Source organism: Hyperolius riggenbachi, chromosome 3 (genome assembly GCF_040937935.1).
Source record: "Hyperolius riggenbachi isolate aHypRig1 chromosome 3, aHypRig1.pri, whole genome shotgun sequence".
NCBI classification, from domain to species: Eukaryota; Metazoa; Chordata; class Amphibia; order Anura; family Hyperoliidae; genus Hyperolius; species Hyperolius riggenbachi.
The window spans coordinates 121,103,465-121,354,422 of NC_090648.1; the positions used below are offsets into that span (position 1 = coordinate 121,103,465).

At 45.6% G+C, this 250,958-nt stretch overlaps 2 protein-coding genes and 18 non-coding genes across 23 annotated transcripts; 1 reads left to right on the forward strand and 19 right to left on the reverse strand.

Annotated features, from left to right (window-relative positions):
- Positions 1-1,796: 1,796 nt before the first annotated feature.
- KANSL3 (KAT8 regulatory NSL complex subunit 3) lies at positions 1,797-90,726 on the reverse strand. Of its 4 annotated transcripts, none has more exons than XM_068274851.1 (23): positions 90,639-90,726; positions 80,713-80,975; positions 77,630-77,800; positions 74,872-74,962; positions 71,551-71,736; positions 70,326-70,457; positions 70,109-70,225; positions 65,559-65,660; positions 64,640-64,711; positions 61,720-61,794; positions 61,465-61,622; positions 59,379-59,442; positions 48,446-48,646; positions 46,643-46,781; positions 40,988-41,065; positions 35,155-35,325; positions 32,007-32,088; positions 16,374-16,522; positions 14,387-14,508; positions 11,319-11,538; positions 11,126-11,241; positions 8,479-8,626; positions 1,797-3,327 (listed from the first exon to the last, which is right to left on the reverse strand). In XM_068274851.1, exons 2-23 carry the CDS (start codon positions 80,925-80,927, stop codon positions 2,855-2,857), a joined length of 3,282 nt encoding a protein of 1,093 aa, XP_068130952.1. In that variant the 5' UTR covers positions 80,928-80,975; positions 90,639-90,726; the 3' UTR covers positions 1,797-2,854. The 4 variants fall into 4 exon arrangements, with proteins under 4 accessions (XP_068130952.1, XP_068130955.1, XP_068130953.1 ...); XM_068274854.1 differs by lacking the exon at positions 90,639-90,726 and adding an exon at positions 82,012-82,266; XM_068274852.1 differs by lacking the exon at positions 90,639-90,726 and adding an exon at positions 82,008-82,266.
- Positions 90,727-90,749: 23 nt separating this feature from the next.
- Positions 90,750-168,941, forward strand: LOC137562978 (lathosterol oxidase-like). The gene is made up of 5 exons (XM_068274856.1): positions 90,750-90,920; positions 128,504-128,721; positions 144,959-145,091; positions 161,103-161,203; positions 168,373-168,941. The coding sequence occupies exons 2-5, from the start codon at positions 128,512-128,514 to the stop codon at positions 168,793-168,795; spliced, it is 867 nt and encodes a 288-aa protein (XP_068130957.1). The 5' UTR covers positions 90,750-90,920; positions 128,504-128,511; the 3' UTR covers positions 168,796-168,941.
- A 52,173-nt stretch (positions 168,942-221,114) lies between these two features.
- On the reverse strand, positions 221,115-221,187 carry TRNAR-CCU (transfer RNA arginine (anticodon CCU)). The gene has a single exon. It is a non-coding gene; the product is annotated as a tRNA-Arg (tRNA).
- A 327-nt stretch (positions 221,188-221,514) lies between these two features.
- On the reverse strand, positions 221,515-221,607 carry TRNAI-UAU (transfer RNA isoleucine (anticodon UAU)). The gene is given in 2 exon segments: positions 221,515-221,550; positions 221,570-221,607. It is a non-coding gene; the product is annotated as a tRNA-Ile (tRNA).
- Positions 221,608-222,829: 1,222 nt separating this feature from the next.
- On the reverse strand, positions 222,830-222,902 carry TRNAR-CCU (transfer RNA arginine (anticodon CCU)). The gene has a single exon. It is a non-coding gene; the product is annotated as a tRNA-Arg (tRNA).
- A 327-nt stretch (positions 222,903-223,229) lies between these two features.
- Positions 223,230-223,322, reverse strand: TRNAI-UAU (transfer RNA isoleucine (anticodon UAU)). The gene is given in 2 exon segments: positions 223,230-223,265; positions 223,285-223,322. It is a non-coding gene; the product is annotated as a tRNA-Ile (tRNA).
- A 1,222-nt stretch (positions 223,323-224,544) lies between these two features.
- On the reverse strand, positions 224,545-224,617 carry TRNAR-CCU (transfer RNA arginine (anticodon CCU)). Its single transcript has one exon. It is a non-coding gene; the product is annotated as a tRNA-Arg (tRNA).
- Positions 224,618-224,944: 327 nt separating this feature from the next.
- TRNAI-UAU (transfer RNA isoleucine (anticodon UAU)) lies at positions 224,945-225,037 on the reverse strand. The gene is given in 2 exon segments: positions 224,945-224,980; positions 225,000-225,037. It is a non-coding gene; the product is annotated as a tRNA-Ile (tRNA).
- Positions 225,038-232,677: 7,640 nt separating this feature from the next.
- On the reverse strand, positions 232,678-232,750 carry TRNAR-CCU (transfer RNA arginine (anticodon CCU)). Its single transcript has one exon. It is a non-coding gene; the product is annotated as a tRNA-Arg (tRNA).
- Positions 232,751-233,077: 327 nt separating this feature from the next.
- On the reverse strand, positions 233,078-233,170 carry TRNAI-UAU (transfer RNA isoleucine (anticodon UAU)). The gene is given in 2 exon segments: positions 233,078-233,113; positions 233,133-233,170. It is a non-coding gene; the product is annotated as a tRNA-Ile (tRNA).
- Positions 233,171-234,392: 1,222 nt separating this feature from the next.
- TRNAR-CCU (transfer RNA arginine (anticodon CCU)) lies at positions 234,393-234,465 on the reverse strand. The gene has a single exon. It is a non-coding gene; the product is annotated as a tRNA-Arg (tRNA).
- A 327-nt stretch (positions 234,466-234,792) lies between these two features.
- On the reverse strand, positions 234,793-234,885 carry TRNAI-UAU (transfer RNA isoleucine (anticodon UAU)). The gene is given in 2 exon segments: positions 234,793-234,828; positions 234,848-234,885. It is a non-coding gene; the product is annotated as a tRNA-Ile (tRNA).
- A 1,222-nt stretch (positions 234,886-236,107) lies between these two features.
- On the reverse strand, positions 236,108-236,180 carry TRNAR-CCU (transfer RNA arginine (anticodon CCU)). The gene has a single exon. It is a non-coding gene; the product is annotated as a tRNA-Arg (tRNA).
- A 327-nt stretch (positions 236,181-236,507) lies between these two features.
- TRNAI-UAU (transfer RNA isoleucine (anticodon UAU)) lies at positions 236,508-236,600 on the reverse strand. The gene is given in 2 exon segments: positions 236,508-236,543; positions 236,563-236,600. It is a non-coding gene; the product is annotated as a tRNA-Ile (tRNA).
- A 6,812-nt stretch (positions 236,601-243,412) lies between these two features.
- Positions 243,413-243,485, reverse strand: TRNAR-CCU (transfer RNA arginine (anticodon CCU)). Its single transcript has one exon. It is a non-coding gene; the product is annotated as a tRNA-Arg (tRNA).
- Positions 243,486-243,812: 327 nt separating this feature from the next.
- On the reverse strand, positions 243,813-243,905 carry TRNAI-UAU (transfer RNA isoleucine (anticodon UAU)). The gene is given in 2 exon segments: positions 243,813-243,848; positions 243,868-243,905. It is a non-coding gene; the product is annotated as a tRNA-Ile (tRNA).
- A 1,222-nt stretch (positions 243,906-245,127) lies between these two features.
- Positions 245,128-245,200, reverse strand: TRNAR-CCU (transfer RNA arginine (anticodon CCU)). The gene has a single exon. It is a non-coding gene; the product is annotated as a tRNA-Arg (tRNA).
- Positions 245,201-245,527: 327 nt separating this feature from the next.
- TRNAI-UAU (transfer RNA isoleucine (anticodon UAU)) lies at positions 245,528-245,620 on the reverse strand. Its single transcript is given in 2 exon segments — positions 245,528-245,563; positions 245,583-245,620. It is a non-coding gene; the product is annotated as a tRNA-Ile (tRNA).
- A 1,222-nt stretch (positions 245,621-246,842) lies between these two features.
- On the reverse strand, positions 246,843-246,915 carry TRNAR-CCU (transfer RNA arginine (anticodon CCU)). Its single transcript has one exon. It is a non-coding gene; the product is annotated as a tRNA-Arg (tRNA).
- Positions 246,916-247,242: 327 nt separating this feature from the next.
- TRNAI-UAU (transfer RNA isoleucine (anticodon UAU)) lies at positions 247,243-247,335 on the reverse strand. The gene is given in 2 exon segments: positions 247,243-247,278; positions 247,298-247,335. It is a non-coding gene; the product is annotated as a tRNA-Ile (tRNA).
- Positions 247,336-250,958: the final 3,623 nt, after the last annotated feature.

Genomic DNA, 250,958 nt, shown 5'->3' on the forward strand with positions numbered 1-250,958 from the left:
TGCCCCCTTATTAATGGCTGCAATGGCTCAGTAACCCACTTTGTGGTTAATATATAATTATATATATTTTCTTTTTTTGTTACATGTACTCTATAATTATGTACGCTTACAAATATTGCTTAAGGCATTTAATTAACTATAAATATTTAATCAGGATTGTTTACATATGTTTTATAATGGGTTAAGCCTCAAAATTTAGTATAATAAATTGACTCAAATTCAAGTACCCCCTCCCCCCCAAGTACCTCCTTGGGGTACGCATACTAAGGGTTGAGAACCTAGGCTACAGAGGGATCATGCGCTGGAAATGTAGGTGGATCCGGGAATCAGCTGGACCATCCAGAGGCTTCCACTGCTGAGGTAGGAAATTTAGAGTGTGCCTTTAAAGAGACACTGAAGCGAAAAAAAAAAAATATGATATTATGATTTGTATGTGTAGTACAGCTAAGAAATAAAACATTAAGATCAGATACATCAGTCTAATTGTTTCCAGTACAGGAAGAGTTAAGAAACTCCATTTCTTATCTCTATGCAAAAAAGTCATTAAGCTCTACGACTTTCAAAGTCGTGGAGAGGGCTGTTTTCTGACTTTTATTATCTCAACTAATAGTGAACTATTTACTTTTTCTCTTCCAGAGGAGAGGTCATTAGTTCACAGACTGCTCTGAAAGAATCATTTTGAATGCCGAATGTTGTGTAATCTGCACATATTAGAGAACGATGCAATGTTAGAAAAAACACTACCGTATATACTCGGATACAAGTCGACCTCGTGTATAAGTCGACCCCAATATTTGACCCTCTTAAGCTGGAATTATTTAATTACTCAAGTACAAGTCTATCTAGCAAAGTTAATGGCTGCACAGTAGACTTGAAGCCTTGCACAGGACATAAAGAAAACCTAGAGAAATGCACCCTGTATGTATTAAGAGTTTAGCCTGCCTAATCCCCCCTCATCTGTGTCTAATCACAAGCTGTAATTTGATCTCTCCCGTGTCACCTGACAAGGCAGATAAGCTCATTTGAAAGCACAGGATGTTAACAATATGCCTGCTTCCATGAAAACAGGAAGTAGACACACTACAGCTGATACAAATTCTCCAATACATCTGCACACAAAAGCCGTTTTTCTTTTAAAGGTTATTATGCTATTGCATATCTTTTAGAGCAGAGAGAAAATCTGAGATCAGGTCCACTTTAAACAATAGACCCTTCCCAGAGCCCCAGCAGCCAGCGTCTCTCTATCCCTCCCTTCAGTGCTAAATCACCTGCAACACACTGAAAATCCCCCCTCCCTCCCAGCACAACTCTGTAATGTTATGCGCTGGGAAGGCTGCCTCTTTCTGTCCCCTTCCCCGCAATGTGCTTCCATCCTCTTTCTCCCCTCTCTGTGAGATGTGATGCACAGTGATCACTGCAGCAGAAGTGACACAGTTCCCATTGCCAGCATACGTTCATGCTGTAACTTTCCCACCTTCCCTTATTCCCCCGCATCTCCGTGCAAATGTGGGCTGCCTCTCTCTCCCCCTCTGTGTAATTAATGTTAGGTGGCCTCGCAGCTGAAGCCGACACTTAAGTTTTATTGCCAGCACGGAATCCTCCCTTCATGCCGCTCTCTGTCCATTAGTACAGCTCCAGTTCCCGATGTCATGTGACTTCATTTGTCATGTGACATCGAGAGTCGCGCTGTACTATTGGACAGAGAGCGGCATGAAGGGAGGATTCCGTGCTGGCAATAAAACTTAAGTGTCGGCTTCAGCTGCGAGGGCACCTAACATTAATTACACAGAGGGGGAGAGAGAGGCAGCCCACATTTGCACGGAGATGCGAGGAAGAAGGGAAGGTGGGAAAGTTACAGCATGATGGCTACATCAGAGGGGGAGAGAGAGAGAGCGATGCCCTCCCCCCACCCTGCTATAAGTGGGACATTTAGGACTGACTCGAGTATAAGGCGACCCCCCCACTTTTATACTTTGAGTCAGTCCTAAATTTCTCGACTTATAGCCGAGTATATACGGTATATCTCTAAAAATAAAAATATGAAAATATTTTCTTTGCTGCTAATCTTCTAGTACTTATTAATAGTACACAACCAATTCATTGTATCATAATTTTTTTTTGCTTCAGTGTCTCTTTAAAGGCAGTATGGCAGCCTCCATATACTTCTCACTTTAGGTTCCCTTTAAGGCAGTGTCAGTTTTACATATCGTTAACTCTTGATTCAATAGAGGCTGCATAAAGTACTATCGCATTGCCCCAGGACGTACACAAGCATGCACAGCCTAATGGTGGACACAGACTACTAAAAAACTAACAGATGCTCTCAGTCTTCCTCGATGTAGAACAAAAGGAAACAGTAGCTGTGCCTACACTCACAATTCTTAACACTGGCCGAAGACTCAAGTCTAACAGCTTCCTATGGACAAGCTACATCACTGAGTCAAGAAGCAACATGAGTCACTCTGCCGCAATGTCACTGGTTGCTAGGAAACTGATGTTTCATCTTCAAACAAAATGGATGCTTCCATTATCCGTAGGTGTCAAGAAATCCTTAGTTGCTAATAGAAAATGCTAAATGATTTTGGTTTTGCTAGACACGTGGAATTAATGTACCTTGTTTATAAATAAGCTTAGTCTCTCCTTAGATTTTTTTCCCCCCATCACTTAAAAAGTAATAAGGAAAGAGTCTAACTCAATGTTTTCTTTGTAACAGACAAATGTCCCCACCGCTGCAAGACAGATTTTTCTCTTGGTGTCTGCCCGGCTGGGTTTAGCCATGCTGAGTTGGGAAATGTATAGGACAGCGATTAGTTATTCTCTTCTAAAACAAAGAATCTTGCATGTAACAGCAGAGTCATTGTGGTTTTTGATTGGTGGATGTCCCGGGGTTATGTAGCATATTACTAGCGCCAGACAGTGCTATCAGTGCAGGCTGTAGAAGGTGCCTGTTTATCAGAGACTCACGGCTGTGAATTATGGTGCTTCCCTCATCAACAACAGAAGGTACTCTGCCCAGACTCTCCATAGAACCTATCAAGTGATTTCCTGGTGTCTTCTCAATAGAGTCCGCCTTTGCAAGGATAACAGTCTTTGGAGAAGCTTGCAGAACTGGGCCAATCTTGGACAGCACTACAGTACAGGCAGTGTTAGGAGTGTTGCCTAGAGAAGGTGTTGTGAAAGTCATTGCTCCAGGGGCCACTGCAGATGAACTTTGTAAGGTCATTGGCTTCAATGGTAGAGATGCTAAGTCGCTGCCAACAGATTTGGTAAGTGCAGAAAGCTTGGCATCTGACATGACATACAGAGTCTTGGGTGGACTGGTAGTCACTGTGAATAAAAAGGAGAAAAAGAAAAGCAATTCAGATTTTGACAAGACTGGACTTTTTATTCTAGCTAAGATCTTTAAAGTGGGATTGTCTCCATAAAAATCAAAATTTCAACAGCAACTGGTCTGAGTGTATTAAGTGATAAATATGCTCATCCTGCATTCAAAACTCCTTTCTGCTGTTAGGGCTTGTTCACACTACAAGAGCTTTTCAAGTGCTAGTGATTTTGAAAAGCTCTTGCTAATGCAATGCCATGTGGGTTTTTACAAAATCACATCGCTCCAGTGTGAACACTCACATAGGATACCATTAGCAAGAGCTTTTAAATCACAACGCGCTTAGAAAAGCTCTTGTAGTGTGAACAAGCCCTTATGGTTTGGAGTTATCACATACCTTAGGAGCACTGGGCCCTTTAATTACCATCAGCAACAGTTGCATGCTGGGGGGGGGGGGGGGGGGGGGGAGGGTCTTTTTATCTATAATATATTCCTCCTCTTCCCTTTATTTCCCCCTCCTAACGACGTAAGACAGTGGACTTCATAGTATAGACCTCAGTGGGAGTGTCTGAAGACTCTGGGAGGAGGGCGGGTAACGAATACACAATTAGCAAGAGGTGACAAAAAAGAGTGAGGGAGGAAATGATGTCAGAATTAGCTTCATTCAAAGGTAACCGAGATGGAAACTGTCTAGAATAGGATCCTCTGCTTTTCCTTTATAAAATTCACAGGAATCCTAGCGTGGACAGTGCAATCCATCTGTTAAATAAGTAGAACTAGTATTTATCTACTTGTATATGTGTTTTTTATTTCTATGGTTAGCATGGGTGTCCCCTGTTCTTTAAAGAACAAAAAATGAAATAAAAATCTAATCCTGTAGAAGAGTTACAGGTGAGGTACACAAGACATGTAGCAGAGACTTCAAGCAATTACAAGTATTTCTCTAGTTATGGTTCTGCTAGTGTTTTTCAATGCAACGGTTAATAACTGTTGTAACCTGTAGCTGCAGAATTTCAGGAACCTACTACGAAATGATGCAGACTTAACAGTAGAAATGTGCATAAAAAAAAAAAAAAGTCTTAGCTTAGGTTAAGTTTAACCCATTGAAAAAACAGCATTACAAATAAAACTTCAAAAATGTTACTTTTGTATTTTTTTTTAATTTGAGTAAAAAATCCTATCGTATTTTATTCAATACAAGTCGATCGGGAGTGGTGGATTTTTCTAATCAGCTTTTATAAAAATTGAATGGTGTGAGGTAGATTGTCAATTTCTTAATATACACAACCAAGCAATTTTCTCAGAGCTATCGATAATTGTCAATATTTTTTTTTTATAATTGGGGAAAAATTGAACACACGTGTGTGGTACATTGGTCAGAATTTTTAAATGTTACAATCAATAAGAAAAAATGATTAACTGATTGTAATCCCTGAATTGAAAAGAAATTTAAAAAAATTGTATGGTAAGTGGCCACCTTAAAGGATACCCGAGGTGACATGTGACATGATGAGATAGACATGGGTATGTATAGTGCCAAGCACACACATAACTATGCTGTGTTCCTTTTTTTCTTTCTCTGCCTGAAAGAGTTAAATATCAGGTATGTAAATGGCTGACTCAGTCCTGACTCAGACAGGAAGTGAGTACAGTGTGACCCTCACTGATGAAGAAATTCTAACTATAAAACACTTTCCTTAGAAGAAAATGGCTTCTGAGCGCAGGAAAGATATAAAAGGGGTCAATAGTTCCAAGATTTTAGCTCTGGCATACTTCAATGAATGTGTCACTGTGCAAAAACAGTGAAACAGTTAAAACTTAAAAAGTGGAATTAAACATAAAATAAAACTGTGGAATATCTTAAAAAGTCATTTTTAGGAGAGGGGAGATAGATACAATAATTTTTTTCATTAGTTTATTTTTTCCTTGGGTGTCCTTTAAGGCTCATATGAGACCAAGTTAAGACAACTGGGGAGCGGGAGCAAAGAGAGCTGATGAGGCTTAACAGAATAACAAAAATAACAGACAAAATTTAGCTCCAGCGCTTTTATCAGATTTAAGATGTGTATGGATGTTTGTCTACACTTTTGCTCTAGGGTGTATCTCCACTTTCATTAAATGTTGCTTGATCCAAAACACAGCAGTGCTATGCAAGCCACAGTGTATTTTAAAGAGTACCTGTGCAGTGAACACAGATACAGCTTTCCAGCCTCCCTTTCCTGCACTGCCTTGAGTATTCTACTGTAGAGCAGTCGGCTGGCTTCTCTGGGAGAAAGGACTGGATCACCTGTCATTCATTCATTCACAGGTGGCCGTCACTGAAAGCATCTTAAGAAGCAGCTATCTTCTGCTTCTTATTAGAGCTATGGCTGGCCTGCCCACATGCGTATGTGGAAGGTCTGAGGAGCACCACACTGAGAAAGCGAACACTAGGGAGAGAGTGTCCGCTAGTACAGCCCTGTTTGGAGGAGACCCTAGTTGATGGCGTGGAGGAGCTTTGAGACTGCTCCATATAGGACAGAACTGCAGACTAACCACGCTTCTGAAGTACAAGAGGTGTTAGGACTAGCGAGTGATACACCACTGCACACTGCAACGGGAAGTTACTCATGCCGGGCACTGGGACGTAACTTTCCAGGCTGCACATATTGCGCCATTAACTATCTATTGAAATGATTCATTCTCCAGTAAGTACTTTTTCTATATCTAGAAACCCAGGGCAGATCTAGATTACAGAGGAAAACCATTCCTACTTATTACTTCCTCCTACAATGTCACTACAACAGCTAGTTTTACTGCAGTATTTGTACTTAGCTGGTAAGAAACCAGAATAAGATCTGCTAAACTATATGCAATGTATACAGCTAGCCTTGTGAGAACTGTTGTGAGAAGTTTCAGCCTAGAATGTAATGTATGGTAATTTTATTTATCTCCCAAACAACCACATGATCAATCAGATTGGGTAATGTTTTTCACATTCCTTCTGCGATTTTTTGTATGCAGCTGGATTTTCAAATGCACCTGCCATGCAGGAAAAAGGAGAAGGCGGTACAATTTAAAAACGAGCAGTAAAATGCAAACAGTAACAATGTGCATTTCCCGATTGTGGCTATTGCCTTCAATAGGCAGCGCAGCCATACGCAGTTTGCTGTCCGTGGCAAAACAGAAAGTGTGATCCCTGCCTTAGGGCTGGTTCAGACGGACGTTTGGAGGCGTTGCGTTTGCTGGCGTCGCGTTCAGCAGCGTTTGTGTGCGTTTGGATGCGGTCGCGTTTTTTCTTCCCCTAGAGGGACATTAGCCGTCGCGGTTAACCTCCCCTGGAAGCTACATGTAGCTTCCAGGGGCTCCTTGAACGCCAGGGAAAATCGGGACCCAAACGCCGCGTTTGTGTAAAAGCGCTTGAAAGCTTGGTACAAACGCTCCCATTCACTTGAATGGGAGCGTTTAACACCAAGCCCTGAACGCTGGCTGTAAACGCTCTGCAAGCGTCCGTCTGAACCAGCCCTTAGTCTGATCCGATTGCTTTATTCCCCCCTTTCTTTGGTGGGCCAGAACACTAATTTCCAGTCGATCGCAACAATCAGACGGTTGCTCATTCAGGAAATGGGATCATTAATGGGCACCTCGACCGTCTATGTGTCACCACACCCGACTGGAACTTCCTGCATTACACCTGCCAGACTTTTGGACTGCATCAATGGAGAGAAGGTGAAGCTGTTTTTAGTAACATTAGCGTACACTTCTAGAGAAAGGTTCCCTCATGAAAGTGGAGTTACACTGTTGTGGAATGCTTAGCAATCACTTGGTAAGGTGTGCTGATAATTCAGGGGGTCACAAATTTACATCGCAGAACACTTGCCCTGTAACAGAGGAACTTTAAACTTGTCACAACACTAACAGAGTAGGGAAACCAAGAGCCAAATATAGTGTAGTACGTACTGGTAGTTGAAATAAAGTATGATAGAGTAATAAGCTATACTCACAAAGCAGGGTTACCTCCAAGGCAACCACTGTATATGCAAGTGGGGAGATTAGACCTGACCCCACTCAGGAATAAGAAGTCACTCTCTGTAGATGAGGAAAAAAGGGGGGTAACACCCCTCCTCCAGGGGTGGACTTGATATATAGTGTAGTATGGATACAGAGGTGCCAAAAGGATAAAATAATCTACAAAGTTTAAAACATGAGGAGGCAGCGGTGGACTTATCTCCTCCAAGCAGACACAAAAATTGCCAATGTGTTTGTCAAATACAACAAGTTTATTTACATACTCCGGGGGACAATGCAATGCGTTTCGCAGGTTCGATTCCGCTTCATCAGGCAATAACAATGGAGCAGCAATAGCATATGTGGTCAGTAGACGAGCCAGGCACCTCCGCGTTGCATTGTCCCCTGGAGTATGTAAATAAACTTGTTGTATTTGACAAACACATTGGCAATTTTTGTGTCTGCTTGGAGGAGGTAAGTCCACCGCTGCCTCCTCATGTTTTAAACTTTTTAGATGCTTTTATCCTTTTGGTGCCTCTGTATCCATACTACGCTACATTAGGTCACAACACTGTTCCTGAAGAAGAAGGAAACCTGACTGTGCAACTAATGGCAACCAAATAATGGATTTATTACACCTATTCTGAAATGTATTACACAATACCTTTACATCATTTTTTTACACATTTTCTAAGCCTGATTTCATCCATGATGACATCACCTCTGGCAAATTAAATAATCAACCTGAATGTCCAGTTAACTGAAATGAGTCAGGAAGAAACATTTTAACCCTTTCCGATCCTGTGTCAGATTAGATCCGACATTGACAATTTCTAGTTCAGCACCAATGTCAGGCATAGTCTGACACAAAAAAACATGTCTGCCACTAGGGGTGCCATAGCCGGATGTAGTCTGGCATGTCATTAGGCTATTTGGGGCGGTGCTATAGCCCGAGAGCTGGTGTGGGCCCCACCCCCAACCCCTCGCCCCCATGGCGATGATGGGTGATAGCAAAAATGGATTGAAAAGGGTTAACATGTAAAAGATCTCCAATGGTCGGCTGCTGAGAAGCATGTGGCTGGTAGATCAGGCCTAGTATATAACCAGGAGCCTCACCTCATTCATGCCTCAGTCATTATTAATAGCAGGTGTAAAACCAGGCTTCTCACCTGCTGGAGGGGTCACAGCGCGCACTATGGATAAGGACTTTTCCCCCGGAGTCCTGTCGCTGGCTGCTGCTACCTTGCACTGATCAGCCATAGTAGGGGGGAGGAGTTTACTAGCAGAGACCATGGTGGAGGAGGAGGAGTCTGATGCCTGAAGATCACAGCAGAGACAGACACAGGGTCAGAGAGCAGTTCATGCACAGTACACGTCTTCCCAGTGATCTACATATGTACAGACATGTACAGCAGAACAGCTTTTTCCCCCACGTTCATTAGAAGTGCCCCACAGGCCACAAACTCATTCCGGTACAATACTTTTCATGAACAAAAACGAGCAAGACATTCGAATAAAACACTTCAGCCTTTCCTATCCTAAAAATCCCAACTGTTGCAGTAGATAGAAAATGAAATCAGATAAAAGCAAACATAACATCTGATTAACTAGAAGGATCATAATGTAAAAGTGACCTAAGGCGTTAGCAATCCATGGCTCCAGCCACAGTTTATTTTTCTAGCCCCCACAAAAATGCGACTCCCAGACAGCCTCTGCACTGGCTAGATAGCTGAGCAGCGAGTCTGTACAGTGGTCATTCTTAAAGTGAACCTGTAAGTGAACCCCCCCTCCCCACCACCACCACCAAAAAAATAAAATAAAAACCCCAAAAGATACTAAAGTAGTAGGAAGCCTCTGGATGATCCAATCTTCATATGTACTCCTTGCCGCTTGCACTGCTGGCCAGGATCCTCTTCTTCTTTTCAGTCACACTCCCAACCGTGTGCAAGTGCAGCAACACTGTGCAGGCGCCAAAGGAAAAAGTCTCGCCTGCACAGTGCATCCGCACTATATGGACAGGAACTTGCCACGAGAACATTTGTCGACAAGCTCCTGTTGTATATCTTCAGAGGCTCCCAGAGCTGGATCGAAAGGGGTTGAGGAGGATGTGGGAAACATCTCGACTCTCCAGAGACTTTACACTACTGAGACAAGGTGCATGGCCCTCATATGCTTGGCAACAATGATTTGTCACCAATATTCCGGGGGACCGTGCTCAGCGAGGGGGGACATTACAGCACTGAGGGAAGCCTCAATAGGAGCCTGAGGCTTCCCTCTGTTTAGTTAAATATCTCATTTTGTACCAGAGCAAATTAATATGTCAGCTTCGATATCCCTCTCACTTTAGGTTCCCTTTAAATGCTCCCAGGTTGTTATAGTGCCCCTTGAAATATATATAGTTTGCCTCAGCTTGGACTTAAAGGGACCCTAAGCAGATCTTTAAAATGAAAGCCTGCACTTACCTGGGGCTTCCTCCGGGTAAGTGCAGGGAGCATTTAAAGGTAGCCTGAAGTGAGAGGGATATCGAGGCTGGCTCAGAGTCCCTTTAAATACTATTCTACATTTCCCCTCTTACAGTCCATTGCAAATCAAAGAAGTTAATGTGAGCATCCTCCTTAGGCAAAATCCTCTGATGGATAACATAACACCTATATATATTTACCTATACTCTGGGAGATGCAGTTGAAACCTTACACATTTCTGGGGTAAAACTATAACAGCAGCTCTCTTTAAATAATAAGGAATTACTAGTTGTTTCCTGTTTATCACTACAATTACAATTAAGGAGGCTTGGCAGTCTCTACAGTAGGAAGGTAACTACAAATTCCCCCCAACCTCCCCTTGTGGTGACCCCCTATAGACTGGGGCATATAACAAGCGTGACAACCATGGTTCCCTCTGCCCAACACCTGCTGTGGAGGGAGGCCCTGTATTGTACATAAGATGAGAAGTTAGGCCCCCCTGCGGCTGAAATAAGCATTTTTTTAATTTACAGAAATAAACCTACAAGTTAGTGGTGGAAGTACAGAGAAAAAAAAAAGAAAAAAAGCTGCAGATCCTTCACATACCTCATCTAATCATTGGGCGGCCCGTTGCTTGCATAGTTAGCGACGGGATACCGGTCAGCGCATTTACTTGTGGAGAAGGTCAATTTTAACTGCTGGTTTTCTAAAGAACTCATCTCTCTGTATGGATGAAGTAGGAGCGATGGTTTGTTCCCATCTCCCTCATCACCATTGTGCTGCTGCCAAATTGTCTAATTTTCAACGCTGCTCTAGCAGCAAAGCGTCACGGGCCCCCGCCCCTTCAGCAGGCTCCTCTGTGGACACCTCTGTGTGTCGGTTCATCACTCAGGAGTACAGTGGACACACAAAGGTGTTCACAGAAGAAGCTGCTTGAGTACCGGGATCCTGAGATGCTATGCTGCTAGAGCAGCGTTGCTGGCTAGAAAGTTCAGCAGCAGGGCAAGAGAGATGAGGGAGATTGGAACATACCACCAATTGTACCTCATCCATATAGGGAGGAGAATTCTTCAGAAACTCAGCAGTTTTAATTGACCTCCCACAGAAGTAAATGCGCTGATCGGCATCCCGTCGCTAACTACACAAGCAACAGGATGCCCAATGATTAGGTGAGGTATGTGAAGGATCTACATATTTTTCCTTATTTCTTTACTTTCATCGCTAACTTGTGCTGGAAGTATAGCCCTATAGTGCTCCTTTAAGGTTTAGTTACATGCATTAATATATTCTTACTTTAGAACATGTGGCACATGTCGCCAACAAGCAATTATCAGATATTTAGAAAGCAATGTACCTGCTGGGAGGCATCATCTTGTTTAGCATGTGCTCCCATAGTGGCCTGGCTTAGAGTGGTGACCCGACTGGGCTGACCCCGCAGAGTCACCGTGATGGTAGTAGGTGCTTTCATACCTGCATGAGAGAAATGACAAGTTACAAATGTTACACAGAGTGGCGGGGACATAAGCCACTGTCGGTGACACACGTACCTGCAGTAGTGCTCGTTAACTGTGCAAGACCGGGGATACTGGCCAGTTTTGCCAGACCGCCATTTGTCAGTAGCTGGTGAATTGCAGTTGGTTTTCCGCCAGCTGTGGCCACAAGAGAGGAAGAAGCAGTCACCACAGGGATGGTGCGCAAGATTGTTCCAGTTCCCGTTGTCATCGTGCCCAAGCTCTGGAGCGGGGCAGAGGCCTTAACTGCCAGTGCCTGGAAAAAGGAAATAAACTGCTGTTATGACTTCCTTTTTTTTTCTGTACACTAATTCTACTACTAACTTATCTGCAGAAATTTCCCAGAATGACATGTAATATAACTCTGGGCATTCAGCTAAGTCTCCAGTTACGTCTCGAGCCAGAAAAAACGTTTTTGTTTTTTGTTTTTTTTAAGAGCATGATTCAGTAAACTAATCTCAGCCAGATTCTGAATGCAAAGTGCTCCAATCACCCATTCAGTGAATACCATTATTTCAACAGACTGGATTATTTAACACAATAAGAGGAGGGACCCTAACCAGTGTGAGAGCACAGTCATTTCTAAGCATCAGAACAATGAGGCTGAAACTTTCACAGACTGCAGTAATAAAGGGCACACATTTACAGGGTACCGTGTTTTTCGGAATATAAGAAAAAACAAAAAAGGGGTAGAAAAAGTCCCTGCGTCTTATACTCCAAAGACAGGGAGTTCCCGACTTACGAACACCCGCCGATATGTCGGGGACCCCCTGCCTTGTCCCCCCGTGTGGTCCTGCAGGCTCCCGCATGTCTTGCTCAGGGGGAGCCCCACCAGCCCAGTGTGGTCCTCCAGTCCCCCTGTGTGTGTCCCTCCTGCTCCCCATGCAGTTCTCCTGCCCCCGTGTCCTCTTGTGTTTGTCCCTTTGTCCCCCCCAGCCCCTTATGCATTCCTCCTGCCCCCTGCATGTCTCCGTTCCCCCTGTGTAGGAGTAATTAGCTGCAGACATCTCCTCTTCCGCACGGCTTCCTCTAGTGAAGGCTTCGGTTGATCGCATCATCATCAGAAGCCTTTACCAGAGGAAGCCGCGCGGAAGAGGAGATGTCTGCAGATCGCCGCTGGAATAGCTGGGAAGGAGAGCTGCTCTGCCACTAATTATTCTTACACAAGGGGAACGGAGACATGCAGGGGGCAGGAGGAATGCATAAGGGGCTGGGGGGGACAAAGGGACAAACATAAGAGGACACGGGGGCAGGAGAACTGCATGGGGAGCAGGAGGGGACACACACAGGGGGACTGGAGGACCACACGGGGCTGGTGGAGACAGGGACACACAGAGGAGGACAGGAGGTGACAAAGGGGGCAGGAGGACCACACAGGGGGGCAGGAGCAAACACAGGAATACACACAGGAGGCTGGAGGGGACACATAAAAAGACAGGAGGGGACACGGGGCAGCACAGGGGAGCAGGAGTGGACACATGGTGGACAGAAAAGGACAACATAGACTCCTGGAACATGGAAACACCAGGTTTAGTGTGTGTATAAATATTTTTTTTCCCTCCTGGTTTTTGGCCTCTAAACCTAGGTTCGTCTTATATTCCGAAATAAACGGTATGGTGAAAATGATGCTCTTACACCCCTGTTATCATCCACAAAAGAGTGCTTAGGGCTATTTCACAGCACGGATGATTCCACCGCGTTTGCCGATCACCGGCATTCGACAAATTGCTAGTGCAGTGGCTCCCTACGGGAGCATTCACACTGCATACAAGTGCTTTGGGAGCAACTGAAAAACAATTTTCGATGTGAAACAGACGTTCAAAATCCCATTATCTGTCTACTGTCTACTTATCCGTCTACTTCATTGGCATATCTGTCTTTCCAAGGGATATTCCGGTTCCCAGTTGGGATGATCTAACCGTCACCTATTTCCCTCTACACAGGCTGATTTGAAACGGAATTTCCTTCAACACAAACATGCTTTTAACTTTTATTTTAAGCACTATAGCTAGTGCTAAAATACTGCATCCCCGCGGCAAAACGAGAGGTTTATACCCCCCAAACCCCCTGGGCTACATGCGGGGAGTGCTTCCTGAGTGAGGCAGCGCTTAGGGCTGTAGCTCTGCCTCTCGTCGCCCCTCTCAATCTTCCTTCACTGAGTGGGGCAAGGGAGAGGCGGAGATCTGTGGTGGACTGACGCGAATGGAGGCAGAGCTGCAGCTCAAAGCTCTGCCTCCCTGGGCAGCAAAATCCACGACCAAGAAAGTTTTGGATTTTGCCCTGTGATTTGAGGGTATAAACCCCTCGTTCGGCCGCGGGGATGCGGCGGTTTAGCACTGGCTATAGTGCTTTGCATAAATAAAAGTATGGATTTTGACTCGCTTCAGAGTCTCTTTAACAAGGCTGTAAAGCAAACCCTCAATCTTGTGTTTAGTATAACTTTCTCTTAACAAAAAGTGAGAGGGATATGGAAGCTGACATTTGTATTTCAATTTAAACCATACCAGCTGCCTGGCTGTCCTGCTGATCATTCCAGTACCAGTACAGTCTGAATCAAGACACAGAAGATTTATTTATATCATGCTTTTATCCTTGGGGACTCAAAGCGCCAGAGCTGCATTCAGTAGGCATCATCTGATCTACGTGCTTGTTCAGGGTCGGTGGCTAACTGGAGGCAGAGGATCAGCAGGACAGCCAGGCAATATGTATTGTTTAAAAGGAAATAAAAGGGAGCTTGAAGTGAGAGGCATATAAAAGGTGAAAATGGCTGGTGTACCTACGATCTGTGCTCTTTGGCTACTATTCAATCGGCTACACACATAGAATAACACTTCCACTGTGTTTGTCTAGAGAGAGTGTACAAAGAATAACCATTGTTTGGTGCCTGGATGTGGGCAGGGTTTGCCTGGACTGGGTAACCTTCATAACGGGGTTTGCTGAACGTCACGTATCTCTTACACACACAGCCTGGAAGGGAAACTGGTGATGTTGGAGGAATCTAATAATTGAGTTGGCGAGTTAGTGTCTAGTGTGCTTTGTTACTGTCAGACAAACTTGCAGTGAGCCAGGGTCTTTTTTAGTGACTTTGCCATTAATCTCAGTACCTGGGCGGGGACTCCAGTGCTGGCAGTGGTGTTGGGAAGATTACTGGCTTTCCCTCCGATATCCTGTAGACTGAAACTTAACCCTTGAAGAAGGCTGCTGGCTGAAGCTCCAGAGTTTGCGCCTGCAATGAAGAGAACACATAAAAGAGAAAGTAAATATGGTGGAGCGCAAAGGTATTGGGAAAACATATAGGAAGCAGAAGATCATGTCACCAGAAAGGGATCGGGACTTGATCTCTTGCGGGACAGTCTAATAACATGACCAACCTCAGAATTTAACTCAAAATCTTTGGAGAAGGAGCCTTCTGTCATGCTGCCCCTACTCTTTGGAATGCCTTGCCACACCCAATCAAAACAGCTCCAGACCTGGAGGCATTTAAATCTAAACTGAAACATCACCTGTTTAGTCTGGAGCTTATAGTATGTGCACATAACTTTTTCCCCTATAATACATCACACGCAGCAACTATGTATTGATCTGAGACGGTATGTATAGTCCTATGGGAGAAAAGCGCTTTACAAATGTTTTGTTGTTTACATTGTTAACCTTAGATATTTACTGTTTTTACAGAACTTAAGTTGGCAGTCTATGGCTTATTACAGTGCTTTTAGCTGCGCTTTTGCTGGCGATTTCAAAAGCGCTAGACTAATTAAAGTAAATGGAGCGGAGCCCACAGAGCGATTTGCCACAATCCTGCGTGATTATCAGAGTGATTAAAAGGACAACTATAGTGAGAATATGGAGGCTGTCATATTTATTTCCTTTGAAACAATACCAGTTGCCTGGCAGCCATGCTGATCTATTTGGCTGCAGTAGTGTCTGAATCACACCAGAAACAAGCATGCAGCTAATCTTGTCAGATCTGACAATAATGTCAGAAAAACCTGATCTGCTGCATGCTTGTTCAGGGTCTGTGGCCAAAAGCATTAGAGGCAGAGGATCAGCAGGGCTGCCAGGCAACTGGTATTGCTTACAAGGAATTTAATATGGCAGCCTCTATATCCCTCTCGCTTCAGTTGTCATTTAAATTGGAAAAATTAAATATATGCATATAAAATGTACTGTATATTAATACCAGAGTAAAAATGCACTATAAATTACTTTTTTCCTATGTTGCTGTCACTTACAGTAGGCAGTAAAAAAAAACTGATTGATCTGACAGATTTTAGACTAGTCCATCTCCTCATAGGGGATTCTCAGTTTTACAGGTGCCAATTAATGGTATTATTTTTCCTTCAGGTTCGATCTTTCAATGCGATTTGAACAATCAAATCTAATTGGAAGGCAATCATCTATTGTTCCCATTAGAATGTTTTACATTCCGGTTCAATTATAAAGTCCAACTTTTGGATCAATATTTTATCTATTTCCAATTGACCAAAGAATCGTTTCACATCGATTTTCACTACACACTGCACAGTTTTCTATACAATTCGATCATACGAATTGCATCGAAAGATCAAATCTGAAGAAAAAATTGTACCGTTAAAGGGCATCTTACCTTTAATCTGTTCAAACGAACTCCCTGAAAAAGGTCCTACACAAAGATGTCGGCCAGTTTCCCTATTCGTTAGCACATTATTTTGGCAGTTGTACTGAGAAACTGCAGTTCAGTAAGTGCTTTTGTAAATAAAGAAATACCTGAGAATCCCCAATAGGAGATGGACTAGTCCAAAACCTGTCAGATTTTCACTACCTACTTCGAGTGACAGCAACTTAGGAAAAAATAAATTTATAGTGCATTTTACTATGGGAGAAACCTACATTTTATATGTATTTTAAATTGTACATGACAGTTGTCCTGTAAGAGTGTTACTGACAATCTGGTGGAAGGGGAGAAAGGCACAGGATCAGGAAAAACGTTCCCTGGACAGGGGCTTTAAAAAGTTTTTTAAGAGATATTAATAACACTAAAAAAAGTTCAGTTTGTAATACGCAGTGCTTGGAGCACCTGTGACATTCTGTAACTGGCTGAACTGGTATTACCTGCCAGTGTGGCATTCTGCTGGTTCTGCACAACAGGGGCAATGCTGGACACCAGCCGGCTCTGGATGGAGTGGAAGGCACTAGGGGTGCTCGGATTGGGGATCAGGGCTGAAGCAGTTACACTGGATGTAGAGTTTTCAGAGGCCAGCCTGTGGACACAAATGGAACATTCTAGGAAACGGAAAGTCACAAGATCGCAACAGGATTGAACTGATATTTAACACCGCCAAAGAAAGGAAAACGAAACAAAATATTTGCACATCGCAGAGGTGAATCATTCCAAGATTTTCCCTTTAAACCATATCATGTTCTGTAAATAACTGACAAGTCTGAACAAGTTAACGTGAGATGGGAACTTTACGAAAGTGACAAAAATGATATATGGTGCTATTAGTTGTTAGCAAAATGCCAGTCAGGTGACTGCTGCTGCTTTAAAGGACACTTGAAGTCAGGGCCGGATTTGTACTTTCCAGTGCCCTAGGCCTGCTGTCATTTACCGCCCCCCACCAAAAAACCTTCTGTCCAACACTCTGACTAGCGATCATTGAATGGGCTCATTTCAGTTGTGCTGCCTCCCATTCAGCCAAGAATCAGAGGATGCTCTGTCCGCTCAATAATTCCTGCAATTTGCGCTCCTGCCCGAATGTGCACAGCAGCCAATAGTGTTCTGGGCATGCATACTTGAGAAATGACGCTGATGTATGTACAGTGGAGGAAATAATTATTTGACCCCTCACTGATTTTGTAAGGTTGTCCAATGACAAAGAAATGAAAAGTCTCAGAACAGTATCATTTCAATGGTAGGTTTATTTTAACAGTGGCAGATAGCACATCAAAAGGAAAATCGAAAAAATAACCTTAAATAAAAGATAGCAACTGATTTGCATTTCATTGAGTGAAATAAGTTTTTGAACCCTCTAACAATAAAAGACTTAAAGTGACTCTGTAACAAAAATTACAACGTTTTTTCTACCACCCTACGGGCCCGTTCACACTGCACGCGTTTCCATATGCGTTTTGGAAACGCGTGCGGGGGGGCCGACACGCAGGACATCAGACATTGCATAGAGTGCAATGTCTGATGTTCACACAGCATGCGTTCCGGACCTGTGCGGTCCGGGAACGCATGCTGCACGCAGATTTTATAAAAACGCGCGGCTGTCCCATTCACTTTTCAGTGATGGGATCAGCCAAGCAACGCATACGAACGCGGATGGCGTGCGTTCGTACGCGTTGCGGTCCGCATGCGTTGCGGTCCGCACTTTGTAGTCTGAACGGGCCCTACAAGTTCCTAAACCTATTCTAATCTGTTCTGGCTCACTGCAGCACTTTGTACTATCACGGTCTCTGTAATAAATCAATGTATCTTTCCCCTGTCAGACTTGTCGGCCTGTGTCTGGAAGGCTGCCAACTCTTCCGTGCTGGTCTGTTCCTCTATGCACACTCCAGTGTGTGTTTTATTTACATAAGCCAGCAGCTTCTCTATCTTATCAGTGATAGAAGAGAGCTGGATAAAAATCCTCCTCTGTTAGGCTGTGAAAGTAGCTGGCTGACACATACTGAGGAATTACAAACACAGGCACAGGCAGAGCTGTCTGCAGGAAGCCTGTAATGTTCAGTGCATGAGAGAAGAAGGGGACAGAAGGTAAACACACAAATGATCTTTTGAGATTCAAAAGGAAAGCTGTATACAGCCTGCTTGTGTATGGATGTATTTTCTATGTGTGGACATATTGTACATCAATCTACTTCCTGTTTTGGTGGCTATTTTGTTTGTTTATAAACAAACTTTTTAAAACTGTTTTTGACTACTTTTAATGCGGCGGGGAGCGGCGAAATTGTGACAGAGGAGATGTCCCCTAACACACTGGTATGTTTACTTTTGTGCGATTTTAACAATACAGATTCTCTTTAATACTTAGTGGAAAAACCCTTGTTTGCAAGCACAGAGGTCAAACGTTTCTTGTAATTGATGACCAAGTTTGCACACATTTTAGGAGGAATGTTGGTCCACTCCTCTTTGCAGATCATCTCTAAATCCCTAAGGTTTCGAGGCTGTCTCTGTGCAACTCTGAGCTTGAGCTCCCTCCATAGGTTTTCTATTGGATTAAGGTCCGGAGACTGACTAGGCCACTCCATGACCTTAATGTGCTTCTTCTTCAGCCACTCCTTTGTTGCCTTTGCTGTATGTTTTGGGTCATTGTCGTGCTGGAACACCCATCCACGACCCATTTTCAATTTCCTGGCAGAGGGAAGGAAGTTGTCGTTCAGGATTTCACGATACATGGCTCCGTCCATTTTCCCGTTAATGCGATTAAGTTGTCCTGTGCCCTTAGCAGAAAAACAACCCCAAAGCAAAATGTTTCCACCCCCATGCTTGATGGTGGGGACGGTGTTTTGGGGGTCATAGGCAGCATTTTTCTTCCTCCAAACACAGCGAGTTGAGTTAATGCCAAAGAGCTCTATTTTGGTCTCATCAGACCACAGCACCTTCTCCCAGTCACTCACAGAATCATTCAGGTGTTCATTGGCAAACTTCAGACGGGCCTGCACATGTGCCTTCTTGAGCAGGGGGACCTGCAGGATTTTAATCCATTGCGGTGTAATGTGTTTCCAATGGTTTTCTTGGTGACTGTGGCCCCTGCTAATTTGAGGTCATTCACTAACTCCTCCCGTGTAGTTCTAGAATGCTTTTTCACCTTTCTCAGAACCATTGACACCCCACGAGGTGAGATCTTGCGTGGAGTCCCAGAGCGAGGTCGATTGATGGTCATTTTGTGCTCCTTCCATTTTCGAACAATCGCACCAACAGTTGTCACCTTCTCTCCCAGCTTCTTGCTAATGGTTTTGTAGCCCATTCCAGCCTTGTGCAGGTCTACAATTTTGTCTCTGACATCCTTGGACAGCTCTTTGGTCTTTCCCATGTTGGAGAGTTTGGAGTCTGCTTGATTGATTGATTCTGTGGACAGATGTCTTTTATACAGGTGACTAGTTAATGCTGGGAATACACGGTTCGTTTTTGCCTTCGTTTAAACCTTCGTTTCGATTGTGCCTTTTGTCCTTTTCGATCCCGAAATAATCAGTCATACGGTTAATATCATCACCCACAGTTTCGTTTTTTTTTTCCGATTCTGATGGTTTCGTTTTTCCAATGATCGAAGGCTGCAAAGAAACGAAACGAAAATCCCTTTTTACAGGGACGGACTAGCATAAACGAATATATAATCGATCTGAACAGCCATCAAGCCTACCAATGGCTCGATTAGATGGATAAAGAGAGATAATATCAAACATGTTCGATCACTAGTCGTTCGTTTTTGGGGTCTATTAATCGAAACTATAATGAGATTATGACTATTTTCACATACGTTTTCAACACTCGATTCGTTTACCGAACGAATCGAAGGTTTAAACGAAGGCAAAAACGAACCGTGTATTCCCAGCATTAGACAGGTGTCCTTAATGAGGGTGACTAATTGAGTAGAAGTGTCTAACCACTCTGAGGGAGCCAGAACTCTTAATGGTTGGTAGGGGTTCAAAAACTTATTTCACTCAATGAAATGCAAATCAGTTGCTATCTTTTATTTAAGGTTATTTTTTCGATTTTCCTTTTGATGTGCTATCTGCCACTGTTAAAATAAACCTACCATTGAAATGATACTGTTCTGAGACTTTTCATTTCTTTGTCATTGGACAAACTTACAAAATCAGTGAGGGGTCAAATAATTATTTCCTCCACTGTACTTGTCAAGAATGCATAACACTAAACGTGCGCAAGTCGCAAGTGGCCAAGGCATGCGCTGCTTCTTTGTCCTCTGTGCGACTGGCTGCAGTCGGAGCCACAAACAGGTGGCAGGGCAGTGCAATGGTGAGAAGCCCATCCAAAACAGAGAACAGGTATGTAGCAAACATCCTCTCAATACCCACTTTGGATGTTTGGTTGTAATTAGCGCGGACCTGAACTCAGAACTTCCTTTCTGCTTCAAAAGAAACACAACAACATAATAACCTTTAAAAAAAACAAAACATTTCTTTGTTACAGCTGATACAAATCCTGCAACAAATCGGCAGTGTCTACTACCTGCTTTCATGGAAGCAGACATATTGTTAACATCCAGTGCTTTCAAATGAGCTTAGATGTTGTGGCAGTCAGGGGACACAGTGTAGAGATCAAATTACAACTTGTGATTAGACACAGATGAGGGGGAATTACACAGAATCTCTAAAAACATACAAGGTGGATTTTTCTATGTTTTCCTTCTGTCCTCTGCAAGAGTTCAGCTCCACTTTAAAGCATCTGAATGACTTATTTATATGTGCTGAAAAATCTATGCATCTCTTTTGAATGTTGAAAGTACATGGTGGTGTGCTCTAACATATTGGCAGTATACATGAACAAAGTCTGTAGAAGGCTTATACGCAGAAAGATTACTTTTTTTCTTTTAAGCCAATAAATGGTATCATCCTGATTCAAAACTCTCTGCTTTCACTGATGGCTAAGATGGTACAATGCTCTACTGCCACAGGAAAGTAGAAGGATGCCAAACCATACACACTAGCATAGAGGTAGTAACAGCTCAGGTGACAGTGACAGTTTAGCAATGAAAGGAAAGCAAACAGCATTTTTATTCCTGCAGTTCTCATAGATGGTAGGAACTGAATGACAGAAAATGAGTCAGGAAAGAGTTAACCGAGACCACTGCTGGCTAGGAAGGAAAAAAAACCCTAAAGCCATAAATTTAGGTAGACTAGAGATAAGAAAGTATAATTTACAGCTGCTGGGATCAGTGTCACAGCTGTAAAGGAGAAAGCGAAGAAACTAGCAGAGCTCACTGATGTCTGTGAATGCCTGCATTAAAACTCAGTGGAACTTAGTTCTATCTGCTTTGTAATGTAAATCCCTGGTATTTCTCACATCAACTTGTATGTCCATGATACAGAGGAATGGATCATCAGGTGAGGTGACAGCAGATGCTGATTGTCATAACACACCAGGAATTGTGAGAGAGACACTTGCTGGAATTGGGGAACTCTGGAATTCAGCTATTAGTGCAGAGCAGGGCGCAGGCTGGCTGCTCTGCGGGACAAGAAGAGGTGATTAACTTTGACATATGACCTCTTCTCTCTCCAAGTCATGCCGCCCTTCTTATCTTATCTGATTTTATCGCCCTAGGCCATGGCCTTTGTGGCCTTCCCAGAAATCCGGCCCTGCTTGAAGTGAGAGGGATATGGAGGCTGACATTTATTTCCTTTTAAACAATACCAGTTGCCCGGCAGTCTTGCTGATTTCTTGGGCTGCAACTTCAGGCAGGTGAAACGATTACTAAGGCTTCGTTCACATTGCATGCGTTGCCATCCGTGTTTCGGCAACGCCTGCGGGAGGCAGACACGCACAAACATCAGCAGTGCATATACTGCACTGTCTGATGTTCACATTACATGCGTTGCAGACCAGTGCGGTTTACGAACGCATGCTGCACGCATTTTTTTTTTTGCAAACGAGCGGCTGGCCCATTCACTACAAGTGAATGGGATCAGCCACACAACGCATACAGTATTTTCCAGATGAAGCAGGCACACCATCCACCATCAGATTTCCGGGGTGCTTAGTGACGTGGTATAGGCAGTACCACACATCGAATCAATCCACAAGTCTCACCAGCACACCACAAGTTAAAGCGCACCTTTTATTGTGCCAGTTTCCACAATATTCCAACAATTGTTTCGGGGGCCACGCAGTGTTAATTTGCTACAGAATGAAAAGTAAAGATTTCTAGTAATGTTGCATTACAAAACAGCATGTGTAGCACTGATATAAATCATTTCAATATAGCATTAGTTTAATCACTTCACAACTGAGGGGTTTTACCCCTGAAACACCAGTGCGATTTTTACCTTTCAGCGCTCCGTTCATTCGTTTATTTCTGTAATATGATTGGTTATTGGGGACTGGGGTCCCCATAACCAATCATTGGACTGCAGAGCCGGGGATGTGTGTGCGCGCGTGCGGGTCACGCGCGACCGCGCGCTGCACGTTTGTTTATTTTTCATTGTTATGAATGAAGACTGCTTCTGTTTGAAGCAGTCTTCATTCTATTCGCAATTGGCGAGTCTAATTGGATTTAGGAATGCTTGTTCCTAACGTCCAATTAGTCACCTGCTGTGCGGGCTTGCTGGAGTGTGCGTGCGAGTTCCCCGCCCACTCCCAGCCAGTAAACAAACAAGTGCGCCTTTCTGCGTCCCTGGGGGTGAAGCGGTGCGCAGAGGGACGGAGAAATTTAGCACTGGGGGGGGGGGGGGGTAAAGTGTATTACAATGTACCTGCATTGATATGAGACATTATGAGATAAACATGGGTACGTATACTACCAATCCTGTTTTGAGCATGTGCTCACTTTCTAGTTCTATTCAATGTGCGAGTTATTTAACCAGTGCTTTATTTATGCAAATATAGCAGCATTTTTTCCCCTAAACCGTAAACAGGAGCCAAGCCCCTCTATCTTGCAGAATTAAAGAGGACCTGAGCTCTTGCACAGGAGAGGAGAACAGAGAAATCCACCCTGGGTGTGTTTACATAGAACAGCCTGATTAATTCTCCCTTCTCAGCAAGTAATGAGCTAGTGTAATTTGAGCTCCCAGCTGTCTGCCGAGTTGAGAACTAATACATAAACACCTGTGCTCCCAGCAAACCAGTAAGTAACTACAATGCAGCATCTCTGAAGGAGTTCTATAAGCTGTAACAAGGAAATGTTTTTTTCTGTTAAGGTTATTATGCTGTCCACATCGCATTCCATAAGCTTATTTGCGGACGATGTCATCCTTTCGTTAGCAGACCCCCTTAATTCTCTGGATCAAACTATCAAAATACTAGAAGAGTTCTCAGCAGTTTCGTTATACAAACTAAATTATACCAAATTTAACCTTATGGGCATTAACATACCTCCCTCTATGAAGGAGAAAATCGTCTGCAAACACCCTTTCCCTTGGGCTTCAAATTCTCTACAATTTTTAGGAATCCAGCTCCCAGCTAAAACCTCTCAATTATTCCAACTCAACTATATTCCCCTCTTAAACAAAATGAGGAATGACTGCAACTCCTTTTCCAAATTTAAACTGTCCCGGTCAGGCAGGATAGCGGTTTTGAAAATGTTTCTACTCCCACAAATTTTATACGTATTCCGCACCATCCATATTCCCCTAAAGACGTCCTTCTTTAATGATACCAATAAAATCATTAACCAATATATTTGGCAAGGCAAGAAACCCAGAATATCCTACAATATAATGACTCGCCCGAAAAACAGGGGCAGCATGGGCCTTCCATGCCTAAAATCATATTATTTTGCTGCAAACATTAAACCAATAAAATATTGGTGGTCCCTACCGACAGACAAAATTTGGGCCCACCTAGAAAGTAAACTATTAGGGCCCACCCGAGGGACTTTCTCTTGGCAATAGCCTTAGGTTACAAACCCAAAATACTCCCTAGCCCAAATATTTTAGCTACAGTTAAGGCTTGGGAAAACTATATTAAACATCCACCCAACATTACCCCAATTTCCTATGTTAAAATTCCACTAACTACTCTTACAATATTAAGTCCTAACTTAGAGCTCACACCATGGGCAGAATGCGGAATTAAATATATATTAATGACATTTTTAGAAACAAAAAGTTCCTCTCCTTTGCTAACCTGCGAGCCAAATTCAACATACCCGATAACCAACTATTCTCATACTATAGAGTTGTACACACCATGAAAGAATCAATCTCCAAATTCCCTTCCCTACCAGACTCCTTACTGACCTACCTCAACTGTAAATTACCTATCAAAGGAGCGATCTCCTTGTGGTATAACTTACTCCTTCCCGACCATCAGAAAACTCTGTCCAAATATATTAAAACCTGGTCGGCAGACCTAGGAATAGCTCTTGATGCTCAACAAATTCTACAAGGAACTCGTGTCCTTCTCAAACTATCACGTTCAAATTGCCACTGGGAACTACACCAAAAGATACTATCCAAGTGGTACCTCAACCCTAGAAGCCTTGCTTCCTTCTCATCATCCAGTTCACAGACTTGCTGGAAATGTAACCAATCCATAGGCACTCTACTCCATATGCTCTGGGATGCCCTGTTGTAGCGAGTCTATGGTCTAAAGTCCAGAACTTTTTACAAAGAATTTCTCATACCTTTACTCTTACCCCCGACCTTGCTTCACTCCTTTATGGCATTAACCACTTGCCGACCGCGCACTCATAACGTACGTCGGCAAAGTACCGGCTGCAGGCTAATTAATCAGGAAACAGCCGATCTCTGTCAATTCACGGCGGGGGGCTCCGTGAATAGCCTGCGGGCCGCCGATCGCGGCTCGCAGGCTAAATGTAAACACAAGGGGAAATAATCTGCTTTGTTTACATTTGTACAAAGCTGCTAACAGTAGTAGCGTTGTACCAGATCAGCGATCCCCGGTCAATCAGCGGCCGGGGATCGCTGTCACATGACAGGCAGGAGCCTGTTAGAGGCTGCACAGGACAGATCCGTTCCTGTGCAGCCTCCGATCTCCGGGGAAGGGAGGGAGGAGAGGGAGAGGGGGGAATCCTGTGGTGGAGCGGCCTTTGAGGTGCCCCCCCCCCACACGCAGGCAGGAGCGATCAGACCCCCCCAGCACATCATCCCCCTAGTGGGGAAAAAAGGGTGGCGATCTGGTCGCTCTGCCTGGTGTTTGATCTGTGCTGGGGGCTGTAGAGTCCACCCAGCACAGATCAGCAAAATCTGAGGGGGGGGGGGGGGGGTAAAGGGTGGGACATCAAGTGGTTAATATTCAACCGCACCTACGCCCTGTAACCTGCCATATCTTAACCATTTCTGAGCATCACGTCCGGGCGGCTGCTCTGCTGCGGGCGCGCCCCCGTGCTGTCCCCCGGTAGCCCTGGGATCAGTGAACAGTAACATGGTTCCTGATAACCGATCTGTGTCCCCGGCAGAAAAAACGAAGAGCTCTTACAAAAAGAAAAACCTCAAGGTGGCCATCTTGTGGCCAAATAGTAAAACTACATCTACATATTTTTTACATGACAATTTACACATATAATAACATTACAAATTAACTGTTTATTTCCCACGCCAAAATATTACCCAAATAAAAATTTTATTGGAAAAAAAAAATTACAATAAAAAAAAAAAAGAGACAAATAGTTACCTAAGGGTCTGAACTTTTTAAATATGCATTTGAAGGGGGTATACTATGAACATTTTTTAAATTATAAGCTTGTAAATAGTGATGGACGCAAAACAGAAAAACATGCACCTTTATTTCCAAATAAAATATTGGTGCCATACATTGTGATAGGGACAAAAGTTAAATGGTTTCATAACCGAGACAAACGGGCAAATAAAATACATAGGTTTTAAATTATGGTAGCGTGGATTATTTCAAAGCTATAATGGACAAAAACTGAGAAATAATGCATTTTTTTCCATTTTTTCTTATTAATCGTGTTAAAAGGCATTTATAAAAAAAATAATTCTTATCAAAATGTACCACCCAAAGAAAGCCTAATTAGTGGCAGAAAAAACAAGATATAGATCAATAAATTGTGTTAAGTAGTGATAAAGTTATTAGCGAATGAATGGGAGGTGAAAATTTCTCTGATGCATAAGGTGAAAAATCCCTGCGGGCTGAAATGGTTAATGTCCGCCCTACAACTTATTACGTACAACTGGAAGTCCTCGAAAGAGCTCCCTTTTACTCAAGCTCTATCCAACACCAAATCTAATCTCACACTTGAATATAATATCAGGAGCAGGTCAATGGATAAATATGATCATTTTGCCATACCGCATATCTTGGATGAAGCAATAGTAAACACTATTGAAGACCTCCCATGACATCATATCATTATAGCATATAGAAAATACTAGCAATTGCTAACCACTTATAACTACGCCTCTATCCCATGTTAGAACATACCCTCCAACATCTCCTGGGACCAAGTTAAGATATGTTATAGATTGTTAAACCTAGTTCAGAGCTCATTGTTTTAATCTCTTTTCGTTTTTCTGTTTCCTTTTCTTTTTGTTAAGGGCGCTGCGGAGTAGCATTTTAATCATTTCAATAAAATGACCGAATGAATTCCAAGCTAGCTTCCCAAGCCTGATGGGGCATGTAAATTGGGAAAACTGCTATCAACTCTCTATCCAAAGTTCTGGGTCAGGTTTTCATTTACTTGTTGATAACTAAAATACTGCTACCAAGGTGACTCTTGGTCATACGTTCCTACAGCCGTATATAAATCTCCCATATTCTTTTCCCTGTTTTATGCATCATCGAATGTTCAGCGGCTTTATGTCAATTTGTACGATATAAAAATTCAATAAAAATGTATTGAAAAAATAAGTTATTATGTTGTTGCTTCTCTTTTAGAGCAGAGAGGAAGTTCTGAGTTGTAACACTGTTGGTTACCAGAAAGTGCTAATATGTAAAATAATTCATTATTTCAGTGCAGCAGACGTAGTTGAGGTGGGGGAGAAGCGTGTGGCAGATCTGCTGTACCAGTTGATTTCTGTTTTTAGGGGTGAGAGGGTTGGCTGCTACTTGGGAGATGTTTTCATTCAGATCACTGTGGTGATCTTCAATAAACTTAAAGTTTTATAGGTGAATTGAGCACTGATGTAATTGTGTGCATTTTTTCAGACATTTGAGAAATCTGTAGCTTCCATAATTGCACTTATGGTTTCACAAATAGTATAGGGGTAGTGCCACCTTGGTATATTTTTGATGTATAAGGTAATTATTTCACCCTGGGTTAGGAGCTGAATGGACTATTTTATAGCATATTTTTATGGTTGCTCCAATACCCTTTCACCAGACCCTGAACAAGCATGCAGATCAGATGTTTCTGACTGAAGTCTGACTAGATTAGCTGCATGCTTGTTTCACGTGTGAGCTTCAGACACTGCTGCAGCCAAAGAGATCAGCAGGATAGCCAGGCAACTGATATTGTTTAAAAAGAAATACATATGGCAGCCTCCACTTCAGGAGTACTTTAATGGTACAAGGTAGCCACCAAAGTAAAAGATTCATATCAGATAGCTATTGACATTTTACTGGATGTATTGAAGTTTGCATCGTGTATTCTGCCTTTAGTTTCATTGGTTCCTCAGTGGGGCAGAGAATCTGAACTGTGCTGTTTTGACTGAGGTGTGTAATTCTGCCTGAAACTTGTGCATTATAATCAACAATGTACTCCCTACTGTAAAAAAATCAAAGGCTTTTCAAGTCCTTGGATTTTGTCCTTGGGCATTATCAAAGGCATGTAACTCCTCTATGCGGTTTTCCAGCATCAGGAACATTAATCTTATTTATTCTCATTTCTCTGAATATGCATGTCACACATCAGCTTCTCGTCGTAGTAACGAGATAAGGACATATTTCTCAGATGATTATACACGCTACACATTTATCAGCTATCTTGTTATGTCCTGGTGAACATAAACAGTTCTTCATCCATATTATATTACACTTCCTTTCACAATATAGGGCTAACCACCAGGACAAAACAGTTTGAAATCAACAATGATTTCAGCACACTATATTAAAAATATGGTCCGCATTCCAATGTGATGACCTGGATTAAAAACTTTTTTGTTAAAGGGAATCTAAATTGAGAGGGATATGGATGTTTCCTTTTAAACAATACCAGTTGCCTGGCAGCCCTGATGATCTCTTTGCCTGCAGTAGTGGCTGAATCACACACCTGAAACAAGCATGCAGCTAATCCAGTCTGACTTCAGTCAGAGCACCTGATCTGCATACTTGTTCAGGGGCTGTGGCTGAAAGTATTAGAGGCAGAGGATCAGCAGGAGAGTCCGGCAACTGGTATTTTTAAAAGAAATAATCCATATCCTTCTCGGTTTAGGTTCCCTTTAACAGAAAGGAGTCTGATCCAGTGGTAATGACAACCACCATTAAAAAAAAAAAAAGGAAAAAAAAAGCGATTCTCTAATTTCCAAACATTTAATGTGTAGATTTGGTTTCTGTGGTTTGAGAAGATATTCGGTTTGCTGATGTGAAGCCTATCTATTACTTTGGCAGCCTGAGAAGACCTTGAAGAGCACACTTTACTGGAAATGTCCCGCTTAACCACAAGAGAAATATGAGGGTGGCTGTTGTGTCTTAAAAGGAACTGTAGTGAGAATAACGTAACAAATAAAAGAGCTTATGTTTTTGTAATATTCATTTATGATTCAGTCAGTGTCTGCACATTGTAAAATCTTTTCTCTCTGATTTACATTCTGACATTTATCACAAGCGAACATCTTCAGGGCTCATTTCCACTATAGCGAATTCGCATGCGTTTTTCGCATGAAAATTCGCATAGCAATACAAGTGAATGGGACTGTTTCCACTTGTCAGGATTCCTTTGCGTTTTTCTGTGCAGAAAAAATTCGCATGGCAGAGCCATCAGAATTCGCATACCGCTATGCGAATCGCATACAATGTATTTAATAGGAAATTCGCATGAGGTTTGGGCATGCGAATTTTCATGCGAATTCGCATAGAAACAATGGAAAAGCACACCAGCACTGCCATGGTTAAATTCGCATACATCGTCATCCATGCGAATTCGCATGAAAATTCGTATAGACCCGCATGCGAAATTCGCATCCGCATGCGACATTTTACCGCGGCGATTCGCACCGCACAAGTGGAAATGCAGCCTTAGTGCTCCCAAGTGATCTCCACGGAATGTCTGTTTACTGAGAGTTCTGAAGCCAGTGAAAATAATGCCTGGTCTCCCAGCTGGGTCCCAGGTTCAAATCCCAGCCCAGGCACTATCTGCGCGGTGTGTGTGTGTGGTGTGGTGTGGTGTGGTGTGGTGTGTGTGTGTGTGTGTGTGTGTGTGTGTGTGTGTGTGTGTGTGTGGTGTGTGTGTGTGGTGTGTGTGCGCATTTCCTCTGGGCACTCTGGTTGCCTCCCACATCCCCAAAACCGTGCCTAGAAAGTGTACTGGTTCAGGGCAGATAGTGTACTGGTTAAGGGCACCGCCTTTGACATGGGACCAGGGTTTGAATCCTGGCTAGGGTCAGCACCTATTCAATAAGGAGTTCAAGGCAAGACTCCCTAAAGTTAGGTACATACAATACAATTTTCTGGCAGATTTACCTGCCAGATCGATTTTTTTCAACATGTCCAATTTGAATTTCAATCGATTTTCCGATCGATTTCCATTCACTCCTATTGAAATTGATCGGAAAATTGATTGAAATTCAGATCGGACTTGTTAGAAAAAAATCGATCTAGGTAAATCTGCCAGAAAATTGTATTGAGTGCACCTAGCATAACACTGCAGGGTGGCCACTTGAGCATGTCCTTATGCTCTTGAGCGCTTTGAGTCTGACAGGAGAAAAGCGCTGTACAAATGTTTGCATTATTATTATAAGTTAATTGGCTTCCCCCTAAAATTGACTCTAGACTATGATGGACATAATAAAATGAAGCCAGCGCTCACCAACATGGGCTGCATCTGAATGACTTCTCACCTCATGGGCTCCACTTACATAGCTCAAAAACACACTCAGCAATCAAACAGATGCAAGACACATACATAACTAAATACTTACCATGCAAAACCGGAAGGCACAATGGGAGCTGCTAGCCTGGTAGTAACAAATTTATGGAAATAAATATAGGTAAAAAGCTGCGCATCCCTGACCCAGCACTACAATTGATCGTTGTGGCGTACACCGCCCCTCCTGGACTGAAAATGTACGCCCCGCATCCAAACAATGCAATACTGGTTTATGGAGAAAGTTTAGCTTCCATCATAGTTGCACGCCCCGCATCCAAACAATGCAATACTGGTTTATGGAGAAAGTTTAGCTTCCATCATAGTTGCACGCCCCGCATCCAAACAATGCAATACTGGTTTATGGAGAAAGTTTAGCTTCCATCATAGTTGCATAACTATGATGGAAGCTAAACTTTCTCCATAAACCAGTATTACATTGTTTGGATGCGGGGCGTACATTTCAGTCCAGGAGGGGCGGTGTACGCCACAGCGATTAACCATTCAATTGTAGTGCTGGGTCAGGGATGCACAGCTTTTTACCTATACTTATGATGGACATAAGACTACGGTAGGGACTAGATTGTGAGCCCCTCTGAGGGACAGTTAAGTGCAAGTGCCAAGACTATGTACTATGTACAGTGCTGCAGAAGATGCTGGCGCTATAGTAATACTAAATAATAAAAGAATACATAAGTATAGGAAGTGTTTCTGATGTTGAAACCAGGACAATTATTGTATAAGTGAGCATCCTAAATAATGTCACTACAGTGCCTCTTTAACCACCCTGGCGTTCTGATTAAATCGCCAGGGTGGCTGCGGGAGGGTTTTTTTTAAATAAAAAAAAAACTATTTCATGCAGCCAACTGAAAGTTGGCTGCATGAAAGCCCACTAGAGGGCGCTCCGGAGGCGATCTTCCGATCGCCTCCGGCGCCCAGAATAAACAAGGAAGGCCGCAATGAGCGGCCTTCCTTGTTTTGCTTATATCGTCGCCATAGCGACGAGCGGAGTGACGTCATCGACGTCAGCCGACGTCCTGACGTCAGCCGCCTCCGATCCAGCCCTTAGCGCTGGCCGGAAATTTTTGTTCCGGCTACGCTGGGCTCAGGCGGCTGGGGGGACCCTCTTTCGCCGCTGCTCGCGGCGGATCGCCGCAGAGCGGCGGCGATCAGGCAGCACACGCGGCTGGCAAAGTGCCGGCTGCGTGTGCTGCTTTTTATTTGATGAAAATCGGCCCAGCAGGGCCTGAGCGGCGACCTCCGGCGGTGTTGGACGAGCTGAGCTCGTCCAGACCGCTCAGGTGGTTAAAATGCTCTTTTTTTGGCAGTAATACTGGTCATCTAGCTATAATGTTTGCCTGAAAATCTTACTTGAAGCAAGTATAGGATGCAGGTGTGCTCATAATCCTTTTGCACTGGTTATTGGCATGCTTGGTCCAGGTGAGACTCCAGGCCTGATTTACTAGTGCCATGGAATAGGGCCAGTGATCTGCCAAGTGGCTAGTGATGCTGCTTTTTAAACATGGATTTTGTCAAGGAAATGGTCTCTGAAACATCCCTGCTTTGTACTGGAGGGAGACTCCATAGTCTCACTTATTAATCTTTGATCACTAGATAGGATTCCACCAATTATTACAATAGGTTGGGGGTGGTCCCGGTGTCATCTTGCTATTGGCTGAGGCTCTATGTAACTGTAACATGTCATTTCACACAGCATGCACCGGAAAGATTTACAAACTAGTATGGTTTCAAAGGACCCCATTCACTAGTTTATAGGAGAGAAAAATAAGCCTTATAGAATGACGGATGGAGGATTCACAATAACCACTCATACAGTGCAGAACAAACCAACATTCTCTTCCTCTTATCTAAACTTATATAATAATATAACAGGCATACATTGATTAATTAGTGCTTGGTAGATATGTATAGTTCACAGGAGGAGCAGCTTCTCTAGTGTCTCGCCTGCTACAGAAGGAAATATAATACAAATGTAGTCCTGTAAGGGGAAATATGAGGAAAACTAAACAACAAAAGTCGGATTGCAAAATAGTGAACATACTTGGGTGTAGTAAGCAGACTTGCGATCTCCTTTGTGCCCACTGCAGATTGGCCAATAACTGTGGAGGGTGAAGACTTTGAGACTGTATAAAGACAGAAAAAAATACCATTATTTCAGTGCAAAACTCCACACAACAAACACTTATCCTTTTTAAGCAAATATGTCATGTACCAGAAAAAAAAACAAATTGTTGTTGCCTGATTGGATTGGCGTTCGATCCCTCAGACTACAGTTTAACCTCCCTGGCGTTCTATTAAGATCGCCAGGGGGCAGCGCAGCGCTATTTTTTTAAATATATTTTTTTTCAATCATGTAGCTAGCCTAGCGCTAGCTACATGATGCCCCCCTCCCTTCCGCATCCCTCCCACCCCTCCGATCGCCACCAGCGCTGTTAGCCATAAGGAAATCCCGTTCTGAACGGGATTTCCTTTAGGGCTTCCCCGTCGCCATGGCGACAATCGTGATGACGTTATCGACGTCGTGACGTCATCCAGGGTCCCGATCCACCCCTCAGCGCTGCCTGGCACTGATTGGCCAGGCTGCGCAGGGGTCTCGGGAGGGGGGGGGGGGGGGGGTTCCTTACGCGGCGGGTAGAGGCGCATCGGCGGCGGCGATCGTCTACAACACGCAGCAAGCAAAGTGCTTGCTGCGTGTTTTAAAAAAAAAAAAATATGAAAATCGGCCCAGCGGGGCCTGAGCGGCGCCCTCCGGCGGTAATGGACGTAATCACTCTTCCATACTGCTAAGGAGGTTAAGGGTTGAGCCCTGAACAGACAGCTCGCCCTGGGTACCTGGAGTCGGAGTTGGAGATTTGATAAACTGAGGAGTCGGAGTTGGATGATTTTTATACCAAATCCACAGCCCTGGTAAGTATAAAGGTGCATACACACATCAGACTATAGTCTTTGGAAAATGAAAGATCACAGACCAATCTTACCACCCTTCATGTAGTATGAGAGCCATACTCTACACAGTCTTTTCTATGGAGCTGAACTCCACATCAGAAAAAAATCTTTGCAAGATGCTGCACACACAGATGCTGTACAGACACAAAAGATCAGTATCTGCAAAAGATCTATTCCTGCCAAAAATCCATTCCTGCAAATTGCAATGATAGTCTATGAGATCTGCAGATCATCATACACACATGATTTAACTGACATTCATCTGCAGATCAGATCCACCAGGATGGATTTTCAGATCTGCAGAGGACTGCTTGATCTGCAGATGAATGTCAGTTAAATCATGTGTGTATGATGATCTGCAGATCTCATAGACTTTCATTGCAATTTGCAGGAATAGATTTTTGGCAGGAACAGATCTTTTGCAGATACTGATCTTTTGTGTCTGTACAGCATCTGTGTGTGCAGCATCTTGCAAAGATTTGTTTCTGATGTGGAGTTCAGCTCCATAGAAAAGACTGTGTAGAGTATGGCTCTCATACTACATGAAGGGTGGTAAGATTGGTCTGTGATCTTTCATTTTCCAAAGACTATAGTCTGATGTGTGTATGCACCTTTAGACTAAGGAGTTGGAGTCAGAGTCATTTTGGGTTCCTGGTGTCGGAGTTGTAGGTTTCATAAACTGAGGAGTCGGATGATTTTTGTACCGACTCCACAGCCCTGGTTCTAAGGAGACATGGGGCTCTATTCACAAAGCATTACCACATTCGGTAATGCTGAAAACAGCTGATATACCGATCAACTTCCCTAATAACAATTCACTCAACCTGTTACCGCACAGAAAATTACTATCACCGACTAGTGAGATAAATTGCAGACTTGTGTGGTAATCGCCTCAAGAAATGAAAACAGTTTCCAATTCACAAAGATTTCCGCATTTAGTTTACTGGGCAAAAGTGTTCAGTATTTTTCTCCAGCTCATAGCAGCCAATAACTCACTCTCTCAATGATGTCTCTGTGCGGTACCTTGACAGACAGCCCTTTGGGAGAGCCAGGCAGCCAATAGGGAGAGCCACACAGCCCTGCTTGTCAGCTGATTTGAAGCGAAGGAGTATGGGGCGGGATTTTCACTGTATCAGAGCAGAGGAAGGTGACTATTTTGCATCCCTTTAGATGTGAAAGTCTTTACTATGGCATACAGAAGAGCTCCCCCTGGTGGCTGTAGCAAATCTAAAGGGATGACTGGGATGCACAGGACAAAAAACCTCCCAGTGATACATGCAACTGCCTGCCTGCCCACTGACCTGCTACATGGCTGGTAAGTGACACTTACCAAGCAGCGGATTAAGGAATTGAGGCATGTTTGTTTGGTAAATTACCGAACTTTTGCCTCATGCGCAAAATATTTAGTGAATTTGGAAAAAAAAAAAGTGTAAAACACCGAATGAGGTATTTTACCGAACAAATAGATTTGATCAAACTGCCCATTGTGAATAGAGCCCATGGTCATTTATAGGTCCAGCATTGCAGATCTTTACAAAACAAAACATCAGCAGTACGCCGCAGACCCTCCCCCTCCCTCTGATGATCTATTCGAGAAAAGGTAAAGATTAATCATGAAAAAGGGGGTATCAGCTACAGATTAAGATGAAGTTCAATCCTTGCCTACAGTTACTCTTTAAAATGTTGTCTTTCTTTTTATTGTTCTAGATCTGCAACACTTGCTTGTATGTATTTTTAGTTCTGTTTTTGTCATGTATTAAAGGTGAGGTTCAGGGGTTACCAAGATCTGGCGGGCTAAACCCCTCTGGGGAACCCCAGCGTTAAGCAATGAGTAAGACTGAAAGTGGTGAAACAGTCTTCTGCTTCTCTGAAGTAATTATCTAGGAAGGTCTGCGTTTCCTGCTATTCATCATACTCATAGGCCAGATTCCTTCATTAAACATAACTTGGCTATAGGTCAGCAAGCTCAGTAATTCATTTACCAGGTTGCGATGATTACAATGAAGCGTGTTCGGAAATGAAGCAATGTGAGTGTAGAAAAGATTATGCTGAGGATGAAAGTGAAATGACGGGCTGCTGGGACGATGCCCATATTCTATTAGTGTCAGGAAAAGCAGTTCAGTTGCTAAGATAAGAAGCCCCATTTCCTGTACCTCTCATTAGGAAGCAGGTGTCTGAGGCAACATACAGCAGAAGTAAAAATCCTGTTTGCAGCAGACAATACATTAATGATAGTCACAGACCTTCCTGAGAGCCAGAAGAGCCTCCTCCTGCACCGTCACCATGGGAGACAATGGTCACTTTGATTTTGGCCTGCTTGGATTTTATTCCAGAGCTGTTTCCAGGGCTGGGAGGCCTCTTCAGCGGCCGTCTGCCTTCCTCTTTGTCCTCCGATGATTCTGAAGCTACAGGGACTGGACAAACAGAAACACAATCTGTTTAATGGGGTCTGTGATGCCAAGCAACACAAACGACAATTGTCTAACATTTATTACCCTTTCTAAAGTGTATATAGCGATTTATGGGCAGATCGACCAAGAGCCAGACCACTCTCTAATTGAATCTCATCAGAGAGAGAGCTGTTGGCTGCCCATACACCGCAGAACGATTCCCAATAAATTTCAGCATGAAATCTCTCGGGAATCGGCATCGTGACACCGAATCCACCGCTGTCCCCCAAATGTTAATGCGTCGGCCCAGGGTCCCAGCCGGTGCAGAGGGCAACCTCGAGGTCGTCCTCTACTGCGCAGTAGATCTGCACCTGCACAGTACAGTCCGGACAACGTGGACTTGATTGACAGCGGCTCTCGCGCAGGCGCAGTACAGGTCGGTCTGGCGAGACACCATGCAAGGACCCCAGTGGCTGAGAGCGGAGCTGCAGCGTGGGACATGTCAGCTGCAAGGGGCCGGAGGAAGCCCCCGGTAAGTAGGTAAGGGGTAGGTTAATTAGCTTGATGACTCCTTTAAGACAATAAAGGAGTATATACTAAAAAGGAGTACATACTGTTAAAATAAGTTAAAAGAGAACCCGAGGTGGGTTTTAAGAATCCTTTTCGCACATAGAGGCTTACTCTGTATATAATCACCAGCCACTGTTATTATACTGTGCCCCCCAGGCCCCCCCTACGCTCTGCTGTCTCCCCCCCCCCCCCCAAAGAAATCGATGTGCTAGCGTCACGCAGCGTGTCGCTAGCAGGCTATTTACATGCAGAATGTCACTCTCCGCTGCTCCCCCTCATCCTCTATATCACCGCTCCCTGCCTGTGTCCCTTCCCTCCCCTCCTCTGTAAGCTGATTGGAGGGAAGGGACGCAGGCGGGGAACGGCGATATAGAGGAGGCGGGGGAGCAGCGGAGAGTGACATTCTGCATGTAAACAGCCTGCTAGCGACACGCTGCATGTCGCTAGCATGGCGGTTTCTTTTGGGGCGAAAAGCAGAGCGCGAGGGGGTGGCCTAGGGGGGCACAGTATAGTAACAGAGGCTGATGATTATATGCAGAACCAGCCTTTGTGTGCTAATAGGATTCTTAAACCTCACCTTGGGTTCTCTTTAAAGAGAATCTCAAGTGAAAATACTTATGGGATAATGAATTGTATGTGCGGTACAGCTAAAGGTGGCCACACACCATACAATATTTTAAATATCTGTTCAGTTCAAGAATAGCAATCAATTTTTGACTGATTGTAACATTTAAAAAATATGACCAATGTACCACACACGTATGTTAAATTTTTCCCCAATCTTGATAAAAATGATTGGAAACTGAGAAAATTGCTAGGGTGTGTATATTTATAAACTGACAATCAGGGTGTGTATATTAATAAATTGACAATCTAACACACACCATACAATCTTTAGGACAATTGAAGAAAAATTTCCAGCATTCCAGATCGATAAAGATAGAAAAAAAAATGGGAAATCTGATAAGATTTTTCAGCCGCATGAAAAAAAGCTTTCGATTTTTTGGGGAGATCCGATCTTATTTATTGAATTGCTGTAAAAATCAGATCATTTTAATGTATTGTGTGTGGCCACCTTTAGAGATAGAACATTAGTAGCACAGATACAAGTCTCATATTGTTTCCAGTACAGGAAGAGTTAGGAAACCTCAGTTGCTATCTATGCAAAAGAGCTTCTCTGAGCTCTCTGACTAATTTAGTCAGAGAGCAACGCTATTTTCTGAAGCTCAAGCTGTCTCTCACTGTTACTTGTTTATTTAACCACTTAACGACCGCCTAACGCCGATAGGCGGCGGCAGGTCGTAAGTAGTTTTACATGGAAACTTTCCATGTCAGTTCACGGAGGGTTTCTCCGTGAACAGCCTGCAAGCCTCCGATCGCGGCTCGCGGGGAAGAAATCCTGTGTTTACATCATACGGCGCTGCTGCGCAGCAGCGCCATAAAGGAGATCGGCGATCCCCGGCCTCTGATTGGCCGGGGAACACCAGCATCTGATAGGCTGAAGCCTATCAGAGGCGGTGCAGGACGGATCGCCATCCTGTGCCACCCAGAGAGAGAAGGGGAGAGAGGGAAAGAGAGGGAGGCTGGGAATTACTGCGAAGGGGGTCTTTGAGGAGCCCCTCGCTAAACACATACAGCCGGCGTCTATCAGACCCCCCAGCAGGACATCCCCCTAGTGGGGAAAAAAAAGGGGGGGGGGGTGGGGGGGAGTCTGATTGCCCTGCGTGCCTGCTGATCTGTGCTGTGGGCTGGAGAGCCCACGCAGCACAGATTTCTGAAAACAAGCCCAGTCCTTAAGTGTTTTTTTCTGCCAGGAAATTCAAAGGGTCATTAGCTCTGCTTTTTCATCATTTAAAATACAGAGTGTAATTTGTAAACTGCAAACATTAGAGAATGATGCAATGTTATAGAAAAACAGCTACCGGTATATAACTGAAAATAAAAATATGAGACTCTTTTGCTACCAATGTTCTATTAACCTCTTGAGGACCACAGGCTTACACCTCCCCAGTGACAAGGCCATTTTTTCAATTTAGGCCACTGCAGCTTTAAAGAGGAACTCCTGTGAAAATAATGTAATAAAAAAGGTGCATCATTTTTACAATAATTATGTATAAATGAATTAGTCAGGGTTTGCCCATTGTAAAATCTTTTCAATCCCTGATTTATATTCTGACATATATCACATGATGACATTTTTACTGCTGGCAAGTGATGTAGTTGCTGCCTGCTGTTTTGGCAGTTGGAAACAGCTGTAAACAGCTATTTCCCACAATGCAACAGGGTTCACAGACAGGAAACTGCCAAGAGTACATACTCAGAATTTCTTGGGAGGGGTTTCACCACAATATCAGCCATACAGCGCCCCTTGATGGTCTGTTTGTGAAAAGGAATAGATTTCTCATGTAAAAGGGGGTATCAGCTACTGATTTGGATAAAGTTCAGTTCTTGGTCGCAGTGTCTCTTTAAGGCCTCGCTGCAGGGTCATACAACTCAGCACACAAGTGACCCCCCTTTTCTGCCCACCAACAGAGCTTTTTGTTGCTGGGCTGTGATTGCTCCCAGGATGTTTGTTTATTTTTTTTAAAATATTCTTTTCATTTTTAAAGAGAACCCGAGGTGGGTTTGAAGAATATTATCTGCATACAGAGGCTGGATCTGCCTATACAGCCCAGCCTCTGTTCCTATCCCAAACCCCCCTAAGGTCCCCCTGCACTCTGCAATCCCTCCATAAATCACAGCCACGCTGCTGACAAACAGCTTGTCAGAGCTGGTTGTGTTTATCTCTATAGTGTCAGTCTGCTGCTCTCCCCGCCTCCTGCAGAACTCCAGTCCCCGCCTGCATCCCTTCCCTCCCTGCTGATTGGAGGGAAGGGATGGGGGCAGGGACCGGAGCTATGCAGGAGGCGGGGGAGCAGCTGAGACTGACACTACAGATGTAAACACAGCCTCACAGCACGGCTGTGATTTATGAGGGATTGCAGAGTGCAGGGGGACCTTAGTGGGGTTTGGGATAGCAACAGAGGCTGGACTGTATAGGCAGATCCAGCCTCTGTATGCAGATAACATTCTTTAAACACACCTCGGTTTCTCTTTAAATACAATTTGACATGTTTTTCTTTTTATTACACTCCCTCCCCCGCCAGCCAATCACAGCAATCAGCCTCAGCCTCACAGCATCAGCCTATGACAGCCGTGTCACCATGTCCGATTTCCGATCAATTTTCCAAGGAAGTGAACGGAAAATTGATCGGAACTCAGATCGGACATGTTGGAAATCATCAATCTGGCAGTAAATCTGCCAGAAAATCGAATCAAGTGTACCAGGCATAATATATGAAATAGGAAAACCCTTTGCAAGTGTTTTGGATTCATTAGCTGATTAGAGTCTGACACTGAGTCTAGAATATTGAAAAATTTTCACACTATTCTAATGGTCTGAGATTTTGAGGTTTTCATAAGCTGTAAGCCATAATCATCAAAATAATAACAAATAAAGGCTTGAAATATCTCTCTTTGCATGTAATGATAGATTAGTTTTACCTTTTAAAGGGGTTCTTGTAGGGGGGGAGGGGGGGGGGGGGCTGAGGATAAAGACCGCCACTTACCTGGGGATTCTATCAGCCCCCTGTAGCAGTAAAGTCCCACGCCGTCCTCCTCCGATCTGCCGTTCCCCGCCGCTGGCACCGGGCAATTATTCGGCTGACAAGACGAATAATGAACGATGCCGCTCGTGTTATTGGAAGCTTACTGCGCAGATGCAGTACAAAGTTTCCGATGACGCGGGCAGGAGCGAGGAGGCGTGCGGTCATGGCCGCGCAGCCGCAGTTGGACGGCATGCCACGTTAGACCGGGCCCGACGGCGGAGAACGGCGGATCGGAGCAGGACGGCGCGGGACTTTACTGCTACAGGGGGCTGATAGAAGCCCCAGGTAAGTGGCGGTTTTTATCCTCAGCACTCGCTCACAGAACTCTTTTAAGTAGAATTACTGAAATAAATGGATACAGTATTCTAATGTTTTGAGTTTTACCCGTAACTAACAAATATTCGCTATTGTGGTGAAACACAGAGCAAAATATGTATGAATGATAAAGTTCAACCTGGGGGAAAAAAACCTAATCTTAAAGGGACATACATTACATAAAACCCACCTACATAAGTACACAGTTGAACATTAATCATGTAGATATGTTAATAAGATATCTTTCACGTACTCAACAACAAAGGATTACAACAATCCAATATCTTTAGTGCCTGCCCTGAGCACACTGCTGCATTGCTGATTGGATTTCAGCAACACCTCTCATTGTGTGAAATGCAGGGATATCAGACCGGGCATAGACAGCACCGTCTGATGGGCACACTTGTACGCTGTGCAGCACTTGCTTCTGAAAACACACTGCCGCATGCATTTTGAGCAAAACCTGGAGCTGTCACGGTCAGCATAACTGAATGGAGCAGCGCTGGAAGTGAGTGCAATAAACGTGGTATGAACTTGTATGTGATGGATGTGGAGGCTGCCACATTTATTTATTTTTTTTAAACAATGCAAATTGCCTGGCTGTCCTGCAGATCCTATGCCTCTAATACATTTAAGGTGCCCATACATCATTCGACATGGCGGCCAATTGACCATCCGATTTACTAATAATAATCGAATCAGGTGAAAATTGGTGCTGCCAAGAGCATGCCAGGACGACGATGCAACCAGTTTCGCCCTGAAATTGGTCACATGTATCTATCGGACTTGCTGGAAAAATCTCGGGCCAACATGCTCAACTGAGTGTGCGCTGGTAACAGCGTGCGATATCGCGATGAACGCAACGGTGTCCCTGGAGCTGTCCCCTAGTGCAGTGATGGCTAACCTTGGCACTCCAGCTGTGACAAAACTACAAATCCCATCATGCCTCTGCCTCCCCGAGTTATGCTGTCAGAGTATTGCAATGCCTCATGGGACTTGTAGTTCCACCACAGCTGGAGTGCCAAGGATAGCCATCACTGCCCTAGTGTTTTATGCCCTCCCAAGTCAGGCCCCATGTGACTACCAACATTTAGCACGTGGGCCCCACCCCCATTACATTGTGTGCAAGTTGGGTTCCCGTTAAGAACACTCACCAAATAAACAAGATTGGGAACCTGTCGGGAGAGACTTCCTCACCAGCATGTTCTGCTTTAGGAAAGCTGCAAACTGGGCTGCAATACAAAAACACACACACAAAAAAAAAAAACACATGAAGGGGAGAGAAAAGTCAATAACACGTAACCAACTTCCACCGTCATCTTAAACGGATCATTTTAACAAGTTAAAGAGTCTGCCAACCACAGTGGAAAAAGCATGGATTTCCTATAGGAAGTGTCAAGAGCATCCGCCCAGCAGAGATAATTACAAGTGTGTTCGTAATCCAGGGACATACTGCATCAATAAACACGCAGCAAGCTATTTCTGCTGTGCTGATATACAAACAGAAGTAACGTTACAAGCAATGCTGCGGGGCCCAACAATAAAGCAGCAGAGAATCAACACAAAGGCTTATTTTACACCGCAAATCGCAAGTTCTGATTTTAACTGGATGCTAGCAACAAAAGAAGAAAAACGTGTAAAAAAAAACGCAGCATGCTGAGCTGTTTTTTTTTTAAATCAGAATTGCTTGTAGTGTAAAAGAGGCCTGAAGAGTCTTATAAGCTGCTCACTAGAAAAAAGTACCATTATTTCTTTAAAATAAAAACACATTTCAGACTGCTTGATTTATAAAAGTAGCAATCAACTGAAAAGATCACAAATTTTATATGACCTTCCATTTCAGCAATCTGCAATCACCCTTATTTATCAAGTGATGATCAGCAGGATTAATACTTGTCTTCTTTGCAGCTCAGCACTGCAAAGCTACAGCTGGAGACAGGACAAACATTACAAGGGGAAACCAGTAATCATTCTTAAAGAGAACTCGAGGTAGGTTTGTCAAATCATATTAGGGCACAGACGCATGTTCTGTATACAATGACCTGCCTCTGTGTCCTTCCATTGTGCCCACAACGCCCCCCCCCCCCCCCCGCTCTGCTGTCCCCCATAAGAAAAGCGCCAGGCTAGTGACACGCAAATTGTTGCTAGCCTGCTATTTCCTTCAGCCTGTCACTCACCACCGCTCCCCCGCTTCTTGTATAGCACGGCTCCCTGCCTGTGTCCCTTCCCTCACCACCACGTAAGCTTCCTTCTGAAGGCACAATGGAAGGACACAGAGGCTGGTCATTGTATACAGAACATGCGTCTGTGTCTTAATATGATTTGACAAACCCACCTCGGGTTCTCTTTTAGGGACCATTCACACTGGGGCGTTTTTGACATTTTTTTAAGCACTGGTGATTTTCAAAATCGCCCTGAAAGCGTTTGTGCAATGATTCTCTATGAGAAATTTCACATCTGAGCGGTTCGTTTCCGATTCACTCAGAAAAGCGGTGCATGGGCCATTTTTTAGGCGATTCCGCCTCAATGGAAGTATAAGAAAAGGTAAAAGGCTCACAAAATCGATTTGTGCAGCGATTGCATGAGCATTTTTAAGAATTAAATACATTGTATTTATTCTTTTCCAGATCAAAGAAATCACTAACGTCAGGAAGTGAAAAAATGCAATTTCTCTGCAAAAGTGCTTGACAAAAACGCACAGAAATCTGATAAAAAACAGCCAACGCGATCGGAGCACAATGCGAACGAGGCCTAAAGGGAACCTAAAGTGAGAGGGATATGGAGGCTGCAATATTTATTTCCTTTTAGCCAATACCAGTTGCCTGGCTGTCCTGCTGGTCCTCTGCCTCTAATACTTTTAGCCATAGACCCCTGAATAAGTATGCTGGTCAGATGTCTCTGACTGAAGTCTGACTAAATTAGCCGCATGCCTGTTTCAGACACTATTGCAGCCAAAGAGATCAGCAGATCTGCCAGGCCACTGGTATTGCTTAAGTGAATTTGAACTCTTGCACAGGACAGAAGGAAAACGGAGAGAAATACAACCTGTGGGTATTTAGAGTTTAGCCTGTCTAATTCCCCCTCATTTGTGTGGAATCACAAGATGTAATCTGATCTCTCCCATGTGTCACATGGCTGCCTATGGCAGATAAGCCCATTTGAAAGCACTGAAGAGGGGCGTAACTAGAAATCACTAGGCCCCCTGCGAAACTTTTGATGCCCCCCCCCCCCTCTGCACAGGTAAACTGAGAAACAATGTTCTTCAATTGGCTAGAGCACACTTGAATGTGTTTTTCCCATGCAGATAAAAACTGACAGCAGTGAAGCACTGCATGCATTTTCTCTATCAGTTACATTAGCTTCTGTGATAAAATGTGCATGTTTTCACACATACAGACACATGTGGTGTGCAGACACTACTCACTCTGTCCATCTCTGATGGAGCAGAACTTGCGCTGCAGCCTTCTCCAGCATCACTACAGTACAGAGCACTTGGTAAGGGGATGGAGAGGCTGAGGGCTGGGCGCTGTACACAAGAGCCTGCTGCACACTGAATAGGGACGGTCTACAATTCTTTGTCTGCAAAACTTTGTATGATTCCTTATCAATGGCTGAGCAGATGCAGTCATTAGAACAATTGTGGAAAGAGCAGAAAGTTTTTTCTCTCCCTGCCCTTAGTTGTCAGTCTCACAGGAGAGAAAAGAGACTTCTCCCCCATGGGGCCTTCTGCGGCTTCTGGGCCTCCCTGTAGATGCATCCCTTGCAGGGTCTATTGTTATGCCCCTGGCACTTGATGTTAACAATATGTCTGCTTCCATGAATCAGGAAGTAGAAACAGTGCAGATTTATTTTCAGATTTGTATAAGCTGTAACAAAGAAAGAGCAGAGAGTAATTCTGAGTTTCAGGTCTGCTTTTAAAGGAAATAAATATGGATGCCTCCCTTTAAGGTGGCCATACACAATTTTTTTAATTTAATTTTGGTTAGAAATATCCTATCAATTGTTCCTCCTTGATCGCATAAATCTAAAAATGGGTTGAGTTACCACACGGGAATGATCAGGTTTTCCGACGTTCTGGAAAAAAAAAAAGATAAACTAATCACCAAAGATTGGATTTGGATACAGTGGTTTGCAAAAGTATTTGGCCCCCTTGACGGTTTCCACATTTTGTCATATTACTGTCACAAACATGAATCAATGTTATTGGAATTCCATGCGATAGACCAATGCAAAGTGGTGTACACGTTAGAAGTGGAATGAAAATCATACAAAATCAAACATTTTTTACAAATAAATAACTACAAAGTGGGGTGTGTGTAATTATTCAGCCCCCTTTGGTCTGAGTGCAGTCAGTTGCCCATAGACATTGCGTGATGAGTGCTAATGACTAAATAGAGTGCACCTGTGTATAATCTAATGTCATTACAAATACAGCTGCTCTGTGACGGCCACAGAGGTTGTCTAAGAGAATATTGGGAGCAACAACACCATGAAGTCCAAAGAGCACACAAGACAGGTCTGGGATAAAGTTATTGAGAAATTTAAAGCAGGCTTAGGCTACAAAACGATTTCCAAAGCCTTGAGCATCCCACAGAGCACTGTTCAAGCGATCATTCAGAAATGGAAGGAGTATGGCACAACTGTAAACCTACCAAGGCAAGGCCGTCCACCTAAACTCACAGGCCGAACAAGGAGAGCACTGATCAGAAATGCAGTCAAGAGGCCCATGGTGACTCTGGACGAGCTGCAGAGATCTACAGCTCAGGTGGGAGACTCTGTCCATAGGACAACTATTAGTCGTGCACTGCACAAAGTAGGCCTTTATGAAAGAGTGGCAAGAAGAAAGCCATTGTTAACAGAAAAGCATAAGAAGTCCCGTTTGCAGTTTGCCACAAGCCATGTGGGGGACACAGCAAACATGTGGAAGAAGGTGCTCTGGTCAGATGAGACCAAAATTGAACTTTTTGGCCAAAATGCAAAACGCTATGTGTGGCGGAAAACTAACACTGCACATCACTTTAAACACACCATCCCCACTGTCAAATATGGTGGTGACAGCATCATGCTCTGGGGGTGCTTCTCTTCAGCAGGGACAGGGAAGCTGGTTAGAGTTGATTAGAAGATGTATGGAGCCAAATACAGGGCAATCTTGGAAGAAAACCTCTTGGAGTCTGCAAAAGACTTGAGACTGGGGCGGAGGTTCACCTTCCAGCAGGACAACGGCCCTAAACATAAAGCCAGAGCAACAATGGAATGGTTTAAAACAAAACATATCCATGTTTTAGAATGGCCCAGTCAAAGTCCAGATCTAAATCCAATCGAGAATCTGTGGCAAGATCTGAAAACTGCTGTTCACAAACGCTGTCCATCTAATCTGACTGAGCTGGAGCTGTTTTGCAAAGAAGAATGGGCAAGGATTTCAGTCTCTAGATGTGCAAAGCTGGTAGAGACGTACTCTAAAAGACTGGCAGCTGTAATTGCAGCAAAAGGTGGTTCTACAAAGTATTGACTCAGGAGGCTGAATAATTACGCACACCCCATTTTGCAGTTATTTTTTTTTTTTTTTAAATGTTTGGAATCATGTATGATTTTCGTTCCACTTCTCATGTGTACACCACTTTGTATTGGTCTATTAAGTGGAATTCCAATAAAATTGATTCATATTTGTGGCAGTAATATGACAAAATGTTGAAAACTTCAAGGGGGCTGAATACTTTTGCAAGCCACTGTATGTGCTCTGCATATGGGAGAGTAGAGAACCTGGCACTTTTCATTTTTAGATCATCATTTCATTTTATTCATACTTTTCCTGGGGCTTACAGAGCCATTTTTTCCACAAATATACATTTAATTGTTTGGACCCTCCAAATTACATGATCTCTCTTTTTCTTTTGACTAATTGATTTTTCACTATGTTTTTTTTTTTTTAATCTACAAATAAAGTTACATTTATTTTAATAATTGTATTCAACTCATAAAAACAAACAACACAGAGTGGGTGCTCTGAGTAATTCAGATATGATGCCACATACATAATAAATAGGATAATCCCAGTAATGCATCTGAGCTACAGCCCGATTTCCTTGTGAATGGATACTCATAACACTAGTCAAGTCTTTGTAAAATACAATGTTACCGAAAATACATAGCAGTGCTGAAAAATGCAAAGATAAATGTATACCTTTGAAGGCCAATCCAATTCCCTTTTCCTTAAGTATTCTTTCACAGGTGATATTTTTCACATCTTCTCAATAAAATGATTTTTAAAATACTCCCCCCCCCTCCCCCGAATACTTACCTCGGGAGGGGGAAGCCTCTGGAAAAATATCTCCTAGGACAGTGATCTGCAAACTTGGCTCTCCAGCTGCTAAGGAAATACAAGTCCCACAATGCATTTGCCTTTATGAATCCTGACTGTCAGACTCCCACAATGCATTGTGGGACTTGTAATTTCCAAACAGTTGGAGAGCCAAGTTTGCAGATCACAGTCCTAGAAGAAAACTTAGGGGGAAAAAAAGGAATTGGATTGAGCCCTTAGGGCCTGTCTCCCCAACATGCGGTGCGATACGGCTACATAGTCGCATCGCACCGCGGCCGAACTGTAACCTATGTCCGGTAATGGAACAGTTTCCATTGCGTGCTGGTTATGCAGAGCGATCCGAGAATCTGCAGCATGCCGCAGATTGTCGCACAGCCACATCCACGCCATTTCCTCCAGTCACTTCTGCATCGGGAGATGCGGAAGTGACGCGACTGCAAGCGGAAGTGATGTGGAAAAGGACCCCAAGTGTATTCTCAAAGTTTGTTACCTTGGGCCTTGGGATTCACAGTGCCTCCTGGTCTTTGGATTTGAGTCTTCAGTGGAATAGTGGTTTGCCCAGCTTTATGAGGTGTGGAGATTGTGGTTAGCTTAGTCTTGGGGCTGGAGGCTGGACTGCTAGACATATCCTTCAATGAAAATGAAGACTAGTGTTATCCAGTGACAATACGTGCAGGTTAAAGACAATGCGTTCAGTGAAGGCCTCAACAGAGGATAATAAATCATTGTGAACTCGCATACAGCATTGGGGTCAAGTGTGATGGCACTTTGACAATGGAGATCTCCAAGCTGGAAGCAGAAATGTTAATTTTACTTCATTATATCTGCTGTTCCTGAACCTCTATAAATCTTAATTCTGGCCACAACAATTTTGCTGTACATAAATCTTGCCTGCTACATCATTCTTCTAACGTTAACCTCCTGGGGACCGTCGAGCGTAAATCCCACGCTGCACTGTGGCTGCCTAAATCTGATGTATGAGGTAATGCTGCTGGATGAGGTAAGCCCACTGAGCCGTGCTGCCGCTATGTTACATTATTCAGGGGAAGGTGACATCACAGCAGTTCGTATCAGAAGTCGTTCATAAGTCGGGGACAGCCTCGACTCGGCATATATGTAAGGACTTTTTCCTCCCCATTTTGGGGGAATAAAAGTGTATATTATACATATTATAAAAATATGGTATTTCTTTCTCAGGTTTCCTGACTCAAATCATTAAAAGTTCTGCCCAAAAACATGGTTCCTTACTTGGTGCATGAGACGCATTTGAGGCAATGTGATCCCTTAGGAAGCTGGTGGGTTGTGTCACAATAACCATACAAACATGCCTAATTTATTCATATACTAGTAGACCTAAGCCCGTTTCAAAACTGGCTCTAGGTCTGTGTTGAAACCCCGCCTCCCTCTCCTCCTCCCCCGTGACCGCCGCACAGTCACCGCGCATGCGCCCGCCCCTTCTGGCCCCCTCCTCCCTCAGCTCTTTTCAGTCTCTACGTCCCTCCCTGCACCTCTCTCTCTCTCTCTCTCTCTCGCTCTCTGATGCAGAGACAAAGGGGTTTTATTATAGAGGATAATTTCAGATACATAAATTAAAGTAATTTCCACACAATGACAATTAAGTGCTTGAATCTACATTGCATCAGCATGCCCACAGCCAAAGATCCTTTGCTAGAACAGAGCCTTTCCAGCAGCCTTGGCTCTACAGTGACTATGGACTAGTCAACAGACAGCGAGTTGGCTGCAGGCCCACACAGGCCTACCATCTGCAGACTGAAATATGGCAGCTTGGATCAAACCACTTTTGTCAACTAGATCGTGCAGGCCCTTTGGATACTCTCACCTTACAGCTGCACCATACTTGGTACGGCTCTCGATGCATGTTAACTTCAAGTGCTGTACAGAGCATGAAGCAGTACAGCAGACGGCTGTATGGGGAAGGCCCTGGCCCACTTACAATGCCTGTGTTTAGGTTTAGGGAGGCCAAATGGCTTTCACAGATACCTGCACCAAAGCAAAGCCCCTCTTTTTCATCCCCACGCTCCACTATACCCCCATGAAAATGACCACAACCCAGAGACAATATCTAGACAGCTTTAACTGTATACGTTCTGTGTAAACGTTCTGTGTTTGTTTGATATATGAAAGCCAACTGTAAATAAACTGTAAAAACTAAATAAAAAGTCGTAACTCACAATGTAAACAGGCATATCAGGTTGTAAAAAGGGCTACAGGATGATTCAGAGTGAAGCCATTTCTAAAAGTGACACTTGGAAAAAATAAGCTTTATGCTCACCTCAGAGCCAGAGGGGGAGGCAGGGAAGCGAGCCGCAGGTGAAGCTGGTCTACTGCTTCGCTCTGGCAAGTCCAAAGACAGATCTCTCCTCAGGAAGTCTCTGGACTTCTTCTTCTTCTCAGCATCGAGGTCACGTGGATCAGAACCAGAATGACCTTCAGATCTAGTCAGCACTGCAGCAAGGAACTCGGCAATCTCATCCTACAGAAGAGAATAGTTACCATATTATTTACTGATATACTGTATTTGCAGTTTTACTAACTTTAACTATTTGACATTCCTGGACGTGAAACTCACGTCCAGGAAGCCATGTGCGCTTCTGCGCGTTCCCGCGGCCGATCGCGCGCGTTCACGCGCGCTCCCGGCCCGCGGTTTGTTAGCCAGCGAATCAGTGAATCGGGCAGCGGTGCCCGATCACTGATTCCTCTCCCCTGCAGAAAAAGCGACAGCTTCTCTCAGAAGCCTAGCTTTTTCTGCTTCCTATTTCCCCTACGTCGCTCTAAGCGTACGTGTTACGCTTAGAGTGACGTCACTGTAAACAAACTCATGGCTGCCATCTTGTGGCCAGAAAGTAAACTACAGCTAAATGTTAAATAAAAATAAAAATACACATATTTACTAAAAAAAATACAATTTAAATCCCACCCTCCCAAAAATACCCACATAAAATGTTTAATTGAAAAAAAACAAAAAAACATTACAATTAAAAAAAAAAAAGACAAATATTTACCTAAGGGTCTAAACTTTTTAAATATCTATGTAAAGATGAAATATTTCAATTTTTTTTTTTATTATAAGCTTGCAAATAGTGATGAATGCAAAACGGAAAAAATGCACTGTTATTTCCAAATAAAATATTGTCGCCATACATTATGATAGGGACATAATTTAAACGGTGTAATAACCGGGACAAATGGGCATATACAATACGTGAGTTTTAAATATGGAGGCATGTTTTATTTTAAAACTATAATTGCCGAAAAGTGAGAAATAATGATTTTTTGCCGTTTTTTTCTTATTCTTCCTTTTAAAATGCATTTACAGTAAAGTGGCTCTTAGTAAAATGTACCCCCCAAAGAAAGCCTAATTGGTGGCGGAAAAAACAAGATATAGATCAGTTCATTGTGATAAGTAGTAATAAAGTTATAGGCTAATGAATGGGAGGTGAACATTGCTCAGATGCATAAAGTGAAAAACGACTGAATGCGAACTGGTTAAACCAAGATCAGCAATATCAGCCTTTCTTAAAGCAAATCTGTAGCGACTGTAAAATAAATAAATAAATAAAATCAGATACTTACCTATGGAGAGGGAAGCCTGAATATTATAGAGCATTCTCAGTCCTCTCTTGGTGTCCTTGTTCCAGTGCCCAGTCCCGTTCAAAATTGCTGCCTTTGGGGGCCCTTGGGCGGCTCTGTTCTGTGCATGTGCGAGTGTGCACGTGCGTATTGGTTAAGGGTGTTGCCTTTGATTTAGGGATTGAGCGCCTTTGACCAGAGTTCAAATCCTGGCATAAGCCAGTATGTAAAACAGTAAGAAATCTTTGGGCAAGGCTCCCCAATGATCCTAGTCATCTGTGGAGTGTGCCCTAGTGGCTGCAGCTCTAAAGCGCTTTGAGTCTGCCAGGAGAAAAGTGCAATATAAATCAGTGCTGGGCCGAAATTACGCATTAGCGTAATTACGCATCGTAATTCACTACAAATGCACCGTAAGCGTTACGTGTAAGGCTACGGTATTACGCGTAATTAATTACGCATAGACCGTTGGGTTACGTTTTACGCGTAACAAATTACGCGTAAGACAGTAAACTCCCATTGCAATTACACAGTCTGCCGTAATCGCGTAATATTACGCTCCCGTATAATATAAAAAAGCCGCCGACTTTAAGGGTTAATAGCAAAGCCCCCTTAAGTGCTAAGAGCCTCAAATTTGGAGAATATATTAAGGAGATCAGAAGGAATAAGAGGAAAATTTTTTTTTTCAAAAAGACCTTATAGTTTTTGAGAAAATCGATGTTAAAGTTTCAAAGGAAAAATATATACATTTAAAAACCCGCCGACTTTAACGGTTAATAGCAAAGCCTGCTTAAAATTTAGGAACACCAAATTCACAGGGTATATTAAGGGGATCAGTGGGAATAAGAGGAAAAATTTTTTTTTCAAAAAGACCTTATAGTTTTTGAGAAAATCGATTTTTAAGTTTCAAGGGCGAAAATGTCTTTTAAATGCGGAAAATGTCAGTTTTTTTTGCACAGGTAACAATAGTGTTTTATTTTCATAGATTCCCCCAAGTGGGAAGAGTTTTACTTACTTCGTTCTGAGTGTGGGAAATATAAAAAAAAAACGACGTGGGGTCCCCCCTCCCAGACCTCTTTAACCCCTTGTCCCCCATGCAGACTGGGATAGCCAGAATGCGGAGCACCGGCCGCGTGGGGCTCCGCACCCTGACTATACCAGCCCGCATGGTCCATGGATTGGGGGGTCTCGGAAGGGGAGGGGCAGCCAAGCTTTCCCCTCCCCCTCCGAGCCCTTGTCCAATCCAAGGACAAGGGGCTCTTCTCCACCTCCGATGGGCGGTGGAGGTGGAGGCCGCGATTTCCTGGGGAGGGGTTCATGGTGGCATCTGGGAGTCCCCTTTAAAAAGGGGTCCCCCAGATGCCCACCCCCCTCCCAGGAGAAATGAGTATAGAGGTACTTGTAGTACCCCTTACCCATTTCCTTTAAGAGTTAAAAGTAAATAAACACACAAACACATAGAAAAAGTATTTTAATTGAACAAAAAACATAACCACGAAAAAAGTCCTTTAATATTCTTAATTAACCATTAATACTTACCTGTCCCTTTAAAAGCCAGTTCCCACGCAATATCCTCGGAAATATACTAATCAGTTACAATGTAACAAAGTTATTACAATGTAACAACTTTGTTACATTGTAACTACGCCGCACCCGACGTCACTCACCGCCGCCGCCGCCACCGCGTCTGCGCTGCACGGACCGACAGAGCTCTGAGCTATAGCTCAGAGCTCTCTAAGCATCTTTGTATTTGGGCTCCAAGGAGCCCCATTGGTCCTTAGCAGACCAATGGGGTTCCTTCTGATTTGAAGGAACCCCATTGGTCTGCTAAGGACCAATGGGGCTCCTTGGAGCCCAAATACAAAGATGCTTTCGAGAGCTCTGAGCTAATATAGCTCAGAGCTCTGTCGGGTGAAGGGACGCTAAGTCCCCGCCGGCTCCGCTGCCCTCCCCGCCTCTCCCACATGTCACCTATATACATGCTGGCACCCATGGGTGCCAGCATGTATATGAGTGACAGGTGTGGGCGGAGTGGACGGCGGGAGCCGGCGGGGACTAGCGTGTATGCGGCGGCCGGCGGGTGAGCGGCGAGTGACGTCGGGTGCGGTGGTGTTACAAAGTAACAAAGTTGTTACATTGTAATAACTTTGTTACATTGTAACTGATTAGTATATTTCCGAGGATATTGCGTGGGAACTGACTTTTAAAGGGACAGGTAAGTATTAATGGTTAATTAAGAATATTAAAGGACTTTTTTCGTGGTTATGTTTTTTGTTCAATTAAAATACTTTTTCTATGTGTTTGTGTGTTTATTTACTTTTAACTCTTAAAGGAAATGGGTAAGGGGTACTACAAGTACCTCTATACTCATTTCTCCTGGGAGGGGGGTGGGCATCTGGGGGACCCCTTTTTAAAGGGGACTCCCAGATGCCACCATGAACCCCTCCCCAGGAAATCGCGGCCTCCACCTCCACTGCCCATCGGAAGTGGAGAAGAGCCCCTTGTCCTTGGATTGGACAAGGGCTCGGAGGGGGAGGGGAAAGCTTGGCTGCCCCTCCCCTTCCGAGACCCCCCAATCCATGGACCATGCGGGCTGGTATAGTCAGGGTGCGGAGCCCCACGCGGCCGGTGCTCCGCATTCTGGCTATCCCAGTCTGCATGGGGGACAAGGGGTTAAAGAGGTCTGGGAGGGGGGACCCCACGTCGTTTTTTTTTTTATATTTCCCACACTCAGAACGAAGTAAGTAAAACTCTTCCCACTTGGGGGAATCTATGAAAATAAAACACTATTGTTACCTGTGCAAAAAAAACTGACATTTTCCGCATTTAAAAGACATTTTCGCCCTTGAAACTTAAAAATCGATTTTCTCAAAAACTATAAGGTCTTTTTGAAAAAAATTTTTTTCCTCTTATTCCCACTGATCCCCTTAATATACCCTGTGAATTTGGTGTTCCTAAATTTTAAGCAGGCTTTGCTATTAACCGTTAAAGTCGGCGGGTTTTTAAATGTATATATTTTTCCTTTGAAACTTTAACATCGATTTTCTCAAAAACTATAAGGTCTTTTTGCAAAAAAATTTTTTCCTCTTATTCCTTCTGATCTCCTTAATATATTCTCCAAATTTGAGGCTCTTAGCACTTAAGGGGGCTTTGCTATTAACCCTTAAAGTCGGCGGCTACGTAACATTGATCCATGCGTCAACTTTTCCGCTTGGCCGCATGACCTTACGCATTAATTGCTAGTAGGATTTTACGCGTAAACCTATAACGTAATAACCCGAATTACGGTATACTTACGCGTAATTGCGTAAGTGCTATGCGTAATTATAGACATGTACCGAAAGTGACTGTCTATGCCGTAAGCGTAATTTCGTAATGCGTAATAGCGTAAAATTACGCGTAATGATCCGTAAGCGTAGCTTTCTCCATTACGACCAGCACTGATATAAATGTTATGTGTCATGTCTTCACAGGATCCCCGAGGGTGTTTTCGACCAGTTGGTCGAACAACTACATTGGGGATGACAACGCTGGAACTTGGGACACAGAGAGGACCGAGAAGACGCTACAGAATCCAGAGTCTTCCCTATCCATAGGTGAGCATCTGTCCTTCATTTGTGCTTCAGTATCACTGTAACCTTTCTCCTAGAAGGCATGCACCAAATGATTTCTGGACTATCAAGAGAACCCTGCATAAAAATCATATTTACAATTCCCAGAGCTATTACTTCAGTTGTAGGCGACCCTGGAGCAATGGAGACTACAAGGAAGAGAACATAGGACACCAAAAACTGTAAAAAAAAATGGGTGTGGCCAAATTTCAACATGATGGACCTGATTAGCAACAGAATGGCATGGTTCAAACAAATCCAAATTTGCCTCTGAATTGTGTTATTTCAAAATCTCAATTGTTGGACATCTAATATGTTTCAATGGCATTTTTTTTTGTGTGCGCATTTCTAGACGATTAGCATTTTTTCTGCATATTAAATTCGGACAGCAGGTCTGCTTTTTTTTTTACCCATGAGAAGTGTGATTCCGTTTTATGCTGGGAATACACGGTTCGTTTCTGCCATGCGTTTCTGCTCTCGATAGTTTTTGCCGCTCAATTTCAGCTCTCGATTGTTATCTTCCGCTCGTTTTTCTTATCTTTTTCCATTCACTTCTATCAGAAAACGAGCGGCCAAAGAATCGAAAGCGAGATCGGACATGTCGGAAATTATCTATCGAACCATCTTATCAGCTTAAAAACGAACCGTGTATTCCCAGCATTAAAAGCAAGTACCGTATATACTCGCATATAAGCCGACCCGCATATAAGCCGACCCCCCAACTTTTCCCTGAAAAAACAGGGAAAAATGATTGACCCCCATATAAGCCGGGGGTAGGAAATGCTGGATTGGTGCAGCCCCCCAGTGTGTCCCAGTATAGCTAGTATAGTGCCCAGTATAGGTAGGTAGTGTCCAGTATAGCTAGTAAAGTGCCCAGTATTGCCAGTATAGTGCCCAGTATAGCCAGTATAGCGCCCAGTATGGGTAGGTAGTGCCTCAGTTTAGCTAGTATAGTGCCCAGTTTAGCTAGTATAGTGCCCCAGTATGGCTAGTAAAGTGCCCAGTTTAGTTAGTATAGTGCCAAGTTTAGCCAGTATAGTGCCCAGTTTAGCTAGTATAGTGCCCAGTTTAGCCAGTATAGTGCCCAGTTTAGCTAGTATAGTGCCCAGTTTAGCTAGTATAGTGCCCAGTTTAGCTAGTAAAGTGCCCAGTTTAGCCAGTATAGTGCCCAGTTTAGCTAGTAAAGTGCCCAGTTTAGCCAGTATAGTGCCCGGTTTAGCTAGTATAGTGCCCAGTTTAGCCAGTATAGTGCCCAGTTTAGCCAGTATAGTGCCCAGTTTAGCCAGTATAGTGCCCAGTTTAGCTAGTATAGTGCCCAGTTTAGCTAGTATAGTGCCCAGTTTAGCCAGTATAGTGCCCAGTTTAGTGCCCAGCATAGGTAGGTAGTGCTCCGCCCCCCCTCCCCCCGCTGCTGCTATTACCTGTTTAGGAAGCGGCCGCTTCCTAATCCGCGTTCCTCTTCTTAAGTGTCTTCTCAGAGTATCACAGCAGCGCGCCCGGCGCTGCTGCTGTGACGATGTAGAGTGCAGGAAAGAGCGCGGCTCCCTATAGCGGAGATCTGTATCGCCGTTGCCAAGGGAACCGCTCTTTCCTGCCCCCTGCATCGTCACAGCAGCAGCGCCGGGCGCGCTGCTGTGATACTCTGAGAAGACACTTAAGAAGAGGAACGCGGATTAGGAAGCGGCCGCTGCCTAAACAGGTATTAGCAGCGGCGGCCGGGGGGGAGCGGGGAGGGGGGAGCGGGGCGCGGACCACCCACCCACCCACCCACCACTAGACCACCAGGGAAGACTCGCATACAAGCCGACCCCCCAACTTTTGACCCCCATTTTGGGGGTCAAAAATTCGGCTTGTATGCGAGTATATACGGTAAATGGAAACAAAGAAAGAAAAAAGTACCTATCACATTTTGCACGAAGAATGACATGCCATTTTGAAGCTAAACACATTTGCATGTAAATTAACACACACACACACATATATATAAATTTGCAAACAATCGCAAACAAACATTAAAGTGTACCTGAGATCTCGTGATAAAAAGCTTTTATACTCACCCAGGGCTTCCTCCAGCTCCATCAGCATAAATGTGCCCAGGAGGATGGCGAGGGACGCATCCATGCTCATGGGGCTGGAGGAAGCCCCTGGTGAGTATAGCTTTTTATCGCGAGATCTCAGGTTTCCTTTAAGCATAAGCCACCTTCTTTGTGAATTTATATATTATGTTATAAAGCCAAATAATATTCAGCCATGCAGTCATTGAAAAATGGCTATAGAAATATTTCTGGATATTAAAGCCTTGACTCAGAATTACATTTCATTGACCATCCCTACACCTGACCACTGCGATAAAAAAAAAAAAAAAAAAAATTATATATATATATATATATATAATCAGTTAAAAAAAACAAAAAACAAACCTCAAAAAGCCACTTCACTAATAATGGGAGGTGGGACACCTGCTTAACCTCCTTGCCGGTTATTCCAAGCTCAGCTCGGGGTAACCTGCGCAGGAGGATTTCTCAGGCCCCGCTGTGCCGATTTGCATAATTTTTTTTTTCCTACACGCAGCTAGCACTTTGCTAGCTGCGTGTAGTACGCGATCGCCGCCGCTCGCCGCTACCCGCGGCGCCGAGCCGCCGCCCCCCCGCCGCAGACCCCTGCGCAGCCTGGCCAATCAGTGCCAGGCAGCGCTGAGGGGCGGATCGGGATTCCCTGTGACGTCCCGACGTCCATGACGTCGGTGACGTCATCCCGCCCCGTCGCCATGGCGACTGGGGAAGCCCTGCAGGAAATCCCGTTCTCAACGGGATTTCCTGCATACTCGGGTGGGGGGATGCCGCCGCTCAGCGGCTATCATGTAGCGAGCCCTGGGCTCGTTACATGATTTAAAGAAAAAAAAAAAAATTAAAAAAAAGTGCGGCGCTGCCTCCTTGCCGGATTTTTTAGACCGGCAAGGAGGTTAATGAACACTTATGCTGGGAATACACCATACAATTTTCTGTTATGCTGGGCATCGGTTGGCTCATCACCGCTCGCCCGCGTGTGTGTGCAGATCGATTCCCGCTAGTCCCCACGGGCACTTCCTTATCAGCGCTTCGTTTTTGCCCATTGTCCGCCCGCGGGAATCGAGCCGGGAATCGATCCACGCGGCTCGATTGATAAGAAAAAAACGTACCGTCTATGCCCAGCATCAGATTTACCTGCCAGATAGATAAAGTCCAACATGTTGGAAATGTATCTATCTTACCATCTATCTGCCGAGCAATTAGGCATTGTTCTACTCAGCAGGAGATAACCAGAAGACAATGCACCAGAGATAATGACCAGTCTCTACAGAAAATAATCTAAAGGGGCCCGTACACCTAACGATTTTCCCGCCGATATACGGCCGATTCGATCACATTGATCGAATCGGCTGTGAAATCGCTGCGCACACCGCTGACAGAACGATCGATTTCCGTTCGAAATCAATCGTTCCCGTCGATCCGTCCGTGCGGAAGATTTTTCTCGAACGATAGCGGCGTTCGAATGCACGACGACCGACGCAATACAGCGGGTATACATTACCTGTTCCGGCCGGCGCGAGTCCCCTGGTTCTTTCTGCGCTGGGTTCCGGACCGGCTGCAGCTACACAGAACTTCCTGTCCCGGCAGGAAGTTTAAACAGTAGAGCGCCCTCTACTGTTTAAACTTCCCCTGGAAAGGAAGTTCAGTAGCTGCAGGAACGGTCTGGAGCCCGGAGCGGAGAAGACAGCGGGGACCAGGGGACTCGCGCCGGCCGGAACAGGTAATGTATGCAGGGGGGGGGGGGGGGAAGGTGTGTGTGGGCGGCAGCTCCACAGATTGTGATCAGTTTCAGGCTGAAATCAATTCACAATCTGTTTGCAGTAAAGGTGGCCATACGATCCCTCTCTGATCAAATTCGATCAGAGAGGGATCTATCTGTTGGTCGAATCTGATGGCAAATCGACCAGTGTATGGCCACCTTAATTACAGTAAATCTAACAGAAAATTGTATGGTGTATTCCTAGCATTACTCTGGACAAGGGCTTTGAGGACTTGATCCTTTGGGGTCAGCCTTTTCATTCCTATTTTTCAAATGTGTCATCACCATTGAAAGCGTGACATGTTTTTACACAGCAGTACAGAGCATAAAGTCATCAGATTTCAAGTTTTCACTGGCAGTAATTATGTTTATACTGGACAGAATACAAGTGTAATAGATTGTCTCTCAAACAGGAAGATTCTACTTCCTCCAAAGAGAGCTTCTGTACCTCCAAAAAAATAGTACAACAGCCACTGATCATAATCGCTGAAGACAAAGGTCAGGTTTCACATTGTTCTGAAGGGGATTTTCAAGATAAACAAGACTGGAACTGCTTCCAAGGTAACAGAAAACATAGTTTAGTGAGTTTTTTTCCCTATCAAATCCTTTATTTTGTCTTGCAAGGATCAGTGATATTTACCTGCAGTGGAAGTGATTGCTATCATCTTGTAACAGTAACACTTTCATTATTATTACTTATATACTACCATTAAAGTGAACCTGAACTCAGAACTTCCTCTCTGCTATAAAAGATAAGCAACAATATATTAAACTTTAAAGAAAAACATTTTGTTACAGCTAAAACAAATCCTGCAATACATTTGCAGTGTGTCCACTTCCTGCTTTGAAGGAAGCAGACGTCAACATCCTGTGTGTACCAATTACCTGCTTTGTTGTGACAATTATAATTAGTCACAGATAAGGAGACATGAGACAGGCTAAACTCTCTAAATAATTAAAATGTGCATTTCTCTATTTTTTCCTTCTGTCCTGTGCAAGAAGTCCACTTCAACGCCTGTAATGCGATATTGAGTGCAGGCACACATCTTTATAATGGTACAGGCTGACAAATACAGGAAAACACAAAGTACAATGTCCTATAGCTGGCCACTGCAGGTTTATGAGGTACTGAAGAAGTACTCCACTGAACACCATATAATGTTGAGTAAGACAAGAGGATGCCATTGGGTTCCCACTGTTGAAATCTCAATGTTCTGCTCTACAGCAGCTGCTTAGTGATCAATTACAGTAACATGTTTTGTGGCTTGGCTTCCAACTGAATCTTATAGACCAGGGGTGAGCAAACTTTTTTCATTGTGGGACGCATTTCTCTAGCATGCCCACATTGCTCTCCTCTCCTCTCTCTCTGCAGAGTTGTGAGCAGTGCCTAATGATAGGTTTAACTAGCCCAATCTGGCCCCTCTATTCAATCACACTTTCTTATGAAAGACTGAGGCTAGGTTCAGTGGTAATGCACATTAATGCTGCATTACCATCGCATAAAGTAGGTACAGTAAAGCATACAGGCAATGAAAAGTATGCTTTTCTGAACCCGGTAACGTGTGCGTTTAGAGGTAATGCACTGCAGCAGTGCGTTACCATAACGCTAAATGTTACAATGCAACACTAACATGGCACTGTGAATGTTCCATAGGATTAGCATTGCAGCGTGGTGAGCTGCGTTATAAGACTTTATAACGCAGCTCTGCAACGTCCCACTGTGATTGTAGCAGATTGACTAACTGGACCTATGAGATTGGTAGATGTAATTCCAGCACTCTACTCTACAGGCTTTGTGCTGCTTTGCCAAGTGGTTCTAGTTCACCATGAGCTGTCTAAGTATTCCTTAGTACTCATCCAAGCCCTATCCCATAGAACCATATCAATCCCTGCCATGTACTTATGAGGACCAAAAAGTCAGGCTGTTTGCATGTTGGCTCTACAACATTTATTAGCTATAGGCCTAGTATACACCAGCGGTTCTAGATGTGCAGCCTTGCTTCCTGGGAAATAAAGAGAGGATTTGCATATTCAGTGGTGATACGTTGTGGGATACCTCAGTTGCTCACTTAAAACTAAAATATCACAAACACCTTCTGTTTTAAAAAAGGCAAAATTAAATTAAGTTCATCTCGCAAACGATAGAAAGACAATACAATAATCAGACTAGAGCATATATAGCATCCATGGTCGTATTACCTGGATACATCTGTCCACCATACTCTGAGTCAGACTCTCTGTTTTCTTCTTCATTTTGCTTATCCTGAAGGCAGATAATAACATAAGTAAGAGTGACATCTACTGGCAAAACATGAGGTTTTTTTTGTTTTGTTTTACATTAACAGAAAACTAACATTTTCCATGGAAATTAGTAAAAGTAGCCCTTGTTCAATATTGTAATTATACAGCAATCTGAGATGAAAGCAGAGATCCATTGTTTACAAACAAATAATAATAAACAAAGATCAGTGTATTTTAACAGGAACAGTATTTTGTGTGGTTTCCAGTTCTACTCACCCCTACAAGGTTTAAAGTTTATAAAAATGTGGCAGTACCTTATTTTCGTCTTGTAACAAAGAGGTCACAAGACACATTAGTGTGTTTATTAGTATGGAAGCTGGATTCTATGTGGTGCAGTGTCACAGCCCCTGCTGGGAGGGTGCATGACCCATGTTATCAATCATCTTCCCTCTTGCTCTTGTTTATGGATGGGGGTGAGGCCCAAACTATCACTTGCCCTCCTCTCCTGCAATACTACTTGTGAGGAGGTGTGACCATGGTGTATGTGCATTGTGCGCATGGATACATTACGTTAGCTCCCTTGTGCGATTGGTATGATGCGCTATCTGTCCCAGGAGAGGACATCAGGATGTGTGCTCCTAATCCCTTGATGGGTTTTATGCAATGAATGTTTGCATGTCGGCACTATGCATGTTACAGGGCCAGAGTTAGGACACCTATGTTTACCTGGGTACTTCTGCGCAGTGTAGGTGACTAAGCAAGAGAATGCATTCTTCTGTGAACTAAGGACCAGATTTATCAAGAGTGTCTGAGACAAAACGCTGGTAGGTTTGTAGAACTCCGTGCAGAACTGTCTCAGGCACCTTAAGAAGCCACTAGATGGTGCTGTTTCCTTCCTAAACGGTTCTAAGTGAGAAGGACAAACAAGCACAACAGTGTATGACTTGTTTGTTTATCCATCTGGGACACAAGCAGCCCAGGCTGTAATTAATCTCCTAAACTTTCATTCTCAAATAATCCCAATGTCTGCTCTGTCTTTTACACACATTTTTAACATGCTCTAACCAGTCAATTCTTCACACTCGTCCGCAATTCCCCTCCTTCTCTTAAACAATGGATACATTACGTTAGCTCCCTTGTGCGATTGGTAAGATGCACTATCTGTCCCAGGAGAGGACGTCAGGATGTGTGCTCCTAATCCCTTGATAGGTTTGATGCAATAAATGTTTGCATGTCTGCACTATGCATGTTACAGGGCCAGAGTTAGGACACCTACGTTTACCTGGGTACTTCTGCAAAGTGTACGTGACTAAGCAAAAGAATGCATTCTTCTGTGAACTAAGACTCCGGCTTTTAACTTAGCTGTAGGGATAACAGTTGTGCCTGGATGAGTGAATCTGTGAATGCATTTGTTTGAACATTTGCATGTGAGTGTGCAAAGGGTTACTGATTTTTGCATGGTGTAACTTAGCCTCCTTTTCTGTAAGGTGATGAACGTGGAGTGACCCACTGAAAGTGTGTGCACTGAACAGCCAGACAGCTTGAGAACATGTGCTAAGAAGGACCACAGAACGTCAGCTATACGTTGTTAGAGGAAAAATGTAGTCCTGGCAAATTTTAAAATATTCCATATGTATCTGTACCTTGTAAAATCGCACCATTAATCAACAACTGGGTCCAGACAAAGTGGTATGCTATGTGCAATAGCTGAGGAAGCGAGTCTCCGCAAAGTGGCTGCTTACCACTATGTATGTACCCAGTTGTGCATTAAAGGTGCGATTCTGCCTCTCCTTCAGGAGGTCACCGATCCGATCGGGCTCAGCCTGCCTGAGCAGGTCCGTGCTACTTTGCATGCGCGATTTTATGGGCATTCCAGTGCTGGAGCAGGCCAGTGTAGGACAAGGTAAGCCGTTTTCAGGATCAAGAGGCTTCCACCTCCCGAGGTGAGTACCCCATAAGGGAACTTTTCTTCCCCAACTTTAAATTTCAAAAAGCTGCATAGTATGCGTGCATGATGGTTAGCAAGGACTATTTCTGCTCTTACCGAAGACTATCATCAGCACCTCCAACAATAACGAGACTATTATCAGCTCTCAGCTTCTCCCGAAAATCCTCCATTGCCTCTGGGTGACACTGAAGGCTATTCTGACCTATCACAAAAAGGACTGGGGTCTTCATGTCCAGAAGAGGGTCATCAACATCCTGAAATAGCATAACATGAAGCTTGAACACTAATTCCAGCTGTTATTTGCCGTAATGTTGCATGAATGCCTACAGGTTTTTATCTCTGGATACTCACCCCTCTGGGCCCATCTATTGTCAGCAGAGGGAAGCCCAGACACACCACAGCTGTCACATACTCCATCAGGGACACCTGTGTACACAAGACATTTAAGCTTAAAGCAAACCTGAACTACAAAACAAAAAAAATGCATACACTACTGATAAAAGGAGACCCTGTGAGGCTCCCGAAACAATTGTCGGTTTCTATGTGGATTACTGCACAATAAAAGTGTGCTGCATTTAAAATATCTGCAGTGCTAACAAACGTTGTTCATCTACATATTTGCAGAGTGACATTGTCTTGGTCACGTCGTCAAGCACCCAGATCCTAGCGACAGCGTGCCTGCTCCATCTCTGCATGTTGCAACTTCAAAGACCAGGACCCCATATTGGGGGCAGCTCGCAAGATCGGCAATTCACACTTCGAGAACATGAGACTGATGCTGTGCCCGGATTATACTGCTAAGTCCCAATGCCTTAGGAGATCTTTTACGCAAGTAAAAGCAAAGCTCTGTAAAAGAAAGAATGATGCAGTACTTTTTCAGCTTTTTCCAATGAGGTTGAGGATCTAAGATGGAGAAACAGTCCACTTCTTCGACAAATGGGAGGAAACCATGTCCTTGTTTGAATCACTTCCAGCGGTCTGAGAAAGTTCTAACTTACAAGTTCAGCCTGGCTGTGTAATTCTAAATGAAAGAATCGCACACCTGTACTGAAGTGGTTGCTGGTGCAGGATCCCAATGGCAACAATATCAGGAAAATCAAACAAGGGGTCCACACACAGGCTTGATTCAGGAACGATGCAAAACTTTTATTGTTCCCACATACACACACACGTTATGACATCTGACTGTCACAGCCGCCGAATGTTAAGGGCCACTGGGGTCCCCTTTGTCAAGGCATAGGCAGACTAACTATAGACTTAGCCATAGACCCTGAACAAGCGTATGTAGATCAGGCAACAGGTATTGTTTAAAGAGAACCTAAGGTGGGGATCTTAGAACGAAATCTATACACAGAGGCTGGGTCTGGCTATAGTGCCCAGCCTCTGTTCTGTTGCTATTTGAATCCCCCCCTAAGTCCCCCCTGCGCTCCGCTCTAGCCCATAAATCACAGCCGCGCTGTCAGGCTGTGTTTACCTAGCTAATGTCACTTACGCCGCTCCCCCCGCCCCCTGCAGAGCGCCGGTCCCCGCCCGCGTCCCCGCCCACGTCCCTTCCCTCCAATCAGCGGAGAGGGAAGGGACGGGGCGGAGACCGGCGCTCTGCAGGAGGCGGGGGAGCGGTGTGAGTGACACTAGGGAGGTAAACACAGCCTGCTGCAACACGCTGCGTGTCGACAGCGCGGCTGTAATTTATGGGGAAGAGCAGAGCGCAGGGGGGACTTAGTGGGGATTCAAATAGAAACAGGCTGACCCGGCCTCTGTGTATAGATTTCATTCTAAGATCCCCACCTCGGGTTCTCTATAAAAGAAAACAAATATGGCAGCCTCCATATTACTCTCACCTCGGGTTCACTTTTAAACTGGGCGTTTCCTCTGGCTACTCGTAGGGCTCGTTCTCCTGTGGGCAATTAGCGGGCGATGCCCACTAATCGGCAAAAGACCAGCGAGCGCTAGCGCAATACAAACAAATTGCAGTGATCTCACCGGATTGCCGGTGATTCGCGGCAAAACGCGGTGCATGCAGCATTTTCCTGCGATTCTAGAGCGATCGCAATACAATGCTCAAATAGCGCTAATCGAGATCGCTCAGAAATCCCGAGTGTGTGCAGTGATTTTACCACGTTAATCACGGTAAAATCACCCGCACAAAATACTAGCGTTTTGCGACTACAAGTGAGAACGGGCCCTAAGTTATACTGCCAAAATTGACCAAAAGTGTTGTTTTTCTTGTTTGGGCGGAAAGCTCACTGTTCTGCTGCTAGACATTGTTTTACAATAGGAATCTCGGTTAACGTAGAAATGAACTCCCGAAGGAGACAAAGCCAACAGCCTGGAGCAACAGATACCTGTAACAATGGCCAAAGATGTGCTAAATATCGCTATTAACCTCCTTAGCGGTAATCCCCAGTCAGGCTCGGGACGAAAATCCGCCGCTCAGAGCAGTAATCCTGTGCCTGAGAGTTATAAGCAGGAGCTGCTGCAGATCTCTCTGTGGTAATTTTTTTCTTGTTAAGGTAGCTTGTGAACAAAATTGCATGGCTTTTAGACCCTAAATCTGGACATAACGCCAGGGAGGTTAAGGGTTGTGGACCGCAGGCACATACAAACTGTGCGAATCTGCCTAGTTATGGTTGCTTGTTAAGGGGCTGCACCTTTGCTATGTTGAGTACAGTTATAAATGTTGTTTAAGCATGTGTAAGGGACAAGATTGCTATGATGCGAGTGGTGCTGTTGCTGTGGGTTCCCTAGGGTGGTGGCCATGGCGGGGAAAAGGCTGTGCTGGCATTTTACATGGATGCATCCTGTCCCCAGGGGCAGCCGGCCATGCCCGTATATGGATGGGGGTCCTGCTGTAACACCAGGGGCTCGATTCACAAAGCGGTGCAAAGTGTTTGCACGCCAGTGAAAAGCCCCTTATCACGCCTAAACTCACTTTAGGCATGATAAGAAGCAACTCGCGCGAAGTTACCGCGCGCGCAGCACCCGACGCTTCGCGCGAAGCTCCCATTAAGCCCTATGGGACTTTGCGCGTGCGTACGCGCGGTAACTTCGCGCGAAGAGCAGGAAAAAGCGGTGATAACTCAGTGGTGAAAAGGTTATCACGCCTAAAGTCTTTTAGGCGTGATAACTGGGTTATCACCGCTTTGTGAATCGAGGCCCTGGTGTGGTGGTACACCTTCACTCATACTGTTTTTGACTATCACAATTGCCTCCACGGGTACATTTATGATCTGCAAGCATTCATAAAACTACAGAAGTAGTAGAAACTCACATGACAGGCAACTAAGGCTCCGGTATTCCATCCCAGCAGAATGACAGGTTTGTTAGGAAAATGATTGTGAATCTGAAAGCAGATAATACAGTATTAATTACCACAGGGCCAGCTATTACGGCTACATTGACTCCCTATCCAATTAACTTTTCTCCTGAGTTTCCATGGGAGACAATTTCACAACTTACTAGTGGTTAGATAGTGTAATGGTTAAGGGGTCTGCCTCTGACACAAGAGAACAGGGTTCAAATATTTGCTCTTCCAGAACCTATTCAGTGAGGAGATCTTGGCCAAAACTCTCTAACACTGCTAATGCCTATAGAGCCCGTCCTAGTTGCTGCAGCTCTGGCACTTTGAGTCCACCAGGTGAAAAGCGTGGTATAAATGTTCTGTATCTTGTCTTGATCAATAAAAGATCTAGAGCCTCCAGCAAACAAGGAAATGCTCAAATTAAGTGTACTTTTTAGTAAGTCAGGTACTGAAAATGTTATTTTTTAGACTATATGGGGGCTTATCTCTGGCTAAACTTAGGGATTCTGACTAAACAGCAACAATTATGCTGGGTACACACGATGCGTTTTTTTACAGTCGATTTTCGATTCGTTTTTCTGCTTGATTTCCTGCTAGATTCTCTTATCTTTTATCAATTTTCATTCACTTCTATGAGAAAGCGAGCGGTAAAACGATCGAAAGTAATATCGGACATGACGGAAATGATCTATCGAATGCAAAAACGTATCGTGTGTACCTAGCATTATCTTTGAAACACAACTCCACAAAGGTGTACATTTACACCAGCTCCTACTAATTTTAACACAAAAGCAGAGATTAGTGGAGACTGTAGAATGCATTTATAACAAGAGACATACAAGATCTGAGATAAGGCTGGACTTATCATTTTTGTAAAACTTGTACATACCTCAGCGACTTTGCTGCGCAATCCACCAATCATGTTTTCCAGGCACTGTAAGGAAGTGACTCCACTTCCGTTGTTCCCCAGCTGAGAGCCAACAGGAATGACCTTAAATGTTACAGAAAAAAAAACATTTTTTTTTTTGCAAACTACTCGGGAAAACACATCTAACTGTTCTATTTTTTTAATGTGTGTAAGAGGAACCACGAATAGATGTACCAAAATGTTATTCACAGAACTAAACAAAACTATGGTATTCCTCGTACCGGTAAATACAGAAAACAAAGTATCCATAGCCAGCAGCTACACATGTTACATTTCAAACGGCTGCACACTGCTTTACTAGGAAAAATATGACTAATCTATTTAAAACAAACCTGAAGAGGCATTAAAAAAATATTTACATAAAAAGAGGTAGGGCTCTAGATCCCATAGAGCCTTCCCGGTCCTCTCTCTGTGTCCTCATTCCCCAGCTGTCTCCATTCAAAATTAGCAACTTCAGGACTCCTCAAGCCTCTGAAGCATCCGTACTGCGCATGCACGAGCCAGGAAACACCTGTGTGCAGTACAGATCTGCTCTTTGGTACTCTGGGACACGAGTGCTTTCTAATTCAAAGCCTCCATGACGATTCCTGAAGAGGTATTAGACCTGCAGGTTGAATAACTTCAATGGTGGGACAGTGGTGAACAAAGGGCACGGAGAGAGGACTGGGAAAGCTCCATTTTTAAAGGTAGCTTCAGGTTCACTTTGATTGCATACCTCATGTTGAGAACCCTATTACCTAGGTTCTCAACACGAGATATGCATACCCCAGGGAGTACTGGAACTTGTCAGGGCCGGTGCTTGCATAGAGGCAAAGGGGGCAATTGCCCCAGAGCCTGTAGAGGACCTCAAGGTGTCTCCCCACCAACTTAACTGTGCTGCCCTGCCACATCTTCGGCAGAGTAGCATTTCCCCTGTCCTTGCGAGCGTGGGTGACACGGGAGCATGCCTGCTGGGACAGGGACAATAAGTCATTGCAGGGCCCTGAGGACCACAGTTAAGTTGGGGGTGAGTGAGGAGGGGGTCACAGCCAGCTCAGTTGCCCTGTTGGGAAATATGGCTGCAACAAAGGGGCCCTAATGCTGCTTTATGGTTGGGGAAGGGGGGGGGTATCTGTTAGGGGGTCCCCTGGGTTCATTTTGCCCAGGGGCCCCATTGGTATTACAACCGACCCTGGAACTTGTTACACCCAATCCATTACAGTAAGTTCTGAGACCAACAAATTCTAAGTCATACACCAAAACTCTTCATTAAAGTGAACCTCCAGACTAAAAATCTACTCAGCAGCACTGAAAAGGCTTGGTGTTTCTTTAACAGTTTCACAGCATCAGAACTTTGTTTCTCTTATACAAGCCTCATTTTTAGCTGCACAGAAGAAAACTGCCCGGACAGTTTTCCCCTTATGCTGTGCAAAGCATGATGGGATTTCTGATATTGTTGTTCTGGTTCTGCTGTTTTGGTGCAATTTTTTTTTTACATTTTGAATTTGACATTTGAAGCCTAGTGTGTGCAGCTGGGAGGGGTTATCAGGACACAGGACAGTTGGAACTGTCTCATGCTCCCGGTTACCTCCTTTCAACCAAAAAGATGGCTGCCCCCATGACAAAGATGGCAGCCCCCATGAATCACAAACATTTGCCTGTTTTTTTAAAACAGGGTGGGTAAAAGATTATATTACCTATCTATTCTAATTAACATAACTAATGTAACTTAATAACAGTATGTTTGTTTAGGCTGAAGTTCCCCTTTAAGTAGATTTGGTTAATAAAAAGCAGGTTTAAAAGCAGTCTTACATATGAGATACACTTAAACATCAACTCTTCAATGGGAACCCCAAATGTGGTCATCCATTAGAATGGTGTAATGAAGTTCAGAAACACCACCCTATCCCCACCATATTTGAAGTCTTGGTACACACTAGATCACTTTTTCCAAACCAGTCTTCACGACCAACTAACAGTGCCTGTTTTGCAGGTAACCTCACATACTGTATGCACAGAGGGTCTCAGCTATGTGGATTGACTGTGTGGATGAGGACAGGTTTCAAAACCGCTGCACTAGAAAGTTAATCCTCACACAATACAATCATTTGGATCCATGTCAGCCGATTATCTAGCATGCATGCATCTGCACGAGGAATGAGTGGCACTCTTCTCTTGTGTTTGCTGCACTACATCTCACTCATTGTCCCTCCTCTCTCTCCTTAAGGGCCCTTTTCCACTAGCGGCGTTTGCGATGCTGAATCGCAAAATCACAAACCACTAGTGATTTTTTAAATCGCTACGGTTTGCTAAATAACATAGGAATCGCGGTAGGTTATTTCCACTACCGCGATTCGTTTTTGGCTCAAACGCGATCGCACAGCGGAGCGATATTTGCCGCGATTTTGCTATGCACACTACAGCATAGCAAAATCGTGAACGCAATCGCCCATTTTGTGATTCAGCAATCGCTAGCATTCAGCGTGAACGCTAGCGATTGCTAATGGAAAAGGGCCCTTAGGGCAAAAGCACAGCTCAGCTGTAGTCTGTGTCTGTACAGTGTTTGTTCCAAAAAACTGTCAGCCTAATGATGGATGAATGTGGTAGTAACAGGCTGAGCCCCTTGCGGAGCTGTAGCAGCAGAGCACAGAATGTCCCAGCAGCAAATATTTTTCACTCTTCCCCCCTCCTCCCTTCTATATTCACACATAAAGAGTGGATCCCCATGTAAACCTTATTACCTGGTACACTGCCAGGCCCGCTCATCTCCTCTTCACTCATGCCAGTAAGTGATCACCAACATCCCTCCATAGGCTCCCAATTAGGCATGATCAATGAGATGCAAACGGTTCCGAAATTATGCAAATTTTATGCAAATGTATGTAGTTTGAAAATGGCCCAATCAATTTAAATCCAGGTTTATATTGATTGGTCCATTTTCCAGCTGCATACATGTGCATAAACTTGGAACAATTTGCATATCTGTGATCATCCCTACTCCCAATGCCATTCGGAGGGAGATTTTGGCACACTAGTTACACAGAAGGTGGTGATGGTGGTGGGGGGGAGGAGCAAAGGATACCGGCCAAACTGATTATTACCAAGAACACAGAAAGATTCTGGCCGCATTGATTATCAAGGGGGGAGCTGCACTTGTGGACTACATAGGGTTACTAGCCGTATTTGGGGACCAGGGGGGGGGGGGTTTAATGGGTGTATTGCTTTATGCAGTGCAGCCAGTAACCCTCCTGGTCCCCGACTTGAGTATTTAAAATACATTCCAATTTACAAGGGTCAAATATCAGGGTTGACTTATAAAAGAGGTCAAATTATATTACATTTTATTTTGTGACCACTCAGCAGATCCAAACATTAAGGCCTGTTTACGCTTCACACGAATTTCAAACATTAAAGAGAATCTGTATTAACAATAACAAACAATAACAATAACATTTCTATAGCGCTTTTCTCCCATAGGACTCAAAGCGCTTAGGCTCTCTCAGATTCAGTAATTAGTAGGATGAAGTATTCACACAACAAAAGTTATATTTCTGCAAATGCCAAACTGAACAGGTGGGTTTTCAGTCTGGATTTAAACACGTCCAGGGATGGGGCTGTCCTGATCTGTTGAGGTAAGGAGTTCCAAAACGTAGGGGCAGCATGACAGAAGGCTCTGGGACCAAAAGTTTCCAAGTGGACTCTGGGTATGACTAGATTATTAGAACTTGTGGATCTGAGAATGCGGGGATTGCTACGCAGCTGTAACATATCTTTCATGTATCCAGGGCCTAAAATCGCACAAAAGTAAACATACCAGTGCGTTAGGGGACATCTCCTATTACCCTCTGTCACAATTTCGCCGCTCCCCGCCGCATTAAAAGTGGTTAAAAACAGTTTTAAAAAGTTTGTTTATAAACAAACAAAATGGCCACCAAAACAGGAAGTAGGTTGATGTACAGTATGTCCACACATAGAAAATACATCCATACACAAGCAGGCTGTATACAGCCTTCCTTTTGAATCTCAAGAGATCATTTGTGTGTTTCTTTCCCCCTGCATCTCTTATGAACTGAAGTTTCAGGCTGCTCTTTTCTTCCTGCAAACAGCTTTACCCTTGTCTGTAATTCCTCACTATGTGAAAGCCCAGCCAGCTCAGAGGACGATTTATTCAGCTTGTAAAAGATAAGAGAGAAGAGAGAAGCTGCTCTAATCTAAATAACACACAGGCAGTGTGCATAGAGGGGCCTGGAAGGGGTAGTTCATAGCAGAACCACAACACTGAAGAACTTGGCAGCCTTCCAGACACAGGCTGACAAGTCTGACAAGAGAGAGATGAGTTGATTTATTATAGAGACTGTGATAGTACAAAGTGCTGCAGTAAGCCAGAACACATTAGAATAGCTTTTGGAACTTGTAGGATGATAAAAAACAGGATGCAATTTTTGTTACGGAGTCTCTTTAACGCATGCGAAATTTGCATCAGGTGCAACAACCCACTGAATAGAATTAGTAGAAGCAATCCATGAACTAACCTTGGCTAAACATGACAGCTGGGACTGCCAGAACCGATGTCGTCTTGAAGTGGGGAATATAGAATTGGTTGGTCCAGAAGGAGCGATGAGAATAAGAGGAGAACCTGGTAGTTTGCTCTGGGGAAAAAAATGGCAAAAAAGTTAAATGGGAAACAAGTCCAGAATGATGTGTAAATGGCCTCCTATCTGAATTTACTTATTTTATTATTTTACTTACAGGCTTGTTATGAGACAAAACCCCGACTGCTGGATCCCAGGGTCTCTTGAGCAGCAGAGATAATGCTTCTGCACTGGCTCCTGCTGCTCGCACAGTGCTGGCCAGGAGCATGCGATCAATAAGAGCCGGAATCTGCAAAGGGGAAAACACTTTACAGTTATACGCAACTCAACTAACCAGGAGTCTACACCAACCAGCAAAAATTGCCATCTGTGATGAAGGCCAACTTATTAGGCTATTTGTGGGCTGCATTGAGGTTCTTGGTGTGAGTATGTTAAGCCAAATAGCTTTTATGCTGCATTCATTCATGAATATATAGACTGTTTTTATTGTCAGGTTTGTATTAATTTTATATGCATAGATTGTTGCTATTAGGTGTGAATATGTATATACATATCCAATTTTTATCTATACCATTTATCTATACCAAAGCTAGGTACACACAATGAGATTTTTGGTCAGATCGACGGATTGATCTCATAGGAAGTTACATCATGTGTAGATGTCCAAATTGCTCTTAATCGATAATGCGATCAATTCCCCATTTTTGCTACCCAAAATCAATTGCATTATCGATCAGACCGATCGGAAATTATCGGAACGGTCCGTCAATCGGAGGAAAAATTGCATCACGTCTACTGAGCTTTAAGCCCCATCTACCAGATACGATTCTTTGTGCGATTCGATTAGGATTCTATTTAAGATCCGATTAAATCCGACAGGTCAGATCAGGATTTGATTCAATTCGATTTGCCATTGTTTTGCAATGGCAAATCGAATTGAATCGAATCCCGATCGGACATGTCGGATTTAATTGGATCGTAAATAGAATCATAATCGAATCGCACAAAGAATCTATCGTGTAGATTGGGCTTAAGGACTTACAGCAAGTTTAATCACCACTGACCAAGCCACAGATGCCAGACAACCCCTTCACAAACATTAAATAATCACCTGAAACAAATGTTTGTTGAAAAGACAATTATGTGTGTGTAGCCTCATTCTGATGACAGCATAGCATGCCAAAAACAGATTAGCCGGAAGGAAAGAATAGAACCTGGGTGTGATAAAGCCAATAGTTCCTATCACACATCTAAATTTAAACACACAGTATTGGTGTATTCACTGGCGTTCCACCCAACTTTTTGGCTTGTTTGCAGATGCATATCAGTAAATCACATACGCACAATTTATACAGGCCTTTCAATGTTAAAATAATAGTTACCTTTCCTTTCAGCGTCTGCAAGGCATCCAGATATGCAGCAAGCAATGACAAGCTGAGTGATTCTACAAGAGTACTGTGTAGCCACTGCACTAGCTTGGTTTCCCAGCCTACTGAGGCTAGCGCCTGGCGAACTCTGCGGGCACATTTATCCACGGCTATTCTTCTCAGCACTGGCTCATTGGCTGCCTGCAAGGATTCAAAAGAAAATGGCACTTTCTTATGGATCATGATATCTGATGCTTTTGTACAATTCAGTACTACCATATACATACAGTAAAAACTAGGTATACACGCTACATGGCACTCGCCTGAGGCGGCTGTTAAATGGAATCTGAAGTGAAAATAAACTTATGATATAAATGATTTGTATGTGTAGTACAGCTAAGAAACAAAACATTAGCAGCAGAGATTTGAGTATAATATTGTTTACAGTACAGGAAGAGTTAAGAAACTCCAGTTATCTATGCAAAAGAGCTACACTGATCTCTCCAACTTTCAAAGTCACAGAGAGCTCTGTCTTCTGAAGTTTATTATCTGTCACTGTATTTTTTTTTTCTGCAGAGTACAGTTCAAAAGTTCATTAGCCTGCTCTGTGAAATCATTTAGAATGCTGAGTGTAGAGTGTAAACTGCAAACATTAGAGAAAGATGCAATGTTATAAAAAAAACAAACAAACCTATATAACTGAGAATGAAAATATGAGCCTATTTTCTTTGCTACTAATGTTCTATTAATTATCCGCACTATATATACAATGCATTATATCATCATCATTTTATTTTATTTTTTTGCTTCAGTGTCACTTTAAAGCAAACCTGTGAGGTTTGCAATGCGCAAATTTAGATACTTTGGAGGGGGAAGCATCTGGGTTGTACTAGAGGTTCCCCCAGTTCTCCTCCGTCAGGCTGCTCCAGATCTGAGACCCCCGAAGCACAGTGCACGGACCTGCTAAGGCTTCAATGGAAAAAGTCAAGCCCGACGGGGTCCATGCTACTGTGCAGCCGGCTAGCGCATGCACAGTAACACGGACTCGATCAGGCTTGGCTTTTCCGCCAAAGCCTAAGCGGGTCCTTGCTACTGTGCATGAGCGAGCCGTCGACAAGCCCTCATCGATTGTATTCATGCAGAGAAAGTGCTAGAATGGTCTGGTAAGTGCCAAGAATAGGGCACTTTTTTCCCTACAGGTTTTCTAAAGGGGATTGTAACATCCAAGAAAAAAAAAAAAAAGATTGCTTAATAAATAGTTAGTGCCCTCAATATATGTGCAAACACCTTTTTTTCCCCCTCTAAAATAGATCCCCATGTGTCCCCTATTTTTTTAACTGCTCTGTGTTCTTTTGTTGAACTGTGCAGTGCGAACAGGATTGAGAAGTTTTTTTTAGCTACAGTTCCAAGCAGGTCTCAAAATGCAAATAAAAGAAACTTCCAATTTCAGATAAGATAAAGACACTATGACCAGAAGGTAATTGAATTTCCCCCCTCCCCTTAAAGAGTTTACACAGTGATGTAAGCCTGTAAAGGTGATGTTTTCTGTGGGAGGGACAGTAATCTGCAAATTAACACAGAGCTGGGTTTAAGAGAAAAACAAAACAAAATAAACGAAGAAAAGAGCATAAGTGATGTCACTTTTGGATCACAGTGAAACAGTAAAGATAGGGACAAGCAGAAATATTATTTTCTTTTTTCATATCACATTTCTCTTAAATCTGACAGAGAACACCAAAAACAACAGGATAGGTAAGCTAAATAAATAATTTCCTATTGGTTGATTTATTTAAAAAAAATTTCAGTTAATATAGAGTTTCATCTTACTTTAAAGGGAACCTTAACTGAGAGGGATATGGAGGTTTCCTTTTAAAAAATACCAGTTGCCTGGCAGTCCTGCTGATCTCTTTGGCTGCAGTAGTGACTGAATCACACACCTGAAACAAGCATGCAGCTAATGCAGTCTGACTTCAGTCAGAGCACCTGATCTGCATGCTTGTTGAGCAGGGGCACCGCCAGCATACAAGCAAGCCAAGCCCTCGCTTGGGGCCTCACACTGCTGCTGGCGGCGAGGGGCGTGCGGGCACCAGGCGGAGCGGGCGGGGAGAGAGAATTTCCTACTTATCTTCCTCGATCCTGCCAGCTTCTGTCTACTTCCTGTCCCGGCGTCTGTCGCTATGGTAACAGCACCCCCTGTGATGACGTAACCGCATGTCATCACAGGGGAAGCTCTTACCGATGCGACGCGCGCCGGGAGAGGCTGAAGATAGAAGCTGTGTGCCGGATCCAGGCAGGTAAGTGGAAACTTAACTCTGCCCGCTCCCCCCCCCCCCCCCGCCGCTTTGCACATACTGGGGGCATATTCCTATCTAACCTATACAACGGACATATACCTATCTAAGCTATACTGGGGGCATATACCTATCTAAGCTATACTGGAGGCATATACCTATCTAACCTATACTGGGGGCATATACCTATCTAACCTAAACTGGGGGCATATTCCTATCTAATCTATACTGGGGGACATATACCTATCTAACCTATACTGGGGGACATATACCTATCTAACCTATACTGGGGGACATATACCTATCTAACCTATACTGGGGGACATATACCTATCTAACCTATACTGGGGGACATATACCTATCTAACCTATACTGGGGGAATATACCTATGTAACCTATACTGGGGGCATATACCTATCTAACCTATATGGGGACACCTACCTATCTAAACTATACTGGGGGCAACTATATGGGCTACCTAAACTGGGGGCATTTTTCACAGCAGTGCGCTGCAAGCGCCGCTTTGTTTTGAGGTGGGGCTATCCATTTTTCCATCTTTCGTGGATGGGGGCCTCAAGTTATGGACTGCTTGGGGCCACCAAAACCTTAGCTGCACCCTTGTTGTTGAGGGGTTGTGGCTAAAAGTATTAGAGACACAGGATCAGCAGGAGAGTCAGGTAACTGGTATTATTTTAAAAGGAAAAATCCATATCCTTCTCAGTTTAGGTTCCCTTTAAGAACAGTCTCCGCCAAGAATCTAGTATGTAGACAAGAGTTTCCACAAGATAACCTAGAGCTCTGGCAGGCTGGATCTTTCGTGACCTAGATGCTCTGCCGACACCCAAGCCCATTATGCTCCACATCTCATCTCAAGTCCCAGCAACAGACATGTCCCTTCCCTTCAGGCTAGCAATGTGTCTGTACAACACTCGGACCTGAAATGTCAACCCAAGGGATCAAGGCCCAATCCCTGAGTGCGACAGTAATAGTGAGTGTGTGTGAGGCTTCAAAACAGGCAGAACAGATAACACCACATATACTTACGCCATCATTTGCTAGTCGAGCAAGCCGGTCAGCCTGCAGCGCTTTCAGAATTTTATTAAAAAGCTTATTCTGTAAGGTACTCCAGCCAGTCCTATTAGGAAGTGACAAGATATTGAAAATTAAAAAGTATTTTAAACCATGAGAAATAATGTATTTTTTTCTATTTGTTTCCTATATTTCCTATCAAAATACTCTAATAATTCTACTATGACAATGCTAAAATTTGTTCGGGGGGGGGGGGGGGGGGGGGGGGGGGGGGCAACCCTGCTGATCTATTTGGCTGTAGTGTCTGTAACAGGCATGCCGCTAATCTGTCAGATCTGGAAATATTGACAGAAACTCCTGATCTGCTGCATGCTTGTTCAGAGTCTATGGCTAAAAAAAGGCAGAGGATCAGCAGGACAGCCAGGCAACTGGTATTGCATAAAAGGAAATAAATATGGCAGCCTCTATATAACTCTCAACTCGGGATCACTTTGGAATATGGAGGCTGCCATATTTATTTTCTTTTAAACAATTCCAGTTGCCTGGCAGCCGTGATGATCTATTTGGCTGCAGTAGTGTCTGAATCACACCAGAAACAAACATGCAGCTAATCTTGTCAGATCTGACAATAATGTCGGAAACACCTGATCTGCTGCATGGTTGTTCAGGGTATATGGCTAAAAGTGTTAAAGGCAGAGGATCAGCAGGACAGCCAGGCAACTGGTATTGTTGTAAACAACCTCCATATATCATTCACTATAGTTGTCCTTTAAGATAAGTGGTTTAGTACTTATCTATCTCTAAAAGCAAGCCACTCAGCATATGCCTAAAAAAGACACCTGAAGTGAGAGGGATATGAGAGGGATATTTATTTTTAAACAATACCAAATTTCCTTTAAACAATACCAGTTGCTTGGCAGCCCTGCTGGTCTATTTGGCTTCAGTAGTGTCGGTCACCTGAAACAAGCATGCAGCTAATCCAGTGGGACTTCAGTCAGAGCACCTGATCTGCATGCTTGTTCAAGGGCTACGACTAAAAGTGCGTACACACGTCAGATAAAAGTCTTTGGAAAATGAAAGATCACAGACCAATTTTACCCCCTTTCATGTAGTATGAGAGCCATACTCTACACAGTCTATTCTATGGAGCTGCACTCCCCATCAGAAAAAAATATTTGCAAGATGCTGCACACACAGATGCTGTACACATGCAACAGATCAGTGTCTGCAAAAGATCAGTTCCTGCAAAAGATCCATTCCTGCAAAATGTATTCATTGTCTATGAGATCTGCAGATCCTCATACACACCTTGTTTAACGAACAATTATCTGTAGATCAGATCCACCAGGTTGGATCTTCAGATCGGCAGATAATTGTCTGATCTGCAGATGAATGTCCATTAAACAAGGTGTGTATGAGGATCTGCAGATGTCATAGACTATGAAGGCATTTTGCAGGAACGGATCTTTTGCAGGGATTGATCTTTTGCAGATACTGATCTGTTGCATGTGTACAGCATCTGTGTGTGCAGCATCTTCATCTTGCAAAGATTTTTTTCTGATGTGGAGTGCAGCTCCATAGAATAGACTGTGTAGAGTATGGCTCTCATACTACATGAAAGGGGGTAAAATTGGTCTGTGATCTTTCATTTTCCAAAGACTTTTATCTGACGTGTGTACGCACCTTAAAAGTATAGGAGGCAGACGATCAGCAGGACAGCCAGGCAATTAGCATAATTTAAAAGGAAATAAATATGTCAGCCTTCATATCCCTCTAACCAAACAGCTTCATCTGGGACTTTAGCTCACGGTGAAGGTAGTCAGGCAAAAAACATTTGCAAGATATTAGCCTCAATTCACTAAGATCATGCTGGAGATAATAAGGCAAGAGAAAACTTACCTCGGCACAGTTATCAGATCAGACAGAGAGTTATCTTATCTCTTCAGTCCTTAAATTACCTCCTCTGTAGTTAATTTACCTCCTCTGTAGTTAGTTTCACACGCAGTTAATAAACAGCCTGTCTTTAACTTTAGAATTCTGGAGTTATTTTAAAGAGAACCCGAGGTGGCCTTGTATTACGTAAGTGGGGCACAGAGGCTGGTTGGGCACACTAACACCAGCCTCTGTTGCCCCATCGTGTGTGTCAAAGACCCCCCTGCTCGCCGCTAAACTCCCCGCAGTGCTGGCGACACGCAGCGCGTCGCCAGCACAATGTTTACTCTAGCGCTGTCTGTCAGCGCCGCTCCCACGCCTCCTCCGCATCGCCGCTACCCGCCCTCGTCCCTTCCCTCCAATCAGCGGGAGGGAAGGGACGAGGGCGGGTAGCGGCGATGCGGAGGAGGCGGCGGAGCGGCGCTGACAGACAGCGCTAGAGTAAACATTGTGCTGGCGACACGCTGCGTGTCGCCAGCTCTGCGGGGGTATAGCGGCGAGCAGGGGGGTCTTTGACACACACGATGGGGCAACAGAGGCTGGTGTTAGTGTGCCCAACCAGCCTCTGTGCCCCACTTACGTAATACAAGGCCACCTCGGGTTCTCTTTAAGGATTGAAGAGTTAACTTAAAGACAAAAGAGTTAACTGTAGGTTTGCCAGAGGTAAAATGTTTCCTGAATACGACATGCCTCATCACCATGATGATCACTCTAGAAACGTTATTAAAGACAGGAGATAAGCTTAGTGAATTGAGGCCATAGTTGGATAATACGACATCTTACACTTGGACCATAATGAGAAAGGTATATTTGAATAGGGGTAAAACAAAAAAAGTCTGACCTATTAAGGTGATCTTCCCAATCATCAGGTGGCAGAGGAGCCTCAGCGTCTGTTCGCACAAAGATCACGTGACGTTCGCACTCGTTCATCACTGTTCGCGCCTTCTGATTATCGTACAATGGCATGGAAACTGGGGTCACTGTCTCAACATCAATTGGAACATCTGCTTCACTGCAAGAGACAGAAGTAGTATGACTGTACCGCACCAACACATTCTGCAACTGTGGTCATAAGCGATATTCTGTAACATTTCCCAGTCCGTGGTGGATCAATCACAGTCAAGTAATGTCAGACAGGAGACAACAGTAGCCAAATGAAGGAGAGGCAGCAATCAAATAGCTATAAAGGTAAACATCAGCATGCTAGGAACTTCACCCACACACAAACACACACCAGCATGCTAGGAACTTAAAATCTGTACAATAAAGCTGTAAGAGCGGTAACAACTCGCTGCTTTGGGGACCTAGCCCTTGCTCACACTGCACAGCCATACCAATATTGTTCTGAGGTTTAAAGAGGAACTCCAGTGAAAATAATGTAATAAAAAAGTGCTTCATTTTTACAATAATTATGTATAAATTATTTAGTCAGTGTTTGCCCATTGTAAAATCTTTTAAATCCCTGATTTACATTCTGACATTTATTATATGGTGACATTTTTACTGTTGGCAGGTGATTTAGCGGCTTCATGCTTTTTTGGCAGTTGGAAACAGCTGTAAACAGCTATTTCCCACAATGCAACAAGGTTCACAGACAGGAAACTGCCAGGAGTACCACGGTCCTCAGAGGTTCTTGTGGTAGGGGTTTCACCACAATATCAGTCATACAACACCCCCTGATGGTCTGTTTGTGAAAAGGAATAGATTTCTCATGTAAAAGGGGGTATCAGCTACTGATTGGCATATAGTTCAATTCTTGGTTGGAGTTTCTCTTTAAAGGGAACCTGTACTGAGTAAAATTATTTAAATTAAACACATGAGGTAACTTCAAATGAACATTACATAATTACCCTGCCATCAGTTCCTCTCAGAAGCTCAACATTTTCTTCTCACAATGATCCCTTCCAGTTCTGACAACATTTTGTCAGAACAGAAATATATCAGTTGCTGTCAGTTATATATCAGTTGCTGTCAGTTACAGCTAAGAGGAAAACTGATGTGTCCATGTTTCCCTATGGCTCAAGTAGGCGATGTTACAGTTTACTGTGTGCTGACCAGAAAGCTGTTATGTTGTAATGGCCATTTTCAAAATGAATGGCGGAGAATTCCATTGATCACAGTGGACAAACAGGACGCAGGAGAGGAGAAAGAGATTGATGAGTAGACTACACGGGAGTTAAGTATGACTTGTGTATGTTTATTTTGACTTTTAATTTTCAGTTCAGGTTTTCTTTAAGCAAGAGCAAGGTGCTTGAAACAGTGGGCTGTTACTGCTCTAACAGCTTTATTGTACTGATTTTAACCGATGGATTGAAGTGTAATGCTGGGTACACACGATGAGATTTCCCGTTCGATTTGCGGATCAATTCGATTAAATCAAACATGTTCGATTGGATTTTGATCGTTTTTTCCGTCGATTTTGCATACCTATCATGAAAAAAAAACGATCGAAATCCAATCGAACATGTTTGATTTAATCGAATCGATCCGCAAATCGAACGGGAAATCTCATCGTGTGTACCCAGCATAAGGGCCCTTTCACATGGGCAGTTGAACCGTGTGCTCAGCGAGCAGTTGCCAGACAGCAGTGAGGAGTTACCAGTCAGCAGCAAGAACTTTAGAGCGTTTGAGAGGCTGTTCACTGCCTGTCAACGGCTTGTGTGAAAGGGCCCTAAATGGGACATGGTTACTTACCTGCGGCTTTTTCCAGTAGTTATAGCCTTACAAGTTCCTTGGTTTCCTCCTGGTCTGATCTGCTGCACCCCTCCGAAAGCTTGCTGATTGGACCAGCAGCAGGATACTGCGCATGCGCTGCCCAGCACCTCCTCGGTCGCGTTCTGCGCATAACACCCCCAGAGGGCATGTGTAGTAGCCCACAACGGGTGATCTTACGCGGGACATGGGCATAAACCAGGAGGAAATCAAGGAACGTGTAAGAAGCCTCAGGTAAGTAAAATACCCGTTACCCTTCCCTTACGGGACCTGTAAGGCTATGGGGGGGGTAAGTAAAGAGGACTTATTGCCCCCCGCATCTTAGGTTTCCGTTAGATAGAAGAGCTTAGTTACTTTAAAGAAGTGCTTGAAGTTCGTCAGAGTTTGACAGAAGACAACACAGAATAGTAACATAAACGAAGGATAACATCATAAAATAGGAAGCACTGGAGGATCAATGACAACAGACCTGAATGGAAAGGGAGAATGGGAAAGCATTGATGGTGTAGTTAGGTGGCATAAGACAGGAATATGTCTGTGTTGCAGGACTCAAGTTTAAATAGTGGGATAAGACAGTCCATACCAAAAGTCAATTCGTATGAAAAAAAAAATGTCTGACACTAGATGCCACTAGGGAGATGGGAATCAGCTGGATGTGTGATTTGAAAATGTGTGCACTGCAGGAACACAGTGGATCAACCAACATGGAAAGAAGCAGATAGAGGCACTACACACCTTCCAATAAAAGCACCTTCAATCTTCAGCTTGGTGCAAAATGGCATAGAAGCGGGGATGAATAAGCCTGACAGCCGTTTTGCGGTGACCCGCTTCCTCAGAGGCCAAACATACACACATACACTGGTGTACGTTTGGCCTCTGAGAAAGCGGGTTGCTGCAAAACGTTTGCTATGCCACATTGTCTGCACCCAGCTAATTAAAAGTGCTTTTATCGGAAGGTGTTCTCAGTCTGCTTCTTTCTGTGTTGATCGATCCACACCAAACGTCAGGGATGGCAGAGCAAGATGTGACACACAGCACCAAGGATCAGACCTAGTGATCTGGCACAGATGTGAACACAGTGGTGTGTTAAGTGGAAGCAGAGCTAGATACAGACAACAGGAGCACTTTAACCAATAAACATTGTAATGCAGAATCATTCACAAATATAAAGTTTGAAAAAAAAAATTATATACTGTATATATAAAAACTTACACCACACTTTCTTGCTGCCTGCGAGGAGTGATGAACAGGGTGCGGGTGGGCTGTGCATTGCTGGCGTCAGGGTGGGCGCTCCACGGCTTGGCATAGCTATGATCCAGAAATACCAAATCCAACTCTCGCTCGTGCACAGACAGCTGGAAAAGGAGGGATGTGCCCATTCTGCGTGCTGAAGACTGCAGATCTCGCTCGCTTATCCTGTGTGACATCTTGGTCACACCTTGGACCGGGGGCACTACAGCCACACCATACAATTCCTGCGGGAAAACATAACATACAACATTCGTTACATAACAATATTAATTACAATTGCTTCATACTACTGTGATTCAGGTGGCGATGTGAACTATGCCATGGCTGATTAAAAAGTGTCAATAGCATAAAATAGCTAACTGGCAGGAACATCACTGGATCTTATACTGTGTGTTATTTATGAGTCAGTGAATTTCAGCTTCACCACATACTGAGAACATGAGTGTGTGTGGCACCTGTCAGGGAGCTGCTCATTCTGTCAGTCTCCTCACAAAGGATTTTGTTTGTATTTTAGTGTTAGGCATTGGAACGGAGGAAGGTAACCTCCCCCCAGCCTCTGCCTTCCATAACCTTTCCCCCTGGCCTCTGCCTCACACAAACATATCCCAAGTAGTGGTGCCCCACTAACAGAAAATGACCCAAATTATGTATGTAATATTAAGCAGCTTGAAATGGACCAAATTCAAATGTTTCACGTTACATAAATCTGCATAGTCCTGCCCCAACTCAGAAATTATTTGCATATCATTGACATAGGGATGGCCAATGAGATACAAATGATTTAAATCTAATGTATATTTTATGTTGTGGTATTTGATTGGTCTATTCTAAATCTGCAGAAATTTGTACCAAATCAGAGTTATTTGGGCACTAGTCTATTTTAGGGGACCCAGCAGGAGTGGGTACACGGTTTTTTCATAGCAGTGCACTGGGAAGATTTCAGTTATGTATCCAAATAGAAGTTGAAAACCCAGCACCAGTTGCTTAGACCGGCAGGTCGGGAACCTTGGGTGCAGCACCAATGTGCCGCCGGCTGAAGTAAATCAATGTGCATAGAAGAAATCAAATTTCCGGGCACCAATGGTTTGCAGTCACCCTTTATTCAGTTCCCGACACCTTTCCAAACGTAAATCAATCTTAGGCCTTACAGCCGTTTCGCAGGATGACCCGCTTCTTCAGAGGCAAGATAATTACAAATTTGTGGCAAATAACAAACATTATATATACACATACAGATAGCGTAAATCAGGTCTTACCCACCGCTTCCAGGTCCTCCCACTGCCGAGCGCGCGTCCCCTGTGAGGCGCCGCCCCGAGCCGGGCCGTCCGTTTGCGAGGGAGAGACACGCCCCCTTACCTGGGAGCGTGTATCGGGATTTCCCCGTACGTCACTTGACAGCCGTCATGTGACCCCACAGACTTACGTCACTTCCCTCTTCAACTGATAGGCTACCGGTATACGTGGGAGGTTTGGAACGCAGTAGCGTAGCCTGGCAACCAGGCACGCTAGTAAGACCTAGAACAAGAAAAGATACACAATTAAAAACAATTAAAAACACTGAAGCTAGCAACCTAAAAGAAGACAGTTGACTATGGAATATTATAACACTTATATAATAATCACTGGATCCTAACATAGCTTAAAGAAATCTTTACCGTGCACAGAGATACAAGAGGTAGCTGATACTTGGAGCTAATTACTTATCCACATGATCTGCCAGGATTAAAGGGCCAGGGTGTGGATAAATAATTGTGGTAACAGAGGGGGGCTCAACATTACAAATATTGGCCCCCAGGTTATTACATTCCAATACCCGAAGACATATACCCCTGTGTGAATATCTCTCACCCTATCGTATTATCTCTAAAAAAAATTTGAAGGATCGGGTTAGTTAATGTTTATCTAAGAAACACCACAACTCATTCCTTTCATTTAAACCCATCCTACCGCAGGCTTCTGTAAGAGAAATCAAACGAGCTTCTTCCCTGCGTAAGGATTGATCTCTACAGCCACCCCTATGTGGGGGGGAAACCACTCTTAACCCACAAAATCTCAAACAATCTGCATTTCCTGCATGACATTCTCTAATATGGGCAATTAATCTGCCTGCCCCCTTACCCGTTTCAATAGATTTGTAATGCTCTTGAAACCGTGTTTTTATGGGGCGGGTGGTCTTGCCGATGTAGAACCTCATACATGGGCAAAACACCACATATACAGCAAATTCAGTACCGCAATGTATGCAGTCCTTAATCTGAACTGTAAGGCCCCCCAACTGAATACTCTTACATGGCCAAAACTGATGACAATGACAGCAGTTATGACAACGAAAATTCCCCTTGGGTTTTGCCCTGGTGAGCCAATCAGGTTCTTTTTGGCCCCTGAATTCACTCCTAACCAGGCAATCTCCAATCGTGGGAGCGCGGCGAAAAGTCACTAAAGGTCTCTCGGTGAGGCGATTTTCCCACTCACGACGGCTACGCAGTTCCGCCCAGTTATGGGAGATAGCACTACAGATCCTTTTGGCCATGGGTGAAAAATCAAAAATCAGGGGGACATTTTTCTTTTCCTGGCTGAGATTGTTACCAATGTCTTTTTTCTTTTTCTTACTCCTTCTCAAGACATCCTCTCTCCTATGGCCATCTGCCTTGTTAAAGGCTTTTACCAAAAGGGAGAGAGGATAGCCCCGGGCCAAAAACCTATATCCCAGCTCCCTACTCTGAAGGACAAAGTCCTCCTGTTTGCTGTTGTTTCTTTTTAAGCGAAGAAACTGGCTATACGGGATGCCATCCACCACGTGGCGGGGGTGATAGCTGTTGTAAGCTAGGATGGAATTAGTAGATGTGGCCTTTCTGAAACCCCTGGATAAGAGACGCCCCTCATCCACAAAGATGACCAGATCCAAAAATTCCAACCTCACTCCCCCCCATACGCCAGTAAATCGCATGTTCAAGCTGTTAACACACAGCCAATCAACAAAAGCATGGAACAGGGATTCACTCCCATTCCAAATCAGGAGCACATCGTCCATGTAACGATGCCAGGATATAATCGCATCGCGATAAGGGTTATCTCGGCTATAGACAAATTGGTCCTCCCAATATGCTAAAAACAAATTTGCAAATGTTGGTGCTACCGAGGTTCCCATAGCAACGCCCGAGGCCTGTCTATACCACCTGTCGTTAAAAAGAAAAGCGTTATGAGTAAGAACATATGATAGACATTCACCGATATACTCCACCCAATCAAGGTCCTTCCCCTTGTTGATCAGAAGGGATTTTACCACCTCCACCCCCAACCTTTGGGGGATACGTGTGTATAGGCTTTCGACATCGATTGACACTAATCTATAGTGATCTTTCCAATCAATAGTTGGTAAAAGCCTTAGTACCGCCAATGTGTCTGCCAGATAAGATGGAACTCCCTCTACATAGGGTCTTAACAGAAAATCAAGATATCTAGACAACGGTTCAGTGATCGACCCTCTGGCAGACACAATTGGACGGCCCGGAGGCTGTTCTAAATTTTTATGGACCTTGGGTAAGAAGTACCACACCGGTTTACTTGGGAACTCCGAAAACAAACCTTCTCCCAATTTTTTGGTCAGCCAGCCCCTTTCCACCCCCTGTCTAAGTAGGGTTCTTAAGATATTCTTATAGTGATAGGTGGGGTCCCCCCTCAACTTTTCATAGAAACCTTCAGGGCCTTCCAATTGTCTAATGCCTTCCTTCAAGTAGTATTCTCTAGACATTAGAACCAGATTACCCCCTTTATCAGCCTTTTTAACTATAATCTGGGGGTTCTCACTTAACCATTTGAGTGCATTCGTTTCCTGTCGAGTCAAATTGGCCACACTCTTTGGGTATAACAGGGCTTTAAGTTCCTCCCTTGTCTTCATATCAAATGCTTCGAGATCAGATCCCGGGGTTACAGGGAAATCTCTAGTGGACTTGCATGGTATAAAGGGAGGTCCACGGTCCTCCAGGAGTTCACATTCCTGGTCCTCACCGTGGCTCTCCTTCCACAGATCAGATAAATCCCGTAGTGCTTGTAAATCCGTAGAGGAAGGGGTAAAACCCAATCCTCCAACCTGGTTGGGTGTAGATTGTCCATCATCAGACATTCGGCTCTGGAAGGCGGATATGTTTAACCGTCTCACTGCTTTATACCAGTCCACCTCAAATCTGAACCTATCAAATTCACAATTAATAGAAAATCCCAGGCCCTTCTTCAAAAGTGTGTCACAACCCTCTGGCAACTGGATACCTGATATATTGATGATCTGAAGATCATCTGCGAGTGCTCCTACTTCTTCCTCCAGTACCTCCGGCCAGAGGTTTGTTGATGCCATCTCACTTTCTTCGATGGGGGTCTGTCTGGGCTTCCTCCAGCCCCTCCTGGTCCTTCTCCCAAAGGGGCTCCGGCACATGGTTGAGGAGTTGCGGGCTTGGGTCTGTTAGGAGTAATTGCCCTATCCGGGCTCGATTCCGTTCCGGAGTCAGTTGTCCAATAGCCAGATCGCTTTCTCCTTTTTTGGTGACTCCTACCTCCTACAGGGGTCCTTTTTGTCGGTTGACCTCCGGTTTGGCCCCACTCAAAAATGTGGCCCGTTCGAAAGTCCTCCTGATCTCTCCTGAACTTCCTTAGCTTCCTCTCTTTAATGTTGTCCTGGAGTGGACCCAGTCGAGAATCGACTTTGTTTACAATCTCTGTGTATTGGGTATTCGTGGTCAATAAGGTGAGTTCTTGTTTACACCCTGTTAACTCCTCTGATATCTTATTGTATTCTTTTTCACTACGGTTAAGAACAATCTTTTGTAACTTCAGTGCATTATCCAACTGTTGATTCTTCCAAATTTCCATAAATTCAACATCATCCTGGTATTCAATAGCTTCGCTATATTTCCGAAAGCCTCTTGCTGCTATTTGTTTGTCATCATATTTCTTGAGGGTAGCTACTGTCCAAAACAGTTGCAGCTCCCTCTCAGAAAGTTTTGTCAGCCTTTGTTCCACAACTTTGACCGCTAGGGCTTTGCTGGATGCTGAGCCCTTAGCTGTGTCCGTGAGGAAGGTCTGCCAGTCACTCCGTCCAGCTTGCACTGCAGTGGCTACAGTGGCCGTCCCAATCGCAGGCGTACCTTGTATAACTTCCCCGCTGGTGCCTGGACTGGACATCTGTGCTCAGGTTGAAAGCAGTATTCAGTTGTGTATCCAAATAGAAGTTGAAAACCCAGCACCAGTTGCTTAGACCGGCAGGTCGGGAACCTTGGGTGCAGCACCAATGTGCCGCCGGCTGAAGTAAATCAATGTGCATAGAAGAAATCAAATTTCCGGGCACCAATGGTTTGCAGTCACCCTTTATTCAGTTCCCGACACCTTTCCAAACGTAAATCAATCTTAGGCCTTACAGCCGTTTCGCAGGATGACCCGCTTCTTCAGAGGCAAGATAATTACAAATTTGTGGCAAATAACAAACATTATATATACACATACAGATAGCGTAAATCAGGTCTTACCCACCGCTTCCAGGTCCTCCCACTGCCGAGCGCGCGTCCCCTGTGAGGCGCCGCCCCGAGCCGGGCCGTCCGTTTGCGAGGGAGAGACACGCCCCCTTACCTGGGAGCGTGTATCGGGATTTCCCCGTACGTCACTTGACAGCCGTCATGTGACCCCACAGACTTACGTCACTTCCCTCTTCAACTGATAGGCTACCGGTATACGTGGGAGGTTTGGAACGCAGTAGCGTAGCCTGGCAACCAGGCACGCTAGTAAGACCTAGAACAAGAAAAGATACACAATTAAAAACAATTAAAAACACTGAAGCTAGCAACCTAAAAGAAGACAGTTGACTATGGAAGAGATCAATCCTTACGCAGGGAAGAAGCTCGTTTGATTTCTCTTACAGAAGCCTGCGGTAGGATGGGTTTAAATGAAAGGAATGAGTTGTGGTGTTTCTTAGATAAACATTAACTAACCCGATCCTTCAAATTTTTTTTAGAGATAATACGATAGGGTGAGAGATATTCACACAGGGGTATATGTCTTCGGGTATTGGAATGTAATAACCTGGGGGCCAATATTTGTAATGTTGAGCCCCCCTCTGTTACCACAATTATTTATCCACACCCTGGCCCTTTAATCCTGGCAGATCATGTGGATAAGTAATTAGCTCCAAGTATCAGCTACCTCTTGTATCTCTGTGCACGGTAAAGATTTCTTTAAGCTATGTTAGGATCCAGTGATTATTATATAAGTGTTATAATATTCCATAGTCAACTGTCTTCTTTTAGGTTGCTAGCTTCAGTGTTTTTAATTGTTTTTAATTGTGTATCTTTTCTTGTTCTAGGTCTTACTAGCGTGCCTGGTTGCCAGGCTACGCTACTGCGTTCCAAACCTCCCACGTATACCGGTAGCCTATCAGTTGAAGAGGGAAGTGACGTAAGTCTGTGGGGTCACATGACGGCTGTCAAGTGACGTACGGGGAAATCCCGATACACGCTCCCAGGTAAGGGGGCGTGTCTCTCCCTCGCAAACGGACGGCCCGGCTCGGGGCGGCGCCTCACAGGGGACGCGCGCTCGGCAGTGGGAGGACCTGGAAGCGGTGGGTAAGACCTGATTTACGCTATCTGTATGTGTATATATAATGTTTGTTATTTGCCACAAATTTGTAATTATCTTGCCTCTGAAGAAGCGGGTCATCCTGCGAAACGGCTGTAAGGCCTAAGATTGATTTACGTTTGGAAAGGTGTCGGGAACTGAATAAAGGGTGACTGCAAACCATTGGTGCCCGGAAATTTGATTTCTTCTATGCACGAAGATTTCAGTTAAAACGTGTTAAAGGGGCACTATGGCGAAAAGATTGTAAATTGTAAAATTGAAAATATGTGCAAACATATATAAATAAGAAGTACGTTTTTTTTCCAGAGTAAAATGAGCCATAAATTACTTTTCTCCAGGGCCGGATTTACCATAAGGCACTGTAGGCACGTGCCTACAGGCGCCTGATGATGGAAGAGCGGCTCACTCCCCTCTCCAAGCGCCTTCTCACCTATGCAGCGTACTGAGCAGAGTGTAAATGAGAGGTTACTCAAGCGGTTCTTGGCCTTCCATTGATGAGAGCTCCCATCAGTCGGGAAACTTAATACTGAGGGTACATCTGACTACCTAATACTAAGGGATGCCTGTATCTACCTATGACAGGCAAGGGAAGTAAGGGAGAAGTGACAGCTGGGCCAGCCAGCACACTTGCGGTGCACTTCGGCGGGGGTTTTTAGGTTCATGGAGGGCGAAACCTACGGTGCGAGAAGATCTGTGCCTATAGGCTCCTGTGAGGTAAATCCGGGTCTGCTTTTCTCCGATGTTGTTGTCACTTAGGCTACTTACACACCAAGACGTTGCGTTAGGTGCTACGTTAAGGTCGCATAACGTGCACCTAACGCAACGCATAATGGGCTAGCAGCTGGACATCCGATCGAGTTCTTCATGCGTCCTGTGATGCCGTGATGCGTACTCTTGGACGCATGCGGCATCACGTGGTCCCGCTGGCCAATCGCCGCACAGAGCGGTGCTCCAGGAAGTAAACACTGCACGTCACACCGTGCAGTGAATATTAATTAGCCATGTGCCTGGGTGCGGAGGAGGAGGGGAGACCTCCTCCTCCAATATCACTGAGCATGTGCAAATAGTCTAACGCGGCTTAGCCGCGTAGAACGCACAGCATGCAGCACTTTGTTTTTAGCTGCTGCGTTACAATGTAACGCAATGTGGGCACTGTGAACAGCCCATTGATCTTTCATTGCTGTGCGGTGGGCTGCGTTACAGACTGCACTAACGAGCACCTGTAACGTCTCACTGTGAAAGCAGCCTTTCAGTAGGTAGTAGAAATCTGACAGAAGTGAAAGGTTTTGGACTAGCCCATGTCTTCATAGGGGATTCTCAGGGATTTATTTATTTTCAAATACACTTAGTGAATGGCAGTTGCTCTGTCCAACTGCCAAAAAACTGTGTAGCGAGCAGGAAAGCCGGTCAGCATCATTGTTTAAACCCTTTTAAGGGAATATCTTTATAAAGAATAAAAGCCTTGCTGAGAATGAAGAGGTGGACTAGTCCAAAACCTGTCCCTTATGTCAGATTTCTACTACCTGCTGTAAGTGACAGCAACATAGTTGAAAAGTAATTTCTGGCTCGTTTACTCTGGAAAAAACATACTTCTTATTTGTATATGTTTGCACATTTTATAACTTTTACAATTTTTCGCCATAGTGCCCCTTTAAGTGTGAACTGTGCCATAGGAAAACATGGGCATTACTTTGCAAATCAGTTTTCTTTCTGTTATAACTTATAATAAATTATACTTATAATAAATTATAACTGAGAGCAACTGATTAAAGAGAGTCTGAAGCGAGAATAAATCTCACTTCAGACCTCAAAGATAGCAGGGGCATGTGTGCCCCTGCTAAACCACCGCTATCCCGCGGCTTAACGGGGGTCCCTTCACCCCCAAATCCCCTCCGTAAAGCGGGGGAGCGCTTCCGCATTGGGGCAGGGCTAACCGCCTCAGCCCTGCCCCACGCCCCTCTCAGTCTTCCTTCAGAGAGAGGGGCGGGGGAGAGGCGGCGATGCGTGTCTGATAGACGCGACTGGAAGCAGGGCTGCAGCCGTTAGGAAGATTTACGACCAAGACTACGACCAAGTCTTGCGGGGGTGGGTTTGGGGGTGAAGGGACCCCTGTTTAGCGGCGGTTTAGCAGGGGCACACATGCCCCCTGCTAAGTATGAGCTCTGAAGCGAGATTTATTCTCGCTTCAGAGTCTCTTTAAGTGTAGAAGGGCCCTAAGGCCCGGTTTACACTGAGGGTACGTTTCCACTTGTGCGTTGAGTTTTTGGCTCGAAAATAGCGTCAACAAATCCGCATGCGTTTCCATACAGATTTTCACGCGGAATCACTCGTGGTTTGCGCTATGCGATTTTAACCATGTCAATGCCTATAAGCATTGACATGGGTTTTTATGCGACAATGCACGCGAAAACGCATGGAAAACCGCAAGACAAAATCGCTTTTGGTTTTCCTATTAAATTACATTACAGGCGATTCGTGTACGGCATGCGAATTCTGACGGCTCTGCCGTGCAGATTTTTCTGCACAGCAAACCACACAGAATTCCTGTGGAAACAGGCCCATCCACTTGTAATGGTTATGCGAATTTGCATGCGGACAACGCATGCAAATTCGCATTAGTGGAAACGTACCCTTAATCAGTTGCTCTCAGTTATAACTGAAAGGACAACTGATTTTCAAAATAATGCCCATGTTTTCCTATGGAACAGTTCACATTTAACGCATTTTAACTGATATCTTTTTCACAATGCACTGCTATAGAGAATAAGAAAAATGCGTACCAACTGATTAAATGTAATCGGGGCCTAAGGCAGGGGTCACACTTGTCTTTCAGTTTACTGGAAAGTGAAGAAAACTGAAAGACAAGTGCAACCCCTGCCTAAAAGGACCCTAGAACAAGATAATACAGTAAGATGTTATACTCTTCACCTGCAAGTGGTATCAAAGCTGTGGCTGATCAGTGTGTACCAGAAATGAGATGTTCCTCTAATTTTGGGCAAAATAAATAGTGGGAAATGCCAACAATGTAAACACAAGCCAGGCAAATGAAATGTTTCACTCTTTCAACACCTGGAGATCCAGGCACCTTGTCAGCTAAGAGATCACACAGTATGGACTGAAGCCACACACCGCTCATCTACGTACACACCACAGATACATGATGCACAGTGCAATAGTGCCTATACGTATAATAGATACGTAAGGCTGAGGTCACAGGCGGTGTACGCACGAGCGGGGTAACCGATAGCACATTAAGCACAAATACTCACCCGGAAGCGAACAAAGGGAACGGATTGAGGCCCCCAAAACGCAGCTCTCTCCAGGCCCTCGCGATGGTGGAGCCTGGTGACGTCACGTACCCACGTGACCTCCGAGCACGTGACCACGTTACAGTCGCGATGACAAGGAAGAGACGCCTTGGCTTCTGGCCAGTGAAGATCCTGCGCGACAGGCAGTGTCAGGCAGGCACCTGATCTGGGGATCACCGCTAGAACGAAGTGCTGCTCCAGCGGGAGGAGTGCGGTGGAGGCCGGGTTGAGACTCCGGGATCGGTAAGATACTTAACCCGCTATCTGTTGCCGAACTCTGCAAAGGGGTGTGTGAGGACCACTAGCCCATGAGGGAATGCTATAGAAAGGGGTGTGTGAGGACCACTTGTCATGTCTAAGTAATATACTTTGTCAAGGGACCCTACCCGGACTATTTAGGCAGAGAAATTAGATAAAAGTATATGTCAAAGTATCATACTGATAAATTTTGTACTACCAGGTAGGATTAATTGACAATTGGTATGCAAGTGTCAAAGTATCATACTATCAAAATTAGAACTACCTGGTAGGAATAATTGACTATTGATATGTAACCATCAAAGTATCATAATGTCAAAATTAGAACTACTTGGTAGGAATAATTGACACTTGATAAGTAGATGTCAAAGTATCATACTATCAAAATTTGAACAACCTGGTAGGATTAATTGACACTTGCTGCACAGTGCTGCAGCTGGTTGGTTGGTTAGTTGGTTGGTTGGTTGGTTGGTTGGTCGGTTGGTTGGTTGGTCGGTCCACCTGGAACGGTAAAGGATGGAAAAAAGAGAGAAGAAGAAAAAAAAAAAAACAAGCAGGAAAGCAATAACTTCATTAACATCAACTTTTATAAACTTTATTGAACATTTTTAACCTAAACATTTACATTGGGAACCAAACATTATCTTTTTTGCTTACCTGTTTTTTTTTTTGTTTTTTTTTCTTACCTTCCTGAGGACAAACCTCTCCTACTCCATGGGACAATGTGCAAAGTGCAGATCGCGCAGAGATGTGGCGAAGTACATTATGCACTTTGTCCCAAGTGAAAGGAGAGGTTTCTGGCAGCACTGTGTATTAGGGTCTCTGGAAACCTGATGTCTGGGTTCACACTGCATATTCGTGTATTCGGTGAGTCGCGCGCATCGCCCAAAACAGACCTTAAAGAGAACCCGAGGTGGGTTTGAAGAATATTATCTGCATACAGAGGATGGATCTGCCTATACAGCCCAGCCTCTGTTGCTATCCCAAACCCCCCTAAGGTCCCCCTGCACTCTGCAATCCCTCATAAATCACAGCCACGCTGCTGACAAACAGCTTGTCAGAGCTGGCTGTGTTTATCTTTATAGTGTCAGTCTGCTGCTCTCCCCGCCTCCTGCAGAACTCCAGTCCCCGCCTGCATCCCTTCCCTCCCTGCTGATTGGAGGGAAGGGACGGGGGCAGGGACCAGGGCTATGCAGGAGGCGGAGGAGCAGCTGAGACTGACACTACAGATGTAAACACAGCCTCACAGCACGGCTGTGATTTATGAGGGGTTGTAGAGTGCAGGGGGACCTTAGTGGGGTTTGTGATAGCAACAGAGGCTGGGCTGTATAGGCAGATCCAGCCTCTGTATGCAGATAACATTCTTTAAACACACCTCGGGTTCTCTTTAAGGGAATACCGCAAGAGTAGCATTCGACTTAGTAATCGCATTCGGCCTAGTAATTAACTGCGTCACCGTACACTAATATGACTTCCGGGCCGACCCAAATTGCAGCAGAAGCCACGCAGTAACGTAACCATGCACTAGCGTTAAGTCATGCACTTCCGGCGTAGGTGGGGACCGCAAAGTGTGACTTTCGTTCAGGGCTGTGGAGTTGGAGTTGGGGAAATTTTGGGCACCCGGAGTCGGAGTCGTTGATTTCATAGACTGAGGAGTCGGAGTCGGATGATTTTTTTACAAAATGCACAACCCTGTTAAGTATTAGACTGAGGAGTCGGAGTCGTGGCCATTTTGGGTACCCAGAGTTGGAGTCATTGTTTCATAAACCGAGGAGTTGGAAGATTTTTGTACCGACTCCACAGCCCTGCTTTCGCCAGGCAATTTTCCCTAACGCATCGCACCGGTGTGAAATAGCACAGAGACCCTTGTGTGCCTACTGCTATGTCTGGAGTTCCCTACTCTCTAAAAGTGTATCTGCTCATGATATCTCTGGAAACCCTCCCCTAGGCATAGGCCAGGCTGGCCAGGACAGGTGGGACAGTAAACAGTGGTGTCACGCCTTATTCCAGCCCTGCTGCAGACACGACAACGTTTTGTTCGGATGCGTTGATTTGGGGCACTCGGAATGGGAAAGGCGTAGTACCTTTCATGTAACCGGCTAACTGCATTTTGGGGTTGTTACACGGCACCTCCTGGATACAGGAGTTCCGCAACGATCTCTTCTTGGAATTTAAGGAAAGATCCAGTTCTCCCAGCCTTACTGTAGAGAACAAAGCTGTTGTAAATGGCCAATTGAATTAGATAAAGACACTTTTTTTATACCAGCGTCTGTTTTTCCGGGAAACTAAATAGGGCCCTAACATCTGGTCATTAAAGTCCACCCCTTCCATGCTAGCATTATAGTCGTGGACGGTGAGGGGTTTTTCAATGACCTCAGTTGCCCATTGAATTTGCACTGTCGTGTCTGTGTGATTGGTGGACAGAAGGTAAACGTCCCTCTTGTCCTTCCATTTCACCTTGAGCAGGTCGTCGGTACACAAGGCAGCCCCCCCCCTCCCCGTGCAAGCCGGGTACTAACGAGAAGTTGGGGGAAGCCCCGGCAACTAGGCCGTGCGGTGCCACAGCAGCAGATTCCTTCTATCTTTAAATGCTGATAGAGGGCCACACTTGTGTAAAAGTTGTCCACATAAAGATGGTACCCCTTCTGGAACAAAGGTGACATCAAGTCCCACACAATCTTGCCACTGCTCCCCAGGTAGTCAGGGCATCCGACCGGCTCCAATTTTGAGTCTTTTCCCTCATAGACCCTAAAACGAGATGCATAGCCTGTAGCCCTTTCACAGAGCTTTATACAGTTTCACCCCATACCGGATGCGCTTGCTTGGGATGTACTGTTTGATGCCAAGGCGCCCGGTAAAATGTACGAGGGACTTGTCTACGCAGATGTTCGGTTCAGGGGTATAAGCATCTGCAAATTTTAAGGACAGGTGGTCTATGAGGGGCCGAATTTTGTTGAGCTGGTCATAAGCAGGGTGGTCACATTCATGACAGGTTGTGTTGTCATTAAAGTGCAGGAAGTGCAGGATCATCTTAAATTGTGTCCTGGACATGACCGCAGAGAACATGGGCATGTGATATATTGGGTGTGTAGACTAATAAGACCGCAATACATTCATTTTGACTAGACCCACGTTAAGGAGAAGGCCCCAAAAAGTTTTAAGTTCGGAAACTTGGAGTGGTTTCCACCGGAAAGGCTGGGCATAGTAGCTATCCGGTTTGTTGGTGATGTATTGTGTGGCATAACGGTTGATCTCAGCCACAATTAAGTTGTAGAGATCCTCGGTGAAGAACAGATGAGAAAAGTCTAGGGCCGATCCTAGATTATCTGTCTCCACCTGGACTGCAGACTGAGCGGTGAAAGGGGGCAGTATGGGCCCGTTTTCTTGGTGGCTGCGACTCGGGTCTTAATGCACATGCCACCGAACCAGTTTCAACTTCTATTCTGGTGCGCACCACTTCACCAGGGTCTACGGAAGTACTGGTGCTAGGTCCAGGAGATGCTGCGCTGCTGGTGTATGCCTCACCATGAATCCTCAGACCAGCGCTAGCACCACTCTGCTGCCCTTGAGGCAGATCCTGCGCCACCTGCGGTCCAGTGACATGGGGTGTGGTACACCTGGCTCTAGCCGGGACCTCAACCTCGTCATCCGTCAACGAGCCACTGCTGTCTACAGGTTCGAACTCTGACCCAGAAGATTCGTCGAATGAGTCGTCCCAATCATCCTCATCCAACTGAGCCATGTACCTGTACACCTCATCGAAATACCTCTTTCTTGCCATGGTGGACTGCTAAGTTTAGGGGGTATTCCTCTGAGACTACCCAGGAAAAAGCACCTACCTAGCAAAAGGGAGTACTTGCGGAGAAGAAAGCTGTGGTCACTGAGTTTTGATTAAAAAAAACCCAAAAAACTGATCTTTACAGTTCCACAGCTATTGTACAGTGTTTTTTGCAGTGATCAGAAAAAAAATTCTGTCACTGCGGTGGGGAGGGCTGAACGCAAGTGCAGGCGAACAATCAGGCCTGATCGGGCAAACACTGTGTTTTTAGTGGATCCTAGTGACCCTAATTTAGATCTGACTGCGATCAGTAATGATCACTTACAGATACTATATAGTACCAATGCTGATTAGCGACAGTGATGACGCTAATCAGCGACTAATTAGTGACTGTGGTGCGGTGGGCTGAGCGCTAACTGACACTAACACAGGGGCCTAGCTAACTGGCCTAACTGTTAACACTAGTGATACTAAAAAAGTGACAGTTTTCACTAACCACTGTGTTTAGATCACTAGGATAGTGACCGGGTGGGGGGGGGGGGGGGGGGGTGATCAGGGGCAATCAGATAGCAATGGGGGCAATCAGAAACAATCACAGACAATCAAAGCCAATCAGAGGGCAATCAAGGCAATTACAACACAATTAGAGCCAATAAGAGTGATTAGAGGCAATCAGATGGCAATTGAGACAATCGGAGCCAATCCAATCACAATCAAGCTTTACAGACAGGAGATTAGAGGTACACAAAGGGAGGGGGTGATCTAAGGGCAGGGGGAGTGATCAGAGGGGGATCTAAGGGCGGGGGTGATCAGGACCCCGGAGTGACAGGTGGTGAAGGGGGGATTGATAGGTGATCAGTAGGTAATTACAGGGGAAAATATATGCAAGCAGGCGGGGGATTGGGTGCCCGCAAGGGTGGCAGGTGGTGACAGGGGGTGATTGATGGGTGACCAGTGGGTGTTTAGAGGGGAGAACAGATATAAACAATGCACTTGGGAGGTGATCAGGGGGGTGTCTGAGGGTGGTTAGGGTCTGATCTGATGGGTGGCAGTGACAGGTGGTGACAAGGGGTGATTGATGGGTGATTCACAGGTAATCAGTGGGTGATTACAGGAGAGAATAGATGTATACAGTACATGGGGGGGGGATATGAGGGTGTGGGGGGTGATCAGGAGCCCCCAGGGGGCAGTTTAGGACCTGATCTAAAAGATAGCGTTGACAGATAGTAACAGGGAGTGATTGATGGGTGATTAGGGGATTACTGTGACCCCCAGGGGAGGAGGCAGCCTGTATAATACACTTTGTTTACCTAACAACAAAGTGTATTATACACTTACTATTGGGTAATTTGAAAAGTTACAACCCGCCGGCGCTGCTAATTGGCCGGCGGGTTGACGTCGTGGTTGGGCGGAGCCTAATGCCGGCGAATGCGCGCGCATCTATGCGCGTGATCCCCAGCTAATCAGTCCCCCAGGTGCCGCCGCCGCCGATCGGCTTTACGCGGTCCTGGGGGAGCCACTTTACTGCTGCCCATAGGTAGTGGGCGGTCGGCAAGTGGTTAAAATAACTCCTGAATTCTAAAGTTAAAGACAGGCTGTTAATTAACTGCGTGTGAAAAAAACTACAGAGGTAACTTAACTACCTAAACACCGCATCACGCCAATGGGCGTGACCGCAGCGGCAGTCCCAGGACTGCCTAATGCCAATTGGCGCCAGGTCCTGGAGCTGGCTTGTGCAGGAAATCGCGCGCACATCTCTGCTTGGTAGGTGGAGCTGAACTCCGCCTTCATTCTCCCAGCGGCAATCCGCGTCTAATTAGCATGTACAGTACTGCGATCTACAGCAGCGCTGTACTGGGGACAGACGTGTGACACGGGTGTCCCCCTGGGACACAGAAGAGCAATCTGCTCTCATAGGCTGAAGCCTATGACAGCCGATTGCTGTGATTGGCTGGCTGTATTTATATTTTGCAGTTTGCACATTATCAAGAGATCCAAAAGCCGGAAGGATTACATTGGTTGTCCCATAAAGAAGTTAATATCCCAAGTGAAGGTGTAGTACCATTACCGTGCAGCGGGGGGCAGTTGGTGAGTCTTTTCCCTCATAGCCGCTTATATACATAAGAAAGCATGATAGCGAAGTTTAGTGAGTATGATGCGTGGTTCTGTAGGCATGGATGCCAGAGCTACGCATACAAACGTCGCTATGGAGATGGGGGCGTGATCATTACACGCTCACTCGATGATGACGTCGGAAGTCATGTGACTGGTTAGTCACATGACTGCAGATACATGCTAACACCGCGGTGAGACGGACGGAAGGAGAGGCGGCTGGGGGCGGAGACCACGCGGCTGCTCCTTGCGGCATGGTGATTGGGTAAGGAAGCCTAATATACAGATGTATGTTTAATTAATGAAGAATTTCCCAGGCATTTTTATATGCGGAAGGGGGGAGGTCTATTAGATAGAAAGGCTTGAGTGACAGCGCTGTGGGAGGTACTAAATTAGCATGTTAGGTGTTGCAGTTCTCCATCAGGTCCGTGGGACACCTTTGGAAATCCTGATTGGCTGAAGGATCTTTGAATTGATTGGTGTTTTAAAGGTGGTTGGAGTATATGAGGAATGATTTTAGATGTCAGTAGATGTGATGCTGAACGGCTTGAGAAAGGTCGCATAGACCGAAACAGCAGGGCTGTTGCTGTTACAGATTGCTCATCATGCTGCTTTAAAGTGAACCTTAAGCCAGAAAAAAAAAAGTTTTACTCACCTGGGGCTTCTACCAGCCCCCTTCAGCAGTCCTGTGCCCTCGCAGTCACTCACTAATCTTCTGGTCCCCCACTGCCAGCTAGTTTCGTTTTTGCCGACAGGCCCGTCAGGACTGGCCACGCGTAGCTTTTTCCGCATTCCCGACTGTAATTAGCGCTATTGCGGGCCGCAACGCATACAAAAATACGCATTGTCGCATATCAATGCGTGAATAATGCGGCAACGCGTATTTTTGTACGCGTTGCGGTCCGCAATAGCGCTAATTACAGTCGGGAATGCGGAAAAGCTACGCGTGGCCAGTCCTGACGGGCCTGTCGGCAAAAACGAAACTAGCTGGCAGCGGGGCACCAGAAGATTAGTGAGTGGCTGCGAGGGCACAGGACTGCTGAAGGGGGCTGGTAGAAGCCCCAGGTGAGTAAAACTCAATTTTTTTTTCTGGCTTAAGTGTCTCTTTAAATAAAGAGCTTTAATACATTTGATGGTGCCGACTCCACTGTGGACTAGGATTCAGGTCAGGACTTTGACTAGGCCAATCCAAAGTCGTCTTTTTGTTTTTCTTCGGCCATTCAGAGGTGGATTTGCTGGTGTGTTTTTGGTAATTGTCCTGCTGCAGCACCCAAGATCGCTTCGGCTTGAGTTGACGAACAGATGGCCGGACATTCTCCTTCAGGATCTTTTGGTAGACAGTAGAATTCATGGTTCCATCTATCACAGCAAGCCTTCCAGGTCCTGAAGCAGCAAAACAACCCCAGACCATCACACTACTACCACCATATTTTACTGTTGGTATGATGTTCCAGTGCTGAAATGCTGTGTTACTTCTACGCCAGATGTAACGGGACACGCACCTTCCAAAAAGTTCAACTTTTGTTTCGTCAGTCCACAAGGTATTTTCCCAAAAGTCTTGGCAATCATTGAGATGTTTTTTAGCAAAATTAAGACGAGCCTTAATGTTGTTTTTGCTTAATTGATTGAAACAGGTGTGGCAGTAATGAGGCCTGGGGGTGACTACAGAAATTGAACTCAGGTGTGATAAACCACAGTTAAGTTATTTTTTAATAAGGGGGGGCAATCACTTTTTCACACAGGGCCATGTAGATTTGGAGTTTTTTTTTTCTCACTAAATAATAAAAACCATCATTTAAAACTGCATTTTGTGTTCAGTTATGTTATCTTTGACTAATAGTTAACATTTTTTGATGAGCAGAAACATTTAAAGGAGAACTGTAGTGAGAGGTATATGGAGGCTGCAATGTGTATTTCCTTTTAAGCAATACCAGTTGCTTGGCTAACCTGCGGATCCTCTGCCTCTAATACTTTTAGCCATAGACCCTGAACAAGCATGCAGCAGATCAGGTGTTTCTGGCATTTTTGTCAGATCTGACAAGATTAGCTGCATGCTTGTTTCTGGTGTGATTCACACTTCTGCGAGCAAATAGCTCAGCAGCATAGCCAGGCAACTGGTATTGCTTAAAAGTAAATCAATATGGCAGCCTCTAACTACAGTTGTCCTTTAAGTGTGACAAACATGCAAAAGAATAAGAAATCAGGAAGGGGGCAAATAGTTTTTCATATCACTGTGTGTGTGTGTATGTATGTATGTATGTATGTATGTATGTATGTATGTATGTATGTATGTACGTACGTAGGTACGTACACACGTGTGTGTGTGTGTGTGTGTGTGTGTGTGTGTGTGTGTGTGTGTGTGTGTGTGTGTGTGTGTGTGTGTGTGTGTGTGTGTGTGTGTGTGTGTGTGTGTGTGTGTGTGAATGTATGTACGTACGTACGTATACACACGCACGTATGTACGTATATACACATGCATGCACGCACGCACGCACACACACTTTCAAGGCTAGGATAAGCAGCCGACTAGATTCAGGGTCTGGGGGTGATCTGGCAGCTGGCTGAAGCCTCTAGCGGGATCACCACGTTGTTGTTCAGCGTCCTCGGGCATCACGCAGCTTCTCTGCCGATGGCGTGCAGTGTAGGAAGGACTGACAAGATGAATCTCAATGCAATTTGCCCTTAATCTTTCTGCGCATGAGCAGAAAGGCTATGCGTGTGCACAGCAGAGGAGGAATGATACCTCGATGGGAATACTGCCTCGACGCTACACCGGGACAAGGCTTCCCAGCACCAGAGGCAGAGATTACACACACACACACGCACGCACGCACTGCTGACTGTACTGAAAGCACATTACATCTAGTCACATAGGCAGCTATATGCGTGTAATTCCCTCTCTGCCTCTACAAAGAGAATATAAGATGGCCCCATACCTGGAAAAGCTGCAAAACTCTCAAGAGAGGAAAATCCTGAGGGTCTACAGATTGAGTGCTCACAACCTCGAAATAGAGTCTGGGAGACACAGACAGACGTACAAACCCAGGGAGGAGAGACTATGCCAACACTGTGAGCAGAAGACCCTTGAGGATGAAAGCCACTTCCTGCTGCACTGCCCCAAATATACTGCAACCAGGGACACTTACATTAAGAAATTGTTGGAACTATTCCCAGACTTTCTCACACTAGAAGATGAGAGAAAAACATATATCCTACTAGGAGAAGAGGAATCCACAGTGACAATCGCTGCACACTATGTCACAGCATGCCACAGACTGAGAGGAGCATAACGGAACTGTAAACCTAAAAAAATGTCCACAGACTGCTTAGCCATTGTCCCCCTACCCCACCCCCTCCCATGTCCCCTATTTCCCCTTGCTTTAGCAATACCTGTAATGAATCTTGGTCATGTCAATAAAGCTGTCTTTGATTTGACTTGATTTGATTTGAAAGCCCCCTTCCCCCCACCATACCTGCTTCTTCCCCAGGCCTCAGCATGATAACAGCTGGGTGGTCTGGCTGTTCCAGTCATCAATGAGGGACCAGTGGTCACTGCTGCCCGAATGCTAGCAGGGGGTCCCTGTCCCTCCCCACAGAGTCCAGCTACATCATAGACTCTCAGGAGTACAAGTAAGTTTTGTCCACAGAGACAGACAACTCTGCAGGAAGCCGACACCAGTTCCGTTCCAGCAGAAGTCGGCTTCCTGCTGTTGCTTAGCAACACAATGCACACAGCCGTGCCTGTCATCTCTTTGATGACAGGGGGGCTGTTATAGTTCAGGGCAGATCGGAGTGCTCCATGCCAGATAGGAGCGGAGGAGGATGCCAGGAGGCTCGGGGAGATTCATTTAGTGGGGGAGATTATAGAGCAGTAAGGGAGAGGGCAAAGGAATGGGGTGGGTGGGGAGAGTGCAGAGGAATGCGCCCTCTAGGGGAGGCGCTCAGAGGCTGCAGCCTGTCCTGCCTCGGCCCGGCCCTGTGTGTGTGAGGACCACTAGCCTACCAGGGAAAGCTGTAGGACGAGGAGAGGAGGACCATTTAGTGTCATTGAAGGTGTGCCAAGGGGGCAGATAGACCACTGCTACTCAAATATTAGAGCACTGTCATGCATCTTGGTAAGTCCAGTGTGCACTAGTCTCCCTCCTCCCCCACCCACCTATAAAAATACAATAGGCTGCCACTTACATCAGCTAGGCCAATCTTGGTCTCAGTGGCCATCAGCTATTGATGTCTATTTCAGAACCCTCTCCATTTGTAGGTACTCCTTTACTAGTGAAAAAACTAGGTATGAACGGCACTGTAACCATGAAGGAGACTAGGCCAATGCTAAGGCTATACCTATATTTTAAGGAGCCAGAGTACTAACGCCATCATCCCATAGAACAGTGTTGTTTAACTGCAAGGACATGCAGAGCCAAATATGTTGAAGAGGTGGCTACAATAAATTGATTGTCCACCCAATTAGCCATACGAGTATCGGTGTGCACTCCAGACACAGACCGGTGGGTACTGAAACTACATACATGCAGGAAAACAAATATACATACACTCTTAGCAAATTCTATTGTTCTCAGACTTAATGGAATTGGGCGGCCGGATGATCAATTGGAGCATGGCTGCAAACTTTAACCGGTTCTAGCGCTGAAACGGCGAGGGAGATGGAGGGGGGGGGGGGGGGGTGAGTCTGTAGCCTCTAGAGGTATTTCAAAACAAACAGGTTTGCTTTAAATATAGTTATAGCCCCAGCATTGGCCTTGTCTCCTCCCATTTGAGGATGGACTGGATACCTCGAGTCACATTCCATTCAAACCTTGATGCCACCAATCTCTAGTTTCTCATTAGTAGCTCTGAATGAACAGGGTGTGGAGTTGGACACCAATAGCCAACGGCTCTCCTAAGACTACAGTTGGTCTACCTGATTATTTTAGTGGTGGTATGGTAACCTATAGTACACTGATGGTACAGGAGGTGGTCCCTGAATACCAGTGTATGCTGGACATGCCAAGATACATAAATATGGAGTTACAATGCAGGAATAGAACTTCCTGCCTCCTCAAGAACATCTCTGTTGATGCGGAATATACATGGGTAACAGCTGTAAAGTAGGAGAAAGCTATTATTAAGGACCAGTAGGTCCGAAACATGTCAGTTACCTTGCTGTGTGGATTTTAACCTGATTGAATAAAGTTGGACTACCTTTTGCTACGGATATTGTTCAGAATTTTTATTCATTTGCTGCAGGAGAAAGCTGTTCTGCTCTGTAACTGCACTGCTGTTCTACAATAAATGGCCACGTTTAGGTCCCGTTTACACTTGATCACTTGCTCTCATAACTGAAAGAATAACTGATTTTCAAAGCAATGCCCATGTTTTCTTATGGCACCTTTCACACTTAACGCGTTTTAACTGAAATTTTTTTCTCAATGCACTGCTATGGAGAAGAAAAACGCATACTAACTGATTACGTGTAAACGGGGCCTAAGGTTACCTAAACCTAGCCCTGGCATCGCTGCCAAGGATCAGGGGATCCCTGATGGCCATCCTTCTGTCACTGCAGGAAACCTCTCAGTGAAGGGAGGATTCCTCCAGTTAGCGGTGGAAGTGTGACGAGGGAAAACACTTCGTCGACTGGGCCTCAGTTAACAAAGGATATTGCTGTTGGATAATCAGAGGTAACTATTTCTAGTTAATTTAAAATAATAAAGTCCTTTTTTTTTTCTCTCTGTGTGGTGTAATTTTGTTTTGTATATTTTTCTTAACCTGTGTGTAGCCATGGGCAAAGTATGGCCCACGGGACTGTTGGCTAATTACATTCTAATTATCCCCTGGCTGGTTCCCTAAATATAGTGCCGGAGAGCCAGCTGGAGGGAGCTGTGGCATGTGTTCCTGGAGGCCAGTGGCAGAGCGGTGGATGTTCTTAGCAGCCAATGGCAGTCTCAGTGGCAGCAGTGGGGACTGGTTGCCGGGGGGAGATTCTTTAATCAAGATTTAAAAGAGAAAAAGGGAATAAAAGAAGAAAGCTATTGAGCAGAAGAATACAGTAGTCCCCCCCTCCCCAATAAAGTTTGTTCTCTTCTTAACACTAAATTAGTATAAGGTCCAGAGTGACACTCTATACCTATTTACTTAGGGGCTCCATCTTACTAACCATACCAGCCTACATACTACATGGTATGGGGTGGAGGGGGCTCTGTAAGAGCGGGGCAACAAAGCCACCCCCCTGTGCGCTCATCTTATGGATGAGGCGCTGTTCCCCACCTCTGGTGCCCAGGAGGAAGAGAGGGAATAGGTCCTGCGGTTTTCTGTTGTAAACTGGGAGCCACCTTTAATAATGGAACCCTCAGATATCCGGCCCCTTTAAAGTAAATCGGTATAGAAGGTCTCTTTTGACCCTGTGCCTATTTAATGTTGAGACTAGAACAGTAAACTAAATTGGAGAGAAAAATGATCCTGTATTTTTCTTCTTTCTTCTTTTCTTTCTTCTGCTTTAAATATTGATTGAAGAATCTCTTCCGTGACCCGAGCTCACCAGACATACGCCGCTGCATGTCAAGTTATCCTGACACTGTTGCTTGTTGTATCTAACAAATGAAAAACAGTGGACTGCAGGTCTTTGAGAATAGCTGTCGCCTACAACCTTCTGGTTAGTGACAATATCTGGTCCCAGAAACCTGGTATTTTGGGACACTCCCAGAAAAGGTGACCAGAGAGCCTTGCATACTACATCTTCTTCAGTAATGACTATCTAGATGAGGGAAAATCTGGGCCAGCCTGACTGGTGTTCTTAACCATTGTGAAACCAATTTAATATAATTCTCTAGCTCTGTTGGATAGTTAAATATATTAATTGTTGAATCTTTCCCTTTTGATGGTCATCTAATCACGTCCTAAAGTCCTTCACCCATGCATGAATAAAATAGTGGGACCCATCTAAGGAGTAATCTAAAGCCTCCACTACCCGGTACAATTTTCCGTCAGGTCGGATCTATTAGACCAGGCATGGGCAAACTCGGCCCTCCAGCTGTTACGTAACTACAAGTCCTACAACGCATTTGCCTTTATGAGTCATGACTGGCTGTCAGACTCCTGCAATGCATTGTGGGATTTGTAGTTCCTTAACAGCTGGAGGGCCAAGTTTGCCCATGCCTGTATTAGACGGATCTATTAGATCATTTCCAACCAGTCCAATCGGATTGCGTTCGATTTTGCAATAGATTTTGGGTACTTATCAAAGCAAAATCTATCACAAAATTGATCTGAAACAATTTGGACATCTATACACAATGCAATTTCTTATTAGATCTATCTGATACGTCTATCTGATGGAAAATTGTATAGTGTAGATGAGGCTTAAGGATCATCTGGTAGAATCTAAATATTTGATGTGCAGGTGGGGTATTTCAGTGTTCTCCCCAGGGTCTTTAAGCCGGGTGCTTTACCTGGCTAATTTTGGTGAGCACCCAGCTGTCATCGGCTTTCTTCCTCATCCTCCTCGTGCTGTAAGAATAGCTGCACAGGCCCTGCAATCCCCTGTCATGCCCCATCCAGCTAATGTTTTAATCCTCCCGGCTGGAAATACCTTCTGGGGAGAACACTGTATCTGATACAAATATCTGCTCAAATTCAGATCGATTCAGATATCACTTGATGTCTATGAAGGTTTAAAAAAAATCTGCAAGTGTAACGATTGGTGCCAGCTAACAGATTTTCTGATTATTGGTGATCTGCAGTATCACCAATAATACAGATGCTATACCTGATTATGTGGTGAGCTGCAGAATCACCAATAATGCTAGTATAGCCAGATACAAGACTACCAATGTGAGATAGTGTTTGGTGTAACAGTAATTAGGATGAGCGGGTTCACCCCAGGAGCAGGTGACCCAGACAGTACTGCAGCCGGTGCTCACTATTGGGCAGGTGAGTCAGACCGTGCAGCAGCCGAGAGTGTTGGAAGCACAAACGCAAGTAGAAGATAATACAACCAGAGCTGAACAACTGATCACCTGATGAGCAGGTGATTCAGGTAGTACTCCAGCCTAGTAGTGTTTGGTGCACAGCACAAGGAGTAGTAATACAATTAGTACTGCACTAATGATCCCCTGTGGAACAGGTGATATGAACTGTATTGCAGCCTAGGCGTAGTTGATACAGAAGGTACTGCAGCCTAAGTGTAGGCAATACAGACAGTACTGCAGCCTAGGAGTAGATGAGACAGTACTGCAGCCTAGGAGTTGGTAATACAGACGGTACTGTAGTCTAGGTGTGGATGATACAGACAGTACTGCAGCCTAGAAGTAGATGATACAGACAGTACTGCAGCCTAGGACAGTAATTTCCCTCACCAGTGGCTAGGCCCACTGGTGCGGGTAGCGAGGTCAGACAGGCAGAGTAGGCAACGAGCGGACAGGTACAGTACAGAAACGGAAGACTGATTCAGAGTCAATAACAAGCAGGGTCGGCAACGTGAATCAGATGGCTGAGGTACAGAATCGACAAACAGGAGGATAGTCAGAGTAAGCAGAAGTCATAACAAATAAACAATGCAATTAGTACTTTAAGCTATCAACAGAATCCCTGGCTCCGGCCGGATTTAGCACACTTTGGGATCTGACTAGGGTCTGAGCGCTAACACGATAGCATTTGCAACAGCAGACGAGGAGCTACTGACAGGCCTGTCCTATATATACCCAACCATGCTCCACAGCGCCGCCCCAGTCAATCCGGACGCTAGCTGGAATCAGCTGACCGCGCGTCAGCTGACTCCCCTCCTAGATGCATAAAGGTCCTGTCGCTCGGCTTGCGCGCGCAGCCCTTAACCTGTGAGCAATAGAAGGACCAGGCAAAGTCTCAGCATGTAACCGCGCGGCAGAGGCCGCTGGCTGATACGCGGAGATAGCCGCCATGCTGCTTGTTTCTGCGGGGGTATCTCCGCTATCTATTACAGCAAGTTGCGTATATCGCCAAGGTAAGTGAACAGTTCTACCCAAATTATAATGGCATTTTATTGACAAGGTTTGATTATATCCTCTAGGATACAAATCAGGAGATAAAATTAATTGCAGGTGGGCTACTGGGTCTAGGTAGTGTTTGTAGAAGACCTAATAGCTAAATAGCACCTGCTAAATTTCTCCCTGGCAGTATTTGTTCTAGGACTATCCAACATTTTTTTCCTCATTAAATGACCAATCTACTCAGCTGTAGCCTAATGGTAAGTTTTAAGATCTGGTAGCGATAATCTTCCTTTTTCTCTAGGTTTAATTGCTTGCTAGAATAATCTGGGAATTTTTATTTTTTGCCAACAAACCTTATACAGTAATATATCATTGTAGTTAACTCTGATATAGTAAACCTCTGCCAATAGTAAACTCAGTCCTCAAGGCCCAACCATGAGCCTGTACGAAAATACAATGTATGACAAATATTGATATAGTGAACTACTTGACCAGGTCCCTTGGTGTTTACTATAAAGGGATCCTACAGGCAAGTGGTTGGGACCTGAGTACTGAGTTTACTATTGCTAAATGTTTACTATAATGAGATGCTGCTGTAAACATTGGTAAACACTTAAAAAATGGTTTGAAAGGTTAATTGGGAGCAGTGCTGTAAAAAACACTATGTAGAACATTGATCTTTAAGCTGGCAATCTTACCAAACCAGTATACTTCAAGTTTAACCCATTGGGCAAGATCAAATTTTATCTCCTCTATTAGTGGTTTAAAATTGTATATATCTGGTGCATTTCAGGGTAGCATTACCGCCAGATATTTTATGACTGTAGTCTTACATATAAATAGAAAATGTTGTTGCAGCATCATAAAGGTTCCACGGTCTGATGTCACATTCCTAACTTCAGACACTGAAGAGTTGTGCTTGAACACATGTCCTATATTTCTCAAATTCTTTAAATAGGTTAGGGATTGAAATAACCGGTGTCAGGAACCGGCCCTGCTGCAAGCCTGCAGATACGGTTCCCGACTGTGGGTTTGACCAGATCGAGAGGGGAGCAGCCTTATTCAAGCTACAACAACGCTGTCGCCCCTCAAAGCACTTCTCACTGCCACCACTAGCTACTGCTAGACACTTCCACGATCCCCACTCTGCTGGCAAGTGATGGGCACGCAGTCCGCGTTTTTGTATTCGGGTCAGCTTTGCGCTTTAGGCTGAATACGGGAACGCCACGCACACACACTCACAGCACAATTGTACAGTAGCAAGACACAATCGGGCACTGAAATTTGTAACGCAAGTTACACTGCAGTCTCTTTTCTAGGCTGTGAGCGTTTGCTTAGTAGAGCAGAAGTCAAACTCATTAAATAAGAATTTAATATTCCAGAAAAAAAGTGGAACAATGCAGAAAATATATACACAAGATTTACAAAAAACAAAGTAAAAATTACAAAATAAAAGTTACGAAGATACACAAGAAAATTTGCTTAACCTTCTGCCGCCCGCGTCACGCCAGTAGGCGTGGCCGCGGCGGCAGCCCCAGGTCCGCCTAACGCCAATTGGCGTAAAGTCCTGGGGCTCTGTGTAGCATGAGATCGCGCGCATGGTGCGCGCGCATCTCATGCTTGGAGGGCGGAGCTCCGCCCCGCCTTCGGTCTCCGAGCGGCTATTGCCGCTCGGGAGACTGTTAGCCGGCGATTACGCCGTCTATTTACTTGGTGCTGCGATGAGCAGCAGCGCTGCACTGGGGACAAGAGAGTGATCGGCTCTCATAGGCAGAAGCCTATGACAGCCGATCGCCATAATTGGCCGGCTGTGGGGAGGGAGGGTGGGAGGGAGGGAATAAATTTAAAGAAACAGGAGGTTTTAGAAAAAAAAAAAAACAATAATATTTATTTAAAAAAATAAACATGGGGGGAGCGATCAGACCCCACCAACAGAGAGCTCTGTTGGTGGGGAGAAAAGGGGGGGGGGGATCACTTGTGTGCTGAGTTGTGCGGCCCTGCAGCTTGGCCTTAAAGCTGCAGTGGCCAATTTAGCTAAAAATGGCCTGGTCACTAGGGGGGTTTAGCCCTGCAGTCCTCAAGTGGTTAAAAATAAAACGGGAATAAACAGAAATTAAACTTTAACCAGTGCATATGTCCAACCGTGGAGGGACACGAATTTTCTGATTTGCTCAGGATCATCTCTAGCTATGCGCTACCCTCAGGAGAAGATGATTTTCAGGCATCTGGCCCTGCCTTTTATGCTGGAAGGTATGCCTTGAGGCTGCAATTTCGTTGGGAAAGGGAGGAACTAGTTTTAATTAACTTTACAGACATTTCCCATCTCCCCGATAGCTCTAATTTCCACCGGTAAAAATATATTTACACACATCAAAAGACTTTTTTTGAGTAAGGCTTCCAACTTCTTCAACATTCCAGCCAGCTGTCATATGTAAACTTCAAACATTCCTGTGTTAGCTCTCAACTGTCCAGACTCATTTAATCTGGATTGTATTTTGGCTTGTTTACATATACACAAAGTTCAAAGCAATGCAAGACCCAGGACAGAATAGAGGGTCGTTACCTAATTACCTTTATCCAGAGGAACTGAATGCAAATGTAGTGTCATTGACATACAGACAATCACATTCACAGTTCCTGCTCTATTGTTCACAAGAGTTCACCTTCATATGCAAATATACTATTCTGGCCTACAGGAGATCCAATCAGCAGTGTCCAACTTCCAGAGGAACTGAATACAGAAGCACAAAGTAGCAACTTCCTTCAGCCCTACACATATGACACAAAATGAAAAATATGGCTTCCACGAGATGCAATATGGCTGCTATGTTCTGCATATTACTGTACATATCATCATCACCACAATGTATCATCACAACCGGTTCTGAAATGAAAAAGAGAGTGCCATTAACTCAAGCAGAGAATTTATGAGTTGTGAAAATGACAGGACTCTTATGTTGGGATTTTGTCTAATCCTGCACAAAAGCGATTTGAGAGTGAGTATAAAAATTACTGGGGATGGTGGGCATCTCTGTCTGGAATCATTGGACCGGGAGAAGGTGTCTGACAGATTCCCTTAGCTCTAGACTGGGCAGATGGAGATGAGCACAATGCTAGGATCCAGTTTAGCATACCAGGTCCCAAACCCACACAGTGTCGGGGCTTATTCACACTGGGGCGTTGGAAGGCAGTTTCCAGCACTTTGCTGATCACCACTAATCAGGAAAGTGTTGTGTACAATGTATTCCTATGGGAAATACTCATGTATTCCTATGAGTTAAAGTTCCCTTTAACTAGAGACGTTTCCATTTGCAGAACATGGAAACGTCTCTAGTTAAAGGGAACTTGGCACTATTTTTTCCACTGGAATGTCTCCTGGTTTGTAATACAATAATACAATACAATAACATTTCTATAGTGCTTTTCTCCAATTGGACTCAAAGCGCTTAGGCTCTCTCAGATTCAGTAATTGGTAGTACCGGTAGGATGAAGTGTTCACACAACAAAAGTTTTATATTTCTGCAAATGCCAAACTGAACAGGTGGGTTTTAAGTTTAGATTTAAACACCTCTAGAGATGGAGCTGTCCTGATCTGTTGAGGTAAGGAGTTCCAAAACGTAGGGGCAGCATGACAGAAGGCTCTGGGACCAACAGTTTCCAAGTGGACTCTGGGTATGATTAGATTATTAGAACCTGTGGATCTGAGAATGCGGGGATTGCTACGCAGCTGCAACATTTCTTTCATGTATCCAGGGCCCAGATTATTCAGTGATTTAAATGTCAGTAGGCCGATCTTGAATAGAACTCTCCATTCTATAGGTAGCCAGTGAAGGGAGTGCAGGGCTGGTAGTATGTGGCAGTGACGGGGTTGGTTGGTTAGCAGTCTGGCAGCAGTGTTCTGTATCAGCTGTAGGCGGTACAAGTCCTTTTTTGGAAGGCCAGTGTAGAGAGCATTGCAGTAGTCCAGTCGGGATGTGATGAAGGCATGGACTAAAGTTGGCAGATCTTCTGGGGGGATGAGGTGTTTGATTTTTGCGATGTTCTTAAGGTGAAAATAGGATGATTTCACCACAGCAGAGATGTGAGTTCTGAAGTTTAAATCCCCATCAATTAGAACTCCCAGGCTACGCACATGATTAGAGCTGCGTAGATCCGTGCCTCCTATTCTCAGTGGTGAAGATTGCAAGTTAATTTGTTTTGTTGTCATGCGTTGCCCTCCGATCAGAAGGACTTCAGTTTTGTCTGCATTTAGTTTCAGCCAGTTGTCATTCATCCATTGCTGTAGTTCACGTAAGCAGGCGTTTATAGTTGGAGTTGGGTCTGTCACACCAGGCTTGAAGGTAATATATAGTTGGGTGTTGTCCGCATAGCAGTGGTATGTCAGGCCATGTTTCTGGATTAGTTTTCCAAGCGGTAACATGTAAATCGTGAAGAGCAGGGGAGAGAGGATTGAGCCCTGGGGCACCCCATATTTAAGTGGTATAGGGGTGGACAGGAAGGGCCCCATAGACACTTTTTGGGTTCTGCCACTCAAGAAGGATTTGAGCCACTGAAGAACTATGCCATCAATGCCGCAGTATTCCTGTAGCCTGTTTATCGATAAAGATGTCATGGTCAACTGTATCAAAGGCTGCAGAAAGGTCTAGCAGAATGAGGATGGAACACTCTCCTCTGTCTCTTGCCATGAGCAGGTGGTTGCATATTTGGAGGAGGGCAGTTTCAGTGCTGTGGTGTTTCCTGAAGCCAGACTGGAATGGGTCATAGCTGTTGTTTTGTAGGATTTTGCATTCTAGCTGGAGATATACAGCTTTTTCTATTATCTTACCCAGAAAGGGAAGGTTAGAGACAGGTCTGTAGCTGGTCATTGCATCAGGGTCCAGGGACGGTTTTTTGAGGAGAGGCCTGATGATTGCTTCCTTCAGTAAAGCAGGAAATATCCCTGATTGTAAGCAGTGATGCTCAGCAGAGCTCGAATATTCGAGTAGCTCGAATATTCAAGCTCTTTTTCAGCTATTCGAGCTCGGTATTTGAGCTCCGAATAGCTGCAGCTATTCGAATGGGCTATTCGAGTAAACGCGAATAGCCCATGAGCTATTCGAGCAAACGGCGCTATTCGAGCTCGAATACCGAGCTCGAATAGCGTCATAGCCCAGATTGATGTCCTTAGAGCCAATCAGAGGGCTCCCAGGCCCTCTGATGGGAGCCAATCACAGAGGGGGACCCTGGCCAGCCCCTACCCTATAAATAGCGGCCGCCATGTTCCGTTTCTCCGTCCTTGCCTGAGACTTGCATAGAGAGAGAGTTGCTCCTTTGTGCTTTGGCTTAGCAAGAGCTCTATTGTGGTCATTTACCTAGCGTTTTTGCTCACATACACCTCCTATACACACCTATATTGTTGTTAGTTAGATAGACATTGTATTTTAGTTAGTAGCTTTTGTGTTACATAGAGACAGGCCAGCTGCTGCTGCAGGCTTACAGCTTTAGGCCTCAGGGCCTGCCTGTGTGGGCAGCTGTCCTCTGTTAGTTTATTTCTCATTAGTATTAGACAGTATTAGATAGTATTAGACAGTATTTCTGCTGTCCTTTACTACTTAGTGATTGTATTTTGTATTGTAGTTATATACTGTAACTGTACTAGGACACTCACTGACTGTCACTGTTCATAGGCTAGCTCCTGCGTGTGCTTGCACTCACTGTCTGTGTACACACACTCTATTTCCTTCTGAATAGTTATATACTGTAACTGTACTAGGACACTCACTGTCACTGTTCATAGGCTACTAGCTCCTGCGTGTGTGTGTGCACTCACTGTCTGTGTACTGTACACACACTCTATTTCCTTCTGAATAGTTATATACTGTAACTGTACTAGGACACTCACTGACTGTCACTGTTCATAGGCTAGCTCCTGCGTGTGCTTGCACTCACTGTCTGTGTACACACACTCTATTTCCTTCTGAATAGTTATATACTGTAACTGTACTAGGACACTCACTGACTGTCACTGTTCATAGGCTACTAGCTCCTGCGTGTGCGTGCACTCACTCACTGTCTGTGTACTGTACACACACTCTATTTCCTTCTGAATAGTTATATACTGTAACTGTACTAGGACACTCACTGACTGTCACTGTTCATAGGCTACTAGCTCCTGCGTGTGCGTGCACTCACTGTCTGTAGTGTACACACACTCTATTTCCTTGTGATTACTACTGATTATTGTAACTTCTAGTTGTACTTCCTGACTGTTACTACTTACTGTACTAGGGACACTCACTCACTTTTTGTTCATAGGCCAGCTCCTGCGCGTGTTTGCGCGTGCGTGCACTCACTGTCTGTAGTGTACACACACTCTATTTCCTTGTGATTACTACTGATTATTGTAACTGCTAGTTGTACTTCCTGACTGTTACTACTTACTTACTGTACTAGGGAGTCGGGACACTCACTCAGTCACCTCACCCACCAACCCACTCCATTAAAGTACCCCACTTTTCACCCGCCCTTTTCAAAAACTTTTGTGTTTACGCCCAAAACATCGAAGATGTCTGGAAGTGGCAGCCAGCGCGGTTTGGGCAAGGGGAAGGGCAGTAAGGGAATCAGGAGGAGAGGGAGCAGCATTGTGGCAAGCCGCGGGCTCGGCCCCGCCACCATGCACAGTTCCGCAGCAGCGTCAGTGGCTAACATTCCTCCCATAGCCACTGGCCGTGGACGCCTTGGGCGCCGCCCAGCAGGAGCATCTGCAACTCACGCTGCAGAGACGCAGCAGCAGCGTGTAGCACCTGCTCCGATTTTCCTCCAGCCGGGTCGGAAACGTCCCATTGAGGAAAAGGATGCAGACACTGTGGTGCAACTGATGACGGAGGATGAGCAGCCCGCCATCAGCTCTGCATCCGAGGCCTCCACCCTCACCACCACCACCACCACCCCTGTTCGCAGCAGCCGCCCAGCAGGTCCTGGGGAGGAGGCCAGTTCACCGTCAGTCGCCGGCCTGTCACTCAGCACTCTTTTGACCCCAGGCATGATGCGTCAATTGTCTGCTGTTGTTGGCGATTTGGAGGAGGAGATGCTGATGGGCACTTTGGGGGATGAGGGATTGGACAGCAAGACTGTGACGACAGTCAAGCAGCCCATCCATGCATCAGGAGAGGAGTTTGGGGGGTCATCATCCCAGCAGGACATGTTTCAGGATGGGGAGGCTGATGATGACACGGTGACAGACAGAGACTGGGTGCCACCACCTCCAGGGGATGTCGTCCTCAGCAGCTCTGAGGAGGAGGATGCGCTTGTGGGCCTTGCAAGGAGGCGCATCATTGCAAGCATTGGCAGCAGTAGGCAGGTCCCACAGCCTGCTGGTGTCTCAGGCTCAGCAGCAGCAGCATCTGACAGTACCACCACCAGCCGCACCCAAGCCCCCCCCCCCCAACCACCACAGGGAGACAGGCAGCAGCGGTTCCATGCCGTAGGGGGTCGTTTTTGTCACCAATCTGGCGTTTTTTCACCATGCCCACAGTGTACAGCAAGTACGCCACTTGCAACCACTGTCAGCGGAAGTTGAGCAGAGGTGCAGACCCCTTAAAGTTCAGCACTAGCTCGCTCATCAACCACCTTGCTGCGAAACATTTCCACCAGCATGAGGAGTTCCAGAGGCTGAAGGCATCTGGTGCTGGCAGTGGCACCACACCCATCACTGCACAGCCTTCAGCAGCAGCAGCAACAGCAGCCACCCGCCCTCCTGCTCCTCCAGCAGCACCAGCAGGAGTGCGGAAACGCACTGCTCCTCCCCCCTCTGCAACTCCTGCCGCCGACACTGAGGCCTGTTCTGGCAGCCAGTCCTCAGTGGCCTCCTCTGCTGTGTCTGCTGATTCCCGTGCCAGCAAAAGGCCACGCCAGAGCCTTTTGAGCGAGTCCTTCCAGGGGGTGGTTAGGGCTCTGCCTCCCAGCAGCCGTCGCGTGCGGCAGCTGAACGGCTTGCTGGCACGGGCCATGTGCTCCCAACTCCTGCCGTACACGCTTGTGCAGGAGGGGAGCGACATGCGTGCGCTGCTTGCTTGCGCAGCCCCAGACTGGCAGCTCCCCAGCAGACACTTCTTCGCCCGCAAGGCCATTCCTGCACTGCACCGCTTTGTGATGGCCAATGTGGAGCGAGGGCTGGAGCACGCGGTTGGTGAAAGGGTCCACGTCACCATGGACTCCTGGAGCAGCCGCTTTGGGACAGGCCGCTACCTGTCTTTCACTGTCCACTGGGTCAGCTTGGTGGAAGGGGGTGAGGATGGGAGAGCAGCAGTGGGCACAGCAGCAGCAACACAGTGGGTGGTGCCCCCCCGCAGGGTCAGGGGAACTGCAGCAGGTTCCTCCGATCCTCTGCCATCCTCCGGCACACCTGGCCAAACCCCCCGCCTCAGCAGCAACATGAAGGCCCGCCACTGCCAAGCGCTGCTGCACTTGGTCAGCCTTGGGAAGACCAAGCTGACGGCAACCCATGTGTTGGCCAAACTCCAGGAGCAGAAGAGGATTTGGCTGACCCCCAGAGGCCTCAGAGTCGGAGAGGTGGTGGCCGACAATGGGGCCAATCTGGTTGCCGCAATAGACAGGGTAAACCTGACCCACATCCCCTGTCTTGCCCACGTGCTGAACCTGGTGGTGCAAAAGTTCTTGCGCACCTACCAGGGGATGGGCGAACTGCTGGAAACGGCAAGGAACGTTGTGCGTCACTTCCGGCGCTCGGCTGCAGCCTGTGCGAGCCTGGAAGACGTGCAAAAGGAGCTGGAGCTGCCACGCCATCGGCTGATCCTTGACGTTCCGACTCGCAGGAACTCCACCCTGGCGATGTTGGAGCGTCTGGTTGAACAGAAGCACGCTGTCAACCAGTACCTTGCCCTGGCCACTGTTTCCGCCGCTCGGAGAAGGGACAAGACCAGCAACATCCCGTCCATCGTCCCCGATGATGACTGGAGGCACATGCAGCAGGTGTGCTTAGTGCTGGCTCCCTTTCTGCAGGCCCTCGATGCTTTGCTGGAACAGGGAGCGGCAGCCTTGGACCAGCAGGAGCGGCAAGCAGCTGCACAGTCCACCTCTGAGGGGGAGGAGGAGGAGGACTTGGTGGAGGTCCCTGACCTTGCTGCTGATGAGGGGGATCAGCACAGCGCAGCTGAGTTGGTGCGGGGGTGGAGAGAGGATGAGGCGGCAGAGGAGGAGGATGAGGAGGACAGCACTGCCGTCGATGTGCCAGCACACGTGGCCCGCCTCTTCCCAATGGCAGCGCACATGCTGGCGTGCCTGCGCAAGGACCCCAGGGTGATCCAGATGAAGCAGAGGGAGGACATCTGGATCAGCATGATGTTGGACCCACGCCTCAAGGGGAAGTTGAGCCAGTTCCTGCCGCCTGCAGGAGGAGACCCAGCGCAACAAATAAGGAGCTTGCAGCAGGCCCTTGTTGAGCGCTTGGAGGAAGCCTTCCCCCAGCCTTCCACCCCCACTGTCCAGCAGCCAGCACAGAGGCAGCAGCAGGTGCCTGCATCCAGCAGCAAGCGCCCCACAGACCTGCTGTCTCTCAGCCACGAGCTCTACAGGACTGTAGAGGCTCCGGCAGCAGTGACTAGAGAGGAGGTGCATGATGCAGCAGCATCCTCCTCCGGTCACAGCCAGCGCCTGACCCGCATGGTGGCTGACTACATGGGGTCCTACAGCGGGCTTGACAGCGATGCCCCTGTTGATCCCATGGAGTATTGGGTCAAGCGCCTGGAGATCTGGAGCGAGCTGGCGCAGTACGCCCTGGAAGTGCTGTCCTGCCCCCCTTCCAGCGTGCTGTCCGAGCGCTGCTTCAGTGCAGCTGGTGGCGTGGTCACCGAGAAACGCTCACGTCTGTCTCACAAGTCTGTGGACAGACTGACGTTTCTCAAGATGAACCAGGCGTGGGTGGAAGGCGAGTTCCTGGCCCCTGTTGTCGGCGAGAGGGGGACATGAACTGGCTAAGAACCATCGTTAATGTGCCTTACCACCCTTTACCACCTCCTGGCTCCTGCTCACTAAGCCAGCCTGGTTCAGTTTGACTATTACGTCGTCTGCAGCCACACATTTTACACCTACAGTGGGCTGCTGTGTACTGCCCTTCTGCTGTCTGTCTGTGTTTCCCACTGCCAGGGTACACAGAATTACATTCTGCTGCCACTCTGCCACCAGCTATTACGTCAAACAATAGCTATATATCTGTGTAATTGGTTGTACAAACAAAACCAACAAACCATTAAAAAAAAAAAGGTTTAATTTTTCTGAGGTGCCCGGGTTGAAAACTGTGTTGTCCCAGTTGTGTATTGGACACGATGTGGGCTGCACGACCGCTGTCTGGGACCTCCTGTTGTGTTTATTTACAGCCCTGGTATCACCGCTAGGTACCAGGGCTATTATGTCACGCTGCCTGCCTGCTGCCACACTCACACTACTCCTCCATTCCTCCTGCTGCTGCTGTCTGTCTGTGTTTCCCACTGCCAGGGTACACAGAATTACCTTCTGCTGCCACACTGCCACCAGCTATTACGTCAAACAATAGCTGCTCACATTACTCCTCCATTCCTCCTGCTACTGCTGCTGTCGGTCTGTGTTTCCCACTGCCAGGGTACACAGAATTACATTCTGCTGCCACTCTGCCACCAGCTATTACGTCAAACAATAGCTATATATCTGTGTAATTGGTTGTACAAACAAAACCAACAAACCATTAAAAAAAAAAAAAAAAAAAAAAAAGGTTTAATTTTTCTGAGGTGCCCGGGTTGAAAACTGTGTTGTCCCAGTTGTGTATTGGACACGATGTGGGCTGCACGACCGCTGTCTGGGACCTCCTGTTGTGTTTATTTACAGCCCTGGTATCACCGCTAGGTACCAGGGCTATTATGTCACGCTGCCTGCCTCATTGACAGCCTGCTGCCACACACTCATCCTCCTCCTCCTGCTGCTGAATTTACCTCCTGCTGTCTGTGTGTTTCCACTGCCAGGGAGCACATACAATGGCGCTTCCAACATGCGTGCGCCACTAGCTATTTGTTACGCTCAAAAATAGCTGCATTTCTTTTAAAAAAAAAATTGAAAAGAGAAATAAGTGAAGAAGAAGACGATATAGAAGAAGATGAAGAAGAAGATGAAGAAGAAGAAGAAGAAGATGAAGAAGAAGATGAAGAAGAAGATGAAGAAGAAGAAATTGAAGAAGAAATTGAAGAAGAAAATGAAGAAGAAGAAGATGAAGAAGAAGATGATGATGAAGAAGATGAAGATGATGATGAAGAAGATGAAGAAGATATAGAAGAAGAAGATATAGAAGAAGAAGATATAGAAGAAGAAGATATAGAAGAAGAAGATATAGAAGAAGAAGAAGATAGAAGATAAAGAAGAAGAAGAAGAAGAAGTATATACAGTACTGAACAAAATTCTGGACACAACTTCTCTTTTCACCTTTTTTTTTTAAAGGAACATCCCCACATAATCACTTGCTGTTGTTACTTGGAAAAAAAGATGTTTCTTGCATCATTCACCCTCAAAACAAGTGTTGGAAGCTATTTAAGGCCAATTCGAATAGTCAGCTCGAATAATGAGCTCGAATACCGACTCGAATAGTGAGCTTGAAGTCCGAGGTCGAATCGAATAGTAAAAATTATTCGACTCGAATATTCGACTGACCTCGAATAATTTACTATTCGAATTCGACCAAACTCGAATTTTAAAAAGGGGTATTTGAGCACCACTGATTGTAAGGAACAGTTAACCATTTTGATGAATACCGGTACAAACAGGTCGGGGCAGTTCAACATGAACTGTGTTGGGCCAGGATCCAGGTCACAGGTAGTTAGGCGGAGGTGAAGGAGGATGCTTGATGTGACTTCTTCATCAATTTCTTTGAAGTCTGACCAAGGTGTTACGTTGTCTCTGCTAATGGTCTTCACTGCTATATTAGGCTCAGATGCTGTAAGTTGGATGACGGACCTTATAGCGGAGACTTTGTCTGTGAAGAAATGGGCAAATTGGTCACAGAGGTCCTTTGAAGACTCAATATTAATTTTTTGACATGCCGGTTTGCAGAGCTTTTCCACTGTGCGGAACAGTTGGGCTGGTTTGTTAACTGCATTTGTAATCTCTTGTGATAGAAAGGATGATTTTTTTCCCGTGATTACTTTTTGGTAATTCTTCTTCAAGTGGAGGATTAAGGCATGTTTGTCTTCTGGGGACTGAGATTTGTGCCACAGTCTTTCAAGTTTTCGGCCATGTCTTTTCAGCTCTTTAATAGTTATCAAACCACTGTGCATGATGGTGTGGAGTAAGATATAGCTTTAAGATATAGCCACCACCTTCCTCCCCTTTAGCTGTCCTTATTTACAGAAGTCACAGTTGCTATCTTCACACCACTCTGGATAAGCTTTTTGAAAAAGTTTTCCTAATTACCCGCCCCCTTTTTGTTGATGAAAAGGTATTGTTTACTTCTTGGTAAAGTGTGCAATAAAATTTACTTAAGTCCTTAGCTGCCTGAAACCTCTGCGGTCGGGCCGTCCGGCTGAAGTAGGCTAATAAGACCTGTACTAAACTTTAAATGTAAAGCATTTTTTTTTAGTAATGAGACTGTAATGATCTGCTCTGCTGTCTGCACAGGCAGACAGCTTTTTGATCATCTTGTAGGTCTGAGTTCTACAGGTCCCTGGAAAGGAGACCTGTCTTCACTTTGCAACTTGCTGAGCTCCTGCTCTGGTGAGGAATTTGTCATGCAAATTGCTTAGCTGCTTCCTTTGATGGCTTGCAGTATAAATGCCATTTCTTCCCAGAATTCCTTGCTGGTCATGATGGTTTGTTCCTGCTAACTTACCTGGAGTCTCAGCCTTTGCTAATTGTTTGCCAAGATTATCTTAGAGTAATTCCTTGGGAGTGCACTAAGCATTCCTTCTAGCGTAGTCAGGTTGTATTGTCTCTGTTGCGCTTTTGTTGCGATTGTCTTGTCACCAGAGGCGGTCGACAGGAAATCGTTCTGTCTGTTTGGATCGCACTCGCCCTAGTGGTAGTGGCGGTGGTTCCTTCTGTACTCAGTCTGGGAGTGTAGGCCTGAGCTGCGGTTGCTACTGGCTGCTCCTTCTGTCTTGTCTGGAACGAACGCTTGCTGTAGGCTCGGTGAGGTAACCGTTTAGCAAGCATTCGCGTTCTCTATTCGTTTTTCGTGTTACATTGGTTAGTTAGGGTTGGCGGGCTTTGTCTCTGTCGCGCTTTTCGTGCGGAGACCGCGCCATTAGCGTGCTTTGTCGCTGTTGCGCTTTTCACGCGGCGACCACGCTTAGCGAGTGCGTTTATTTTCCTTGGCGTTCTGATCATTGTTATTGCTGTGACTTTCTTGCTACACTTGTGCTCTGTCTTTATTCGGTCTTGTGTCACTGTTGGCAATCGCCACTCTTGCGATTGCGTTCCCACTTGATTTCCGTTGTTGTCTGTTCACAGTCGCCGGGGGGGCGACTAGATTGGTGGACACACATACATTCTGTCGCTGTGCTCTCTCTCTCTCTCTCTCTCTCTCTCTCTCTCTCTCTCTCTCTCTCTATCTGAGGGCTATCTTGCCCTGCATTGTTGCTATTCCTACAATTACCATCTGACATCTGTGGCAGTGCAGAGGGATTGTTCCTCTGCACTCCACAGCTCCATCTGCCGGTGGGAATTTCCCTCTACCAGTGCATTGCACCAAGCTGGGTTCTGCCGTTTTATACGCTTGTGGAGGACTTCCGCCGGTGTGCGCTGACCACGGAGATAATTCCGCAAACGCATACAGGTGTACAGAGGCGCCGGAAGTATAAAAGTAGCTAAAAAGTTTAAAATGTTTTGGTTGCGGTAGTGGACCAGCTAACCATAAACGGACAACAAGGCTGTTGATTTTCAAAAATAAATATACACAATTTATTCGATTGCTCCAAATAAACAGTCGCAACGTGTTTCACGGGCAAAAACCCGCTTCTTCAGGCAATAAAGGACAGGAGCAACAACACTGAAAATGACAGAGATACATAGCAGGCATCAGCATACTGTGTGTGGTACAATTGTATAGGTACATTAAATTGTATGCATACATAATCTTTATGGTATAAGTGATGCTAACACAAATATGCTATTGCTGAAGTGTCTTATATTACACCTAGTTTTGTGTTGATAATTGCTTAGTTGCGGGGTATGTGTTCAAAATGTATGCCTAAATAGTTGTATTTGTATTTCTAACTGTGCATTATTCCCACAGGGAGAATATATTTGTGGGCTTGTGCTGCCTTTGTGGGGAGTTATATTGTTCCATGGTGGAGTGACTATGAATGAATAGCGAGGTGAAGTGAAAATGGAACAATATAACTCCCCACAAAGGCAGCACAAGCCCACAAATATATTCTATATTATATTTATATATAATATAAACTAGGTGTAATATAAGACACTTCAGCGATAGCATATTTGTGTTAGCATCACTTATACCATAAAGATTATGTATGCATACAATTTAATGTACCTATACAATTGTACCACACACAGTATGCTGATGCCTGCTATGTATCTCTGTCATTTTCAGTGTTGTTGCTCCTGTCCTTTATTGCCTGAAGAAGCGGGTTTTTGCCCGTGAAACGCGTTGCGACTGTTTATTGGGAGCAATCGAATAAATTGTGTATATTTTTGAAAATCAACAGCCTTGTTGTCCGTTTATGGTTAGCTGGTCCACCACCGCAACCAAAACATTTTAAACTTTTTAGCTATTTTTATACTTCCGGCGCCTCTGTACACCTGTATGCATTCAGAAGTCCACCCTTGGTGGAAGGGTGACCCACCCTACAATTTCTTCTATCCGCAGAGAGCGACGTTTTACTCCTGAGTGGGGACAGGCTTGTTCTCCCCACCTGCCTTTACAGTGGTTGCTTCAGAGGCAACCCTGGTTTGTGAGTATATTACTTACATGTCATTTAATCTCCATCCCCTACTAATACATACTACACTATATTGGGCTCTCGGTCTTCTATCATTTCATAATTCCGCAAACGTTAGAGACACACTGTTGGTATTTATTTTTAATGTGCGATTGAGATGCCCTGGGTGCTAAAAATTATGCTCGGTTCACTTTAACTCTGTCAAACGCCTTCTTTGCATCTGTGGAGAGAGCCAGCAGGGAGAGTTGTTTCAACTTTGCCCAATGAAAATAATTCATCTCACTAATATACTGTAGTTGTCCCTGGCCTTCCATCCAGGCATGAATCCCACCTGATCTAAATGGACAAAAGTGCCTAGATACAGTGTAATTCTCTGCCAAACCTCCAGCAAGTATGTTATTGTCAAAATTCAGCAGGATCTAGCTTATTCATACCAAGCAAGCTAAGTCCCATCTGTCACAGACCGCAAGGCCGGTCTGCGGATGGGATAAATCGATCAGCGTCAGAAATCCTCTCCCACGGTCATTTGTTCATCACGAAGGGTAACCCGCGTTCGCAATTTGATGAACTGACTCGCGAAGGGAGCGTTCGGATGCCAACGGATTCACCTCACACATACAATTCAAAGATCTGCCACCAAGCGAGTTACACAGTCCGCTACTGTAGTTATACTAGCACTTGGAGAACGCTCTATTAACCCTTAGCAGTATGCAGGAACCTGGGTCAGATCGTTATATCTGGGCCGGGTTCTCGCACACGGGTTATAAATGTATACTTCTATTAAACACAGGGTAGCGAGTTTAGGAGAAAGGTACGATTGTGTATGTTCAGCAACAGGTCATAACCGCTAAACGATTTTTAAAACGTTTAATAACAAAAATGCATTACATACAGTTATATACACCAATTAACATATACACACAGAGTTTAAAAATAAAAAGGAATAAAATCAGAAAATTCTTACTTAGTTAGCTGAGCCGTCCATTTGAAGAATGAAGAAAAATAGTCCACTTTAAAAGTAGGCATTTAGGTTTAGAGTCCTTGAGCACTGCAGGCGCTGGCTCTCCTTAAGCGCCTGCATGAACGTTCCTGGTCGATGGAATTTGGAGAACTGGGCAGGTTTGGTCCCGCCCCACTTTTATAGGACCTGAGTCTTGGGGCTGTCACTACCTGGAAAGTAGGTGTGTTTAAGGCGGGTTTACCTCCTAATCAGCAGGTTGCCGCCCCCCAGACTCAGAGCAAGAAATGTACCGATTATTAATAATCTGTGCAACTCCGCCCCAGATTGGCGCATCGCAAATCCGAGACTATATTCATAAGCGGCTTGCGACCCTGTATCAAATGAGGCTATACATGCCTATTCTATTGCATTCGCTCTACACAGGCCAGATAAAGTGGTTTCTCTATTGATTCCTGATAGCTAGAAAATTATAATTCAGGTGAATGACAGAACTGTTTCCTAGGTATCAGGGAATGTAATTTTTTGTCTTGCTGTGCCAAACCTATTTTGAATTATTAATACATTAAAGGACTTCCGAGGCCAAAATTAATAAAATCACACTATACCTTTTTTTTTTTTTTTGCAGAATCCACGGAGGACGTCCTGCCCGTCCTCCGCTCTGTTCCGCCATCAATGCACGTCTTATTGTTCCCCTACGGCTCGGCCCGACCCCACCGAACGGGTCGCATGGATGCCACCTCTAATATGGCCGCCGCCTTGCTCCGCGGCTGCGCAGTACGCTTTGTCGCTAGCGCGACTGCGCAGCCTGTGTGCGCCCGCCCGACGTACGCTTGGGGAGCATGCCGGGACCTAGTACGCGGCGGGAGGCGGGCAATAGGCTGCGCAGTCGCGCTAGCGACAAAGCGTACTGCGCAGCCGCGGAGCAAGGCGGCGGCCATATTAGAAGTGGCATCCATGCGACCCGTTCGGTGGGGTCGGGCCGAGCCATAGGGGAACAATAAGACGTGCATTGATGGCGGAACAGAGCGGAGGACGGGCAGGACGTCCTCCGTGGATTCTGCAAAAAAAAGGTATAGTGTGATTTTATTAATTTTGGCCTCGGAAGTCCTTTAAGGATTCCTTTGTTTGAGCCTCTGAGTTTGGAGGGAACTTCTTATCTTACTGGTTCAAACTGGCTTTCGTTTGGGAGAGGCTGAAGCAGGAAATGGCCCTCGGCAGGGGGTCAGCCAGGCATGAAACTCTTTGCTGACCTGACACAGGATGTGGGTGAGGGGCTGTTGCTCTCAGTAAGAAGAAAGGGAAAAAGACATCTATTGTACATTTACACAGGACTGACAGGAATTGTGCACGACCATACGAAAATCGTTGGCGATTGCGTACGACTTTCCGTAATGTTCGTCACACCATCCGTGCCCTGAGTGGTCCAGGTACCATAGCCACTAGGATCTGGCCTATTCATTCAAAGCAAGTTAAATCCTGTCCCCTGAGAGGACTATATGGTCCTACTAACTAGGATCTAGCTTATTCTTGCAAGAACAAGATAACCCCTCTAGCATGCAGAGACCAGGTCCCTTATCCCACTATGATTTAGCCTATTCTTGAAAGAACAAGCCAAATCCTGTGGTGTGAAAGAACCAGGTCCCTTAGCCCAGCATTTCTCAACATTTTATTATGTACCCCTTTTAACCATTTCAGTCCGCTGGGATTTTTCATCTTATGCATCAGAGCAATTTTCACCTCCCATTCATTCGCTAATAACTTTATCACTACTTATCACAATTTATTGATCTATATCTTGTTTTTTTCTGCTACTAATTAGGCTTTATTTGTGTGGTACATTTTGCTAATAATTATCTTTTTATAAATGCATTTTAACAGGAATATTAAGAAAAAAATAGAAAAAAAAAACATTTATTTCTCAGTTTTCGGCCATTATAGCTTTAAAATAATACATGCTACTATAATTAAAACCTATGTATTTTATTTGCCCATTTGTCTCGATTATTACACCATTTAAATTTTGTCCCTATCACAATGTATGGCGCCAATATTTTATTTGGAAATAAAGGTGCATTTTTTCAGATTTGCGCCCATCACTATTTACAAGCTTATAATTTAAAAATTGTTTGTAGTATACCCCCTTCACATGCATATTTAAAAACTTCAGACCCTTAGGTAACTTTTTGGTTTTTTTTTTTAATAATTTTTTTTCATTAATTTTATTTGGGTAATTTTTTGGTGTTGAGAAATAAACTGTTAATTTTTAATGTTATAATATGTGTAAAATGGTATGTAAAATGTATGTAGATGTAGTTTTACTATTTGGCCACAAGATAACCACCTTGAGTTTTTTTTTTTCTCCTTGTGCTTCTCGCTAACAAGGAAGCACAAGGAGGACGGGGGAACTTTTTTTTGCAGAAAGACTAAAGCCTCTTGTAAGAGAGCATCGGTTTTTCTGATGGGGACACGGATCGGTGAATGGGAACCATGTTCCCGTTCAGTGATCCCAGGGCTACCGGGGGACAGCACGGGGGTGCACCAGTGGGAGCACGCTGAAGTGCGGCACCGCAGCAGAGCAGCCACCTGGATGTGAGGATTGCGTCCGGGTGGCTGAAATGGTTAAAACCCTGTACTCGCCAAGTATCCCCTAGCATAGTAAACATTATCCCTTCACATAGTAAACATACCCCTTCACAAATATATATTTAATTGCAGTACAGGATAATTGGTTCTAAACAATTTCCAAGCATTTACTATTGCTTTAGTTAGCTAAAATACTAATTTGGTGTTTTTTTTATAGGATTTATCATTTTCTAAAATTCTAAATGTGTTACTCTTGGTTAAGTATAACAAGCCTGAGTACCCCAGGAACCATCAGAAGTACCCCCTGGGGTATGCGTACCAGATGTTAGGAACCTAGGCCGTAGCCCCCTAGGATCTAGCCTATTGTTGCAAGAACATGCTAAATAATGTGGTGTGAAGGGAGCTGGTCCCTTAGCCAATTAGGATCTAGCTAATTAAAAGAAGCAAGCTAAATCCTGTGCCCTGAAGGGACTATATGGTCCTCCTACCAACTAGGATCTAGCTTATTCTTGCAAGAACAAGCTGCATCCTGTGGCGTAAAGGGACCGGGTCCCTTAGCCCAGTAGGATCTAGCCAATTCTTGCAAGAACAAGCCCAATCCCATGGCATGAAGGGGCTAGGTCCCTTAGCCTACTAGCATATAGCCTATTCAAACCAATCAAGCTAAATCCTGTGCCCTGAAGAAACTTTGATCCTTCTCTTGCCTGTGTCTATGGGTGGGCAGAGCAGTGCCTGGGGCGCAGGGGCATTACAATTACTCACCTTGCACACCTTCCACATATTCCTGGTCCTGGCATATCGTTGCATGGTAACCGCACCACCTGTTTCTGTTGCTTCCCACACTCTCTTGCTGCCTAAACTGGGGGCACTCTGGCTACCTAAACAGGGGGGGGGGCTATCTGGCTACCTAAAGGAGGGCTCTCTGACTATGTAAATGAGGGTCTGTGGCTACCTAATTCTGTGGGCTCTTGTGACCACCTATACTTGGGGGGAGGTTGCATCCAACTACCTAATATTGGGAGCGCCTATGGCTGCTTATGCGGGGGAGGGCTGCATCTTGGTATTTATTACTGGAGGGAGCTATACTAGGGGCCACCACTGGCTACTGCATCGCAATAGTGTGCCAGAATTTATGGGAGGAGGTTGACGCAGTTTATAGACCCTTGATGTGACGTATGCGCAGTCACCCACCAATTCCTGTTCCCTTTGCTGCAGTTTACCATAAAGCCTCAGACCCTGAGGGAATCCTGAAGACAGTCAGAACTGCAGGCAAAGTAACCTTTTGGATTGGTTGGTGAGTCCACCCACAGTCCAATTTCGATTGTATATACAATCGATACAATCTGTTCTCTCATATAGAGGCCAGGTCGCTACCACCAATACGCAATAAAAGCGTGCGAATGCGCTAATTCTAACTCTAGCTAAATCCTGTAGGAAAAAGGGTTAATTTGACAACCTTTCTAGAGATAGCAAAACTAACAATATTTAATATCAAAACAGTTATGGTAACATGTCTCTCTTTAAAAGATGTAAATTCTTTTGGCGGAGATTTGTTTCAGAACAGCACTTAGAACGATTTTTAAATTGTTTATTTAAAGAAATAATGCAGAACAAAATATAGCAATAGAAACAAATGGATACAGAAATAATAAGGGTTCAATATGAAAATAATAGCTGATTACAGTCTGAGCAGTTTGTCAAGTTACCATGTCCTTTGCGATAAGTCCCACAGAGATATGTAGTCCAATTCTGGAAAGTTCTGTGGAATAGGTATTAATCCTTTTATCATCCAGCCCAAATCCGAGATGGCACAGGATGGCTGGGGTCTCTCTCTCCAGGCTGAGTGTCAGTCGGTTTTAACCCTTTCTCTGCCAGAGGGTGTGGATGGTAACGAGAGGTTGCTCCACCCTTAACAATCTGACCTCAGGCTGCTGAAGTCCGCCCCTATTGTCTGAGGGACAGAATTGGCAGTTTCTCCAAGTATGCCATAACTCAGCGGATATCTGACATATCATATAAAACCCAACATTTTACATTCCGTCATCATGCGCTGAACCAATCGATACCAAACTCGCTTGGAGTGCCACCTTCCCTGCCTATGTAATTCAATACCTCAGGCTGTGAGATGACTAGGAGATCGATTAACGCCTCAGAAGGTGTGCTGCGCGGGTCGCATGGCGCACTGTGAGTTGTGGACCGCTGGGCCCAAACGGTTCCGCAATATCCATCGAATTATGGACTACTATGAAGTGAGATATCAAAAGCTCATTAAGCCTGGGACATGTCTCTGGGTATTCTCAGGACAGGCAGGAATGTGAATGGGTCCTAATGAGTTTATGAGGGGATCTGTTCCTCTCCTTATCTTTAAAACTAGGATGGGAGGAATTCCTGGAGAATCTTTATTGCCCCCCTTATAGATAAACTTTTTCCTGTGTGGATGGTCTGGTTTTAGGGTGAATGGCTTCTCTCAGTAAGTACAACACAAACACAAACAAACATCTCCCAGGGCAGGGGTGGTGAGATGGAAGAGCACTGTGTTTCTAAAAGCCAGGCTAATGAATTAATGGGGCTTTCCAGATCATAGTTTGGGCGCCTTAACATGCTCTTGCCGCAATGGCGTTCGCGAAATCGGGACACTTGCCCTAAGAGCTCTATAGCCTAGAAACTACCACGATCCTTCTAATATCTAACCCATTCTTGCAAGAATAAGCCAAATCACATACCTTTAAAGGACCAAGTCCCTTAGCCCACTAGGATCTGGCCTATTCTTGCTAGAGCAAGCTAAATCCCATGCTGTGAAGTCACTAGGTCCCTAAGCTTAGCATTCCCCAACCCTGCCCTCAAGCCCCACCAATAGTACATGTTTTGCAGAAAACCACACACATTCACAGATGAGGTAATTAGTGTCTCAGCAGAGCTGATTAACTACCCCTGTGGATTTCCGCAAAACATGCACTGTTGGTGGGCCTTGAGGTCAGGGATGGGGAACACTGCCACTTAGCTCACTAGTAACTTGCCTCACCCTCACTCCACAACAAGCTCCGTCCTTAGCAAGCTTTTCTTTATTCTCTTCAACAGTTTACCCCCTTTATCACGCCCACCTTATTACTGCGAGTTGGGTAACAGGCATGTTTAAGGACGACTGGAGATAGTTGACCATCCAATCAGCGCCTTCCCAGTTTTATAGCCTACCCCCCTATTGTCTCACCAGTGCTGGAGAGAGTAACATTGCTTCAGAGTGCAGGCCCCATCCATTGACACTTATGGGTGCTAGAGCTCTGGCCTGGGACACTGACACCAGGTAAGCTGGAGGTACTGTGGACCATTAGTGATTAATACTGAAATATAAATCTACATATTTTCATATGTCAGTAAACAAAACAACTTTTCTGTTTTATTTATAAAGTTTGATGGGTAAAAGTATAGTTAACCTCCTTGCCGGTTATCCCAAGCTCAGCTGGGGGTAACCTGCGCAGGAGGATTTCTCAGGCCCCGCTGGGCTGATTTTCTCAAATTTTTTTTATTGCACGCAGCTAGCACTTTGCTAGCTGCGTGCATATTTCGATCGCCACCGATTTGCCGCGCAGCCTGGCCAATCATTGCCAGGCAGCGCTAAGGGGTGGATCGGTATTCCCTATGACGTCGGTGACGTCATCCCGTTCTGAACGGGATTTCCTGCTTTCAGAGAGCGCCGGCGGCGATCGGTTTAGGTAGGGGGATGCCGCTTGTCAGCGGCTATCATGTAGCGAGCCCTGGGCTCGCTACATGATTTAAAAAGAAGAAAAAAATTTTTTTAAAAAGTGCTGCGCCGCCCCCTTGCTGACACAATTGGAACGGCAAGGGGATTAATGTGAAAAGTAGAGGTAGACTTGCAGAGGATAAAACCATGCACACATGGAAAAGTAATGGCACTGGGTGACGTTTTGGAGCTATTCCTCTTTAAGGGACGCATTTTAACATTGGAGAATTGAAAAAGCCTCTGCAATATTCATTAAAGTAAATAATCACCAATTCTACTTAGAATGCAGGTAAAGTAGATTTTTGTTTTTCGATATTGGTTAGAACAGTATTCACAGATACTGGGATTGATTTACCAAAGATAAAAACCACAGACAGCTGAAATGTTCTTATATTGCTGGAAATACTCAGATATTTACAGAAAATCTATTTTTTGTAGTTGGATGTCACCATAACCCTAGATATGTTGCTATAAATTACTTTGGATGGTATCTCGATTATTATTTTATTTTTTTATGTTCTAGGTACCACCATGGATCTAGTGCTAAATGCTGCAGACTATTACTTCTTTACCCCCTATGTGTACCCCGTGTCCTGGCCTGAAGATGAGTTGATCCGTCAGCTTATTGGCCTGTTCGTTATCACCAATCTGAGTGGCTTGGTTATCTATTTTCTGTTTGGAACCCTCAGTTACTACTTTGTGTTTGACCATTCGTTAATGAAACATCCACAGTTCCTGAAGGTGAGGACTGACCAGCTGTATGAACATAATAATTAGAGGAGGGCATCATTCTGAAATGTTCAATTATATTACTAATATATGAATTATGGCCAAACTCATCTGTTCATCTAAGTAGGCTTCTTTCACAAGGATGGCTGAACTGTGCAGCCTCCCATTCTACCAACTAATTAGATGCAGTGTTTGTAATCACACTTGTGTCAGCAGTTGACACACAGCATGGTTACACAGTACTATAAAATGGCTCCATTGCACATCTAGAAACGACTGCTGCATGAATAGGGTGGATGCCATGCCTCTGCCTATATTGAGAACTCTCTGGTGCTAGGCAAGTCTTTGTGAGCAGCTAACAGGCAGTGACAGCATTGTTTTGAAACAAAACTTTCTTCATCATTCTTTAGAAACCTTTACAACGTTGTAATTCTGCAATGTACTGGTGTTGGGCATCAGGGCTGGCTGGGACAAGGATCTCTGTCACCAGAGCAACCCCTCCCCCCCCAAATTGTGACGACCCCAGTATACGTAATAGACATATCCTCAGTACTAAGGTCCCCCTGCATACTTATGAAATAGCCACCGGAAGATTTGGGCGCAGGATAAAGCCGATATACCGCTTACCCTGCTCCTACACAAGTCCCAACGGCGCTAATTGCTATTCCCCCTCCAGGTCGCCATGGATGTTTGGGAATTATGTAATCCAGCTTCCAGCTATTGCTGGCGGCCGTATTAGTGTTTTAAAAGTAATTTGAGTTCTGTCTTTTGACAGCACCCAAATTACTCACTGAGCGCCGCTATAGCCATAGTTCCTATTATGGTGGCGCCAGCTGCGCCCAAATCTCCTGCGCTGTTTTAACAGCGCACACCCCCTTTTCCTCCCCAGTATAGGTAGCCAGATGTGCCCCCTGTGTTAGGTACAGTAGGTCCACCCCTCCAAAATAGGCAGCCAGATGTGCCTCAAGTATTAGGTAGCCCCTCTCCTCAGTGTAGGTAGCAGCTGTGTCCCCAGTATAAGGTAGCCTGCATCCTCAGTATCGTTAGCAGATGTGTCCCCATGGGCACCTTTAGGCATATGCAGATGTAGCTCGATTTTTCGGAGCACTCCCATATAGTGTCAGGCATGCACTCCCACCTCAGGCACCCCTGCTTATGAAGACTACCAAACGCCAGTGACAGCGAAAAACAGTTCCGCTGGCCAGGTTGTGAACATACCCGATCCACGGTCCTGTGCTGCTTGGCTGCACTAGTGCAAAGCTTCCTTCTTCCCGCTGTGGTGCGCGCTGCTGGCATCAGATGTCTGTCCCGACCTGATGATGCACCTGCTCAGAATATCCATGTGCAGCCGCATCACCAGTTCAAGCAAAACCTCTAGTACGGGAAGTGTGCACCATATAGATAATAGGATAACAGAGGCACCAACAGGATAAAAAACACTAAAAACTTAAAAAGGCATCTTGGTAATAGAGGAGGTAGTGGTGGACTTACCTCCTCCAAGCTGAACATACGACTGGATTTTCAGTCAAAATAATTTTATTGGATACTCCAAATAGTGCAACGTTTCGTGGGGTACAAACCCGCTTCATCAGGCAATAACAGATAGGGGTAAACAGCATCTGTCAGTATCATCAATTCTGAGCCCTTCTCAAGGCTCATACACACATCAGACTATGGTCTTTTGAAAATGAAAGATCACAGACCAATCTTACCACCCTTCATGTAGTATGAGAGCCATACTCTACACAGTTTTCTATGGAGCTGAACTCCACATCAGAAAAAAATCTTTGCAAGATGCTGCACACACAGATGCTGTACAGACACAAAAGATCAGTATCTGCAAAATCTGTTCCTGCCAAAAATCCATTCCTGCAAATTGCAATGATAGTCTATGAGATCTGCAGATCATCATACACACATGATTTAACTGACATTCATCTGCAGATCAAGCAATCATCTGCAGATCTGAAAATCCATCCTGGTGGATCTGATCTGCAGATGAATGTCAGTTAAATCATGTGTGTATGATGATCTGCAGATCTCATAGACTATCATTGCAATTTGCAGGAATGGATTTTTGGCAGGAACAGATCTTTTGCAGATACTGATCTTTTGTGTCTGTACAGCATCTGTGTGTGCAGCATCTTGCAAAGATTTCTGTCTGATGGGGAGTGCAGCTCCATAGAAAAGACTGTGAAGGTATGGCTCTCATACTACATGAAGGGTGGTAAGATTGGTCTGTGATCTTTCATTTTCAAAAGACTATGGTCTGATGTGTGTATGTGGCCTCAGAGGCGCTCAGCGTTGATGATACTGGCAGATGCTGTTTACTCCTATCTGTTAATGCCTGATGAAGCGGGTTTGTATCCTGTGAAACGCGTTGCACTTTATTTGGAGTAGCCAATAAAATTATTTTGACTGAAAATCCACAGTCATATGTTCTACTTGGAGGAGATAAGTCCAAGGTGGGTTTTTAAGTTCTTTCAGTGTTTTTATCCTGTTGGCGCCTCTGTTATCCTATTATCTACATCAACTCCACCCTTGGTGGAGGGTTGTACCCTTCCTTCTACTCCAGAGAGCGACTTTTTAATCCTGAGTGGGGTCAGGACAATCTCCCCACCTGCTTTGACAGTGGTTGCCTAATTGGTAACCCTGGTTTGTGAGTATTAAATTAATATTGTTACTCTTCCAATTATACAGGTCCTTCTAAAAAAAATTGCATATTGTGATAAAGTTCATTATTTTCTGTAATGTACTGCTAAACATTAGGCTCTTTCATATATTTTAGATTCATTACACACAACTGAAGTAGTTCAAGCCTTTTATTGTTTTAATGTAAGACTAAGCAAGCAGGAGGAGATAGATTATATATAAAAATACAAATTTTATTAATGACCAAAATACAAACACATATAATGTAAATCTATTTAAAATTGACCAGAACACACGGGTGGACCACCATGTTGAAGCCAGGTGAAAAAATGTGGGGGATCCCCTCAAAAAAATATATATGTCGATAGTGCGCAATCTATCCAAGTATCTTAATATACAAAAAAGGGGGAGAGGGGAGGCACCTCCTAGCAGATAACCTAGAGACAAAGAGGACCTTGGAAAGAAATACACTTCATTGGTTTTAAAGGCCAAGTGTTCAGGACCTAAATTGAAGAGAACATCCTAGTAAGGAAGCACAGATGTATCAGATTCCGGCTGTATTGCTGCAATGTTTCCAGTGGTTTATAGAATCAAAAGTTGATTGTTAATTCAATAATGGCTGGTAGAGATTTCAATCCTATCGAGGTAAGTAGTCTTACTGTATGTGCTGTCATATAAAAAAAAATGGTGTGCAAATCCACAGGTCACACGGGCTGTCTCATTAGAGGGCTGTGACAATAACCAAGTGCACAAAGGTAGATTGGTTGGCACACACTGTATGTGGCAAGCACTTCAGGCTAGTAAACAGTATTTTCACAGCAGGCCTGACACGTCTATAGACCCCAAGGGTGACAGGCAATTCACCAGAGTTGGTGCCTCAGTCAGAAGCACATTCCGAGGCAAACTCACAGGCACATTGTAACGATCAGTGTAACTCGGAGAGAATCTGATTACCGGTGATCTGCAGTATCACTGGGAATACAGATATATACCAGATTATAGATGATCTGCAGTATCACCGATAATCCGATATACTAGCTAACCTCTGGACACCTGAGTAGAGTAAGAGTGTTAGGTGCAACAGTAATACTTTGAGTATTGCACCTTAGGAGAAGGTACAGAAGCAGTAAGGAGTACTGCTCAAAAGTATGTTCCTTCCGTATGCCTAGACTCTCCCGGGGGAGGAGCTAGGCTGAAAGTAGGAAGGACAGAGTGTGAGTGACACCAGTGAGAGGGTGTCACTAACAGGTCTGGGAACCGCCTCTAACAGTAAGGTCGGTCCTCGAGGTCGGACAAGCCAAGTCGTTACCACACAGACAGATACAGTACAGATTCAGAAGGCAGAAGCGGAGTCTAGTAAACAGGCATGGTTCGGCAACAGGGTATCAGATATATCGGGGTACAGAATCAGGAGGCAGATGCAGGGTCTAAGGACGAGCCGGGGTTCGGCAACAGAGTATCAGAATGGCAAGGTACAGAATCAGAGTTCAGAAGAGTAGTCAGGCAAGCAAAGGGTCAAAACAGATAATCACAATCAAACTAGTACTTTAGACTATCAAATAGAATCTAGCTAAGTGTAGGATAACAGCTCCAGCTGGTCCCGGCACACTTTCGGATCTGACTCAGGTCTGAGTGCTACCACGTTGTGATCGCAACGCCAGACAAGGAACAAGTGAACTAACAGCAATATATATACAGATGCACTCTCCAGCACCTCCCTAAAGAGCTGGACCAATGAAAAGAGGCAAAATTGTTAGCTGACCAGCTTGGTCAGCTGACCCTTTTCTGGCTACCATATAGGTTCTGCCTTTTGGCGCGGACGCGCGACATTCTAAACCTAGAAGGACTATGAGTCCCAGCCATGTCAGCACCGCTCTGCGGTGTATCTGCAACAGGGCCATGCACGCTAACAGCCGCGTCAGACGCGGCGGTTTCTCCGCTCTCCGCCATGCCCTTCATGGAAGCAGCCGCCTCACGCTGAGTAGAGGCGGCTGTTCTTCCGCGTTCTGCCATGCCCTTCACGGAAGCAGCCGCCTCACGCTGAGAAGAGGCGGCTGCTTCCCCACGATTCTTCACACACATGTTTAAACCACAGACAAATGCAGGTATAGATGATGTGATATTGAAAGTTGATACAGTTCACTCATAGAACAGTCCGCCAGGGTCACCCCTTCAGCAGCATCAACTAGACAAGGCAAAGTCAAAGTTCCAGCAAACAACAGCATATAGGTGCATCCTAAAAGGGTGTCTCAGTGGTCATCAAGTACACAGTAGTTGTTCCTTAGGAGGCCGCTTTCTAGTCACCAGCAGTAATGCATATCCTTGAGGTCCAAAGTACTTTTTTCGGATGAAAGCAACTTTTACATGTCATTCGGAAATCAAGGTGCCAGAGTCTGGAGGAAGACTGGGGAGAGGGAAATGCCAAAATGCCTGAAGTCTAGTGTCAAGTACCCACAGTCAGTGATGGTCTGGGTCAAAGTACTTTGGACCACTGAGCAACAGTCCAGTGCTGCTTCTCTGTATCCCAGGTCAGGCGCTTCTGCCGCTGTTTCTGGTTCAAAAGTGGCTTGACCTGGGGAATGCAGGTGCCCTGTAGCCTATTTCCTGCACACGCCTGTACACCGTGGCTCTGGATATTTCTACTCCAGACTAAGTCCACTGCTTCCGCAGGTCCCCCAAGGTCTGGAATCGGTCCTTCTCCACAATCTTCCTCAGGGTCCGGTCACCTCCTCTTGTTGTGCAGCGTTTTCTGCCACACTTTTCCCTTCCCACGGACTTCCCACTGAGGTGCCTTGATACAGCACTCTGGGAACAGCCTATTCGTTCAGAAATGTATTTCTGTGTCTTACCCTCTTGCTTGAGGTTGTCAATGATGGCCTTCTGGACAGCAGTCAGGTCGGCAGTCTTACCCATGATTGCGGTTTTAAGTAATGAACCAGGCTGGGAGTTTTTAAAAGCCTCAGGAATCTTTTGCAGGTGTTTAGAGTTAATTCGTTGATTCAGATGATTAGGTTAATAGCTTGTTTAGAGAACCTTTTCATGATATGCTAATTTTTTTTATAGGAATTTTGAGTTTTCATGAGCTGTATGCCAAAATCATCAATATTAACCACTTCTGTGCCGGGGGGTATTTTTCTGATCGGTGCTGCGTGGGCTCTCCAGCCCGCAGCACCGATCAGATAGCAGCCAGGGCGATTCGACTCCCCCCCCCCCCCCCCCCCTCCCCTTTTTTCCCCACTAGGGGGATGTCCTGCTGGGGGGGTCTGATCGCCGCCGGCTGCTTGCGGGGGGGGGGGCTCTTCAAAGCCCCCCTCCGCAGCGCTTCCTGGCCTCCTTCTCTCCCTCTCCCTCCCCGTGTGAGCGGCGCAGGACGGATTTCCGTCCTGCGCCTGATGGGATAGGCTTTAGCCTATCAGATGCCGGCGATCCCCGGCCAATCAGAGGCCGGGGATCGCCGATCTCCTCTACGGCGCTGCTGCACAGCAGCGCCTTATATATGTAAACACCGGGGAAGATCTTCCCCGCGTGTTTACATTTACCCTGCGAGCCACGATCGGCGGCTCGCAGGGTGTTCACGGACGGCCTTTTCCATGGAATCCACTTCAGGATTCAGGGGCGTACTTAAGCGTACGCAGAATCCTGAAGTGGTTAAACCAATAAAAGGCTTGAACTACTTCAGTTGTGTGTAATGAATCTAAAATATATGAAAGTCTGTTTATCAGTACCAGTACCAGTATCATGTTACAGAAAATAATGAACTTGATCACAATATGCTAATTTTTTTAGAAGGACCTGTACATTACCAGTACATACTACACTATATTGGGCTCTTGGTGTTCTCTCTCTCTTTCTCAGTGAGCACCATATGGGGAGGATGGAAGCTCCATGCTTCTGGTATGTCTTCTTGTCAGCTGTTCAGTTGCTGGCAGTATCTGGAGTCTGGAACTCAGATGGAGGCAGCAGACAATCAAGGGCTCATGGCACTATGGGAGAAGTTCGGACGATGCCATTGGCACAACTAACGCCGGGGGAGTCTTGGCCCGGCCCTGTTGGACATCCTAAACTTTTCACATTTCAAGAATTTTGAAATGTGAAGCTCCATGTAAGTCATAGTAGAAACTAAACTCCACATCCACATTGGCAGATGAATTCAGTACATTGGTAGGTGAATTCAGTAGTAACGTTTATTGGAAGTGTACATGCCTTAAATAGCCAATGCATTTCATAGACATTCACCTGCAGCCTATATGGCCATCAGTGCTGCTCATCAGGATTCCGGGTAACCCGGATAATCCGAACTTTTTCAGCTATCCGACCTGATTCGGATTCTGGATACCTGGGCCCAAATCCGGAATGTAAACCGCAGATATTTGGTCGCATACCCGGATCCGGGTACTGTTACCATGAAGATGACGTCATTCAGCCAATCAGAGGGCTCCCAGCCTAAGCCCAAGCAACCAACCACAGAGGGGAACCTTGGCCAGTCCCTCCTGTATATAAGGAGGGGGCCATGATGAGAATCTTGTCCTTGCTTTGTGACTGCCACTGAAAAACAACTCCAGTGTGTTTGGCTGAAGCAAGTGCATCATCTGAGTGATAAACCCAGCGTTTCTGAACTTAAACACCTTCACTACACTATTAGTCTTTCAGCTGCAGCAGCTGCCTGCTAGTTAAGTCCTGTGTCTTTGTCTGTGCGCTGCTGCTGTTTGTGCACACAGTCCAGACCTCTTGCTGCTGGCTGGCCTGCTATTAGTCTTAGTAGTTACACAGTATAGGTAGATAGGATTACTGTGTTATATTGTGTAGTTAGTGCAGTGCTATTAGTTAGAGAGTGAGAGTAGTACTGTGTTAGCTGCTACTACAGATTATTGCTGTGCTGCTGACTGAGCAGTGTCTGTGTGTCTTGTTGTACTCTGCTGTCTCTCACTCCGTGCTGATTCACAGTCCAAGCCCGCCGCTAATAAAGTACAAGTACCCCACACATCATCTGTGACATCAACACATTGTACTATGTCTGGCACTGGCAGCCGGGGGAGGGGCAGCAAGGCCAAGAGGAGAGGGAGTAACATTACGGCCTCCGTCAGCAGTTCTGCTGCATCAGTCTCCATTCCTCTGCTACACACTGGCTGTCCAGCTGTTAGGGGGAGTCACGCTGCAGAGACTCAGCAGTGTGTTGCGGGCATTTTCAAGCAGGGTCAGCAGCGCAAATTGGAGGAGAAAGATGCCGTGCCTGTGATGCAGCTGATGGTGGATGACGAGCAGGCCACCACCAGCCCTACAAAACACATTGTGGACGTCTTTGGGGAAGAGTCTGAGATGGTGACGGTGGTTATTGGGGGGGGGGGGGGAGTCTGTCAATGATGTGTCAGCAGAAGAGGAGTTTGAGGCGGGCTCATCATCCCAGCAGTTGTTCGAGGAGGGGGAGTTTGATCTTGATGATGAGGTGAAGGACCCGCGGACTACCATCGACCGGAGGGGGATGTCAGCTCTGAGGAGGAGGCTGATTCAGTGGTTCTGGCACGCAGGATCAGCATTGAAGGGATTGGCAGGAGCAGCAGTGGGCATGGAATGCGTGACCCACAGCCTGCTGCTCCATCTGCCAGTGGCACTACTACCACCAGCCGCACCACTCAACCCCAGGCCCCAACCACCACTGGGAGAAAATTAGCAGCAGCAGCAGCACCCCATTCTGAGCGACATAAGGGCAAACTGCAATCACCAATATGGCAGTTTTTTCATTTGCCCTCGCTTGATAGCAAGTTTGTAATGTGTGCCATGTGAAGATGAGCAGAGGGTCTAACCCCTCCAATTATGGCACCTCCAGCTTCATCAACCATCTGGCCAATAAGCACAAATCTGAGCACTAGGAATTCAAGAGGTTGAAGGAAGCTGGCGTTGGCCCTTGCAGTGGTCAGATCACCATAACCCCGTTTGCCACTCCTGCCGATACAGGCCTGTTCAGGCAGCCAGTCCTCCTCAGTGGTCTCCTCTGCTCCCTCCTCGGCTTCCCGTGCAAGCCCAAAACGCCACCACCACCAGACCCTGCTGAGTGAGTCGTTCGTGGTCAGGGCTCAGCCTCCCGGCAGCCATTGCATATGCCAGCTGAACGGCTTGCTTACACGGGCCATGTCCTCCCAGCTCCTCCCGTACTGCAGGAGGGGAGCCAGATGCGTGCGCTGGATTGGCCAATCCCCAGCCGGCACTACTTTGCATGCACGGCCATCCCAGCACTGCACCGATTTGTGAAGGCCAACCTGGAGCGTGGGCTGGATCATGCGTTGGGTGGGTGTCCATGTGACCATGGACTCCTGGTAAAGCCGGTTTGGTACCTCTCTTTCACGGCGCACTGGGTCAGTTTGGTGGAAGGGGGTGAGGAGGGGACAGCAGCATCATCACCCCAGTGGGTGGTGCCACGCCGCAGCAGGGTCAGGGGAAGTGCAGCAGGTTCCAGCTCTGATCTGGTTCCATCCTCCGGCAAACCCGCCGCCAAACATCCCTGCCTCAGCAGCAGCGTGAAGGCCCGCCACTGCCAAGCGCTGCTGCAGATGGTCACCCTGGGCAAGAACAACCTTACGGCAGACCACGTCCTGGCCAAGCTCCGAGAGCAGGAGAGGAGTTGGCTGACCCCAGAGACCTGAAAGTTGGAGAGGTGGTGGCCGACAGTGGGGCAAACCTGGTTGCCGTCATCCACCGGGGAAACCTCACCCACATCCCCTGTCTGGCCCATGTCCTGAACCTGGTGGTGCAGAAATTCCTGCGCACCTACCAGGGGATGGACACTCTTTTGGGAGTGGCAAGGAAAACCGTGGGTCATTTTTGCCGCTCGGGTAGTGCCACAGCGTCCCTGGAAGCCATGCAGCTGGAGCTGAACCTCCCACGGCAACGGCTCATCATAGACGTTCCAACACGCTGGAATTCCACCCTGGCAATGTGTGAACATCTGGTTGAACAGAGGCGGGCTGTCAACCTCTACTTGGCCAAAGCCACCATGGAGGCCAACTTGTCCAGGACAGGCACCACCTACCTCCCGGACATCATCAGCCCTGTTGAGTGGGGAACAATGCACCTGGTGTGCTTGGTGCTTGGCACCCTTTCTGGAGGCCCCCAACATGGTTAGCCGACACCATGCGTCGCTGTGTGCGTGGGTGACCATGGTGTGCATGCTGGAAAAGGCCCTCAATACTCTGCTGGAAGTGGGAGAGGCAGCCTTGATCCAGCAGCAACCTTCGCAGTTCACCTCTGTGCGGCAGGAGGAGGAGTTTGAGGTCCCTGACCTTGAAGAGGAGGGGGCACAGCGGAGTGCAGCTGCAGTGGTGCGGGGGTGGAGAGAGCAGGATGAGGCTCAGGAATCAGAGGAGGAGGACAGCACTGTCAGCGGTGCAGAAGATGATGTCAGCAGAGATGGCGTCCCTGTTCCCCATGGCAGTGCACATGCTGCAGTGCCTGTGCAGAGACCCAAGGGTGAAGCAGATGCATGCTCGGGAGGACATCTGGATCACCCTGATGCTGGACCCACGGCTGAAGGGGAAGCTGGCTCAGTTCCGGCCTGTAGGAGGAGATCCTGTGCGCCAAATGAGGGACTTGCAGCGGATTCTGGTTCAGCGCTTGGAGGAAGCCTTCCCCCCCCCCAGACTCCCACCTCCCCTGCTGTCACAGTCCAGCCAGCACAGCAACAGGTGCCTGCATCCAGCAGCAGCAGGCGCCTAACAAACCTGCTGTCTCTGACAAAGGCGCTCTACGCCACGCCAGTACCGCTGCCTACAGAGGAGGTGCCTGCAGCAGCATCCGGCTCTAAAAGCCAGAACCAGCACCTGACCCGGATGGTGGCCGACTACATGTGGTCCTACAGCGGGCTTGACACCGACAACCCTGTGGACCCCTTGAAGTACTGGGTCAAACACCTGGATATCTGGAGCGAGCTGGCGCAGTACGCCCTGGAAGTGCTGTCTTGCCCGCCTTCCAGCGTGATGTCAGAAAGGTGCTTCAGTGCGGCCGGTGGCGTGGTCACCGAGAAGTGCTCATGTCTGTCCACCCATTCTGTGGACAGACTGACTTTTTTTAAAAGTAAACCAGGCTTGGGCGGTTGGTGAGTTCCTGGCCCCTGTTGTTGGTAAGAAGGGCAAATGAAGTGGCTGAGTGAGTGGGAATCACTATGCCTGCCTCACCACCCTTTACCACCACAACCTCCTGACTCCATCTTCATTAAGCCAGATTCAAATTTTTTTTTACAGCCGTGGTACCAACAACACTAGGTGCCATCAGGGCCGGCCCGCTCATGAGGCGGGGTGAAACTTTTGCCTCAGGCGGCAAAATTCCAGGGGCGGCACCCGCCCGTCCGTGGGTGCGGGGAGCCGGCCGCCGAGCTGGAGGGGTAGCTGGCAGGACGGGGGTATTGGGCCTAGCGGCGGGGAGGGGGGGAGGGGGGTCGGACCCCCCCCTCCCTCGCCTGGGTCCCCCGCGCTCCGCTCCCCTCCAGCCTTAAATACAAGCAGCCGCTATGTGTAAGAGGCACGGGCGGGGAGGACTCACCTCTTCCTCGTTCCAAGCGTGCGTTCCACTGACGTCACTTCCTGCAACGCTGCAGGAAGTGACGTCAGTGGAGCGCACGCTGGGAAGAGGTGAGTGTCCTCCCCGCCCGTTCCTCTTACACATAGCGGCTGCTTGTATTTAAGGCTGGAGGGTAGCGCAGTTCGGGGGACCCAGGCGAGGGAGGGGGGGTACGACCCCCTCCCCGCCGCTAGGCCCAATACCCCCGTCCTGCCAGCTACCCCTCCAGCTCGGCGGCCCCCCAGAGCGCGCCCCCCAGGGGGGGGGGGGTGGCGGCGGAAATTTTTTTTTTTTGCCTCAGGCGGAAAATAGTCTAGGGCCGGCCCTGGGTGCCATAGTGATTATATGAACACAATAGCTGTGTAATTTTTTTGGATGTGTCTGTGCTGTCCGAGTTGTGGGGAGGCCCCAACTGCGGCAGTACGACTGCTTCCTGGAACCTCTCCTTTTCTAATGTTTTACCTGTGCTGTGGTACCAATACTAGGTGCCATAGCGATTATATGAACACAATAGCTGTGTCATTTTTTTGGAGGTGTCTGCTTTCCAAGTTGTGGGGAGGCCCCAACTGCAGCAGTACGACCGTTTCCTGGAACCTAGTCCTGATGTTAATTGACAGTCATTTTTTTTTGGGGGGGGGGGGGGGATTTTAAGTCTCCACATCATCAATTAGTGTTCCCCTTTACAAAATAATGATGCTACATGCCTCATATACCCTAAAAAACGTTTTTAAAGCAATTTAAGGGCCACTTCTGGTTTTCTATCCGGATATCCGAATCCTTCGGATATTGCGGTCGGATATCCGATTCTGATCGGAAAATTTTGAACTCTGATATCCGAACCGGATCGGATAGAGGGGTATCTGGATCTGAATTAGATCCAGATAGTGAAAAGTGGTATCCGAGCAGCACTGATGGCCATACTTTGGCCTTTTGATTTGTGCATACCGGTAGAAGAAGGGAGGGATAGGCTCCCACCATACAGGTGGGTGTGAAAATGAGGCTTCTTCGGTGTATCGCAGTTCTATTTTTTTACTAATGCCCCCCCTCCCCTATACAGTTTCCTGGTGTCTATAACCCCTCTTCTTCTATACAGGTCTCTGTTGTCTCGTGGCCCCGTCCCTCTCCTATAAAGTTCATTGGTGTCTAATGCCCCCCCATAAAGTTCCTTAGTGTCCAGTGTCCCATCTCACTTTCCCATGTGGCTTCGTAGTTCCAGTGCTTAGCCATATAAGGTTAGCTCTTAGGTGCTTATGGGAAAAATGTAACGCAAATTTGATATGAGTTTGACATGTTATCCTAAAAAAAAGACCTAACTTAAAAATGTCAACATTAAAGGACATCCGAGGTGAAAATAAACTGATGTGAAAAACAATTGCTTCTATCCTGCTTCTCCTAAAATTACTTTTTTTTTTTTTTTTTTTTTTAGATATCTCTAAAAATGTAGTTTAAATCTAGTTAAGTTTTTACTTTTTCATTGTCTTTGCTCAATGACACCTTCACTGAAAGGGAAACTTAAGTCAACTATAAAAAATGAGATTAACTCACCTGGGGCTTCCCTCAGCCCCTAGCAGCCGATCGGTGCCCTCGCAGCCCAGCTCTGACGCTCCAGGACCCGCCGGCAAACACTTCCGGTTTGGCCGTCACCGGCCGACAGGCATGGGAACGCGAGTGATTCTTCGCATTCCCAGCCTGTATATCGCCCCCTATGCTGCTATTGCGACCGATCGGCTGCTGGGGGCTGAGGGAAGCCCCAGGTGAGTAAATCTCATTTTTTATAGTTGACTTAAGTTTCACTTGAAGTATGCCAGAGCTTAAATTTATGAATTATTTACCCTTTTTATCTCTTTCCTGTTCTTAGAAGCCATTTACTGACAGGAAAGTATTTTATTGCTATAATTACTTATCGGTGAGGGTTATGCTGTAGTCTGACCCAGTTCGACCCATACAGAAACTGTCACTTTCATTCCTGATGTTTAACTCTTTCAGACAGACAAAGAAAAAAAGGAACACAGCCTAGTAATTTGTGTGCTTGGCACTGTGCATACACGTCTATCTCATCTTGTCATATGTCACCTTGTTTGTCCTTTAAGGGGATTGTAAAGTGAATGTAATTTGGACAGTTTAACTTTCCTGGGGGTTACAGCTCCCTGTAGTCCTCCTGGCCCTTTGTCATTGTTCCCCTGTGTTCCATTCAGCTGATGTGCCCCTCTGAAATCTGGCCAACTGGGCCAGTCGCGGGCTACTGCACATGCACGGCCCTGGGCCATGCGCCTCCGGTTCATGGTTTTGTAAGAAGCGTCCAGTGCATGTACTGTAGCATTTTTTTTACAAACTGCAAGCGCAGAATGCCCCCACTCTGTGGAGCATGATCCAGAGGCCGCGCATGCTGCTTTCAGAAAACACAGCTGCTGAATGGAAGAGTGCGGACAGTGAAGGACCAGGAGGGCTACAGGGGGCTGGAAGAAGCCCCAGGTAAGTTAAACTGCCCACCTTTATTTCACTTTAGGTTTTTGTTTAAAGTAAACCTCAGACAAACACAGCACGGGGTTCATACTTACCTGGTGCTTCCTCCAGCCTCCTGTAGTCCTTTGGCTCCCTCTCTGTCCATCCTCCCCCTTGTAGTATAGTTAGCTAGATGATGCCTCCCCCCTTTAGTATAGGTGGCTAGATGACTATTTTGCCCCCTTTAGTATAGGTAGTTAATTCCTCCCCTCTCCCCTTTAGTATAAGTAGCTAGATGATTACTTCCCCCCCCCCCCCCCAATTTAGTATAGGTAGCTAAATGACTTCTCCCCCCTTTCCCTTTTTAGTATAGGTACTTAGATGACTACTCCCCCCCCAGGGTTGCCACCGTATCCCTTTAAATACTGACACATATGAATTATACAAGTCTTGTGGCTAGTTAGATGCAGTTTAGGAACTGATTATGTGTGAGTAGCCCCAGAACCTGTATAACTTAGATATGTCAGTTATAGAGATGAGGCGGCAACCCTGCTCCCCTCTCTAGTATATGTAACTAGATGACCCCTCCCCCCTTTAGTAAAGGTAGCTAGATGATCACGCCCCCCCCCCCCCCCAGATAGTCCGATGGTCATCACGTGACAACAGAGAGAGATAAGCCAGATGGAGAGGGATGCTCACAAAGCAGCTATGGAGGGGAATATGAAGGAAAGCTTTAGCACTGGAGAGAAGCCCAAGCCTGGAGAGGTGAGCCATGCTGCAGCCTTATTTACTCCTCTCCCAACTCTGCATGAGACCCGTGAGTCAGGGCAGCGATGGTGGGTGGCAGTAACTGTGGAATGGGTCTGTGGTCCGTCTGGCAGCATATCGGACTGCTATCTGCGCCAATGCCAGGCCACCCTTTGTCCTTCTGCATCCTAGGCCATGACCTCTGTGGCCTTGCCGCATATCCGGTCCTGAACAGACAGGACCGGACAGACACAAAGGGAGCCAATGGACTACAGGGGGCTGGAGGAAGCCCCAAGTAAATATAAATCCTTGTGCTGTATTTCTCAGGTACACTTTTAGGCCTCTTGCACACTGCAAGCAATTCCGATTCAGATTCCGCTTTTTAATCTGTTTTTACTTCCGATTCAGATTCAGATTTGCAGTTTGCTCCTTGCACACTGCAAATCTGAATCTGAATCGGAGGTAAAAACTGATTAAAAAGCGGAATCTGAATCTGATTTGCTTGCAGTGTGCAAGAGGCCTAACTTAGGGACAATACCGTATTTTTCGAACCATAAGACTTTTTCCCCCCAATAAAAGGGGTAAAATGTGGGTGCGTCTTATGGTCCAAAGGTGGCGCTACAGCCTCCCCTAAAATTAATCCCTGACAGTCTAGTGTCCCCCCTCTTCCCTCCTTCACGCGGCTGCAGCCTGTACATGCTGCTACCTCTCTCCCTCCATGCAGTGCGGCTCCAGCCTGTACTCACGCTGGGATGTCCTGGAAGTGGTGACAGCGATGTCTTCAGGCTGGTTTCCAATACCCCCTATTTCCTTCATTGCACAGTGGCTCCAGCCTGTTCATGCCGCTCACGCTGGGATGTCCTGGGAGAGGTGGTGACAGCGGTGTCCACGGGCTGGCTTCAGATACCTTCCTATCTCCCTCTGTGCAGCGCGGCTACCAGCCTGTATATGCCGCTCAATCTGGTGTGTCCTGGGAGCAGCGGCTCTTCCCTCCATGCTTCGGCAGGTGGTGTCTTGTAGATTGCGGTCCTCACTTAATGAGGTCATCAAGCGAGGACCTAACCTACGAGACACCACCTGCCGAAGCATGGAGGGAAGAGCCGCTGCTCCCGGGAGACACCGGTTTGAGCGGCATGTACAGGCTGGTAGCCGCGCTGCACAGAGGGAGATTGGAAGGTATCTGAAGCCAGCTTGTGGACACCGCTGTCGCCACCTCTCCCAGGACATGCCAGCGTGAGCGACATGAACAGGCTGGAACCGCGCTGCAATGAAGAAAATAGGGGGGTATCTGAAACTAGCCTGAAGACATCGCTGTCACCACTTCCAGGACATCGCAGCGTGAGCAGGCTGCAGCCGCGGTGAAGGAGGGAGAGAGGGAAGAATCGGAAACCAGACTGTGGACACTGCTGTAACTGCTCTCAGGAAATCCCAGCGTGAGGGACATGCACAGGCTGCAGCTGCGGTGATTATTCATTCCAGTTTACCTGTGGTCTTTGTTGTGCAATTTATTGTGGCAGACCATACCAATTTAGCTCACAGACTAATTCTAACTCACAACACTGACCTCAGGAGCTTGGGGGGAGAAGTTCCACAAGACGCTTCTGCACCATGGATGCACCAGGTTTAGTATATATTTTTTTCCCCTTGTTTCTCTACTCTGAAACCTAGGTGCGTGTTATGGCCTGAAAAATACGGTATTTGGCCAAGTAGAAGTCTTCTCTCCGTTGTTTTTGTTGTAATTCTGTCTCGATGAATGTTTGTTTTTAGCATGTCTTGACGTAACTATATGTTCTTCAGCTCAAGGAATACAACTTGTGTCTAGCACTCTGTATGTTCTCATTGACTTTTCTCTCACTTTTAGAACCAGGTCCGCAGAGAGATTATCTACTTCATAAAATCTATGCCTTGGATGAGCATTCCAACTATTGCCCTATTTCTTGCAGAAGTCCGCGGTTACAGCTATCTCTATGATGACATTGACAGCTCTCCCTTTGGTAAACAATTTTATCTGTATTGTTATCATATGTACTTTGTGCCTTATACTTCAATGATGGCGCTACAGTATATTCCCAGTTCAGAATGTTTCCAGCACAAGTGCATGGAAACACTGCAGAGGTAATTATGATTCTGTTTTCTGTACATAAGTCCAATGCATTATTATTCCGTATCCATGGGAATGAACACTAATAACCAGAAACGTAGTGAAGTTTAGCAGATTAAATTACAATTGTTTCTGCAGAAATATGACCTGAAAAATATGGTTAGAAGATTTGTCTGCTGATTGCATTGCTGTGCAAGTGTAGTGCAGCGCTGCTAACCTACTTGCACCCCTTCTAATTAACGGCTGCCTGCTCCACTGAAGCCCTGGCGGGTCAAGTGGCTTTAATGGATTTGATCCCTGCATTTTGATTGGCCCAATAGGCTGCATGGCTGTCAGGCATCCTGTTGGGCCAATCAAAGTGCGGGAATCGCGTCCATTAAAACCACTGGACCCACCGGGGCTCAGGGCGGGTTCAGTGGAGCGGCCGTTACTTAGAAGGAGCTCGAGTAAGTTAGCAGCGCCCGCTACGCTGAACTACCGCGTGTAGCGTGCGCATAGCTTCCACCCCTGTCACTTAGCAGCGCGGCTTAATGAATCCACCCCCAGCTGTGAGGCCTGCTGGAACCACTGCCTTATTTCAGTTCCTATGCTCCAATTTCCTCTGCAGTCTTAACCCTGTGTGGCGTGTCCCCGGTCAGCTGAGGGATGACAAGTGCACGGTCCCAACACCTGGTTACAACCAGGCCTTGAACTGAAGTAAGAAAAAAAGGGATACCAACAGAACCACAAAATCAGAGTCCAAGTCTGCAACAGGTGATTAGAATAGCATGGTACAGAATCTCAAAACCTAGTGTCACAGAAAAGAGCCGTGAAAAACGCAGGTGAATCGGGAAGATTCACACCGTTGCTTTTCTGATCGCTCCCCGGTTAGATTTGCGCAGTCATTGCAGTGTTCAGAATAACATTTTTTCTTTTCATGAAGTATGTTTGTTGACCAGTGAAGGCACGTTTGTTTAAATTAACTTGATCAAAGGAATTCCTTGCTGGCCAGTGACACAGAGGTGTGAAACCCTAGCCAGAATCCTGGTGTAATATGTCAAAGGTTGTCTAGCTGGTCACACTCAGATGCTAATTGAGCACCAAAAGTTCCTTTTATCACAGGAAAGACTAAAGCTCAACACACACCATACAATCTTGGTTGTACAGATTTACCAAATCTATGTAGTATAAGGGCCAACAGATTGAAAATACCTGGAAGGATTGATTGGATAAACTCTTATACTACGTGAAAGTGGTAAGATTGTACAACCAAGATTGTATGGTGTTTGTTGAGCCTAAGACAAGCTCCCCCAGCGGGAGGCCAGCCGAAGTTGCTCCGATTAGGAATAGATTTAAATGCATGTGGTTTATAATTTTGGTCTGTTAAATGAAAACCGTGTATAGCACAGCTATACAATTCATATAAAACGGGAAACCGAGAGCCCAATATAGTGCAGTATGTCAGAATAGTTTGATGAAATGATAAGGTGAGAAAGATTATACTCACAAACATGGGTTACCGTCCAGGTAACCACTATAAAGGCAGGTGAGGAGATTAAGCCTGTCCTCACTCAGGGCTAAGAAGTCGCTCTCTGTAGGATTGAGAAAAGGAGGTAGCACTCCAATCCACCAGGAGTGGACGCAATGGATTTGTGTGTTGTACAGAGGCGCCAGTAGGATAAAAATTCATAAAATTTTTAAAATTTGTATGGAGGAAGTGGTGGGCTAGCCTCCACAAACAAACAGACGTCCTGTTGTTATATAAATATACAATTTTATTATACGATACCCCACAAAGGAAATGCAACGCGTTTCGCAGGTCAAGCCCGCTTCATCAGGCAAACAAGGGGTTTAACTGTTGGTAAAAGACATAAATAATAACATTCAGCAAAAACTAGACAAACGAGGCTATACAGATACTACAGGCTGTGGGAAAAACTATAGACAATATTATTGGTATGTAGCATCAAATTGCATGGAGCATACATTGAGATCGCTTAAAATATACATATGGTCTATGTGCATAATATAATTTCCAAAGGGCATATTGGTGGATAGTATAAAGACGATGGGAGAAATGGTTAATGGAGGTGGTGGGGGGAGGGGAGTGTGGGGGGCACAGAGTAGGAAAGTTACAGAGGTTTTATTAGAAATGATAAAAGTATGGTGGAGAGAGCGATGGGCTTGACATAATAGTAACCCTGGGTGGAAATGGAAAATGCAGGAAAAGAGTAGTAGTGGATGGAAAGGCAGGAAACCTATGTGGAAACATATGTGGAAACAGTAAGTAGTGGGGTGAGAACAATGAGCTGGAGGTAATAAACAGGAAACAATAAACAATAATAGTAGGTAGAAATATCGAAACTGCAGGACTTACCAGGGAATCTGTGGTATCAGGAATAGCGCCTCAGTGTCATACTGTTGGCGCTGGTGTGCTTTAAATGTGTTGAAAAAGGAGGGAAAGGCAATTAGTGGGGGCGTGGGCGAATGTTGGTGGGCGGGGTTAGGTCCTGGCTAGGGGCTGGGCGTATTGGAGGCAGGTCCTATCCTCGGTAGTGGAGTGAGGAAAGGGTGTGTCCCAACTCTGTAGCAAGTGCTGGGTGTATGGGCGAGAATAGCGCAATTGCGCTGTGGATGGGCGTGTAGGGAGGGAGATGTGGCGGCTGGTGTACGTCGCCGAAAAGTGACGTACTGCTGCGGGAGCCGGGAACTGTGGCCATACTGAGCATGCGTCGGGTATGACGCAGTACGCATTTGGTGTAACGCGCGGCGGGGGCCTATGATGGTAATGCGCATGCGTCCGAAATGACGCAATATGCATAGGGCGTGTATGATGCACATATGTCAGGGGTCATTGCGCAGGAAGTGTGGCCATTTATAAAGAGGGCAACTTGCCCTCCCAACTCGTTTGTAGTAGAGGGAAAGATTAGACAACTATTGGACTATGGTAAACATTGGTATTGGTAGTTATCAGTGTATTGGGTAGAGTCAATATGTCTGGGCCGGGTTCTCGCATACGGGTCATAAGTGTATACTTCTATTAAACACAGGGTAGCGATTTCAGGAGAATAGGTACGATTGTGTATGTTCAGCAACAGGTCATAACCGCTAAACGATTTTTAAAACGTTTAATAACAAAAATGCATTACATACAGTTATATACACCTATTAACATATAAACACAGAGCTTAAAAATAAAAAGGAATAAAATCAGAAAATTCTTATTTAGCTAGCTGAGCAGTCCATTTGAAGCATGAAGAAAAATAGTCCAGTTTAAAGGTAGGCATTCAGGTTAAAAGTCCTTTGTACACAACATGCGCCCGGTTCTCCTTAAGCACATGTCTGGACTTCCCTGGTCGATGGAAATTGAAGAACTGGGGAGGAGTTCCTCGCAAACACTTTTTACTGACCTGAGTTTTGGGGCGGTCACTACCTGGAAAGTAGGTGTGTTTAAGGCAGGGTTACCTCCTGGCAGTCAGGTTGCCACCCACAGACTCAGAGCAAGGAATGTACCAGTTATTAATAATTTGTGTGACTCGGCCCAAGATTGGTGCATCGCAAATCCGAGACCATATTGATAAGCAGCATGCGACGCTGTATTAAACGAGGCTATACATGCCTAGTCTAACGAATTCGCTCTACGCATGCCGGATAAAGTGGTTTCTCTGCAGATTCCTGATAGCTAGAAAATTGTAATTTAGGTGACTGATAGAACTGATTTCTAGATATCAGGAAATGTAATTTTTGTCTTGCTGTGCCAAACCTATTTTGAATTATTAATAAAGTAAATGTTCCCTTTGTTTGAAGCTATGAGCTTGGAGGGAAATTTGAATCTCAAACCAGTTTGAGCTGGTTTGGTGGAGATGAGCTGAGTGACCAAATGGCCTCTGCCCAGGGAAGCTAGCCACTTGTGAAATTCTTTCCTGACACAGGATGTGGGGGAGGGCTGCTGCTCTCAGTAAGAGAGAGGGAAATTGACATCCATTGTGCATTTACCCAGGACTGACAGGAACTGTGCATGACCATGCGAAAATCGATGGCGATTTTGCGCACGACTTTCCGTAATATTCGTCACATAACCCATCTAGTTATTGGTGTACGACCCTTCTCGGGGACAGGACAGCCTAACGCACTCATGCAAGATGTCATATTAATAATAGTATTTTCTGACAATTATGAATCTGCTATCCACCTAAATATGACATGTATCGTTTGAGTTAGTGTTTTACAATGTACGCTCAAAATCCTACTAGGAGGAGGTGGGCTGTCATTGGTGGGTAATTCAGAGGGGGCAGGCGTTGCCACACCCCCAGTACAGCTTCATCAAAAGCACATTACCAGCAGGCGGACTTCAGTCCTCCATCTTATCATCTGGATTACAACCAAGATGGCAGCTGGGTGGTCCTCTGCCCAGCAGCAAGTCTATTGCTGCTGGGCAGAGGACCACCCAGCAGCCATCTTGGAACCGTAACATCTGCTTGGATTACAAAATATGCCTAAAGGCCTATGATTCTGAAACCAAGGACTTTGCATTTCTTTTCCCAGAAGGACATATTTCCACGAACTTAAGTATTTTCTCCATTTTTATTTTCATACTGGCTACTAATGTTTCTATAATTGTTGATTTTAATGATTTTCATGTATATATTAATTATTTATATTGCATTTTTAATAAACAACACTAACGTCATTTATTTGTTCAGCTACCCTGCTATTCAGCCGCACAAACTGAACCCTGGCTTCTGAAGAGTCGCTACTATTGTTGATAGCTAGATAAAATAGTGTGTTTAACCGTTTTCTATTTGCAGGCCTAGAGTCAGCCAGTCAGTGGGCTCCTCTATCCCAAGGTAACAGAGGTGGTGGCAGTTATACCCTGAAATAGTGTGTAAGTTGTATTACCGTAACTCACAAGCTCCCTTCTAGTCCGTCTGCTGCCAAAATCCCAGCGGTTTCTGCGCACCGATTGCGACCACAGATTGCATGGTCTGTGTGCTGAAACCGATTGGAATGCATTGTGCGGTCCGGCCACTAGGGAGCTTGTGACACCTAGGCAATCCAATATCAATCCAGGGCTCATACACAATAGATCAGAATATAATGACACTAAGGGATAAGGCAATATCAGATCAAGAACACTTTCAAAGGTCTGTCCAAGAAGCAATCCAATAACAGGGTCAAAAGGCAAAGCAAGTTCGTACACGGAAATTCACAATATTAATCACACCCAGCAGAGTTGCACAAGGCAGTTGTGATGTCTGCCAGTGGATGCCAGCGGCGGAATGCCGAGACCCGAGCTGCGGCTCTTGCTTCCGGGTCTCGGCAAGCTGCTGATGTCACTGGAGCACAGGGTGGCTCTCACACGCTATTGGATAAGCGGAGGACGCATTCCCAGTATGTGCTCCGCAGAGGTGAAACAGTAGTGCACGTGTGCTTGCGTGTCAGCTGGTTAGTCCTTGTATTTAAACTCAGAGAGCGCCCCCAGTCATCACCCGTGATAGCATTAGCTGTGCCTCGTTGCTGGATATTCGCTCTGTTCCTGATTGACTCCTGTTGCCGATTACTGCTTGTGTCCTGACCTTGGTAACCTCTGATTGATTCCTGTTGCCGATTATTGCTTGTATCCTGACCACACTAATCTCTGATTGCTGTTGCCGACTACTGCCTGAATCCTGGACTTCCCTTGCTGGCTGCCTGGATTGACCTCTACTTGGACACGGACTTGCATGAACACTGCCTGTACTGACCAGTGTTGCCAACTCATCCCTTTAATTACTGACACATCTAAGTTATACAGGTTCTGGGGCTATTTGCACATAATCAGTGCCTTAACTGCATCTACCTAGCCACAAAACCTGTATAATTCATATATGTCATTAATTAAAGGGATGAGTTGGCAGCACTGGTACCGACCTCGGCTTCCCTTGACTACGCTATCTCTGGAAAGTATATCTGGACTGCCTTGTAACTCTGGAACATCTGTCTCTGCAGTCATCTGACTTATTCATCTGGATTGCCTCATCCCCTAGGCCTCAAGTGACTATATACATATACTTGTGAATACTGTGCCCATTGATTTGCTAAGTTATCAGGTTCTACTGGTGGATTACTATCTGTCAGTCTGTATGATACATCTACCCGCAGGGTGTATTGTAGTATTGTGTTAAAGGTAGGAGTTTCCACAGGTGTTACGTGCTGGGCTATAGGTCAGTCATATGGACATACAGCCTGACCTATAGTCGTTGACCAGACAAGCCTGACAGCAGTTTTGCTATCATGGGCAAGAGTAGATTGATCAAAGCATGTATAAATAGGTGCAGGGCATGATGGAACCTAAATTCTGACATCTCATTGGCTATTCCTAGGATACTGCAGCTAAGCCTGCAGTACCCATCTTTTACCACTAGGGCAGTCTGACATTCTAAAATGAGGGGCGAGCCACGGAGCTTTGCCTTTAGGAAGTCCTGGCCGTGTACGCTGGCACACGTGCATGGTTCCTGCAGATGCCACCCTGGCTCGCAGTGGAAGTCGGCCGCCCAAGCTGGCTCTCACAGGGGCAGGACTTGCTGTGGGAGCGTTACAGAAGGTGAGTTCCTTACACAAGCTCAAAGTCTAAAGCTGGAATTAGATTCAGCAGCATGATGCTGTTGAGACTGAAGGTAACAGAGCACAAATAGAACAGAAAACTGCTAGTGATTGGGCTTACAACTAAATGTGCCCATATATCACTCACTGTACAGTATGGGCAGCAAGCAGCAGCAGCAATGTATGGGCAGACTGGCCATTATGGATGGTCAGAAATGTCGAATTCTGACTCCAAGGAAAATCAGATTTCCACCAATGCCAATTTCCGGTTCTGCAGATTTCCGAGTAGCCTTTTTTGTCATTTTTTTGCATTCTCTTATTGGCCATATACTCCCGAGTTGACTCAGCATTCTCTGATTGGTCTAATGCTTCTGAGTTCTGTGATTGGTCTAAAATCACCAAATTGCGGTATTTCCGCTGAAATCCGATTTCCGAGTTATATCCAAGTTCCTAATAGTACCTTTTTTGGTAATTTTTTGCATTCTCTGATTGGCCAAATACTTCCGAGTTGTTTCTGCATTCTCTGATTGGTCCAATGCTTCTGAGTTCTGTGATTGGTCTGAAATTACCGAGTTATGGTAATGCAGCATTTCCGCCGAAATCCAATTTCTCTGTTCCGTGTTCTGATTTCCGATCGGAAATATGTAATTCCGAACGGAATGGAACTTGCTGTAAAGACGGACACGGCAGAGGACGCCAGGAATTGTGCCATTACACAGTGATATTTTAAAACGCTGCTCACGTGCACAGGGAAAATGAGAACAAATGTAATTTTACAGCATGTCTGATCAATTCTTTGGACCAATTTCTGTCTGAAATCGTTCAAAATATCAATCGGTTGGACAAGTTGCAGCACCGATTTGCTTTAGATTCAATACAATTATTGAATAGGATAAACTACCACAGTCCAATGACACTTAATAGAATTCTCCTTTTTGTGCACCTTTTCCAAGCGAAATATTAAAGTTGCCTTTGCTAAATTTGTTAAAAATTACTTTTTTAATGACAAAAGTATAAGTATAAACTACACAGTCCAGTGACACTTTATAGAATTATGTTTTAAAGTAAACCTGAGACATTTCAAACAAAAGGATTTATACTTACCTGGGTTTCCGTCCGGTCACATACGTTCTGCTATCAGCCTTGGTAGCACCTCCTTGGTCATGTTCCCGTGGTCAGGAGCGTTCTGCGCCTACATGGTTAGGTCAGTAACCCAACCAAGGAGGTTCAAAATGCGCAGTAATCCCCAACTGGCTGAATCTGAGATTTTAACGGGGCTGACTGCAGTGGAATGGATGGGACTGGACTGACACAGAGGGAAGCCCACAGACTTTAGGGGGCTGGAGGTAAGTATAAATCCTTTTGCTTGATTTATCTCAGGTACACTTTAAGTGTACTTGTCCCAAGAAAGACTAGAACTACTAAAATTGCATTTGCTTACCTACTTACAAAAAATGCTGGAGTCCTGTTCATAATGCTGATTCTCTTGCTGTAAAACTTTCCAAATCATTTAATAGAGCAAGTTTACTTAGGTCCAGGGCCGGCCCGCTCATGAGGCGGGGTGAAACTTTTGCCTCAGGCGGCAAATTTCTAGGGGCGGCATCCGCCCGTCGGTGGGTGCGGGGAGCCGGCAGCCCAGCTGGAGGGGTAGAGGGCAGGACGGGGGTATTGGGCCTAGCGACAGGGAGGGGGGTCCCCCTCCCTCGCCTGGGTCCCCCGTCCTCCGCTCCCCTCCAGCCTTAAATACATCAGAAGCGCAACTCGTAAGAGGCAGTGGGCGGGGAGGACTCACCTCTTCCTCGATCCAGCGTGCGCTCCACTGACGTCACTTCCTGCAACGCCGCCCACTGTATTGTAAATGGACGGCGCTGCAGGAAGGGACGTCAGTGGAGCGCACGCTGGATCGAGCGAGGAAGAGGTGAGTCCTCCCCGCCCACTGCCTCTTACGAGAGTTGCGCTTCTGATGTATTTAAGGCTGGAGGGGAGCGGAGGACGGGGGACCCAGGCGAGGGAGGGGGGGTCCGACCCCCCTCCCCGCCGCTAGGCCCAATACCCCCGCCCTGCCCACTACCCCTCCAGCTCGGCGGCGGCGGCGCCCCTCGCGGCAGCAATAATTTTTTCAAAATTTGCCTCAGGCGGCAAAAAGTCTAGGGCCGGCCCTGCTTAGGTCTTCTGAAATTCAGACAGGTGTATTTCATGACTGCTCTGCATAATGACAAAATGGGTATAAGGTATATGTGTCTAAAATATGTGTAGGCGAGAAGCATTAATTTACAGTATCCCAGCAATGACACGGTAGACAGTTGTCAAAAACCTGAGCGGTTCTTGCCTTTTTCATGATTGCTAACTCAGTAAAGGACCAGCCTTTAAAGGGAATGTCCAAGCAAAATAAAGAAATGAGTTTCACTTGCCTGGGGCTTCTACCAGCCCCATGCAGCCATCCTGTGCTCTCATAGTCACTCACTGCTGCTCCAGTCCCCCGCGGGCAGCTTGCCGACCTCGGAGGTCGGCGGGACGCTTTGCGTACATTTTTACGCATTCTTGCTAGTGCAGGAACATTAACACATACATTTTTACGCATTACTGGTTTAATGTGTACATTTTTACACATTGAACCAGTAATGCGTAAAAATGTATGTGTTAATGTTCCTGCACTAGCGGGCATGCGTAAAAATTTACGCAATGCGGCCTGCCGACCTCCGAGGTCGGCAAGTTGCCAGCGGGGGACTGGAGCCGCAGTGAGTGACTACGAGGGCACAGGATGGCTGCATGGGGCTGGTAGAAGCCCCAGGTAAGTGAAAATCATTTTTTTATTTTGCTTGAACCTTCCCTTTAAAGCGTTGCTATCATATAAATCCGGCATAGTGGGGTCTGAACCCTCTATAACTGTAATTATAGCTTGACGGTATACCTTGAAATGAATCAGAGCACTCAGTATATGATTTTATATATAAAAAAAGTTGTATTTGCTTATCATACAGCATATATACAAAATATGAACAGTTCCAAGTAGTGTTTCCTTCTAACAGTATTCCATCTTATCATGGCTTTATAGCCAAGCAATCATCAATCTTCTAAGTACATTCATAAAAGAATATAACAGTTGTGTTATGTAGAATAAGATCAATAGTAGTCTCATCTGTATTAACCTCCTTAGCGGTAACCCCGTGTGTGACACGGGGTAAGCCGCCGGAGGGTGCCGCTCAGGCCCTGCTGGGCCGATTTTAATAATTTTTTTTTTGCTGGACGCAGCTAGCACTTTGCTAGCTGCGCCAGCACTCTGATCGCCGCCGGCCCCTTTGCGATCGCCGCTATCTGCTGCGGCGCGGGCCCCCCCCCCCCTCCAGACCCCAGCGCTGCCTGGCCAATCAGTGCCAGGCAGCGCCGAGGGGTGGCCCGGGACTCCCAATGACGTCCCGACGTCAGTGACGTCGGTGACGTCATCCCGCCCCGTCGCCATGGCGACGGGGGAAGCCCTCCAGGAAATCCCGTTCTTTGAACGGGATTTCCTGATCGCCTATCGCCGGAGGCGATCGGCGGGGCTGGGGGGATGCCGCTGAGCAGCGGCTATCATGTAGCGAGCCCTCGGCTCGCTACATGATAAAAAAAAAAAAAAAAATAAAAAAAACTGTTGCGCTTCCCCCTGGCGGTATTTTTCATACCGCCAAGGGGGTTAATAGCTGTCTATCTAGTAGCTGTGTAAAACTTGTAGTAATCTTCTTAAAGAAATAGCATACAAAATATCTTCTAAAAAAACTTCTTGCTAACATCTTATCAGAACTTAATGCTGAAAAATTAATAAAGTAAATCACCAGAATATTAAGCATATTACCCCTTTTCTGTCATTCCTTCAGCATCTAGAACCACGTGTGGGAAGGTAGTTTCTGCCTCGTGTGTGTTCTCAGGAGATTGGAAGGCTAGTGCAAGCTAGTGCTTTCAGCTCCTACTTTTATAGTGATTGGATGCAATATGGCTGCCTAATGTCAGATACAGCAGTGTTACCTCAGCGGCGGAAAGCAATGGGACCACTGCTCCCACATCTGACGTCACCGCGGCGGCGGAAGTGTCCTCTCGGACATCTTGCGCAGCCTCCAGGCAGGACAGGTCTCTCAGTGGCACATCAGCTCAGGTCGGCACGCTTGCGCACGGAGCGGCAGGGCCTTTATGGGCTTAGAAGACGGATCAACTGATCGGCTGGTCAGCTGACAGCAGGCTGCTGGTTCTCGCTGCTGATTGGCCAGGCAGCGCTGGGCGGGTGGTTTTGAATTGCCTGTCTCTATTTAAACCCAGGGATGTCAGTGGCTCGTTGTCTGTTGTTGCTGAAACTTCACAGTGAAAGCTCTCAGACCTTAGTCAGATCCGTGTGTGCTTGAACCGGCAGGACCCCGGGGATTCACACTAGCTCAGGATTATTATTATTACTACTGTTATTGATTATTATTGTGTATGACCCTTTGCCTGTATCTTCACTACTCTCTGCCTTATGATTCTGTACCTCTGCCAATCTGATCTGTTGCCGACTTCAGCCTGAATACTTACTCCGATTCTGTCTCACGATTCGGTACCTCTGCCAATCTGATCTGTTGCCGACTACTGCCTGAATACTCACTCCGACTTTGCCTAACTATTTTGTACCTCTGCCTGACCGATCTGTTACCGACTTTGGACTGTACGACCACTCTCTGAGTAGTGATAGTCCCCGCCTCTAGGGCTATCACTCTCTTGTGTTCCTGAAACATTACTGTGCACCCAATCACGTGTGATCATACTTTGAATAAAATACTGACTATTGTGCTGAAAGAGCTAGTTCTGAACATCAGATACATCACTGTTCATTACACCTAATCTGAAATTTCCCTGAATCCCAGGTTCTGATTGGCTGAAACTTCCGTGCGTAGCGCGCTATCTTTGTTTTGAATACTGTAAATAGTTGACATTTAAAATAACCATAACATTTTTGTTTATACACTCCTTAATTACCTTATCTTGTGAGAACTATCGTCATTTGGAGTGTTTGACATTTGATATAGGGTCATTTCTGACGCAGTTAATTAAAAATGGACGTCACCAGCCATCTTGTCTGCTGGTTGACTTTTTTGCCCAGACATTGGCCTCAATTCACTAAGATCATGCTGGAGATAATAAGGCAAGAGAAAACTTACCTCCACATAAGAAAGAGTTATCTTATCTCTTCATTCCTTAAGTTACCTCCTCTGTAGTTATTTTACCTGCTCTGTAGTTAATTTACCTCCTCTGTAGTTATTTTCACACGCAGTTAATAAACAGCCTGTAGTTAACTCTGGAGTTATTTTAAGGATTGAAGAGTTAACTTAAAGACAGAAGAGTTAACTTTAGGTTTGCCTGAGGTAAAATGTTTCCTGAATACTACATGCCTTATCACCATGGTAACAACTCTAGAAGAGTTATTAAAGACAGGAGATAAGCTTAGTGAATTGAGGCCATTGAGACTAAACGGTGTCATTCATGACGCATTTCTGATATGTCCTTCTGCTAATTAGTTTGGAATGTGTCTGTACTTTCCCAGACATAACATTGGCCAGGTTGACACTGTAATAGCAATTTAAGGCTTATTGAAACATACAGGGCTTCTAATATACTTATTTAAATATAAAGCTTATTATATAATTCTTTTTAAAACAATTAATCATATAAGATATAATTGCACAATAAAATGTAATATAAAATCATTTTCTATATATTTGCCTTTCTCAAAGGAGTCATCAGGGGAACAAACATAAAATAAGTGGTACTTATCGGGGGCTTCCTCCAGCCCCAAGCTCCCAGGACGTCCCTCACTGCAGCTCTGCCCGCAGCCATTCGCCGCAGGTCCGTCCCGGTCCCCGGCAATGACGTCAGAGCGACCTCCAGGTCACTGTGTACTGCGCCTGCGCGAGCGGCGCAGTCAATCACCGCCACGTGGGCCGGCGCAGTCAATCACCGCCACGTGGGCCGTGGGCCGGAGTTCTGCGCCTGCGCAGTCCGCTCTGGCCCACATGGCGGTGTTTGACAGCGCCGCTCGCGCAGGCGCAGTACACAGCGACCTGGAGGGTGCTCTGACGTCATCGTCGGGGACCGGGACGTACCTGCGGCGAACTGCTGCGGGCAGAGCTGCGGAGAGGGACGTCCTGGGAGCTTGGGGCTGGAGGAAGCCCCCGGTAAGTACCACTTATTTTATGTTTGTTCCCCTGATGACTCCTTTAAGAAGATATAAATATAATATTTTCAACCGACAAATGTCAGTATTTCATCATGTAAATAACAAGCAGTATTAATAATATTAATTATAAGACTATGAAACCGCCAGGAGGCATAATTGTCCTAAATACGGGACAATAGAAAAAAACCTATTGACATTCCAGAATTTTTGATAAGACCTCCTAACCCAAACATTCATGTGGAACGCTTCTAATGTGGTTTGAAACTTTCACGGCAGAATCCACCATTTAAATGCATTTCAAAGTAATAGATTCTATTATATAGGGTTTAACAATAATTATTTATTTGGAAGGACTGTATAGATTATTAATATTTAGATTAACCTCCCTGGCGTTCTATTAAAATCGCCAGGGAGGCTGCGGGAGGGTTTTTTTTAAATTAAAAAAAAACTATTTCATGCAGCCAACTGAAAGTTGGCTGCATGAAAGCCCACTAGAGGGCGCTCCGGAAGCGTACTTTCGATCGCCTCCGGCAATCGAAAGTAACAAGATAGGCCGCAATGAGCGGCCTATCTTGTTTCGCTTTCCTCGTCGCCATGGCGACGAGCGGAGTGACGTCATGGACGTCAGTCGACGTCCTGACGTCAGAGCCGCCCGATCCAGCCCCTAGCGCCGGCCGGAACTGTTTGTTCCGGCTGCACTGGGCTCGGGCGGCTGGGGGGACCCTCTTTCGCCGCTGCACGCGGCGGATCGCCGCGGAGCGGCGGCGATCGGGCAGCACACGCGGCTGGCAAAGTGCCGGCTGCGTGTGCTGCTTTTTTCAGATTGAAAATCGGCCCAGCAGGGCCTGAGCGGCGACCTCCGGCGGCATACCCCGAGCTCAGCTCGGGATTACCGCCAAGGGGGTTAATAATATTTATGTGTAATAACTGAGCAAATGTATATAGGAGATTGCTTCAGTAGTGTGAGTTTTAAAAAGTGGGCGTGGTCATGACCGGATGAGGGCGGGGCTAACTGTAATTTAAAGTGAACCCAGGGGGAGAGTGATATGGTGGCTGCAATATTTATTTCCTTTTAAACAATTTTAGTTGCCTGGCAGCCCTGCTGATCTATTTGGCTGTAGTAGTGAACTGAATTACACCAGAAACAAGCATGCAGCTAATCTTGTCAGTTCTGACAATATTGTCAGAAACCCCTGACCTGCTGCATGCTTGTTCAGGGTCTATGGTTGAAAGAATTAGAGGCAGAGGACCAACACGGCAGCCAGGCAGCTGGTATTACTTAAAAGGAGATAAATATGGCAGCCTCAATATTATTCTCACCTCGGGTTCCCTTTAAAAGTGCAACGCAAAGACAGAGGGCCCAAGTTTTGGTGACCCTTTTCCCAGAAAATTCACATAATTGTGCAGGTTTTCTCAAGAAAATACACGTAATGTGAGCAGATTTTAACAAAAAACACGTCCAATGACCCCAATATGCACAATCGTTATCAGATATGGCCCCAATATGCACAATCGTTATCAGATATGGCCCCAATATGCACAATCGTTATCAGATATGGCCCCAATATGCACAATCGTTATCAGATATGGCCCCAATATGCACAATCGTTATCAGATATGGCCCCAATATGCACAATCGTTATCAGATATGACCCCAATATGCACAATCGTTATCAGATATGACCCCAATATGCACAATCGTTATCAGATATGGTCCCAATATGCACAATCGTTATCAGATATGGTCCCAATATGCACAATCGTTATCAGATATGACCCCAATATGCACAATCGGTAGCAGATATGGTCCCAATATGCACAATCGGTAGCAGATATGGCCCCAATATGCACAATCGGTAGCAGATATGGCCCCAATATGCACAATCGGTAGCAGATATGGCCCCAATATTCACAATCGGTAGCAGATATGGCCCCAATATGCACAATCGGTAGCAGATATGGCCCCAATATGCACAATCGGTAGCAGATATGGCTCCAATATGCACAATCGGTAGCAGATATGGCTCCAATATGCACAATCGGTAGCAGATATGGCTCCAATATGCACAATCGGTAGCAGATATGGCTCCAATATGCACAATCGGTAGCAGATATGGCTCCAATATGCACAATCGGTAGCAGATATGACCCCAATATGCACAATCCGTAGCAGATATGACCCCAATATGCACAATCGGTAGCAGATATGACCCCAATATGCACAATCCGTAGGAGATATGACCTCAATATGCACAATCCGTAGCAGATATGACCCCAATATGCACAATCCGTAGCAGATATGGCCCCAATATGCACAATCCGTAGCAGATATGGCCCCAATATGCACAATCCGTAGCAGATATGGCCCCAATATGCACAATCAGCATCACCTGAAAAAGAAAAGAAAAACCCATTTACTCACCTACAGCCAGAAGACCTTCTTTCCCGACCTCCTGTCCCGACCTCATTGTGGCGCGCAGCGCCCGCGCGCCCACGATCCTCTTCCTTCCCGACGTCACGACGAGACTTCCTGCCTGCATGCAGAGCAGGGCTACGGGAAAATGGCCGCCCGAAGCCATGCACTGCAGACTCGAAGTCTGCAGAACAGGGCTCCGGGCGGCCATCTTACCGTAGCCCTGCCTGCTGCTCCGTGCTGCCGCTGTGTGAACTGACTTGGCATCTTTTAGACGCCTGAAGTCAGTTCACTCCAGGGGGTGCTTTGGGGGTGCTTGGACATGTCTAGGGGGTGCTCGAGCACCCCCAAGCACCCCCCTGGCGCCGCCCCTGCGGACAGGGCTGGGACACTGTAAAAGTAACTGTTTCTGTGTGCAAAGTTCTCTGTGTAGAGGGAGATCCAGTTTTTTTCAATTGCTTTTTACTACCCCTCCGTGTATCCGGGGTCCGTGAAAACCTGCAAATCCAGACTCTCCGATCAGTTTTTCAACACGGATCCCCCGGATCGTCCACGGATCAATTTTTAAGGTGTGTGAAGATTGCCGCTATTTTTAACATTGGTATCTGTAGCTCTGGTTTTGGTCCGGGCCAAAAAACAGAGCCACGGATACGTTTCGTATACAAGCATGAACCGACCCTTACTTTTCATTAGTGCAGTTTTGATGGTGACTTGGCTCATATTGATTTGGCATGTTATGTTTGACCTTTCAGGCTGGCCTGGAGTGATCTTCAGTATGTTCTCCTTCCTTTTCTTCACTGACATGTGCATTTACTGGATCCACCGCTTCCTGCATCACAAACTCATCTATAAGGTAACCAAATCTGGTAGCACAGAGGAAGACTGGTGGAAGCACCAACCCAGCTGGTCTGATATGCAAATATTTTACACATCTGGACCTTACTGCTTAAAGTCAATGGGAATTAAAAAAAAAATCAGCCAGATACTTACCTATGGAGAGGGAAGGCTCTGGGTCCTATAGAGCCCTCTCCACTCCTGGTCCCCTGTTTGCAGTGGCAGCTCTCCGGTTTGAATCCCCTGCCATGGGGGACTTCGGATGTCTTTGTGAGCCGAGTGCTCCCGAAGACAGGCGGCGATGTACTGTGCCTGTGCGAGAGTTAGCGCTCACGCATGCGCAGTGAGGAGCCGCCCATCTTCGGGAGCACTGGGGCTCCCAAAGACTTCCAAAGCCTCTTTCGGCGGCAGATAGAGCAGTATTTGATCAAATTGGTGGAATGCTGCTACTGGGAGCCAGCGCTAGAATACAGGAACCAGGAGAGGAGCGGGAAGGTTCTATAGGACCAAGAGCTTTTCCTCTCCTTAGATAAGTAACTGGCTGTTTTTTTGTTCCCATTCACTTTAATGAGGGTGACACTGGAGTGGGCTTGTTTATCATTTCATGTATAGTGAATGGGTAGGACAAATCGACAAACAAAGTTGGGAAGCAGCTTGTCATAGTCCCGATGGACGCGGATAGCGGCGCGACCGCCGCGTCTGACGTCACGGTAACACCCGCCGTGGCGTCTCCGGGCCTACCGCGGGTTCAGGGAGGTCTGGCTTGTCCCAACTTCATTGTGAGCGTCTAGCTCACACGCGCGCGGAACGCAAGCGCATTTATGGCCGGAAAAGACCGGTCAGCGCCTGGCCGTTTCCAGGCTTCTGATTGGTCGGGCTCTGGGGGCGGCGTTGTGTGAGTAGGTGCAGTATTTAAAGACCTGTTTCGCATTTGCTCGCCGTCTGTTGTTGCTGAAACTTCACAGTGAAAGCTCTCAGACCTTAGTCAGATCCTTGTGTGTTTGATCCGGCAGGACCCTGGGGATTCACACTTAGCTCAGGATTATTATTATACTTCTATTGTTATTATTGTGTATGATTTTTTGCCTGTTTCTCTGACCACTCTCTTGCCTTACGATTCTGTTCTTCTGCCAATCTGATCTGTTGCCGACTATTGCCTGTTTACTGATTACGATTTTGCCTCATGATTCTGTACCGCTGCCTGACCGACCTGCTACCGACCTCACTTCTACGATCCACTCTCGGGTTAGTGATAGCCCCAGCCACCAAGGGCTATCACTTAGGAGTACTCCTGTTACTATTGTGCACCAAAATCACGTGTGATCACACTCTGAATAAAGTACTGACTAAAGTTCTGATAGAGCTCATTCTGATCTTCAGATACGCCACTGATCATTACACAGCTGTACTTGCACTAGATTCTTGGTGAAGATGGTCTGAATGGCTGTCTTTTCTGAAGATTATCTAGCATAGGTATGAGGCTTATGACCTCTAGACTGGGATAGGAAATTACATCGAAGCAGAATGTAAAGTGTGTAACTGAGGCGCCCTCAAACTGGTTAAGTAGCACGTACAACAGCTTTGCAGCTGTGTGAGGCTTGATCCTTATTTCCCAATCATTGGTAATCCTATACAATAAAACCTAACTGTCCCTGCGTCATCCACTTTCCCTGCCTGTCCTTCCAAAGCTTTTTTGTACTGCGCAGTGCAGACAGCCGTTGGGACGGGAGGTCGGTCCAGGGAGCAGGGCGGCCGGGTGCACGCCCGGCAGGTGCGCGCACGTGCTGACTGGTGGCGGTAATTTCTCTACCTAGAGCCCGTTTTAAAACGGGCTTAGGTAGACTAGTGATGCAATAAATCACAGCACAGCTTAGTCCTTCTGAATGCTTCTTACTGGTGTGTTCCACTGTGTCACCCCCTGTATATGCACTCAAGGTGCAATGAGATAAAAACAGGGATGCTCTCAGTGGTGATGTAAAATTCTTGTTTATTTTCTGGATAGAAGGCAAACCAGGTACAAGAGGTTACACTTACTTCAGGAGGGCCCTAATCCACTTAGCGTATTCACTTCCCACCCAATGTGGTACTCAGAACCCTCTATATGCGACCCTGGTGTATGCTGCCCGCTCTTGTCACTAGGGAGCATACAACAGGGTCGCATATAGCGAATACGCCTAAAAGGGGGTCCTAAGTGGATTAGGGCCCTCCTGAAGTAAGTGTGTAACCTCTTGTACCTGGTTTGCCTTTTATCCAGAAAATAAATATACAGGTGGTGACACAGTGGAACACACCAGTAAGGAGCATTCAGAAGGACTAACCTGCGCTGTGATTTATTGCAATATAGGAAATTACATGGCAATAGTTATTACATGTAAACCACATCCTCCCCCAGAGGATGCCATTCAGAGTGTTTCCCTAGTCTTCCTGTTGTGTTGGCTCTACTCAGCCTGGAAAATGTTTATACTGCCGCACATTTTATTACCCTGTAAGGAGCCTGTTTGGAAAGAAAGTAGCCACCTTAAATAAATAAATAAAGTACATGCTCAACTAAGCAGAGGGATCCCTTAGAGCAGGGGTCTCAAACTCACGGCCCGCGGGCCATTTGCGGCCCTCGATACAATATTTTGTGGCCCTCGCCGGCAAAAGCTTCCTTATAGTTCGCTTCAGTGCTCCCAAGTAATCCGCTGCATCCCCGCCACTAAACGAGGGCTGCAGAGCCCCCAAATCGCCCGGGGGGCAATCCGCCGGCATTTCCTGGAAGGGGCAGAGCTTTCAGCTTCAGTTCTGCCTCTCCTGACATCAATCGCCGCACGGATCGCCGCCTCTCCCCGCCCCTCTCTGTGAAGGAAGAGTGAGAGGGGCGGGCAGAGGCGGCGATGCACCGCGATTGTGAAATTCCTTATGCGGCCCAGCCTCATCCTGACTTTGCCTCCTGCGGCCCCCAGGTAAATTGAGTTTGAGACCCCTGCCTTAGAGCCTTCCCGGTCTTCCCTGTGTCCCCTCCAGGGATGAAATCCCGATAAAATTCAGATTAAATCCGAATGAGTTTCATTCGGATTTCATCCTCTAATTAGTGCACCTAATGCATCTTCTTTAACCCGTCCCACGGCGCATCCTCCACTGCGTTCCAAGTCGTATCACGTGACTACTACGCTTCCTCCTTCAGCCTGGAATGAGGAAGTGTTTGTAGTCACGTGACGCCGCTTTGAATGCAACGTGGGAAGCGCCGTGGGACGGGTTTAAGAAGAAGGCTGCTGGGTAAGTTTTACAGACCCCTTCCCCCCCCCCCCCACACACGCTCAGGTGCACTAATTAGAGGATGAAATCCGAAATGAAACTCATTCGGAAGAACCAAATTTTATCTGGAGCTCACCCCTGGTCCCCTCATTCCACCGCCAGGCTACCCGTTGCAGCGATCTGACTTTAATGTCAAAGAAGCCTTCAAGTCTCCTCTGAAGGCTTTGGAAGAACTCTGATCTCCAAGTACTTCCAAAGAGGAGCGGCTCTGTACTGCGCACGCACAAAGTAGATGCTCTACAGATTTATTGCAGGATTTGTATCAGCTGTAACAAATAAATATTTTTCTTTAAAGGTTATTATGCTGTTGCTTATCTTTCAGAACAGAGAGGAAGTTCTGAGTTCAAGTCCACTTTAACCCTTTCGGGACCAGCTGCCTAACCCCCCTTAACCACTTTAGGACAACTGTGGTAAACCCCACTAAAGACCAGGCCATTTTTCTGTTAGCAGGGCACTGCAGCTTTAAGGCCAAGCTGCAGGGCTGCGCAACACAGCACACAAGTTATTTCTCCCCCCCCCCCTTCTCCCCACCAACACAGCTCTCTGTTGGTGAGGTCTGATCGCCCCCCCCTTACTCCCCCCCCCCCCCCATAGCCCCCTCACCCCCAAGGTTTTATTTTTTTTATTATGAATATTTTTTTTCTTTTTTAATTACATTTCCCTATTTATTTATTTTTTTCCCTCCCTCCCTGCAGGCAGCCAATCATGGCGATCGGCTGTCATAGTCTTCAGCCTATGAGAGCTGATCGCTCTCTTGTGCCCCAGGGGGACAACCGTGTCACACGGCTGTCCCCAGTTCAGCACTGCTGCAGATCGCAGCGCTGTACTAACTGAAAAGATGGCGGTTTTGCCGCCTAACAGTCTCCCGAGCGGTGATCGCTGCTCGGAGACTGAAGGCGGGGCGGAGCTCCGCCTCCCAAGCAGGAGATACACGCGCAGCCTGCGCTCGATCTCCTGCAGTAGCCGGCTCCAGGACTTGATGCCAATTGGCGTTAGGCGGTCCTGGGGCTGCCGCTGCGGCCATGCCTATTGGCGTGGGCCGGTCTTAGGGTAGTTAAAGGACTTACGAGGCCAGGAAATCAGAAAAAAAAAAAAAAAAAAGTTAGCTACCTGCTTCAGCTTGTCAGGCACGGAGGACGCTGTCCGCGCCCTCCATGCCGTTCCGCCGGGTCCCCGCCGCTCACTAGCCCCCGTAACGGTCCCCGACCGCGCGGCCCGGGTCGGGCTCTCCAGCCTGTACAAACATGGCGGCCAGAGCTGGCCGCGGCTGCGCAGTACGCATAGCTGCGAGAGCGGCTGCGCAGCTGTAAGGCCAACCCCCGATCCACGCTACTGTTACGTGGATCGGGGGGTTTGGCCTTAGAGCTGCGCAGCTGCACTCGCGGCTATGCATACTGCGCAGCCGCAGCCAGCACCGGCCGCCATGTTTGTACAGGCTGGAGAGCCCGACCCGGGCCGCGCGGTCGGGGACCGTTAGGGGGGCTAGTGAGCGGCGGGGACCCGGCGGAACGGCACGGAGGGCGCGGACGGCGTCCTCCGTGCCTGACAAGCTGAAGCAGGTAGCTAACTTTTTTTTTTTTTTTTCTGAATTCCTGGCCTCGTAAGTCCTTTAAGGACTAGACGATTTTGCATGGGGGGTGTGTTTGGGGGGGGGGGGGGGGGGTTCCTCATTATTATTGCACTAAGTCTACATCAGTGGCGTAGCTAGGGTGTTTGACACTTGGTGCGGATAATTTACCGATACCCCCCCCCCCCCCCAAAAAAAAAGCGAAGTGCGCAGCTGCAAAAAAAACTGGTGTGGACATGACATCACATGGGTGGGAGTAACTGTAATGTAACTAACAATAAGGCAGTGGGCTAATATAGGTAGCCAGAATAGTTGCCCCCAGCATAGGTTAGATAGGTAGGTGCCCCCAGTATAGGTTAGTTAGGTAGGTGCCTCCAATATAGGTAGCCAGTATAGTTGCCACCAGTATAGGCTACCAAGGTAGGTAGGTGCCCCCAATACAGGTTAGATAGGTAGGTGCCCCAGTATAGATTACATAGGTAGCTGTCCCCAGTATAGGTTAGATAGGTAGGTGCCTCCAGTATAGGTTAGATAGGTAGCTGCCCCCAGTATAGGTTAGATAGGTAGCTGCCCCCCAGCATAGGTTAGATAGGTAGCAGCCCCCCAGTATAGGTTAGATAGGTAGCAGCCCCCCAGTATAGATACACACACACACACACACACACACACACACCACACACACACACCACACACACACACATCCTGCAAACTCTCCTCTCCTGTACATCTCCTGGTGGGTGCACTATGGCTGCTGTCTGCATGTTGTCTCGGGGAAGCTCCAGCCTCAGATTACACTCAGTGTTGGCAGCTATGGGGTTACTCTGCCTCACATCAGACACTAATGCCTCACAGACTTGCACCGTAGTTTTCCAGCACTTCTGAGCTGCTGAGAAGCAGCCAGCAGTACTCGTGCAGTCTGTGGAGGTCTGTACATAGTAAACACAGAGCGGAGGGTAACTGTACTTTACATGGCCCTGTTAGGATACACAGCTTCTCCACTTCCTCATAAGTTGTATGTGCTGTGCAGCCAGCCAATCACTATGCGGCTTCACTCCCTGCAAGGTGATTGGCTGGCTGTACGGCTCATGCAACTGTTAAGGAAGTGGAGTGAAGAAGCCGTGTATCATAACAGGACGACTCAGTAAAGTCTAATTACCCTCCGCTTTGTTTATTATCTACCGACCACCCCCCCTCCTCCAAGCTGCAATCACCCTGACCTCCTAGCTGCCCTGCCACTGCAGCTGAGCTGCACAACATGCGGGGACACCCAGAACTATTGGGGAGACCACCTGGGGGGTCTAGCAGGGTCGGGGGCCCCAGGGCAAATGAGCGCACCCCCTCTAAGGGGGCTGGGGTCACCCCACCTGGTGCAGGTCGCACCCCCGTCACGACGCTACTGGTCTACATCAAAGTTATTTCTGTTGCTACATACCTGTATTGGAAGAATTTGTAAATCCGCAAGGAGCTTCTTACAGAGATTTTTCTCCTTCTCCTGTATATGCAAAAAGGACGCTACTCCCAATTATACTATTACTGGTGTGTTTGGGGGGGTACAGGCAGCCAGATCCCTGGTAGGGCTAAGCTGGGTATGGTGTCCCCCATATTCCAGGCAGCCTTTACTCAACTCCCAGGCTCCAGCAATGAGCAGATGTGGATCCATCTGCTCTCGCCGGCTTCCCCGTCTTGACGTTAAGTTCCAGGTTGCGACTTGATGATGTCATCAAGCTGGGACCCGACACTTTCGTCAGATCGAGTGGGGATGCCAGAGCGGAGGGGAGCGCCGATTGCCGGGGGAACATCAGGAAGGTAAGTGGATCATCTTCTTCCCCCTCTCCTACCAATACAACTCTAACAGTGATTACTACGATCCGCAGGTGAAAGTAGTGATCACGTGATCAGGAGCCACTCGCGATGGCTCCTGATCACTGAGGGAAGATGTCAGCTGTCATATGACAGCTTAATCTCCCCTCTTGGGTGCGCACGATCGCGTCGGGTAAGGAAACTGCGGGTGGCGTAAATCCTACGCGCATCAGCCTAGGGCAGCAACAAGTGTGGTGTATGATTTACATACGGCGGTCCCAGAACAGTTAAGGGTAGCTCTGTCTGTCATGCTTGCCCTAAGGCAATAGGTAGCCCTAGCATGTTACATGGTACTGGCTACGTTTAAGGTCAGTGGAGGTGAGGATAGGATTAATATGGTAGCCCTAGCGATCACACACTTAAATGTAATATTTCCAAAGTTTTCTTTCTACATGATCAGTTTTTAAAGAATACAAAAATTGCAAGATTACCTTTTGTCTTTAAAAATTACTCTTCTGTTTCAGACTATCCACAAACCTCACCACAAGTGGAAAGTGACTTCACCATTTGCTAGCCACGCCTTCCATCCCATCGACGGCTTTCTGCAGAGTCTTCCATATCACATTTACCCTTTTCTCTTTCCCTTACACAAGATCACTTACCTAGTCCTCTTCATCTTCGTCAACCTCTGGACAGTTTCCATCCATGACGGTGATTACCGTGTGCCAAAAGCTCTGGAAAGCATAATTAATGGTGCTGCACATCACACTGACCACCACTTGTACTTTGACTATAACTTCGGGCAATACTTCACCCTCTGGGATAAAATAGGGGGTTCCTACAAGAACCCCTCGGCTTTGGAAGGAAATGGACCGCATGACCTTTGCCGTAAGCTGAAAACGGACAAAAACCTTGATGGAAACAAAATTGATAAAAAGAGCGACTAAGGGCTCAATTCACTAAGCGGTTTTCATTTCTGGAGACATTTGCTTATGGTTTTTAACTGAGGTGTATTCACTAAGTAGTTTGTTCTTATTTTACAGACAGTGGTGTTAAAATAAAGTTCTTAAAGGGACACCGAGCAGTGCAGAAACTATGGAAAGATGCATATCATTTTAAAGCTCTCTTTCTCCTCTTTCCAATGATATATAAACCGCCGCCCTACGCCTTTTAGGCTGCATTTCCACTTGTGCGGTGGGAATCGTAGTGGGAAAAATTTGCATGCTGATGCAAATTTCACATGCGGGTCTATGCCAATTTTCATGCGAATTCGCATGGATGACGATGTATGCGAATTTAACCATGGCAGTGCTGGTGTGATTTTCCATTGTTTCTATACGAATTCGCATGAAAATTTGCATACCCAAACCGCATGCGAATTTCCTATTAAATACTTTGTATGCGATTCACATAGCGATATGCAAATTCTGATGGCTCTGCACAGAAAAACGCAAAGGAATCCTGACAAGTGGAAACAGACCCATTCACTTGTATTGCTATGCAAATTCGCATACATGGCCGGATTTCAGGCAAGGCCACATAGGCCATGGCCTAGGGCACCAGGAAAGCAAGGGGCAGGCTGGAGGCAGAAGGGTGGTAGTAGCAGTTAGCCTGCTGAACATTTGTTCTGCTACACAGAGTTTGCACATAGCGGTGGGTGGCTACCAACAGCCAGATCTGGCAATCAGGGGATGAAGGGGCAGCAAAGGGCACTTACAGGGATTTCCGAGCTGCCTGTCTCTTACTAAATGTGCCAAGGAGCTTACAATCTAATCCCTGCCATGATGTCACTAACTGTCCTCAGAGGATCTTATAATTTTATCCCAGCCATCACTTCACCAATTGTCCTCAGAGGAGCCTACAATCTGAACCCTGCCATGTTGGGGGGGGGGGGGGGTTAGTATACTGTTGTCAGGGGGCAGCTGGTGATAGTGGGCCTAGGGTGGTAACAAGTACAAATCCAGCCCTGTTCGCATGCGAAAAACGCATGCAAATTCGCGATAGTGGAAATGGGCCTTAGTTTTCGCTATTTTCGCAATTGAAATTGCCGCGGCCGCGATTTCGATCGCGAAAATAGAGAAAACTAAAAGGCGTAGGGTCGCGGTTTAGGTGTCTCCAGAAAGAGGAGAAAGAGAGTTCTAAAATTATATCCATCTTTCCATAGTTACATTGTATTACACAGGTCGATTTTTTTTCCCAAAGTCAGCAGCTCCATTCAGCAGAAAAAGTCGCCCTGTGTAATACAGTGTAACTATGTAAAGATGGATATCATTTTAAAGCTCTCTTTCTCCTAGCGAAAACTAAAAGGCGTAAGGCGGCGGTTTATATATCATTGCAAAGAGGAGAAAGAGAGCTTTAAAATGATATGCATCTTTCCATAGTTTCTGCACTGCTCGGAGTCCCTTTAAAATACAGACAGAATTAATAAAATAAATCATGTACCCTTTATTTTAAAGCAAGGAGTCCATGCACCTTTGCCATGTTATGTGGTATTAACGTTTAAGCCTGTTTTCATGTATTACCTCTTTCAACCTGTTCTTATTTTACCTCCTCTGTGAATAGGAAGAATTGTTCAATTTGAAATGGAAACTTTTGAGCCTATTTTATACATTTTAAAAGACTACAAAGAAAGATAAGTGCCTGTGCAATTTCTCTAGGTGTATTTCTACCATGGACAAGGTAAATCAATAGTAGGAGGCGCCCTTGTTGTGTTGTCTGCAAGTAGGCATATATATGAAATATATAATAGAAAAGGTATTCGGTTGTTCTCCTACCTTAGGAATGGACACTCCACTCGGTAGGATAGATGAAATTGTTTATTGGTGGTAAGCACTTAGGACAACGCGTGGGCGCCCAGGATATCCACCTCAATATAAAGCACTATACTTGACCTGATGAAGCGGTTCATGCCGCGAAACGCGTTGTCCTAAGTGCTTACCACCAATAAACAATTTCATCTATCCTACCGAGTGGAGTGTCCATTCCTAAGGTAGGAGAACAACCGAATACCTTTTCTATTATATATTTCATATATATGCCTACTTGCAGACAACACAACAAGGGCGCCTCCTACTATTGATTTACCCTGAGTTTAACATCCCACATAGTGGGCGTGTTATTTTTGCCACAATTCGTGGCAAAATAAGTTTTTTGTTTCAAAGGAGCTGCGACCATCCATCCCAAAGACCGAGTGGGGACGGGCTTTCCCCACATGCGCATCTGAGTGGTTGCCTCTCCAAGCAACCCACACTTGTGAGTAGTATTACTTGAATATTCTACCCAGATTGCAAAGATAATACACTATAGGGGCTCCCGGTGTCTCTGTGGTTTTTTCTTTTTTCTACATAGCATCTACCATGGACAGCTCTGGAAGATTTTAGTGATGTGGAACTAGTTAATACATTTTGATTTCCCAGCATGCAAGAGTCAGTCCTTGTATGTGTGCATGTGGCAGAAGGGCCTGATCACACACAGCTCATTATGCCATACAGAGCGAAAGAGGAGAATAATCAGGCACTGCAACTAAGACCCTGTTTATACTTAGGGCTTGATTCACTAAACCGCAATAACTCAGATATCCCACCTTATCAAAGTTAACACTACTTATCAGAGTAACATAGCGAGCACTACGAACTTATGCCTGCTAGTTGGCAATGGCAATCATCCTGCCCTGAGCCCCTGCGGGTTCGTAGTGCTCGCTCTGGTACTCTGATAAGGCGTATTAACTTTCATAAGGTGTGATATCTTTGATAAGGTGTGATATTTGAGTTATCACGGTTTAGTGAATCAAGCCTCTAATCAGTTGCTCTCAATTATAACTGAAAAGACAACTGATTTGCAAAGTAATGGCCATGTTTTCCTATGGCACAGTTCACACTTAATGCGTTTTAACTGAAGTGTTTTTCACAATGCACTGCTATGGAGAAGAAAAAAAACGCATACTGACTGATTACGTGTAAACGGGACCTTAACCTCCTTAGCAGTATAATTATTTTCAGATTTTAGGGTCTAAGCAGTGCAAACACCCTACAAGCAGGAAAAAATTGTGCTGCTAGATGGATTTGCGGCAGCTTCTGCACGTAATCACCTCCCATGGATCCAGCTCTGCAATGCTCCCTTCGTCCACTAGGAAGCAGCCTACCCCTATATGGAAGACACAACGACATGACAACACTATGGAAAATTGTATACTCACCTATCTGTAATTTTCCTTTCCTGATGCATCCATGGCAGCACATTGGGTAGTGGTTTCGCTCCCACTACCTCATTGGACCAGTGAATATTTAAATTAGTTCAAGAGGAGGAGCTCGCTTTTTTTGTAACTTTCAAACTCACCGAATATGGGTGGGACCCATGTGCTGCCATGGATGCATCAGGAAAGGAAAAATAACTGATAGGTGAGTATACAATTTTCCGTATTCCTTATGCCTCCATTGCAGCACATTGGGATCTAACTAGTAAATGAAAAAGGGAGGGAGTCAAAGGTATGCTTCAAACAGAGAAAAGAAAATTTATTTCATAAGCTAGACATAGATGAAGAGATCACAGCTCTCCCAAACTCAAGAGACGTTGATGCTGATACATCCACTTTATAGTGAGATATGAATGTGTTTATCGTTGACCAATTTGCCGCCTGGCAAATTTTCGATACGGAGACGTTCGAGTATGCTGCCCAGGAAGATGACACACTTCTGGTTGAATGCGCCCTAACGACCTCCGGTGGTTGTAAGTTAATAAGCCTGTAAGATGATTGTATGGTCTTAACCAGCCATGATGCTATAGTCCTGGAGGTAGCTGCTTGACCCTTTCTGTAGCCTGCAGGAATCACGAATAGATTATCTGTTTTTCGTATTGGCTCTGTTGCTGCAATATACTGTGTCAAGGTTCTGGCCACGTCCAAGGTGTGTATAGGAGAGTCAGAATTCTCCCTAAATACTGGCAGAGACATCTCTTGGTTTATATGATAAGTTTTTGCAACTTTTGGCAGAAAGTGATCCACTGGCCTCAGTTGTACTCGATCATGAAAAAAGAGTAAGTATGGCTCTCTGCAGCTCAAGGCTCCTAGTTCTGACACCCTACGGGCTGAAGTTATTGCCACCAAGAAGCAAGCTTTTAAAATCAGGTTCCATAGGGAACAGTCCTGTAATGGCTCAAAAGGATTTCCAGTTAGGTAGCTTAGTACTATCGGGAGGTCCCACTGTGGATATACGACTTTCTTTGGAGGTTTTATTTTGATGACCGCCAGCATAAACTGCTTCACCAAGGGGTGAAGAGACCATCTAAAATCTGTTAACACAGAAATTGCTGAAATTTGTACTCTGATAGCGCTGTAGCTAAGGCCCTTTTCGACTCCTGATTGTAGAAAAGCTAGAAGCTGTTGTGCCTCCGGATGTAATGGGTCAAAAGCTGCGGAGGCTGCAAACTCTCTAAACTTATCCCAGATGTTATGATAAGTTCTATTGGTAGAAGGTCTTCTAGCTTGGAGTAGGGTATTGATTACTTGCGGATTACAACCTAAGTTTTCCAGTTTCCTCCTCTCAACCTCCATACCATCAAGTTGAGCCGGTCTGGGTTGGGATGACGAAGCGGACCTTGCGACAAATTCTCTTTGACCGGTATTGGAACTGGACTGTGTGTTGACATCAGAAGTAGTAATGGGAACCATGGACGTCTCGGCCAATTCGGAATCACGGCCTGTACTATGACTTCTTCCTGTTGTAACCTCTTGAGGAACTTGTAGATCATCGGAACAGGAGGAAAGATATATGCCACCTGAAAGTCCCATGGAACTGTCAGTGCATCCACTGGTTCTGAGCCCGGAGATTGGTATCTCGAAAAAAACCTCGGCAATTTCGCATTCTTGTGGGATGCCATCAGGTCTATCTCCGGTTTCTCCCATATCGAGCATATCCTGCTGAAGGTCCTGTGATCTAATGACCACTCGTTGTTGTCCAGAATTTCTCTGCTTAAATAGTCTGCTTCTGTGTTTAGTACTCCTGGGTTATACACCGCCTTGAGTGATGCCAGATTCTCTTCCGCCAGCTGAAAGATCTGATCTGTAATGTTCATCAGAATTTGACTGTGTGTACCCCCTTGCCTCTGTATGTGGGCCACTGCTGTCATATTGTCTATCCTCAACAGACAGTGTCTGTGTTGAATCTGACTGAGGAAAGTCTGTAGGGCGTATAGGACTGCTTTTAGTTCTAGCAGATTTGATGATTGGGATGTTGAATCCATGTCCCAGAGACCCTGAGCTACTAGGCCTCTGCAGGTCGCTCCCCAGCCCCTTTTGCTCGCGTCCGTTGTGATTATAACAGGTGGGTCTGGCGTAATTTGAACGTGCCCGTGGATGAAACAGTCGGACATCCACCAAGACAGGCTGTCCCTCATCTTTCTGGAGACTAGTATGCGCTGTTCCATACTTTCCTTGTTCCATTGCTGCAGGAACCCCATTTGGAAGCCCCGGATGTGCCAGTGTGACCATGGCAGCATAGGAATGGTCACTGAAAGAGTTCCAAGCAACCTGAGGCATTCCCTTGCTGTTCTCCAATTCCGATCTATTGTCGACTGTACCCGCTGCTGAATTATTGAATTTTTTTCTTCCGGGATGGATATCGAGTTTTCCCGTGTTTGGAATCGGGCCCCCAGGAAAACCATGTCTTTGCTTGGTTCTAGTTGGCTTTTTTCTTCGTTTATTAACCAACCGAATTTTATCAGAGTCTGAAGAAGAATCTGTCTGTGTTTTAGGAGACTTTCTCGACTTTCAGCCAGCAATAAAATGTCGTCCAGATAATGGTAGACGCGTAGGCTCTGTACCCTTAGTGTGGCAATAACTGAGACAAGGATCTTTGTAAAAGTTCTTGGTGCCGTTGATATGCCAAAAGGTAGACATCGGAACTGGCAATGAAGATTTCCCACTCCGAACCTGAGATATTTCTGTAAGTCTGTTCTTATCGGCACATGTAGATACGCATCTTGGAGATCTACTGATAGTAACCAATCTTTGTGGGAGACTGCCTGAATTATAGACTTTAACAATTCCATTTTGAAGCTGTCTAGGTTGATAAAGCGATTCAGCTTCTTCAGGTCCAGTACAGGGCGCAACTTTCCTGACTTTTTCTGAACCAAGAACAGAGGGGAGTAGAACCCCTGTCCTCTGTGTTCCCAAGGAACTGGTGATATGGCCTGTTTTTGAATCAACTCCTCTAGATAGGAGAATAAGATGAGTCTCTTTGGTTTGGAGTCTGGAATCCTTGTCGGGATGAAAGTATTTGGTGGAGTCTTTTTGAAAGTCCAGGAGTGGCCGACAGATATTGTCCTGTTTACCCAACATGAGTTTATTTCTGACCTCCACACCTTGCTGAAAGATTTTAGATGTGTTCCAACTGGTGTGTCCTGGACGAGCAAAATGTCAAAAAGACTTCTTTTGGTTACTCGTGGGGCCTGCTGACTTCTGCTTGGTTAAGGCTTGTAAGGTGCCTTGCGTGCTCTTCCAATTCTTCCTGAAATTTTTGCCTGGCCGGTAAGATCTGGCATTTCTATATCTGTGCTGTTGCTGAGAATTAGGGGGATTCTGTCTTGTTGGACGTCTGTCTTGGGGTAGTAGACCAGATTTTCCCCCTGTTACTTTGGAAATGGCTGTATCCATTTTCTCCCCGAAAAATGATTTTCCATCAAATGGATTACACCAGGCTTGTCTGGAGTTCGGGTCGGCTGACTATGACTTCAACTAAAGTGCTCTTTTCGCTGTTACAGAATACAGCATGGACCGTGATGCACATCTTACAACGTCAAAGGCTGCTTCTCCTATAAAATCAGCTGACAATTTAAGATCTTCCAAGGCTGAGACAATTGCATCTTTGTCAATATCTGAATTTATGGCCGCTTCAATGTTGTCTGTCCATGACCTGACCGCCTTCCCTACTGCGGCCAGAGCAACCGCTGGCTTGCAGGGGCCTCCCGCTGCCAAATATGACTTCTTGAGGTCTAGATCTGCCTTCCTCAAAAGAACATCTCTGAATGAAATACAATCATCCAGTGGTAAGGTCATATATTTCGCCAGTCTTATCACGGAAGCGTCTGTCACAGGGGCGTTATCTAATGGTTTAGATTCTTCAGTTGGCAAAGGGTACAGCTTTGAAAGCCTATTGGCTAGAGGAGGTTTTTCCTCCATTTTCAGCCATTCTTCTTTCATCACGTCTTCCATTTCCGTTAAGAAAGGAAAGGACTCTTGTCTTATTGAGGTGTGTGTAATATCCCCTCTATTCCCTTCATTTTGAAGTCCCTTCTTCAGGGTCATCATCAGATTCCTACTGTATGGCTTCCTTTACCGATTTCACAAATGGTGGCACTAAAGCAAAGTCAAATTGTAACGATCGGTGTAACACAGAGAGGGTCTGATTACCGGTGAACTGCAGTATCACCGAGAATACAGAATATACCCAATTATTGATGATCTGCAGTATCACCGATAATCAGATATATCTACTAACCTCTGGACACCTGAGTTATTAAGTGAGTGTAAAGTGCAACAGCAATACCTTGAGTACTGCACAGAAGTATGTTCCTTCCGTTGGCCTAGACTCTCCCGGGGAAGGAGCTCGGCTAAGAGTAGGAAGGACAGAGTGTGAGTGACACCAGTGAGAAGGTGTCACTAACAGGTCTGGGAACTGCCTCTAACAGTAAGGCCAGTTCTCGAGGTCGGCAAGCCAGGTCGTTAACACACAGACAGATAAGGTACAGATTCAGGAGACAGATACGGAATCCGATAAACAGGCAGGGTTTGGCAACAGAGTATCAGAATTGCAGGGTACAGAATCAGGAGGCAAATACAGAGTCCAAGAACGAGCAGAATTTTTGGCAACAGGAAATCAGAACTAGCAAGGTACAGGATCAGAGTTCAGAGGCATAGTCAGGCAGACAGAAGGTCATAATAATCCGATAATAATAATCCAAACATTTGTATAGCGCTTTTCTCCTGTCGGACTCAAAGCGCTCAAGAGCTGCAGCCACTAAAGACGCGCTCAAGAGGCCACCCTGCAGTGTTAGGGAGTCTTGCCTTGAACTCCTTACTGAATAGGTACTGACCCTAGCCAGGATTCGAACCCTGGTCTCCCATGTCAAAGGCAGAGCCCTTAACCAGTACTCTATCCAGCCATAACAAATAATACAATTCAATATTCCTAATGCTAAGGTGTGAGCTCCTTGATGTCAACACCTTTGGAAACTATGCTAGAACACAGATACAGACAAGGTCTGAGTGCTACCACGTAGTGATCGCAACGCCAGACACCAGAGAAATGACCAGCACCCAGTATATATACTATAGCGCTCTTCAGCGCCACCCTAAAGTGCTGGACCAATGGAAGGTGGTAAAAATGTCAGCTGACCAGCTTTGGTCAGCTGACTCTTCTCTGGCTGTCATATAAGCTCTGCCTCTCAGTGCGCGCGCGCGTCCTTCTGAACCTGTGTGGACTAGCAGTCCCAGCCACACCAGACATGTTTTGCAATGTATCTGCTAATTCGGGCGCGGGGGCCGCCGCACTGCTCTCCAAGCAAGCGGCGGCTTCCCCGCATCCACCCACAGTGTCAGCAGTATTGCTATGCGCGCAATCCGCCGCGTCCAACGCGGACTCCACCGCTCTGCCCATGCGGCATGCAGCAGTTTCTTCGCGTTATGCCGCCATGTTGGACGCGGAAACAGCCGCCTCAATCTGAGCACTTGCGGCGGCTTTTCCGTGTTTCCTCACAGTACCCCATCCCCCCCCCCCCCCGAGGAGTGGACTCCGGACAACTCCTACCAGGCTTCTCAGGATGCAACGCGTGGAACTCCCTTCTTAATTTGTCAGCATGCATGCGACCTTCAGGTACCCATGATCTCTGATGATACCATACCCTTTCCAATGTACCAGATATTGTACTGAGTTCTGAACTATGCGTGAGTCTAAAATCTTCTCTACTTCGTACTCAGGTTGGTCATCTATCATCACAGGAGGAGGAGGAGTGGGACCCACATGGACTGCTGGCTTAAGCAGGGACACATGAAAAGATCTTACGCCACGCATACTGGCCGGAAGATCAATGGCATAAGTAACATTGTTGATCTTTCTAGTTACTGAAAACGGACCCACAAACCTGGGCCCCAACTTGGCTGAGGGCTGTTTTAAGGTCAAGTGACGTGTGGACACCCAGACTAAGTCTCCTGGTTGAAACCTCCACTCTACGGAACGTCCTTTGTCAGCTTGACCTTTTTGACTCTGAACCGCCTTCTCCAAATTATTTTTCACGATCCACCACATGTCTTTAAATGACCTTTGCCAGGCCTCCAGAGCTGGAAACGGAGTGGAGGCGACTGGCAATGGGGAGAATTTAGGCAACTTCCCGGTCACTATCTGAAATGGACAAAATCCCGAGGAAGAACTTTTCAAATTATTGTGTGCAAATCTGCGAAGGGCAAAAACTTGACCCAATCATTTTGCGCTTCAGCAACGTAACACCTTAAAAACTGTTCCAATGATTGATTGACTCTTTCCGTCCGCCCATTGGTCTGTGGGTGGTAGCCTGACGAAAATGACAGTTCCATGCCCATTTGGTGACAAAATGCCCTCCAAAATCTCGAAACAAATTGGACTCCCCGATCTGACACTATGTTTTCCGGAATGCCGTGCAATCGGAAAACATGGATGATGAACAAATCGGCCAACTCCTGGGCCGAGGGGAGTCCTTTCAAGGGCACAAAATGGGCCATTTTACTGAAGCGGTCGACTACCACCCAAATGACCGACATGCCCTCAGACCTGGGAAGCTCATCCACAAAATCCATGGACAAGTGGGTCCACGGCTCACTCGGGGTGGGCAAGGGCTGCAACATTCCCACAGGTGCCAGCCGTGAAGGCTTACTTTTTGCACACACCGCACACTCTCTAACATACTCCTTGCAATCTGTTGCCAGCGACGGCCACCAAGCACACCTGGCAACAAGATCCTGTGTTCTGGAGGCCCCAGGGTGTCCTGTGTTTTTTTGTGAGTGGAACATCTGCAGAATCTGAAGACGGAATGGTAGTGGTATAAACATAACCCCCTCCGGCTTCCCCTCCGGGACGTCTTGCTGAAAGGGACTTAAAGTCTGTGTCCAGTCTTTCCAAGTCTCAGTTGTTGCTAGCACCAATCTCTGTGGGACAATGGTCTCTGGGACAGAATGCTGTGCTGTCTCTGGCTCAAAGCATCTGGACAGGGCATCTGCCTTAATGTTTTTGCTACCCGGAGTGTACGTAATTATAAATCTAAACCTCGAGAAGAACAATGACCATCGAGCCTGACGGGGGCTTAATCTTTTAGCTCCCTCGATGTATTCCAAAGTTTTGTGATCAGTGTAAACTGTAATCGTGTGTTCTGCCCCTTCCAACCAATGACGCCATTCTTCAAAGGCCAATTTGATGGCCAGGAGCTCGCTGTTGCCTATATCGTAGTTTCTCTCTGCCAGAGAGAACCTACGCGAAAAATAGGCACATGGGTGCAATCTACCCTGCAACCCCGACCGCTGGGACAGCACAGCCCCTACCCCGACCTCCGAGGCGTCCACCTCAACAATAAAGGGATAGGCGGTGTCGACGTGTCTTAGGATGGGTGCAGAGCAAAACAAATCTTTCAGAGGGGAGAATGCATGCAGAGCTTCTGGAGACCAGTGGGTAGTATCTGCCCCTTTCTTAGTGAGACTGGTGAGACCAGTGGGTAGTATCTGCCCCTTTCTTAGTGAGACTGGTGAGGGGTGCAATGACAGTGGAGTACCCCTTTATGAACCTCCTATAATAATTGGCAAAGCCTAAAAATCTCTGAAGAGATTTTAACCCCACTGGTTGAAGCCATTCCAACACAGCAGAGACCTTGGAAGGATCCATAGACAGGCCCGAGGTGGAAATTATGTACCCTAAAAAGGTGACAGATGTTACCTCGAAGATGCACTTCTCCAATTTAGCGTAAAGCATGTTTTGCCTTAGTTTGTCCAATACAAACTTGACGTGTGTCCTGTGCTCAGAGAGGTTGTTTGAGAAAATAAGTATATCATCTAGGTATACTAACACGAATTTGCCCAACACCTCCCTGAATACCTCATTAATTAGTTCTTGGAAGACGGCCGGGGCGTTACACAGCCCGAAGGGCATCACTAGATACTCGTAATGCCCGTCGGGCGTGTTAAAGGCCGTCTTCCATTCATCGCCCTTTCTGATCCGCACTAGGTTGTATGCACCCTGTAAATCCAATTTTGAAAAGATCTTAGCGTCGGTAACCTGTGTAAACAAGTCATCTATCAGGGGCAATGGGTAGCGATTCTTCACTGTGATTTTATTCAGGCCCCGGTAATCAATGCATGGCCGCAGGCCTCCGTCTTTTTTCTTAACAAAAAAGAACCCTGCGCCAGCGGGCGACCGGGAAGGGCGAATGAACCCCTTGGCTAAATTTTCACGAATGTACTCCTGCGTGTAACGATCGGTGAAGCACAGAGAGGATCTGATTACTGGTGATCTGCACTGGAAATACAGATGTATACCTGATTATAAGTGATCTGCAGTATCACCGATAATCCGATATACCAGCTAACCTCTGTTCACCTGAGTAGAGTGTAGTGTTTTAGTGTAACAGTAACACTTTGAGGATAAGCCTCAGCGCAGTCAGGAGTACTGCACAGATTCCTTCCGCAGACCCGGACTCTCCAAGACGGGAGGAGTCGGGCTGACAGCAGGGAGGATTGTCTGAAAGTAACCCTCAGGAGGAAGGGTCGCTAACAGAGCGAGGAACCGCCTCTAACGGTAAGGTCGGTTCTTGAGGTCAGACAAGCCAGGTCGTACACACACAGATAAAGTACAAGATCAGAAGACAAAGGCGGAGTCTAAGTACAGGCAGGGTTCGGCAACGGGGTATCAGATATATTGAGGTACAAAATCAGGAGGCAGAAACAGAGTCTAGGGACGAGCCGGGGTTCGGCAACAGAGTATCAGAAATATCGAGGTGCAAGATCAGAGTTCAGGAGGATAGTCAGGCAAGCAGGAAGTCATAACAGATAATCACAATCAAACTAGTACTTTAATCTATCAACAGAATCTAGCTAAGTGTAGGATTACAGCTCCAGCTGGTCCCGGCACACTTGCGGATCTGACTACGGATCTGGGTGCTCCCACGTATGTGATCGCAACGCCAGACAAAGAGCAAGTGAACAGCCAGCAGTATATATACACAAGGACCTCTCCAGGACCTCCCTAATTGCTGGACCAATGAGAGTTGTGGAAAATGTCAGCTGACCCGCCTGGTCAGCTGACTCACTTCTGGCTGTTATTTAAACTCAGCCTTTGTGCGCGCGCGCGTGTAACTCTGAATCTTGGTGGACTATCAGTCCCAGCCACACCAGTACTGTTTTGTAATGTATCTAGTGAACTGAGTGCGGAAGCCGCCTCCAATGCGGATTCCGCCGTTCCCAATGCGGATTCCGCTGTTCCCAATGCGGATTCCGCCGCTCTGCCTATGCGGCATGCGGCGCTTTTTCCGCGTTGTGACGCCATGCTGGACGCGGAAACAGCCGCCTCACCTTGAGAGACAGCGGCTTTTCCGCGTTTCATCACACTGCATGGCCACTTTCTCTGGCCCAGACAAATTGTAGAGATGATCCCTAGGGGGCATACAACCAGATCGGAGATCGATGGGGCAATCAAACGGGCTATGTGGAGGTAACTTATCAGCAGCCTTGGGACAGAACACATCCGAATACTCGGAATATTGTACTGGTACGCCCTCCAAATGAATACTGGTCTGGCCCAGTGTCACCCTCCCTAAACACTGCTGAAAACAATGAGCTGACCAGCTAGTTAGCTGACCAGTAGCCCAATTGATCTGTGGGGAGTGAAGGTGCAACCAAGGCATGCCAAGGATGACTGTGGAGGTGGTCACGTGTAACACAAAAAACTGCAGTTTCTCTGTATGTAGCACCCCTATAGTGACTTCCACCTCTGGTGTCTGAGACAGCGGATGATTACTTTGCAGGGGGGAATCATCTACTGCCGTAACCTGAATGGGTGGTTTTACCGGGGTGAGCGGAATACCCAATTTCTTTGCAAATTAGAAATCCATAAAATTAGCTGCAGAGCCGGAATCAACAAAAGCCTCAGAAACCTCAGTCTTATCTTCCCATGTAACAGTACAAAGGAGAAGTAATCGTTTATCTTCTAGGTGTAAAAGTCATGCGCCTAGGGTGTTACCCCCGACAACTCCTAGGCGGTAGCGTTTCCCGACTTGTTAGGGCAATTACGTACTCCATGACCCCCTTCTGCGCAGTAAAGACACAGATGCTCAGACATCCTACGTCTTCGCTCCACTTGGGATAGTTTCGACCGACCAATTTGCATTGGTTCGGGTGGAGGCGAGACGGGAGGAGGTGGAGTTACTGGAGGCGCAGCGTAGGACACCATTCTTAAATGACTATTACCCCGGGTCTGTTTCTGATAGCGCAGCCTGCGGTCGACTCGAATGGCCGATGAAATGGCCTCATCGACTGTTTTTGGTTCAGGCAGACTTAACATGAGATCTGAGACCTCATCTGACAACCCTGATAAGAAACAATCTAAGAGGGCATAGGTGTCCCACCTGGCTGAAACTGACCACTTCCTAAATTCGGCTACGTAATCCTCGACCGGACCCTTGCCTTGACGCAAAAGCTTGAGCTTCCGTTCAGAAGTCGTAGCAAGGTCTGGGTCGTTGTAAATTACTGCCATAGCTTTAAAAAATTCATCCACTGAGGTGAGGGCTAAGTCTCCGGAGGGCAAACTGTACGCCCACGTCTGAGAATTGCCTGATAACAAAGTCTTAATAAATGTGACCCTTTGGGCCACAGTTCCAGAAGATCGGGTCTCAACTCAAAGTAAGTTAACACTCTACTTCTAAAATTTCGGAAGTCAGATCTGTGACCAGAAAATTTCTCAGGTACAGGCAAACGTATGTCAGAGCTAGGAGGGGATCGCACCTCATCCACTGCTGTCTGGAGGGTTTGTAAAGAACCAGACAAGGCTTCAATCATGGAAGCAGGAAATTTGGGCGCATGACGCTAGTGGACAAAAAGGGCGCCGCCATAGACTTCCATTATAATTATCGTTTATCTGGCGCCCAGCGGGAAAAAAGGGCGCCCGCGTAAAATAACGTTAATGAAAATTTTTGTGAATATTTATGTTTTCAAAAAACATATACTGCTTACTTCGTTAAATGTCAATTAACCACAAACTAAAAGTGAAAAAATCACTTCACTTCATATTTTTTCTAAACAAGATCAACCGTCTAAATGACCGACAAGTTTTTAAATCATTATACCTGGTTTGGTAAAATCTAAACAGTACTAAAGAGTATATTGAGATTAAAATAAAAGCCCCATTCTATATTATTTTATTTCGTTATTTCTAATTTAAAAAGGAAAGTTTAAAACTGTACTTCAAATTGTTATGTATATGTTAATATAATCATAATGTATAAACCAATACATTCCGTTAGTAAAAAAAAAAAAAATGCAACGTACATTTCTGTTTATTTTTAGATTTGTTTTAAAAAACAATTATCTTTTATAATTAAGTGTTAATTATTTAAACGGAAAATGTATATGTAATGTCTAAACCAGTGTTAATAGTTAAAATAAACATATTTAAATTTTAATATAAACTTCAAAATTGATGATTTTTTTAACAGTTTATTCACTTTAATAAAAATCTATCATTAGATATATCATTTTAAACATTACCTGTATAAAACAGTAATCTTTTTCCTAAAACCTAATAGTACTGTATATTTTTCTAAGTTCTAATTAGCAATAAATAGAAATCATTAGAAATGGTCCCGAAGAGTTCAAAGTATAAAATATTATCTTTCTTTATTGTGTTGCACATGTTGAATCAGAGAACATCAATGTGCGTGTCAAAAACATGAAACGTCTATACAGGGCTGGGACAAGGTCCACCACCAACAGAGGCTGGGCTGCCCAAGTGCGCCCTCCCCCCCAAGTGCGCCCCCCCCCGTTTAATGTAACAATAAATTATGCACAAATACAGTATTTTTCCACAGGAAAATGGATTTATATAAATTAACTGTAAACAAGTGATACAAACATCTTTTTTTTTTTTTTATAAATTAGGCAATAAATAGAAATACAGATAGATAAATTAACAGCAAAATGAACGTGGGTTCTTAAATACAAGAGAAATGCTTAAACATAACTGTAAACATATTTGCATCACCAATAAGGTGAAGATACTCTTAACTACTTTGGGACCATAGGTCTTACTGAGCTCAGCTCCCATCGCACCCGCTGATCGTGCCGCTCTTCAGTCGCTCTACTTGGCTTGCTCTGCTGTCCGTATGAGCCAATCACAGAGTCAGGAACCAATGAAATCTGCTCCTGACTACAGGATGGAACTCTGAGGAACCAGGTGAAGAGACAGCAGAGCGTTGCAATCAGTGGGAGCGTGTGGCAGTGGTAACTGAAATCTACGCCCTGGGTGAAATAAGAGGACCAAAACAGGGGGCGTAGATTTTCATTACCAAGGTCTAAAACAGGTTAAATAATAAATATTGTAATGTAACGCAACGTGGGCACTGTGAACAGCCCATTGATTTTTCATTACTGTGCGGTGGGGTGTGTTACAGGCTGCTCTAACGTGCGCCTGTAACGTCCCACTGTGAAAGCAGCCTTAATGTTATTTTTTTATTTGCTGTGCTGTGACAGAAATCACAGCAACTTCCTCTCCCATTCTGCTCAGCCGAAATATTCGACTTGAGCAGGACGTCAATAACGGGAGGTGAGGGAGTGTCAGTAGTCCCTCCTCTCCAGCCGCCCACCCCACTCACTGCTAAAGATAGTGTACTAATACAGCTACAAGTACACTATCGTTCTGAGCTAAATTACTTCAAGAGTGCAGATGGCGCAGCTCCCCAGCGCACTGTAAAGATAGGCACTAATAACGGCGAGTGGGGTGGGCGTTCCTGAGGACGGGCAGAGAGGAGGAAGTATTGACACTTCTTGCCCGCCCATCAGCGAGCTCTGTACTATGGCTGAGCACAGTGGGGGACAGAGGGGGTGCTAAAGGGGGGAGGATGGTGCTGTGACTCATATGTCACAGCAAATAAAAAAAAGTGTTAAAAACATTTTATTTCAAAATGAGGTCAGGGGTACTGTAAGTCTACAAATAATGAGTTGAACTTAGCTGTGGCTTCTAGCAACCCCCTAGAGTCCTTCTGTGCCCACGACACATCGGTCCAAGTCCCTTTGGCCAGCAGCGGCGACCACCACAAAGCTGGCCGGTTGCTGCCAGTTGGCGGCTCCTGCACAAGTGCAGCCCTAAGCCATGCGCACACTGCGCATGTGCATTAGCAATTCTCATAAATGGCAGATGCAGCAAACGCCCCCGGGAGTGCGTTGAGGAGGCCCGCTGCTGGCCAGAGAGTCTTGGACCAGCACCGTGGGCACAGCACAGGAGGACTCCAGGGGGCTGCAAGAAGCCCCAGGTAAGTTCAACTCAAATTTCCTTTAAAGTAGTTGTCAGGCAAATATTAAATGAAAACCGTTACTCACCTGGGGCTTTCTCCAACCCCCAGCAGCCGACCGGTCTCCATGCTCGGTGCGGTCGGAAGGTGCAAACTACCACTGTCAATAAAGCCCACGTTGTACGTGGCTTCCTGCGCAGTAAGCCGCGTACAACGTGGGCTTTATTAACAGCGGCAGTTCACGCATGCGCAGTGCGGATGACCTCGGGGTCGGCTTCCGCACCAAGCACAGAGACTGGGAGAGTGGAGGTGACAGTGTAGAACAGTCGGCTGCTGGGGGCTGGAAAAAGCCCCAGGTGAGTAAAGCATTTTTTTATTTTTTTTTAAATATTTGCCTGTTAACTACTTTAAGGCATGCAGCTTTATACACAGGTGATGACACTATGCTGCCTGCTTGCTCCAGTCAGGAATGGATTCAGGAATCAGTATTCCTCACTCAGTCACTAGTACTTTCTATGTGACGCTGACTGAAGCTGACTCTTCATTGCACTGAGTCTGACTCGAAACTTACTTGATTTATTATGGCTGCGACCCGGGTGCAGTCCATTACTCACTACACAGAGTCAGCCCAGCCAGAGAAGACGCCTGCGGCTGCGAGGGACGCCTGCGAGGGACGTCACCGTCACGTGACCGTCATGACGTGTGGTGGACTGAGGAAGGGGGCGGAGTCAGCAAGCAGTCCGTGACCCCATCAAGGGGCGGGCCGCGCGAGAGCCACTGAGCGTCAGCCAGCCACAGTAAGCATGGGCTTACGAGTGAGCTGTACGCTGGCTATCAAATTCATCATGCATCGGCTCTTGAGAGCGGGGGGCGGTGCAGGCAGCGCAGCGTTGCAGCCATGGCAACTGAACTGTACACTCTCTCAGAGGGAGAGAGTGTACACTGTAGACAAATTCTTGCCGCTGCCACCCGCGGCCGGTAAATTGCAGGGTGCCGGGCGGGCAGGCACTTAAGGAAGGATCCGATTCCAAAGTGCGCAGTGCGCTCATGATTTAATTGATTGACAGGCGCCCAGAGGCCGTAGCCTCGCCAGCCTATGTGTCGGCCCGGCTCTGCATCTATATATATAATAGACTTAGGCCACATACACACATCAGACCATAGTCTTTTGAAAATGAAAGATCACAGACCAATCTTACCACCCTTCATGTAGTATGAGAGCCATACCTTCACAGTCTTTTCTATGGAGCTAAACTCCACATCAGAAAAAAATCTTTGCAAGATGCTGCACACACAGATGCTGTACAGACATAAAAGATCAGTATCTGCAAAAGATCTGTTCCTGCCAAAGATCCGTTTCTGCAAATTGCAATGATAGTCTATGAGATCTGCAGATCATCATACACACATGATTTAACTGACATTCATCTGCAGATCAGATCCACCAGGATGGATTTTCAGATCTGCAGATGACTGCTTGATCTGCAGATGAATGTCAGTTAAATCATGTGTGTATGATGATCTGCAGATCTCATAGACTATCATTGCAATTTGCAGGAATGGATTTTTGGCAGGAACAGATCTTTTGCAGATACTGATCTTTTGTGTCTGTACAGCATCTGTGTGTGCAGCATCTTGCAAAGATTTTTTTCTGATGTGGCGTTCAGCTCCATAGAAAAGACTGTGTAGAGTATGGCTCTTATACTACAGGAAGGGTGGTAAGATTGGTCTGTGATCTTTCATTTTCCAAAGACTATAGTCTGATGTGTGTATGTGCCTTAAGTGCCTCAACCTTCGAAGAAGAAGAAGTACTTTGCATGAGACAATTTATGCGTGCTGAAACACCAAGTTTAAGGCCTCTTTTCCACGGACTGTTGAGCTGTGTGCTCAGCAACCAGTTACCAGGCAGCAGTGAGCAGATACCAGGCAGCAGTGAGCAGATACCTGTCATCAACAAGCAGTTACCAGGCAGCAGCAAGCAGTTACTAGGCAGCAGCAAGCAGTTACCAGGCAGCTTTGAGCATTTATGAGAGTTTGAGAGGCATTTCACTGCCTATTCACAGTCCATGGAAAAGAGGCCTTACCCTAGCAAGTCTGACATTGCAAATCTGGCCTAATTGGCTATTCATGAGGCAATGCTCATGCAATTGCATGCACAAACCAATACCACAAAGCAGTCACCCTGGTACATGCTACATTAGCACTATCCGGCTTAGTGCATCCCAGAGCGGTTCGGCAGCGTTTTGCGATCCACTTGTGGCTGTGGATACGCTTGGGTAATGTATTTCAATGGGCTGGTGCACACCAGAGCGGGAGGCTTTTTGCTGAAACGCATCCTCCCGAGGTGAGGCATTTTTTGGATTGCGGAGGCGTTTCTGCCTCCAATGTAAAGTATAGGAAAAACGCAAACCGCTCTGAAAAACGGCAGTTCAGAGCGGTTTTGCAGGCGTTTTTGTTACACAAGCTGTTCAGTAACAGCTTTACTTTAACAATATAGGAAATGTACTACACCAAAAATGCTTTTCAAAACCGCAAAATGGTATGTGAAATGCTACTGAAAAATAAGAAAAAGCGTTTTAAAATCTGCTATCATTTTTTGTATCTTTTAGCAGTTTTTTGTGTGCTCCAGGCCTCCAGGAGCGCCACGGGGAGGATTACCAATGCCCCCTTTTTATCCAACTGGGTGGACCGCAGGGTCCCAGGCTCTCTCACTGCCTGGAAACCACAGCGGCACCCCGGAGGGGGAGGCTGGGTGGCGTGGACGCCCCCCCAAGTGTGGCTAGCGCCGGGGAGAGCCGTCTGCACCCACTAGTGATAAGTCGTTCACGAACGAGCCGGCTCTAAGAGCCGGCTCTTTGCTGTGAACGACAAGAGCCGGCTCTCAGTTTTAAAAGAGCCAATGCCTCAGCCGCCCCACACAGCTCTGCTTTGCTGTGTAATAAAGGGCGCTGAGGCATGCTGGGAGATGTAGTCCTGTAGTTGCAGCTTGTAGGAGTGTATGGGGAGGAGCAGAGCAGTAGCAGGACGGATTGCCCCAGTCAGCTAAGCAGTCTGGAGTTGTCATGGAGGCGGTGGCGGGGTTTTAGGCCCTGTTCACACTGCACGCGTTTCCAGCCGCGTTTTGGAAACGCGTGCAGGTGGCCGACACGCACGACATCAGACATTGCATAGAGTGCAATGTCTGATGTTCACACTGCATGCGTTCCGGACCTGTGCGGTCCGGGAACGCATGCTGCACGCATTTTTTGTAAAAACGTGTGGCTGTCCCATTCACTTTTCAGTGATTGGATCAGCCACGCAACGCACACAAACGCGGATGGCGTGCGTTCGTACGCGTTGCGGTCCGCATGCGTTCCGCACGCATGGCCATCCGCGTTTGTGATGTGAACGATGCCTTACTCCGATTCTGAGTGGTGTCCAGTGATTTTTAATGAAGAGCCGATTGAGAGCCGTAAGAGCCGGCTTTTTAATGGCAGCCGATTCAGAAGAGCCGGAATTCCCATCACTAGCACCCACCTCCTAATATTAAAAACAGGCACTTACCTTAACGTCCATTGCGTTCTGCTAAATGCGCATTAATTTGGGGGCACCACATGAGAAAGGAGAGAAGCATGGTTCACCCCGAGCTTTAGAGCTCAGGCCTGGCTCACATACAGCACTCCAGAGGGGGGGGGGGGAGGACAGGCGCACTCCCTCCAGGGTTCACAACACCGGAGCAAGCCATCCACCACCTGCCTCCAAAGGATACAAACTGCACAAAATGCTTTCCATGAGAAAATTAATGCGCATGTATCAGAACCCAATGGACGTTAATGTAAGTGTCTGTTTTTAATATTAGGAGGTGTGACCCTGTTCCAGAATGTATTCTGTGTATGCCTCTGATTTGTGGCCTGTTATCTTATTGTTCTTGTTATTTTCGATATAGCCGGTCAATTTTTTGACTCAGGATAGTTGAATAGATTTCCTAATCTGTAGACAATCTGAGAGCCTAATAAAGTGTGTAATGTGAAGCATAAATCAAGTTAAGTTTTTATTGTTCATATTATACACACAAACATGGTTTACCACAAATGCAACCACTGTATATGCAGGTGAGTATATTACACCTGTCCTCAGTCAGTGCTAAGAAGTTGCTGTCTGTAGATGATAACGTTTTTACATCACCCCTCCACCAGGTTTGGACAAGGCATAGCAGTTGGATGAAATATTTGCCAGTCTGATAAAAGTGGATAAAAACTTGCAGTTTACCTGGAAGTAAGTGGTGGACTTAGCTAACCAAAGCAGACACGACAGACTGTTTGAACAGCATCAATCAAATTGATTAAATAGTACCTTAAAATACATCAAGATGTTTTTGAGGCCTATCCTGCTTCATCAGGCAATAAACATGTGTACAGAACCAAATTTTGACAATAGTATGCGGTCAAGCTATTGCCGCAATTCTGGTTTGTCCCAATGTTTATTTCCTGATGAAGTTTACTTGGCCTGCAAAACACGTTTAACCGTGTTTTTGTACTATGTAATGAATCTGATTGATGCTATTCACACATTCTTTTGTGTCTGCTTCAGGTAGTTAAGTCCACCAATTAATTCCAGGTAATTGTAAACTTTTATCATGCTGTTGATTCTTTTCTACTACTATTTTTAAACCTTGTTCATGATATGTTAGAATTGTATAGCCCTTGCAGTGTTTCTTTGAACCCAAAATTCCCTGTTAATGTAAATGTCAACCAAGTTCCGTTATAATGTAAACATTTAATTTTGCTTTTTATGTCAAATGTTTAAAGTATTCATAGTAGCACGTAATAGTAGCACGTAATGCAGACATGTTACTATGGACATTTTTACATTTTCTCCCTTTCTTTGAGACGAATTTTATTTTCTAATGTTTTTTTTTCTTACTTACAAACCGTACAGCACTCATGCTTACTTTAAGTTCATGTATACATGTTATTAACAGAGCTTATATATTTTTAAATAAAATATGACGACTGTGTTCAAAGATAAGCTTTTTATTAATTTTTTCATTGCATTGTTAAACAGTTATATGTAATAAGCAATTCATCTGGTACATTAAAGAAAATGTTTTTATACAAGGTAAGCTTTCAAAAATTTTGAAGAAATTACAATGGAGGTGATAATCAAAGCATACAAATAATATTTTTCTGTGTACAGTTTTCTGTTACTGGATCAGCTTATCATTTTCAATGCGACATCTTCAATCAAAGTTTATTGTACAAATTTAAATAGATAGTAATCATAAACGTTCATATTGTGATTTTTGTATTCGATGCCTATTTACTGTTGTGTACACCTGTACAGTACCATGGACCACGACATCTTAGTATCTGAAACAGCTATTGGTCTTAATTTTCATTGCATTACTAACCATCATTCAATATGCATTGTATTAAACGTCCGTAAGTACCATGGCAGTACACAGTTGGGATTCATAACATCCACATTTTTTCATTTTTATTGATGCAGTATGTATTCTGCTTAATTGCAGTTGTCCACATTACCATTCCACAAGACCGTTGTGTACAACACAAACCCTTTAGAAGAATTTTTTTGGAAGTTTAAGTTCTACACTCGAGATTTATCATTATTGCATATGTCCCCATTACCATGCCAAAATACACTGCTGCATACGCAGGAGCGGTTGGTTTCTGATTTTCCTCTTTATTAGAAGGTGTACAGTGTACCTTCATAATTTTGCTCCATTACCATGCCACAAGACAGTGTTGTCTAACATAAACAAGGGTGGAGAATGATTCTTTTCCTTCAAGCGCTACACTTAATATTCATCGTTATTGCACAGGTCCCCATTACCATGCTAGAAGACAGTGCTGCATATGATAGAGCTGTCTGGTTTTGAGTTTACTCTTTATTACAAGGTCTACAGTGTACTTTCCAAATTTCTTGTCATTACCATGCCACAAGACAGTGTTGGGTAACCTAAACAAGGGTGGAAAATGATTATTTTACTTCAAGTTCTACACTCAATATTCATCGTTATTGCACATGTCCCCCTAACCATGCCAGAAGACACTGCTGCATATGCAAGAGCTGTCGCTTTTCGAGTTAACTCTATATTACAAGGTCTACAGTGTACTTTCCGAATTTCTTGTCACTACCATGCCACAAACAGTGTTGTCTAACCTAAATAAGGGTGGACAATGATTATTTTTTTTCTAGTTCTACACTCAATATTTATCGTTATTGCACAGGTCCCCATTACCATGCCAGAAGACAGTGCTGCATATGCTAGAGCTGTCGGGTTTGTAGTTTACTCTATAGTGCAAGGTCTACAGTGTACTGTCCAAATTTCTTGTGATTATCATTCCACAAGACAGTGTTGGGTAACCTAAACAAGGGTGGAAAATGATTATTTTACTTCAAGTTCTACACTCAATATTCATCGTTACTGCACATGTCCCCCTAACCATGCCAGAAGACACTGGTGCATATGCAAGAGCTGTTGCTTTTCGAGTTAACTCTATATTACAAGGTCTACAGTGTACTTTCCGAATTTCTTGTCATTACCATGCCGCAAGACAGTGTTCTCTAAACTAAACAAGGGTGGACAATGATTATTTTCCTTCAAGTGCTACACTGAATATTCATCGTTATTGCACAGGTCCCCATTACATTGCCAGAAGACAGTGCTGCATATGCTAGACCTGTCTGGTTTCCAGTTTCCTCTGTATTACAAGTTCTACAGTCTACTTTCTTAATTTCTTGTCATTACCATGCAAGAAGACAGTGTTGTGTAACCTAAACAAGGGTGGAAAATGATTATTTTCCTTTAAGTGTTACACTCAATATTCATTGTTATTGCACATGTCCCCATAACCATGCCAGAAGACACTGCTGCATATGCAAGAGCTGTCGCTTTTCGAGTTAACTCTTTATTACAAGGTCTGTAGTGTACCTTCAGAATTTATTGTCATTACCATGCCACAAGACAGTGTTGTCTAACCTAAATAAGGGTGGACAATTTTTTTTTTCTTCTAGTTCTACACTCAATATTCATCGTTATTGCACAGGTTCCCATTACCATGCCAGAAGACAGTGCTGCATATGCAAGAGCTGTCGCTTTTTGAGATTACTTTGTATTACAAGTTCTACAGTGTAACTTCACAATTTGTCCCCATTACCATGCCCCAAGACATTGTTGTCTAACATAAACAAGGGCGTAGAATTATTTTTTACCTTAAAGTGCTACAGTCGATATTCATAGTTATTGCACCGGTCCCCATTATCATGCCATAAGACAGTGTTGTCTTTTTTTTGTGGGGGTGGGGGGTAATTGTTACTGAAACTGTTCCGAGTATAAGAGTGTTCTCACCCTTATTTTTAAAAAAAAGTTTACTTAACATACCAATTTTTTAGTGTTTTATACAGAGAAATTATGTTTGTGTCCTCAATATTATAATCCTGTTTTACGTAAATACTATTTTGATTTTGGGCATCAATTAGTATCCTTTGTGTGTAAATTCAAAGTTGACAGCTTTTTTCATCAAATAGTATGTGTCTTGTTTCGTGACACAATCACCGCTAATTAACAATCTCCTGTAGTGAATGTTCTGTCATGAAATTTTTGTTGTCATACTTTGAATTAAGTCTATATGTTTTTGGCAGAACATTACACAGTTGTGTGGTGTGGTGTCTGCACATAAAATCACACCCTTTGTTTGTTCACAATTCTGTTTTGATCTTAATAGTAATTTTTCAGTACATTGGTGCTTACATAAGTACATTTGTGTACTCATGCTGTTTTACTCCCAAAATGCTGTTGACAACACTGTTATAAGCATAGTAATTGTTGGACCATATAGTGAGGCAAATGTCATGCTGTACTCCAATCCTGTGCCTTAAAAAAAAAAAAACCCACTCCTTCCTTTATTGGTTACCAGAAATACAGCGATTTGGTTAGAAAATGTAAATAGTCCAATTTTTTGAAAATTTATTCATCTAGAATTAATCTAATTCTAGATTTGCAGCAGCCCCTCTTAAGTACTCTACAAATGTTCTATCATTGTATTCGTCAACAATTTTTTTCAACTTTGTATCCAAATCCTTGTATTTCCTTCGTTTTGGTTGTGCTGGTTCCCCGCGGACAAACTGCTGGTACAGCAGGTCCCTCCCCTTTTGAAATTCTCGCATGCCATCAATGAAAGTCCATAGGCTCGGGTGTTCAAATCCCAGATGTGACCGCAGGCAACGGTGCGCTGCCTCCACATAATTGTTTGTCCGGTCCATGCCTGTAAGAGTGCGTTCATAAACCGACCACAGGGAGGGTGGAAAGATCGGCTTACGATGGCAACTCCCACAGACCCCAATGTAGACTCTACTGAACCACGTGAGCAAAGGCTGAATCTCACTTCGCAGGTCAAATTTGATTGCATCCAGTGCCGCCTCTAAATCAATTGGAGGCACAAAGGCAAGGGAAGGAATCATCTTTGTTTGCAAAGAAAATTCAGCGCTTGAGGTATACAATTTTTGTAAGCCTAGTTTTTCCATTTTGGATTTAATATTCCTCTTCAAATGAAAGAAACAGCCATGAACACGACAGGAGGGGTACACTGCTTTGAATGCGTTTATGGCTGCCACTTCAAAATCAGAGGAATAGTTCTCAGGGTTCAGTTCAGGCCACATTCGGTGGATATCGTCAAACAATTTCTTATAAGTGTTTTGGGTTTTGTTTGGCAGCAAGCAGTACAGCAGAGGGAAAACATAGTCCTTTATTTTTCCCAATAGTTCAAACACTTGCTGGAAAAGATGCGGAGCTACTTTAAAAGTTCCGTCCCCGTATAAACTTTTTACATTTTTAACCCAACAACGGTTTGAACTATTGCCAAAATCAAAATCCTATGTTCATCATTATGACCAGAATCGTAAAGGAGAAATGGAACTGTCTCTAGGTCTGACACAGAATAATTTCTGTAGGCGTCTGGAATGACAAGGCCAGACAGAGACATTGGATTAGTTGGATGTCCCATTTCTCTTTTCCTGACATTCTGGACCATATGACGTAAACATTCCCTCGGCGGTAGTGAAGCTAGTACTGCAGGTTCCACATTCTGGATGGCTAAATTAATGATTGTGGAGGGACCACCCTTGGAGCATACTGCTTTTTCTTTGATGGCATTGCGGACACGGGAGACCTCCACTTTCTCTATGGATTGACCATGTATGTGTTCTTTGACCAGTTTGATAAAGTTACCGGTTGAGACTTCTGTGTGAATCCGTCCGAGACATGGCGGGTCACTATTTTTTTTGTGACACCGCCAGAAGTTTATCAATCCGTCTTTGCTTGTGCGGTCGTACGTATATAAGAATCCTTCGTGGGCATACATCTGCTTGCCCTTGTTGCTTTTTAATTCGTGAACACAAGCGGATTCTGCCTGAAATGCAAAATACCAACATTATGAACTGTTTAGCATCAAAAAATAATCTTCATTAAAGTGAACCTCCAGACTAAAAATGTATTGAGCTGTACTGAAAAAGTTTTATTGTTCTCAAACAATTTAACATCATCAGAACTTTTGTTTTCTTAGACAAGATTATTTTTGTGCTGCATTTAAGAAAACTGCTTGTGCATTTATCACCTGATACTGTGCTAAGCATGCTGTTTTTTTTTCCTTTTTTTTTTGGGGTGCATATTTTTTTTTGTTTTCCATTTGAAATAAAAATTTTGAAGCCTACCGCATGCAGCTGTGAGGGATAATCAGGCCACATGTAATTTTTAATTGTGTGTTATGAAACACGTCACCCCCTTTCAACCCAAAAGATGGCTGCCCCCATGACAAAGATGTGAGCCTGCATGAAATTCCAAACATGTTCCTTATTTTTTTTTTAAACCGGCTGTGTAAAAAATTATATTACCCATGTACTGTAATTAACATAATTAATGTAACTTAATGACAGTATGTTGTTTTTGGCTGAATTTCACCTACAAGCAAGTATTTAATATTACAGTACATGGAGCCATTTGTATGTGATTTTTTAAATAAAACATTAACAAAAAGGAAAAAAGTCATACGAATGAAAGACAATGAATGAAAGACAATTGATGTATTCCACATACATTTGTTTTAGGTAACTCGTACATTTTTTGTCCCCTTTTCAAAATTAAGAAGAGAGAAATCATAACGTTACATATTTATGGCGTGTATAACAGTAACTACTCAATTCCTTTTTATAAGTGTGTGCTTTATCATTTCACACAATTGGTCTTGTTGTCTTGGATTAACCTTTTTTTTATACATTTTCCACTTAACCACTTGCCGACCGCGCACTCATACCGCGCGTCGGCAAAGTGGCAGCTGCAGGACCAGCGACGCAGTATTGCGTCGCCAGCTGCAGGCTGATTAATCAGGAAGCAGCCGCTCGTGCGAGCGGCTGCTTCCTGTAAATTCACGGCAGGGGGCTCCGTGAATAGCCTGCGGGCCGCCGATGGCGGCTCGCAGGCTAAATGTAAACACAAGCGGAAATAATCCGCTTTGTTTACATTTGTACGTCGCTGCTGCGCAGCAGCGCCGTAAGGCAGATCGGCGATCCCCGGCCAATCAGCGGCCGGGGATCGCCGCCATGTGACAGGGGACGTCCCGTCACTGGCTGCACAGGACGGATAGCGTCCTGTGCAGCCCGGATCTCCAAGGGGGGGCCAGGTAGGAGAGGGAGGGGGAGGATTTTGCCGCGGAGGGGGGCTTTGAGGTGCCCCCCCCCCCCCGCAACACCCGGCAGGCAGGAGCGATCAGACCCCCCCAGCACATCATCCCCCTAGTGGGGAAAAAAGGGGGGCGATCTGGTCGCTCTGCCTGCACGCTGATCTGTGCTGGGGGCTGCAGAGCCCACCCAGCACAGATCAGCTACAACAGCGCTGGTCCTTAAGGGGGGGTAAAGGGTGGGTCCTCAAGTGGTTAATATTGTCCATCTGTAAATTTTACAGTTAGGTACAAGCCACAATGATTGAAAAGCTTATGTACTCAATGTACAATGAATTGACCCACAGTATTCAAAAAAATATTTTTTTTACACTACTCAATGATAACGAGTACTATCCATTACAGTTCACAGCAATCAATTTAGATAAGATATTTTGTAGTGCATTCGTGTTATCAATTCGTATAGGTATGCTTGAATGTTAATCTTACATTCCTTTACTGCCTTACGGACTTGTGAAGTAATGTATATGGTACAGCGGTTTTATATAGAATTTGTATAAAGTTACCAAATCACCTAACGATGAGCACTACTGTTTTTCCTTCACCCAAACACATTTCATTGAGTCCTGTGGTTCACTTCCTGTTGAGGCAGGGGTAATGGCCACCTGCCTCACACTTCTTTATAAACGACTATCTCTGCCTCTCCCCCGTCCATCTCATTTTTCCCTCACTGTCAGTTGGGTTTTTACAAATGGCGATTGTCGCTCATATATTTGCAGAGAGGCAGGGCTGCATCCATTACCCCTGCCTCAAGGAACTGCCAAATGTACAACCAATTGGTTTGTTCATTTTACAAGGGGGTGGGAGGGGGGGGGGTGGATGGGTAAGGGAACCCTGTTCACAATTGAAATAGCGGTGCTTTTCCACGCTTAATACAATCCAAAAATTGAAATCTGTATTTGCATTTTCTTCTAATAATTTACTTTACTTACTGTTTTCCATTTGATACAATTCTGTGACTGATTATTTATTAATTGTAGGATGTTAAGTATTGACATTTATAATACAAGACGTTCAATGAATAGAGAACGGGAAACATTTACCATTGTTGTTCGTCAGGTAAGAATTCAGCGAAGGACGACTGCAGCAGGACAACAAACTTAGCAAAGACGGATTGGAAAACAGTCCCGTACAGATCCACACAGGAAATGGTCTAATCCACAGCTGAAAAACATAAATATTGATATGTTGTATGATGTAAGCCCATTTTTCCAAACCATACACCAAGTTTCATTGTAATAATTACTACACAGAATGATTAAAATTTTTTCATTTATGTTGATAATAATTACTTTATCGTGCATATATTTTCAATTATTATTTACTTTGAAGTAAAAGGCATTTCAAAGTAGAATTAGAACCAAAATTAGATCGTATCCTTTTGTAATCAAATTCACAGTGCGTTTTGTGCGTTCTCACGACGTACAGCCACGTCTTCTGTCATGGTCTCTATCCTAAATGGGTAGGCTACGGCTCTCACTTGACACTCGGCCAAGTGTTGTGCTTTTCTTTTGTGCATTAAGCCGCACGCCTTGCGTCACTAGGGGGCCTTGGTTGAAATTACGCCACATGTGCGTTTTTAGTGTGTATGACAGTACTGTCAGGCTGTCTGGAGTTTCAATGCGAGGACTCTGGCATACTGATGTGTAATGTGACGTGACTTGTGCATAACCTGTGTAGTACAGTTGGGCGACTGTCGGTAGGGAGCATTCTGACATACATTTCAGCAAGAGGACCTGGGATAAGACACGTGTTTACGTTGTGTGAACTATTGAGTAGCGCTTGTATGTATTATGTACTGTTTACTTTCACAAATACATTTCATTGTAAATTAAAATCAATGTAATTATAACCACTTTACAAATCACAAACCCATATCCCCCATATACTTACATTAATGAAGTCCGTGTAAATCAAGGGAGGGAGCAAAAGTCAATAATAGAGGGAACCATGCACAAATGTAACCTAGGAAACATAACAACAACAATACTTGCATCACTGATCTATGTTACTCAGAATAAGGATAAACAGTGCTCAACTCCACTAAACAACCAAAACTTACCTGTAAGGAAGGGTGGGTAGAATTAGGCACCAGTGGTGCTCAGCAGAGCTCGAATATTCGAGTAGCTCGAATATTCGAGCTCTTTTTCAGCTATTCGAGCTCGGTATTCGAGCTCCGAATAGCTGCAGCTATTTGAATGGGCTATTTGAGTAAACGCGAATAGCCCATTCACTATTCGAGCTATTCGAGCAAACGGCGCTATTCGAGCTCGAATACCGAGCTCGAATAGCGTCATAGCCCAGTTTGATGTCCTTAGAGCCAATCAGAGGGCTCCCAGGCCCTCTGACGGCAGCCAATCACAGAGGGGGACCCTGGCCAGCCCCTACCCTATAAATAGCGGCCGCCATGTTCCGTTTCTCCGTCCTTGCCTGAGACTTGCATAGAGAGAGAGTTGCTCCTTTGTGCTTTGGCTTAGCAAGAGCTTTATTGTGGTCATTTACCTAGCGTTTTTGCTCACATACACCTCCTATACACACCTATATTGTTGTTAGTTAGATAGACATTGTATTTTAGTTAGTAGCTTTTGTGTTACATAGAGACAGGCCAGCTGCTGCAGGCTTACAGCTTTAGGCCTCAGGGCCTGCCTGTGTGGGCAGCTGTCCTCCTGTCCTCTGTTAGTTTATTTCTCATTAGTATTAGACAGTATTAGACAGTATTAGATAGTATTAGACAGTATTTCTGCTGTCCCTTTACTACTTAGTGATTGTATTTTGTATTGTAGTTGCGCGTGCGTGCTCTCACTGTCTGTAGTGTACACACACTCTATTTCCTTGTGATTACTACTGATTATTGTAACTGCTGCTAGTTGTACTTCCTGACTGTTACTACTTACTTACTGTACTAGGGACACTCACTCACTCTCTGTTCATAGGCCAGCTCCTGCGCGTGTTTGCGCGTGCGTGCACTCACTGTCTGTAGTGTACACACACTCTATTTCCTTGTGATTACTACTGATTATTGTAACTGCTGCTAGTTGTACTTCCTGACTGTTACTACTTACTTACTGTACTAGGGACACTCACTCACTCTCTGTTCATAGGCCAGCTCCTGCGCGTGCGTGCACTCACTGTCTGTAGTGTACACACACTCTATTTCCTTGTGATTACTACTGATTATTGTAACTGCTGCTAGTTGTACTTCCTGACTGTTACTACTTACTTACGGTACTAGGGACACTCACTCACTCTCTGTTCATAGGCCAGCTCCTGCGCGTGTTTGCGCGTGCGTGCACTCATTGTCTGTAGTGTACACACACTCTATTTCCTTGTGATTACTACTGATTATTGTAACTGCTGCTAGTTGTACTTCCTGACTGTTACTACTTACTTACTGTACTAGGGACACTCACTCACTCTCTGTTCATAGGCCAGCTCCTGCGCGTGTTTGTGCGTGCGTGCACTCACTGTCTGTAGTGTACACACACTCAATTTCCTTGTGATTACTACTGATTATTGTAACTGCTGCTAGTTGTACTTCCTGACTGTTACTACTTACTTACGGTACTAGGGACACTCACTCACTCTCTGTTCATAGGCCAGCTCCTGCGCGTGTTTGCGCGTGCGTGCACTCACTGTCTGTAGTGTACACACACTCTATTTCCTTGTGATTACTACTGATTATTGTAACTGCTAGTTGTACTTCCTGACTGTTACTACCTACTTACTGTACTAGGGAGTCGGGACACTCACTCAGTCACCTCACCCACCAACCCACTCCATTAAAGTACCCCACTTTTCTCCCGCCCTTTTCAAAAACGTTTGTGTTTACGCCCAAAACATCGAAGATGTCTGGAAGTGGCAGCCAGCGCGGTTTGGGCAAGGGGAAGGGCAGCAAGGGAATCAGGAGGAGAGGGAGCAGCATTGTGGCAGGCCGCGGCCGCGCCACCATGCACAGTTCCGCAGCAGCAGCAGCAGCAGCAGCAGCAGCAGCGTCAGTGGCTAACATTCCTCCCATAGCCACTGGCCGTGGACGCCTTGGGCGCCGCCCAGCAGGAGCATCTGCAACTCACGCTGCAGAGACACAGCAGCAGCAGCGTGTAGCACCTGCTCCGATTTTCCTCCAGCCGGGTCGGAAACGTCCCATTGAGGAAAAGGATGCACACACTGTGGTGCAACTGATGACGGAGGATGAGCAGCCCGCCATCAGCTCTGCATCCGAGGCCTCCACCCTCACCACCACCACCACCACCACCACCCCTGTTCGCAGCAGCCGCCCAGCAGGGCCTGGGGAGGAGGCCAGTTCACCGTCACAAGTTGGCGACCTGTCACTCAGCAGTATTTTTACCCCAGGCACCATCAGGGTATTGTCTGCTGTTGTTGGCGATTTGGAGGAGGAGATGCTGATGGGCACTTTGGGGGATGAGGGATTGGACAGCAAGACTGTGGTGACAGTCAAGCAGCCCATCCATGCATCAGGAGAGGAGTTTGGGGGGTCATCATCCCAGCAGGACATGTTTCAGGAGGGGGAGGATGATGATGACACGGCGACAGACAGAGACTGGGTGCCACCACCTCCAGGGGATGTCGTCCTCAGCAGCTCTGAGGAGGAGGAGGAGGATGCGCTTGTGGGCCTTGCAAGGAGGCGCATCATTGCAAGCATTGGCAGCAGTAGGCAGGTCCCACAGCCTGCTGGTGTCTCAGGCTCAGCAGCAGCAGCAGCAGCATCTGCCAGTACCACCACCAGCCGCACCCAAGCCCCCCCCCCCCCAACCACCACAGGGAGACAGGCAGCAGCGGTTCCATGCCGTAGGGGGTTGTTTTTGTCACCAATCTGGCGTTTTTTCACCATGCCCACAGTGTACAGCAAGTACGCCACTTGCAACCACTGTCAGCGGAAGTTGAGCAGAGGTGCAGACCCCTTAAAGTTCAGCACCAGCTCGCTCATCAACCACCTTGCTGCGAAACATTTCCACCAGCATGAGGAGTTCCAGAGGCTGAAGGCATCTGGTGCTGGCAGTGGCACCACACCCATCACTGCACAGCCTTCAGCAGCAGCAGCAGCAGCAACAGCTGCCACCCGCCCTCCTGCTCCTCCAGCAGCACCAGCAGGAGTGCGGAAACGCACTGCTCCTCCCCCCCTCTGCAACTCCTGCCCTGGACACTGAGGCCTGTTCTGGCAGCCAGTCCTCAGTGGCCTCCTCTGCTGTGTCTGCTGATTCCCGTGCCAGCAAAAGGCCACGCCAGAGCCTTTTGGGCGAGTCCTTCCAGGGGGTGGTTAGGGCTCTGCCTCCCAGCAGCCGTCGCGTGCGGCAGCTGAACGGCTTGCTGGCACGGGCCATGTGCTCCCAACTCCTGCCGTACACGCTCGTGCAGGAGGGGAGCGACATGCGGGCGCTGCTTGCTTGTGCAGCCCCAGACTGGCAGCTCCCCAGCAGACACTTCTTCGCCCGCAAGGCCATTCCTGCACTGCACCGCTTTGTGATGGCCAATGTGGAGCGAGGGCTGGAGCACGCGGTTGGTGAAAGGGTCCACGTCACCATGGACTCCTGGAGCAGCCGCTTCGGGACAGGCCGCTACCTGTCTTTCACTGTCCACTGGGTCAGCTTGGTGGAAGGGGGTGAGGATGGGAGAGCAGCAGCGGGCACAGCAGCAGCAACACAGTGGGTGGTGCCCCCCCGCAGGGTCAGGGGAACTGCAGCAGGTTCCTCCGATCCTCTGCCATCCTCCGGCACACCTGGCCAAACCCCTCGCCTCAGCAGCAGCGTGAAGGCCCGCCACTGCCAAGCGCTGCTGCACTTGGTCAGCCTTGGGAAGACCAAGCTGACGGCAACCCATGTGTTGGCCAAACTCCAGGAGCAGGAGAGGATTTGGCTGACCCCCAGAGGCCTCAGAGTCGGAGAGGTGGTGGCCGACAATGGGGCCAATCTGGTTGCCGCAATAGACAGGGGAAACCTGACCCACATCCCCTGTCTTGCCCACGTGCTGAACCTGGTGGTGCAAAAGTTCTTGCGCACCTACCAGGGGATGGGCGAACTGCTGGAAACGGCAAGGAACGTTGTGCGTCACTTCCGGCGCTCGGCTGCAGCCTGTGCGAGCCTGGAAGACGTGCAAAAGGAGCTGGAGCTGCCACGCCATCGGCTGATCCTTGACGTTCCGACTCGCTGGAACTCCACCCTGGCGATGTTGGAGCGTCTGGTTGAACAGAAGCACGCTGTCAACCAGTACCTTGCCCTGGCCACTGTGTCCGCCGCTCGGAGAAGGGACAAGACCAGCAACATCCCGTCCATCGTCCCCGATGATGACTGGAGGCACATGCAGCAGGTGTGCTTAGTGCTGGCTCCCTTTCTGCAGGCCACTAACATGGTGAGCAGGGACCATGCTATGGTCTGCGAGTGGGTGCCCCTGGTTTGTCTGCTGAACAGGGCCCTCGATGCTTTGCTGGAACAGGGAGCGGCAGCCTTGGACCAGCAGGAGCGGCAAGCAGCTGCACAGTCCACCTCTGAGGGGGAGGACTTGGTGGAGGTCCCTGACCTTGCTGCTGATGAGGGGGATCAGCACAGCGCAGCTGAGTTGGTGCGGGGGTGGAGAGAGGATGAGGCGGCAGAGGAGGAGGATGAGGAGGACAGCACTGCCGTCGATGTGCCAGCAGACGTGGCCCGCCTCTTCCCAATGGCAGCGCACATGCTGGCGTGCCTGCGCAAGGACCCCAGGGTGATCCAGATGAAGCAGAGGGAGGACATCTGGATCAGCATGATGTTGGACCCACGCCTCAAGGGGAAGTTGAGCCAGTTCCTGCCGCCTGCAGGAGGAGACCCAGCGCAACAAATAAGGAGCTTGCAGCAGGCCCTTGTTGAGCGCTTGGAGGAAGCCTTCCCCCAGCCTTCCACCCCCACTGTCCAGCCAGCACAGAGGCAGCAGCAGGTGCCTGCATCCAGCAGCAAGCGCCCCACAGACCTGCTGTCTCTCAGCAACGAGCTCTACAGGACTGTAGAGGCTCCGGCAGCAGTGACTAGAGAGGAGGTGCATGCAGCAGCATCCTCCTCCGGTCACAGCCAGCGCCTGACCCGAATGGTGGCTGACTACATGGGGTCCTACAGCGGGCTTGACAGCGATGCCCCTGTTGATCCCATGGAGTATTGGGTCAAGCGCCTGGAGATCTGGAGCGAGCTGGCGCAGTACGCCCTGGAAGTGCTGTCCTGCCCCCCTTCCAGCGTTCTGTCCGAGCGCTGCTTCAGTGCAGCTGGTGGCGTGGTCACCGAGAAACGCTCACGTCTGTCTCACAAGTCTGTGGACAGACTGACGTTTCTCAAGATGAACCAGGCGTGGGTGGAAGGCGAGTTCCTGGCCCCTGTTGTCGGCGAGAGGGGGACATGAACTGGCTAAGAACCATCGTTAATGTGCCTTACCACCCTTTACCACCTCCTGGCTCCTGCTCACTAAGCCAGCCTGGTTCAGTTTGACTATTACGTCGCCTGCAGCCACACATTTTACACCTACAGTGGGCTGCTGTGTACTGCCCTTCTGCTGTCGGTCTGTGTTTCCCACTGCCAGAGTACACAGAATTACATTCTGCTGCCACTCTGCCACCAGCTATTACGTCAAACAATAGCTATATATCTGTGTAATTGGTTGTACAAACAAAACCAAAAAACCATTAAAAAAAAAAAAAAAAAAGGTTTAATTTTTCTGAGGTGCCCGGGTTGAAAACTGTGTTGTCCCAGTTGTGTATTGGACAGGATGTGGGCTGCACGACCGCTGTCTGGGACCTCCTGCCTGCTGTGTTTATTTACAGCCCTGTTATCACCGCTAGGTACCAGGGCTATTATGTCACGCTGCCTGCCTCATTGACTGCCTGCTGCCACACACTCATCCTCCTCCTCCTGCTGCTGAATTTACCTCCTGCTGTCTGTGTGTTTCCACTGCCAGGGAGCACATACAATGGCGCTTCCAACATGCGTGCGCCACCAGCTATTTGTTACGCTCAAAAATAGCTGCATTTCTTTAAAAAAAAAAATTGAAAAGAGAAATAAGTGAAGAAGAAGACGATATAGAAGAAGATGAAGAAGAAGAAGGAGAAGAAGAAGAAGATGAAGGAGAAGAAGAAGAAGATGAAGAAGAAGAAAATGAAGAAGAAGAAGATGAAGAAGATGAAGAAGAAGAAGAAGAAGAAGAAGGAGAAGATGAAGAAGAAGATGAAGAAGATGAAGAAGAAGAAGAAGAAGAAGATGAAGAAGATGAAGAAGATGAAGAAGAAGATGAAGAAGATGAAGAAGAAGATGAAGAAGATGAAGAAGATGAAGATGAAGAAGAAGAAGAAGATGAAGAAGAAGAAGAAGATGAAGAAGAAGAAGAAGATGAAGAAGAAGAAGATGAAGAAGAAGAAGAAGATGAAGAAGATGATGATGAAGAAGATGAAGAAGAAGAAGAAGAAGAAGAAGAAGACAATATAGAAGAATAAGAAGATATAGAAGAAGATATAGAAGAAAAAGATATAGAAGAAGAAGATATAGAAGAAGAAGAAGAAGATAGAAGATAAAGAAGAAGAAGAAGAAGAAGAAGAAGTATATACAGTACTGAACAAAATTCTGGACACAACTTCTCTTTTCACCTTTTTTTTTTAATGGAACATCCCCACATAATCACTTGCTGTTGTTACTTGGAAAAAAAGATGTTTCTTGCATCATTCACCCTTAAAACAAGTGTTGGAAGCTATTTAAGGCCAATTCGAATAGTCAGCTCGAATAATGAGCTCGAATACCGACTCGAATAGTGAGCTCGAAGTCCGAGGTCGAATCGAATAGTAAAAATTATTCGACTCGAATATTCGACTGACCTCGAATAATTTACTATTCGAATTCGACCAAACTCGAATTTTAAAAAGGGGTATTTGAGCACCACTATTAGGCACAGGTAGATCAAAGTAGACAAGGCGGGGGACTGCTACGGCTACTGGAACCTCTCAAGAGAAGGGGGACGCCTCCAAATGCAGCGACCTGCCAAACACAGAACACAACACACAGCCATCAAAACTCGCGCTCCAGCATACTGCAAGATCGCACTGCAAGCAGCATCTGACAGAACCATACTCACCGATAAGGAAGGCCGGTGACTGCTACGGCTACTGGAACCTCTCAAGAGAAGGGGGACGCCTCAAAATGCAGCGACCTGCCAAACACAGAACACAACACACAGCCATCAAAACTCGCGCTCCAGCATACTGCAAGATCGCACTGCAAGCAGCATCTGACAGAACCATACTCACCGATAAGGAAGGCCGGTGACTGCTACGGCTACTGGAACCTATCAAGAGAAGGGGGACGCCTCAAAATGCAGCGACCTGACAAACACAGAACACAACACACAGCCATCAAAACTCGCGCTCCAGCATACTGCAAGATCGCACTGCAAGCAGCATCTGACAGAACCATACTCACCGATAAGGAATGCCGGTGACTGCTACGGCTACTGGAACCTATCAAGAGAAGGGGGACGCCTCCAAATGCAGCGACCTGCCAAACACAGAACACAACACACAGCCATCAAAACTCTCGTTTGTGCATACTGCAAGATCGCACTGCAAGCAGCATCTGACAGAACCATACTCACCGATAAGGAAAGCCGGTGACTGCTACGGCTACTGGAACCTATCAAGAGAAGGGGGACGCCTCCAAATGCAGCGACCTGCCAAACACAGAACACAACACACAGCCATCAAAACTCGCGCTCCAGCATACTGCAAGATCGCACTGCAAGCAGCATCTGACAGAACCATACTCACCGATAAGGAAAGCTGGAGACTGCTACGGCTACTGGAACCTATCAAGAGAAGGTGGACGCCTCCAAATGCAGCGACCTGACAAACACAGAACACAACACACCGGAGTTGTGGACACAGCTACATAGCAAAGAGCTGTTCTCCACAGCAACAGACACCAATATGTGTCAGTTGCGTAGCCAGCTGGGTTGCCTCAGCCAGGATCATTTTTTCATCAGAGCCTTACGTCAATGTCCTGAGACGTACGGCGGCTTAGATGAGTATTAAAACTGCTCCAGTGAACCGTTACAGGAGTTGGAGGAATCCTCTCACGGAATCTCAAAGGCGGGGATTAAAACAGCATTTTACACAGCTGATAAAGATAAGCTGCCTCCTACTACACAATGGTAGGTATGTGCTGTTTTGGCGTCGTATAATTGCCTCTGCTGACGTGACTCATCTCTAACTACGGAGAATGTAATATCAAAATAGACTTTTATTCTGCCACAATATATGTGCTAAACATTGCTGCAATTTTATCTTTTTTTATATTCAATTATATTATAGACAGTTATTTGAACATAGTGCCCCTTTAACTCCACTGTCACATACATTGGAAGTAGCATGAAAGCTGAGAGAGGAGGACCTATGGCGTGAAACACGGAATTAACTCAGCATTTCTTTTGCCATGACAACACTGTCATTAATGAGAGTTGAAGGGGGAGGCGCTGAGGTGTTACTCAAAGGACAGTGGGGTCTGTGATCCCCCACTCCCCGCCATTTTGAGTGTTTAGTCTGCCCCGTTTGGAAAATATAAGTAAAAAGATGTTCATGGATTACACAGCATATAGGTGGATATAAGTACATAATTTCAAAACACACATAGAACTCATGACATGGGTTTCAATTGTGAAATCTCATGCCTCAGAGGCATACTGTGCAAAAACAACAATGTAACATGAGTAGTGTAACCACACTTGATAAGATGTGGATATGCTGTATTGAGTATACTAAAAAGCCGGTTATAAGCACTTTTTGATAAAAAAATATGTAATACATTATTAATACCTAAACCAACACATTCACATGGCTGTAAACTATATTAATCCCCCCTAATTCTACCTGTGCTTATGTGGGTAGCGCTTCCGTCTGAGGCAGGGCGAAGAGCTTCAGGCCTCAATGACAAGCGTCTTTAACCATCGCATCGCCGACTACTCCCAGCCACCCTCTCAGTCTTGGCTCATTGAGAGGGGCAGGGAGACAGCGGAGATCCGCCCCTGATGAGGCAGGGCTCCAGGTAATAACCCTTACTCACACTGAAGACTACAGGGCATGTAAATACACGACCATGAAAGTCGTGCATTTCTTTGGGTATCAACAGTGAGTGTGCGGTATGGCGTGATTGAACATAGTTTCCAGCCACGGGAATGCTTTGGTGTACGTAGCATGAACGTATCAAACATGATTATTTAAACCAAAAATGGTTTCATGAGTATCTTGAACCACAGAGTGCATGACAATCTTGGCCTGCAAATGGGTTTCTAATAGGCTTTGTATAGGCTTCAATCATCTACTCCTGATCAAACATGGAGTGGCAAAGAGATAGAACTACATGATTAACATATAATCGACAGTGAAATACATCTACTCACACAATGGTTTCTTCAGATCATTTTCATGGTCCATTGTTGAGTTTTGTAAACATTGTGTCTCTAAGGAAAGATATATATGGGTGGAAACATGTAAGGCGTTCTTTATATGTTATGGAACTCTGAACTTGTATACATATTTGTGGGCCACTATCACAGAACATCATTGTCATGTCAGATTAAATACAGGAAACACTTCAAAAAAAGTAAAATTATTAGAAAAAATGTGTTTCTCCACATGCTCAACAAAACTGTATTCAAATTGAACAGTCCTAAAAACATGTCTTGCACAGGCCAGAAGACATTAACGTTGAATGTTTTGGAGTTTTCCCTATCGAAATTTTGCTTTAATTCAAACACATAACATTTTTTTTGAATACATGTGAAACTATCACACTCGATAGTTGTCCAAGAAACAAGCATGCAGTTAATGTTCCCCAGTGTTTACCAAAAAAGCATTGCTGATGCGTGCTTGTTCAGAGACTAATGATGGTTAAAGTCATTAGGTAACGCATTATTTATAAAATGAAGCAAAAAGTTACATAAAGTAAGGAAAGTGAATGGGACTTTTAGAGCCTTCCGTCGCCTCTCTCGGTGCTCTCTATCATGTGCTTTTCACCCACCCCGCAACGCCACCCCCCTTTCAGCCATCCCCCAAAAGGGTATTTGTGAAGTCTTTGGCAGCCGTCTCCTCACGAACTTATGCGGATCCATAGTGCAGGCATGAACGTGCAAGACAGCGTGCTTGTGCAGGCGCAGTACAGGGTTGGCCTTCTTCATGGCGCACTCAGGCTCTTTGAAGAATTCTTTGTCATTATTTGGCTGGTTAAAGCAGTATTTGATGAATGTACTCAAATACTGCTACCGGGCAAGACAGCACTGCAACGAGGGGAACAGGAAATGAGTATGAAGGCTCTGTACAAAATACAGCATTCCCTCTCCTTGGTTCATATATTTTTTTTTTTTTTGGTTCCCATTCACTTTAATAGTATTATAGCAAGCGAACATCAAAATAGTCATTCAAGTGTTAGTGAATGCAAAAGAATCAAGATGTCATGTTATGTTATATTTAACTGCCTACATTTCTCCTTTACTTTGTAGTAGTGTGCAACAAAGCAAGGACCGCATTGTGTAATCAGGAGAGACACGTGAAAGTACATAATTGAAATAATTGTGTGGGTAGTAGGACAGGGAAAGATACTTTACTATATGTTACAATTTCATTAAAGAAAACACGAGGTGTGTTTAACCCTCCTGGCGGTTTGCAAAAAAATCGCCAGGGGGCAGCAAATCTTTTTTTTTAAATTTTTTTTTTTTTTTTTTCATGTAGCGAGACAAAGTCTCGCTACATGATAGCCGCTACTCAGCGGCATCCCCCCAGCCCCTCCGATCGCCGCCGGCGATCGGAGATCCGGAGATCCCGTTCAAAGAACGGGATCTCCCGGAGGGCTTCCCCCGTCGCCATGGCGACGGGGCGGGATGACGTCACCGACGTCATCGACGTCGTGACGTCAAAGGGGATTCCGATCCACCCCATAGAGCTGCCTGGCACTGATTGGCCAGGCAGCGCACGGGGTCTGGGGGGGGGGGGGCGGCTGCGGCGCGACGGATAGCGGCGGATCGGCGGGTAGCGGCGGCGATCGGGCACTGCACGCAGCTAGCAAAGTGCTAGCTGCGTGCAGCAAAAAAAAAATTATGCAAATCGGCCCAGCGGGGCCTGAGCGGTGCCTTCCGGCGGCATAGCCCGAACTCAGTTCGGGCTTACCGCCAGGAAGGTTGAAGAATGTTATCTGCATACAGAGGCTGGATCGGCCTATACAGCCCAGCCTCTGTTGCTATCCCAAACCCCACTAAGGTCCCCCTGCACTCTTCAATCCCTCATAAATCACAGCTGTGCTGTGAGGCTATGATTACATCTGTAGTGTCAGTCGGCTGCTCCCCCGCCTCCTGCATAGCTCCGGTCCCTGCCCCCGTCCCTTCCCTCCAATCACTAGGGAGGGAAGGGATGCAGGCGGGGACAGGAGTTCTGCAGGAGGCGGGGAGAGCAGCAGACTGACACTATAGAGATAAACACAGCCAGCTCTGACAAGCTGTTTGTCAGCAGCGTGGCTGTTATTTATGAGGGATTGCAGAGTGCAGGGGGACGTTAGGGGGGTTTGGGATAGCAACAGAGGCTGGGCTGTATAGGCAGATCCAGCCTCTGTATGCAGATAATATTCTTCAAACCCACCTCGGGTTCTCTTTAAGGATTTCAGTTATCACATTTTTGGCTTTAATTGACAAATTGACTTTTCATTGTTATATTTGGTGACTACTTTACTTGTGTATGGTTAATTGGGTATATTTTTTGACATTTGTTCTTTAAAAATAATAAAACAATGTTTAAAGAAAATACATCTACAAACGTTCACTAGCAATCTCATTTTTTGGAGTTTGAGATACAAAGGAACCAACATGGTACATAAATATAGTGAATGTATACCAAAAAAAATGTATGCAACAAAAAAGTACACAAGTAGTATGCGTCATAGATTGTGTGTAGTCTTCAAGCGGACAGGAAAGAGTATTTGAGGTGGGGGTTGGGGGTGGTGAGTGGGTTCTACCTGAATACATTTTGAGATTCAAGATTAAACATTTTCATATCCATTAGTAGACACTTTACACAGTTTGTTGTATCCTTACTTCTTCTTACATCGAAAGCGGCTTACCTAATTAGGGTACAAGATAATTATTTTTTTCTTGCACTCCTCAATTACATTTTTTTGCTTGCAACAGCCACAGAGATTGTGAAAAGTGCCACAGTAGTGTTATTATGCAAACCTTAACAACCTTAGCCCTCGAACAATAAATACACTTTCATGCGAATAGAATTGTGTTACAGGCATACAAGTCAGGACTTAGGTTGGGACAAAGGCCTCACTTAATCGATATCAAGCCTGGTATACCTGTAACATGATTGTATTTACTTTTACCCCAGTAAGACAATTTTTTTTTCTTTCATTACTTAATTCATATGTTTGGTTAAACAGATCTTTGAAAGTTCATAAGGTTTATAAGTAATATGGAGGGCGCTTATGGAGATATTCCTGTAGATACGTTATTTCACCTGCTGCAAACTAGTTAAATATGGGGACCCACTCACCTCATATAACCTAATGAATCAAGTATAAACAACAGTACTAGTTGCGCTGGCTATAAATTGTTCTCAAGTAATTTAGCAGATAATGGATACTAATCACCTCAATAAAAATATTTATCAGGTTTATTATAAAATACAAACTGTCAGTTGTAGCACAAATAAAACAGTATTATATCACAATATATATTGAATGTATATGCCATCCACTCACTCATACATACACAGACCCTCCAATGTGCATAAAAAATGGGGATGAAAAATGGGATAAAAAGGTGAAAAAATGTGTAAAAATGGAATAAAAATCAGGGGGTTTTTAGAAAAAATTTGTTTCCCTCTAATGATGGTTGCAAAAATATGTTGCTATATTGTCTTTTAGTCCTTAATGGGGGTCAGGTAAGTTGACATATTTCAATATAGACCCCTATATAGAAGGCTGATTGTTTTATCATATAAGTGTGTTCTCTTCACTATATATTCTCTAAGTGGAGCCAGGTGGATTTGTCGGTGTTTACTTTAATGTCTGGATTCCTGTAGTAAAATGACCCCAATGGTTTTACTCACGTTCCTGACGGGTGGATAAAAGTTAATTTGGAGTCCTGTGGTGAAATCGGAGCTCCGGCCGGCTGCTCCGTAGTTCAACTCAGCGTGTGCACACGCTGTATCCTCAATCCGTACCGCCGTCCACTACCAAAGTAGTTCCGGGTGGCGGCTGATTCACCTCCGGTGACGTCACCTATACCCCGCGTCTTCTATTGTTCCACTGTTGCTTAGTTACAGCTTGAGTAGGTCAATAAAAATACGTTCTGTGCCTGGTTGGTTCGGCTGCAGAGCATTCGTTCCTGTGGCAATTTTAGGACAGCGTGGGTCATAGAACGAGGGCTTACGTGTTTCAGCGGACTACAGCCGCCTTTCTCAAAGCCTGTGATTTGTGAATAGCCATCTTTGGATTGATATACTCCGTTAACTCCTCCTCTCCTCCTGGTATAGGTTCCCCTGGGTCCCAAAAGTAGCTGTATTCCGTGTTCATGTGTGTTTACCGTATTAATACGTATTCTCCATATGTCTTACACGTTAGGGTCCTCCTACATGCTGTATTCCGTGTTCATGTGTGTTTTCCGCATCAATACATATTCTCCATGTGTCCTTCACGCTAGAGTCCTCCTGCGTGCATTCAGACAGTATTACACGTCCCCAAATTATATCGGACTTATAGGTTGTTATGCTGTTGCCCATCCTCGAGAAAAGAGTACGTTCTAAGTTCAGGTCCGCTTCAAGGGTGATCCATAGATCTAGCAATTCTGCGGCCTGATTGAGCATCTGATATCGAATTGGATGAGAATCTGTGCCACAACATTCCTGCCCGATGCTCTAATGCAATGGATGGGAAGAACCAAATATGTAAATAAAAAATATATGAAAAAGAGGAATAATATGATATAAGGTGATATAAAATGGAGGGACGGACATTAAAAAATGGGAAGTGTGGACAATTTGGCTATAGAGAATATAAAAAATATATAAAATATATAAAACATATAATGTATAGTGTACACATACATACACACATATCCACGTGTGATGGGACTGGATGGAGCGAACTCCCTTGTGTCACATATATATATATATATATATATATATGTACATGTGGACATGTATGTGCACACAAACACAGGAGGTGACCACAAGGGACGTTAATGCACAGTTCCTTTTACATAACAATGGAGACTATATAGTTTAGTGCGCATATGGATGGTCTGTCACATTAGATGGGTCTGTTTACACACACTACATTCATAAGAACCCAAATATTTCAAACTCTGCATTCAATCCTTTCGGGGCCATAGTCCCTAGACTAAAAATCCAGAAACTTTCCCTATTGGACATTCTGGCTATATAGTCACCCCATCTTGGGTCTCTGCTGACTATCTCTAGGCCCATGAATTTGGTGTCCCGAATATTGCAGTTGTGTTTCTCCTTGTAATGTCTTGATAGGGGGTGTCCATCCCATCCTTTCTTCATATTTTTGAGATGTTCTCCTATCCTTTCTCTAAGTAGTCGTTTGGTCCTACCTACATAGTATTTATCGCAAGGACACCTTATACAATAAATTACTCCACGTGTATCACATGTGATCAATTCGTTAATCTTCATTGGGCCATTCATTGTGGTAATCTCTGTGATTTTGTTGTATCCTCTAGTGTCTCTACAACTAGGACACCTTCCAAAAAAGTAGCCACAGCCACAGGCGTTTGGAACAAAAATAACATAAAATTGGGAAAAGGATTTGTCAGATGTGGAAGGTGTCCTAGTTGTAGAGACACTAGAGGATACAACAAAATCACAGAGATTACCACAATGAATGGCCCAATGAAGATTAACGAATTGATCACATGTGATACACGTGGAGTAATAAGGCACAGTGGTTTTCAGACTTTTAAGTCGGAAATTCCAGAACTGAACCAGATGCGAGGTACGAATCATTGGTGAGTGGCTGCACGTGCACAGGATGTGTGTGGGGGACCATTACAAGCTACGGGTAACTTCAAATCATTTTCCCCTGAACACCCTTCACCCCCTAAAGTGTCCCTTTACAGTGACTGTACCTTAAGACTGAAACACGGAAAGGAAATTTGAGAACAAAAGAGTTTGTAAATGACATTATACATGAAATTTTTTTTTTTTTCTGTAAATTAACTTGAACACTTCAACAATAGCATAAAATGTATCTCTATAACTTAAAAATTGAATTAACAAATTACAATTAGGTCAGTAAAAAGAGAAATACATAAACTGTGTTGTCCGTGTAATTTTAATGTAACACAGCTGAGTAACAAACATTTTTTTGAAATTCAGAAGATTCCTACATTCAAATTAACATTGATATGTCCAACACAACCATCCTCTGACCTGTTCGGCACAGGTAGCGGATACCATACATTCATCCAGAATGATCAAGCCTAAGCAAAATAATTAGGCAGTCTAGTAATCTGCAGTGAATAGACCCGATATGCTGGAGAGGTACGTAGAGTGCACAGTTTTGTTAACTATGAATTTACATGAAAGGAGGTAGTTACATAACACTTTACACGATTAGGACAGCGTCGTTGGGACGTACAAATCCATGTGCATGGGTCTATACGTAGACCCACAGATGGTGAATGTAATGTCTCCTGATACACGACATAATTGTAAATGGATGAGTGGGACTGGAGAATATGTAAGAGGCTTCATGACATTTTAAACAGCTATGCCTTTCTAAGAAGCAAACAGGGCAGCCATAAGAGGGGGGGGGGGGGAATGACACTTCAGTGAGGGCCCCAGATTTTTTAGGGGCCCTGACCCCCACAAAACCGCTAGAAGGCCCACATGTGCTGGCTGTGGGCCTGTGCCTCACTTCCAAGCAAAACTCGTTCCAGCACTGAGAGAACAATGACATCAGCTCTTGAACATGGGGAACAAATGAGTGAACACGCTACTGCGGACTTTCTATACTGGGGCACCACCTATATCTGGCTACAGGCTACCTATACTGAGCCACCCCCTATACCTGGCTACCTATACTGGGGCTGGAAACACATAAGCTACCTATACTGGCTCACCACCTATACCTGTCTACCTATACTGGCTCACCACCTATACCTGTCTACCTATACTGGATCACCACCTATACCTGGCTACCTATAATGGGGCACCACCTATACCTGGCTACCTGTACTGGCTCACCATCTATACCTGGCTACCTATAATGGGGCACCACCTATACCTGGCTACCTATACTGGCTCACCATCTATACCTGGCTACCTATAATGGGGCACCACCTACACCTGGCTACCTATAATGGGGCACCACCTATACCTGGCTACCTATAATGGGGCACCACCTATACCTAGCTACCTATAATGGGGCACCACCTATACCTGGCTACCTGTACTGGCTCACCATCTATACCTGGCTACCTATAATGGGGCACCACCTATACCTGGCTACCTATACTGGCTCACCATCTATACCTGGCTACCTATAATGGGGCACCACCTACACCTGGCTACCTATAATGGGGCACCACCTATACCTGGCTACCTATACTGGGGCACCACCTATACTTGTCTACCTTTTCATCACACTGTGCATGCCACTTTCTTCAGTGTCGGAGACATGCACATTTTTAGCTGCAGCGCACTTCGCACACAGACACGGGTATGTGGTGGCTAGTGAGCTGGGCTCAGCAAACAGTGGGTGGGCCCGGGGAGGGGGGGCCCAGGCCTGATGATGTGTGAGGGGACCTAACATTTCTCATGGTGGGCCTGAATCAAATGTGAAGTTAACTGCATACAGTAAATACCAAGAAGATTTACGAAAAAAAAAATTATTAAGGCTGTGTGACATCTGTGATGCAAGAGGTAGGTATATCCACAAACAAAAATTACAATATGAACTGCACATATCTCAATGCAGGCCATGTGGAAAATCGTTCACTCAAGGCCAGCCATTTGGATTTCACTGCCATTTTTATAACCACACCGAAATAAAATTTGAGGTTGAAAACTTTCTCACAAGGAAGGAACATAGGGAGAGGGACAACAGTACTTAGCAAGGAACTGGAGAGGAGTGAGGAATAGTGTATGAGGTAATTAAAAAACAATGTACAGTCCAAAAATTAAACTTTTTGAAAATTACAAGTGTACCACTCCAATGTTGTTATACTGCTTTTAAAACAGCAAGTAAAAGAAACACATTGTATAATTAAAAAAAAGTAGTGTAATAGAGGTTAGAACTGCAAAAATTGTTTTATATATGAAGATTATCGTTTGTTTCGGGTACCATATACTAATAGCAGTGTAATGTTTAAAAAAATTCACTAAATTTAACACGCGAAATATTTTATTTTTTTTTTAATTTCATCTCTTATAAAAAAATATTAACTACGGTGAATGATTTATTTTTTTATACTTTACGTTAATAAAATAAGCTTACACGTTACCGTTTACAAAAGTTACTAATTCAAACACAAAATTACCCTATGAAATATTGAAACGAACTTTATAAAAGGATAAATTAAACGGCTATAAACTTTAAAAAGTTGACTAAGTCATCGTTTGAAAAAAAAATTCCGTTTAAAATAATATTTTCTGAAACTTATAATTTCGTTAATAGATGCATAAACTAAACGTACATATAAACGTACAATATAAAATGTGTAACGTTTAATATATTTAAGTTTCGTTACAATATAACTATTTTTCTTCATCCTCTTTTTCGGCTTAAATATAGGCTTATATTATATGTAATATTTAATGATTTAGAAATAGAAATAATTTATTCATTAAACGTTAATTACCATTTTAGAATATTCTATCTTTCATAACATACTTTTATGTTTATAGTTGTTTAAAACATTGTTTTAGACGAAATATAACGGTTTACATTTTTTAAAACGATAATTTTTAATATCGTTTAGACCCCCGCGCCCTTTTTTCCCGGCGCCCTTTTTTAACGTACGCTTCAATCATAGTCTTGTGGCTACCCAGCACTTGGTTGATGTTTTACACCGAAGTGGCAAGTGCGCCCAGACGGTCAGTGTGTGCGTCCATTTGCATTTTGGTCTGGAGTTCTGTAACGATCGGTGTAACACAGAGAGGGTCTGATTACCGGTGAACTGCAGTATCACCGAGAATACAGAATATACCCGATTATTGATGATCTGCAGTATCACCGATAATCAGATATATCTACTAACCTCTGGACACCTGAGATATTAAGTGAGTGTAAAGTGCAACAGCAATACCTTGAGTACTGCACAGAAGTATGTTCCTTCCGTTGGCCTAGACTCTCCCGGGGGAGGAGCTCGGCTGAGAGTAGGAAGGACAGAGTGTGAGTGACACCAGTGAGAAGGTGTCACTAACAGGTCTGGGAACTGCCTCTAACAGTAAGGCCAGATCTCGAGGTCGGGCAAGCCAGGAGACAGATATGGAATCCGATGAACAGGCAGGGTTTGGCAACAGAGTATCAGAATTGCAGGGTACAGAATCAGGAGGCAAATACAGAGTCCAGGAACGAGCAGATTTTTGGCAACAGGAAATCAGAAATAGCAAGGTACAGGATCAGAGTTCAGAGGAATTCAAAAATAGTGAGAGCAAACTGTGGCGAGTGCACTATATGCATATGCCAATGGCCACAAACCATAGGTGGTGCAACATCTGGAACAAATTCATGAGTTCATATACTATGCAGTAGAAAAAAAGCTTTCCAGGAGCAGCTCAACCAATAAAAAACAACTTTTAATCATCTTCATCTAAAAAATGACAGTGGCATAGCAATGGCATTAAAATGACAATAACGATGTATCTTAACGGTACTTATCAGGACACTGCAGCAACACAGAGGTGCAGACCTCACCTCCGCACCTCTGTGTTGCTGCAGTGTCCTGATAAGTACCATTAAGATACATCGTTATTGTCATTTTAATGCCATTGCTATGCCACTGTCATTTTTTAGATGAAGATGATTAAAAGTTGTTTTTTATTGGTTGAGCTGCTCCTGGAAAGCTTTTTTTCTACTGCATAGTAGAGTTCAGAGGAATAGTCAGGCAGGCAGAAGGTCATAACAAATAATATAATTCAATATTCCTAATGCTAAGGTGTGAGCTCCTTGATGTCAACACCTTTGGAAACTATGCTAGAACACAGATACAGACAAGGTCTGAGTGCTACCACGTAGTGATCGCAACGCCAGACACCAAAGAAAAGACCAGCACCCAGTATATATACTATAGCGCTCTCCAGCGCCACCCTAAAGTGCTGGACCAATGGAAGGTGGTAAAAATGTCAGCTGACCAGCTTGGTCAGCTGAATCTTCTCTTGGTGTCATATAAGCTCTGCCTCTCAGCGCGCGTCCTTCTGAACCTGTGTGGACTAGCAGTCCCAGCCCCACCAGACATGTTTTGCAATGTATCCGGTGATTCGGGCGCAGGGGCCGCTGCACTGCTCTCTAAGCAAGCGGCGGCTTCCCCGCATCCACCCATAGTGACAGCAGTATTGCTATGCGCGCAATCCGCCGCGTCCAATGCAGACTCCACCGCTCTGCCCGTGCGGCATGCGGCGGTTTCTTCGCGTTGTGCCGCCATGTTGGACGTGGAAACAGCCGCCTCACTCTGAGCACTTGCGGCGGCTTTTCCGCGTTTCCTCACACACATCCACACTGTAATGTGTCTTCCAGAATGGGATCCGCCGCAGTGGAAGTCTGTGGCTGCTGTCCATCAGTTTGTGCTAGTGGAAGTTTTGCGATGTAAGATTGCATTGAATCTTGTACCGCTTTCTTGATTAATTCCGATACGTCAAAGGAAGAGTGTGCCGGTTCTCCCGACATTTGACTGAAACAGTTTGCACATACTAATTTCCCTGGCAGAACTCTGTCTCCACAGGCCCAGCACCCTTGCGCTCTCGGTAAACGAGATTCGGGGGAATTGCGGCGTCTTGACGATCTGCTACATCTATTAGACAAATTATCAGAGTGATGATGCCTTTGACGGGAACGAGATCTGCTTCTTGATCGTTGTCTGCTCCTTGATCGTTGTCTGCTCTTTTCCCTTGAGCGGTGCCTTTGCGGTGGTGACGATTTTTTCGTAGCCTTCTTTCCTTCTGTTCTCGGCAGAGATTTTCTTTTAGGGTTGAAACAATAATAGTCATATTATGACTAATCTTGTAGATAAGTTACTCCCAATATTCCAATACTTACGTGAACGGCACCTACCTATCAACATTACGCTGGTCTTTTTTGGGCGCAACAGTGTCCGAAGGGAAAGATGACAGATCAGGAAGAGCTGGTAAAACATGTCTGTAAGAAAATGTGTAAGTATAAACAGCAGCAGAGAAAGAGAGAAAACAGAAGTAAAGATACAAAGTAACAATACAAAAAAGGAAGTGAAGCATCACTTACTCTATGCTGTCAGATTCCAGTCCATCCGAGAAGGGACCAGCCGAGGCCGACAGAGAGGCAGCACCATCAGAATCCGCAGGTCCTGACATGGCAATATGCGGTGGCAGCCTTGCTTCAGAAGCCCTGAAGCCTATGCTGCACTTCCACCTTTTAAAATGCCCGCCCCTTCCCTGCTGTCGCCAGTGCGACCAATGGGAGGCAAGCTCTCTCTGCCTCCTAGACGTACGGGCTACTACCCGCCGCGCCTGTGCCCGCCCACACACTCACTCCTCCGCATCCGGCCAATCAGCTGCCGGATCCATGTGACCGGAAGTACGCGGCATGCGTCCACTCCCTCACTGCGTTCCACCTGCTGCCGTCCGTGGAGCGCACGCTGAATCCACGAGGAGGAGGAAGGAAAAAAGGTAAAGGGGGGAGAGGGACACTGCGCACCAAAGAAGACTCGTTTAGAGTCTGAAGAAAAGAGGATCTAAACTGCGGATGTCAGCTCACTATTAGTGAGCCCATCCACACTCCTCAAAACCCCCCAAGACCAGCAGAACAGAGTGCCCCTCTTAGACCCAATTTATAGGCCGGACAGGGGGCCTTCACACAAGGGAGTACATGTGTGGAGACTGTAACAAGACAGTCAGGTAGGTGCAAAAATATGAAAGAAAAAAAAAATTCTAAGCTTAAAACCCAGAATGCTGATCCTATGAGGTGAGGACAAAAAACAAACACAGCAAGCTCCTCCTCTTGAACTCATTTAAATATTCACTGGTCCAATGAGGTATTGGGGGCGGAACCACTACCCAATGTGCTGCCATGGAGGCATAAGGAAATGGAGATCTCACCAGAGGGATTAAAAACCTCTAGGAACTGCATATAAGGCGGTAATAAGGAAAAGCACACCTATCTCAAGTCATGTTTTATCCCCAGCAGGTGCCACTCCTCCAGAGTCGCAATGCAGTCGGCTGAGTTGGGCAGACTACACATGCAGGCATGATGCAGGGAATCCCTGGGGTATTTACTGGGCAAGGCGTATCTTACACACAGCACCCAAAATGACAGATTGAATTTATTATTATAGAAGATATAAATATATATGACAGCAGAGCCGGCCAATTGAGATGTTCACAATTGCGCGTTGCATCTAGCTTTGAAGTGGGTCCGTGAAAATCAGCAGGAAGTGCATTTTGAAGGTGGATTTGCTATGATTTTCCATAGTGTGGTGACATGATAGTGACTTTACATTTCTTTGACCTTTTGTAACGAGATGTGGGATACCCATTGAAAGCATTGTCGAATTTCAAGTGGACCTGAACTCAGAACGTCCTTTCTGCTCTAAAAGATACGCAACAGCATAATAACCTTTAAACAAGAAACATTTCTTTGTTACAGCTAATAGAAATCCTAAGATAAATCTGCATTGTTTCTACTTCCTGACTGATGGAAGCAGACATATTGTTAACAGCCTGTGCTTTCAAATGAGCTTATCTGCCATTGGCAGTCATGTGACCCAGGGTGATCACCACAACTAGTGATTAGACACAAATGAGGGGAACAGGCTAAAGTCTCTAAATACATACACAGGGTGCATTTCTCTATGTTTTCCTTCTTTCCTGTGCAAGAGTTCTGGTCCACTTTAACCTTCCTGGCGGTAAGCCCGAGCTGAGCTCGGGCTATGCCGCGCAGGAAGATATCTCAGCCTCTGGTGGAGCGATTTGCTCCATTTAAAATGCTGTACGCGCAGCTAGCACTTTGCTAGCCGCGCGTACAGCTTGATCGCCGCCGCTCTGCGGCGATCGCCCGTACGCAGCGGCGCAAGAGGCCCCCCCCGCCAGAGCCCTGCGCTGCCCGGACCAATGAGTTCCGGGCAGCGCTATGGGCTGGATCGGAGGTGTCTGACGTCAGGACGTCGGCTGACGTCCATGACGTCATTCCGATCGTCGCCATGGCGACAGGAGAAGCCAAACAGGGGAGCGCGTTATATACGCGTTCCCCTGTTTGCTATTGATGCCGGCGACGATCGCACTAGAGGGACACATGCGCCCTCTAGTGGTGTTTCATGTAGCTACCACTCTGGTAGCTTTACATGAAACACAAAAAAAAAAATAAAAAAAAAAAGGATTTTTGCCATTTTGGCAAAAAAAATTAACCGCCAGGAGGGTTAAAAGCCTTTGGCAGCCATGAGAATCCAAGTCATTTGTATCAGAGTACAATGTGTGTTGGTATGCTACATGTAAGGGCCAAAGAAGGAATGTGCCACCCCAGATGGGACTGGGGTGGCTCCCTGGCTTAGGAGGCCAGTGCCTTATCCATTAGGCCACTGGGGAATGCTGTAGAAGTGCAGCAAGTAGGCTTTTGCTCCACAGAGACTGCACAATGCCTCTTGCAGCAAATGAGTTGCAAATACACAGGGTGCATTTCTCTATGTTTTCCTTCTTTCCTGTGCAAGAGTTCTGGTCCACTTTAAAAGCCTTTGGCAGCCATGAGAATCCAAGTCATTTGTATCAGAGTACAATGTGTGTTGGTATGCTACATGTAAGGGCCAAAGAAGGAATGTGCCACCCCAGATGGGACTCGAACCCACAATCCCTGGCTTAGGAGGCCAGTGCCTTATCCATTAGGCCACTGGGGCATGCTGTAGAAGTGCAGCAAGTAGGCTTTTGCTCCACAGAGACTGCACAATGCCTCTTGCAGCAAATGAGTTGCAAATGGACGTACTTCTTTTCCTTGTGTTGTGCCATGGATTTTGCAGGTGATATAGCTCTTGCCAGCTTCCTCCACTGCTCTTCAACAAGCAAAGGCATTGGTCTCATTCTTTTTGGTCCTCACTCAAAACAAGCTTCCCTTGTTGGGCAATGACAGCTCCTGCGTGTAGCAGTGGCATACTGGCACCCTTTGGCTTGAATGTTTTGGGTCATAGGAGAAAGGTGATTAAAGGAAGCAAAAGGGCAACTATCTCTGCTCCAGGTGAGGCTCGAACTCACAACCTCGGCATTGCTCAACAGATACTGTCTTATAAGTACCGCGCGCTAACCGATTGCGCCACTGGAGCTCCGTTGCTGCTGTTGGGGAGGTGCCTTTATCACCAGGACACTTGGCCTGTGATGCGTAACTCGTTAAAATGAAGCACATGTCATAAATCATTATAAGACCAAGTCAATTGTTTGTTAAGAAGAAAACCGGTAGAAGACAGGGAGCGTTTGTCCAAATCAGCAAGCCAAGGTGACTATTAAGATCATCTCCATAGAGGTGAGTGGACTTCAATGGAGGCTTGACACAGACTAGGAGCACACAATCACACTTTTTTTGTGGTGGTGAGAGAATAGGCCATGAGAGCAGGCTTTGAAAGCCATGAATACCTCTGAAAAGGTGTGAGATCATTCTGGTCTGCTGCTAAATGTGCATGTTCCTACTGCATATAAGGCGATAATAAGGAAAAGCACACCTATCTCAAGTCATGTTTTATCCCCAGCAGGTGCCACTCCTCCAGAGTCGCAATGCAGTCGGCTGAGTTGGGCAGACTACACATGCAGGCATGATGCAGGGAATCCCTGGGGTATTTACTGGGCAAGGCGTATCTTACACACAGCACCCAAAATGACAGATTGAATTTATTATTATAGAAGATATAAATATATATGACAGCAGAGCCGGCCAATTGAGATGTTCACAATTGCGCGTTGCATCTAGCTTTGAAGTGGGTCCGTGAAAATCAGCAGGAAGTGCATTTTGAAGGTGGATTTGCTATGATTTTCCATAGTGTGGTGACATGATAGTGACTTTACATTTCTTTGACCTTTTGTAACGAGATGTGGGATACCCATTGAAAGCCTTGTCGAATTTCAAGTGGACCTGAACTCAGAACGTCCTTTCTGCTCTAAAAGATACGCAACAGCATAACAACCTTTAAACAAGAAACATTTCTTTGTTACAGCTAATAGAAATCCTAAGATAAATCTGCACTGTTTCTACTTCCTGACTGATGGAAGCAGACATATTGTTAACAGGCTGTGCTTTCAAATGAGCTTATCTGCCATTGGCAGTCATGTGACCCAGGGTGATCACCACAACTAGTGATTAGACACAAATGAGGGGGACAGGCTAAAGTCTCTAAATACATACACAGGGTGCATTTCTCTATGTTTTCCTTCTTTCCTGTGCAAGAGTTCTGGTCCACTTTAAAAGCCTTTGGCAGCCATGAGAATCCAAGTCATTTGTATCAGAGTACAATGTGTGTTGGTATGCTACATGTAAGGGCCAAAGAAGGAATGTGCCACCCCAGATGGGACTCGAACCCACAATCCCTGGCTTAGGAGGCCAGTGCGTTATCCATTAGGCCACTGGGGCATGCTGTAGAAGTGCAGCAAGTAGGCTTTTGCTCCACAGAGACTGCACAATGCCTCTTGCAGCAAATGAGTTGCAAATGGACGTACTTCTTTTCCTTGTGTTGTGCCATGGATTTTGCAGGTGATATAGCTCTTGCCAGCTTCCTCCACTGCTCTTCAACAAGCAAAAGCATTGGTCTCATTCTTTTTGGTCCTCACTCAAAACAAGCTTCCCTTGTTGGGCAATGACAGCTCCTGCGTGTAGCAGTGGCATACTGGCACCCTTTGGCTTGAATGTTTTGGGTCATAGGAGAAAGGTGATTAAAGGAAGCAAAAGGGCAACTATCTCTGCTCCAGGTGAGGCTCGAACTCACAACCTCGGCATTGCTCGACAGATACTGTCTTATAAGTACTGCGCGCTAACCGATTGCGCCACTGGAGCTCCGTTGCTGCTGTTGGGGAGGTGCCTTTATCACCAGGACACTTGGCCTGTGATGCGTAACTCGTTAAAATGAAGCACATGTCATAAATCATTATAAGACCAAGTCAATTGTTTGTTAAGAAGAAAACCGGTAGAAGACAGGGAGCGTTTGTCCAAATCAGCAAGCCAAGGTGACTATTAAGATCATCTCCATAGAGGTGAGTGGACTTCAATGGAGGCTTGACACAGACTAGGAGCACACAATCACACTTTTTTTGTGGTGGTGAGAGAATAGGCCATGAGAGCAGGCTTTGAAAGCCATGAATACCTCTGAAAAGGTGTGAGATCATTCTGGTCTGCTGCTAAATGTGCATGTTCCTACTGCATATAAGGCGATAATAAGGAAAAGCACACCTATCTCAAGTCATGTTTTATCCCCAGCAGGTGCCACTCCTCCAGAGTCGCAATGCAGTCGGCTGAGTTGGGCAGACTACACATGCAGGCATGATGCAGGGAATCCCTGGGGTATTTACTGGGCAAGGCGTATCTTACACACAGCACCCAAAATGACAGATTGAATTTATTATTATAGAAGATATAAATATATATGACAGCAGAGCCGGCCAATTGAGATGTTCACAATTGCGCGTTGCATCTAGCTTTGAAGTGGGTCCGTGAAAATCAGCAGGAAGTGCATTTTGAAGGTGGATTTGCTATGATTTTCCATAGTGTGGTGACATGATAGTGACTTTACATTTCTTTGACCTTTTGTAACGAGATGTGGGATACCCATTGAAAGCCTTGTCGAATTTCAAGTGGACCTGAACTCAGAACGTCCTTTCTGCTCTAAAAGATACGCAACAGCATAACAACCTTTAAACAAGAAACATTTCTTTGTTACAGCTAATAGAAATCCTAAGATAAATCTGCACTGTTTCTACTTCCTGACTGATGGAAGCAGACATATTGTTAACAGGCTGTGCTTTCAAATGAGCTTATCTGCCATTGGCAGTCATGTGACCCAGGGTGATCACCACAACTAGTGATTAGACACAAATGAGGGGGACAGGCTAAAGTCTCTAAATACATACACAGGGTGCATTTCTCTATGTTCTCCTTCTTTCCTGTGCAAGAGTTCTGGTCCACTTTAAAAGCCTTTGGCAGCCATGAGAATCCAAGTCATTTGTATCAGAGTACAATGTGTGTTGGTATGCTACATGTAAGGGCCAAAGAAGGATTGTGCCACCCCAGATGGGACTCGAACCCACAATCCCTGGCTTAGGAGGCCAGTGCCTTATCCATTAGGCCACTGGGGCATGCTGTAGAAGTGCAGCAAGTAGGCTTTTGCTCCACAGAGACTGCACAATGCCTCTTGTAGCAAATGAGTTGCAAATGGACGTACTTCTTTTCCTTGTGTTGTGCCATGGATTTTGCAGGTGATATAGCTCTTGCCAGCTTCCTCCACTGCTCTTCAACAAGCAAAAGCATTGGTCTCATTCTTTTTGGTCCTCACTCAAAACAAGCTTCCCTTGTTGGGCAATGACAGCTCCTGCGTGTAGCAGTGGCATACTGGCACCCTTTGGCTTGAATGTTTTGGGTCATAGGAGAAAGGTGATTAAAGGAAGCAAAAGGGCAACTATCTCTGCTCCAGGTGAGGCTCGAACTCACAACCTCGGCATTGCTCAACAGATACTGTCTTATAAGTACCGCGCGCTAACCAATTGCGCCACTGGAGCTCCGTTGCTGCTGTTGGGGAGGTGCCTTTATCACCAGGACACTTGGCCTGTGATGCGTAACTCGTTAAAATGAAGCACATGTCATAAATCATTTTCCCTGGTGCCTCCATGTCGGCATACTGCTGGGTTAGCTCCGCCCCTCTAACCCCTATAGGACCAATCAAATTCTTATAAATATATGGTCCCTACCCCTCCAACGCATTCTTCTTGCTGTCCTCAGACACTATAGGACTGTTCTATTTGGTTACATTTTTCTATTTAAAGTTTTCTTCTAGGTTCTATTTTGGATCCTTTCCTGATGGCTCCCTTACCCAGTCTCCACAGGTTTAAGCTTTCCTGTGCGAGGGGGCAGCTAAATGCGCCCGTGGTCGAGCCCAACATACCTGGTGGTGTAGTGGGGAAGCCAGCCCAGCAACAGCTAAAGGCTGTGAAGCATGTCCGCAGAAGCTGCGCGGAAGATGGATGTTATCCGAGGTAAGCGGAAATGGAGAGGGGCCGACCTGAATGAGTAATGGCGGCGAGGTCGGCCTCTCTCGTGTGTTCGGCGGGCGGAAGGGACCTCTGCGCATGCGCGCGAGCCCGGAAGTGGTCATCAAGAGGTCGGAGGATGCGGCGGCCATCTTTGATGTGGGCAAAAAGCGGCCAGTGACGCCAGCACGTTGGGAGGCGCAGGGAGGCGGCCTATTTAAACGAGACAGAATGTCTCAGTGTAAGGCTGACCTTGCTGCTGATCAGTGCTGCTGTCGGGGCTATCAGGAGAAGTTATATATATTGTAGTGCCTGAGACTGCATATGGAGGACAAGGTTGATGAGGCAAACCTTTCTGATGATTCTGCCTGTAAGTTAGAGACTATTGAGAAGTCGTTGTTATATGCAAATGTTTCAAGTATGCAATTTGGTTCTGATTGTCTGTTATCACGTTTGCAGTGGACTCATCTGCTGAGGCTGGCGAGCATCATGGACCCTCTGGGTAAGGGACCCAAAAAAAAAAAAAAAAAAAAAAAAGCTTAAATACTTTATGAACACATCACTGAGCTATATATATATAAATTATATCTTACAGCTCTTACGTGATTCCACCGGGCCAAGGAGGAGCTAATAGCCCTCATGCACCACCGGACAACAGGGATAGAAGATCATCGCAGAGTCGTCGCTCGGGGTCCGGAGCATATTATGGTTACTCATCCTCTCGACAATATCGTTCCTCTCGACAATCGAGATCTAGGTCCAGATCCAGGTCCAGATCTCCAAGGAGAAGATCTATGCCTGGGAAAGGTCACTGCTGGGCTTGCCCTAATAGGGCGTTGCAAGGCAAGACCTTGTGTGCTCAGTGCTTAGGTCACGTTGCACACGAAAATGAAACAAAGACTGAAGATTTAGTGATGTGATCCGAAGAGTAGTGAGAGAAGAAGTGGCTACTCTTTCGGCGGTCCCAAGTACCTCACAAGTTGGGTTACCAATAACAGACAAGCAGCCAGATCCAGAGGTTTCAGAAGAAGAACCTTCTTCAGGCCTCTTTAATTTTGCGCTCACAGCACCATTTGTGGCGGCAGTCAAGGAAGCACTGGAGTGGAATGACCCGCCGGAGGAACAGGCTCAGAACAAAGAGTATTATTCACATTTGTCAAAAAAGACCTGTTCATTTCCATTAATGAAGGAAATTAAAAATATTGTACTGGAAGAGTGGGGGAAAGTGGAGAATAAAACATCATTACATAACAAATTCGCAAAACTTTATCCTATAAAAGAAGAGGAGGCACCATTCCTGTCATCACCACCAGTGGTAGATGCTTCTCTATCAAGATTGATGAAACATGTTACCCTTCCCATGGAAAATACGGTGACCTTTCAAGATATCCTGGATCGGAGAGTGGATAACGATTTAAAGAAAATCTATTTGATGTCTGGTCAAATCTGCAAACCAGCTATAGCACTGACCTCAGTAGGTAGAGCGTTGAATGTTTGGATATCAAATGTGGAAGAGGCTATCTTGAGAGGAGTGGAAGCAGGAGAGATTATTTCAGCTCTTGACGACCTAAAACTCTCAGCTGATTTCGTTAGTGAAGCGGCTATGGACACTCTTAGAGCATCAGCGAGAGTCATGTTGAATTCAGTGACAGCCAAAAGGGCCTTATGGCTGAAGCATTGGAACGCGGACATGAACTCGAAACAGAACTGGGTCAAGATACCATTTGACGGATCTTCACTTTTCGGAAAGGAGATGGATAAGGCTATCTCAAGGGTGACAGGCGGAAAATCAGGCCTACTACCACAAGATAGACCAGCTAGAAAGGGCTTTTCCAATCCTAAAAGACAGGCTTCAAACAAATTCTCGGAATCAAGAAGCTACAAGCCAGGAAAATCTTTCAGGAAAAATTGGAGGAGTACACAAGCTAATCTGGCAAGATCCTTGAAGTCCTCAACCAAACCTGGGGGACAACAGAAGCAACCTTTTTGAAGGTGCGCCCGCCCAGTCATTGATAGTAGGTTCAAGACTAAGGAATTTTATCAATGTCTGGGTGGAGAGGATTCAAGATCCCTGGGTGACGTCAGTCATCAACAAGGGTCACAAGTGGCACTTCCGGAAGATCCCCAAAGACAGATGGGCACCAACAAGGATACCGTCAGATCTTACAAAAAGAGAAGTTCTACAGCAATACGTTCAAAGTCTGATAGCCGAGAAGGTGGTACTACCAGTTCCAGCCTCAGAGAGATTCCAAGGTATCTATTCGCCCCTGTTTTTGGTACAGAAAAAGTCAGGTGGCTTCAGACCGGTAATAGATCTAAAATATCTGAACAGGTCAATAAGAATACCCAAGTTCAAGATGGAGTCACTACAGTCAATAATATTGGCGGTATCTCCAGGGGATTGGATGATGTCCATAGATCTCCAAGACGCGTACTTCCATATACCAATACATCAACACTGTCAAAAGTTTTTGAGGTTCTCCATAGGAGATGCTCATCTGCAGTTCTGTTCTCTGCCTTTCGGACTCTCCACTTCACCGAGAACTTTTACAAAGGTCCTAGTGGCAGTAGTGGCAGAATTAAGGACTCAGGGAATAAAAATCCATCACTATCTGGACGATATTTTAGTTATGGCAGGTTCCAGAGAAAACCTTATGAGAGATTCAGAAAGAGTGGTGAAATTCCTTTCCGAACTAGGATGGCTGATAAACGAGAAAAAGAGCCAGTTCAGCCCAGCCAGACGATTGACGTACTTAGGGGCAGTCTTCGATACGGTAGAAGACACAGTTTCCTTACCAGAAGCCAAGGCAAAGGACCTAGTACAGAAGGTGACATGGCTGTACCAGCAGAGATCGGTCTCAGCGAGGAGGTGTCTGCATGTTCTGGGAATCATGTCATCAGCGATACTCATGATAAAGTGGAGCAGATGGCACATGAGGCCTTTGCAGAATCTGCTACTAGAACAATGGAATCATTATTCAATGTCACAATGCATCAGAATCTCAGCAAGAGTCAGGATGTCCTTACTGTGGTGGATGAACATCCGGAACCTTCAACGAGCCAACCAACTATCTCCCCACTGTTGGATCACGGTTACTTCGGATGCCAGCAGATTAGGTTGGGGAGCTCACTACAAGGACTACTGGTCCCAGGGCCTATGGAGTCAGCCGCAAGTGAATGTGGTGTCCAATATTCTGGAGTTGAGAGCGGCGTTTATGGCAACACAAGCATTTGCGCATCTTCTGAAAGGAGGAGCTGTATGTCTTCAGATGGACAACAAGGCAGCAGTAGCCTATGTCCAGAAGCAAGGGGGAACGAGAAGTTGGTCTTTGATGAAAGAAGTAGCTCCCCTGATGACGTGGGCAGAGAAGAACCTGGTGGCATTGAGAGCGGTTTACATTCCCGGAACACAGAACTCTCAAGCAGATTTCTTATCCAGGAACCTAGTGCTGAACAACGAGTGGAAGTTGAAGACGGAGATCTTCAAGACATTAGTTCAGCGTTGGGGTCTGCCACAGGTGGATTTATTCGCCTCGGATGTGAATTACCAGTTGCCCAGGTTCTTTTCGAGGTTTCCCTCCAAGAGGTCAGAGGGAGTGGATGCTCTGACCCAGGCGTGGAAAGCATCTATGATATATGCTTTTCCCCCAACTCCGCTTATATTGAGATTCCTCAACAGGCTACAGAAGGAGAAAGTGGAGGCTATAGTAATAACACCTTACTGGCCGAAAAGACCGTGGTTTCCACGACTGATAAAGATGTCGGTGGCAGATCACTGGAAATTGCCACAGATAGCAGATCTTCTGACACAGGGGGAGGTGCGGCATCAACATCTGCAGAAATTGTCATTGACTGCATGGAGATTGAGAGGAGGAAGCTAATACAGGCTGGATTTTCTTCAACAGTTACAGAGACACTGCTTAAAGCAAGGAAATCATCTACGAATAATACTTACTACAGAATATGGAAAAAATTCATTGACTTTTCAATACAAAAGGAAACTAGTTATCTTTCCCCTTCAGTACCGCATGTGTTAGAGTTCCTTCAGACAGGCTTCGACATAGGTTTGACAGTAAGATCTCTTAGAGTCCAAGTGTCAGCCATATCAGCCTTGGTCAGTTCTCAGTTAGCTTCGCACAAGATGATTCAGCAATACTTTCAAGCCTTAATGAAGTTGAGACCTCCACTACAAAAGATTTGTCCGAGCTGGGATCTCCCTCTAGTATTGGAGTATTTGTCATCAGACTTATTCGAACCGCCTCAGAACTGTTCAATATGGAATCTGACATTGAAAGTAGCCTTTCTGATAGCCATATCTTCTGGCAGAAAAGTATCGGAAATCAGGGCTTTGGGTTGGAAGGATCCCTTCTTAACCTTTTTTCAAGATCGAGTGGTACTGAGACCAATGTCCCACTTCTTGCCAAAAGTGGTAACAATAAAACATCTGAATCAAGAATGGACCTTGCCGGCCTTTCCTGATGATGAAAGTTTTCCACGGGGACACCCATTGGATGTGTCAAGGTGTCTGAAACATTACTTGGACATGACAAGCACATTTCGGGACTCGGATCATCTTTTCATAAATCCAGCAGGACCGAAAAAAGGGAAAGAGGTTACTACCAGGACGATTGCAGCATGGTTAATTCGTCTGATTAAGTCTGCATACAGAGCCAGAGGGTCAGAAGTACCTTCCGGTACCTCAGCACATTCAACCAGGAGCATGTCCTCCTCTTGGGCAGCGGCAGCAGGGATCTCGCTGGTTAACATATGTAAAGCGGCAAACTGGTCATCGCCTAACACGTTTATTAATCATTATAGAGTGAATCCTGCCCTGCTGACCTCAGTAGAGTTTGGCAGAAGTGTTTTGTCTGCTTCTCATAAATAATTACTTTTTGCACCCACCCGATTGGTTTTGTTATTCTATGCAAATCCCAGCAGTATGCCGACATGGAGGCACCAGGGAAACAGGAAAATTGATACTTACCTTCGGTAATTTTCCTTTCCTGGTGCATCTCCATGTCGGCATACGTCCCACCCTTGTCCAGCGTGTCTGAGTTCTATATACGAGAATGCGTTGGAGGGGTAGGGACCATATATTTATAAGAATTTGATTGGTCCTATAGGGGTTAGAGGGGAGGAGCTAACCCAGCAGTATGCCGACATGGAGATGCACCAGGAAAGGAAAATTACCGAAGGTAAGTATCAATTTTCCTGTATAAGACCAAGTCAATTGTTTGTTAAGAAGAAAACCGGTAGAAGACAGGGAGCGTTTGTCCAAATCAGCAAGCCAAGGTGACTATTAAGATCATCTCCATAGAGGTGAGTGGACTTCAATGGAGGCTTGACACAGACTAGGAGCACACAATCACACTTTTTTTGTGGTGGTGAGAGAATAGGCCATGAGAGCAGGCTTTGAAAGCCATGAATACCTCTGAAAAGGTGTGAGATCATTCTGGTCTGCTGCTAAATGTGCATGTTCCTACTGCATATAAGGCGATAATAAGGAAAAGCACACCTATCTCAAGTCATGTTTTATCCCCAGCAGGTGCCACTCCTCCAGAGTCGCAATGCAGTCGGCTGAGTTGGGCAGACTACACATGCAGGCATGATGCAGGGAATCCCTGGGGTATTTACTGGGCAAGGCGTATCTTACACACAGCACCCAAAATGACAGATTGAATTTATTATTATAGAAGATATAAATATATATGACAGCAGAGCCGGCCAATTGAGATGTTCACAATTGCGCGTTGCATCTAGCTTTGAAGTGGGTCCGTGAAAATCAGCAGGAAGTGCATTTTGAAGGTGGATTTGCTATGATTTTCCATAGTGTGGTGACATGATAGTGACTTTACATTTCTTTGACCTTTTGTAACGAGATGTGGGATACCCATTGAAAGCCTTGTCGAATTTCAAGTGGACCTGAACTCAGAACGTCCTTTCTGCTCTAAAAGATACGCAACAGCATAATAACCTTTAAACAAGAAACATTTCTTTGTTACAGCTAATAGAAATCCTAAGATAAATCTGCATTGTTTCTACTTCCTGACTGATGGAAGCAGACATATTGTTAACAGCCTGTGCTTTCAAATGAGCTTATCTGCCATTGGCAGTCATGTGACCCAGGGTGATCACCACAACTAGTGATTAGACACAAATGAGGGGAACAGGCTAAAGTCTCTAAATACATACACAGGGTGCATTTCTCTATGTTTTCCTTCTTTCCTGTGCAAGAGTTCTGGTCCACTTTAACCTTCTTGGCGGTAAGCCCGAGCTGAGCTCGGGCTATGCCGCGCAGGAAGATATCTCAGCCTCTGGTGGAGCGATTTGCTCCATTTAAAATGCTGTACGCGCAGCTAGCACTTTGCTAGCCGCGCGTACAGCTTGATCGCCGCCGCTCTGCGGCGATCGCCCGTACGCAGCGGCGCAAGAGGCCCCCCCCCGCCAGAGCCCTGCGCTGCCCGGACCAATGAGTTCCGGGCAGCGCTATGGGCTGGATCGGAGGTGTCTGACGTCAGGACGTCGGCTGACGTCCATGACGTCATTCCGATCGTCGCCATGGCGACAGGAGAAGCCAAACAGGGGAGCGCGTTATATACGCGTTCCCCTGTTTGCTATTGATGCCGGCGACGATCGCACTAGAGGGACACATGCGCCCTCTAGTGGTGTTTCATGTAGCTACCACTCTGGTAGCTTTACATGAAACACAAAAAAAAAAATAAAAAAAAAAAGGATTTTTGCCATTTTGGCAAAAAAAATTAACCGCCAGGAGGGTTAAAAGCCTTTGGCAGCCATGAGAATCCAAGTCATTTGTATCAGAGTACAATGTGTGTTGGTATGCTACATGTAAGGGCCAAAGAAGGAATGTGCCACCCCAGATGGGACTGGGGTGGCTCCCTGGCTTAGGAGGCCAGTGCCTTATCCATTAGGCCACTGGGGAATGCTGTAGAAGTGCAGCAAGTAGGCTTTTGCTCCACAGAGACTGCACAATGCCTCTTGCAGCAAATGAGTTGCAAATACACAGGGTGCATTTCTCTATGTTTTCCTTCTTTCCTGTGCAAGAGTTCTGGTCCACTTTAAAAGCCTTTGGCAGCCATGAGAATCCAAGTCATTTGTATCAGAGTACAATGTGTGTTGGTATGCTACATGTAAGGGCCAAAGAAGGAATGTGCCACCCCAGATGGGACTCGAACCCACAATCCCTGGCTTAGGAGGCCAGTGCCTTATCCATTAGGCCACTGGGGCATGCTGTAGAAGTGCAGCAAGTAGGCTTTTGCTCCACAGAGACTGCACAATGCCTCTTGCAGCAAATGAGTTGCAAATGGACGTACTTCTTTTCCTTGTGTTGTGCCATGGATTTTGCAGGTGATATAGCTCTTGCCAGCTTCCTCCACTGCTCTTCAACAAGCAAAGGCATTGGTCTCATTCTTTTTGGTCCTCACTCAAAACAAGCTTCCCTTGTTGGGCAATGACAGCTCCTGCGTGTAGCAGTGGCATACTGGCACCCTTTGGCTTGAATGTTTTGGGTCATAGGAGAAAGGTGATTAAAGGAAGCAAAAGGGCAACTATCTCTGCTCCAGGTGAGGCTCGAACTCACAACCTCAGCATTGCTCAACAGATACTGTCTTATAAGTACCGCGCGCTAACCGATTGCGCCACTGGAGCTCCGTTGCTGCTGTTGGGGAGGTGCCTTTATCACCAGGACACTTGGCCTGTGATGCGTAACTCGTTAAAATGAAGCACATGTCATAAATCATTATAAGACCAAGTCAATTGTTTGTTAAGAAGAAAACCGGTAGAAGACAGGGAGCGTTTGTCCAAATCAGCAAGCCAAGGTGACTATTAAGATCATCTCCATAGAGGTGAGTGGACTTCAATGGAGGCTTGACACAGACTAGGAGCACACAATCACACTTTTTTTGTGGTGGTGAGAGAATAGGCCATGAGAGCAGGCTTTGAAAGCCATGAATACCTCTGAAAAGGTGTGAGATCATTCTGGTCTGCTGCTAAATGTGCATGTTCCTACTGCATATAAGGCGATAATAAGGAAAAGCACACCTATCTCAAGTCATGTTTTATCCCCAGCAGGTGCCACTCCTCCAGAGTCGCAATGCAGTCGGCTGAGTTGGGCAGACTACACATGCAGGCATGATGCAGGGAATCCCTGGGGTATTTACTGGGCAAGGCGTATCTTACACACAGCACCCAAAATGACAGATTGAATTTATTATTATAGAAGATATAAATATATATGACAGCAGAGCCGGCCAATTGAGATGTTCACAATTGCGCGTTGCATCTAGCTTTGAAGTGGGTCCGTGAAAATCAGCAGGAAGTGCATTTTGAAGGTGGATTTGCTATGATTTTCCATAGTGTGGTGACATGATAGTGACTTTACATTTCTTTGACCTTTTGTAACGAGATGTGGGATACCCATTGAAAGCCTTGTCGAATTTCAAGTGGACCTGAACTCAGAACGTCCTTTCTGCTCTAAAAGATACGCAACAGCATAACAACCTTTAAACAAGAAACATTTCTTTGTTACAGCTAATAGAAATCCTAAGATAAATCTGCACTGTTTCTACTTCCTGACTGATGGAAGCAGACATATTGTTAACAGGCTGTGCTTTCAAATGAGCTTATCTGCCATTGGCAGTCATGTGACCCAGGGTGATCACCACAACTAGTGATTAGACACAAATGAGGGGGACAGGCTAAAGTCTCTAAATACATACACAGGGTGCATTTCTCTATGTTTTCCTTCTTTCCTGTGCAAGAGTTCTGGTCCACTTTAAAAGCCTTTGGCAGCCATGAGAATCCAAGTCATTTGTATCAGAGTACAATGTGTGTTGGTATGCTACATGTAAGGGCCAAAGAAGGAATGTGCCACCCCAGATGGGACTCGAACCCACAATCCCTGGCTTAGGAGGCCAGTGCGTTATCCATTAGGCCACTGGGGCATGCTGTAGAAGTGCAGCAAGTAGGCTTTTGCTCCACAGAGACTGCACAATGCCTCTTGCAGCAAATGAGTTGCAAATGGACGTACTTCTTTTCCTTGTGTTGTGCCATGGATTTTGCAGGTGATATAGCTCTTGCCAGCTTCCTCCACTGCTCTTCAACAAGCAAAAGCATTGGTCTCATTCTTTTTGGTCCTCACTCAAAACAAGCTTCCCTTGTTGGGCAATGACAGCTCCTGCGTGTAGCAGTGGCATACTGGCACCCTTTGGCTTGAATGTTTTGGGTCATAGGAGAAAGGTGATTAAAGGAAGCAAAAGGGCAACTATCTCTGCTCCAGGTGAGGCTCGAACTCACAACCTCGGCATTGCTCGACAGATACTGTCTTATAAGTACTGCGCGCTAACCGATTGCGCCACTGGAGCTCCGTTGCTGCTGTTGGGGAGGTGCCTTTATCACCAGGACACTTGGCCTGTGATGCGTAACTCGTTAAAATGAAGCACATGTCATAAATCATTATAAGACCAAGTCAATTGTTTGTTAAGAAGAAAACCGGTAGAAGACAGGGAGCGTTTGTCCAAATCAGCAAGCCAAGGTGACTATTAAGATCATCTCCATAGAGGTGAGTGGACTTCAATGGAGGCTTGACACAGACTAGGAGCACACAATCACACTTTTTTTGTGGTGGTGAGAGAATAGGCCATGAGAGCAGGCTTTGAAAGCCATGAATACCTCTGAAAAGGTGTGAGATCATTCTGGTCTGCTGCTAAATGTGCATGTTCCTACTGCATATAAGGCGATAATAAGGAAAAGCACACCTATCTCAAGTCATGTTTTATCCCCAGCAGGTGCCACTCCTCCAGAGTCGCAATGCAGTCGGCTGAGTTGGGCAGACTACACATGCAGGCATGATGCAGGGAATCCCTGGGGTATTTACTGGGCAAGGCGTATCTTACACACAGCACCCAAAATGACAGATTGAATTTATTATTATAGAAGATATAAATATATATGACAGCAGAGCCGGCCAATTGAGATGTTCACAATTGCGCGTTGCATCTAGCTTTGAAGTGGGTCCGTGAAAATCAGCAGGAAGTGCATTTTGAAGGTGGATTTGCTATGATTTTCCATAGTGTGGTGACATGATAGTGACTTTACATTTCTTTGACCTTTTGTAACGAGATGTGGGATACCCATTGAAAGCCTTGTCGAATTTCAAGTGGACCTGAACTCAGAACGTCCTTTCTGCTCTAAAAGATACGCAACAGCATAACAACCTTTAAACAAGAAACATTTCTTTGTTACAGCTAATAGAAATCCTAAGATAAATCTGCACTGTTTCTACTTCCTGACTGATGGAAGCAGACATATTGTTAACAGGCTGTGCTTTCAAATGAGCTTATCTGCCATTGGCAGTCATGTGACCCAGGGTGATCACCACAACTAGTGATTAGACACAAATGAGGGGGACAGGCTAAAGTCTCTAAATACATACACAGGGTGCATTTCTCTATGTTCTCCTTCTTTCCTGTGCAAGAGTTCTGGTCCACTTTAAAAGCCTTTGGCAGCCATGAGAATCCAAGTCATTTGTATCAGAGTACAATGTGTGTTGGTATGCTACATGTAAGGGCCAAAGAAGGATTGTGCCACCCCAGATGGGACTCGAACCCACAATCCCTGGCTTAGGAGGCCAGTGCCTTATCCATTAGGCCACTGGGGCATGCTGTAGAAGTGCAGCAAGTAGGCTTTTGCTCCACAGAGACTGCACAATGCCTCTTGTAGCAAATGAGTTGCAAATGGACGTACTTCTTTTCCTTGTGTTGTGCCATGGATTTTGCAGGTGATATAGCTCTTGCCAGCTTCCTCCACTGCTCTTCAACAAGCAAAAGCATTGGTCTCATTCTTTTTGGTCCTCACTCAAAACAAGCTTCCCTTGTTGGGCAATGACAGCTCCTGCGTGTAGCAGTGGCATACTGGCACCCTTTGGCTTGAATGTTTTGGGTCATAGGAGAAAGGTGATTAAAGGAAGCAAAAGGGCAACTATCTCTGCTCCAGGTGAGGCTCGAACTCACAACCTCGGCATTGCTCAACAGATACTGTCTTATAAGTACCGCGCGCTAACCAATTGCGCCACTGGAGCTCCGTTGCTGCTGTTGGGGAGGTGCCTTTATCACCAGGACACTTGGCCTGTGATGCGTAACTCGTTAAAATGAAGCACATGTCATAAATCATTTTCCCTGGTGCCTCCATGTCGGCATACTGCTGGGTTAGCTCCGCCCCTCTAACCCCTATAGGACCAATCAAATTCTTATAAATATATGGTCCCTACCCCTCCAACGCATTCTTCTTGCTGTCCTCAGACACTATAGGACTGTTCTATTTGGTTACATTTTTCTATTTAAAGTTTTCTTCTAGGTTCTATTTTGGATCCTTTCCTGATGGCTCCCTTACCCAGTCTCCACAGGTTTAAGCTTTCCTGTGCGAGGGGGCAGCTAAATGCGCCCGTGGTCGAGCCCAACATACCTGGTGGTGTAGTGGGGAAGCCAGCCCAGCAACAGCTAAAGGCTGTGAAGCATGTCCGCAGAAGCTGCGCGGAAGATGGATGTTATCCGAGGTAAGCGGAAATGGAGAGGGGCCGACCTGAATGAGTAATGGCGGCGAGGTCGGCCTCTCTCGTGTGTTCGGCGGGCGGAAGGGACCTCTGCGCATGCGCGCGAGCCCGGAAGTGGTCATCAAGAGGTCGGAGGATGCGGCGGCCATCTTTGATGTGGGCAAAAAGCGGCCAGTGACGCCAGCACGTTGGGAGGCGCAGGGAGGCGGCCTATTTAAACGAGACAGAATGTCTCAGTGTAAGGCTGACCTTGCTGCTGATCAGTGCTGCTGTCGGGGCTATCAGGAGAAGTTATATATATTGTAGTGCCTGAGACTGCATATGGAGGACAAGGTTGATGAGGCAAACCTTTCTGATGATTCTGCCTGTAAGTTAGAGACTATTGAGAAGTCGTTGTTATATGCAAATGTTTCAAGTATGCAATTTGGTTCTGATTGTCTGTTATCACGTTTGCAGTGGACTCATCTGCTGAGGCTGGCGAGCATCATGGACCCTCTGGGTAAGGGACCCAAAAAAAAAAAAAAAAAAAAAAAAGCTTAAATACTTTATGAACACATCACTGAGCTATATATATATAAATTATATCTTACAGCTCTTACGTGATTCCACCGGGCCAAGGAGGAGCTAATAGCCCTCATGCACCACCGGACAACAGGGATAGAAGATCATCGCAGAGTCGTCGCTCGGGGTCCGGAGCATATTATGGTTACTCATCCTCTCGACAATATCGTTCCTCTCGACAATCGAGATCTAGGTCCAGATCCAGGTCCAGATCTCCAAGGAGAAGATCTATGCCTGGGAAAGGTCACTGCTGGGCTTGCCCTAATAGGGCGTTGCAAGGCAAGACCTTGTGTGCTCAGTGCTTAGGTCACGTTGCACACGAAAATGAAACAAAGACTGAAGATTTAGTGATGTGATCCGAAGAGTAGTGAGAGAAGAAGTGGCTACTCTTTCGGCGGTCCCAAGTACCTCACAAGTTGGGTTACCAATAACAGACAAGCAGCCAGATCCAGAGGTTTCAGAAGAAGAACCTTCTTCAGGCCTCTTTAATTTTGCGCTCACAGCACCATTTGTGGCGGCAGTCAAGGAAGCACTGGAGTGGAATGACCCGCCGGAGGAACAGGCTCAGAACAAAGAGTATTATTCACATTTGTCAAAAAAGACCTGTTCATTTCCATTAATGAAGGAAATTAAAAATATTGTACTGGAAGAGTGGGGGAAAGTGGAGAATAAAACATCATTACATAACAAATTCGCAAAACTTTATCCTATAAAAGAAGAGGAGGCACCATTCCTGTCATCACCACCAGTGGTAGATGCTTCTCTATCAAGATTGATGAAACATGTTACCCTTCCCATGGAAAATACGGTGACCTTTCAAGATATCCTGGATCGGAGAGTGGATAACGATTTAAAGAAAATCTATTTGATGTCTGGTCAAATCTGCAAACCAGCTATAGCACTGACCTCAGTAGGTAGAGCGTTGAATGTTTGGATATCAAATGTGGAAGAGGCTATCTTGAGAGGAGTGGAAGCAGGAGAGATTATTTCAGCTCTTGACGACCTAAAACTCTCAGCTGATTTCGTTAGTGAAGCGGCTATGGACACTCTTAGAGCATCAGCGAGAGTCATGTTGAATTCAGTGACAGCCAAAAGGGCCTTATGGCTGAAGCATTGGAACGCGGACATGAACTCGAAACAGAACTGGGTCAAGATACCATTTGACGGATCTTCACTTTTCGGAAAGGAGATGGATAAGGCTATCTCAAGGGTGACAGGCGGAAAATCAGGCCTACTACCACAAGATAGACCAGCTAGAAAGGGCTTTTCCAATCCTAAAAGACAGGCTTCAAACAAATTCTCGGAATCAAGAAGCTACAAGCCAGGAAAATCTTTCAGGAAAAATTGGAGGAGTACACAAGCTAATCTGGCAAGATCCTTGAAGTCCTCAACCAAACCTGGGGGACAACAGAAGCAACCTTTTTGAAGGTGCGCCCGCCCAGTCATTGATAGTAGGTTCAAGACTAAGGAATTTTATCAATGTCTGGGTGGAGAGGATTCAAGATCCCTGGGTGACGTCAGTCATCAACAAGGGTCACAAGTGGCACTTCCGGAAGATCCCCAAAGACAGATGGGCACCAACAAGGATACCGTCAGATCTTACAAAAAGAGAAGTTCTACAGCAATACGTTCAAAGTCTGATAGCCGAGAAGGTGGTACTACCAGTTCCAGCCTCAGAGAGATTCCAAGGTATCTATTCGCCCCTGTTTTTGGTACAGAAAAAGTCAGGTGGCTTCAGACCGGTAATAGATCTAAAATATCTGAACAGGTCAATAAGAATACCCAAGTTCAAGATGGAGTCACTACAGTCAATAATATTGGCGGTATCTCCAGGGGATTGGATGATGTCCATAGATCTCCAAGACGCGTACTTCCATATACCAATACATCAACACTGTCAAAAGTTTTTGAGGTTCTCCATAGGAGATGCTCATCTGCAGTTCTGTTCTCTGCCTTTCGGACTCTCCACTTCACCGAGAACTTTTACAAAGGTCCTAGTGGCAGTAGTGGCAGAATTAAGGACTCAGGGAATAAAAATCCATCACTATCTGGACGATATTTTAGTTATGGCAGGTTCCAGAGAAAACCTTATGAGAGATTCAGAAAGAGTGGTGAAATTCCTTTCCGAACTAGGATGGCTGATAAACGAGAAAAAGAGCCAGTTCAGCCCAGCCAGACGATTGACGTACTTAGGGGCAGTCTTCGATACGGTAGAAGACACAGTTTCCTTACCAGAAGCCAAGGCAAAGGACCTAGTACAGAAGGTGACATGGCTGTACCAGCAGAGATCGGTCTCAGCGAGGAGGTGTCTGCATGTTCTGGGAATCATGTCATCAGCGATACTCATGATAAAGTGGAGCAGATGGCACATGAGGCCTTTGCAGAATCTGCTACTAGAACAATGGAATCATTATTCAATGTCACAATGCATCAGAATCTCAGCAAGAGTCAGGATGTCCTTACTGTGGTGGATGAACATCCGGAACCTTCAACGAGCCAACCAACTATCTCCCCACTGTTGGATCACGGTTACTTCGGATGCCAGCAGATTAGGTTGGGGAGCTCACTACAAGGACTACTGGTCCCAGGGCCTATGGAGTCAGCCGCAAGTGAATGTGGTGTCCAATATTCTGGAGTTGAGAGCGGCGTTTATGGCAACACAAGCATTTGCGCATCTTCTGAAAGGAGGAGCTGTATGTCTTCAGATGGACAACAAGGCAGCAGTAGCCTATGTCCAGAAGCAAGGGGGAACGAGAAGTTGGTCTTTGATGAAAGAAGTAGCTCCCCTGATGACGTGGGCAGAGAAGAACCTGGTGGCATTGAGAGCGGTTTACATTCCCGGAACACAGAACTCTCAAGCAGATTTCTTATCCAGGAACCTAGTGCTGAACAACGAGTGGAAGTTGAAGACGGAGATCTTCAAGACATTAGTTCAGCGTTGGGGTCTGCCACAGGTGGATTTATTCGCCTCGGATGTGAATTACCAGTTGCCCAGGTTCTTTTCGAGGTTTCCCTCCAAGAGGTCAGAGGGAGTGGATGCTCTGACCCAGGCGTGGAAAGCATCTATGATATATGCTTTTCCCCCAACTCCGCTTATATTGAGATTCCTCAACAGGCTACAGAAGGAGAAAGTGGAGGCTATAGTAATAACACCTTACTGGCCGAAAAGACCGTGGTTTCCACGACTGATAAAGATGTCGGTGGCAGATCACTGGAAATTGCCACAGATAGCAGATCTTCTGACACAGGGGGAGGTGCGGCATCAACATCTGCAGAAATTGTCATTGACTGCATGGAGATTGAGAGGAGGAAGCTAATACAGGCTGGATTTTCTTCAACAGTTACAGAGACACTGCTTAAAGCAAGGAAATCATCTACGAATAATACTTACTACAGAATATGGAAAAAATTCATTGACTTTTCAATACAAAAGGAAACTAGTTATCTTTCCCCTTCAGTACCGCATGTGTTAGAGTTCCTTCAGACAGGCTTCGACATAGGTTTGACAGTAAGATCTCTTAGAGTCCAAGTGTCAGCCATATCAGCCTTGGTCAGTTCTCAGTTAGCTTCGCACAAGATGATTCAGCAATACTTTCAAGCCTTAATGAAGTTGAGACCTCCACTACAAAAGATTTGTCCGAGCTGGGATCTCCCTCTAGTATTGGAGTATTTGTCATCAGACTTATTCGAACCGCCTCAGAACTGTTCAATATGGAATCTGACATTGAAAGTAGCCTTTCTGATAGCCATATCTTCTGGCAGAAAAGTATCGGAAATCAGGGCTTTGGGTTGGAAGGATCCCTTCTTAACCTTTTTTCAAGATCGAGTGGTACTGAGACCAATGTCCCACTTCTTGCCAAAAGTGGTAACAATAAAACATCTGAATCAAGAATGGACCTTGCCGGCCTTTCCTGATGATGAAAGTTTTCCACGGGGACACCCATTGGATGTGTCAAGGTGTCTGAAACATTACTTGGACATGACAAGCACATTTCGGGACTCGGATCATCTTTTCATAAATCCAGCAGGACCGAAAAAAGGGAAAGAGGTTACTACCAGGACGATTGCAGCATGGTTAATTCGTCTGATTAAGTCTGCATACAGAGCCAGAGGGTCAGAAGTACCTTCCGGTACCTCAGCACATTCAACCAGGAGCATGTCCTCCTCTTGGGCAGCGGCAGCAGGGATCTCGCTGGTTAACATATGTAAAGCGGCAAACTGGTCATCGCCTAACACGTTTATTAATCATTATAGAGTGAATCCTGCCCTGCTGACCTCAGTAGAGTTTGGCAGAAGTGTTTTGTCTGCTTCTCATAAATAATTACTTTTTGCACCCACCCGATTGGTTTTGTTATTCTATGCAAATCCCAGCAGTATGCCGACATGGAGGCACCAGGGAAACAGGAAAATTGATACTTACCTTCGGTAATTTTCCTTTCCTGGTGCATCTCCATGTCGGCATACGTCCCACCCTTGTCCAGCGTGTCTGAGTTCTATATACGAGAATGCGTTGGAGGGGTAGGGACCATATATTTATAAGAATTTGATTGGTCCTATAGGGGTTAGAGGGGAGGAGCTAACCCAGCAGTATGCCGACATGGAGATGCACCAGGAAAGGAAAATTACCGAAGGTAAGTATCAATTTTCCTGTATAAGACCAAGTCAATTGTTTGTTAAGAAGAAAACCGGTAGAAGACAGGGAGCGTTTGTCCAAATCAGCAAGCCAAGGTGACTATTAAGATCATCTCCATAGAGGTGAGTGGACTTCAATGGAGGCTTGACACAGACTAGGAGCACACAATCACACTTTTTTTGTGGTGGTGAGAGAATAGGCCATGAGAGCAGGCTTTGAAAGCCATGAATACCTCTGAAAAGGTGTGAGATCATTCTGGTCTGCTGCTAAATGTGCATGTTCCTACTGCATATAAGGCGATAATAAGGAAAAGCACACCTATCTCAAGTCATGTTTTATCCCCAGCAGGTGCCACTCCTCCAGAGTCGCAATGCAGTCGGCTGAGTTGGGCAGACTACACATGCAGGCATGATGCAGGGAATCCCTGGGGTATTTACTGGGCAAGGCGTATCTTACACACAGCACCCAAAATGACAGATTGAATTTATTATTATAGAAGATATAAATATATATGACAGCAGAGCCGGCCAATTGAGATGTTCACAATTGCGCGTTGCATCTAGCTTTGAAGTGGGTCCGTGAAAATCAGCAGGAAGTGCATTTTGAAGGTGGATTTGCTATGATTTTCCATAGTGTGGTGACATGATAGTGACTTTACATTTCTTTGACCTTTTGTAACGAGATGTGGGATACCCATTGAAAGCCTTGTCGAATTTCAAGTGGACCTGAACTCAGAACGTCCTTTCTGCTCTAAAAGATACGCAACAGCATAACAACCTTTAAACAAGAAACATTTCTTTGTTACAGCTAATAGAAATCCTAAGAGAAATCTGCACTGTTTCTACTTCCTGACTGATGGAAGCAGACATATTGTTAACAGGCTGTGCTTTCAAATGAGCTTATCTGCCATTGGCAGTCATGTGACCCAGGGTGATCACCACAACTAGTGATTAGACACAAATGAGGGGGACAGGCTAAAGTCTCTAAATACATACACAGGGTGCATTTCTCTATGTTTTCCTTCTTTCCTGTGCAAGAGTTCTGGTCCACTTTAAAAGCCTTTGGCAGCCATGAGAATCCAAGTCATTTGTATCAGAGTACAATGTGTGTTGGTATGCTACATGTAAGGGCCAAAGAAGGAATGTGCCACCCCAGATGGGACTCGAACCCACAATCCCTGGCTTAGGAGGCCAGTGCCTTATCCATTAGGCCACTGGGGCATGCTGTAGAAGTGCAGCAAGTAGGCTTTTGCTCCACAGAGACTGCACAATGCCTCTTGCAGCAAATGAGTTGCAAATGGACGTACTTCTTTTCCTTGTGTTGTGCCATGGATTTTGCAGGTGATATAGCTCTTGCCAGCTTCCTCCACTGCTCTTCAACAAGCAAAGGCATTGGTCTCATTCTTTTTGGTCCTCACTCAAAACAAGCTTCCCTTGTTGGGCAATGACAGCTCCTGCGTGTAGCAGTGGCATACTGGCACCCTTTGGCTTGAATGTTTTGGGTCATAGGAGAAAGGTGATTAAAGGAAGCAAAAGGGCAACTATCTCTGCTCCAGGTGAGGCTCGAACTCACAACCTCGGCATTGCTCAACAGATACTGTCTTATAAGTACCGCGCGCTAACCGATTGCGCCACTGGAGCTCCGTTGCTGCTGTTGGGGAGGTGCCTTTATCACCAGGACACTTGGCCTGTGATGCGTAACTCGTTAAAATGAAGCACATGTCATAAATCATTATAAGACCAAGTCAATTGTTTGTTAAGAAGAAAACCGGTAGAAGACAGGGAGCGTTTGTCCAAATCAGCAAGCCAAGGTGACTATTAAGATCATCTCCATAGAGGTGAGTGGACTTCAATGGAGGCTTGACACAGACTAGGAGCACACAATCACACTTTTTTTGTGGTGGTGAGAGAATAGGCCATGAGAGCAGGCTTTGAAAGCCATGAATACCTCTGAAAAGGTGTGAGATCATTCTGGTCTGCTGCTAAATGTGCATGTTCCTACTGCATATAAGGCGATAATAAGGAAAAGCACACCTATCTCAAGTCATGTTTTATCCCCAGCAGGTGCCACTCCTCCAGAGTCGCAATGCAGTCGGCTGAGTTGGGCAGACTACACATGCAGGCATGATGCAGGGAATCCCTGGGGTATTTACTGGGCAAGGCGTATCTTACACACAGCACCCAAAATGACAGATTGAATTTATTATTATAGAAGATATAAATATATATGACAGCAGAGCCGGCCAATTGAGATGTTCACAATTGCGCGTTGCATCTAGCTTTGAAGTGGGTCCGTGAAAATCAGCAGGAAGTGCATTTTGAAGGTGGATTTGCTATGATTTTCCATAGTGTGGTGACATGATAGTGACTTTACATTTCTTTGACCTTTTGTAACGAGATGTGGGATACCCATTGAAAGCCTTGTCGAATTTCAAGTGGACCTGAACTCAGAACGTCCTTTCTGCTCTAAAAGATACGCAACAGCATAACAACCTTTAAACAAGAAACATTTCTTTGTTACAGCTAATAGAAATCCTAAGATAAATCTGCACTGTTTCTACTTCCTGACTGATGGAAGCAGACATATTGTTAACAGGCTGTGCTTTCAAATGAGCTTATCTGCCATTGGCAGTCATGTGACCCAGGGTGATCACCACAACTAGTGATTAGACACAAATGAGGGGGACAGGCTAAAGTCTCTAAATACATACACAGGGTGCATTTCTCTATGTTTTCCTTCTTTCCTGTGCAAGAGTTCTGGTCCACTTTAAAAGCCTTTGGCAGCCATGAGAATCCAAGTCATTTGTATCAGAGTACAATGTGTGTTGGTATGCTACATGTAAGGGCCAAAGAAGGAATGTGCCACCCCAGATGGGACTCGAACCCACAATCCCTGGCTTAGGAGGCCAGTGCGTTATCCATTAGGCCACTGGGGCATGCTGTAGAAGTGCAGCAAGTAGGCTTTTGCTCCACAGAGACTGCACAATGCCTCTTGCAGCAAATGAGTTGCAAATGGACGTACTTCTTTTCCTTGTGTTGTGCCATGGATTTTGCAGGTGATATAGCTCTTGCCAGCTTCCTCCACTGCTCTTCAACAAGCAAAAGCATTGGTCTCATTCTTTTTGGTCCTCACTCAAAACAAGCTTCCCTTGTTGGGCAATGACAGCTCCTGCGTGTAGCAGTGGCATACTGGCACCCTTTGGCTTGAATGTTTTGGGTCATAGGAGAAAGGTGATTAAAGGAAGCAAAAGGGCAACTATCTCTGCTCCAGGTGAGGCTCGAACTCACAACCTCGGCATTGCTCGACAGATACTGTCTTATAAGTACTGCGCGCTAACCGATTGCGCCACTGGAGCTCCGTTGCTGCTGTTGGGGAGGTGCCTTTATCACCAGGACACTTGGCCTGTGATGCGTAACTCGTTAAAATGAAGCACATGTCATAAATCATTATAAGACCAAGTCAATTGTTTGTTAAGAAGAAAACCGGTAGAAGACAGGGAGCGTTTGTCCAAATCAGCAAGCCAAGGTGACTATTAAGATCATCTCCATAGAGGTGAGTGGACTTCAATGGAGGCTTGACACAGACTAGGAGCACACAATCACACTTTTTTTGTGGTGGTGAGAGAATAGGCCATGAGAGCAGGCTTTGAAAGCCATGAATACCTCTGAAAAGGTGTGAGATCATTCTGGTCTGCTGCTAAATGTGCATGTTCCTACTGCATATAAGGCGATAATAAGGAAAAGCACACCTATCTCAAGTCATGTTTTATCCCCAGCAGGTGCCACTCCTCCAGAGTCGCAATGCAGTCGGCTGAGTTGGGCAGACTACACATGCAGGCATGATGCAGGGAATCCCTGGGGTATTTACTGGGCAAGGCGTATCTTACACACAGCACCCAAAATGACAGATTGAATTTATTATTATAGAAGATATAAATATATATGACAGCAGAGCCGGCCAATTGAGATGTTCACAATTGCGCGTTGCATCTAGCTTTGAAGTGGGTCCGTGAAAATCAGCAGGAAGTGCATTTTGAAGGTGGATTTGCTATGATTTTCCATAGTGTGGTGACATGATAGTGACTTTACATTTCTTTGACCTTTTGTAACGAGATGTGGGATACCCATTGAAAGCCTTGTCGAATTTCAAGTGGACCTGAACTCAGAACGTCCTTTCTGCTCTAAAAGATACGCAACAGCATAACAACCTTTAAACAAGAAACATTTCTTTGTTACAGCTAATAGAAATCCTAAGATAAATCTGCACTGTTTCTACTTCCTGACTGATGGAAGCAGACATATTGTTAACAGGCTGTGCTTTCAAATGAGCTTATCTGCCATTGGCAGTCATGTGACCCAGGGTGATCACCACAACTAGTGATTAGACACAAATGAGGGGGACAGGCTAAAGTCTCTAAATACATACACAGGGTGCATTTCTCTATGTTCTCCTTCTTTCCTGTGCAAGAGTTCTGGTCCACTTTAAAAGCCTTTGGCAGCCATGAGAATCCAAGTCATTTGTATCAGAGTACAATGTGTGTTGGTATGCTACATGTAAGGGCCAAAGAAGGATTGTGCCACGCCAGATGGGACTCGAACCCACAATCCCTGGCTTAGGAGGCCAGTGCCTTATCCATTAGGCCACTGGGGCATGCTGTAGAAGTGCAGCAAGTAGGCTTTTGCTCCACAGAGACTGCACAATGCCTCTTGTAGCAAATGAGTTGCAAATGGACGTACTTCTTTTCCTTGTGTTGTGCCATGGATTTTGCAGGTGATATAGCTCTTGCCAGCTTCCTCCACTGCTCTTCAACAAGCAAAAGCATTGGTCTCATTCTTTTTGGTCCTCACTCAAAACAAGCTTCCCTTGTTGGGCAATGACAGCTCCTGCGTGTAGCAGTGGCATACTGGCACCCTTTGGCTTGAATGTTTTGGGTCATAGGAGAAAGGTGATTAAAGGAAGCAAAAGGGCAACTATCTCTGCTCCAGGTGAGGCTCGAACTCACAACCTCGGCATTGCTCAACAGATACTGTCTTATAAGTACCGCGCGCTAACCAATTGCGCCACTGGAGCTCCGTTGCTGCTGTTGGGGAGGTGCCTTTATCACCAGGACACTTGGCCTGTGATGCGTAACTCGTTAAAATGAAGCACATGTCATAAATCATTTTCCCTGGTGCCTCCATGTCGGCATACTGCTGGGTTAGCTCCGCCCCTCTAACCCCTATAGGACCAATCAAATTCTTATAAATATATGGTCCCTACCCCTCCAACGCATTCTTCTTGCTGTCCTCAGACACTATAGGACTGTTCTATTTGGTTACATTTTTCTATTTAAAGTTTTCTTCTAGGTTCTATTTTGGATCCTTTCCTGATGGCTCCCTTACCCAGTCTCCACAGGTTTAAGCTTTCCTGTGCGAGGGGGCAGCTAAATGCGCCCGTGGTCGAGCCCAACATACCTGGTGGTGTAGTGGGGAAGCCAGCCCAGCAACAGCTAAAGGCTGTGAAGCATGTCCGCAGAAGCTGCGCGGAAGATGGATGTTATCCGAGGTAAGCGGAAATGGAGAGGGGCCGACCTGAATGAGTAATGGCGGCGAGGTCGGCCTCTCTCGTGTGTTCGGCGGGCGGAAGGGACCTCTGCGCATGCGCGCGAGCCCGGAAGTGGTCATCAAGAGGTCGGAGGATGCGGCGGCCATCTTTGATGTGGGCAAAAAGCGGCCAGTGACGCCAGCACGTTGGGAGGCGCAGGGAGGCGGCCTATTTAAACGAGACAGAATGTCTCAGTGTAAGGCTGACCTTGCTGCTGATCAGTGCTGCTGTCGGGGCTATCAGGAGAAGTTATATATATTGTAGTGCCTGAGACTGCATATGGAGGACAAGGTTGATGAGGCAAACCTTTCTGATAATTCTGCCTGTAAGTTAGAGACTATTGAGAAGTCGTTGTTATATGCAAATGTTTCAAGTATGCAATTTGGTTCTGATTGTCTGTTATCACGTTTGCAGTGGACTCATCTGCTGAGGCTGGCGAGCATCATGGACCCTCTGGGTAAGGGACCCAAAAAAAAAAAAAAAAAAAAAAAGCTTAAATACTTTATGAACACATCACTGAGCTATATATATATAAATTATATCTTACAGCTCTTACGTGATTCCACCGGGCCAAGGAGGAGCTAATAGCCCTCATGCACCACCGGACAACAGGGATAGAAGATCATCGCAGAGTCGTCGCTCGGGGTCCGGAGCATATTATGGTTACTCATCCTCTCGACAATATCGTTCCTCTCGACAATCGAGATCTAGGTCCAGATCCAGGTCCAGATCTCCAAGGAGAAGATCTATGCCTGGGAAAGGTCACTGCTGGGCTTGCCCTAATAGGGCGTTGCAAGGCAAGACCTTGTGTGCTCAGTGCTTAGGTCACGTTGCACACGAAAATGAAACAAAGACTGAAGATTTAGTGATGTGATCCGAAGAGTAGTGAGAGAAGAAGTGGCTACTCTTTCGGCGGTCCCAAGTACCTCACAAGTTGGGTTACCAATAACAGACAAGCAGCCAGATCCAGAGGTTTCAGAAGAAGAACCTTCTTCAGGCCTCTTTAATTTTGCGCTCACAGCACCATTTGTGGCGGCAGTCAAGGAAGCACTGGAGTGGAATGACCCGCCGGAGGAACAGGCTCAGAACAAAGAGTATTATTCACATTTGTCAAAAAAGACCTGTTCATTTCCATTAATGAAGGAAATTAAAAATATTGTACTGGAAGAGTGGGGGAAAGTGGAGAATAAAACATCATTACATAACAAATTCGCAAAACTTTATCCTATAAAAGAAGAGGAGGCACCATTCCTGTCATCACCACCAGTGGTAGATGCTTCTCTATCAAGATTGATGAAACATGTTACCCTTCCCATGGAAAATACGGTGACCTTTCAAGATATCCTGGATCGGAGAGTGGATAACGATTTAAAGAAAATCTATTTGATGTCTGGTCAAATCTGCAAACCAGCTATAGCACTGACCTCAGTAGGTAGAGCGTTGAATGTTTGGATATCAAATGTGGAAGAGGCTATCTTGAGAGGAGTGGAAGCAGGAGAGATTATTTCAGCTCTTGACGACCTAAAACTCTCAGCTGATTTCGTTAGTGAAGCGGCTATGGACACTCTTAGAGCATCAGCGAGAGTCATGTTGAATTCAGTGACAGCCAAAAGGGCCTTATGGCTGAAGCATTGGAACGCGGACATGAACTCGAAACAGAACTGGGTCAAGATACCATTTGACGGATCTTCACTTTTCGGAAAGGAGATGGATAAGGCTATCTCAAGGGTGACAGGCGGAAAATCAGGCCTACTACCACAAGATAGACCAGCTAGAAAGGGCTTTTCCAATCCTAAAAGACAGGCTTCAAACAAATTCTCGGAATCAAGAAGCTACAAGCCAGGAAAATCTTTCAGGAAAAATTGGAGGAGTACACAAGCTAATCTGGCAAGATCCTTGAAGTCCTCAACCAAACCTGGGGGACAACAGAAGCAACCTTTTTGAAGGTGCGCCCGCCCAGTCATTGATAGTAGGTTCAAGACTAAGGAATTTTATCAATGTCTGGGTGGAGAGGATTCAAGATCCCTGGGTGACGTCAGTCATCAACAAGGGTCACAAGTGGCACTTCCGGAAGATCCCCAAAGACAGATGGGCACCAACAAGGATACCGTCAGATCTTACAAAAAGAGAAGTTCTACAGCAATACGTTCAAAGTCTGATAGCCGAGAAGGTGGTACTACCAGTTCCAGCCTCAGAGAGATTCCAAGGTATCTATTCGCCCCTGTTTTTGGTACAGAAAAAGTCAGGTGGCTTCAGACCGGTAATAGATCTAAAATATCTGAACAGGTCAATAAGAATACCCAAGTTCAAGATGGAGTCACTACAGTCAATAATATTGGCGGTATCTCCAGGGGATTGGATGATGTCCATAGATCTCCAAGACGCGTACTTCCATATACCAATACATCAACACTGTCAAAAGTTTTTGAGGTTCTCCATAGGAGATGCTCATCTGCAGTTCTGTTCTCTGCCTTTCGGACTCTCCACTTCACCGAGAACTTTTACAAAGGTCCTAGAGGCAGTAGTGGCAGAATTAAGGACTCAGGGAATAAAAATCCATCACTATCTGGACGATATTTTAGTTATGGCAGGTTCCAGAGAAAACCTTATGAGAGATTCAGAAAGAGTGGTGAAATTCCTTTCCGAACTAGGATGGCTGATAAACGAGAAAAAGAGCCAGTTCAGCCCAGCCAGACGATTGACGTACTTAGGGGCAGTCTTCGATACGGTAGAAGACACAGTTTCCTTACCAGAAGCCAAGGCAAAGGACCTAGTACAGAAGGTGACATGGCTGTACCAGCAGAGATCGGTCTCAGCGAGGAGGTGTCTGCATGTTCTGGGAATCATGTCATCAGCGATACTCATGATAAAGTGGAGCAGATGGCACATGAGGCCTTTGCAGAATCTGCTACTAGAACAATGGAATCATTATTCAATGTCACAATGCATCAGAATCTCAGCAAGAGTCAGGATGTCCTTACTGTGGTGGATGAACATCCGGAACCTTCAACGAGCCAACCAACTATCTCCCCACTGTTGGATCACGGTTACTTCGGATGCCAGCAGATTAGGTTGGGGAGCTCACTACAAGGACTACTGGTCCCAGGGCC

Coding starts and splice junctions, on each gene's coding strand:
- KANSL3 (XM_068274851.1), bottom strand. CDS start 80,927: ATGTCACACAGGATAAGCGAGCGAGATCTGCAGTCTTCAGCACGCAGA. Junction 74,963..77,629: donor TGGGAAGATCACCTTAATAG/GTCAGACTTTTT, acceptor ACTTCCTAATAG/GACTGGCTGGAGTACCTTAC. Junction 46,782..48,445: donor CCTCCCCCTCTGGCTCTGAG/GTGAGCATAAAG, acceptor TTTTCATTGAAG/GATATGTCTAGCAGTCCAGC.
- LOC137562978 (XM_068274856.1), top strand. CDS start 128,512: ATGGATCTAGTGCTAAATGCTGCAGACTATTACTTCTTTACCCCCTAT. Junction 145,092..161,102: donor CATTGACAGCTCTCCCTTTG/GTAAACAATTTT, acceptor TTGACCTTTCAG/GCTGGCCTGGAGTGATCTTC. Junction 161,204..168,372: donor ATCACAAACTCATCTATAAG/GTAACCAAATCT, acceptor CTTCTGTTTCAG/ACTATCCACAAACCTCACCA.